Source organism: Bos grunniens, chromosome X (assembly GCF_055505025.1).
Source record: "Bos grunniens cultivar Pamir isolate PY7600 chromosome X, Bosgru_T2T1.0, whole genome shotgun sequence".
NCBI lineage: Eukaryota > Metazoa > Chordata > Mammalia > Artiodactyla > Bovidae > Bos > Bos grunniens.
Genome location: NC_141194.1, coordinates 72099791 through 72388148, shown reverse-complemented (window position 1 = coordinate 72388148; position 288358 = coordinate 72099791). Strand labels below are relative to the sequence as shown.

The 288358-nt window shown below is 38.1% G+C and overlaps 1 protein-coding gene and 2 pseudogenes across 9 annotated transcripts; 2 read left to right on the top strand and 1 right to left on the bottom strand.

Annotated features, from left to right (window-relative positions):
* Positions 1 to 63320: 63320 nt before the first annotated feature.
* Positions 63321 to 238848, bottom strand: LOC147340705 (sodium/hydrogen exchanger 2-like). Of its 9 annotated transcripts, none has more exons than XM_086389887.1 (13): positions 238682 to 238848; positions 159855 to 160285; positions 156263 to 156726; positions 155490 to 155740; positions 135903 to 136120; positions 131044 to 131240; positions 114632 to 114721; positions 108663 to 108733; positions 105628 to 105792; positions 97471 to 97582; positions 80474 to 80608; positions 66744 to 66810; positions 63321 to 63759 (listed from the first exon to the last, which is right to left on the bottom strand). In XM_086389887.1, the coding sequence occupies exons 2-13, from the start codon at positions 160108 to 160110 to the stop codon at positions 63668 to 63670; spliced, it is 2118 nt and encodes a 705-aa protein (XP_086246013.1). In that variant the 5' UTR covers positions 160111 to 160285; positions 238682 to 238848; the 3' UTR covers positions 63321 to 63667. The 9 variants fall into 9 exon arrangements, 8 of the variants coding, with proteins under 8 accessions (XP_086246013.1, XP_086246012.1, XP_086246016.1 ...); XM_086389886.1 differs by lacking the exon at positions 238682 to 238848 and adding an exon at positions 177767 to 177895; XM_086389890.1 differs by lacking the exon at positions 105628 to 105792.
* LOC147340707 (zinc finger and BTB domain-containing protein 14 pseudogene) lies at positions 200643 to 202116 on the top strand (annotated as a pseudogene).
* Positions 219139 to 220612, top strand: LOC147340706 (zinc finger and BTB domain-containing protein 14 pseudogene; annotated as a pseudogene).
* Positions 238849 to 288358: the final 49510 nt, after the last annotated feature.

The window sequence follows — 288358 nt, the reverse complement described above, 5'->3', positions numbered from 1 at the left end:
TATGTAACTATTACTAATTGCAACTATTAATGGTTCTGTTTTTACTCATGAGTACTAACTAGTTCTAATAATGACTTGTAACTACTATCTAGCCTTTGAGAACAGTTTTAACTACTCACTGTGGTTTCTACATGTTACTGCTAACCATTTATAATCACTAGTATGTGTACTAAATAGTCATGACTCCTATGTAGTTTATGCATACAACTAGTTATACACTTATAAAATGTCACATAGTTATTTGACCAAGAATGTCATGTAATCACAGAACTGCTTCCACATTTTTCACAGAATTGATGATTCATGCTTTGTGAGCAATATGTCTTTACTGTTTTTACTACTCAATAATTTGCAAAAAAAAAAAAAATTATTACAGTATAGCTGATTTACAATGCTGTGTAAATTTCAGGTGTACTGAAAAGTGAATCAGTTATACATATACCCATTGTTTTCTGCATTCTTCTCCAATATAGGCCATTACAGAATATTGAGTTCCCTGTGCTATACAGTAGCTCCTTATTAATTATCTGTTTAATATTATCTATTAATATGTAGTAACGTGTATATGTCATTTGCAATCTGAAAATTTTCCCTTCCCTCCAACCACTGGTAACCATAATTTTGTTTTCTACATCTGTAACTCTATTTCTGTGTATCAGTAAGTTCTTTTGAACTTATTCTTTTGAACCTTTATTTTTAGACTTCACATGTAAGCAATATCATGTGATATTTGTCTAACTCTGTCTGATTTATGGGGTCAGACCCCACAAGATACTGACCCAGACTTCCCCATAATTGTCCAGGAGTATCCGGCGGAGGCATGGGTCAATGGAGGCCTGCTTCAGGGCTGGGGGCATTGAATGTAGCAGTGCCTGCATGGGACCTTTTGAAGGAGTTCAACATTATCTTCTTTACCTCCACCATAGTTTGGTCTCAGGTCAAACAACAGAGAGGGAACACATCCTCAACCATCAACAGAAAATAATTGTAAAGATTTACTAAGCATGGCGGTGTTCATCAAAATAAGGCCCAGTTTCCCCCTCAGTCAGTTTCTCCCATCAGGAAGTTTCCATTAGCTTCTTATCATTTTCAAACAGAAGGAAGACAGAATAAAAATTAAAAAAAAAAAAAACAAAAAAACAGTCACAGAAAAATAACCAATCTGATCACATGGACCAAAGCCTTGTCTAATTGAATGAAACTGTGAGCCATGTAGTGTAGGCTCACCCAAGACAGATGGGTCATAGTGGAGAGTTCTGACAAAACTTGGTCCACTGGAGAATGGAATGGCACACCACTTCAGTATTCTTGCCTTGAGAACCCCATGAACAATATGAAAAAGCAAAAATATAGGACACTGAAAGATGAACTCACCAGGTTGGTAGGTGCCCAATATGCTACTGGAGATGAGTGGAGAAATAACTCCAGAAAGAATGAAGAGACAGAGCTAAAACAAAAGCAACACCCAGTTGTGGATGGGACTGGTGATGGAAGTCAAGTCCAATGCTGTAAAGAGCAATATAGCATAGGAACCTAGAATGTTAGGTCCATGAATCAAGGCAAATTGGAAGTGGTCAGACAGGAGATAGCAAGAGTGAACATCGATATTTTAGGAATCAGTGAATGAAAATGGACTGGAATGGGTGAAATTTAACTCAGATGTCCATTATATTTAATACTGTGGGCAAGAATCCCTTAGAAGAAATGCAGTAGCCATTATAGTCAACAAAAGAGTCCAAAATGCAGTACTTGGATGCAATCTCAAAAATGACAGAATGATCTCTGTTCATTTCCAAGGCGAACAATTCAATATCACAGTAATCCAAGTCTGCCCTAATCAGTAATGTTGAAGAAGCTGAAGTTCAATGGTTCAGTGAAGACCTACAAGATTTTCTGGAACTAACACATAAAAAAGATGTCCTCTTCATCATAGGGAAATGGAATGCAAAAGTAGGAAGTCAAGGAACACCTGGAGTAACAGGCAAATTTGGCCTTGGAGTACAGAATGAAGCAGGGCAAAGGCTAATAAAGTTTCCCAAGAGAACACACTTGTCATAGCAAACACTCTTTTCCAGCAACACAAGAGAAGACTATACATATGGACATCACCACATGGTCAATAGTGAAATCAGATTGATTATATTCTTTGCAGCCAAAGATAGGCAAGCTCTCTACAGTCAGCAAAACAAGACTGGGAGCTGACTGTGGCTCAGAACATGAATTCCTTATTGCCAAATTCAAATTTAAATTGAAGAAAGTAGGGAAACCACTAGACTATTCAGGTATGACCTAAATCAAAGCCCTTACTATTATACAGTGGAAGTGACAAATGGATTCAAAGGATTAGATCTGAGAGAAGGACTGCCTGAAGAAATATGGGCTGAGCTTAATGACATTGTACAGGAGGCAATGATCAAGACCATCACCAAGGGAAAAAAAAAAAATTCAAAAAGGCAAAATGGTTGTCTGAGGAAGGCTCACAAATAGGTGAGAAAAGAAGAAAAAGGAAAGGAGAAAAGGAAAGTTATACCCATTTGAATGCAGGGTCCCAAAGAATAGCAAGGAAATATAAGAAAGCCTTCCTCAGTGATCAATACAAAGAAATAGAGGAAAACAATAGAATGGAAAAGACTGGAGACCTATTCAAGAAAATAGGAGATACCAAAGTAGATTTTCATACAAAGATGGGCACAATAAAGGACAGAAATGGTATGGACCTAACAGAAGCAGAAGATACTAAGAAGAGATGTCAAGAATATACAGAAGAACTATACAAAAAAAGATCTTCACAACCCAGATAATCACGACGGTGTGATCATTCACATAGAACCAGACATCCTGGAATGCAAAGTCAAGTGGGCCTGAAGCATCACTATGAACAAAGCTAGTGGACTTCCAGTTGAGTTATTTAAAATCCTAAAAGTTGATTCTGTGAAAGTGCTGCATTCCATATGCTAGCAAATATGGAAAACTCAGCAGTGGCCACAAGATTGGAAAAGGTCAGTTTTCATTCCAATCCCAAAGAAAGGCAATATCAAAGAATGCTCAAACTACTGCACAATTGCAGTAATCTCACATGCTAGCAAAGTAATGCTCAAAATTCTCCAAGCCAGGCTACAACAGTACATGAACCATGAACTTCCAGATGTTCAAGATGGATTTAAAAAATAGCAGAGGAACCAGAGATCAAATTGCCTACATCTGTTGTACCATCAAAAAACAAAGAGTTTTGAGAAAAACATCAATTTCTGTTTTATTGACTATGACAAAGCCACCTGATATGCCTCCTGATAATCTGTATGCAGGTCAAGAAGCAACAGTTAGAACTGGATACCAAAGAACAGACTAGTTCCAAATGAGGAAAGGAGTATTTCAAGGCTGTATTTTGTCACCCTACTTATTTAACTTATATGCGGAGTACATCATGAGAAATGCTGGACTGGTTGAGCCACAAGCTGGAATCAAGATTGCTGGGAGAAATCTCAATAACCTCAGATATGAAGATGACACGACCTTTATGGCAGAAAGCAAAGAAGAACTAAACAGCCTCTTGATGAAAGTGAAAGAGGAGAGTGAAAAAGTTGGCTTAAAGCTCAACATTCAGAAAACGAAGATCATGGCATCCAGTCCCATCACTTCATGAGAAATAGATGGGGAAACAGTGGAAACAGTGTCAGACTTTATTTTCCTGGGCTCCAAAATCACTACAGATGGTGACTTCAGCCATGAAATTAAAAGAGTCTTACTCCTTAGAAGGAAAGTTATGACCAACCTGGATAGCATATTCAAAAGCAGAGACATTTCTTTGCCAACAAAGTTTCATCTAGTCAAGGCTATGGTTTTTCCTGTGGTCATGTATGAATGTGAGAGTTGGACTGTGAAGAAGGCTGATCGCCGAAGAATAGGTGCTTTTGAGCTGTGGTGTTGGAGAAGACTCTTGAGAGTCCCTTGGACTACAAGGAGATCCAACCAGTCCATTCTGAAGGAGATCAGCCCTGGGATTTCTTTGGAAGGAATGATGCTAAAGCTGAAACTTCAGTACTTCGGCCACCTCATGTGAAGAGTTGACTCATTGGAAAAGACTCTGATGCTGGGAGGGATTGGGGGGAGGAGGAGAAGGGGACGACAGAGGATGAGATGGCTGGATGGCATCGCTGACTCGATGGACGTGAATCTGAGTGAACTCCAGGAGTTGGTGATGGATAGGGAGGCCTGGCGTGCTGCGATTCATGGGGTCGCAAAGAGTCAGACACAACTGAGCGACTGGTCTGATCTGAATATTCCATTGTGTATACATACCACAGATTCTTATCCATTTGTCTGCCAATGGACATCTAGGTTGCTTCCATGTCCTGGATATTGTAAACAGTGCTGCGATGAACATTGGGGTGCACCTGTCTCTTTCAATTCTGGTTTCCTTGGTGTGTATGCACAGCATTGGGACTGTTGGGTCATAGGGCAATTCTATTTCCAGACTTTTACGGAATCTCCACACTGGTCTCCATAGTGGCTGCACTAGATTGCATTCCCATTCCCAACAGTGTAAGATGGTTCCCCTTTCTCCACAACCTCTCCAGCATTTATTGTTTGTAGACTTTTGGATAGCAGCCATTCTGACTGGCATGAGATGGTACCTCCTTGTGGTTTTGATTTGCATTTCTCTGATAAGTGATGTTGAGCATCTTTTCATGTGATTTTTAGACATCTGTATGTCTTCTTTGGAGAAATGTCTGTTTAGTTCTTTGGCGCATTTTTTGATTGGGTCGCTTATTTTTTTGGAATTGAGCTGCAGGAGTTGCTTGTATATTTTTTGAGATTAATTGTCAGTTGCTTCATTTGCTATTATTTTCTACCATTCTGAAGGTTGTCTTTTCACCTTGCATATAGTTTCCTTCGTTGTGCAAAAGCTTTTATGTTTAATTAGCTCCCATTTATTTATTTTTCCTTTTATTTCCATTACTCTGGGAGGTGGGTCATAGAGGATCCTGCTGTGATTTATGTCAGAAAGTGTTTTGCTCATGTTTTCCTCTAGGAGATTTAGAGTTTCTGGTCCTATGTTTAGATCTTTAATCCATTTTGAGTTTGTTTTTGTGTGTGGTGTTAGAAAGTGTTCTAGTTTCATTCTTTTACAAGTGGTTGACCAGTTTTCCCAGCAACACCTGTTAAAGAGATTGTCTTTTTTTCCATTGTATATTCTTGCCTCCTTTGTCAAAGATAAGGTGTCCATAGGTGCGTGGATTTATCTCTGTGCTTTCTATTTTTTTCCATTGATCTATATTTCTGTCTTTGTTCCAGTATGATAATGTTTTGATGACTGTAGCTTTGTAGTATAACCTGAAGTCAGGCAGGTTGATTCCTCCAGTTCCATTCTTCTTTCTCAAGATTGCTTTGGCTATTCAAGGTTTTGTGTATTTCCATTCAAATTGTGAAATTACTTGTTCTAGTTCTCTGAAAATTACCATTGGTAGTTTAATAGGGATTGCATTGAATCTATAGATTGCTTTGAGTAGTATACTCATTTCTACTGTATTGATTCTTCCAATCCATGAACATGGTATATTTCTCCATCTATTTGTGTCCTATTTGATTTATTTCATCAGTGTTTTATAGTTTTTTATATATAGGTCTTTTGTTTCCTTAGGTAGATATATTCCTTAGTATTTTATTCTTTTCGTTGCAATGGTGAATGGAATTGTTTCCTTAATTTCTCTGTTTTCTCATTGTTAGTGTATAGGAATGCAGGGGATTTCTCTGTGTTAATTTTATATCCTGCAAATTTACTATATACATTGATTAGCTCTAGTAATTTTCTGGTGGCATCTTTCGGGTTTTCTATGTAGAGGATCATGTCATCTACAAACAGTGAGTGTTTTACTTCTTCTTTTCCAGTTTGGATTCCTTTTATTTCTTTTTATTCTCTGATTGCTGTGGCCAAAACTTCCAAAACTATGTTTAATAGTAGTGGTGAGAGTGGGCACGCTTGTCTTTTTCCTGACTTTAGGGGAAATTCTTTCAATTTTTTCACCATTGAGGGTAATGTTTGCTGTGGGTTTGTCATATATAGCTTTTATTGTGTTGATGTATGTTCTTTCTATTCCTGCTTTCTGGAGAGTTTTTACCATAAATGGGTGTTGAATTTTGTCAAAGGCTTTATCAGCATCTATTGAGATAATCATATGGTTTTTAATCTTTCAATTTGTTGATGTGGTGTATTACATAGATTGATTTGCAAATATTGAAGAATCTTAGCATCCCTGGGATAAAGCCAATTTGGTCATGATGTATGATCTTTTTAATATGTTGTTGGATTCTGTTTGCTAGAATTTTGTTAAGGATTTTTGTATCTATATTCATCAGTGATATTGACCTGTAGTTTTCTTTTACTGTGTCACCTTTTTATGGTTATTGTATTAGGGTGATGTTGGCCTCATAGAATGAGTTTGGAGGTTGACCTTACTCTGCAATTTTCTGGAAGAGTTTCAGTAGGATAGATGTTAGCTCTTCTCTAAATTTTTGGTAGAATTCAGCTGTGAAGCCATCTGGACCTGGGCTTTTGTTTGCAGGAAGATTTATGATTACTGTTTCGACCTTTTTGCTTGTGATGTGTCTGCTAAGGTTTTCTCTTTCTTCCTGGTTCAGTTTTGGAATGTTATACTTTTCTAAGAATTTGTCCACTTCTTCCAAGTTGTCCATTTTATTGGCATATAGCTGCTGATAGTAGTCTCTTATGATCCTTTGTATTTCTCTGTTGTCTGTTGTGATCTCTCCATTTTCATTTCTAATTTTGTTGATTTTTTTTCTTCTGCCTTTGTTTCTTGATGAGTCTGGCTATGGTTTGTCAATTTTATTTATCTTCTCAAAGAACCAGCTTTTAGTTTTGTTGATTTTTGCTGTGGTTTCTTTTGTTTCTTTTTCATTTATTTCTGTCCTAATTTTAAAGATTTCTTCCCTTCTACTAACCCTGGGGTTCTTCATTTCTTACTTTTCCAGTTGCTTTAGGTGCAGAATTAGATTATTTATTTGACTTTTTTCTTGTTTCTTGAGATAATCCTGTATCGCTATGAACCTTGCCCTTAGCACTGCTTTTACAGTGTCCTATATGTTTTGGGTGTTGTGTTTTAATTTTCATTCACCTGTATGCATATTTTTATGGCTTTTTTGATTTCTTCTGTGATTTGTTTGTTATTCAGTAGCCTGTTGTTCAGCTTCCATATGTTGGAGTTTTTAATAGTTTTTCTCCTGTAATTGAGATCTAATCTTACTGCACTGTGGTCAGAAAAGATGCTTGGAATGATTTCAATATTTTTTGAATTTACCAAGTCTAGATGTATGTCCCAGCATGTGATCTATACTGGAGAATGTTCCCTGTGTACTTGAGAAAAAGGTCAAATTCATTGCTTTGGGATGAAATGTCCTATAAATTCCAATTAGGTCTAACTGGTCCATTGTATTATTTAATGTTTCTGTTTCCTTGTTAATTTTCTGTTTAGTTGATCTATCTATAGGGGACAGTGGGGTATTACAGTCTCCCACTCAGATCAGATCAGATCAGTTGCTCAATCGTGTCCGACTCTTTGCGACCCCATGAATCGCAGCACGCCAGGCCTCCCTGTCCATCACCAACTCCCGGGGTTCATTCAGACTCATCTCCATCGAGTCAGTGATGCCATCCAGCCATCTCATCCTCTGTCGTCCCCTTCTCTTCTTGCCCTCAATCCCTCCCAGCATCAGAGTCTTTTCCAATGAGTCAACTCTTTCCATGAGGTGGCCAAAGTACTGGAGTTTCAGCTTTAGCAACATTCCTTCCAAAGAAATCCCAGGGCTGATCTCCTTCAGAATGGACTGGTTGGTTCTCCTTGCAGTCCAAGGGACACTCAAGAGTCTTCTCCAACACCACAGTTCAAAAGCATCAATTCTTCAGGGCTCAGCCTTCTTCACAGTCCAACTCTCGCATCCATATATGACCACAGGAAAAACCATAGCATTGACTAGATGAACCTTTGTTGGCAAAGTAATGTCTCTGCTTTTGAATATGCTATCCAGGTTTGTCATAACCTTCCTTCCAAGGAGTAAGCATCTTTTAATTTCATGGCTGAAGTCACCATCTGCAGTGATTTTGGAGCCCAGAAAAATAGTCTGACACTGTTTCCACTGTTTCCCCATCTATTTTCCATGAAGTCATGGGACCAGATGCCATGATCTTCGTTTTCTGAATGTTGAACTTTAAGCCAACTTTTCACTTTCCACTTTCACCTTGATCAAGAGGCTTTTTAGTTCCTCTTCACTTTCTGCCATAAGGGTGGTGTCATCTGCATATCTGAGGTTATTGATATTTCTCCCGGCAATCTTGATTCCAGCTTGTGTTTCTTCCAGTCCAGCATGTCTCATGATGTTCTCTGCATATAAGTTAAATAAGCAGGGTGACAATATACAGCCTTGATGAACTCCTTTTCCTATTTGGAACCAGTCTGTTGTTCCATGTCCAGTTCTACCAGTTGCTTCCTGACCTGCATACAAATTTCTCAAGGGGCAGGTCAGGTGGTCTGGTATTCCCATGTCTTTCAGGATTTTCCACAGTTTATTGTGCTCCACACAGTCAAAGGCTTTGGCATAGTCAGTAAAGCAGAAATAGATGTTTTTCTGGAACCCTCTTTCTTTCTCCATGATCCAACGGATGTTGGCAATTTTATCTCTGGTTCCTCTGCCTCTTCTAAAACCAGCTTGAAAATCAGGAAGTTCATGGTTCACATATTGCTGAAGCCTGGCTTGGAGAATTTTAAGCATTACTTTACTAGCGTGTGAGATGAGTGCAATTGTGTGGTAGTTTGAGCATTCTTTGGCATTGCCTTTCTTTGGGATTAGAATGAAAACTGACCTTTTCCAGTCCTGTGGCCACTGCTGAGTATTCCATATTTGCTGGCATACTGAGTGCAGCACTTTCACAGCATCATCTTTCAGGATTTGGAATAGCTCCACTGGAATTCTATCACCTCCACTAGCTTTGTTCGTAGTGATGCTTTCTAAGGCCCACTTGACTTCACATTCCAGCATGTCTGGTTCTAGGTCAGTGATCACACCATCGTGATTATCCGGGTCGTGAAGATCTTTTTTGTACAGTTCTTGTGTGTATTCTTGCCATCTCTTAATATCTTCTGCTTCTGTTAAGTCCATATCATTTCTGTCCTTTACCGAGCCCATCTTTCCATGAAATGTTCCTTTGGTATCTCTGATTTTCTTTAAGAGGTCTCTAGTCTTTCCCATTCTGTTGTTTTCCTCTACTTCTTTGCATTCTTCGCTGTAGGAGGCTTTCTTATGTCTTCTTGCTGTTCTTTGGAACTCTGCATTCAGATGTTTATATCTTTCCTTTTCTCCTTTGCTTTTCGCTTCTCTTCTTTTCACAGCTATTTGTAAGGCCTCCTCAGACAGCCATTTTGCTTTTTTGCATTTCTTTTCCATGGGGATGGTCTTGATCCCTGTCTCCTGTACAATGTCACGCACCTTATTCCATAGTTCATCAGGCACTCTGTCCATCAGATCTAGTCCCTTAAATCTATTTCTCACTTCCACTGTATAATCATAAGGGATTTGATTTAGGTCATACCTGAATGGTCTAGTGGTTTTCCCTACTTTCTTCAATTTAAGTCTGAATTTGGCAATAAGGGGTTCATTGTCTGAGCCACAGTGAGCTCTTGGTCTTGTTTTTGCTGACTGTATAGAGCTTCTCCATCTTTGGCTGCAAAGAATATAATCAATCTGATTTCGGTATTGACCATCTTGTGATGTTTGTTAATTACCCCTTTCATACTAGTTAGCTTTTACCTTACGTATCGCTGTGCTCCTATGTTGCTTGCATATATGTTTATAATTATTATATTTTCTTCTTGGATTGATCCTTTGATTCTTCTGTAGTGTCCTTCTTCGTTTCTTTTCACAGGCTTTATTTTAAAGTCTATTTTATCTGATACGAGTATTGCTACTCCTGCTTTCCTTTGATCTCTACTCACATGGAATATCTTTTTCCAGCCCTTCACTTTAAGTCTGTATGTTTCCCTTGTATTGAGGTGGGTTACTTGTAGACAACATGTATATGGTTCCTGTTTTTGTATCCATTCAGCCAGACTTTGTATTTTGGTTGGGACATTCAACCCATTTACATTTAAGGTACTTATTGATAAGTATGATCCCTTTGTCATTTACTTTGTTGTTTTGGGTTCAAATGTGTATACCCTTTCTGTGTTTCATATCTAGAGAAGATCCTTTTGCATTTGTTGGAGAGCTGGTTTGGTGGTGCTGAATTCTTTCAGCTTTGGCTTGTCTGTAAAGCTTTTGATTTCTCCTTCATATTTGCATGAGATCCTTGCTGGGTACGGTAATCTGGTTTGTAGGTTTTTCTCTTCATTACTTTAAGTATGTGCTGCCATTCCCTTCTGATCTGAAGAGTTTCTATTGAAAGATCAGCTGTTATCCTTATGGGAATCCCCTAGTCTGTTATTTGTTGTTTTTCCCTTGCTGCTTTTAATATTTGTTCTTTGTATGTGATCTTTATTAATTTGATTAATATGTTTCTCTGGGTGTTTCACCTTGAGTGTATCCTGTTTAGGACTCTCTGTGTTTCTTGGACTTGGGTGATTATTTCCTTTCCCATTTTAGCGAAGTTTTCAACTATTATCTCCTCGGGTATTTTCTCATTGCCTTTATTTTTGTCTTCTTCTTCTGGCACTCCTGTGATTCAAATGTTCAGGCATTTAACATTGTTCCAACGGTCCCTGAGGTTGTCCTCATTTCTTTTAAATATTTTTTAATTTTTTTCTCTCTGCTTCATTTATTTCTACCATTCTATCTTCTACCTCACTTATCCTATCTTCTGCCTCAGTTATCCTACTGTTGGTTCCCTCCAGAGTGCTTTTGATCTCACTTATTGCATTATTCATTATTGATTGACGTTTTTAAATTTCTTCTAGGTCTTCGTTAAACATTTCTTGAATCTTCACAACCCTTGTCTCCAGGTTATTTATCTGTAACTCCATTTTGTTTTCAAGATTTTGGATCATTTTACTATCATTATTCTGATTTCTTTTTCAGGTAGACTCCTTATCTCCTCCACTTTTGTTTGGTTTGGTGGTCGTTAATCATGTTCATTTAACTGCTGAGTATTTGTTTGCCTTTTCAACTTGTTTAGATTGCTGTATTTGGAGTGGCTTTTCCATTTTCTGGTAGTTTGTGGTTCGTCTTTATTGCAGAGGTTCCTCACTGTGGGTGGGGTTGGGCAGGTGGCTTGTCAACGTTTTCTGGTTAGGGAAGCTTGTGTCAGTGTTCTGGTCGGTGGAGCTGGATTTCTTCTCTCTGGAGTGCAGTGAAGTGTCCAGTCGTGAGTAGTGAGATGTCTATGGTTTCGTGTGTAAGACAGTCTGTATATTCAAGCTCGGGGCTATGTTCCTGCATTGCTGGAGAATTTGTGTGGTATGTCTTGCTCTGAAACTTGTTGGTTCTTGAGTGGTACATGGTTTCAGTGTAGGTGTGGAAGCTTTGGGATGAGCTCTTATCGATTAATGTTGCCTGGAGTCAGGAGTTCTATGCTGTTCTCAGGTTTTGGACTTAAGCTTCCTGCCTCTGGTTTTCAGTCTTATTCTTACAGTAGCCTCAAGACTTCTCTCCATCTATACAGCACTGATGATAAAACATCTAGGTTAATGATTAAAAGCTTCTCCACAGTTAGGGACACCCAGAGAGGTTCACAGAGTTACATGGAGAAGAGAAGAGGGAGGAGGGAGATAGAGGTGACCAGTAGGAGAAGAGGGGCAATCAAAAGGGAGAGTGCAAGCTAGCCAGTAATCAATTCCCTCTGTGCTCTCCACAGTCTTGAACCCTCAAGGATGTGCACAGAGTTACACACAGAAGAGTAGAGGGAGGAAGGAGACAGAGGTGGCCAGGTGGAGAAAAGGGGGAATCGAAAGGAGAGAGACAGATCCACCCAGTAATCAGTTCATTAAGTGTTCTCCACAGCCCAGAACACACAAAGAGATTCACAGAGTTGGGTAGAGAAGAGAAGGGGGAAGGAGGAGATAGAGGTGACCTGGTGGAGAAAAAAAGGAGAGTCAAAAGAGGACAGAGCAATCAAGCCAGTAATCACACTCTCAAGTAAAATTGGGTACTGAAGATTGGATGTTTAAAGGTACAAAATTGATAATAAAAACCAAAAAGCAAACATTAAAAATCTAGAGTAGAAGATAGACTCTCAAAAATACAATATTAAAAACCAAAGCCACAAAATTGTTTATATATATATATATGAAATGAAAGGAATCCAAATTTGAAAAGAAGAAGGAAAACTCTCACTGTTTCCAGATGACATGATCCATTACATAGAAAACCCTAAAGACTCCACCAGAAAATTACTAGAGCTAAACAATGAATATAGTAAAGTTGCAGGATATAAAATCAACACACAGAAATCCCTTGCATTCCTGTAGATTAATAACGAGAAAATAGAAAGAGAAATTAAGGAAACATTTCCATTAACCATTGCTAGGAATGGAATAAAATACTTAGCGATATATCTACCTAAAGAAACAAAATACCTATATATAGAAAACTGTGTATGAGACAGCAAAAGAGACACTGATGTATATATCAGTCTTATGGACTCTGTGGGAGAGGGAGAGGGTGGGGAGATTTGGGAGAATAGCAGTGAAACGTGTATAATATCATGTATGAAATGAGTCGCCAGTCCAGGTTTGATGCACGATACTGGATGCTTGGGGCTGGTGCACTGGGACGACCCAGAGGGAGGGTATGGGGAGGGAGGAGGGTTCAGGATGGGGAACACAGGTATACCTGTGGCGGATTCATTTCGATATTTGGCAAAACTAATACAATATTGTAAAGTTTAAAAGTAAAATAAAAAAATAAATAAAAATAAATAAATAAATAATAAAATAAAACAACAACAACAACAACAAAAAACACTGGTGAAAGAAATCAAAGAGGACACTAATAGATGGAGAAATACACCATATTCATGGATCAGAAGAATCAATAGAGTAAAACTGAGTAACTACCCAAAGCAATCTGTAGATTCAATGCAATCCCGATCAAGCTACCAACAGTATTTTTCACAGAGCTAGAACAAATAATTTCACAATTTGTATAGAAATACAAAAAACCTTGAAAAGCCAAAGTAATCTTGAGAAAGAAGAATGGAACTGGAGGAATCAACCTGCCTGACTTCAGGCTCTACTACAAAGCCACAGTCATCAAGACAGTATGATACTGGCACAAAGACAGAAATATAGATCAATGGAACAAAATAGAAAGCCCAGAGATAAATCCTCACACCTATGGACACCTTATCTTTGACAAAGGAGGCAAGAATATACAATGGAGAGAAGACAATCTCTTTAACAATTGGTGCTGGAAAAACTGGTCAACCACTTGTAAAAAATAAACTAGAACACTTTCTAACACCATACACAAAAATAAACTCAAAATGGATTAAAGATGTAAATGTAAGACCAGAAACTATAAAACTCTTAGAGGAGAACATATGCAAAATGCACTCCGACATAAATCACAGCAAGATCCTCTATGACCCACTTCCCAGAATACTGGAAATAAAAGCAAAAATAAACAATTGGGATCTAATTAAAATTGAAAGCTTCTGCACAACAAAGGAAACTATAAGCAAGGTGAAAAGACAGCCTTCAGAATGGGAAAAAAAATAGCAAATGAAGTAAATGGCAAAGAATTAATCTCAAAAATATAAATCAACTCCTACAGCTCAATTCCAGAGAAATAAATGACCCAATCAAAAAATGGGCCAAAGACCTAAACAGACATTTCTCCTAAAAAGATATGCAGATGGCAAAAAAACACATGAAAAGATGTTCAACATCACTCATTATTAGAGAAATGCAAATCAAAACCACAATGAGGTATCATTTCATGCCAGTCGGAATGGCTGCTATCCAAAAGTCTATAAGCTATAAATGTTGGAGAGGGTGTGGAGAAAAGGGAACACTCTTACATTGTTTGTGGGAATGCAAACTAGTACAGCCACTCTGGACAACAGTGTGGAGATAGGAAAAAGAACTGCTTTATGACCCAGCAATCCCACTGTTGGGCATACACACCGAGGAAATCAGAATTGAAACAGAAATGTGTACTCAAATGTTCATTGCAACACTGTTTATAATAGCCAGGACATGGAAGCAACCTAGATGTCCATCAGCAGACGAATGGATAAGAAAGCTGTGGTACATATACACAATGGAGTATTACTCGGCCATTAAAAATAATACATATGAACCAGTTCTAATGAGGTGGATGAAACTGGAGCCTATTATACAGAGTGAAGTAAGCCAGAAAGGAAAACACCAATACAGTATCAGTTCAGTTCAGTTCAGTCACTTATTCCTGTCCGACTCTTTGCAACCCCATTATTCACAGCACGCCAGGCCTTCCTGTCCATCACCAAGTCCCAGAGTTCACTCAGATTCATGTCCACTGAGTCAGTGATGCCATCCAGCCATCTCATCCTCTGTCGTCCCCTTCTCCTCCTGTCCCCAATCCCTCCCAGCATCAGAGTCTTTTCCAGTGAGTCAACTGTTCACACGTGGTGGCCAAAGTACTGGAGTTTCAGCTTCAGGATTATTCGCTCCAAAGAAATCCCAGATCTGATCTCCTTCAGAAGTGACTGATTTGATCTCTTTGCAGACCAAGGGACTCTCAAGAATCTTCTTCAACGCCACAGTTCAAACACATCAATTCTTCAGGGCTCAGCTTTCTTCACAGTTAAATTCCCACATCCATACATGACCACTGGAAAAACCATAGTCTTGACTAGACGGACGTTTGTTTTCCAAGTAATGTCTCTGCTTTTCAGTATGCTATCTAGGTTGGTCATAACTTTTATTCCAAGGAGTAAGGGTCTTTTAATTTCATGGCTATAGTCACCATCTTCAGTGATTTGGAACCTCAAAAAAATAAAGTCTGACACTGTTTCCACTGTTTCCCCATCTATTTGCCATGAAGTGACGGGACCAGATGCCATTATCTTCATTTTCTGAATGTCGAGATTTAAGCCAACTTTTTCACCGTCCTTTTTCAGTTTCATCAAGAGCATTTTTAGTTCCTGTCCACTTTCTGCCATAAGGGTGGTGTCATCTGCATATCTGAGGTTATTGATATTTCTCCTGGCAATCTTGATTCCAGCTTGTGCTTCTTCGAGCCCAGGGTTTCTCATGATGTACTCCGCATATAAGTTCAATAAGCAGGGTGACAATATACAGCCTTAACATACTCCTTTTCCTATTTGGAACCAGTCTGTTGTTCCATGTCCAGTTCTAACTGTTGCTTCCTGACCTGACTCTACACATGGACATCAACAGATGGTCAACACTGAAATCAGATTGATTATATTCTTTGCAGCCAAAGATGGAGAAGCTCTATACAGTCAATAAAAACAAGATCAGAAGCTCACTGTGGCTTAGATCATGAACTCCTTATTGCCAAATTCAGACTTAAATTGAAGAAAGTAGGGAAAACCACTAGACCATTCAGGTATGACCTAAATCAAACCCCTTATGATTATACAGTGGAAGTGAGAAATACATTTAAGGGACTAGTTCTGATAGATAGAGTGCTATGGACGAAGGTTCGTGACATTGTACAGGAGACAGGGATCAAGATCATCCCCATGGAAAATAAATGCAGAAAAAGCAAAATGACTTTCTGGGGAGGCCTTACAAGTGGCTGTGAAAAGAAGAAAAGTGAAAAGCAAAGGAGAAAAGGAAAGATATAAGCATCTGAATGCAGAGTTCCAAAGAATAACAAGAAGAGATAAGAAAGCCTTCCTCAGTGATCAATGCAAAGAAATAGAGGAAAACAACATAATGGGAAAGACTAGAGATCTCTTCAAGAAAATTAGAGATACCAAGGGAACGTTTCATGGGAAGATGGGCTCGATAAAGGACAGAAATGTTATGGACCTAACAGATGCAGAAGATATTAAGAGGAGGTGGCAAGAATACACAGAAGAACTATACAAAAATGATCTTCACAATGAAGATAATCACGATGGTGTGATCACTCACCTAGAGCCAGACATCCTGGAGTGTGAAGTCAAGTGGACCTTAGGGAGCATCACCACAAACAAAGCTAGTGGAGGGGATGGAATTCCAGTTGAGCTATTTTAAATCCTGAAAGATGATGCTGTGAAAGTGCTGCATTCAATATGGCAGCAAATTTGGGAAACTAAGCAGTGGCCCAGGACTGGAAAAGGTCAGTTTTCATTCCAATCCCAAAGAAAGGCAATGCCAAAGAATGCTCAAAGTACCTCACAATCACACTCATCTCACACGCTAATAAAGAAATGCTCAAAATTCTCCAAGCCAGGCTTCAGCAATTCGTGAATCCTGAACTTCCAGATGTTCTAGATGGTTTTAGAAAAGGCAGAGGAACCAGAGATCAAATTGCCAACATCCACTGAATCATTGAAAAAGCAAGAGAGTTCCAGAAAAACATCTATTTCTGCTTTATTCACTATGCCAAAGCCTTTGACTGTGTGGATCACAATAAACTGTGTATAATTCTGAAAGAGATGGGAATACCAGACCACCTGACCTGCCTCTTGAGAAACCTATATCAGGTCAGGAAGCAACATTAAGAACTGGACATGGAACAACAGACCAATACAGTATACTAATGCATATATATGGAATTTGGAAAGATGGTAACGATAACCATATATGTGAGACACCAAAGGAGACACAGATGTATAGAACATTCTTTTGGACTCTGGGAGAGGGCTAGGGTGGGATGATTTGGGAGAATGGCATTGAAACATGTATAATATCATATATGAAACGAATCACCAGTCCAGGTTTGATGCATGATACAGGATGCTCGGGGCTGGTGTCTGGGATGACCCAGAGGGATGGTATGAGGAGGGAGGTGGGAGGGGTGTTCAGAATGGGGAACACATGTACACCTGTGGCGGATTCATGTTGATGTATGGCAAAACCAATATAATATTGTAAAGTAATTAGCCTCCAATTAAAATAAATAAATTTTTATTTAAAAAAAGTAAAGTCTATAGTAATCCTGATTGAAGTAAGAAATCCATGTTAAATCTGATCTATTGTTGACTGAATAGGGGCCAGTTCTGTTCAGTTCAGTTGCTCAGTCATGTCCAACTCTTTGCGACCCCATGAACTACAGCAAGCCAGGCTTCTCTGTCAATTCCCTGAGCTTACTCAAACTCATGTCCATCGAGTTGGTGATGGCATCCAACCATCTCATCCCCTGTCTTCACCTCCTCCTCCCACCTTCAATCTTTCCCAACATCACGGTCTTTTCCAATGAGTCAATTCTTCACATAATGTGACCAAAGTATTGGAGTGTCAGCCATCAGTCATCCCAATAAATATTCAGGACTAATATCATGAGGATTTTGTGGTTGGATCTCCTTGCAGTCCAAGGGACTTTCAAGAGCTTTCTCCAACACCACAGTTCAAAAGCTTCATTTCTGGGGTGCTCAGCTTTCTTTGTAGTCCAACAATCACATCCATACATGACTATTGCAAGAAACAGGGCCTCAACTAGACAGACCTTTGTCAGCAAAGTAATGACTCTCCTTCTCAATATGCTGTCTAGGTTGGTCATGGTTTTTCTTCCAAGGAGTAAGCGTCTTAATTTCATGGCTGCAGTCACCATCTGCAGTGATTTTGGAGCCCCCAAAATAATGACTCTCAGTTTCCATTGTTTCACCATTTATTTGCCATGAAGTGATAGGATCAGATGCCATGATCTTACTTTTCTAAATGTTGAGTTTTAAGCCAACTTTTTCACTCTCCTCTTTCACCTTCATCAAGAAGCTCTTCAGTTCCTCTTCACTTTCTGCCACAAGGGTGGTGTCATCTGCGTATCTGAGGCTATTGATAATTCTCCCAGAAATTGTGATTCCAGCTTGTCCTTCATCCAGCCCAGCATTTTTCATCATGTACTCTGCATATAAGTTAAATAAGCAGGGTGACAATATACAGCCTTGCCGTCCTACTTTCCCAATTTGGAAATGATCTGTTGTTCCATGTCCAGTTCTAACTGTTGCTTCTTGACCTGCATGCAGATTTCTCAAGAGGCAGGTCAGGTCGTCTGGTATTCCCATCTCTTGAAGAATTTCCCACAGTTTGTGGTGATCCATAGAGTCAAAGATTTTGGCATAGTCAATAAAGCAGAAGTAGATGTATTTCTGGAACTCTCTTGCTTTTTCTATGATCTAATGGATATTGGCCATTTGATCTCTGGTTCTTCTGCCTTTTCTAAATCCACCTGGAACATCTGGATGTTTATGGTTCGTGTACTGTTGAAGCCGGACTTGGATAATTTTTAGCATTACTTTGCTAGAGTGTGAGACAACTGCAGATGACTGCAATTGTGTTGTAGTTAAAACATTCCTTGAAATTGCCTTTCTTAGGGAATGGAATGGAAACCAACCTTTTCCAATCCTGTGGCCACTGCTGAGTTTTCCAAATTTGCTGGCATGTTGACTTCTGCACTTTCACAGCATCATCTTTCAGGATTTGAAATAGCTCAACTTGAATTCCGTTTCCTCCATTCACTTTGTTTGTCGTGCTGCTTTCTAAGGCCCACTTGACTTTGCATTCAGAGTGTCTGGCTCTAGGTGAGTGATCACACCATCATGGTTATCTGGGTCTTGAATATCTTTTTTGTGTCGTTCTTGGATTTTTGCCACCTCTTCTGCTTCTGTTAGGTCCATACCATTCCTGTCTTTAGTGGGCCTATCTTTTTATGAAATGTTTCTTTGGTATCATTAATTTTCTTGAAGAGATCTCTAGTCTTTCCCATTCTATTGTTTTCCTCTTTTTCTTTGCATTGATCACTGAGGATGTCTTTCTTATCTTTCTGTTCTATTCTTTGAAACTCTTCATTCAAATGGGTATATCCTTCCTTTTCTCCTTTGCCTTTAACTTCTCTTCTTTTCTCAGCTATTTATAAGGTCTCCTCAGACAACTGTTTTGCCTGTTTGCATTTCTTTTTCTTAGGGAAGGTGTTGATCCCTGCCTCCTGTACAATGTGACGAACCTCCATCCATAGTTCTTCAGGCTTTCTGTCTATCAGATGTAATCCCTTGAATCTTTTGTCACTTCCACTGTATAATCGTAAGGGATGTGATTTCGGTCATACTTGAATCATCTAGTGGTTTTCTCTACTTTCTTCAATTTAAGGATGAATTTGGCAATAAGCAGCTCATGATCTGAGCCATAGCCAGCTCCCAATCTTGTTTATGCTGACTGTATAGAGCTTCTCCATCTTTCCTTGCAAAGAATATAGTCAGTCTGATTTTGGCATTGACCATCTGGTGATGTCCATGTGTAAACTCTCTCTTGTGTTTTTGGAAGAGGATGCTTGGTATGACCAGTGTGTTCTCTTGGCAAAACTATGTTAGACTTTGCCCTGATTTATTTTGTACTCCAGGGCCAAATTTGCCTGTTACACTAGCTATCTCTTGACTTCCTAGTTTTCCATTCCAGTCCTCTATCTTGAATAGGACATCTTCTTTGGGTGTTAGTTCTTGAAGGTCTTGTAGGTCTTCACAGAACCATTAAACTTCAGCTTCTTCAGCACTAGTGATTGGTACATAGATTTGGATTACTGTGATATTGAATGGTTTGACTTGGAAATAAACACAGATCACTCTTTTGTTTTTGAGATTTCAGCCAGGCACTGCATTTCAGACTCTTTTATTGACTATGAGTGCTACACCATTTCTTCTAAGGGATTCTTGCACACAGTAGTAGGTCATCTTAATTCAGTTCATCCATTCCAGTCCATTTTAGTTCACTGAATCCTAAAATGTGGATGTTCACTCTTGACATTTTCTGTTTGACCACTTCTAATTTACCTTGATTCATGGACCTAACATATCATGTTCCTCTGAAATGTTATTCTTTACTCATTGGACTTTACTTCCATCACAAGTCACATTATTTATAATTACATGTAAAAAAAATGAGATTACAGTATTTCTTCACACTATATGCAAAAATAAAGCCAAAATGACTTAAAGACCTGAACATAAGTCCTCAAACAGTAAACCACCTAAACCAGAAAATTAGAAGAAAAATTTTTCACATCATTCACACCAATAAGTATTTGGTTCTTTCCTTAAGGTGAAAGAAGTAAAAAAAAAAAAATAAAATAATTTGAATCTAGTGATAGCTTATGGTGGTCTCCAAATAAGATGATTTAGCTTCAGCACCAGGGACCAGGGACCAGGACTTATCACTCCAGAGCTTATGTGTTGCACAGTTTTATTAAAGTATAAAAAGGGACAGATAAAGCTTCTGACATAGGCATCAGAAGGGGGACAGAGAGTGCTCCTCTTGCTAGTGTTAGCAAGGGAGTTCTATACTTTTTCAGTTGGGTATTACAGTAAATTAAAAGAACATATCAAGGTTGTAAAGGTCCAGACCCACTTCCACAATATACGTTTTAAGATAATGGAATTAGAACTAACAGTAGAAAGATCTTACCAGATCCACTCTCATAATGTATTAAGATGACAGGATTAGTCAGAAGGCTCTCAAGAAGGAGAAACATGTCCTCAAGCAAGATACATTGTTTTTATATAATCATTTGTACAGAGTTTAAGGAAAAACATATCCTTGTGCACGATGAGTTATTTTGCTGTGCAATTATCAGCTCTGGGCTTAAAAAAAAAAAAAAAATTGTCCTTTTCTGTTCCTTTAGAACTCCAGATTCCTGTCTCCTCCTTAAAGGCTCCAGACCCCTCCCTGTTCCTCGGGGACCCCAAACTTCTTATCAACCTACTTAGAAATTGACTCTCTCACTCCTCCCTTTTCTTTTAGGGGAATTATGTTTCCAAGGTAAAGGGGCATCATTTTCATTCCATAACTACTTCCTGCTGTTGAAGGGCATCATCCCTAAATTGTTGAGACAACATATTCTCCTAACGCTTATATTGAGGGTCTCTGATCCAGGCGCCCCAAGTAATTTTTGGAGGAGGCCATGGCACTTGTAGGAGCCTGGACAACTATTTGTAACCTAAAAGCTTTCAGATGGTTACAGATATATAGTCATTAAATCAAATTAAAATGTAATAAAATTAAAAGTTAAATTGTGCTCATAATTACCTCAGTCCTTCTTTGTATTATTAGATGTCATCAGATCAAGTAGAGGCATCATATATGATTATTTTTGGTGAAGGTCTTTGAAGAGTTGAAGAAAAGTCCTTTCCTTGAAGTGGAGAAACCCACCGTGGGATGCCTTTTGCTGATGAGGAGGTTGAAAAGCTGAAAGCTGGGTCACATAGTTATTTCTAAGGCTTTAGGATCTGACAATATCTGTGCATAAAAACGGCCTGCCATAGAGACAGTCCCTTCTTCTTAGGGGTAGTTTGAGCCCTCACTGAAGCCTAGGCATGTTCCCTATAATCAAGAATCCAAATGTGGCAGTAGACTGCAATGCCCAAGAATCCTCTCAATTGTCTTAAAGTCATAGGTGGAGGATGATTTAGTATAGGTTTAACTCTAGAGAGCATACTTCAAATCAATGACTGAAAAATATTTGGCTTGTTTAGGAATTTCAGACAAGAGAGTATAAGGATTAGGCACTTATTATTGGTATATCTTGAATTAGTCTCTATCATTTGATTTTTTTTTCTCACCCACAATAGGAGTGTTTTATGGACTGGTATAGGGAATTAATAGCTTTCATTTCTTTAAATTTTCAATGATGAGCTTTTAAGTCTTGCTTAAACTCAGGCTTTAAAGGATACTGCTTTTGACAAGGAAATAAGTGAGGATCTTTCAGCTTGATGATATGAATAGCATGTTATGCTCCACTCAGTTTTTCTACCAGCCCACACTTTAGGATTTACATTTTGTTCAATTAAAAAGTGCTGTTTCCATATTCATGAAAACATACGCTTAGACCTTGCTCAGTATATCCCTCCCCAGAAGGGATGAGGAAGACTCAGACATGATTAGAAACTCGTGAGAAAACAGTACAGAGTCTCAGTTGCAGCTTAAAGGATGACTGAAATAATAGCATGTGATTCATCCAGACAGCCACATTATGGTAGTGGATTGGGAGGAAAGTGGACCAGGAGCTTAAGTGAACACAGAGAAAGTTGCCCAAGTGTCCAATACAAAATCGACTGATTGGCCCCCAACACATAGTTATTAGCACTCAGGGTTCCTCAGATGTAATTAGGATGGGAGCTTGTGTGGGGACTCCTGGGCATCTTCAGTCCAGATTGTCTTGAGAATCAGACCCCTGGGGCCTATGCCTCAGAGGGCAGTCTCTTCTCTGGTGTGGTCCTTTGCAGACCAGACATGGAGCCAGGGGCAGCTTAGATGCCTGAGGGCAATCCCATTTGAGATGTCCCTCCTTTCCACAATAATAACAAGTCCCTCCCTTTTCACCCGGGTCCCTCTGAACATTTTTGCTCAGGCTGTTTCATAGTGGCCTGGTTCTTCTCTTTTCACCTTTCCTCCATATTCTCTGCGATAATATATCATCTGAGCCAGTTGCAACAGTTTTTCTAAAGGCTGATTTGGGCCAAATTTCTGTTTTTGTAAAGTACAGCAGGTATCTTGAGCCAGCTGAGTGAGAATCTATCTTTCAAGATCATTCCTCCCTCTGAATATTCACTATCAACATCAGTAAACTTGCCAAGAGCCTCCTGTAGTCTATACTAGGAATTTATCAGGAGTTTCCTTCTCTCCTAGTTCTGTCAGCCAGATTAGCATAGTTTAAAGTCTTAGTGGGTGCCCGCTTGAGTCCTTCAAGAATATATCTGGCAAAGTGGTTCTGATCCCACCTTCCTTTAGCCATGTTATAGTCTCTGTCTTGCACTGTTATGGGAACTGCTTGGCTCACAGTAGGGAGGAGGGCTATATCATGTACCCTCTTTCCCCTTGCTTCACGTTCAAGCCATTCATCTCCAAAAACAACTTCCCTCAAAACTCAAGCTCTCGAGTCAGGAGTCAACATCTATCCCAAGACATACATCTCTCTAAGTAAGGTCATAAAGTAAAGTTAGTCCCATACAGGTTTCTATGTACTTTTTGGATCTTCTAAATAGTCTCGACCACAATTGGGACTGTTTGAATTTTTACCAAGACTGAGGCAACCCATCCTGGAAGGGTGCCATAATTCTCAGCCTGTTCAGTTGGGAGCCCCCAAAACAGAGGCAAAGTAAGAGGACAGGAGGGAGCTGAAGGTTTCACACCCAAATCTGTATCCTTAGGACATACGTCTGGCATGTATTGCAGAAAGAAAAAGAGTAACATATGTGTCACTTCTACCCATTTCTCTTGTTTTCTACAGAACCAGTCTAGTTGTAAAAGAGTATCATAATTAAGAGACTCTTGAACTGGCCAGTGTTCCCCATCTTCCAAAGGATACTGTGGCCATTCAGTATCACAGAAGAAGATCTGGCATGTCTTATTAAATTCTGGAGATCAAACTTATTCCAGTTATTTTTTTAAAATATATTTTAAAGAGTGGTTTTGGAACTGCTAGCTCCCATCTGAAAGAGAGAAAAAAGCAGCATCCACCATCTTTCCACTGGAGAAATCTCTCTCTGCTCTAGATGAGGGTGTAGACAGACTTTCCACCAAAGCTTTCCTTCCTTGGTCAGACTTAGTCTGTCCTTTACCAACACAGGTACATTATACATTCCTCCAGGTTCTACCACTGAGGTGGAGTGTAGATGCACCAGTGGTAGATCTGATGGCATCCCAAATTGATGTCCAGTTCCTCACCATTAAGACCTTTGTCTGATTTTCACTCCTGATCTGATGCCACCCAAGATGGAGCAGAGTAGCTTTCCTGAAATGTTTGCCAAGCTATGACTACTAGGGGAAGCATCCGTCTTATGTGTGTCTGTGCACATTTCTAACCACAATAGAAGCATTGAGTTATAAACGGGCAAACAAAAAATCCAAGATGTCTCTTCTGAGTGTCACCACACCAGTATATGTGATAGCAAAAGATGTTGTGGAGGGTTGGTCAGCAAGGAAAAAGTGATTTTGTCCTTGAGCCATTAGGGCCAATCCTTCCAGTTCATTTTCATAGATTCCACAGAAATAATATCTAGGGAGCTGAGACAGAAGCCATTGGAGACCTTTCTTTGGTCTACTAACAGCTAGCACTACCAAAGGAAGAAGCCCATTCTACTTCCAATCTGACCAGATACTGCATTTCCTGATCTGGGTGCTCAAAAATCTCATGGTCACCAACAGTGCTTCCATCCATATAGTTTGGAAGCACAGCTATGACAAGGACTCACTTTCAGGTTGCTGGCACCTGAGGAAGGCAGCCAACAAACTGACCTTTAGCCTGAGAGACATTCCTGGAACTAGAACTCTGCCTCGCTCCCAAAAGTGCTCTTGTAACTTTCAGCTCCTAGAAAGGCTAGGTGTATCATGACTATTCCAAGCTAGGGGTCTAAGGAAAAGTACACAGTAACATCATGGATCAAAAGTCCCTTGAAAGTCTATGATCCAAGAGATTAGGTTAGTAGTTCTAATTCCCCATGCAATTACAAAATGATCAAAGAGACCAGTAAAAGGTGACCAAGAAAAGAAAGTTCAGTCCACATGCTTTGCCATTTCTTTGCCATTTCTGGCCACTGCCCTCACAGGGATGTTGGATGTCTCCCAGCATTGGTAGGTCAGTATAAACCCCTGACAAGGTTCCCCTTTTTAGTGCTTCCTTCAGTCATTACAAGGCACCTTAAAACTGCAGAGCAGGGCTTAACACTCACTTTTGCAATTATTTCTGTACATCTCTTTTCTTCTACGTTCACACAGACAGGCATTCTGTAGAGTTAGCAGAGTATAAGGAGAAATAGGTATATTGAGAAAGCAGAGAGGCTAGAGCTCTGAGTGTTCTTACCTTGTCCTGAAGATCCCAGACAAGCCTCCAAGATGATAGCTTATGGTGAACATGTTGAATTTTGATCTCCGAAAAAGAAGATTTACCATCAAGACCAGGGACTAGGCTTGATCACTAAAGAGCTTTCGTGTAGCAGACTTTTATTAAAGCTTAAAAAGTGACAGAGAAATCTTCTAACATAGGCATAAGAAGGGGGATGGAGAATGCCCCTCTCACTAGTTTTAGCAAGGGAGCTATATACTTTTTCAATTGGTTATTACAGTAAATCAAAAGAATCTATCAAGGTTGCAAAAGTCTTACCAGACCCAGTTCCACAATTTACATTTTAAGATAATGGGATTAGAACTAACAATAGAAAGATCTTACCAGACCCACTCTCATAATATATTAAGATGACAGGATTAGTCAGAAGTTTCTCAAGAAGGAGAAACATGCCCTCAAGCAGGATACATTGTTTTTATATAATCATTGACACAGAGTTTAAGGGGTTTCCCTGGTAGCTCATAAAGTAAATTGTTTGCCTGCAATATGGGAGACCTGGGTTCAATCCCTGGATCTGGAAGATCCTCTAGAGAAAGAAATGGCAACCCATTCCAGTAATCCTGCCTGGAAAATACCAAGGATGGAGGAGCCTAGTAGACTACAGGCCATGGGATCATAAAGAGTTGGACAACACTGAGCAACTTCACCCTTTCAACTTGACAGAGTTTAAGGAAAAACATATCCTTGAGCAAGATGAGTTGTTCTGTTGAGAAATCTTCAGCTCTGGACCTAAAGAAAAAAAAAAAAAAAAGTCTGTCCTTTTTTCCTCCTTGAGAACTCCAGACCCTATGTCCTTCTTGAGAGCCTCATACTTTTCTTTCCTCCTCAGGGACCCCAGACTTCTTATCAACATACCTGGCAATTGATTCTCTCATTGAGTGAGTGAGTAAAGTCACTCAGTCATGTCTGACTCTTTGTGTCCCCACGGACTGTGGCCTACCAGGTTCCTCCATCCATGGGATTTTCCAGGCAAGAATACTGGAGTGGGTTGCCATTTCCTTCTCCAGGAGATCTTCCCAACCTAGGTATTGAACCAGATCTCCCACATTGTAGGCAGACGCTTTACCATCTGAGCCACGAGGGAAGTCTGATTCTCTCACGAGTTAAGTGTGAAACAATTTGCACAGCAAAGAAAAACCATTAAAAGACAACATACTGAATGGAATAAAATAATTGCAAATTATATAACTGATAGGTTAATATCAAAAATGTATAACTAGCTCCTACAACACAGTATCAAAAAACTCAACTAAAAACTGTACAGAAGACTTGAATAGATTTTTTTTTTCCCAAAGAAGACATACAGTTGGCTAACAGTCACATGAAAACTTGTTCAACGTTGCTAATCATTAGGTAAATGAAAACCAAAAGCACACTATCACCACAAACCTGTCAAAGTCTACAAGTATGAAATATTGATGAGTATGTGGAGAAAAATGAGCTCTTGTACAAAGTTATTGGGAATGTACACTACTATAATTACTACAGAAAATGATACGAAGGATTTAAAAAAAACCACAAAAGATAAAAAAGCAAAAATAGAATACCATATAATTCAGCCATTATACTGCTGAGTATATATTCAAAGAAAATCTAAACATTAATTTGAAAAAAATTTATGCATCTCAATGCTTATAACAGCAATATTTACAATAGCCAGAACATGGAAGCAACCCAAATATCCATCAACAAATGATTGGATAAAGAAATTGTGGTATATATATACAATGGAATATTATTCACCTATAAAAAGAATAAAATACTGCCATTTGCAACAATGCTAAATAAAATAAATTAAACAAGAACACAAATGTTGTATGTTATTACTCACATTTGTAATCTAAAAATAAAATGAATGTATAAAATAGAACAGAAAAAGTTTCATACATATAGAGAACAAACTAGTGGATAGCAGGATGGACAGTGAATGGGGGAAGGGCAACCTCAGAGTATGGGATTAAGAGACACAAATTACTGTGTATGAAATAGATAAGCCACAAATATATGTTGTGTAGCAGAGGGAAACAGACTTTAACTTGTAATAACTTTTTATGGAGCATAATCTGTAAAAATGCTGAATCACACCTGATTCTAATATAATATTGTAAATCACTTATATTTCAATAACCAAAACACACTTTTATATATGAATACAGAAGAAATCTTAAAATAAATTAAAACATATTTTGGATTAAAAAATTGAAAATAATTTTTTAAATAATTGTAATATGCTGACATAGCATTGCTTAGAGGAAATTTTATAGACTTGAATACATATATTAGAAAATAAGAGGGGTCTAAAATCAATATTCTAAGCTTCTGTCACAAAAAAAAAAAAAAAAAAAAAACAAGAAATAAAAGTACTTAAATCCAAAGTAATCATAAAAAAAAGGAAATAGGAGATATTATATAAGGATACAAATTAGGGATCTAAAACTCAGCAAGGCATATTTAATTAGCAATATTGCATTGTATATTTGAAAGTTGCTAAGAGAGAAGATTTTACATGTTTGCAACACACACACACACAAAACTATCAATGTAAAAATGTTGGATGTATTAACTAATATTTAATCAACCATTTTCACAGTATATATATATATATATGTGTACCAAATCATATTTTATTTCTTAAACTTACACAACCTTATATGTCAATTATATCTCAATAAAGCTGGACAAAATGTAAAATGAAAATTAAAGCAGAAACACTGAAACTGAAAACAGGAAATCAACAGAGAAAATAGAACATGGCAAAATCTGGAAATTTTAAGAAATAAATTATTTTAATACATTTCTACCTAGACTATAATACACAAATCAAATTACTAATATAAGAGATAAAAGAGGGGACATTATTACAAATCTTATGTATATTGAAATAATAAAAAAATATTTTGAACAACTCTATGCCCACATATTTGATAGCCTAGATAAACTGAACAAATTCCTTAAACGACTTGACCTGCCAAAATTCATACAAGAGGGAGGCGGTCCTAAGATGGCAGAGGAATAGGACGGGGAGACCACTTTCTCCCCCACAAATTCATCAAAAGAACATTTAAACGCTGAACAAATTCCACAAAACAACTTCTGAATGCCAGCAGAGGACATCAGGCACCCAGAAAAGCAGTCCATTGTCTTTGAAAAGAGATGTTTTATCAATGGTGCTGTATATAAGGAGAAGTCTTGAGACTACTGCAAAAATAAGACTGAAAACCAGAAGCAGGAGGCTTAACTCCAAATCCTGAGAACACCAGAGAACTCCTGACTCCAGGGAACATTAATCAATAGGAGCTCATCAAATGTCTCCATACCTACACTGAAACCAAGCACCACCCAAGGGCCAACAAGTTCCAGAGCAAGACATATGACCCAAATTCTCCAGCAACATATGAACACAGCCCTGAGCTTCAATATACAGGCGGCCCAAAATTACTCCCAAACCATTTACATCTCATAACTCATTACCAGACACTTCATTGCACTCCAGAGAGAAGAAATTCATCTCCACCAACCAGAACACTGACACAAGCTTCCCTAACCAAGAAACCTGGACAAGCCACCAATACAACCCCACCCAAAGCAAGGAAACTCCACAATAAAGAGAACTCTACAAACTGCCAGAATACAGAAAGGCCACCCCAAATGCAGTAAAATAGATAAGATGAAGAGGTAGAAGAATACCCAGCAAGTAAAGGAACAGAATAAATGTCCACCAAACCAAACAAAAGAGAAAGAGATAGGGAATCTACCTGATAAAGAATTCCGAATAATGATAGTGAAAATGATCCAAAATCTTGAAATAAAAATGGAATCACAGATAAATAGCCTGGAGACAAGGATTGAGAAGATGCACGAAAGGTTTAACAAGGACCTAGAAGAAACAAAAAAGAGCATGCTGCAATTCATCGGGTCACAGAGCGACTCATCTGATCTGATCTGATATAATGAATAATGCAATAAATGAGATCAAAAACACTTTGGAGGCAACAAATAGTAGAATAACAGAAGCAGAAGATAGGATTAGTGAAGTAGAAGATAGAAAGGTAGAAATAAATGAATCAGAGAGGAAAAAATAAAAATGAATTAAAAGAAATGAGGACAATCTCAGAGACCTCCAGGACAATATTAAATGCTCCAATATTCGAATCATAGGAGTCTAAGAAGCAGAAGACAAAAAGAAAGACCATGAGAAAATACCTGAGGACATAATAGTTGAAAACTCCCCTAAAATGGGGAAGGAAATAATCACCCAACTCCAAGAAACCCAGAGAGTCCTAAACAGGATAAACCCAAGGTGAAACACCCCAAAGACATATATTAATCAAATTAATAAAGATCAAACACAAAGAACAAATATTAAAAGCAGCAAGGGAAAAACAACAAATAACATACAAGGGGATTCCCATAAGGATAACAGCTGATCTTTCAATAGAAACTCTTCAGGCCAGAAGGGAATGGCAAGACATAATTAAAGTGATGAAAGAAAATAACCTACAGTCCAGATTATTGTACCCAGCAAGGATCTCATTCAAATATGAAGGAGAAATCAAAAGCTTTACAGATAAGCAAAAGCTGAGAGAATTCAGCAACATCAAGCCAGCTTTCCAACAAATCCTAAAGGATATTCTCTCGACAGGAAACACAAAAAGGGTGTTTAAACTCGAACCAAAAACAACAAAGTAAAAGGCAATGAGATCATACTTATCAATAGTTACCTTAAAAGTAAATGGGTTGAATGGCTCAACCAAAAGACAAAGACTGGCTGAATGGATATAAATATAAGACCCCTATATATGTTGTTTACAAGAGACCCACCTCAAAACAAGGAACACACAGAGACTGTAAGTGAAGGGCTGGAAAAAGATATTTCACACAAATGGAGACCAAAAGAAAGCACGAGTACCAATATTCATATCAGAAAAAATAGACGTTGAAATAAAGGCCGTGAAAAGAGACAAAGAAGGACACTACATAATGATCAAAGGATCAATCTAAGAAAAAGACATAACAGTTATATATGCACCCAACACAGGAGCACTACAATATGTAAGGCAAATGCTAACACAGTATGAAAGGGAAATTAACAGTAACACAATAATAGTGGGAGACTTCAATATTCCACTCACACCTATGGATAGATCAACTAAACAGAAAATTAAAAAGGACACACAAACTTTAAATGATAAAATGGATCAGTTAGACCTAATTGATATCTATAGGACATTTCACCACCCCAAAATGAATTTCCCCTTTTTCTCAAGTACACACAGAACCTTCTCCAGGATAGATCACATTCTGTGTCATAAGTGTAGCCTTGGCAAATTAAAAAAAAAAAAAAAATGAAACAATTCAAGCATCTTTTCTGATCACAATGCAGTAAGATTAGATGTAAATTACAGAAAAAAAAAACTATTAAAAATTCCAACATATGGAGGCTGAACAACACATTTCTGAATAACCAACAAATCACAGAATAAATCAGAAAAGAAATCAAAATATGCATAGAACGAATGAAAAGGAAAACACAGCTCAAAACATGTGGGACACTGTAAAACCAGTATTAAGTGGAAGGTTCATAGCAATGCAGGCTTACCACAACAAACAAGAAAAAATTGAAATAAATAATTTAACTATACACCAAAAAAAAAAAAAAAAAAAAAAAACTAGAAAAGGAAGAAATTAAGAACCCCAGTGTTAGTAGAAGGAAAGAGATCATAAAAATTAGGGCAGAAATAAATGCAAAAGAATGAAAAGATACCATAGCAAAAATCAACAAAGCTGAAAGCTGGTTCTTTGAGAAGATAAATAAAATTGACAAACCATTAGCCAGACTCATCAAGAAAAAAAGAGAGAAGAATCAAATCAATAAAATTAGAAATGAAAATGGAGAAATCACAACAGACAACACAGAAATTCAAAGGATCATAAGAGATTACTATCAGCAACTATATGCCAATAAAATGGACAACTTGGAAGAAATGGACAAATCCCTATAAAAGTACAACTTTTCAAAACTGAACCAGGAAGAAATAGAAAATCTTAACAGACCCATCACAAGCACAGAAATTGAAACTGTAATTAGAAAACTTCCAGCCAAAAAAAAAAAAAAGCCCAGGACCAGACGGTTTCACAATTTCACCAAAATTTTAGAGAAGACCTAACATCTATCCTACACAAACACTTCCAGAAAATTGCAGACGAAGGTAAACTTGCAAACATATTCTATGAGGTCACAATCACCCTAATACCAGAACCAGAAAAATATGCCACAAAAAAAGAAAATTACATGGCAATATCACTAATGAAATAGATGCAAATTCCTTAACAAAATCCTAGCAAACAGAATCCAGCAACATATAAAGAAGATCATACATCGTGACCAAGTGGGATTTATCCCAGGGATGCAAGGATTCTTTAATATCTGCAAATCAACGGCACATTAACAAATTGAAATATATAAACCATATGATTATATCAATAGATTCAACTAAAGCCTTTTACAAAATTCGAGATCCACTTATGATAAAAACCCTCCAGAAAGCAGGAATAGAGGGAACATATCTCAATGTAATAAAAGCTATATATGACAAACCCATAATAAACATTATCCTCAATGGTGAAAAATTGAAAGCATTTCCCCTAGTGTGAGGAACAAGACAAGGGTGCCTGCTCTCACCACTACTATTCAACACAGTTTTGGAAGTTTTAGCCACAGCAATCAGAGCAGAAAAAGAAATAAAAGGAATCCAGATTGGAAAAGAAGAAGTAAAACTCTCACTGTTTGTAGATGATATAATCCTCTACAGAGAAAACACTAAAGACTCCATCAGAAAATTACTAAAGCTAATCAATCAATAGAGTAAAGAGGCAGGATATAAAATTAACACTCAGAAATCCATGGCATTCCTATACACTAACAATGAGAAAACAGAAAGAGAAATTAAGGGAACAATTCTTTTCACTATTGCACCAAAAATAATAAAATACTTAGGAATAAATCTACTTAATAAAACAAAATACCTATATATAGAAAACTATAAAACTACTTCTTTCTGATGAAAGAAATAAAAGATGAGACAAAGATATTAAAAATATATATATACCTTGTTCATGGATTGTAAGAAACAATATAGTGAAAATAAGTATACTACTCAAAGCAATCTATAGATTCAATGCAATCTCTATCAAGCTATCAATGGTATTTTTCACAGAACTAGAACAAATAATTTCACAATTTGTATGGAAATACAAAAAAACCTCGAATAGCCAAAGCTATCTTGAGAAAGAAGAATGGAACTGGAGGAATCAACCTGCCTGACTTCAGGCTCTACTACAAAGCTGCAGTCATCAAGACAGTATGGTACTGGCACAAGGTCAGAAAAATACATCAATGGAAGAAAATAGAAAGCCCAGAGATAAATTCATGCACCTATGGACACCTTATCTTTGACAAAGGCAGCAAAAATATACAATGGAGAAAAGATGATCTCTTTAACAAGTGGTTCTGGGAACACTGGTCAAACACCTGTAAAAAAAAAAAAAATGAAATGATTACTTTCTAACACCATACACAAAAATAAATTCAAAATGGATTAAAGATCTAAATGTAAGACCCAAAACTATTAAACTCCTAGAGGAAAACATAGGCAAAACAATCTCTGACATAAATCACAGCAGGATCCTCTATGACCGACCTCCCAGAATACTGGAAATAAAAGCAAAAATAAACAAATGGGATCTAATTAAAATTAAAAGCTTCTGCACAACAAAGGAAACTATAAGCAAGGTGAAAAGACAGCCTTCAGAATGGGAGAAAATAAGAGCAAATGAAGCAACGGACAAACAACTAATCTCAAAAATATACAAGAAACTCCTGCAGCTCAATTCCAGAAAAATAAATGACCCAATCAAAAAATGGGCCAAAGAACTAAATAGACATTTCTCGAAAGAAGACATACAGATGGCTAACAAACACATGAAAAGATGCTCAGCATTACTCATTATCAGAGAAATGCAAATTAAAACCACAGTGAGGTACCATTTCAAGCCAGTCAGAATGGTTGCTATCCAAAAGTCTACAAGCAATAAATGCTGAAGAGGGTGTGGAGAAAAGGAACTCTCTTACACTGTTGGTGGGAATGCAAACTAGTACAGCCACTATGGAGAACAGTGTGGAGAACCCTTAAAAAACTGGAAATAGAACAACCATACGACCCAACAATCCCACTTCTGGGTATACACACCGAGGAAACCAGAATTGAAAGAGACACGTGTACCCCAATGTTCATCGCAGCACTGTTTATAATAGCCAGGACATGGAAGCAACCTAGATGTCCATCAGCAGGTGAATGGATAAGAAAGCAATGGTACATATACACAATGGAATATTACTCAGCCATTAAAAAGAATACATTTGAATCAGTTCTAATAAGCTGGATGAAACTGGAGCCTATTATACAGAGTGAAGTAAGCCAGAAAGAAAAACACCAATACAGTATACTAACGCATATATATGGAATTTAGAAAGATGGTAACGATAACCCTGTATCAGTTCAGTTCAGTCACTCAGTAGTGTCAGACTCTTTGTGACCCCATGAACTGCAGCATGCCAGGCCTCCCTGTCCATCATCAACTCCCAGAGTTCACCGAAACTCATGTCCATCGAGTCCATGATGCTATCCAGCCATCTCATCCTTTGTCATCCCCTTCTCCTTCTGCCCCCAATCCCTCCCAGCATCAGAGTCTTTTCCAATGAGTCAACTCTTCACATGAGTTGGCCAAAGTATTGGAGTTTCAGCCTCAGCATCAGTCCTTCCAAAGAACACCAGGACTGATCTCCTTTAGAATGGACTGGTTGGATCTCCTTGCAGTCCAAGGGACTCTCAAGAGTCTTCTCCAACACCATAGTTCAAAAGCATCAATTCTTCGGCGTTCAGCTTTCTTCACAGTCCAATTCTCACATCCATACATGACCACTGGAAAAACCATAGCCTTGACTAGATGGATCTTTGTCGGCAAAGCAATGTCTCTGCTTTTGAATATGCTATCTAGGTTGGTCATAACTGTCCTTCTAAGGAGTAAGCATCTTTTAATTTCATGGCTGCAATCACCATCTGCAGTAAGAGACAGCAAAAGGGACACAGATGTATAGAACAGTCTTTTGGACTCTGTGGGAGAGGGCGAGGGTGGGATGATATGGGAGAATAGCATTGAAACATGTATAATATCATATGTGAAATGAATTGCCAGTCCAGATTCGATGCATGAAACCAGATACTCGGAGCTGGTGCACTGGGATAACTCAGAGGGACTGTATGGGGAGGGAGGTTGATGGGTTGGTCAGAAGGGGAACACATGTACACCTGTGGTGGATTCATGTTGATGTATGGCAAAACCAATACAATATTGTAAAGCAATTAGCCGCCAAGTATAATAAATAAATTTATATTAAAAAATAAAAGAAAAAGAAATACAAGAGAGGAAAAAATATCCACAAAATAAATCTCAAACAATTAAGGAAATAGCAGTAGGAACATACGTATCAATAATTACTTAAAATGTAAATGGATTAAACGCTACAACAAAAGATACAGACTGGATGAATGGATACAAACACAAGACCCATATATATGCCATCCTGAAAAAAACCCACTTCAGACCTCAAGACACATATAGACTGAAAGCGAGACGATGGAAAAATATACTCTGTGCAAAAGAAAGCTGGAGTGCTGCTAAGTCGCTTCATTAGTGTCCAACTCTGTGAGACCCCAGAGACACCAGCTCACCAGGCTCCCCCGTCCCTGGGATTCTCCAGGCAAGAACACTGGAGTGGGTTACCATTTCAAAAATAGACCTTAAAATAAAGCACACTAGAAGAGATAAGGAAGGACAGTACATAATGATCAATGGATCAATCCAAGAGGAAGACATAGCAATTGTAATTATCTATTCACAGCAATTGTAATTATCTATTCACTCAACACAGGAGCACCTTAATACATAAGACAAACACTAACATATATAAAAGGAGAAATTAAAAGTAACATGATAGTAGTAGGAGACTTTAGCACCCCACTCAAACCAATGAACAGATCATCAAAACAGAAAATTAATAAGGAAACATAAGTCTTAAATGATACATTAGATGAGATAGATCACTTTGATATATCTTAAGGACATTCCATCCAACTGCAGAAGAACACAACTTTTTCTCAAGCACACAGGGAACATTCTCTAGGATAGACCACATCTTGGGTCACAAATCAAACCTCAGTAAATTTAAGGAAATTGAAATTGTATCAAGCATCTTCTCTAACCACAGTGCTATGAGTCTAGATATCAGTTACAAGAAAAAAAGTGTAAGAAACACAAATACATGGAAACTAAACAACACGTTTCTAAACAACAGGTTATGGCAGAAATCAAAATGGAAATTAAAAAAAAAATCTAGAAACAAATGACTATGAAAACACGATAACTCAAAACCTATGGGACACAGCAAAAGCAGTTCTACAAGGGAAGTTAAAAGCAATAAAATTCTACCTCACAAAACAAGAAAAACATCGAATAGACAACCTAACTTTACACCTAAAACAACTGGAAAAAGTAGAACAAGAAAAAAATTTAGTAGAAGAAAAGAAATCATAAAGATCCAAACAGAAACAAATGAAAAATAAATGAAATAAACAATAGTAAAGATTAGTAAAACAAAAAGCTGGTTCTTTGAGAAGATAAATAAAATTGACAAACCTTTAGCCAGACTCATCGAGAGAAAAAGATAGAGAAGAATCAAATCAACAAATTAGAAATGAAAAAGGAGAGGGTACAACAGATAATGCAGAAATGCAAAGCATTATAAGAGAATATTATGAACAACTATATGGCAATAAAATAGATAACCTGGAAGAAATGGATAGATTCTTAGAAAAGTTCAAACTTCCAAGGCTGAGTCAGGAAGAAATAGAAATTATTAAAAACCCAATTACAAGCACTGAAATTGAAGTTGTGATAAAAAAATATCCAAAAGAAATAAAGGCCCAGGACCAGATGGCTTCACAAGAGAATTCTATCAAACATTTAGAGAAGAGCTAATGCCTATCCTTCTAAAACTCTTTTCAAGAAATTGCAGAGGAAGGAAAACATCCAAACTCATTCTGCAAGGCCACAATTACCTTGATACTAGAACCAGACAATTACCCTGATACCAGAACCAAAGACAACACAAATAAGAAAACTGTCAGCCAATATCACACATGAACATAGATGCAAAAATCCTCAACATAATTTTAGCATTCAGAATTCAGCAACACATCAAGAAGCTCATACACCAAGATCAAGTTGGGTTTATTCCAGGGATGAAAGGATTCTTCAATATGCAGAAACCAATCAATGTGATACACCATATTAACAAATTGAAAGATAAAAACCATATAATAATTTCATTAGAGGAAGAAAAAGGCTTTGACAAAATGAAGCACCCATTTATGATTAAAACTCTTTATAAAATGAGCATAGAAAAAACTTACCTCAACATACTAATGTCCATATATGGTAAGCCTACAGCAAACAGTATTCTCAATGGTGAAAAACTGAAAGTATTCCCCCTAAGATCAGGAATAAGACAAGGGTGTCCATTTTCACCACTATTATTCAACATAGTTCTGGAAGTCCTAGCTACAGCAATAAGAGAAGGAAAAGAAATAAAAAGTATCCAGATCAGAAAAGAAGAAGCAAAGCTCCCACAGTTAGCAGATGGCATGATACTGTACATAGAAAACCCTAAAGATAGTATGAGAAAATTACTAGAGCTAATCAATGCTTTTAGAAAAGTTGCAGGATACAAAATCAATACACAGAAATCACTTGCATTTCTATATACTAACAATGAAAAATCAGAAAAAGAAATTAAGGAATCAATCCCATTCACCATTGCAACAGAAATAATTAAATATCTAGAAATAAACTTACCTAAAGAGACAAAATAACTGTACACAGAAAATGATAAGAAACTTAATGAAAGAAATCAAAGATGACATAAACAGATGGAGAGATCTTCCATGTTCCTGGGAGGAAGAATCAATATTGTGAAAATGACTACCAAATGCAGTCTACAGATTTAATGCAATCCCTATCAAATTACCAATGGCATTTGTCACAGAACTAGAACAAAAAAATTCACAATTCATATGGAAACACAAAAGATCTCTATTAGCCAAAGCAGTCTTTAGAGAAGAACAGAGCTGGAGGAATTAACCTTCCTGTCTTCAGATTATATTACAAAGCTACAGTCATCAAGACAATATGGTACTGGCATAAAAACAGAAATATAGACCAATGGAACAAAATGGAAAGCCCAGAGATAAACCCATAAACCTATTGGCACATTATTTTTGGCAAAGGATGCAAGAATATGCAATGGGACAAAGACAGCCTCTTCAATAAATGGTGCTGGGATAACTGGACAGCTATATGTAAAAATTTGAGATTATAATTCCTCCTAACACCATCCACAAAGATAAACTCAAAATGGATTAAAGACCTAAATGTAAGACTAGAAACTATAAAACTCTTAGAGGAAAACATAGGCAGAAAACTCGATGACATAAATCAAAGCAAAATCCCCTATGACCCACCTCCTAGAGTAATGGAAATAAAAACAAAAGTAAATAAGTGAGACCTAATTAAATTTAAAAGCTTTTGCACAGCAAAGGAAACTATGGGCATGGTGAAAAGACAATGCTGAGAATGGGGAAAAAAATAATAGCAAATTAAATAACTGTCAAAGGATTTATTTCCAAAATATACAAGCAGCTCATACAAGTCAATACCAGAAGAACAAATAATCCAAACAGTGGGAAATAGAACTAAGCAGACATTTCTCTAAAGAAGACATGTAGATGGCTTACAAACACATGAAAAGATGTTCAACACCATTCATTATTAGAGAAATGCGAATCAAAAGTACAAGATATCACCTCACATCTGTCAGAATGTCCCTCATCAAAAAGTCTAGAAACAATAAATGCTGGAGAGGTTGTGGAGAAAAGGGAACCCTCTTGCACTGTTGGTGGGAATATAAATTGATACAACCACTATGAAAAATGGTTTGGAGAGTACTTAAAAAACTAGGAATAAAACCACTATATGACCCAGCAATCCCACTCCTAGACATACACCCTGAGGAAACCAAAATTGAAAGAGACACATGTATCCCATTGTTCATTGCAGCACTATTTAAAATAGCTAGTACATGGAAGCAACCTAGATGCCCACTGACAGATGAATGGATAAAGAAGTGTGGTACATATACAAAATGGAATATTACTCAGCCATGAAAAGGAACACATTTGAGTCAGTTCTAATGTGGTGGATGAACATAGAACCTATTATACAGAGTGAAGTGAGTCAGAAAGAGAAAGATAAACACTGTATTCTAATTCATATATATGAATCTAAAAATATTAGTACTGAAAAATTTGTTTACAGGGCAGCAATGGAGAAATAGACATAGAGAATAGACATATGTACATGAAGAGAGGGAAGGAGAGGGTGAGATGTATGGAAAGAGTAACATGAAAACTTATATTGCCATACATAAAATAGTCAACAGGAATTTGCTGTATAGCTCAGGAAACTCAAACATGGGCTCTGTATCAAACTGGAGTGGTTGGATGGGGAGGGAGACGGGAGAGAGGTTCAAAACGGATGGGATATATGTATATCTATGGCTGATTCATGTTGAGGTTTGACAGAAAATAGCAAAATTATGTAAAGCATTTATTGTTCAATAATAAATAGATAAATTATATATATATGTATATGTATATGTATACATCAATCAATGGGATGGGATACATCATAATAATAAATTAAAAGATAAAAAACATATTATCATGTCAATAGATGCAGAGAAAGTTTTTGATAAGATTCAACACTGATTTATGATAAAAACTCTCCAGAAAGGACACCTAGAAGGAACACACTTCAGCATAATAAAGGTCACAGATGACAAACCCACAGTAAATATTATTCTCAATGGTATAAAATTAAAAGCATTTCCTCTAATATCATTAGCAAGACAAGGGTGCCCACACTCACCATCATTATTTAATATAATTTTGGAGGTCCTAGCCACAAAAATCAGATAAGAAATTAAAATGAAAGTATTCTAATAGGAAAAGAAGTAAAACTGTCACTGCTTGCAGATGGTATGATATATATAGAACATCCTAAAGATGCCAACAGAAAGCTGCTAGATCTAATCAATGAATATAGTAAAGTTTCAGGATACAAAATACACAGAAATTTCTTGCATTTCTACACAGTAACAATTAAAAGTCAAAAAGAGAAATTAATGAATCAATCACACTCACCATTTCAACAAAAAGTGTAAAACACCTAGGAATCAACCTACCTAAGGAGACAAAAGACCTGTATGCAGAAAGCTATAAGCTACAGATGAAAGAAATAAAAGATGACACCAACAGATGGAGAGATATACCATGGGCTTGGATTGGTAGAATTAATAATATAAATATTAAATATTGCCCAAAGAAATCTCCAGATTCAATGGAATCCTTATCAAATTACCAATGGCATTTTTCACAGAACTAGAAGAAAACTTTTCTAAAATATATTTTTCAGCAACTATATGCCAATAAAATGGACAACTTGGAAGAAATGGACGAATTCTTAGAAAAGCTTCCAAAACTGAACCAGGAAGAAATAGAAAATTTTAACAGACCCATCACAACCACGGAATAAAAAATCTTCCAACAAACAAAAGCCCAGGACCAGACGCCTTCACAGGTGAACCCTATCAAAGATTTAGTGAAGAGGTAACACCTATCCGGAGAAGGCAATGGCACCGCACTCCAGTACTCTTGTCTGGAAAATCCCATGGGCGGAGGAGCCTGGTGGGCTGCAGTCCATGGGGTTGCAAAGAGTCGTGCATGACTGAGCGATTTCACTTTCAAATTTCACTTTCATGCACTGGAGAAGGAAATGGCAACCCACTCCAGCGGTCTTGCCTGGAGAGTTCTAGGGACGGGGGAGCCTGGTGGGCTGCCATCTATGGGATCGCACAGAGTCTGACATGACTGACGTGATTTAGCAGCAGCAGCAGCACCTATCCTACTCAAACTCTTTCAGATAATTGCAGAGGAAGCAAACTCCCTAATTCATTCTATGAGGCCACCATCACCCTAATACCAAAACCAAACAAAGATGCCACAGAAAAGGAAAACTAAAGGCCAATATCACTGATGAACATAGATGCAAAAATCCTCAACAAAATTCTAGCAAATAGGATGCAACACTATATGAAAAAGATCATACACTATGACCAAGTGGGCCTTATCCCAGGGATGCAAGGATTCTTCAATATTTGCAAAGCAATCAATGTGATACACCACACTAACAAATTGAAAGATAAAAACCATATGATTATCTCAGTAGATGTAGAGAAAGCCTTAGCAAGGCATGGCATGGCACTCTTATTATGTTATTGTCTGGTTCTCCCTTCAGATCTTTTAGCATTTGCATAGTATAGTTAATGACACATGTTGAGTGCATATATATTTAAAAGAAATGAAAATAGGACATAAAGGAGAGGTGCACTCTCATGTTTCAGTTCAGTTCAGTCGCTAAGTCGCGTCCAACTTCTTGTGACCACATGAATCCTAGCACCCCAGGCTTCACTGTCCATCACCAACCCCCAGAGTTCACTCAAACTCATGTCCATCGAGTCGGTGATGCCATCCAGCCATCTCATCCTCTGTCGTCCTCTACTCCTCTTTCCCTCAATCCCTCCCAGCATCAGGGTCTTTTCCAATGAGTCAACTCTTCACATGAGGTGGCCAAAGTACTGGAGTTTCAGCCTCAGCATCAGTCCTTCCAATGAACACCCAGGATTGATCTCCTTTAGGATGGACTGTTTGGATCTCCTTGCTGTCCAAGGGACTCTCAAGAGTCTTCTCCAACACCACAGTTCAAAAGCATCAATTCTTTGGTGCTCAGCTTTCTTCACAGTCCAAATCTCACATCCATACATGACCACTGGAAAAACCATAGCCTTGACTAGACAGACTTTTGTTGGCAAAGTAATGAATGTCTCTGCTTTGCAATACGCTATCTAGGTTGGTCATAACTTTCCTTCCAAGGAGTAAGCATCTTTTAATTGCATGGCTGCAGTCACCATCTGCAGTAATTCTGGAGCCCCCCCAAAATAAAGTCTGACACAGTTTCCACTGTTTCCCCATCTATTTCCCATAACGTGGTGGGAACAGATGCCATTATCTCCGTTTTCTGAATGTTGAGCTTTAAGCCAACTTTTTCACTCTCCTCTTTCACTTTCATCAAGAGGCTTTTTAGTTCCTCTTCACTTTCTGCCATAAGGGTGGTATCATCTGCATATGTGAGTTTATTGATATTTCTCCTGGCAATCTTGATTCCAGCTTGTGATTCTTCCAGCCCAGCGTTTCTCATCATGTACTCTGCATATAAGTTTAATAAGCAGGGTGAAATATACAGCCTTGACGTACTCTTTTCCTATTTGGAACAAGTCTGTTATTCCATGTTCAGTTCTAGCTGTTGCTTCCTACCTGCATATAGGTTTCTCAAGAGGCAGGTCGGGTGGTCTGGTATTCCCATCTCTTGAAGAATTTTCCACAGTTTATTGTGATCCACAGTCAAAGGCTTTGGCATAGTCAATAAAGCAGAAATAGTTGTTTTTCTGGAACTCTCTTGCTTCTTTGATGATCCAGTGGATGTTGGCAATTTTATCTCTGGTTCCTCTGCCTTTTCTAAAACCAGCTGGAACGTCTGGGAGTTCATGATTCATGCACTGCTGAAGCCTGACTTGGAGAATTTTGAGCATTACTTTACTAGCATGTGGGAAGAGTGTGACTGTGTGGTAGTTTGAGCATTCTTTGGCATTGCCTTTCTTTGGGATTGAAATGAAAACTGATCTTTTCCAGTCCTGTGTCCACTGCTGAGTTTTCCAAATTTGTTGGCATATTGAGTGTAGCACTTTCAAAACATCATCTTTCAGGATTTGAAATAGCTCAACTGGAATTCCATCATCTCCACTAGATTTGTTCATTATGATGCTTTCTAAGGCTCACTTGACTTCACATTCCAGGATATCTGGCTCTAGGTGAGTGATCAGACCATTGTGATTATCTGGGTCATGAAGATCTTTTTTTGTACAGTTCTGTATTTTCTTGCTGTCTCTTTTTAATATCTTCTACTTGTTTTAGGTCCATACAATTTCTGTCCTTTATCGAGCCCATCTTTGCATGAAATGTTCCCTTGGTATCTCTAATTTTCTTGAAGAGATCTCTAGTCTTTCCCATTCTGTTGCTTTTCTCTATTTCTTTGCATTGATCGCTGAGAAAGGCTTTGTTATCCCTCCTTGCTATTCTTTGGAATTCTGCATTCAGATGCTTATATCTTTCCTTTTCTCTTTTGCTTTTCACTTCTCTTCTTTTCACAGCTATTTGTAAGGCCTCCTCAGACAGCCATTTTGCGTTTTTGCATTTCTATTCCATGGGGATGGTGTTGATTTATGTCTCCTGTTCAATGTCACGAACCTCTGTCCGTAGTTCATCAGGCACTCTATCAGCTATATTCCCTTTAATCTATTTCTCACTTCCACTGTATAATCATAAGGGATTTGATTTAGGTCATACCTGAATGCTCTAGTGGTTTTCCCTACTTCCTCAACGTAAGTCTGAGTTTGGCAATAAGGAGTTCATGATCTGAGCCACAGTCAGTTCCCAGTCTTGTTTTTGCTGACTGTATAGAGCTTCTCCATCTTTGGCCGCAAAGAATATAATCAATCTGATTTCAGTGTTGACCATCTGGTGATGTCCATGTGTAGAATCTTCTCTTGTGTTGTTGGAAGAGGGTGTTTGCTATGACCATTGCATTCTCCTCGCAAAATTCTATTAGCCTTTGCCCTGCTTCATTCTATATTCCAAGGCCAAATTTGTCTGTTACTCCAGATGTTTCCTGACTTTCTACTTTTGCATTCTAGTCCCCTATAATGAAAAGGACATCTTTTTTTGGGTGTTAATTCTAAAAGGTCTTGTAGGTCTTCATAGAATCATTCAACTTCAGCTTCTTCAGTGTTACTGATTGGGCATAGCTTTGGATCACCATGATATTTAATGGTTTGCCTTGGAAATGAACAGAGATCATTCTGTCATTTTTGAGATTGCATCCAAATATTGCATTTTGGACTTTTTTATTGACCATGATGGCTATTCCATTTCTTCTAATGGATTCTTGCCCATAGTAGTAGATATAATGGTCATCTGAGTTAAATTCACCCATTCCAGTCCATTTAAGTTTGCTGATTCCTAGAATGTCGACATTCACTCTTGCCATCTCCTGTTTGACCACTTCCAATTTGCCTTGTTTCATGGACCAGACATTCTAGATTCCTATGCAAAATTGCTCTTTACAGCACTGGACCTTGCCTCTATCACCAATCATATCCACAACTAGGTATTGTTTTTGCTTTGGTGCCATCCCTTCATTCTTTCTGGAGTTATTTCTCCACTGATCTCCTGTAGCATATTGGGCACTTACTGACCTGGGGAGTTCCTCTTTCAGTATCCTATCATTTTGCCTTTTCATACCGTTCATGCAGTTCTCAAGGCAAGAATATTGAAGTGGTTTGCCATTCCTTTCTCCAATGGACCACATACTGTCAGACCTCTCCACCATGACCCATCTGTCTTGGGTGGCCCCACAGGGCATGGCTTAGTTTCACTGAGTTAGACAAGCCTGTTGTCCATGTGATCAGATTGGCTACTTTTCTGTGATTATGGTTTCAGCGTGTCTGCCCTCTGATGCCTTCTCACAGCACCTACCATCTACCATCTCATTTGGGTTTCTCTTACTTTGGACGTGGGGTATCTCTTCACTGCTGCTCCAGCAAAGCGCTGCTGCTGCTCCTTATCTTGGACAAGGTTGCCCCTCCTGACCTTGAACATGGAGTAACTCCTCTTGGTTTGCTTGTGCCTGCACAGCCGCCACTTACTTACATGAGTAAACTCTCATGTTTACTGTGACATTATTCACAATAGCCAAGATATGGAAACAACTTTAGTGTCCATAAACAGATGAATGGAAAAGATAATGGAATATTTCTGACTCTTTGCAACCCCCATGGTTTGATCTTCCCAACTCAGAGGTCAAACCCAGGTCTCCCGCATTGCAGGCAGATTTTTTACCATCTAAGCCACAAGGGAAGCTCAAGAATACTGGAGTGGGTAGCCCCTTCTCTAGCAATCTTACTGATCCAGGAATCGAACCTGGGTCTCCTGCATTGGAGATGGGTTCTTTACCAAGTTAGCTATCAAGGAAGCCCATATAAAAGACCATAAAAAAGAAGGAAACCCTGTCATTTTCAATAACATAGATGTACCCAGAGGGCATTTTGCTACATGAAGTAAATCAGTCAGGAAAAGACAAATAGTGTATGATTTCACTTATATGTGAAATATACAACATCCAGTTCAGAAACAGATTAAATAATGGTTACCAGGAGCTAGAGTATGGGGGAAATGAGATTTTGGTCAAAGAGTACATACTTCAAACTTGTTGTTCAGTTGCTAAGCTGTGTCTGACTTTTTGCGACCCCATGGACTGCAGCAAACCAGGGTTACCTGTCCTTCACCAACCCCTGGAGTCTGCTCAACTCATGTCTATTGAATTGGTGATTCCAGTTCCAATTAGAAGATGAATAATTTCTGGTTGTTTAATGCATTGTGATTATCATTACCAATGTTGTATTATATACTTGAAAGTTTCTAAGAGAGGAAATCTTAAATTCTCCCACCACAAAAAAAATTAAAAAAAAATGATAATTATATGACAAGATGAAGGTGTTAACTAACACAACTGTGACAATGATATTGCAATATATATGTACAATATGTTATCATACTGTACACCTTAATTTCACACAATATTATTTGTCAATATATATTAATAAAACTGGAAATATGAAATAATTCCATTCACACACAAAATCTTCCAATGTATACAAGAGTATAGATCTTTTCACAAAACTCTTGCTATTAGCATTTATTTAATCTGATACCATAACCAGAAAATAATAACACAACAATATACAAACCAATATCCCTCATTATTTCAGACAGAGCAATTCTCAATAAAATGACAAACTGAATAGAGTAATATGTAAAAAATTGCACAGCATATCCATGGGTGATTTCAGGAATACAAAGATGGTTTAACATCTAAAAATACACTAGTGTAATACATCTATAGAATGAAAGACATGGTCCAAATGATCATCTAATAGATACGGAAGAAGAACTGGACAAAATCTGACACACGTTTATGTCCAAGTTGTTGATAATCTAGAAATATAAAGGAACTTCCTCAACCTGATGAACTGAATCTATGAAAAAAAAAAAAAAAACAGAAAGCACGAATCAAAAAAAGGAAAAGTTTGTAAGTTCTAGATGTATATTTAAAAGAAATGAAATTAGAGCATCAAAGAAATCTGCATTCTCAGATTACGATCACACTGTGTGGCTACAGACTGTGTTCCTCTAACTTCTGAATCAACAGATAGATTTATACTCTCACACCTTACCTTCCATATCTTTTTAAAAAATTTTACTTGGACGCTAATTGCTTTACAATATTGTGTTGGTTTCTGCTATACAACAACGTGAATGAGCCCTAAGTATGCATATGTCCCCTCTCTCTTGAACCTTCTTCCCACTGCCAACCTCATCCTTCCCCACTAGGTTGTCATAAAGCACAGGGTTGAGCTCCTTCTGTTATGCAACTTACCACTAGCTAGCTATTTGACTATCATATTGTATATATTTCAATACTACACTCTCAATCTGTCCCACCCTCTCCTTCCCCCACTGTGACCATAAATCTGATCTCTATTTTTTCATCTCTATTGCTACATTGCAAATACGTTCATCAGTAACATTTTTCTAGATTACTTATATATGAGTTGATATATGATATTTGTTTTCTCTTTCTGACTTACTCCACTCTGAATAACAGGCTCTAGGTTCATCCACCTCTGTTCAAATCACTCAAATTCATTCATTTCTTGGTTGAGTAATATTCCATTGTATATACATACCACAGCTTCTTTCTCCTTTCATCTGTTGATGGGCATCTAGGTTGCTTCTATGTCCTAGCTATTGTAAATACCTTGGTGATGAATATTGGGGAACATGCGTCTTTTTGAATTATAGTTTCCTCAGGTTGTACACGCAATAGTGGAACTGCTGTGTCATATGATAGCTTTATTCCTAGTCTGAAAAAAAAAATACTCCATACTGTTCTCCATAATGACTATCAATTTACATTCCTACCAGCAGTGCAAGAGAGTTCCTTTTTCTCCACACCCTCTCCAACATTTATTGTTTAATGATGGCCATTTTGAATAGTGAGATGTGATACTTCATTGAAGTTTTGATTTGCATTTCTCTAATAATTTGGAAATGGTATGGACCTAACAGAAGAAGAAGATATCAAGAAGAGGTGGCAAGAATACACAGAAGAACTGTACAAAAAAGATCTTCACATCCCAGATAATCAAGATGGTGTGATCACTGACCTAGAGACAGATATCCTGGAATGTGAAGTCAAGTGGGCCTTACAAAGCATCACTACGAACAAAGCTAGTGGAGGTGATGGAATTCCAGTTGAGCTATTTCAAATCCTGAAAGATGATGCTGTGAAAGTGCTGCACTCAATATGCCAAAAAATTTGGGAAACTCAGCAGTGGCCACAGGACTGGAAAAGGTCAGTTTTCATTCCAATCCCAAAGAAAGGCAATGCCAAAGAACGTTCAAACTACTGGACAATTGCACTCATCTCACATGCTAGTAAAGTAATGCTCAAAATTCTTCAAGCTAGACTTCAGCAATATGTGAACCGTGAACTTTCTGATGTTCCAGCTGGTTTTAGAAAAGGCAGAGGAACCAGAGATCAAATTGCCAACATCTGCTGGATCATGGAAAAAGCAAGAGAGTTCCAGAAAAATATCTATTTCTGTTTTTTGACTATGCCAAAGCTTTTGACTGTGTGGATCACAATAAACTGTGGGAAATTCTGAAAGAAATGGGAATACCAGACCACCTGACCTGCCTCTTGAGAAATTTGTTTGCAGGTCAGGAAGCAACAGTTAGAACTGGACATGGAACAACAGACTCGTTCCAAATAGGAAAAAGAGTACGTCAAGGCTGTATATTGTCACCCTGCTTATTAAACTTATATGCAGAGTACATCATGAGAAACGCTGGGCTGGAAGAAGCACAAGCTGGGAATCAAGATTGCAGGAGAAATATCAATAACCTCATATATGTAGATGATACCACCCTTATGGCAGAAAGTGAAGAGGGACTAAAAAGCCTCTTGATGAAAGTGAAAGAGGAGAGTGAAAAAGTTGGCTTAAAGCTCAACATTCAGAAAATAAAGATCATGGCATCTGGTCCCATCACTTCATGGGAAATAGATGGGGAAACAGTGGAAACAGTGTCAGACTTTGTTTTTTTGGGCTCCACAATCACTGCAGATGGTGACTACAGCCATGAAATTAAAAGATGCTTACTCCTTGGAAGGAAAGTTATGTCCAATCTAGATATCATATTCAAAAGCTGAGACGTAACTTTGCCAACAAAAGTCTTTCTAGTCAAGGCTATGGTTTTTCCTGTGGTCATGTATGGATATAAGAGTTGGACTGTGAAGAAAGGTGAACGCCGGAGAATTGATGCTTTTGAACTGTGGTGTTGGAGAAGACTCTTGAGAGTCCCTTGGACTACAAGGAGATCCAACCAGCCCATTCTAAAGGAGATCAGTCCTGGGTGTTCTTTTGAAGGACTGTTGCTAAAGCTCAAACTCTAAAACTTTGGCCATCTCATGTGGAGAGTTGACTCATTGGAAAAGTCTCTGATGCTGGGAGGGATTGGGGGCAGGGGCAGAAGGGGATGACAGAGGATGAGATGGCTGGATGGCATCACCAACTCGATGGACATGAGTTTGGGTGAACTCCGAGAGCTGGTGATGGACAGGGAGGCCTGGTGTGCTGCAATTCATGTGGTCGCAAAGAGTCGGACAAGACTGAGTGACTGAACTGAACTAAACTGAAAGTAATTATTGGCATATTTTTTTCCTATTGGCATTTTCTTAATTGTTTTGAGTTTGTTTTTGTAGGTCTTTTACTTCTCTTGTTTTTCCTGCCTATATAGGTCCCTTTAACATTTGTTGTAAAGTTTGTTTGATGATATTAAATTCTTTTAACTTCTGCTTTCCTGTTAAGCTTTTGATTTCTCCATAAATTTTGAATAAAATCCTTTCTGGATAGAGTAATCTTGGTTTTAGGTTTTTTTTTTTTTTTTTTCTTCTTTCAGTACTTTAAATGTGTCCTACCATTCCTTTCTGGCCTGCAGAGTTTCTGCTGAAAGATCAGCTGTTGATCATATAGGGTTTCCCTTGTATGTTACTTGTTCCTTTTCCCTTACTGATTTTAACATTTTTCCTTTGTGTTTAATCTCTGTTAGCTTGACTAGTATGTGTCCTGACATGTTTCTCCTTGAGTTTTCCCTATATGGGACTCTCTGTGTTCTTTGACCTGCTTGATTATTTCCTTGTCCATGTTGGGGGAGTTTTTGACTATAATCTTTTTTAAAGATTATCTGACTTTTTCTTTTTCTCTTTTTCTTCTGGGACCTCTATAATTCAAAGGTTAGTACACTTAATATTGTCCCAGAGGTCTCTGAAGCTGTCTTCAGTTGATTCATTACTTTTTCCTCTAGTTGGCTTTTCAGCAGTAATTTCCAACATCTGTCTTTCAGCTCATTTGTCCATTTTTTGCCTGAATTATTCTATTAGTTCTTTCTAGACTATTTCAATTTCAATAATTGTGTTATTCATCACTGTTTGTTTATTCTTTTTCTAGGTCCTTGTTAATTGATTCTTCCATTTTCTCCATTCTATTTTTGAGATTTTCAACATCTTTACAGTCATTACATTTTTTTTTTTCAGGTGGTTTTCCTATTTCCTCTTCATTTCTTTGGTCTTGTAAGTTCAGTTTCTACCTTGTTCCTTCATTTGCAGTATATTTTTTTGTCTTCTTTTTTCCCCCCCTAAATTGTTTCATTTGAGGCCTTCTTTTCCCAGACTTTAGGGTCCTATCTTCTTCCTTTTTGTTTCTGTCCTCAGTGGGTAAGGTTGGTGCAGTGGTTTGTGTTTGTTTCATGTTGGGGGTGAATTGTGACTGCATTCTAGTATGAAGAGGTAACTTTATGTTTTTCTTTCTGATGGGCAAGACTATGTGTTGCTGTTGTTGTTCAGTCACTCAGTCTTGTCCAAATCTTTGTGACCCCATGTACTGCAGCACATTAGGCTTTCCTATCCTTCACCATCTCCCAGAGTTTGCTCAAACTCATATCCATTGAATCAGGGATACCATCCAACAATCACATCCTTTGTTGTCCCCTTAATTTCCTGTCTTCAATCTTTCCCAGCATTAAGATCTTTGCCAATGAGTTGGCTCTTTATATCAGGTGCCAAAGTATTGGATCTTCAGCATCAGTCCTTCCAATGATTATTCAGGCTTGACTTCCTTGAGGATTGACTGGTGTGATCTCTTTGCTGTCCAAGAGACTCTCAAGAGTCTCCTCCAGCACCACAATTCAAAGACATCAGTGCATCAGTGCTCCAATTTTTTGTTTTTTATTGTTAGCTCTCACATTCATACATGACTACTGGAAAAACTATAGCTTTGACTATACTGACCTTTGCAGGCAAAGTAATGTCCCTGCTTTTTAATATGCTATCTAGATTTGTCATTGTTCTTCATTCAAGGAATAAGTGTCATTTAATTTCATGGCTTCAGTCACCACCCACAGTGATTTTGGAGCCCAAGAAAATAAAGTCTGTCTCTGTTGGATGCTATATGATCTTTGTTTTTTGAATTATTTATTTTAAACCAGCTTTTTCACTCTCCTCTTTCACCTTCATCAAGAGGCTCTTTAATTCCTCACTTTCTGCCATAAGGGTGGTATCATCTGTATATCTGAGGTTATTAATATTTCTCCCAGTAATCTTGATTCCAGCTTGTGCTTCATCAGCCCATCATTTCACATTATATACTCTGCATGTAAGTTAAATAAGCAGGCTGTCAATATACAGCCTTGATGTACTCTTTTCCCAATATTAAATCAATCCATTGTTCCATGTCCATTTCTAACTGTTGCTTTTTGACCTGCATACAGGTTTTACATGAAACAGGGGAGGTGGTCTGACATTTCCATCTCTTTAAGAATTTTCCACAGTTTGTGGTGACACAGTCAAAGGCTTTCACATAGGCAATGAAGCAGAAATAGATGTTTTTAATGTAGTCAATAAAGCAAAAGTTGATTTTTTTTAAATTTCTAGCTGTTTCTATTACCTAACAGATGTTGGCAACTGGATCTCTTATTCTGCTGCCTTTTCTAAATCCAAGTTGTACATCTGGAAGATCACAGTTCACATACTGTTGAGTCCTAGCTTGAAGGATTTTTAGTGTTAATTTGTTGGCATGTGCAATGAGCGCAATTGTGTGGTAGCATGAGCATTCCTTGGCATTGCTCTTCTTTCAGGTTGGAATGAAAACTGACCTTTTCTAGTCCTAGGCCACTGCTGAGTTTTCCATATTTGCTGACCTATTGAGTGCAGCACTTTCACAGCATTATCTTTTAGGATTTGAAATAGCTCAACTGGAATTCCATCACCTCCACTACCTTTGTTCATAGTGATGCTTCCTAAGGCCCACTTGGCTTCACACTCCATGATGTTTGGATCTAAGTGAGTGATCATGCCATCATGATTATCCAGGCCACTGAGTTCTTTTTTATATAGCTCTTCTGTGTACTCTTGCCAGAAGGTGTGTGAGATGGTATCTTGGAGTGTGTCATTATCCTGTATGCTGATGAGTGGCTTTGTGTTTTTGTCTCGCTTGTAGTTTGGGTGAGGTGTTTTTCAGTGGGTGTTGTCAGCAGCTTGGTGATACCAACTGATCCCAGGCTTTGTATACAGGTGTAGGCCTTCGTGGGGTTTTTCCACTAACTAATGCTCCCTGAGATTAGGCGTTTTTTGGCAGTCTAGAATCCTGATCTCATCACTCCCAGGTGAATGGCTCAGGCCTGACCCCTGGTCAGGAGATCAAGACTCCACCAGTCATTTGTTATGGGACTACAGGGGATTAAAACAAACATACCAAGCCAAAAAATAACAACACTACAAGAAACAAAAGACAAACCCTGACAAATTGTAAATACAAGATCAGATAGATAATTACAGAAACAATGGGACATATACACAAACTTACGCACACACAAATATAACCAAAATATTCCAAACAAAAGAAAGTACAAGAGATTGACTTGTTGAGGAAAGCAAACCAAAAATGATATTGACCAATTAAAAACAGAGGTAAGTAAAATTTAAACCAGAAATCTGAGCCAAAGCAGAGTGCCAACTGGGAAATAAAACAAAGAAAACAAACAAACAAAAAAAAATAGCAAACATGGTGAAAAAATAAAGGACAAAAGAAAATAATAAGAAGAAAAGAAGAGAAAGCAAAAAGAAAAAAAAAAACAGAAGAGAAGAAAAAAGGGAAAAATAGAAAAGTTAAATAGAAGTTTGTAAAAAAAAAGATTTACATATATTGAAGAATAACTACATCAGGAAAAGAACAATAAGAAAAACAGTAAAAGAGACAAAATCTTCCAGCAAACAAAAGCCCAGGTCCAGATGTCTTCACAGCTGAATTCTACCAAAAATTTAGAGAAGAGCTAACACCTATCCTTCTCAAAATCTTCCAGAAAATTGAAGAGGAGGGTAAATTTCCAAACTCATTCTATGAGGCCATGATCACCCTGATAACAAAACCTGACAAAGATGCCACACACAAAAAGAAAACTACAGGCCAATATCACTGATGAACAGAGATACAAATATCCTTAACAAAATTCTAGCATTCAGAATCCAACAACACATTAAAAAGATTATACACCATGACCAAGTGGGCTTTATCCCAGGGATGCAATGATTCTTCAATATCTGCAAATCAATCAATGTAAAACACCACATTAACAAATTGAAAAATAAAAGCCATATGATTATCTCAATAGATGCAGAGAAAGCCTTTGACAAAATTCAACATCCATTTATGACAAAAACTCTCCAGAAAGCAGGAATAGAGGGAACATACCTCAACATAATAAAAGCTATATATGACAAACCCACAGCAAACATTATCCTCAATGGTGAAAAATTGAAAGCATTTCCCCTAAAGTCAGGAACAATACAAGGGTGCCCACTTTCACCACAACTATTCAACATAGTTTTGGAAGTTTTGGCCAGAGCAATCAGAGAAGAAAAAGAAATAAAAGGGATCCAAATTGGAAAAGAAGAAGTAAAACTCTCACTGTTTGCAGATGACATGATCCTCTACATTGAAAACCCTAAAGACTTCACCAGAAAATTACTAGAGGTAATCAATGAATATAGTAAAGTTTCAGGATATAAAATCAACACACAGAAATCCCTTGCATTCCTATACACTAATAATGAGAAAACAGAAAGAGAAATTAAGGAAACAATTCCATTCACCATTGCAATGGAAAGAATAAAATACTTAGGAATATATCTACCCAAAGAAACTAAAGACCTATATATAGAAAACTATAAAACACTGGTGAAAGAAATCAAAGAGGACACTAATAGATGGAAAAATATACCATGTTCATGGATTGGAAGAATCAATATAGTGAAAATGAGTACACTACCCAAAGCAATTTATAGATTCAATGCAATCCCTATCAAGCTACCAACGGTATTCTTCACAGAGCTAGAACAAATAATTGCACAATTTGTATGGAAATACAAAAAACCTGAATTAGCCAAAGCTATCTTTAGAAAGAAGAATAGAACTGGAGGAATCAACCTACCTGACTTCAGGCTCTACTACAAAGCCACAGTCTTCAAGACAGTATGGTGCTGGTACAGAGACAGAAATATAGATCAATGGAACAAAATAGAAAGCCCAGAGATAAATCCATGCACATATGGACACCTTATCTTTGACAAAGGAGGCAAGAATATACAATGGATTAAAGACAATCTCTTTAACAAGTGGTGCTGGAAAAACTGGTCAACCACTTGTAAAAGAATGAAACTAGAACACTTTCTAACACCATACACAAAAATAAACCCAAAATGGATTAAAGATCTAAACGTAAGACCAAAAACTATAAAACTCCTAGAGGAGAACATAGGCAAAACACTCTCCGACATACATCACAGCAGGATCCTCTATGACCCACCTCCCAGAATATTGGAAATAAAAGCAAAAATAAACAAATGGGACCTAATTAAACTTAAAAGCTTCCGCACAACAAAGGAAACTATAAGCAAGGTGAAAAGACAGCCTTCAGAATGGGAGAAAATAATAGCAAATGAAGCAACTGACAAACAACTAATCTCAAAAATATACAAGCAACTCCTACACCTCAATTACAGAAAAATAAATGACCCAATCAAAAAATGGGCCAAAGAACTAAATAAACATTTCATCAAAGAAGATATGCAGATGGCTAACAAACACATGAAAAGATGCTCAACATCACTCATTATCTGTGAAATGCAAATCAAAACCACAATGAGGTACCATCTCACCCTGGTCAGAATGTACACAATGGAATATTACTCAGCTATTAAAAATAATGCAGTTGAATCAGTTCTGTGGAGGTGGATGAAACTGGTGCCTATTATACAGAGTGAAGTAAGTCAGAAAGAGAAACACCAATACAGTATATTAATGCATATATATGGAATTTAGAAAGATGGTAAGGACGACCCTGCAAGTCAGCAAAAAAGACACAGATATAAAGGATAGACTTTTGGACTCTGTGGGAGAAGGTGAGGGTGGGATGATTTGAGAGAACAGCATTGAAACATGTATATTACCACATGTGAAATAGATGACCAGTCCAAGTTTGATGTGTGAAACAGGGCACTTAAAGCCAGTGCACTGGGACAACCCAGAGGGATGGGATGGGGAAGGAAGTGGGAGGGGTTTTGATATGGGGGAACCATGTACAACTGTGATTCATGTCAGTGTATGGCAAAAACACCACAATATTTTAAAATAATTAGCCTCCAATTAAAATAAATATTTTGAAAAAAAAAAAAAAAAAAACTAAAACACAAACTGGAAAACAAAACTGAAGTAGAATGCCAACTGGTGAATAAAGCAAAGAAAATGAAACAAACTAACAAATGGTGTAATAAAGAAAGAAATGGAAGAAAATAAGAGGTCAATAAGCAAAGTTAAATATTAGTATATAAAAATGGTTTATATGTATATTTTTATATATGTGTGCATATATATATATATATATATATATAGTATAACTACAGCAAGAAAATAATAAGAAAAGCAAACAAAAAATCCAAAAATATTAAACAAATCCTACAAGAGTGCAAAATCCAATGTAGATATAGAAGTACATAAAGGAAATAAATAGTATAATTTAAAAAAGAAATTTTCAAAAGTTTAAATAGAGTTAATACTAAAAATAAAATCAACAACTACAACAAAAGAAAAAAAGAAACAGAAATCCAAAGCCAACTTCAGAAGAAATCAAAATATAAGAAGAATAATAAATGTTTTTCTGGGATCTCAGCTATCAGCATTATTTCCCTCCCTGTGAGTCACAGTCCACCACTGCCTTACTAGAATGCCCTCCACTACTAAGCTGTTCTCTGGACTTGCTATGGGGACAGCTCAGAATCTAAGCTGGCCCTACTCCTGGGTGTTCTTGCCTCCAATGTTCACAGCTGCCAGAGCTAGTGTGTTTTCTTTTGTGGGAGCTCTCATTGTCCTTTTATATGTTTCTTAGACACGGAGTCCACGTAGTTGATCATGTGGATTTAATCTGCAGCTTGTACAGCTAGTGGGAATCCTTTTTATCATCTCTTTTAGCCACACTGCCCCTGCAGTTCAATTGTGGTTTTATCATCACCACTGCATGTGGGTAATCTATAGGAATTTGCTCCTGAGGCTGGCCCTGGAGGACTTGTGTCTGTCCCAGTGAGGGCCATTTTGGGTGGTTGTGCAACTATTTGGATCACAGGGGCCCTGGAGAAGGAAATAAGGTGCTATTAGTGTTTTTCCCAGCTTCTAACTCTATGCCCCAGTGAGGATGAAGCATGCAGGTAGTGTAGCTGCTTGGATTGTGAGGACCCTGACATAGCCAAGTGTGCAGGGATGCCAGCAGCCTCAGGCACAGGAATTATGCTACTATTCAAGTATTTTTCTAGCCTCTGGCAGCTGACATTCAAAGGGCCTCCCTTGCTAGTCCTTCACTGTCGCTTGGTGCAGCAAGCCCTCAAAGGTCTCCCTGTGGCTGGGGTCCTTCTCTATTTAAAGGGCCACCCTCTCTGGAGTCTTTCTCTATTGATCAGTTTCGTGCATTGACAGTTGGGGAGAGAGAGAGGCTACAGTGATGGCTCCATCCCCTGCACATGACTCAACCGTATTGCCTTGACTCTGTGACTGCCTGGTTTTCCTCAAAGGCATTCCCCACTGCGAACTCCTCCCTCACACCCCCTCAGCCAGTCTCCCTGCAGTCAACAGCAAACGTCATCTTGGGGTTGTTCTCCATTTCTCATGCTCCAGCTCCCAGCCTCAGCACATTCCATGGGACTTGTGTCCCAGTCCTGGGTATGTAGACTGTGACAAGTATTGTCTGTGTGGTTCTCCTTCTATTCATACTGTCACAGATCAGCTGTTGCACTCTCCTACAGGCTTAAATGCGTCCCCTCTGTCCAAACAATTGCCTCAATGTGGGGATGTGACACCTGCTTCAGTTCCCCTACTCCACAGGTAAAGTTCCAGTCTTGTTCACTCTCTTCTTTTTCCCTTCCTTGCATCATCCTACCAAGTTTTGTGTGAGTCTCTATTCCCTTCCAATGGTCAGGGACTCTTGCCCACTCTCAGCTTGTGTTCTGTGATATCTTCTGCATCTGAAGGTGTGTTTCTGATGCACTCAGGGAGAAAGATGTGCTCCACATCCACCTACTCCTCAACCATCTTGTCTCTCCTCACAGCTAACAGTTTTATGATACACCATGATATATTTTGAAATAAAAATCTGAACATAAATTTGATTGATACAATAATACATTCAGAACCTCAAAATTTAGCAAAATAATACCAAGGAAAGATTATAAGCCTTAATTAATGACCCAGTTAGCTCAGTTGGTAAAGAATTCACCTGCAATTCAGGAGACCTTGGTTTGATTCCTGGATCAGGAAGATATGCTAGAGAAGGAATAGACTATCCACTCTAGTATTCTTGGGCTTCCCTCGTGGCTCAGTTGGTAAAGAATCCACCTGCACTGCAGGAGACCTGGGTTCAATCCCTGGGTTGGGGAAATCCCTTGTAGCAGGGAAAGTCTACTCACTCCAGTATTCTGGCCTAGAGAATTCCATGGACTGTAGAGTCCATGGGGACACAAAGAGTCGGACATGACTGAGTGACTTTCACTTCATGGTAGTGAGTGAGTGAGTGAAAGTTGCTCAGTCATGTCCAACTCTTTTCAATCCCATGGACTGAAGCCCACAAGGCTTTCCTCTGTCCATGGTATTCTCCAGGCAAGAATACTGAAGTGGGTTGCCATTCCCTTCTCCCACTTCATGGTAACTCATATTCAATAAAATTCTGGGAAAAAAAATGAAATAATTTAAGCAATTCCTTAGAGTTCATTTTACTGAGATTTAATTCAATTTAAACACTGCAAAAGTTCTTTTAAGTTCTAAAGTATAGCATAAATGTTATCTTATATAAAAATGTGTTCTTTGTTTTAGACTTTGTGATATATTTTTATTTATTATCTATTGTTCTCTTCAAATTCTTGGACGATAAAGAGGCAGAAATTATGTCTCAATAAGCAAATGTGATTTAGCCAATGTCAGAAAGCAAGGCTCTTGTTACAACTGTTAAATAAGGGCTCATACTAACCTGAGGAAAAAAGTATCAAAGGACTGTGAACTATGTCTAGTGTCTAGTTTGTGAACTTGGTGCCTACTGTTTTGTCTGAAATATGCCCTAGTGCTACACGTGGGAGCACACATGTGTATGTGTTGCCATTGAAGTACAATTTTGCCTGTGCAGTACTATTTTGTTAATAAAGTGCACTATCACTTCTGGGATAAAAAAAAAAAGAAGAAAGAATAAGGCTTTAACTATGATACATTTCTCTTGACTTCTAGTTCATTGTTATTTGTATTGTTTGTCTTCCTCTCTAATAGAATATGAGGAAATAAAACTCTGATGATTCCCACAAAGAACATTTATTATACAATAATTTATATCTAAGCCAATATTACCCACTCATGTGGAAATTATATATGATAAATACCACGAAAAATTATTTGAGTTGGCAGCTGATAATTTGGGTATTGCAAACAGAATTATTAAGTAATACACCACAGGAAACACACACACACACCATCCAATCCAAGTTTGTTTCTCATCTTCATTAGACTGAAGTTGGACCAGTTTCTCTTCCCCACCTTTGAATTTTTGTTTAAATCACCCCACCAAAAATATCAAATGACCTACTATCTGCCACATTATAATCCTTTCCATTACAATAAGTCATTATTCCTGACACAATTTTTCTTCCAAATATACACCAGTAATTTCTCAGATTCTTGGAGCTTTGTCCATATCATTTTTATATCATTTATATTTTACATTAGATTGGAATTATTTGCATACATCAATTTCTCCTAATAGACATCATGCTACAGAACAGTTTATTAATCACTCAGAAAAACCCAAGCAGTTAGTACTGTATATATGTATACATATACATGCATATATATGTGCATATATGTGTTATGTGTTCCATAAGTATTTGTTTTTTTAATCTCAGACTTAGTCTCTCTACTCAGATCACCTAAAAATGTACCTTTGAAGTATTTTACGATCAAAAGAATATTTTTCTTCTTGGTCTTAGAAGTCTTTTGAGGACTGGAGACATTAACATTTTCTATATGTTCCCATACCATACAGAAGCCATACATGGGAACACTCCTGACAGCTAGAATGTGGGACAAGATGCACTCCATGACAAGGGCAAGTTTTTGATTTTGTAATTATTTTCTGTGATTGCCTTGTAAATGGCATGTAAGCATTCACGATAGCAGGTGATATTTTCACTTGGCTGTTATCAACCTCTGTCTATTCAATCAGTCAGATATTTTCCTGAACACATCCTTTAAGAAATAAAAACATTTCAAAGTGCAACTATTAGAATCTCGATGAAAAAATGGATGTCTTAAATTCTAAAAGATAGAGTAAGTACTTAGATAGATGTGGGAGAGGGAGAGGATGGGGAGATTTGGGAGAATGGCATTGAAACATGTATAATAACATGTTTGAAATGAGTCGCCAGTCCAGGTTCAATGCACGATACAGGATGCTTGGGGCTGGTGCACTGGGATGATCCAGAGGGAGGGTATGGGGAGGGAGGAGGGAGGAGGGTTCAGAATGGGGAACACAGGTATACCTGTGGCGGATTCATTTCGATATTTGGCAAAACTAATACAATATTGTAAAGTTGGGCCAAAGAACTAAATAGACATTTCTCCAAAGAAGACATACAGATGGCTAACAAACACATGAAAAGATGCTCAACATCACTCATTAACAGAGAAATGCAAATCAAAACCACTATGAGGTACCATTTCACACCAGTCAGGATGGCAGCAATCCGTAAGTCTACAAGCAATAAATGCTGGAGAGGGTGTGGAGAAAAGGGAACTCTCTTACACTGTTGGTGGGAATGCAAACTAGTACAGCCACTATGGAGAACAGTGTGGAGATTCCTTAAAAAGCTGGAAATAGAACTGCCTTATGATCCAGCAATCCCACTGCTGGGCATACACACTGAGGAAACCAGAAGGGAAACAGACACATGTACCCCAATGTTCATCGCAGCACTGTTTATAATAGCCAGGACATGGAAGCAACCTAGATGCCCATCAGCAGATGAATGGATAAGAAAGCAGTGGTATATATACACAATGGAGTATTACTCAGCCATTAAAAAGAATACATTTGAATCAGTTCTAATGAGATGGATGAAACTGGAGCCTATTATACAGAGTGAAGTAAGCCAGAAAGAAAAACACCAATACAGTATACTAATGCATATGTATGGAATTTAGAAAGATGGTAACAATAACCCTGTAAGAGACAGCAAAAGAGACATTGATGTATAGATCAGTCTTATGGACTCTGTGGGAGAGGGAGGGGGTGGGGAGATTTGGGAGAATGGCATTGAAACATGTATAATATCATGTATGAAATGAGTCGCCAGTCCAGGTTCGACGCACGATACTGGATGCTTGGGGATGGTGCACTGGGACGACCCAGAGGGAGGGTATGGGGAGGGAGGAGGGAGGAGGGTTCAGGATCGGGAACACAGGTATACCTGTGGCGGATTCATTTCGATATTTGGCAAAACTAATACAATATTGTAAAGCTTAAAAAATAAATAAAATTAAAATAAAATTTTAAAAAAAGAAAGAAATATTCTATAGATACAGAAGAGTTTTTCAGTGATTAGTATTCTATAATCAAAAATATTTGACATAAAGTTAATCCTGCCCATTTTATCCAAACTCTCAAACTTTACACGGCCTCTTTACTTTTGAATAATATCTGTGAGAAATAGTTATTTCTGTGAGAACTTGATAAAACTTTATGTCTTGATCATACCATTCAAGTTTTGTCATAATAAAGGTAACTTTCTCTTCTAAACAAGAGGTTCAGATATCAACTAAAGAAGAAAAGAATCACACAATGTTAAGTATCAGTAAAATAATCTATGTTCTAGAATTACAATGGCATTATAGAGAATCAACTAGCACTAATATATGGGCTTCCTTGGTAGCTCAGATGGTAACGAATCCACCTGTAATGCAGGAGACCCGGGTTCGATCCCTGGGTTGGGAAGATCCCCTGAAGAAGGGAATGGCAATCCACTTCAGTATTCTTGCCTGGAGAATCCCATGAACAGTGGAGCTTGTTGGGCTGCAGTCCATGGGGTTACAATGAGTTAGACATGACTGAGAGACTAAGCACGCAAGAAACACTAATATATACTCCATGTTTCAGAGTGTTCACATAAACATGCACGATGTGATATCTTACAGAGAAATTGACTTTAATAGATATCATTGTATGATTTAAGTTTTTTCAAGTAAAAACTACTCATAGAGCATTTTATTAGAATAATGAGTTAATAACATGACCTCTTTTCCATTGAACACAATGCAGCATTTTACTTAAATAAGTGAAATCTATTTAAATTTCTAAGACATAATCCATTAAAAGAAATCATTCCCATCGTATTTATTGGCATAAATGCAGTATGTTTAAAATGTTATATTATGCTTTAGTTGCTAACTCGTGTCCAATTCTTTGCAACCCCAAAGAGGCTCCCGCCAGGCTCCTCTGTCCGTGGGATTTTCCAGAATCTAGGGTAGATTTTCCAGAATACTAGAGTAGCTTGCCATTTCCTTCTCCAGAGGATCTCCCTGATTCAGGGATCAAACCCTGGTCTCTTGCATTGCAGGCAGATTCTTTACCAACTGAGCTACCAGGGAAGTCCTAATATGGGGACTTCTTATGTATTAGAAGAATGTAAATATAAAGCATTGTGGGAAGAAAGGCAGAGATACAGACGAGTGGATAAAGGAAGCAAGGATGCTTTGGCATATTATTTTATACAGGAATTTCATGTCATACTTAAAATTTATAAGAAGGTATTCTGTTTCCTTAATATTGAAGACAATTAATATGAATATTTCACTCAAGATAATTTTCAGTTTTCATAATTAACAAATTTATATTTTCTCTACCATCCTTTAAAGATAAACATAGAACCATAGCTTTAGAAATGCTGAGTTTTGGATTCACTTCTTATTGGTGCTTCTATAGATACAGAATAATCTGCCTAGTGGTAGCAAAATGGAGCTGAGCAAACTATAAAGTGTTCCATGAAAAATAGAGGAAAGAGGTGGGTCTCTTGTAGACAACATATGTAGGGGTCTTGTTTTTGTATCCATTCAGCCAGTCTTTGTCTTTTGGTTGGGGCATTCAACCAATTTACGTTTAAGGTAATTACTGATAAGTATGATCCCATTGCCATTTACTTTATTGTTTTGGGTTCGAATTTGTACGTTTTTATGTTTCCTGTCTAGAGAATATCCTTTAGTATTTGTTGGAGAGCTGGTTTGGTGGTGCTGAATTCTCTCAGCTTTTGCTTGTCTGAAAAGTTTTTGATTTCTCCTTCATATTTGAATGAGGTCCTTGCTGGGTACAATAATCTGGGCTGTAGGTTATTTTCTTTCATCATTTTAAGTATGTCTTGCCATTCCCTCCTGGCTTGAAGAGTTTCTATTGAAAGATCGCTGTTATCCTTATGGGAATTCCCTTGTGTGTTATTTGTTGTTTTTCCCTTGCTGCTTTTAATATTTGTTCTTTGTGTTTGATCTTTGTTAATTTGATTAATATATGTCTTGGGGTGTTTTGCCTTGGGTTTATCCTGTTTGGGACTCTCTGTGTTTCTTGGACTTGGGTGATTATTTCCTTCCCCATTTTAGGGAAGTTTTCAACTATTATCTCCTCAAGTATTTTCTCATGGTCTTTCTTTTTGTCTTCTTCTTCTTCTGGTGTTTATAATAGCCAGGACACGGAAGCAACCTAGATGCCCATCAGCAGATGAATGGATAAGAAAGCAGTGGTACATATACACAATGGAGTATTACTCAGCCATTAAAAAGAATACATTTGAATCAGTTCTAATGAGGTGGATGAAACCGGAGCCTATTGTACAGAGTGAAGTAAGCCAGAAAGGAAAACACCAATACCGTATACTAACGCATATATATGGAATTTAGAAAGATGGTAACAATAACCCTGTGTACGAGACAGCAAAAGAGACACTGATGTATAGAACAGTCTTATGGACTCTGTGGGAGAGGGAGAGGGTGGGAAGATTTGGGAGAATGGCATTGAAACATGTATAATATCATGTATGAAATGAGTAGCCAGTCCAGGTTCGATGCATGATACTGGATGCTTGGGGCTGGTGCACTGGGACGACCCAGAGGGATGGTATGGGGAGGGAGGAAGGAGGAGGGTTCAGGATGGGTAACACATGTATACCTGTGGTGGATTCATTTTGATACTTGGCAAAACTAATACAATATTGTAAAGTTTAAAAATAAACTAAAATTAAAAAAAAAAAAAACAAACAGAAAGAAAAATAGAGTAAAGAAACAAAGTAAAGAAGATAAACTTTCCTGTCAATTTGGTTTTTGTTTTTGATGATTATGATGCTGATGTTGAATTTATATTTAAATAAAGATGTTAAAATGAATATTACAATACAATACAGAAGAAGAAAATGACAGGATGAGGGAGAAATTTTGCTTTAAAGTATTCCAAAATCATATTTACCATTTCTAGAATTTCATTCAAGAACAGTTAACTTGGCTATCTCCAGTTATATAGGGATTCTCTTGACAATAGCTCTTTTTTTTTTTTTTTTTTCCACTGCTTTGACTTTTTTTTTTTTTTTAATTCTAAAATTTCTGTGTAAAACTCAAATTTTCTTCAAAGTTTCCTTTGCTGTAATGGTCATGTCTGACTCTTTGCAATCTCCTGGACTGTAGCCCACCAGGCTCTTCTGTCCTTGGAATTCTCCAGGCAAGAATACTGGAGTGGGTAGCCATTCCCTTCTCCAGAGGATCTTCCTGACCCAGGGATTAAACCCAGATCTCCTGCAATGCTGGCAGGTTCTTTGCCATCTGAGCCACCAGAGAAGCTGTCATGTATTAATGAAAATGATTTGTCTATATCTTGCTGTAATATTCTTCTCAAAAATGTGATGATCTTTCTCTGACAGTGTGCTAAAGTCTTTCAGCATTTTCTCTTGGACTTTATTTTATACACTTTTTGTCATTTTGATGATCTTTTCTGAGTTACCACTATTTGATCTTATACGTTTCAACTGTGAAGATTAAAAAGTGAATTTACAAGTCCAAAAGTGTCTCAGTGAATGGTGAGTACAATAAAATGCTTATCTTGGCTACTAGTCAAGATGTCCCTATTTTTGATATATTTCTATATTGTATAAAATTCATATTCATAATTTAATTTTTAAATAACATGACATATGCAAAATTAAACTTACTGATTATTATATTTAGCTCATTTACAAATCAGTTTTATAGATTATTATAACTTCATTACTATTTTTCATCCAATGCATAGCAAACTACTCATATATATATACTCATACTACTGGGTAAATACTTATTGAATTAATAATTAGTCAAACCAATTATTATAACTTCATTACTATTTTCCATCCAATGCATAGCGAACTACTCATATATATATATTCATACTACTGGGTAAATACTTATTGAATTAATAATTAGTCAAACCAATAATTAGGAGTTCCATGAGAAATCAACAAATCACCAGCTTCAGAATCTCTGATCTTGGTCTGGTTCATCTTCATATAATCATTCCACACTGCTAGCTTTCCAGGAAGTTATATAACCTTCTGACTTAGAACGACTGTATTTCACACCAGAAGGCACTGCATAATCACCTGCTGAAAAGTGGAGAAAAATGAACAGCAACAAAGTTTATCAGAATTACTTACACTAAGACTGTAACTAAAGGAAAATAAAATAGGAAAAACTTTGGTTACATTTAGTTATACAAAAATCTAGTATCCTCTCATTTCCCCCATGTATTGACAAATTGGATCAGGGAGACAAAGAATAGGGAATAAGCTTAGGAAAATATTTTAATTCTGAATTCAATGAAAAGCCCATATCAATCTTGTATATCAATAAAAGAATATCACCACCATTCAGAGGTGCACCTATAAAACCTGTGCCTATTCCTATTCTCCTCCTCTATGAAGATACTAATAGAGATAATGAGGATATGCTGGAGTTTGAATTTTATTTTTTAACTTTACAATATTGTATTGGTTTTGCCATATATCAAAATGAATCCGCCACAGGTATACATGTGTTCCCCATCCCGAACCCTCCTTCCTCCTCCCTCCCCATACCATCCCTCTGGGTCGTCCCAGTGCACCAGCCTCAAGCATCCAGTATCATGAAGTTTGAATTTTAAAATAATGATCACATTTAACATACATGAAATTTCAAATAGTTTTCAAAGAAGCTATTTAAATAGCCAGTCAATAGCAATCCAGGAGCAGAAAAATGGTTATCCAGGCTTTTTAATGTCAGTGCTATTTGTAAAACCTGAAATACATTCTTCTTTAGGAATTGCTAATTGCTGATATTCCTGGCAACTCTGGCAATGAAGACTGCATATTAGAAAACCTTCATCCACCATACATTCTATGGACATTCACTGATTCTTTCTTTGACAACATAATGTGATGTAGATAATAAGCTATTGTGAAAGGAAGTCCTAGTTGCCTGAAGGAAATTATAAACTCTCCCCTTTTAAAGGATATAAAGTAAATGAAGAATACTCCTTTCATCTGCCACCCATTACATCTCCATTTACTTCTCCAGGGACTATAAATTATTTACAACCCAGAATTTCAAGTGGAAATCTTGTCATTCTGTACATAAAATTTCAAAAGTTGTCTTTCAAATGTTGATGAAGGAAATAACTCCTGAAAAGCATTAGAGCATTTTACTCCATATTTTAGGACTAATGGAGATCCTTTCCAATTTTAAGGTAATCATCAGGAAAGAATTCCCTTTAAACAAGAAAGCAAGAATAAGAAATGAAAAATATATATATATATATAAAACAAGAAAGTGAAGCGTTCTGTTTCTTCTCATATAGCAGGTGAGAAGAACAAGATTATAGTTAACCAATTGATTTTTGCTCTCTCATTTAATTTATTGGTTGAAGAATAAAATAATAGTGAATATTGGGAACCATTTATTTTCAAATTCATCTATGTCTCTGAGATTTCTAATATGAATGGAAGAGCTGTTTAATTGGCCAGATGGCAAGAAATATATTTTAAGGTAGAATCAACCAAAAAAGGCCAAAACAACCATATGACTGACTGAAAAAAAGTATCCATTGACTTATGTGTGTTGTCATATTTTCCCAATTTGGGGGAAAAAAATCAGTCTAGGTATAAACACAATCAAGGGGGGGGGGGTGGCAGAAAAAAAAGGTCTTCTAGAATGGTACATAAACCATCAACATTTCAGCAAACACAAATGCATTTTGTGTCAGATTTCTATCAAAGAAAAGAAATGCCACCCTCTCTGAACTTTTGAATAACTGACTAATGTCACAAGGGAGAGAGAAGCTCAAACATATTCCCAAATCCTGCATAATAATTCCAGATTCACTATTTCAGATGAAAAAATTATTAACTGTATAGTCATTGAACAGTAAACACATCCAAAGCAGACTATTGACTACAAATATAACTTTTAAATTAGGCAAAATAACATTTCTTGTCAGCACATTTGCTGTTAGGATCCAAATACAGGTAAAATAATTTCCATGTTCATAAAACATATAAGTGTCATCTGCCCCTTTACACAAAGGCATCGTAATGAGGCATGCTCAATAACATTGGTTTTACACTTATTTATTCACAATGCTTACCCAATTCCTTGTGTAACCAATGGCTTACAACAATATTTATTTTTATAAGATTGAAAACTTACCAGTTAAATGCAGGCACATGTTATCATTTATTCTGGGGTTACTGAAAGGTAGGACAACTGACCATGGTTCAGGATGTAGTTTTCAACAGGGAATGAGAGTGAAACTAACAGGTCCACATGCAACAAAGGCTATGATCTTGCACTCAATTAAATTAACTGAGCTGACTCAATAAATGAACTTAAATTAATTGAACATGTGCACGTTTGTCAATCAGATTAGAATGGGTTGACATGAATAGGAAAATAAATAGAATAAACTTAGCATAAAAGTTCAAATGATGAGTTTCGATAGCTATGAGATTCTCCAGGCAAGAATCCAGGAGTGGGTACCCATTCCCCTCTCCAGGGGATCTTCCTGACCCAAAGGTCGAACCCACAAAAAATCCCAAATAAAAAAAGCATTAATGGCAGGATCACTGTTGGTTTATCAACTAAGGCTATAGGAGGTTAAATAATTTAATTGTTTTAGTCAAATTATTTTAGGAGAAGTATAGTGTGGTTAATGGTTTCATTATACACACATTATTAAGTTATGTCAAACATTTTTAGAATTTCTAAAAGCAAACAAACACACTATTTCCAACTGACTTAGAATAGTGATGTGTGCATATATAATAAATTCATACAAGTGGCCAGAGACAATATTGAAAATTGACTTGTAATTTTTATATTAAATACTTTAAATTATGAGGAAAAACTAGACAAGTGAGGCTTTCATCAATTAATTTGATAGAGTATTTCTGAGTGTTACATTGTTAAGAAAATGATCAATTATTGGAACTACTGGAAACTGGAAACATGCACCTGTACATGAGTCACATTGTATGTGATGGAAAATATGGTCAATGTCACCATGATGAAAACATTAGGAGGGACAATATCTATAGTTATATTATTGCAAACTTACTAGTGAATGAATGGCATTGTTTATCCATTCTTTCAGAACCATCATGTGATGAAGAATAGGTATCTTTCTAAAATCAAAAAAGAAAATGAATTATTGTACTCATAAAAACTGCTTGCACAATTATTAATGCAGTTTGTATTTATTAAAACAATAACCCTGTATACGAGGCAGCAAAAGAGACACTGATGTATAGAAGAGTTTTTTGGACTCTGTGGGAGAGGGAGAGGGTGGGAAGATTTGGGAGAATGGCATTGAAACATGTATAAAATCATATATGAAACGAGTCGCCAGGCCAGGTTCGATGCATGATACTGGATGCTTGGGCCTGGTGCACTGGGACGACCCAGAGGGATGGTACGGGGAGGGAGGAGGGAGGAGGGTTCAGGATGGGGAACACTTGTATACCTGTGTCAGATTCATGTTGATATATGGCAAAACCAGTACAATATTGTAAAGTTAAAAAATAAAATTAAATTAAAAAAATAATAAAGAATAAATAAAGCCCCAAAAAACTGTATTATTCACTGTTATTTTTCATCCCTTATTTATGAATTGATAAGAAAATGTAAAACAATAATATTATTTCCCAAAATAAATATATTAACGTTACAAAGATATTCAAGAACGAATCTGCCAAAACATATTTCTTATTCCTTAAAAGCATCCCTGAATTACATGGAAGTCAATTAATAAGTATGATCTGAGACACGCTCAGAATCTGGAATGAAAATCAAGCCAACAGTTAAATAGTTGAAGTGGAATAAAATTAATCTTAAAGCCAAGTAAAACAAGAGATAGCTAGCAATGCACACCTGACAACTTTTGCTGAGAGTTTGTTCAATTTCACCCTTCAGAATCATTTTCTTAACACAGATTTGTTCTTACAAACAAAGTGGTGGTTGGCATCATCTATAGTTCTAAAAGACCAGATGTATGGACCATTAAATTATTGCATTAAATAAGCCACCTTAAATATAGAAATACATACATAATACATACAACATAAAAATTCCCAATTTCTCACTCTTCTCAGCCCCTAACAATCACAATTCTATTTTCTGTTTCTATGAATTTGACTAGTCTAGATATGTCCTAAAAGTAGAGTCAAGCATTGTTTATCTTCTGTGACTGACTTGTTTCATTTAGCATAATATCTTCAAGTTTCATTCATATTGTAAAATGTGTCCTAACTTCCTTTATTTTAAACCTAAATGGTATTCCATTGTATGTATGTGCTATGTTTTGTTCATCCACTAATGGATACTTGTGTTGCTTCCATCTTTTGGCTTGTGAATAATGCTGCCACGAACATGAGTATGCAAACATCTCTTCAAGACCTCACTTTCAATTCTTTTTATATATACTCAGATTTGGAATTGTTGGGTCATATATTAATTCCATGTTTTAATTTTTTGAGGAACCATCATATTGTTTTCCATAGCGTATGCATCATTTTACACTCCCATCAACAATGCACAAGGATTTGAATTTATCCACATCCTTTCCAACATTTGTTTTTCTTTTTTTATATTATTTAAATTTATTTATTTTAATTGGAGGCTAATTACTTTACAATATTTTATTGGTTTTGCCATACATCAACATGAATCTGCCACAGGTGTACACGTTCTTCCCATCCTGAACTCCCCTCCCACCTCCCTCCCTGTACTATCCCTCTGGTCATCCCAGTGCACCAGCCCCAAGCATCCTGGTATCATGTGGCTTTGATTTGCATTTCCTTAATGATTACTAGTATTGAGCTTCTTTTTATATGATTGCTAGCCATTTGAAATATACATATATTCTATAAAGAAATAAGAGTTCTGTGTTTATTCTGGATAATATTCCCTTCCAATATATATAATTTGTAAATATTTTCTCCCATCTCATAGGTTGATTTTCACTGTTTATTGTTTATTTTAATGCATTGTTTTTTCAATTCGATTTATCTGCTTTTATTTTTCTGCCTTTGCTTTGGAGTCATGTCAAAGAAATAATTGCCAAATCCAATGTTATGAAGATTTTCCCCTACATTTTTCCTAAGAATTTTACAGTTTTAGCAATTAAATTTAGGTCTTTAATTTGTTTCGACATAATTTTTGTATATGGTATAGGGTAAGGACCCAATTTCATTATTTTGCCTCTGGATATACAGTTTTTATATCACCATTTGTTGAAGAGACTGTCCTTTCTCCATTGAATGATTTTAGCACCCTCATTAAAAATCGTTTGTCCATATGTATAAAAGTTTATTTCTAGGCTCTTCATTATATTCATAATTACTTTTCTTATGACTGCACAGTTTCCTGGCTAAAGAACAACACTCTCCACATTTGTCTTCCCACATGCTTAACCCAAAATGTATCAGTTCTGTTATAGACTGAATGTATGTGCTCCCCCCAAAATCCATATGTTGAAACTCTAATCCCTAATGAGATAGTATTTGGAGATGGGGACTTTTAGAGGTAATTAAGACATAAGTGTGGAGTCTTCATAAAAGGATTAATGCATTTATAAAGTAAAGCATGTGATAGCTTCCTCTCTGCTTTCTAACATGTGAGGATATGGCAATAAGATGGCTGTCTGTAACCAGGAAAAGAGCTTCTACCAAGAACTTGACCATGCTGACACTCAGATCTTGGATTTCCAGCTTCCAGAACTGTGATAAATACATTTTTATTATTTAAGCCACCCAGTCTATGGTATTCTGTTATATCGGCACAAACTGAGTAAGACAACTTGTGGACAGGTCACCTGACACCTTGAGATGATTCTAAATTGTATTGTGACTATCCTTTAATTCTAATGTTTTTCTTAAAATTTGGATACATCATAGAAGTTATTTCTCATATAATTCAGAAAGCACATTCACATCACATTTTACTACTTTTTTTTTTCCTGTAAGTCAAACATATGCACAGTTTTATATTAATTCAGATTCATAAAGTAGATATCAAGCCACTAAATTTACTTACCTAAGATCATGTAGTAATCAACGTAAGACTAGACCTATAATTTCCTTTTATAGTTTTGTGTTCTCACTACTATGTTGCCTTCTAGTCGCATGGTAGTGATTCAATACGTATTTATTGTTTGACTGCTTAAACTTGAATTATTACTCAAAAACTACTCCATAAAACCAATAATCTTGGACAAATAATTGTTTATGAGAGTCTCCTTAACTCTCAGTTGTTATTCAGGAACCATTAATCTCTTCTTTATATTGCAGGTTAATGTAAACATAAGTATGACACATGTAAACAGGAATTTTTGAAATGCTGTAGAAGAACTTCAATATAGTGGTAAGGAATAAATTGCACCACAACTAAATGCAGAAAAATAAACTAAAATTTTCCTAACAGATATTTTTAATTCAAAAAGAAAGAAGCAAAAAATGAAGAAAGGGAGGGTGGGAGACAAAATAAGAAAAGGAGGAAGGGAAGAAATAATAAAAAAAGGAAAAAGAGAGATAATATTAGAGAGAGAGGCCAAACCACATGAAGCACTTTTCACAGTAGATAATATAAGACTGCAATAGATAGTTTTGATTTTCTGCAAACACTTTTTTTTTAAATAATAATATATGATCTACCAAGAGCCAAGCTTGCATGCCTTATGCTTACCTTGACTATTTGATTGAAAAAGGCAATAATTTAGAACTTCAAAGCATGAAATAATTAATATTCTCTTTTTTGTTACTAAAAGAGCTTCATGGTAAATCATTTCTATTAGTCTTCTCTCTGTAACCTATAAAACTAGGCATGGATACACAAACTAGTAGTTAGACTAAGACAGTTAAATATTGCTGCATCTTTAAAACTTGACAGAGGTTGAAAGCAGGGCTTACTACATATGCTGCACCATCGACATGGCATTTTTTTTTTTCCTAACAAAAATGGTCTATATTAAATCTGAATAAGACAAGTAGAGATATAGATATAGAGGGTACAGGGAGGGGGAAGAAGAATGAAGGTAATACAAATGGAATGATAGAAACTTCTAGTATGTTTCATTACAATAACTGGGTGAGAAAATTAAAGTAGCAAATTATAGAACACAGTTGTCATGATAGAGCAAAGAAGTAGATAAGTGTAAAAACTATGCACTTAGTAATAAGACTTTCAAGAGTGTGGTTCCCAAGAATATAAGGGGTGAAACATAGTGCTGACCTGACTTTAAAATAAATAAGTAGCTTAAGATAATGAGAAATGTAGGGATCTAAAATCATACTACACCCAGAGAGATGTCAAATAATAAAATCCAAATAATTTAATAAAAATTAATAAATATAAAGATGTTAATTAGTTTTAGGTGGTTAAAGAAAATACTTGAATACAAAATATCAATATCATTAAACTAGTTTTTCAAGTAACCAGGAGAAAGAAAGATAATTGTAAAAGAATTAATGTATTATGCTTACTAGCCAAAGTAGGTAGACCTGTTCCCCAATTCTGATCATTAGTTCAAAAAGCTACAGTATCTTCCTCTTTCTTCTTCCACATCCAGCTGGTGCTGGCTTTTCTCTCCAGCAGTTTCATAAAGGCAAGCTACAAACAATAGTTGAGGAATAATTTCTGACCAAATGAAATGTTGACTCAGAAATTGTTCCCAGAATAATAGGAACAGAGCACATTAATGAGAGCCAAAATTCTGTCACTATGCCAGAAATAAATATTTCATGAATGAACATATATGTGTATCATTCAGTTCAATTCAGCTCAGTTCAGTCGCTCAGTCATGTCCGACTACTTGTGATCCCATGAATCTCAGCACGCCAGGCCTCCCTGTCCATCAACAACTCGAGGAGTTCACTCAGACTCACATGCATCGAGTCAGTGATGCCATCCAGCCATCTCATCCTCTGTCGTCCCCTTCTCCTCCTGCCCCCAATCCTTCCCAGCATCAGAGTCTTTTCCAATGAGTCAACTCTTCACATGAGGTGGCCAAAGTACTGGAGCTTCAGCTTTACTATCATTCCTTCCAAAGAAATCCCAGGGATGATCTCCTTCAGAATGGACTGGTTGGATCTCCTTGCAGTCCAAGGAACTCTCAAGAGACTTCTCCAACACCACAGTTCAAAACCATCAAATCTTTGGCGCTCAGCTTTCTTCACAGTCCAACTCTCACATCCATACATGACCACAGGAAAAACCATAGCCTTGACTAGACAGACCTTTGTTGGCAAAGTAATGCCTCTGCTTTTGAATATGCTATCTAGGTTGGTCATAACTTTTCTTCCAAGGAGTAAGCGTCTTTTAATTGCATAGCTGCAGTCACCATCTGCAGTGATTTTGGAGCCCAGAAAAATAAAGTCTGACACTGTTTCCACTGTTTCCCCATCTATTTCCCATGAAGTGATGGGACTGGATGCCATGATCTTCGTTTTCTGAATGTTGAGCTTTAAGCCAACTTTTTCACTCTCCTCTTTCACCTTCTTCAAGAGGCTTTTGAGTTCCTCTTCACTTTCTGCCATAAGGGTGGTGTCATCTGCATATCTGAGGTTATTGATATTTCTCCCAGCAATCTTGATACCAGCTTGTGCTTCTTCCAGCCCAGCATTTCTCATGATGTACTCTGCATATAAGTTAAATAAGCAGGGTGACAATATACATCCTTGACATCCTCCTTTTCCTATTTGGAACCAATCTGTTTTTTCATGTCCAGTTCTAACTGTTGCTTCCTGACCTGCAAACAAATTTCTCAAGAGGCAGGTCAGGTGGTCTGGTATTCCCATCTCTTTCAGAATTTTCCACAGTTTATTGTGATCCACACAGTCAAAGCCTTTGGCATAATCAATAAGGCAGAAATAGTTGTTTTTCTGGAACTCTTTTGCTTTTTCCATGATGCAGTGATGTTGGCAATTTGGTCTCTGGTTCTTTTGCCTTTTCTAAAACCGGCTTGAACATCTGGAAGTTCACGGTTCATGTATTGCTGAAGCCTGGCGTGGAGAATTTTGAGCATTACTTTACTAGCGTGTGAGATGAGTGTAATTGTGTGGTAGTTTGAGCATTCTTTGGCATTGCCTTTCTTTGAGATTGGAATAAAAACTGACCTTTTCCAGTCCTGTGGCCACTGCTGAGTTTTCCAAGTTTGCTGGCAAATTGAGTGCATCACTTTCACAGCATCATCTTTTAGGATCTGAAATAGCTTAACTGGAATTCCATCACTTCCACTAGCTTTGTTTGTAGTGATGCTCTCTAAGGCCCACTTGACTTCACATTCCAGGATGTCTTGCTCTAGGTCAGTGATCACACCATCCTGATTATCTGGGTCATGAAGATCTGTTTTGTACAGTTCTTCTGTGTATTTAGTGAAGGGCGGCTGCGACCGGCACATTTAATGCGGGCAGCTACCCCACGTCCGAGGTCAGGGGCAGAAGCCAGGAGGACCCCATGTCCGAGAGGAGGCATCCAAGAGGAGTTACCCCATGTCCGAGGTCAGGGGCAGCGGCCGAGATTGCCAGGCTGCAACGGCGCAGGAACAGCCGAGAGGAGCTACCCCACGCCCGAGGTCAGGGGTGGCATCCAAGAAGAGCTAACACGCGTCTGAGGCTTGGGTGGAGGCTTGGAGGAACTACCCCACGCCCAAGGCCAGGGGCAGTGGCCAGGACAGGCAACACCACCTCCAAAGAGCAGTGGCTGCATGGGCGCAGGAGGGACTAGAGGAGCTATTCCATGTTCAAGGTCAGGAGGGGCGGCCATGAGGAGACACCCCTCCTCCAAGGTAAGGAGCAGCAGCTGTGCTTTGCTGGAGCAGCCATGAAGAGATACCCCACGTCCAAGGTAAGAGAAACCCAAGTAAGATGGTAGGTGTTGCAAGAGAGCATTAGAGGGCAAACACACTGAAATCATAATCACAGAAAACTAGTCAATCTAATCACACTAGGACTACAGCCTTGTCTAACTCAATGAAACTAAGCAATGCCCGTGGGGCCACCCAAGACGGGCGGGTCATGGTGGAGAGGTCTGAAAGAATGTGACAGAATGTGTATCATTAGTGATGACTAATTAATCAGCTCAGTTCAGTGGCTCAGTCATGTCCGACTCTTTGTGACCCCACAGACTGCATCACACCAGGCCTCCCTGTACATCACCAACTCATGGAGTTTACTCAAACTCAGGTCCATTGGTGTCAGTGATGCCATCCGACCATCTCATCCTCTGCTGTCCCCTTCTCCTCCTACCTTCAACTTTCCCAGCATCAGGGTCTTTGCAAATGAGTCAGTTCTTCACATCCAATGGCCAAATTATTGGAGTTTCAGCTTCAGCATCAGTCCTTCCAAAGAATATTCAGAACATATTTCCTTTAGGATAGACTGGTTGGATCTCCTTGCAGACCAAGAGATTCTCAAGAGTCTTCTCGAACACAACACTTCAAAAGCATTAATTCGTCGGTGATCAGCTCTCTTTATAGTCGAACTCTCACATCCATACATGACTACTTGAAAAACCATAGCTTTGACTAGACAGACCTTTGTTGGCACAGTAATGTCTCTACTTTTTTTTAATAAATTAATTTCTTTTATTTATTTTTATTATAAATGTATTTATTTTAATGGAGGCTAATTACTTTACAATATTGTAGTGGCTTTTGCCATGCATTCACATGAATCAGCCATGGGTGTACATGTGTACCCATCCTGAAACCCCCTCCTGCCTCCCTCTCCATCCCATCCCTCAGGGTCATCCCAGTGCACCAGCCCTGAGTGCCCTGTCTCATGCATCGAGCCTGGACTGGTGATCTATTTAACATATGGTAATATACATGTTTCAATGCTATTCTCTCAAGTCATCCCACCTTCACCTTCTCTCACTGAGTCCTAAAGTCTATTATTTACATCTGTGTCTCTTTTGCTGTCTTACATATAGGGTCATAATTACCATTATTCTAAATTATATATATATATAATGCTGTCTATATATATATATATATATATATATATATATATATAATGCTGTCTATATATATATATATATATATATATATATATATATATATATATGTATGCTGTCTAGGATGGTCATAGCTTTTCTCTCAAGGAGCAAGCATCAATTAATGTCTTGGCTGCAATCACCATTTGCAGTGAATTTGGAGCCGAAACGTATAAAATATGCCACTGTTTCCATTGCATCCCCATCTATTTGCCAGGAAATGATGGGACCAAATGCCATGATCTTAGTTTTCTGAATGTTGAGTTTTAATTCAACTTTTTCACTCTCTTCTTTCACTATCATCAAAAAGCTCTTTAGTTCTCCTTTGCTTTCTGCCATACAGGTGGTGCCATCTGCATATCTGAGGTTATTGATATTTCTCCAGGAAATCTTGATTCCAGCTTGTGCTTCATTCAGCCCAGTGTTTTTCATGATGTACTATGCATATAAGTTAAATAAGCAGGGTAACAATATACAGTTTAGACATACTCCTTTTGAGATTTGGAACCAGTCTGTCATTCCATGTCTAGTTCTAATTGTTGCTTCTTGACCTACATACAGATTTCTCAGGAGGCAGGTAAGGTGATCTGGTATGCCAATCTCTTGAAGAATCTTTCCACAGTTTGTTGAGGTCCACACAGTCAAAGACTTTGGCATAGTCAATAAAGCAGAAGTAGATTTTTTTTTTTTTTCTGGAACTCTCTCGCTAGTTTGATGATCCAACAGATATTGAAAATTTGATATCTGGTTCCTCTGCCTTTTATAAATCCAGCTTGAACATCTGGAAGTTCACAGTTCATGTACTGTTGAACCCTGGCTTGGAGAATTCTGAGCATTACTTTGTTAGCATGTGAAATGAGTGTAACTGTGCAGTAGTTTGAGCATTCTTTGGCATTGCCTTTCTTTGGGATTGGAATGAAAATTGACCTTTTCCAGTCCTATGGCAAGGGTTGAGTTTTCCAAATTTGCTGGCATATTGAGTGCAGCATTTTCAGAGAAACGTCTTTCAGAATTTGAAATAGCTCAACTGGAATTCCATCACCTCCACTAGCTTTATTCATAATGATGCTTCATAAGGCCAACTTGACTTCACATTCCAGGATGTCTGGCTCTAGGTGAGTGATCACACCATCGTGATTATCTGGGTCATGAAGATCTTTTTTGTATAGTTCTTCTGTGTATTCTTGCCACCTCTTCTTAGTATCTTCTGCTTCTTTTAGGTGCATACCATTTCTGTTCTTTATCCAGCCCATCTTTGCATGAAATGTTCCCTTGGTGTCTCTAATTTTCTTGAAGAGATCTCGAGTCTTTCCCATTCTGTTGTTTTCCTCTATTTCTTTGCATTGATCACTGAGGAAGGCTTGCTTATCTCTCCTTGGTATTCTTTGGAACCCTGCATTTAGTTGCTTACATCCTTCCTTTTCTCCTTTGCTTTTCACTTCTCTTCTTTTTGCAGCTATTTGTAAGGCCTCCCCAGACAGCCATTTTGCTTCTTTGCATTTCTTTTCCATGAGGATGGTCTTGATCCCTGTCTCCTGTACAATGTCATGAACCTCTGCCCATAGTTCATCAGGCACTCTATCTAACAGATCTAGTCCCTTAAATCTATTTCTCACTTCCACTGTATAATCATAAGGGATTTGATTTAGGTCATACCTGAATGGTCTAGTGGTTTTCCCTACTTTCTTCAATTTAAGTATGAATTTGGCAATAAGGATTTCGTTATCTGAGCCACAGTCAGCTCCCAGTCTTGTTTTTGCTGACTGTATAGAGTTTCTCCATCTTTGGCTGCAAAGAATGTAATCAATCTGATTTCGGTGTTGACCATCTGGTGATGTCCATATGTAGAGTCTTCTTTTGTGTTGTTTGAAGCAGGTGTTTGCTATGACCAATGTGTTCTCTTGGCAAAAATCTATTAGCCTTTGCCCTGCTTCATTCCATATTCCAAGGCCAAATTTACCTGTTACCCCAGGTGTTTCTTGACTTCCCATTTTGCATTCCAGGCTTCTATAATGAAAAGGACAACTTTTTTTGGGTGTTAGTTCTAAAAGTTCTTGTAGGTCTTCATAGAACCGTTCAAGTTCAGCTTCTTTAGCATTACTGGTTGGGGCATAGACTTGGATTACTGTGATATTAAATGGTTTGCCTTGGAAATAAACAGAAATCATCCTGTCGTTTTTTAGATTGCATCCACGTACTGCATTTCGGACTCATTTGTTGATCATGATGGCTACTCCATTTCTTCTAAGGGATTCCTGCACACAGTAGTAGATATAATGCTTATCTGATTTAAATTCACCCATTCCAGTCCATTTAGTTTGCTTATTCCTAGAATGTCGATGTTCACCCTTGCCATCTCCTGTTTGACCACTTCCAATTTGCCTTGATTCATGGACCTAGCATTCCAGGTTCCTATGCAATATTGCTCTTTACAGCATCAGATCTTGCTTCTATCACCAGTCACATCCACAACCGTGTATTGTTTTTGCTTTGGCTCCATCCCTTCATTCTTTCTGGAGTTATTTCTCGACTGATCTCCAGTAGCATATTGGGAACCTACAGACCTGGGGAGTTCCTCTTTCAGTATCCTATCTTTTTGCCTTTTCATACTGTTCATGGGGTTCTCAAGGCAAAAGTACTGAAGTGGTTTGCCATTCCCTTCTCCAGTAGACCACATTCTGTGAGAAGAATACAGAGAAGAACTATACAAAAAAGATCTTCATGACCAAGATAATCACGATGGTGTGATCACTGACCTAGAGCCAGACAACCCGGAATGTCAAGTCAAGTAGGCCTTAGAAAACATCACTATGAACAAAGCTACTGGAGGTGATGGAATTCTAGTTGAGGTATTTCAAATCCTGAAAGATGATGCTGTGAAAGTGCTGCACTCAATACACCAGCAAATTAGAATACTCAGCAGTGGCCACAGGACTGGAAAAAGGTCAGTTTTCATTCCAATCACAAAGAAAGGCAATTCCAAAGAATGCTCAAACTACCACACAATTGTACTCATTTCACATGCCAGTAAAGTAATGCTCAAAATTCTCCAAGCCAGGCCTCAGCAATACGAGAACCGTGAACTTACAGATGTTCAAGCTGGTTTCAGAAAAGGCAGAGGAACTGGAGATCAAATTGCCAGCATCCCCTGGATCATGGAAAAAGCAAGAGAGTTCCAGAAAAACATCTATTTCTGCTTTATTGACTATGCCAAAGCCTTTGACTGTGTGGATCACAACGAACTGTGGAAAATTCTGAAAGAGATGGGAATACCAGACCACCTGACCTGCCTCTTCAGAAACCTATATGCAGGTCAGGAAGCAACAGTTAAAACTGGACATGGAACAACAGACTGGTTCCAAATAGGAAAAGGAGCATGTCAAGGCTTGATATTGTCAACCTGATTATTTGACTTATATGCAGAGTACATGATGAGAAACGCTGGGCTGGAAGAAGCACAAGCTGGAATCAAGATTGCCAGGAGAAATATCAGTAACCTCAGATATGCAAATGACACCACCCTTATGGCAGAAAGTGAAGATGAACTACAAAGCCTCTTGATGAAAGTGAGAGAGGAACGTGAAAAAGTTGGCTTAAAGCTCAACATTCAGAAAACGAAGATCATGGCATCTGGTCCCACACTTCATGGGAAATAGATGGGAATCAGTGGAAACAGTGTCAGACTTTATTTTTTGTGCTCCAAAATCACTGCAGATGATGACTGCAGCCATGAAATTAGAGACACTTACTCCATGGAAGTAAAGTTATGACCAACCTAGATAGAATATTGAAAAGCAGAGACATTACTTTGCCAACAAAGGTCCGTCTAGTCAGTTCTATGGTTTTTCCAGTGGTCATGTATGGATGTGAGATTTGAACTGTGAAGAAAGCTGAGTGCCGAAGAGTTGATGCCTTTGAACTGTGGTGTTGGAGAAGTATCTTGAGAGTCCCTTGGACTGCAAGGAGATCCAACCAGTCCATTCTAAAGGAGATCAGCCCTGGGTGTTCATTGGAAAGACTGATGCTAAAGCAGAAACTCCAGTACTTTGGCTGCCTCATTCGAAGTGTTGACTCATTGGAAAAGGCTCTGATGCTGGGAGGGATTGGGGGCAGACGGAAAAGGGGACGACAGAGGATGAGATGGGTGGATGGCATCACCGACTCATTGGACGTGAGTTTGAGTGAACTCTGGGAGTTGATGATGGACAGGGAGGCCTGTCGTGCTGCAGTTCATGGGGTCTCAAAAAGTCGGACACAACAGCGTGACTGAACTGAAATGAACTGAATGACTTGTTATTTTGGAACTAAATTTTAATAGAGCTTGGTGTTCATTATTGATATCCACTCATGTTTCAGAATCTCTGAGTGGACAGACCATGAACTATGATAGTTCTTTCTATGACAGGCTACGTTAGTTTGTAGATGCTCCATCTGGGCATTACCATTCTTATTGCTCTAATACCATCTCTTCCAATAAAGAAGAAACTGGAAAAATATTTTCTTGCACCATAAGCTTCAGCTCTATGACAAAGGAAACAGCTGACCTTTGACCCAATGGTAACAAGTCCATACCATGATATATTCAGGGATATCAGATAGTTTTATAAATCAACTCCAACTTCAGCATGCTCAGTAGCTCACATTACTCACTCTTGTTATGGAGAGTAACCTAGTAAATCAGTTCATTCATTCACACATTCATGTTTTTATCATAGAATTTTTGAGCACCTACACTGAACGTATTTGAAATTTGATTCTTTGGATTAGTTATCTACTTTTCCTTATTTATCAGTTACTTCATTTTTAAATGGGGCATGATGATAGTAAGCATAGTGTTAGTCACTTAGTCATGTCCAACTCTTTGTGACCCCATGAACTGTAGCCCACCAGACTTCTCTGTCCATAGAATTCTCCAGGCAAAAATATTTGGGTGAGTTGCCATTCCCTTATCCAGGAGATCTTCCTGAACCATGGATCAAATCCAGGCCTTCTGCACCTCAAGTAGATCCTTGACTGTGTGAGCTACCAGGGGAGCCCATAATGATAATTGCATCAAAGGGAGTGTGAGAATTACATGAGATAAAGTAAAATGTTTAAAATGGCTACTGAATATATACTAAAAAATTTACATCATGTTACATATATCAATACCATTATTACTCATTACTACACAGTAGGCTATTGCCAGGTACTGGAGACAGAGTGGTAAACAAGGCAATCATCACCCAATATTTTAAGGAATTTAGAATCTAGCTCAAAAAGACTAAATATATTGAAGCCAACCACAAACTGCCTTCTTCCCCAATTCTCACTTTCTACTAGTGGAATTCTACTTAGAAAATCCAAACCTTGGACTTAACCTTCATGTTTTGCCACTAACATTGCATAAGGGAATTCAGGGCTCCCTTTCTACCTATATTCTTCCCTTATATCCATCCTAAATCAATATGGCAGCTAGCAGGTGGTGTTTCTAAATGAAGAGATAGAAAATATAGCCCTAAACCAAGAGTATTAATGAATAGTTTATTTGATATACAGATCCCAAGGTCCTGCTATATAGTTGTATATAATTCTATTATTTAAGCTGAGGTCTTCCACTACTGTATCAATAACAATTTGTGACAAGGGTAAATTAGACTTTCCACTTCCCCTGGTAAGGCTTACCTACTAAGAAGCTGATTAAAAAAAAAAAAAAAAAGTTCATGTAATCCTGTTTCTAGTACAGGGAAGAAAAGATTCCAAATAAGAACTAATTACAACAGAAGAACTAGAATAAAGAGAAAACAACGTTAAATATACCTCTTTTTGAGACTGATCAGAGTCACTTTGAGAAAGATTTTGTTGCAGGCTCTTGTGTCTGTGAACGAGGATTTCCTTTACTTGTTCTGTTGTTCCTCTTTCTCCTGGAAGGGTATACCTATTATATGTTGGAGCCTGGTCAAAGTACACAACACAGAGGTTTCATAATTAAAGTGCCAAGAATATGAACATTAATGAATAAACTCAATCTATATGTTAATAAAATGAACATAATTGTTATTGTGTAAAATGTATTAGAATTTGTCAAAGAAGTTCAAGAATACATGAAACTTTTTATCATTTTTTATAATCCTGCATTAAGCTAAGGATTTGAGGAATATTTATCATCTAAACATATTCAAAATTTCTGCAGCTAAAAAGATTGTAAAAATGTAACAGAACAAAATATTACATTTAATCTCATTTAAACTATATTTCAACTGTTCATCAACTTCTTGATGAAGGTGAAAGAGGAGAGTGACAAAGCTGGCTTAAAACTCAACATTCAAAAAACTAATATCACAGCATCCCTTCACATAACTTCATGGCAAATAGATGGAGAAACAATAGAAACAGTGAAAGATTTTATTTTCTTGGGCTCCAAAATCACTGCAGATGACAACTGCAGCCATGAAATTAAAAAAATACTTGCTCCTTGGAAGAAAAGCTGTGACAAACCTAGACAGTATATTAGAAAGCATAGACCTCACATTGTCAACAAAGGTTCATATGGTCAAAGCTATGGTTTTTTCCAGTAGTCAGGCATGGATGTGAAAGTTGGACCATAAAGATGCATGAGGACCGATGAATTGATACTTTCAAGCTGTGGTTCTGGAGAAGACTCTTGAGAGTTCCTTGGACAGGCAAGAAGATCAAAACCCAAAGGAAATCAGTCCTGAATATTCATTGGAAAGACTGATGCTAAAGTTGGAACTCCAATACTTTGGCCACTTGATATGAAGAGCCAACTCATTGGAAAAGACCCTGATTCTGGGAAAGACTGAGGTCAGTAGGAGAAGGGTTTGATAGAGGATGAGATGGTTGGATGGCATCACTGACTCAGTGGATATGACTTTGAGCCAACTCTGGAAAATAGAGAAGAACAGGGAAGCCTGTTGTGCTGCAGTCAATGGCATCACAGAGTTGGACACAACTGAGTAACTGAACAACAGCAACAACAAACAATGTTTACTTTATAATCACATTTTAGAGATTTTGATGATACTTTTGAAACTGAGTATGTGTCCCAATTTTGGTGACTGAATTAGATCACCTTTAGAAAATATTTTTTTTTTTACTTTTTCACAAAGGAAAAAAAAAAAATGAATACAAACTACCTCTAATTAAAAACCCATTACCTTTAGATGGAAGAAAAAAGCAATGTAGGAGGAAATAGTGATGAAAGCTAGACTTATCTGAATGTATCCTGCACTATACATTGAACAGTTGCACTAAAAATATTTTATGTAATTTTTTAAAAGAAGAAAAATTGAAAACAAAACTGAGTTCCAGTCAAGATAGAGTAACAGAGATCATATTTATCCTGTCTCCTGAAGCAAACCAATAGAAAAAACTATAGCAGAAACAGAAGCAGAAGAGATTAAGAGATGGCAAGAATACACAAAACTATACAAACAAGGGCTTGATGACCCAGATAACCACTATGGTGTGGTCATTTACCTATCACCAGACATCCTGGAGTGTGAAGTCAAGTGAGCCTGAGGAAGCATTACTATAAACAAAGCTAGTGGAGGTGATGGAATTTCAGCTAAACTACTTCAAATCCTAAAAGATGATGTTGTGAAAATGCACTCAATATGCCAAAAAATTTAGAAAACTCAGCAGTGGCCACAGGACCAGAAAAGGTCAATTTTCATGCCAATTCCAAAGAAGGGTAAGGTCAAAGAATGTTTAGGCTACCATACAACTGCACTCGTTTCACATGGTGGTAAGTTTATGCTCAAAATCCTTCAAACTAGGCTTCAGAAGTATGTGAACCAAGAATCAAGATGTACAAGTTGGCTTTAGAAAAGGCAGAGGAACCAGAGATCAAATTGCCAACATCCATTGGATCGTAGAGAAAGCAAGGGAATTCCAGAAGAGTATCTACTTCTGTTTCATGGAATATGCTAATATGCTAAAGACTTTCTGTGAATCACAAAAAAAAAAAAAAAAAAAAAACTGTGGAAAAATTTTAAAGAGATGGGAATACCAGACCACCTTACCTATTTCCTGAGAAACTTGTGTGAATTTCAAGAAGCAACAATGAGAACCAGACATGGAAAAGCAGACTGGCTCCAATGAAATATGACAATGCTGTATATTGTCACCCTGATTATTTAACTTCTGTGCAGAGTACAGTAGGACAGGGTTTTCATGGTGGTTCAGTGGGTAACGAATCCACCTGAGATGTAGGACACCCTGGTTTGATCTCTGGGTCAGGAAGATCCCCTGGAGAAGAAAATGGCAACCCACTCCAGTACTCTTGCCTGGAGAATCTCATGGAGAGAGTACCCTAGCAGGCTATAGTCCATGGAGTCACAAAGAGTTAGACACTACTGAGGGACTAACACTTTCACTTTCATGCAGATTATATCATGTGAAATGCTGGACTGAATGAATCACAAGTTGGAATCAAGATTGCAGGGAGAAATATCAATAACCTCAGATACACAGATGAAACCACCCTTATGGCAGAAAATAAAAAGGAACTGAAAAGTCTCTTGGTGAGGGTGAAAGAGGAGAGTGAAAAACCTGGCTCAAAACTCAACATTCCAAAAAACTAAGATCACACCATCTGGTCCCATTACTTCATGAAAAATAGAAGGTGAAAAAGTGACAGATTTTCTTGAGCTCCAAAATCACTGCAAATGGTGAGTGCAGCCATGAAATTAAAAGAAGAAAAACTATGACAAACCTAGACAGCATATTAAAAAGCAGAGATATCACTTTCTTGACAAAGGTTACTATATTTAAAGCTATGGTTTTTCCAGCCGCCATGTACAGATGTGAGATTTAGAGTGACTAAATAATAATGAAGGGTGACTGCTGAAGAATAGATGCTTTTGAATTATGGTGCTGGAGAAAACTCTTGCAAGTTCCTTGAACTGCAAAATCATACCAGTTGATCCTAAAGGAAATCAACCCTGAATATTCATTAGAAGGACTGATGCTGAAGTTGAAGCTCCAAAACTTTGACTACCTGACTGGAAGAGCTGACTCAATGGAAAAGACCCTGATGCTGAGAAACACTGAAGATAAAAGGAGAAGAGGGTGGCAGAGCATGAGATGGCCCAATAGCATCATTGATTCAGTGGAGATGAGTTTGAGCAAACTCTTAAAGATAGTGAAGGACTGAGAAGCCTGGTGTACTGCAGGTCAGGTGCTTCCAAAGAGTTGGACACGACTTAGAGATTGAAAAACAACAAATTGGAAAAAAATAAAAAGATGAGTAAAACACTAAATAAAGCTATGGAAGAGAGTGAAGCCAGTAAAATGGGCAACTAAGGCGATAAGGCTTGAAATTGCCTCAGCTAATTGCCTTGAGAGAGCCCCCATGCCCTGATGCAGGGAGAGGAGCCTGAAATAAGATGGGTCATTTCACAATGATAAAGCATTCCATCCTGGAGTGATGCCAGCAAAGATGGCAGAAAAGGACATCCCTAGTACAGAAACACCAATTTTTAGATATCCACAGAGGAGAATGCCTTTGTGAGAATTCCAAATTCCAGGGGAAAGGTTACAACACTCTAGTAGAACACAAAAAAATTAGGGAAAAAAATGCATCCAAAGAGGGTAAGGAAAAAGTTTTACTTTTTTAGGAGTTCTACTTTTTTTCACATTCAGTTCAGTTCAGTCCAGTCGCTCAGTCGTGTCCGACTCTTTGCGACCCCATGAATCGCAGCACGCCAGGCCTCCCTTTCCATCATCAACTTCCGGAGTTCACCGAGACTCAAGTCCATCGAGTCAGTGATGCCATCCAGCCATCTCACCCTCTGTTGTCTCCTTCTCCTCTTGCCCCAGCATCAGAGTCTTTTCCAATGAGTCAACGCTTTGCATGAAGTGGCCACAGCACTGGAGCTTCAGCTTCAGCATCAATCCTTCCAGTGAACACCCAGGACTGATCTCCTTTAGAATGGACTGGTTGGATCTCCTTGCAGTCCAAGGGACTCTCAAGAGTCTTCTCCAACACCACAGTTCAAAACCATCAGATCTTCGGCGCTCAGCCTTCTTCATAGTCCAAATCTCACATCCATACATGACCACTGGAAAAACCATAGCCTTGACTAGACGGACCTTTGTTGGCAAAGTAATGTCTCTGCTTTTCAATATGCTATCTAGGTTGGTCATAACTTTTCTTCTAAGGAGTAAGCATCTTTTAATTTCATGGCTGCAGTTACCATCTGCAGTGATTTCGGAGCCCAGAAAAATAATGTCTGACACTGTTTCCACTGTTTCCCCATCTATTTCCCATGAAGTGATGGAACTGGATGCCATGATCTTTGTTTTCTGAATGTTGAGCTTTTAAGCCAACTTTTTCACTCTCCTCTTTCACTTTCATCAAGAGGCATTTTAGTTCCTCTTCACTTTCTTCCATAGAGTGGTGTCATCTGCATATCTGAGGTTATTGATATTTCTCCCGGCAATCTTGATTCCAGCTTGTGTTTCTTCCAGTCCAGCGTTTCTCATGATGTACTTTGCATATAAGTTGAATAAGCAGGGTGACAATATATGACATTGATGCACTCCTTTTCCTATTTGGAACCAGTCTGTTGTTCCATGTCGAGTTCTAACTGTTGCTTCCTGACCTGCATACAAATTTTTCAAGAGGCAGATCAGGTGGTCTGGTATTCCCATCTCTTTCAGAATTTTCCACAATTTATTGTGATCCACACAGTCAAAGGCTTTGGCATAGTCAATAAAACAGAAATAGATGTTTTCCTGGAACTCTCTTGCTTTTTCCATGATCCAGCAGATGTTGACAATTTGATCTCTGGTTCCTCTGCCTTTTCTAAAACCAGCTTGAACATCAGGAAGTTCATGGTTCACATATTGCTGAATTCTGGCTTGAAGAATTTTGAGCTTTTCTTTACTAGCGTGTGAGATGAGTGCAATTGTGTGGTAGTTTGAGCATTCTTTGGCATTGGAATGAAAACTGATCTTTTCCAGTCCTGTGGCCACTGCTGAGTTTTCCAAATTTGCTGGCATATTGACTGCAGCACTTTCACCACATCATCTTTCACGATTTGGAATAGCTCCACTGGAATTCCATCACCTCCACTAACTTTATTCGTAGTGATGCTTTCTAAGGCCCACTTGACTTCACATTCCAAGATGTCTGGCTCTAGGTCAGTGATCACACCATCGTGATTATCTGGGTCATGAAGATCTTTTTTGTACAGTTATTCTGTGTTTTTTCACATTGCTCTTCCCCAAAATCAGCATAGCACATTTCTAAGTATATATAATGTTTGTAATTTTTCCAGTGAGGAAAAGAGAAACTGAAGTGGACTTTGAACTTTGTTAATTTTGAGGGAAATGCCTCAGAGGCCCATTTCTGTTCATGCAGAACACTGGAGGATTTAGCACAGGTAGACTACGGAGAAGGCAATGGCACCCCACTCCAGTACTCTTGCCTGGAAAATTCATGGACGAAGAAGCCTGGTAGGCTGCGGTCCATGGGGTCGCTAAGAGTAGGATACAACTGAGCGACTTTACTTTCACTTTTAATTTTCATGCATTGGAGAAGGAAATGGCAACCCACTCCAGTGTTCTTGCCTGGAGAATCCTAGGGACGGAGAAGTCTGGTGGGCTGCTGTCTATGGGGTCGCACAGAGTCGGACACGACTGAAGCGACTTAGCAGCTGCAGCAGACTACTTGGAGACACCTAGAAAAAAAGTAAAACAGGGCAGGGGAATCTCAGCAGGAAAAAAATGCACATATCTGAAAAGTCATTCTGCAGTCTCTGACAGCTATATGGCAAGATGACAGCTGCTAACAGCCACCTCATCTAACCACAGAACAGTGCCACCCAGATCTGCCCAAAAGAGGTTTCCAGTAGCTTAGCCCAACAATCGAGTACCACCTGAAGCCTTATACAACATTGTCCCTATAGGCCGACCCATTAAACTGCAGTCAATCCAGTCTGCTGCACATAAATTTGGAACTAAGCCAACCACCCCTGCCTGACCATGGAACACTAAGTGTGGCATCAGCAAAGCCCAGAGCCTGCCAGTTGACCCAGTGCAACTCTAGAGCCCAACTAGCCCCTTTTGGGTACAGAGCCCAGTCAGTAGGCTCTGCCTATCCACAATGCTTACCCATTCATGGAGCTCTGCCAGTGGCCACACCTGATCAGGCAACTCATCTAGCTAACTCACCTAACCTTGAAGTCCTGCCTTCAGCCCCTGACTGATGGTAGAATCCTATCAACAACTCTGACATATCGTGAAGTGCTGTTAGGAGTCAACATCTGAGCATAGATTCTAGCAACAGGCCCATCAGATCCACAGAAACTGACAGCAATTCTCAGCTACTAGCAGACCCCGAAAGAAGACATTGCCTGTTTATGGACATAGTCAGTTAACATTCCCAGAATCCAAGTCTCTACTGATTAATGACTGTGTTGTTCTCTTGAAGTCAGCCTGTAAACTAGACGAGGGGATCATATCTTCAAATGTACAAAAGGCAACTCAAGGATCACAAAGAATCAGGGAAACATGATATTACCAAAGGAAACTAATAAGGCTCCAACAAATAATCCTACAGAAATGGATGTCAATGAACTACCTGACAAAGTTCAGTGAACTAAAAGAACACAGGAAAAACAACACATGAACAGTTCTAAATGAAAATTTCTGTAAAGAAAAGAAACCATGGCAAGGTGAGAGAGTCATTTCCTAGGCAGGTTAATAAGAAGTCTAGGAGTCCCCAAGGAGAGAGGGGTCTGGACTTCTCAACAAGGAAGAAAGGACAAACTTTTTTTTTCTCTCTCTACTTTCCTTAGGATTATATAACAATAATGTATCCTGCTTGAGAACAGTCTTTGGGGAAAAAACCTTCTGGCTAATCCTGTTATCTTAAAATGTAAATTATGGGAGTAGGTCTACTGAGGTCTTTACAACGTCCAGACATTCTTTGGATTCACTGTAATAACTAATTAGACAGTATATAATTCCATTGCTAACACTAGCAAAGGGGTACTCTTTCTGCCCTCTTCTGATGCCTATGTCAGAAGCTTTCTCTATCTCCTTTATACTTTAATAAAACTTTATTCCACAAAAGCTCTGAGTGATCAAGCCTCGTCTCTGGCCCTGGATTGAATTCCTCTCCTCTGGGGGCCAAGAATCCCAGCATCTTTGCATGGTTCAACAACAACCTTTCATCTTGTGGGCTCATCCGGGATTCTTCAGGACAAGGTAAGGATGCTTGGAACTCTAATTCTTTGTTCTGCTTGCGAACACGTTTTCTGCTGTACTTTAATAACTCTGTGGTGTGCTTGCATGAATGAATGAAATGCCCTGCACGAAGCAAGTGAGGAACCCTGCTCTGTAGTTCCGCGGTGACCTCATACAGCTTATGGAAGAAACCTGTCAGGGGTTTATACCGGCCTGTCAATGTCAAGAGACACATTAAGTCTCCTTTGGGGACCGACCAGAAATGGGCAAAGCATGTGGACCAAACTCTCCTTTCTCAGTCAAACTTTTCAGTTTCTTTTACCATTTCATAACTCCTTGGGAAATAGAAGTACTAACCTTATCTGTCAGATTAGTAGACTTGCAAGGGACTTGTGATTTATGCTGTTACTGTGTACTATGACTTAGGTCCCAAATTTGGATTGGTAATCAGGAAGCGCTTAGCCTCACTAGGCATAGAAAGTTTGGAAGACAGATTGAGCTCTAGCTCCAAGAGCATCTCTGAGGTTAAAGGTTACTCAGATTGGAACTACAATGATTTTTTCCCCCCTTTGGTAACACTGGCTCTTAGTGGACCAGAGGAGACTCTTATACTGGTGTGGTGATGCTTGGAAGGAACATCTCGGTTTTATGTTCATATTGATCTTATTGTGGTCAGGCATATACTTAGGGTTGTGCACTCAGGTGATGAAAATGTTTCCCCCAGCAGTCTTGTCTTGGGAGGCATTCCGGAAAGTTACTCTGATTGCACCCAGGGTGGCATCAGAGGCAAGCAAGGTTTTAATGGTGAGGAGCTGGACGTCAGTCAGGGATGCCATCAGGTCTACCCCTGGTGCATCCCCACCCCCTCTCAGTGGTAGTACCAGGAGGGACATGTATGTCGCCTGCGTCGGTAAGGGACAGACTAAGTCCGACCAGGAAAGAAAAGCTTTGGTGTAAAGTCTGTCTACACCCCCATCTAGAGCAGGGAGTGACACCTTCAGTAGAAAGAGGGCGCTGGTCACTTTTTTTCTCTCTTACAGATGGGAGCTAACAACTCCAGCCTCACTCCTTTGAACTGTATCCTGAAAAACTGGGATAGATTTGATCTCCAGAGCTTAAAGAAGACACGCTTGGTCTTCCTATGTGATACTACACTGCCGCGGGTGGCCGGTTGGTGGGTCTCTTAAGTATAACTGTTTTACAATTAGACTGGTTCTGTAGAAAACAAGGGAAATGGGTAGAAGTAGCATATGTGTTGTCCTTTTTCTCTCTGCGAAGTGTGCCAGACTTATGTCCTAAGGATATAGATTTGGGTGTGACTCCTTCAGCTCCCTCCTGTCCTCCTACTTTGCTAGATGAGATGAAGGACAGGAGACAGATAAAGAAAAGCAGGTTTCTCCAATCTATCCCTGGGGTCATATGCGCAGAGCAGCCAGAGAGACTGAGGAACAGCCACACAAGCTGTTGCCTCTTCATGAAGCACCCACAAGGAGAAATAATCAGTCTATGAGAATTAATAAGCCTTTTTCTTATCAAGAAATACAAAGAATCAAGGAGGATCTGAGAGACTATTTAGAGGACCAAGAAAAATATATTAGAGCTTATATTTAGAGCTCTAAATATTAGAGCTGGGTCCTCACCTCTAAAGGTGTTACTTTGCTTTATGACCTTACTTGGAAAGATGTGATCTATATCTTGGGACAAACACTGACTCCAAACTCAAAGACTCAAGTTTTGGGAAAAGTAGTTGCTTATGGAGATAAATGGCTTGGTAATGAATCAGTAGGGAAGAGGGAGGATAAGATAGCCACCCTCCCCACTGGGAATCAGGCAGTCCCAACTACAGAACCAAACTGGGACTACAGCACAGCTAAAGGAAGATGGGATCAGAGTCATTGTGCAGATGTATTCTTGAAGGACTCAGGCAAGTGTGTGCTAAGTCTTTAAACTATGGCAAATTGGCAGACATAGAACAGGAGGGGAAGGAAGTTCCTGATAAATTCCTAGATAGACTGAGAGAAGCCCTTCGCTGATTCACTGAGATTGATCCTGAAAGTGAAGAGGGAAAAGTGATCTTAAAGGTTAGATTTCTCACTCAGTTGGCTCCAGATATCCACCATAAGCTATTAAAATGGGCGTATGGACCAAATCAGTCTTTAGATAATCTGTTACAACTGGCTCAGACAGTCTATTATGGTAGGGAATATGAGGAAAAGAAAGAAAGGCAGAAAAAGACAAAGGAACAGGCGGAAGCCCTTGCAAAGGCTATGAAAACCGTTCTTAAACAGCCTGAGAAAAATGCCCAGAGGGACTCAGGTGAAAAGGGATGGGCTTGCTATTACTGTGGAAAGGAGGGTCACCTCAAGTGAGATTGTCCTCAGGCATCCAAGCTTCCCCGGCTCCATGTCTGGTCTCCAAGGGACCACACTGGAGGAGACTGACCCCAGAGGCATAGGTTTCAGGGGTCGGACTCTCAAGACAATCAGGACTGAAGGTGCCTGGGCTTCCTAACACAAGCTCCCATCCCAATTACACCTGAGGAACCCTGCATATTAATAACTGTAGGGGGCCAATCTGTCGATTTCCTTTTAGACACTGGGGCAGCTTACTCCATCCTTACTGAAGCCCCTGGCCCACTTTCTTTCGGATCTGCTTATGTAATGGGACTGTCTGGACAAGCCAAGAGTTATTATTTCCGTTCTTCTGTAAGTTGTGACTTACTCTGTGCTATTTTAACACGAGTGTTTGATCGTGTCAGAGTCTTGTCACCCCTTTTGGGGAGAGATATACTGAGTAAGGTCCATGCCTCTGTTTTCATGAATATGGAGCCTTCCCTTTCTCTCTCTTTAATTGAACAAAATGTAAATCCTAGAGTGTGGGCTGATAGAAAAACTGTGGGTTGAGCACAAAATGCTATTCCTGTAGTTGCCACACTCAAAGACACACACTTATTTCCACATAAGAAGCAGTATCCACTGAAACCTGAGGTTAAGGAAGGGTTAAAACCCAACATCGAAAATTTAAAGGAGCAGGGACTATTAATTCCCTATAACAGTCCATATAACACTTCTATTTTGGATATAAAAAATAATCAAATGTTAAATGGAGACTGGTCCAAGATTTACAAATAATAAATGAGGCTGTAGCTCCTTTACACCCTATGGTGCCTAATCCTTACACTCTATTGTCTGAAGTTCCTGAATGAGCCAAATATTTCTCAATAATTGATTTAAAAGATGCCTTCTATTCAGTGCCTTTGGTGGATGAAAGTCAGTTTCTATTTGCCTTTGAGGACCCTACACAGCCAGCTTCTCAGTAAACCTGGACACTTTTGCCCCAGGGATTTCGTGACAGTCCTCACTTATTTGGATAAAGTTTGTCATGGGATCTACAAAATTTCATAGCTCCAAAGCAGTGGTGTTACAATATGTAGATGATATTTTGCTCTGTGCTGAGACAGAGGAAGCTTGTTCATGAGCCTCAGAAGACTTCTTAAATTTTCTGGCAGGCTGCAGTTACAAGGCATCAAGAGAAAAGGCTCAGCTTTGTCAACAATCTGTTAGATATCTGGGCCTAATCATATCAGAAGGGAGTAGGGCCCCAGGCGCCAGAGAATTAAACCTATACTAAATCATCCCCTACCTATGACTTTAAGACAACTGAGAGGATTTTGGGGAATCATAGGTTACTGTTGCATTTGGATTCCAGGTTATGCGGAACTTGCCCGGCCTTTATATAAACTTATAGTTGAAACTTAGCAGGCCCAAACCGACAAACTGGTTTGGCCTCCAGATACTCAAAAGGATTTTAAGGTTCTTCAGACTGCTCCGCTGCAAGCTTCCGCTCTGAGCTGTCCACAGGGTCAGAATTTAATTTGTCACTGAAAGAAAAGGTGTGGCCTTGGGAGTTTTGACACAGCCCCGAGAGCCTCACCAGCAACCTATTGCTTATCTAAGCAGAGAATTGGATGCAATTTCACTTGGGTGGCCCCATTGTCTAAGAGTAATTGGGGAAGCAGTTTTATTAGCACCTGAAGCTTTAAAAATAATTAATGGATGAAACCTTACTGTACTGACTTCTCATGATGTGAGTGGAATCTTAAATTCTAAGGTTAATATTTGGATGACAGACAGTAGGCTTCTTAAATATCAGTCATTGTTGTTAGAAGGACGAGTAACTAAGCTTAAACTTTGTGGGAATTTAAATCCTGCCACTTTCCTTTCTGAGAAGGAAAATGAAACACCTGATCACGATTGTTCCCAATTCCTAACTTTAAACCATGCAGCTCGGGAAGATCTAATGGATACCCCATTAGACAATCCTGACATGAAAATATTTACAGATGACAGTTCTTTTGTTTGGGATGGAAAGCGTAAAGCAGGTTACGTCGTGGTGACTGCTGAACAGGTTTAAGAAGCAAAATCTCTCCCCAGGGAACCAGTGCTCAGTTAGCAGAGCTTGTGTCTCTGACCCAAGCTCTAGAGTTAAGCAAAGGGCAGTGGGTAAATATCTACACTGATTCTAAGTATGCTTATTTGACTTTACATGTTCATGCTGCAATATGGAAAGAAAGACAGTTTAAAACAACAACAGGAGAACCTATTAAACATTTCAGAGAGATCGAGAGACTTTTAACTGTTATATATTGTCCTAAAGAAATAGCTGTTATGCATTGCAAAGGACACAACTGAGATGGGAGTAAAGTAGCCAAAGGTAATAAGCTGGTTGACTGTCAAGCCAGAAAAGCAGCACTTTTCAAAACCCCTTCACTACAGACACCTTTGATCTGGACAGGTCCTGTGGAACAGGAAAAACCACAATATACTGAGGGAGAATCAGAAAGATATGAGAAAAGAGGAGCAACGATGACTGATAAAGGATGGTTACAGTCCAAGGATGGACGATTAATAATTCCTGAAAATGCTCAATGGAAAATTCTTAAGGGTTTACACCAGAGTTTTCATTTGGGTGCAGTGAGTACTTACCAGATGGCTTCTCATTTGTTTGAAGGTAAAAATATAATAATACTTTAAAGAACATTATCAAAAAGTGTGAGGTTTGTCAGAAAAATAACCCAAGGACTGAAAAGCTAGCAAAATCTGGATTACAACAAAGTGGAAAATATCCTGAAGAGGACTGTGAAATTGATTTTACTCATATGCCAAAACCTAATGGATATTCTTGCTTACAAGTTTGGGTGGATACTTTTACTGGATGGATTGAGGCTTTTTCCCTGTAGTAGTGAACAGGCTAAGGAGGTTATAAAGATTTTAATCCATGAAGTTATCCCCAGGTTTGAGCTGCCACAGAGCCTTCAGAATGACAAAAGCTCTGCCTTTAAAGCTGCTCTAACTCAGGGGGTGTCTAAAGCTCTAGGAATAAAATATCACTTACCGTGTTCCTGGAGACCCCAATCCTCAAAAAAGATTGAAAAAGCTAATGACATTATCAAAAGACATCTGCACAAATTAATTCAATAGATGCAAGACATTTGGATTAAAGTCCTACCCATAGCTTTAATGAGGGCTCGAACTGTCCCCCTTTGAATGTATTTATGGAAGGCCATTCTTATGCATAAACATGGTTATATACCCTGAAGCCTTGGAATTAACTAGTTATGTAACTCAGCTCTCAGCTTTACAACAGGCATTAACAGAACTCTGGGAGATGACTCCTGACCCAGCCTCTGAGTCACGCAAGCCTCTATTTGAGCAAGGAACCGAGTTCCTCATAAAATCATTGGGGTCTGGGGGCCTGTCGTTTGAGCCCCTCTGGGAAGGCCCTTAGCAGGTTATTCTTTCTTCTCCCACAGCTGTCAAAGTGCCAGGAATTGATTCTTGGGTACATCACACGCGAGTTAAGAGGTGGCACCCTGACCAGAACTAAGTAACTTCATTTTATGTCTTTACTTTCTGTGCTCTGACTTTGTACTTTTCAGATGGGCCTGATAATCTATGTGAGCCTACTTCTGCTGACTCCAAAAATCCTGAGTCTGCCATTTGATCCTTAAGACAAGGCCTTCTTGTCCTGGGCTCACTCCTACACTGCATTCCACAATCGGTCTAACTGCTGGGTCTGTGGAGCACTCCCCTCTTCATCAGTGGAAGGCTTCCTGTGGTGGACATCTCCACTTCAAGGAAAAGACTTTCTCCAAGTCTGCAAATATCTTCGACAACAATCACATGTGATGCCTTTTCTTAAACTGATGACATCTAACAACCTTAAGATGGACTGATGTAACTATGGACATAATGTGACTTTTCATTTTGATTTTAACTTGGTTTAATGACTATTTTGCCTTACATCTGTAACTGTATAATGGAGTTTTCTAACCGTCTAAAAACTTTTAAGTTACAAATGGTTGTCCAAGCTCCTATGAGTGCCACACCCTCCTCCAACTATTACTTGGGGCCCCTGGATCAGAGACCCTCAATATGAGGGTTAGGAGAATATGTTGCCTCACCAATTTAGGGACAATGCCCCTTATCAGCTCAGAAGCAGTTATGGAATGAGAATGATCCCCCTTTCCCTTGGCAACATAATTCTCCTAAAAGAGAAGGGAGTATGAGAGAGTTATTTCTTAGGTAGGTTGATAAGAAGTCTAGGGGTCCCCAAGGAGAGAGGGGTCTGGACTTCTCAACGAAGAAGAAAGGACAAACTTTTTTTTTTCCCCCCTCTACATTCCTTAGGACTGTATAACAATAATGTATCCTGCTTGAGGACAGTCTCTGGAAAAAAACCTTCTGGCTAATCCTGTTATCTTAAAATGTAAATTATGGGAGTAGAGAGTATATAATTCCATTGCTAACACTAGCAAGGGGTACTCTTTCTGCCCCCTTCTGATGCCTATGTCAGCTTTCTCTATCTCATTTATACTTTAATAAAACTTTCTTCCACAAAAGCTCTGAGCGATCAAGCCTCGTTTCTGGCCCTGGATTGAATTCCTCTCCTCCGGAAACCAAGAATACCAGCGTCTCTGCGTGGTTCAATAATAGCCTTTCGGGGGGGGGGGGGGGGGGGTTGGATACAGAAATCCAAGAGCTGAATAATTACTGAAGAGAAAATTTCAATACCAAGCTTCATATATCAATTTCATTCAAGCAAAAAAAAAAAAAAAAATCGTGAACTTGAACCCAATTCATTTCAAATTACATAATCAGAGGAACAAGAGGAAAAATAATGAAGAAAGCCTATGAGACTTTCAGAAACCATCAAGTAAATCAATATATGCACAATAGGAGTACCAGAAGTAAATAAGAAAAGGGATAAAAGCTTAATAAAATAAGCTATTGTAAGATAAAATAATGGCTGAAATATATAAATATTGAGAGATAATGGACATTCATATTCAGATGAACCCCCAAATATGTTAAACCTGAAAAGGTCTATATAAGAAACATTATTATTAAATTGTCAAAAACAAAGAGAGAATTTTTAAAATAACATGAGAAAAATGACACATCACAAATTTAGGAAAGCCACTAATAGTATATATACATTTTTCTCTGCAAAAATCTTGCAGGCCAGGAGAAAGTGGAATAATAAATCAAAGTATTGAAAGGAAAATAACCACAAAATACATATACTGTAAATGACAAAACTGTTCTTCAAAAAGAGGAGAGATAAATATCTTTCTAAAATAAACAAAAATTGGAGTTTGTCACCATCAGACCTGGTCTATAAGAAGTGCTAATGGGAGTCCTTCAAATGGAAATGAATGGTTCTTCAAACTGAAATGAGTACTTCAAAATGAAATGAACATCTGTAGTCAAATATTGACTCCTAGTAGTGCTCCACGGTATGTCAGAATTGACGACAGGATTCTGCTGTCAGTCAGGGAGTGAAGGTAGGACTTCAGCACTGAGTGAGTTAGCTGGATGAGTTGCCTGATCAGACGTGGGCACTGGAAGAAATTTTCATATTTCAGCAAAATGAAAGGATATAAAGGTATAAATATACCATTGCAACAAAAATAATATAATACCTAGGAATAAACCTATCTAAGGAGACAAAAGAGTTGCATATAGAAAACTATAAGATATTAATCAAAGAAATCAAAGACAACAAAACAGATGGAGGGATATTTCATGGTCCTGGGTTGGAAGGATCCATACTGTGAAAATGACTATACTACCAAATAAAATCTACAGATTCAATGCAATCCCTATCAAATTACCAATGGCATTTTTCACAGAACTAGAACAAAACAATTTCACAATTTGAATGGAAACACAAAAGACCTCGAATATCTTGAGAAAGAGGAATGGAGCTGGAGGAATCAACTTAGTTGATTTCAGACTATACTACAAAGAAACAGTCATCAAGACAGTATGGTACTGGCACAAAAACATAAGTATAGATCAATGGATCAAGATAGAAAACCCAGAGATAAATCCACACACCTATGGGAACTTTATCTTTGACAAAGGAGGCAATAATATACAAAGATAATGTGCCCGTAGGTGTATGGGTTTGTCTCTGTGTTTTCCATCTTGTTCCATTGGTCTATAATTCTGTTTTTGTGCCAGTGTCTTGATGCCTGTAGCACTGTAGTGTTGTATGAAATCAGGTAAGTAATGGCAAACCACTCCAGTATTCTTTCCTGGAGAATTCCATGGATAGAGGAGCCTGGTGGACTACAGTTTGTGTGATTGCAAAGAGTCAGACACAAATGATCAACTAACACTTCTTTGCTTTCAATAAGTGGTGCTGGGAGAACCAGATAACTATGTGTAAACGACTGAAATTAGAACATTTTCTTACACCATACACAAGGATAAACTCAAAATGGATTAAATAACTAAATGTAAGACCAGAAACTATAAAACCCTTAGAAGAAAATATAGGCAGAACACTGTATGACATAAAGCATAGCAAGATCTTTTATGACCCACCTCCTAGAGAAATGGAAATAAAAACAAAAATAAACAAGTGGGACCTAATTAAATTTAAAAACTTTTGCACAGCAAAAGAAACTATACACAAGGTGAAATGACAACCCTCAGAATGGGGGAAAATAATAGCAAATGAAACAACTGATGAAAGATTAATTTACAAAATACACACACAGCTCATACAACTGAATATGAGAAAAACAAACAACCCAATCAAGAAGTGGGCAAAAGACCTAAACAGATTTCTCCAAAAAAGACACACAGATGGCTAATAAACACATGAAGAGATGCTCAATATCACTCATTATTAGAGAAATGCAAATCAAAATTACAATGAGGTAACAGTTCACAATGGTCTGAATGGCCATCCTCAAAAAAATCCACAAACAACAAGTGCTGGAGTCAGTGTGGAGAAAAGGGAACCTTCTTGCACTGCTGATGGGACTGTAAGTTGATACAGCCACTATGGAAGAAGTATGGAGTTTCCTTAAAAAAACTGGCAATTAAATAGAAAATGTTATAGGACTTTCCTATGAGTAACAAGTTTGAGTGACTGAAACACTGATTTGTCATTTTATTTACCCTGCTAACATTTCTGTGACATATATGGGGGGAAAGTTCATTTGAAATTATAAAACAAAGTGTATATAGATTTATTCCATTTCTGTGATGAATAAAGTAGTATATACTGAATAACAATCTTACCATTCTCCTGACCCTATAAAGGTTTGTAGCCAGTAGATCTTGAATATTGTCCATAATGTCTTGATCCTGAGGTGCTGGGGATGGGACTGACTTGGCTGTTCCATGACGGCGGCTGAAAAAAGATACCTGGATTCATTATAGGCAATCACCATATAAATACATTTTCATAAATGCATTCATAAAAGCTAAAATACCAATACATGCATTACAAAGATGGTCTGAAAGACTAATTGAGGCTGGGATGGAGAGGGAGACTCACTGAAAAGAAGAAATCTGAACTTTAAGGGTAGCAAATTCAGACATTCAGGGACTTTCTACTTCTAAGTCAGTTTATCTCAATATCAGGCTAAAAATATTTCAAAGGACAGTTCTGTTTGTGAGTACTAAAATTTTTATAATCCATACCCATGTTCACTCTATACACAACCAAACAAGTATGTATAAATTGCTGACAGTGATTCTTCAAAATGACTTTAATAAAGTGCTTATTCACTCATTATTCAAGGAAAACTGCAGATCAATTTAATTATGATAACTGAGGCTAACCATTAGAATTATGCCGTTTCACAGTAGCATTTCAAATGGCTTTGAGGCTTTTTTTTAATTTCCATTTTAAGTAGTTCAGTAGCATTAAATATATTCACAGCTCTTACAACAATCACCACCATTTATCATTTGAACTTTTTCATCTTTCCCAGCTGACAGTCTGTACCCATTAAACAATAACTCCTGATTCCCACCTTTCTCTAGCTCTTGGAACCACCATTCTACTTTCTGTCTATGAATTTGCCTATTTTAGGTACCCATGATGGTGTAGAGGGATGTGCGCTCATCTTCTGTGAGAACTCCAGAATCACTGCTGAATAATTATGGACAGGAGATTGTTGGACCACACCAAAAAAAGATACCCCATGTCCAAGAGCAAAGGAGAAGCCCCAACAAGACTGTAGAAGGGACAAAATTGCATTTAGAATAGAACCCCATATTTGCCCGAAACACTTGGAGGGCACAAACAAAACCTTGTGCACATCAGGAACTGTAGACCCCATAGAGACTGAGCCAGACCTGCCTTTGAGTGTGTCAGTGTCTCCTGCAGGGACATGGATCAGCAGTGGCCTGTCACAAGGGTGGAATCTCTGGCTGCAGCAGGCCTGGGAGGCATAGCATATGGAATAAGTCCTCTGGAGAAGGTCGCCATTAGCCTCACCATAGAACCATTGAGCAGATGGCCCACAAACTGGAAAACAATTATATCAAAGAAGCTCTCTCACTGTTATAAAAGTACTAGGACACACAACAGATTTCCCAACCTGGGGATCTGACAAAGGGATGAGAAGTCACAGGGAATTTGTCTTTGAAGGCCAGTGGGATTTGATACAGAACTTCTACAGCACTGGGGAAACAGACTCTTGGAGGACACAAACAAAACCTTGTTCACACCAGGGCCCAGGAGAAAGAAACAGTGACCTCAGAGATTGAGTGTGGCTTGCCTATGAGTGTGCAGGAGTCTCCAGTGGTGGCATGGGTCAACAGAGGCCTGCCATGGGGTCAGGGGCACTGAATATAACAATGATGGCATAAGTTCTTTGAAGGATATCGCTATTACCCCTACCACAGTTTTGCCTCAGGCCAAACAATAGGAGGGAACACAGCCCTGTCCATCAACAGAAAATTGAATTAAAGATTTACTGAGCATGGTCTCGCCCATCAGAACAAGACCCAGATTTCCCCACATCAGTCCATCCCATCTGGAAGCTTCTACAAGCCTCTTATCCTTATCCATTCAGAGGACAGATAGAATGAAAATCACAATCACAAAAAAATAACCAAACTGATCACATGGATCACAGCCTTGTCTAACTCAATGAAATATGAGCCATATCGTGTAGAGCCACCCAAGACAGACAGGTCATGGTGGAGAATTCTTACAAAATGTGGTCCACTGGAGAAGGGAATGGCAAAGCACTTCGATATTCTTACCTTGGGAACCCCATGAACAGTATGAAAAGCCAAAAATATATGACACTAAAAGATGAACTCCCCAAGTGGGTAGGTGGCCAATTTACTACTGGAAAGCTATGGTTTGTCAAGTAGTCATGTATGGATGTGAGAGCTGGACTATAAAAAAAAAGCTGAGTACTGAAAAATTGATGCTTTTGGACTGTGGTGTTGGAGAAGACTCTTGAGAGTCCCTTGGACTACAAGGAGATCAAACCAGTCAATCCTAAAGGAAATCAATCCTGAATATTCATTGGAAGCACTGATGCTGAGGCTGAAACTTCAATACTTTGGCTATCTGATGTGAAGAACTGACTCACTGGAAAAGATCCTGATACTGGGAAAGGTTGAAGGGGGAGTGAAGGGGACAACAGAGGATGAAATGGGTGGATGGTATGACCGACTCGATGGACATGATTTTGAGCAAGCTCTGGGAGTTGGTAATGGACAAGGAAGCCTGACATGCTGCAGTCCATGGGGTTGCAAAGAGTGAGACACGACTGAGTGAATGAACTGAACTGAAGAGTGGAGAAATAACTCCAGGAAGAATGAAAACATGGGACCAAAGCAAAAACCATCCCAGTTGTGAAGGTGACTGGTGATGGAAGTAAAGTTCTATGATGTAAAGAACAATATCGCATAGGAACCTGCAATGTTAGGTCATGAATAAAGATAAATTGGAAGTGGTCAAACAGGAGATGGCAAGACTGAACACTGATATTTTAGGAATCAGTGAATTACAGTGGACCAGAATGGGCAAATTTAATTCAGATGACCATTATATATACTACTGTGGGCAAGAATCCCTTAGAGGAAATGGAGTAGCCTTCATAGTCAACAAAAGATTCTGAGATGCAGTACTTGGTTGCAATCTCAAGAATGACAGAATGATCCCTGTTCATTTCCAGGCAAACCATTCAATATCACCATAATCCAAGACTATGCCCCAAACACTAATGTTAAAAAAGCTAACAGCCCTATGATGACCTACAAGACCTTCTAGAACCAACACCAAAAAAGGTGTCCTTTTCATCATAGTGGACTGGAATGCAAAAGTAGGACGTCAAGAGATACCTGGAGTAACAGGAAAGTTTGGCCTGGAATACAAAATGAAACAGGTCAAAGGCTAAAAGGATTTTGCCAAGAGAACACACTGGTCATAGAAAATACTCTCTTCCAACAACACAAGAGAAAACTTGGACATCACCAAATGGTTAATGCTGAAATCCTATTGATTATATTCTAACCTCAGATATGCAGATGACACCAACCTTATAGCAGAAATGAAGAAATATTAAGAACAGATGGCAAGAATACACAGAACTACACAAAAAAGTTCTTAATGACACAGATAACCACGATGGTGAAATCACTCACCTAGAGCCAGACATCCTGGAGCGCAAAGTCAAGTGGGCCTCAGGAAGTGTCACTACGAACAAAGCTAGTGGAGATGATGGAATTCCAGTTGAGCTATTTCAAATCCTAAAAGATGATGCTTTTAAACTGCTGCACTCAATATGCCAGCACATTTGGAAAATTCAGCAGTGGCCATAGGACTGGAAAAGGTCAGTTTTCACTTCAATCCCAAAGAAAGGCAATGTCAAAGTTTGTTCAAGCTACCACACAATTGTGCTCATCTCACACTCTAGCAAAATAATACTTAAAATTCTCCAAGCTAGTCTTCAACAGTACATGAACCAAAAACTTCCAGATGTTCAAGCTGGATTTAAGAAAGGCAGAGGAACCAGAGATCAAGTTGTCAACATCCAATGGATCATAGAAAAAGCAAGATAATTCCATAAAAACATCTATTTCTGCTTTATTGACTATGCCAAATCCTTTCATTGTACTGATAAAAACAAACTGTGGAAAATTCTTAAATAGATGGGAATAGCAGACCACCTTACCTGCCTCATGAGAAATCTATATGGAGGTCAAGGATCAACTTTTATAACCGGACATGGGACAACAGACTGGTTCCAAATTGGGAAAGGAGTACATCAAGGCTCTATTGTCACCTTGCTTATTTAACTTACATGAAGAATATATCGTGTGAAATGCCAGGCTTGGATGAAGCACAAGCTGGAATCAAGATCACTGGGAGGAATATAAATAGCCTCAGATATGCAAATGACACCATTCTTAAGCCAGAAAGTGAAGAGGAACTTAAGAGACTCTTGAAGAAGGTGAAAGAGGAGAGTGAAAATGCTGGCATAAAACTTAACATTCAAAAAACTAAACTTATGGCATCCAGTCCCATCACTTCCTGGCAAATAGATGGGGAAACAATGGAAACAGTGACAGACTTTATTTTCTTGGGCTCCATAATTACTGCAGATTGTGACTGCAGTCATGAAACTAAAAAAGATTGCTGCTTGGAAGAAAATCTATGACAAACTTAGAGTATTAAAGAGCAGAGATGTTACCTTGCTGACAAAGGTTTGTCTAGTCAAAGCTGTTTTTTTTCCAGTAGTCATGTATGGATGTGAGAGTTGGAACATATAGAGAGCTGAGCACTGAAGAATTGATGCTTTTGAACTGTGGTGTTGGAGAAGACTCTTGAGAGTCCCTTGGTCTGCAAGGATATCCAACTAGAAAATCCTAAAGGAAATCAGTCCTGAATATTCATTGGAAGGACTGAATGCTGAAGCTAAAGCTCCAATACTTTGGCCACCTGATGGGAAGAACTGACTTATTGGAAAAGACTCTGGTGCTGGGAAAGACTGAAGGCAGAAGGGGAAGGGATGGACAGAGGATGAGATGGTTGGATGGCTTCACTGACTCGATGCATATGAGTTTGAGTAAGCTCTGGGGATTGGTGATGGACAGGGAAGCCTGGCGTGCTGCAGTCCATGGGGTCACAGTGTCAGACACGACTGAGTGACTGAATTCAACTGAACTGAGCTGAAAATGGAGAAGCTCTTCATGTCAGCAAACCAAGACTGGGAGCTGACTGTGGCTCAGATCGTTAACTATTGCCAAATTCAGACTGAAATTGTAGGAAGTAAGGAAAACCACTAGATCATTCAGGTAGGACCTAAATCAAATCCCTTATGATTATACAGTGGAAGTGACAAATAGATTCAAGAGATTAGATCTGATAGACAGAGTACCTGAAGAATTATGGACAGAGGTTAATGACATTGTACAGGAGACAGTGATCAAAACCTTCCCCAAGACAAAGAAATGCAAAAAGACAAAATGGGTGTCTGAGGAGGCAGGCCCTACAAATAGCTGAGAAAAGAAGAGAAGCTAAAGGCAAAGGAGAAAAGAAAATATATACCCATCTGAATGCAGAGTTCCAAAGAATAGCAAGGAGAGATAAGAAAGCCTTCCTTAAGTGATCAATGTAAAGCAATAGAGGAAAACAATAGAATGGGTAAAACAGAGTTCTTTTTAAGAAAATTAGAGATACCAAGGTAATATTTCATGCAAAGATGGGCTCGATAAAGGACAGAAATGGTATGGACCTAACAGAAGCAGAAGATATTAAGAAGAGATGGTGAGAATATACAGAAGAACTATACAAAAAAGATCTGAATGACACAGAAAACCATGATGGTGTGATCACTCACCTAGAGTCAGACATCCTGGAGTGCAAAGTCAAATGGCCCTTAGGACGTATTACTATGAACAAAACTAGTGAAGGTGATGAAATTATAGTTGAGCTAGTTCAAATACTAAAAGATGTGTGTGTGTGTGTGTGTGTGTGTATAATATATTTACCACAATTTGTGTATTCATTCATCAACGGCCACTTAGGTCACTTCCACATTCTGCCTATTGTAAGTAATGCTGTTATGAACAAAGGTGTACAAATATCTGTTCAAGTCTCTGCTTTCACTTCTTTTGGGTAAATACCCAGAAGTGGAATTGCTAGATCATATGGTAATTCTATGTTTAAATTTCTTGAAAGAATCACTGTATCATCTTCCACAGAGGCTGCAACCATTTATATCCCCAACAGGGTGCCAATCCCAGGACAATCTGGCCAACACATGTTGTTTTCTGTCCAATACTTGATATTTTCTGTTTTTTTTTTTTTTAACAGCCATTCTAATGGGTATGAAGTGGCTTGAAATTTTAAAGTATGCTACCATCTAACAGTAACTGAGTTGACTTCTCCTATATAAACAAACATAATATTTTTATAACAATTATGCAATTGAAGCTTTAGTCTCCATTCAAATTCTGAAATATATTTATTAAAGACTTATAAATTACTAGTTTGCATACTTCTTATCCTAATATTAATGCCAGATTTATATTTCTATTTCAAAGGGAAATGTCAGTATTTCTGAGGTCATTTCAGACAATGATGTGAGTCTATTTGTGAGATTTACATAAAGTAGAATTCACACTTAGAGTCCTAAATTAATCAGAATTGCTATGTATACTATTCAAATACATCAAATTTATGTTTAGCTCTTAATTGTATTTTGGTTATTTGTACCTGGCTTAAAAGAAAAATGTTAATATTCCTAAATACGTCCAAAGCCTGATCTATTCAAGAGTTTATGGCATAAAAATTATTATCCATCTACCTTTCCCTCCCTGTAGCCAGCCACCTCTACTTGATATAGAAGATTCAGCTGAGACAATATCAGTAATACTTTATAGCAGAAAATACTTCAGTAGGTCATCTGGTGCTGTTCACTTCAAAAAGTCAAGTCATAAAGTCAACAATAAAAAAAATTGTTATATTCTAATTAATAATCTCTTAAAACAAAAATTATTTTGTACTATATTTTGATATCCTATTCCAGTGTTTATTTGCTAACTTATTGTTGAGAAAAACATTGCTTAACTTTGGTCAACTGCTTGGAACCAAGAGGACTCCCATTCTTACACTGTGGAGTTTGGGATCTTTTTTTTTTCCTTAAGTTCTGTTTTGCTTTTGATTTTGTCTATTTCCTTTCCTCAATGGATTTAAGGTTTTTTTTCCCTAAAATTAATGTATGCATAACCAAAAATATACAACAATATAAAGAATAACACAAAAATTAAACAATTTCATTACTTAGGGAAAACTACAATTAACTCTTGGTGTACACATTTTTAGACTATTTATGCACACATACAGATACAGGTATATAAATTATATTTTCTATAAAAGTAATCATGCTACACTTTTATTTCTCAGTATTCTAATTCTAATCAATATTATGTCCTGGATATAGTTCCATGTCAGTACATACCATGTATATCTAAGGGCTATAATAGTGTTCTAGCCAATTACTATTAAACAATGGCTAAATATTGAGGCCTCAACTTCTGAATGTAAAATAGAGAAGTGAGCTATCCACTGATGAAATACATTCCTGTCAAATCTGCACTTGCTGATTATGAATGATGGGCCTTAGGGTAAGGTAGTTAATCCTTTTGTCTTAGACTAAATATACAACTACAGTTGCCTCATACCTGTTAAAACAAATTATTCTTGAAGGATCTTAAAGATCTATAAAAAATTAATAAAAGAACCTCCTCCATCCTCAAAATTTCATGATGCAGGAAAACATCAATTCCTATTCAAACACCAAATACAGTTAATAATTATTCATAGTAACATAGTTTTCTTTCCTTATTTCTTTTCCTATGTTTTATTTTCCCTTTTCAAGATCTATCTATTCTCTCCTAACAATTGCCTAAAGACCTACAGCAAATAAATCTCCAAATTATATTTTTCTCTATTTATTCTCTTCAGCAAAGTAAAAAAGAAAAATTAAATACCTTTTAACACTCAGTTCAGTCCTTAATCAACAAAAGCTAATGGTAAATTTTACCCAACATGAGTCTTTAAATGAAATAAAAATGCAAACATGTATTTCTTAAAGATAGACAACATTTCTAAACTCTTAGAAGCTGAAGTTTCATAGACAATTTATTCCATTAAGCTTTATTCACCACTGTTTGCTAAACAATGCAGCCTATGCTACTCAAACATCCTCAGTTTCATCTAAGTTCTTCTTCATATTTCCCAGGAAGTGATGCAAGGAAAGAAGATTGTACTTTAAAAGGATAGAACTTTAAATAATTCTGTAATTTTTGTGTGATATTTCACTAAACTAATGAAAACACAGACACCACATGCATAAATACAGGCATGCACTGCACACATGCATAAACACATGCATGCACTGCACACATGAACACACTTACAGCAAAGATGTACTAGATGGTGTGTGTACTAACTGGCCTGCTTCTGCTAGCTCAATGGCATGTTTTCTTTCAAGCTTTTCATAAAGAAGCACAATGCTTGATCTGGCCTGATCATATTCTCTGAGCAAAATCTTCTGCAGATACTTGCTGTTCAAATACTCCAATCTGTCCAAGAAGTAAATAAAATAAAAATTCCAGGAAATTAGTGCCTTTTTTTTTTCAGGAATTTTTATACTATAGTTAGAAGGTCCCAGAACTGGTCGACCCCCTGCCTATTTCATATGTAACTTGTTTAAATGGAAAAACCATTCTATGATGTAAAGAGAAGACCAAAAAAAAAAAAAAAAACATAAGAAATTCTAATTTCAAATGTCTTTATTAGTAAATTGCAGCTTTAGATTTATCCCACTAACATCAATCAAGCCAAGGGAAATATAGACTTATGAAGAAAAAATATTTACACCAAAGACAGAAGTATTGGCAACATAGGGTCTATATTTCAGAGAAGGCGGCTGAAATACAGTTTATTTCAATGAATGGGAAAAGGAATTGAACACCAGAGTTAAATATTTGCTTAAGGAACCTGAATTTAAACTCACAAAATGAAAAATAAACCATGTTAAACTACAGTTTCACAACACCTGAGTGAAAATACCAGCTAAATATAGATTTATAGGCAATAAGTTCATACTAAAAAAAAAATTCACTGCAATCTTGAATACTTTTCTGAGGTCTACTTTTTTAATTTTATTTTTTTATTTTTTAGTATTATTATTATTATTTTCTACTTCTTTTTTTAATGTTTACATACGTTAAAGTCACTTTCTGATGCTCCAGGAATTTAAAGCCACCTTGACTCTAGGCTCAAGCCATCAACACGAAATTTGCTCAGGAAGACAGTAGATGGCAATATCAGAAAAACAAAACTTTAGAATGTTAAATAGCAATTTTTGCCAATGAAAAAATTGGACCCAGAAATTTATGGTGCATGGTAGAGGTTCTACTTTAGAGGAGGAGGATATTTATGTACAACAGGTGAAAGCAAAGGGAGAAGGAAAGGAGATGACCCCAATTATAAAGTCTTCGAAGTGTGTGTGTAGCTCTTCTGCCAACAAAAGTCACTGTATAAAACCACACGGAACATAATTAAACAGAGAGCCAGGTAATTAGCTCTAACTGTTTATTGTAAAAAAAAAAAAAATGTTCTAGGCTGTTTGAATTATTAGAAAGGGCAAGACAGTAAGTGTAGGGGCTTCCCTGGCGGCTCATATGGTAAAGAATCTACCTCCAGTGCGGGAGATCCAGATTTGATCCCTGGGTCAGGAAGATCCCCTGGAAAAGGGAACAGCAATCCACTTCAGTATTCTTGCCTGGAGAATTCCCATGGACAGAGGAGCCTGGTGGGCTACAGTCCATGGGGTCGCAAGGAGACAGACATGACTGAGGGACTAACACACACAAACAAGTCCCAGTCATGGTTTATCATGGTTTACATCCTTTCTCTATGATCAAAAACATTCATCCAAATCAAACATGGAAAAAATGATTTTTGTTAGATCCGTTGCATTTATAAGAAGGGTAAATTAATATTTCCTTATCAGTTTAAAATGACTTTCTTTGAGGATGAACACTAGCAAAATTTCTCTTGGTTCTCTGATCTTAACTTCACTATAGAAACCATCTCTCCTGTAATGTGGCATAAAAGGATATCGACAAAGTATTGACCCTACTGCTTGTGTCAAGTGTTGGCTGCTAAAACTGTATTTCGTTTTTTAACACAGCTCCTGCAAGGAATCTAAGCTGAATCAGCAAATTTTAATATGTGTTGCTACCAGGGTATTACGAATAGGTCTTAATTTAGAATAGTTTAAACATTTGGATTTAAAATCTCAGACTAGATTTAATATCAGCATTAAAAGTATCCCTTTTATAATTCACTCAGTCATTCACTTCTTTATTTTAAAATATTTATCTGGTACCTATTATGTAGTGTTTCCCAGGTGGCACTAGAAGTAAAGAACCTTCCTGCCAATGCAGGAAACATAAGAGATATGGGTTTGACCCCATGGGTCAGGAAGATACCCTGGCGGAGGGCACAGCAGCCCACTCCAGTATTCTTTCCTGAAGAATCCCATGGACAGAGGAGCCTGGCGGGCTACAGTCCATAGGGTAGCAAAGAGTTGGACAGGACTGAAGCGACTTAACATGCACACATGCACACCTATTATGTAGAAGGAACTTTTTTAAGTGCTGCAGTTACAGAACTTAACAATGCAAACAAGGTCTCTGTCCTGTTGCCACTTATATTTTAGTTTGAGAGAAACATATAAGAATGATATATTTTATATGAATTATATTTTTAAGATTAAAATAAAATATCATTTAATAAAGGAAAAAACATTAAAATATCAGATAATTATGATATAATAGAGAATGAATATTAAGGGAATAACTCTTTGAGGAAATGAAATTTTAGCCAAGGCTTAAATGACAGGAAGTTACTAGGCATGCAAAGATCAAGTAGAAGAGAATTTCAGGCAACAGGAACATTACACAAAGGCTTTAAGGTAACAATATACTGAACTTACTGTGTTAGTAAAGACATGACTACAGTATGATATATGGCAGAGAGAATAGAATGAGATGTGGAAGGAAGCTAACAGTAGTTATAATTGTAAACTGAGGTAAAAAAATTGGATAAGTTTCAAGTGACAAGATATTAGAGACTTTATTTAGGATAGTAACATGATTTGATGTAAAATCACTTTCTCTGGAACTGTGTATAATACCCCCCCACCCCAGGAAGGTCTAAGAATTTTATGGCACACTATTTAGTTTTAGGGTCTGAACTTAGGGTTGGTCATATCCTTCATGATAAGAAAAAGAAAGATCTTTGTTTCTTTAGCTGTCATCATTTTTTAAACATGTGAATGAGTAAATCTCAACTATTCCCAACAGAAACATACAGAAAGATATACAGGTTCATTTGCATTTTTCTTTGCATGTATACAAGCATACTTTTGGCAAATCCTCACTTGTCTTTCCAGTAATATTGTCCCCAGTGTCCTGATATATCTTCTACGCCAGCCAGCAAATGATCAAAGAACTGAAATAAAACAAAATATATGTCTAAATATATAGTATACATGAGGAACTTGGTTAGTTAATGCTAAATAAAAAGATCTCTCAACACCATCTTCAAAATTGTTGATTTCATCCGAGTTGCTTGATTTTTTAATCCTAAACTCTTTTCAGGGTAAGCATAAAAAGGAGCATCTATATTTATAAATAAGAATGCTTGCAATAATTCTAGCATAAGCATTAGAGACATTCCATTTAAAATTGAAAATGCACATATTAATCAGTATTATATGATAAATTCATTAAATTACCAAAGTCTAGGTCTAGTAAAGTGAAAGAAATAAAAGATGTAAAAGGCATATTTCTTGCTTCTGAAGGATATAGAACAAAACTGGAGAGGAAAGATAAAAGCACATGCATGATAATTCAGTTTAAACTTGGTATGTGTATATGTATAAATGCAGCAAGAAAAGGAATATTTAGGAAAGAAATAGAAAAAGATGAATTTAGAGAAGACTTATATGAAAATGCGCAGTGTGAGCTTGCCCTAGAAGAAATGGGGTTACATATGGAAAAAGTAAATCATTCTTTGTAATGGGAATATCATGAGTAACATATATGGGAGAAAATAAGGAACTTTATAAGAGATTTATGAAAAAAGAAGGTTGGATAGATGTAGATCAAGGGTGGGGAAAGAAAGCAGTTAACAAAGGACTTTAAGTGCTAAGATTAAAAGTTTAGTTTGACATAACTTCACAAAAAATAAACTGAATATATTTATGAAGAAATAATAAACCCAACTTGAGTGATATTCTATTGATACAAAATATCTTCATGAACTTTTCAAAAATGCCAGTGTCATGAAAAGTAACAAAAAGTTGAAAAACAGTGTTAGATTAAAGGTAACTGAAAGGATATGACAACTAAATGCAATGCGTGATCCTAGATGAGGAGAAAAATACTATAAAATATTGGGACATTTGGAAAAATTGTGAATATGGAATTAAATTAGGTAATGCTATTGCTAAACTTTCTGAATTTGATAAACAGTTGTGATTTTGTACTAGAATGTCCTTTTATTTAAAAATGTTAATACATGCTAAAACATTTAGAAGTGAATAATCAGGACTTCTGCAACCTAATTTCAAATCATTCAGCAAATGACAGTAATAATAGGTACCAATATAAATAGAGAGTGGTAAAACAAATGTGGCAAATGCAACAGAGAGTCAAGGTAAAGGGTAAATACATATTCATTGAACAGTGTTTGAAATCTGTACACTTGACATCTTTAAAATAAAAAGTTGAAAAAGGAAATAAAATTTGACTTGGTCCTATAAATTGGCTATATTATGTTTTATCAATATAACATATATTACACAGTCATTAAAACTCATCCATATGGTAAGAATAACACAGGAAAAATATGATTTTCCCTAAAAAAACCTAAAACGTCTTTCGATTATAATAAAATTATCAACAAATGCTTATTTTACAACTTGGGCAATTACCTATTAAAATTTGAAAGAAGAATGCAATCAGTTGAGCTATTCATGCCTATCGGTACACTTTCTTAGGCACATGCATGCATGCTAAGTCGCTTCAGTCGTGTCCAACTCTTTGCAACACTATGGACCATAGTTCATCAGGCTCCTCTGTCAATTGGAATCTCCAGCCAAGAATACTGTAGTGGCCTGTCATTCCCTTCTTCAGAGGATCTTCCCACCCCAGGGATTGAATCTATGTCTCTTTTGACTCCTGCATTGGCAGGTGGTTTATTTACAACTAGGGCCACTGGGAAGTCCTCTTAGGCACATAATTATTGATAAAACAAGTATTTTACATATACAAAGTTATTATATGTGCAGAAAATGTATCCCAGAAAATTACAGTCTGTGCCATACTGAAGTTAAAGGTAAGGTAGACAAACTAGCCCTTCCCTTTGACTAAAGTTCCCAAAATTTTTCCATATTAATAAAAATAAGAATATTTTGATAGCATTCTTAACATTCTCTATATTTCAATATTCCTATTGCTACATTCTATAAAATCCCACCAAAGATAAGCAAAAAAACCAAATTCTATTTCTATAAGAAGACAAAACCAAGTGATAGAGTTCACATCTTTAAATTTCTCTGATCGTCTCCTTACTTCTAATGTAGAAATTAAGCATTTATGTCTAAATTCTGGGTAATTTTGAAACTGTATGTCAAAGAGTATATTTTTCAATCTGAATATGGAAATTTTTAACTTTCTCAATCTTTGGTGGTATATAAAAAACTCCACCAAAGGCCAAAATACCCCAAGAAAAATTTCCCAACTACATAAGGATTACACAGGTCAGTTTGTAAACAATTGCTTTATAATATCAAACAAAAAATCAACTCAGCTCCTGGATAATTTAGTCTAATATTAAGAATTAATATGTCAAACAAACTCAAAACACTTAAAATTATAATTTACAGTAAAAAAATATTCATAATTCATAGGTTATTCAACCTGGATAGGCATTCACAGATCATGTAAACAGCCATTCAAATTTACTGATTAGGAAACCAAGTGTACAAAATGTTAAAATACTTTGCTAAGATAATGTGGGAAGCTGGACAGTAACAGAGTGAAAGGTTGCTGCAGCAATCTTTGTGTTACATCAGGTTTCGTGACCTCCAGAGGAGAGGATTTCTATCAGGGGTCAGATGAGGCTTGAGTACTTGGAGCCATTTGTGCAGCAAAGTTTTATTAAAGCATAACCGAGATGGGGAAAGCTTCTGACATAGAGACCAGAAAGGAACAGAACAGTTCAGTTTCTCAGTCATGTCCAACTCTTTTGGACCCCATGAATTCAGCATGCCAGGCCTCCCTGTCCATCACCAACCCCCAGAGTTCACTGAAACTCATATCCATCGAGTCGATGATGCCATCCAGCCATCTCTTCCTCTGTCGTCCCCTTCTCCTCCTGCCCCCAATCCCTCCCAGCATCAGAGTCTTTTCCAGTGAGTCAACTCTTTGCATGAGGTGGCCAAAGTATTGGAGTTTCAGCTTCAGCATAAGTCCTTCCAAAGAACACCCAGGACTGATACCTTTAGAATGGGCTGGTTGGATCTCCTTGCAGTCCAAGGGACTCTCAAGAGACTTCTCCAACACCACAGTTCAAAAGCATCAATTCTTCGGTGCTCAACTTTCTTCACAGTACAGCTCTCACATCCATACATAACTACTGGAAAAACCATGGCCTTGACTAGATGGACCTTTGTTGGTAAAGTAATGTCTCGGTTTTGAATATGCTATTTAGGTTGGTCATAAATTTTCTTCAAAGGAGTAAACGTCTTTTAATTTCATGGCTGCAGTCACCATCTGCAGTGATTTTGGAGCCCAAAAAAATAAGGTCAGACACTGTTTCCACTGTTTCCCCATCTATTTTCCATGAAGTGATGAGACCAGATGCCATGATCTTTGTTTTCTGAATGTTGAGCTTTAAGCCAACTTTTTCACGCTCCTCTTTCACTTTCATCAAGAGGCTTTTTAGTTCCTCTTCACTTTCTGCCATAAGGGTGGTGTCATTTGCATATCTGAGGTTATTGAGATTTCTCCCAGCAATCTCGATTCCAGCTTGTGCTTCTTCCAGCCCAGCGTTTCTCATGATGTACTCTGCATATAAGTTAAATAAGCAGGGTGACAATATACAGCCTTGACAGTCTGTTGTTCCATGTCCAGTTCTAACTGTTTCTTCCTGACCTGCATACAGGTTTCTCAAGAGGCAGGTCAGGTGGTCTGGTATTCCCATCTCTTTCAGAATTTTCCACAGTTTATTGTGATCCACACAGTCAAAGGCTTTGGCATAGTCAATAAAGCAGAAATAGATGTTTTTCTGGAACTCTCTTGCTTTTTCCATGATCCAGAAGATGTTGGCAATTTGATCTCTGGTTCCTCTGCTTTTTCTAAAACCAGCTTGAACATCTGGAAGTTCAGGGTTCACATATTGCTGAAGTCTGGCTTGGAGAATTTTGAGCATTACTTTACTAGTGTGTGAGATGAGTGCAATTGTGTGGTAGTTTGAGCATTATTTGGCATTGCCTTTCTTTGAGATTGGAATGAAAACTGACCTTTTCCAGTCCTGTGGCCACAACTGAGTTTTCCAAATTTGCTGGCATATTGAGTGCAGCACTTTCACAGCATCATCTTTCAGGATTTGAAATACCTCAACTGGAATTCCATCACTTCCACTGGCTTTGTTCATAGTGATGCTTTCTAAGGCCCACCTGACTTCACCTTCCACGATGTGTGGCTCTAGGTGAGTATGAGTGATCACACCATCATGATTATCTGAGTCATGACGATCTTTTTTGTACAGTACTTCTGTGTATTCTTGCCACCTCTTCTTAATATCTTCTCCTTATGTTAGGTACATAGCATTTCTGTCCTTTATCGATCCTATCTTTGCATGAAATGTTCCCTTGGTATCTCTAATTTTCTTGAAGAGATCTCTAGTCTTTCCTGTTCTGTTGTTTTCCTCTATTTGCATTAATCGCTGAGGAAGGCTTTCTTATCTCTCCTTGCTATTCTTTGGAACTCTGCATTCAGTTGCTTATATCTTTCCTTTTCTCCTTTGCTTTTAGCTTCTCTTCTTTCACAGCTATTTGTAAGGCCTCCCCAGACAGCCATTTTGCTTTTTTTGCATTTCTTTTCCATGGGGATGTTCTTGATCCCTGTCTCCTGTACAATGTCATGAACCTCTGTCCATAGTTTATAGGCACTCTATCAGATCTAGTCCCTTAAATCTATTTCTCAATTCCACTGTATAATCATAAGGGATTTGATTTAGGTCATAGAAAGCTATTAATCAGATAGCAGAGACGCCTCAAGGCTGAGGGAGTTTCACCAGGCCCCTCCCCCACAATATGCATTTTTGAGATAGGAGGTACTATGTCATCCCCTGACCATAAAACAATTGACATGAATACTGGTTTTTTGAGTCATTATCATCCTAAGGTTTCAGAAAAGAAAAGGTCTTAGGCAGAACCATTTTGAAGAAAGGCAGATTCCAAAGCAAATGCAGTTTCATTAACATAGCATAAGAAAAGCATTTCCATAAGAAAAATACATTGGTTATTGCTAAAGGCAGAATCAGGTGTCTTCAACACAGAATTAAAAGAAGCCTCTTTTAATTTTGTGTAGAGAAGGAAGAAATGTCTGCCACTGGGCTTCTTTGGTGGCTCAGCTGGTGGCTCCCTGCAATGCGGGAGACTTTGGTTTGATATCTGGGTTGGGAAGATCTCCTAAAGAAGGGAATAGGCTAACTACTCCAGTATTCTGGCCTGGAGAATTCCATAAACTGTATAGTCTATGGGGTCACAAAGAGTTGGACATGACTGAGTGACTTTCACTTTCACTTGCAGTTTATTTCCTCCTGCTACTTGGGGATCTATAGCTTTCCTACCTGTTACTCTCTCAAGAGCAAATGCTAACATTTAGACCTTCATTGTTCTTATCACTTACCAAAAGAACTGATTGATTGATTTTCAAATTGCAGATTGTTACAATATAACAAATGAGTGCATGCACGTGTGCTCAGTCACTTCAGTCGTGTCCGACTCCTTGTAACCCTATGAACTGCAGCCCACCAAGCTTCTCAGTCCATAGAATTCTCCAGGCAAGAATACTTGAGTGGGTTGTCATGCCCTCCTCCAGGGGAATTTCCGAACCCAGGGGCTGAACACACATCTTCTGCATCTCCTGCATTGCAGGCAGATTCTTTACCCACTGAGCCACCTAGGAAGCCCAATATAACAAATACCTATTCAGAAAATCACATCTCCTTTTATTAGAGAAATTCAAGTATAGAAAGATCTATCATGTAAAGACCTGATATACAAGGGTTAGTTCCAGTCAACAAGATGATATACATGATATATAGACATCTTACCCGAATGAGAATTTGTTCACTCACAGTTGGAGAGGTCTCTCCTCTTTTCGTTACATCTAATAAGTCAACAAGAGGACGAATAGTCATTCCCTACAAAATGAAAAACAAAGAGCTGAATTTCTTTCATATGAAATTAGTGCTTGAAGCCAGAAAGAAAAACACCAATACAGTATACTAATGCATATATATAGAATTTAGAAAGATGGTAACAATAACCCTGTATGTGAGACAGCAAAAGAAACACAGATGTATAGAACAGTCTTTTGGACTCTGTGGGAGAGGGAGAGGGTGGGATGATTTGGGAGAATGGCAAGGAAACATGTATAGTATCATATAAGTAACGAATCGCCAGCCCAGGTTTGATATAGGATCCTTGGGGCTGGTGCACTGGGATGACCTGGAGGGATGATACGGGGAGGGAGGTGGGAGGGGGGTTCAGGATGGGGAACATGTGTACACCCGTGGCAGATTCATGTTGATGTATGGCAGAACCAATACAATATTGTAAAGTAATTAGCCTCCAGTTAAAATAAATAAATTTAAATTAAAAAAAAAATGAAATTAGTGCTTGAATATTTCCCTGGTGTGTCTTTGTGTGTGTCTATGTATGGGTGCATATGCACAGGTGTCTTAATCTGGCCACGATAAAAATTTAGAACATTTTCTTAAAATTCAGAACTATCATTGGTCTAACATGAGAGGGAAGTGCTGTGATTTTCCTTTATAAGGATCAATCATGACATATATTGTTGACAAAAATGTGGGTCATTAAAAAAAAAAAAAAAAAAAAAACCTGAAAAAAATCTACCACTGTATTTCAAAATCAGAAAGTGCTTAAATCACAGAGCCAAAATGCTGCAAGAGATTTTCATTTCAATTACCTCTGGTGTATAATTTTGTCTTTGTTATTCATCATCCCTGGATAAAAGAATGGCAACCCACTCCAGTATTCTTGCCTGGGGAATCTCCATGGACAGAGGAGCCCAGTGGGCTACAGTCCATGGAGTCACAAAGAGTTGGACATAACTGAGTGAATAAACACACAATGATAATAAGCTTATAAAAGAGACAGAGAAAGAGAAACCAGAGAAGTAAGAGGAAAATCAGAAAGTCAGTTGTCACAAAATACAAAAAGAATATTTCAAGAACGTGGGAGTTTGACTTGTGGAATCCCTGGGAAAGCTCAAGTGAAATGAGAATGGCAAATGGCCATTAGTAACCTTAATAAAAGAGATGGGAGCAACAAAGTTTTATGTGGTCAAGAGAGAACATTACTTTAGTGTAGTTGTAGTGTGTTTTAAGTAGGAGTTGCTTGAGCCTGTTTAAAGTTGATGGGAAGAATCTAGCTGAGAAGAGTGTAAATATACATGAGAGAACATAAATGATTGAAAACACAAGACAAAAAAGGAATAGATTACAAAGGAGAGCTTGAGATAGGAGACCCCCAGTTCTGTTATAAGAAAAAGAAAGAAGAGGTTAGGAACAGATACAGTTATGTTGGGAAGTTAAAGGCTCTTCTGTGGATGACTACTGTAAGCCAAGTTGCTCTTTGCAGAGTTCTCTTTCTTTAGTTTTGTTTTGTCTTTTTAAACCAAAGTATGGTTGAATGTAAAGTAAGAGAAGAAGATGAGATTTGCCCTGGCATCTACATTTGGAAACAAGGACTTTAAGAAAGAGTTATGAACTAAAGTAAGAAATATGAAGTGGAATATAGAAAAACCTGGCTGCAAATAAACAACAAAATCTCCTGCTTTCAAATGAACTTCCACACTACTTAGTCACTTTCAAAATATTTTGTAAAAGCATTCCCATGAGGGTTCTATTTTTACCTTATTTCAAAATGTGGAAAGAAGCAGGTAATAATTTTCATTAATGTTAAGGTTGAAACTTAAAAGAATCTCAAGGGTGTCCTAGTTCTTCATCAACTCTTCAGCACTTCTGAATGACAAAAATGCCTTACTGTGGGCCTGATTGCTTTAACACACCAAATAAGCATGCCATCCCAAAAGCTTCCTTTCCAATTTGGAGCTATGCAATTTTTTGTAAATGCATGTGAATTGGCCAAAGTCAGGTGATCATCTTATTCACAAGGTTTTCATAAATAATTGTACATGATTCCTGCTTTTTATGTGATGTTTCAGTTATGCGATTCCACTAAATTCATTCTGACATTTAAAACATCACCATACAATGCTTTCATGGGATATAACTGCATCCTTTAACAGAGTTTATCACAGGCAAAAACTTTCCACCATGAGCAGATCTGTCTAATGACCTGTCTTTGAAAGGCTGACTCCATGTTTGCATTTTTAAACCCTTTTACATGACTCTCCATCTTCATTTAACTTAATTCATTCTATTCAGTCTACCATGGATAGATCAAAATTAATGCTTTAAAATAAAGGTGTCAAACCAACCTGACTCAGTGGCATCTCTTATAACCCATTCTATATATTTTGTACTATTATTCTTTGGCCTTTTAAAGATGTAGAATAGTTGAGAGACAAAATTTTATTCTTTATGTTTGAATCTCTGTAGTAAATCATATATATGGTTAAGTGAAGCTTGAGTAAATCAATAAAAATCATGGTTTAAAAAAATAGTCTTGATTTCAAACCTCTACTACAAATGTTCATAATTTATATTCATACTCCAAATTAACTTTTATTTACTATTTATTCATTTATTTCCTTGCTTCAGAAATTTATTGCACATTTCATTGGAGCCACACTAATAGACTGAGTATATAGTGGTGAATAATTTATATTTATTTCCTGCATTCATGGAATTCAGTTTAGCAAGGAGACAGACATCACCCAAGTGGAGAAAAGAATGACTAAAGATCCCCAGAGGATCTTCCCAACCCAGGAATCAAACTCACATCCCCTTCATTGGCAGATGGATTCTTTACCACTGAGCCTCTTGGAGAAGGAAATGGCAACCCACTACAGTATTCTTGCCTGGGAAATCCCATGGACAGAGGAGCCTGACAAGCTACAGTCCATGGAGTGGCAAAAGAGTTGGACACAAATTAGCAAGCCCCCCTCCCAAAAAAAAAAAAAAAGAAAAAAGAAAAACAACAGGTAGATGATATATATAGTGATACATTCTATGAAAGTGTTCAAAACAATAAGCCCAGAATGGAGATGTTTATAATAAGCCCCACACCATCAAACCAAGGCTTAATTTAATTACAGTGTCTGCTCTCCCAGAAGTAAAAACAAACATACTTGCATAGAGTGGTCTGGGAATTCTTCTGTGAGGAGGCTCTACATAGCTGAGGATTAAAGGATAAAAGGAAGATGGACATGCAAGGAACTTAGGAGATAGTGTTTTGGGGAGAGTGAATGACATGTTGGAAGAAAAAAAAGTTTGTCAAGGTTGATGCAGTTCAAGAGGCTTAAATCACAGTGAACAAGATGGAGAATGGCCACAAAACATGGGGTTTCAAAGGTAGACATAAGAGGGGAGGAGCCAAGATGGCGGAGGAGTAGGACGGGGAGAACGCTTTCTCCCCCACAAATTCATCAAAAGAGCATTTAAACGTCGAGTAAATTCCACAAAACAACTTCTGAATGCCGGCAGAGGACATCAGGCACCTAGAAAAGCAACCCAACTCTTCGAAAGGAGGTAGGAAAAAATATAAAAGACAAAAAAAAAAGAGACAAAAGAGGGAGGGACGGAGTTCCGTCCCGGGAAGGGAGTCTTAAAAACAGAGAAGTTTCCAAACACCAGGAAACCTTCTCACTGCTGAATCTGTGCCGAGCTTTGGAAGCACAGAGAGCAACATAACAGGGAGAAAAAATAAATAAATAATTAAAACTCACAGATTGCGAGCCCTACGGTAACTCCCCTAGTGGAGAAGCAGCGCAGACGCCTGCACACGCCATTAGCAAGCGGGGGCTGGGCAGGGAGGCGCGGCGCGGGCTGCATCGCTTAGAGTAAGAATCTGGCCTGAATACCCTGAGCACTATCTGAGCGAAATAATTTGGGCTAGCAAGCCAGACTGTGGGATATCTACCACGCGAAAAGCCAGCCCCAACCTAAGACACCGCCAGGCCCGCACACAGAACAAAGGACTGAACAGAGATAGCCGGCTGCAGATCTTCCCCCTCCGGTAACAGGCAGCCAGAGCCGGAAGGGGGCAATCGCAGCCCCAGAGAGACATTATCTATAAAACTGTAAGCAGGCCTCTTTGCTAACTAAAACTTCTTGGGGGTCTGGACAGTCAACATCTGCCTGAGAAGGTGCGCCGGTTTTACACCCAGATAACTGAGTGGCGGGGAGGCGATAAGTCGCAGCATTGGCATTTGCCAAACACCTCATCACCTGAGCTGCGCAGACCTGGGAAGAGCACAAAATGCAAGCCCAACTGAGTCTGCGCCTCTGAGGACTACCCGAGTGCCTGAACCTGAGCGGCTTGGACCTGGGAGGTACATGCAGCCCAGGGCCGGCCTCGGATTGTTCTCGGTGGAACAACCTAGAGCCCGAGCAGTGTGGGCAGGGAGGCTACACGCGCCGTGAGTGGGGGCAGACCCAGTGTGGCTGAGGCACTGCGAGCGCACGCCAGTGTTATTTGTTTGCAGCATCCCTCCCTCCCTCCCCACAGTGCGACTGAACAAGTGAGCCTAAAAAAAAAAAAAAAAAGTTTCCCCCACCATCCACTTTGTGTCAGGGCGGAAGCCAGACACTGAAGAGACCAGCAAACAGAAGAAGTTATAACAGAGGGAAACACCTTGGAAGCTACGGGCAATAGATTAAAACCCCGTGGTTACTACGGACTACATAGGAAGGGGCCTATAGATCTTGAGAAATATAAGTCGGACCAAGGAACTAACCAAAAATGAACTGAACCCACCATATAACAAAACCAGAGAAAGTCCTAGATATATTTTTACTATTTTTACGATCATTCATTCTTTCTTTTTTTTTTAATTAAAAAAAAATTTTTAAGTCCTCTCTTGTTCCTTTAATTTTCACTTTTATAACCTATTACTTTGCAAAAAAAAAAAAAAAAGACCCTATTTTTTTCTTCTTCAGCAAATTTCATATATATATATTTTATAAATTTTTGACCTTGTTTGTTTTTTTTTTTTTCTTCTTCTTCTTTTCTTTAACATTGTATTTTTGAAATTCCAAACTCTACTCTAGTTTTTTAATTTTAGCTTTTTGGTATATGTTAGCAATTTTGTACCTACAGTTTTTTTTTTATAATTTCTGTGACTTTTTTTTTTTTCTGTTTCATTCTCTTCTTCTTTTATATAACATTGTATATCTGAAATTACAAACTCTACTCTAGATTTTTAATTTATGCTTTTTGGCATTTGATATCAAATTTGTACCTGTATTTTCTTTATAATTTTTGCGACATTGTCTTTGTTTGTTTGTCTTCTCTCTTTATGTTTTTTCTTCCTTTTTTTTAACATTGTATTTTTGAAATTACAAACTCTACTCTGGATTTTAATTTTTGCTTTTTGGTATTAGTTATCAATTTTGTACCTGTATTTTCTTTATAATTTTTGTGACATTGTTTGTTTTTCTTTGTTCATTTTTTCTCTTTCTTTTCCTTCTTCTTTTCTTTAACATCGTATTTTTGAAATTCCAAACTCTACTCTAGATTTTTAATTTTTGCTTTTATGTATTTGTTACCAATTTTGTACCTTTAAGAACCCAATGTTCAGGACCCATTTTTCACTACGGAGTGAGATTACTGGCTTGACTGCTCTCTCTCCCTTTGGACTCTCCTTTTTCTCCACCAGGTCGCCTGTGTCTCCTCCCTAACCCCTCTCTACTCTACCCAACTCTGTGAGTTTATGTGTGTTCCAGATGGTGGAGAACACCTAGGGAACTGATTAGTGGCTGGATCTGTCTCCCTCCTTTTCATTCCCCCCTTTTATCCCTCTGGCCACCTCTGTCTCCTTCCTCCTTCTTCTCTTCTCTGTATAACTCCGTGAACATCTCTGAGTGGTCCAGTTGTGGAGTGCATATAAGGAAGTAACTACTGGCTACCCCACTCTCTCCACTATTGATTCCACCTCATCTCATTTGGGTCACCTCTAACTCCCTCCTCCCTCTTCTCTTCTCCATGTAACGCTGTGAACCTCTCTGAGTGACCCTCACAGTAGAGAAACTTTTCATCTTTAACGTAGAAGTTTTATCAACGGTGCTGTATAGAAGGAGAAGTTTTGAAACTACTGTAAAAATAAGACCGATAACTGGAAGCAGGAGGCTTAAGTCCAAACCCTGACTCCAGGGAACTCCTGACTCCAAGGAACATTAATTGACAGGAGCTCATCAAACGCCTCCAAACCGACACTGAAACCAAGCACCACACAAGGGCTAACAAGTTCCAGGGCAAGACATACCAAGCAAATTCTCCAGCAACAAAGGAGCACAGCCCTGAGCTTAAAGATTCAGGCTGCCCAAAGTCACCCCAAAACTATAGACATCTCATAACTCATTACTGGACACCCACCAGAACACCGACACAAGCTTCCCTAACCAGGAAACCTTGACAAGCCACCTGTACAAACCCACACACAGCGAGGAAAAGCCACAATAAAGAGAACTCCACAAACTGCCAGAATATAGAAAGGACACCCCAAACTCAGCAATTTAAACAAGATGAAGAGACAGAGGAATACCCAGCAGATAAAGGAACAGGATAAAAGCCCACCAAACCAAACAAAAGAGGAAGAGATAGGGAATCTACCTGATAAAGAATTCCGAATAATGATAGTGAAATTGATCCAAAATCTTGAAATCAAAATGGAATCACAGATAAATAGCTTGGAGACTAAGATTGAGAAGATGCAAGAAAGGTTTAACAAGGACCTAGAAGAAATAAAAGACAGTCAATATAAAATGAATAATGCAATAAATGAAATTAAAAACACTCTGGAGGCAACAAATAGTAGAATAACACAGGCAGAAGATAGGATTAGTGAATTAGAAGATAGAATGGTAGAAATAAATGAATCAGAGAGGATAAAAGAAAAACGAATTAAAAGAAATGAGGACAATCTCAGAGACCTCCAGGACAATATTAAACGCTACAACATTCGAATCATAGGGGTCCCAGAAGAAGAAGACAAAAAGAAAGACCATGAGAAAATACTTGAGGAGATAATAGTTGAAAACTTCCCTAAAATGGGGAAGGAAATAATCACCCAAGTCCAAGAAACCCAGAGAGTCCCAAACAGGATAAAACCAAGGCGAAACACCCCAAGACACATATTAATCAAATTAACAAAGATCAAACACAAAGAACAAATATTAAAAGCAGCAAGGGAAAAACAACAAATAACACACAAGGGAATTCCCATAAGGATAACAGCTGATCTTTCAATAGAAACTCTTCAAGCCAGGAGGGAATGGCAAGACATACTTAAAATGATGAAAGAAAACAACCTACAGCCCAGATTATTGTACCCAGCAAGGATTTCATTCAAGTATGAAGGAGAAATCAAAAGCTTTTCAGACAAGCAAAAGCTGAGAGAATTCTGCACCACCAAACCAGCTCTCCAACAAATACTAAAGGATATTCTCTAGACAGGAAACACAAAAACAGTGTATAAGTTCGAACCCAAAACAATAAAGTAAACGGCAACGGGATCATACTTATCAGTAATTACCTTAAACGTAAATGGGTTGAATGCCCCAACCAAAAGACAAAGACTGGCTGAATGGATACAAAAACAAGACCCCTACATATGTTGTCTACAAGAGACCCACCTCAAAACAGGGGACACATACAGACTGAAAGTGAAGGGCTGGAAAAAGATTTTCCATGCAAATAGGGACCAAAAGAAAGCAGGAGTAGCAATACTCATATCAGATAAAATAGACTTTAAAACAAAGGCTGTGAAGAGAGACAAAGAAGGTCACCACATAATGACCAAAGGATCAATCCAATAAGAAGATATAACAATTATAAATATATATGCACCCAACACGGGAGCACCGCAGTATGTAAGACAAATGCTAACAAGTATGAAAGGAGAAATTAACAATAACACAATAATAGTGGGAGACTTTAATACCCCACTCACACCTATGGATAGATCAACTAAACAGAAAATTAACAAGGAAACACAAACTTTAAATGATACAATAGATCAGTTAGACCTAATTGATATCTATAGGACATTTCATCCCAAAACAATGAATTTCACCTTTTTCTCAAGCGCACATGGAACCTTCTCCAGGACAGATCACATCCTGGGCCATAAAGCTAGCCTTGGTAAATTCAAAAAAATAGAAATCATTCCAAGCATCTTTTCTGACCACAATGCAGTAAGATTAGATCTCAATTACAGGATAAAAACGATTAAAAATTCCAACATATGGAGGCTGAACAACACGCTGCTGAATAACCAACACATCACAGAAGAAATCAAAAAAGAAATCAAAGTTTGCATAGAAATGAATGAAAATGAAAACACAACAACCCAAAACCTGTGGGACACGGTAAAAGCAGTCCTAAGGGGAAAGTTCATAGCAATACAGGCACACCTCAAGAAACAAGAAAAAAGTCAAATAAATAACCTAACTCTACACCTAAAGCAACTAGAAAAGGAAGAAATGAAGAACCCCAGGGTTAGCAGAAGGAAAGAAATCTTAAAAATTAGAGCAGAAATAAATGCAAAAGAAACAAAAGAGACCATAGCAAAAATCAAAAAAACCAAAAGCTGGTTATTTGAAAGGATAAATAAAACTGACAAACCATTAGCCTGACTCATCAAGAAACAAAGGGAGAAAAATCAAATCAATAAAATTAGAAATGAAAATGGAGAGATCACAACAGACAACACAGAAATACAAAGGATCATAAGAGACTACTATCAACAATTATATGGCAATAAAATGGACAACGTGGAAGAAATGGACAAATTCTTAGAAAAGTACAACTTTCCAAAACTGGACCAGGAAGAAATAGAAAATCTTAACAGACCCATCACAAGCACAGAAATTGAAACTGTAATCAAAAATCTTCCAGCAAACAAAAGCCCAGGTCCAGATGGCTTCACAGCTGAATTCTACCAAAAATTTAGAGAAGAGCTAACACCTATCCTGCTCAAACTCTTCCAGAAAATTGCAGAGGAAGGTAAACTTCCAAACTCATTCTATGAGGCCACCATCACCCTAATACCAAAACCTGACAAAGATGCCACAAAAAAAGAAAACTACAGGCCAATATCACTGATGAACATAGATGCAAAAATCCTTAACAAAATTCTAGCAACCAGAATCCAACAACACATTAAAAAGATCATACACCATGACCAAGTGGGCTTTATCCCAGGGATGCAAGGATTCTTCAATATCCGCAAATCAATCAATGTAATACACCACATTAACAAATTGAAAAATAAAAACCATATGATTATCTCAATAGATGCAGAGAAAGCCTTTGACAAAATTCAACACCCATTTATGATAAAAACTCTCCAGAAAGCAGGAATAGAAGGAACGTACCTCAACATAATAAAAGCTATATATGACAAACCCACAGCAAACATTATCCTCAATGGTGAAAAATTGAAAGCATTTCCTCTAAAGTCAGGAACAAGACAAGGGTGTCCACTTTCACCATTACTATTCAACATAGTTTTTGAAGTTTTGGCCACAGCAATCAGAGCAGAAAAAGAAATAAAAGGAATCCAAATTGGAAAAGAAGAAGTAAAACTCTCACTATTTGCAGATGACATGATCCTCTACATAGAAAACCCTAAAGACTCCACCAGAAAATTACTAGAACTAATCAATGACTACAGTAAAGTTGCAGGATATAAAATCAACACACAGAAATCCCTTGCATTCCTATACACTAATAATGAGAAAACAGAAAGAGAAATTAAGGAAACAATCCCATTCACCATTGCAACAGAAAGAATAAAATACTTAGGAATATATCTACCTAAAGAAACTAAAGACCTATATATAGAAAACTATAAAACACTGGTGAAAGAAATCAAAGAGGACACTAATAGATGGAGAAATATACCATGTTCATGGATTGGAAGAATCAATATAGTGAAAATGAGTATACTACCCAAAGCAATTTATAGATTCAATGCAATCCCAATCAAGCTACCAACAGTATTCTTCACAGAGCTAGAACAAATAATTTCACAATTTGTATCGAAATGCAAAAAGCCTCGAATAGCCAAAGCGATCTTGAGAAAGAAGAATGGAACTGGAGGAATCAACCTACCTGACTTCAGGCTCTACTACAAAGCCACAGTTATCAAGACAGTATGGTACTGGCACAAAGACAGAAATATAGATCAATGGAATAAAATAGAAAGCCCAGAGACAAATCCACACACATATGGACACCTTATCTTTGACAAAGGAGGCAAGAATATACAATGGATTAAAGACAATCTCTTTAACAAGTGGTGCTGGGAAAACTGGTCAACCACTTCTAAAAGAATGAAACTAGAACACTTTCTAACACCATACACAAAAATAAACTCAAAATGGATTAAAGATCTAAACATAAGACCAGAAACTATAAAACTCCTAGAGGAGAACATAGGCAAAACACTCTCTGACATACATCACAGCAGGATCCTCTATGACCCACCTCCCAGAATATTGGAAATAAAAGCAAAAATAAACAAATGGGACCTAATTAACCTTAAAAGCTTCTGCACATCAAAGGAAACTATCAGCAAGGTGAAAAGGCAGCCTTCAGAATGGGAGAAAATAATAGCAAATGAAGCAACTGACAAACAACTAATCTCAAAAATATGCAAGCAACTCCTACAGCTCAACTCCAGAAAAATAAATGACCCAATCAAAAAATGGGCCAAAGAACTAAATAAACATTTCTCCAAAGAAGACATACAGATGGCTAACAAACACATGAAAAGATGCTCAACATCACTCATTATCAGAGAAATGCAAATCAAGACCACTATGAGGTACCATTTCACACCAGTCAGAATGGCTGCGATCCAAAAGTCTACAAATAATAAATGTTGGAGAGGGTGTGGAGGAAAGGGAACCCCTCTTACACTGTTGGTGGGAATGCAAACTAGTACAGCCACTATGGAGAACAGTGTGGAGATTCCTTAAAAAACTGGAAATAGAACTGCCTTATGATCCAGCAATCCCACTGCTGGGCATACACACTGAGGAAACCAGAAAGGAAAGAGACACGTGTACCCCGATGTTCATCGCAGCACTGTTTATAATAGCCAGGACATGGAAGCAACCTAGATGCCCATCAGCAGATGAATGGATAAGAAAGCTGTGGTACATATACACAATGGAGTATTACTCAGCCATTAAAAAGAATACATTTGAATCAGTTCTAATGAGGTGGATGAAACTGGAGCCTATTATACAGAGTGAAGTAAGCCAGAAGGAAAAACACCAATACAGTATACTAACGCATATATATGGAATTTAGAAAGATGATAACAATAACCCTGTGTACGAGACAGCAAAAGTGACGCTGATGTATGGAACAGTCTTATGGACTCTGTGGGAGAGGGAGAGGGTGGGAAGATTTGGGAGAATGGCATTGAAACATGTAAAATATCATGTATGAAACGAGATGCCAGTCCAGGTTCAATGCACGATACTGGATGCTTGGGGCTGGTGCACTGGGACGACCCAGAGGGATGGTGTGGGGAGGGAGGAGGGAGGGGGGTTCGGGATGGGGAGCACATGTATACCTGTGATGGATTCATTTTGATATTTGCAAAACTAATACAATTATGTAAAGTTTAAATATAAAATAAAATTAAAAAAAAAAAAAAAACAAAGGTAGACATAAGCCATATTTGTAATGGAAAGCTCATAGTCATGCTAAGTGTTTTGGAATTTATTAAAAGTTTAAAAAGAACCAATAAAAGAATTTTGGAAGGTATGTAATACAATTTGTGTTTTAAAAATATTGCTCTTGATTCTGTGGTAATAATAGATTGAAATAGGAAAGGAAAATGGAAAATTTTAAGGCAGTTCAGGAAATGTGATGGCAACTTGGACTAAGATGATGGCAATGGTAATAGAGAATAGCACAGAGATTCCACAAAAAGACAGATATGAAAATACTCATGAAAATACCATTTTTAAAATTAAAAAAGAAAAGCTTTAAAACTGAAAGGACAATTAATAAATAAATTGGTATATAATCATAAAATGTAGTATTGTAGACCACTGAAAATTAATGAGCTACAGCTACTCACAACTATATAAATAAATATTAGTAACAAAATGTTAATAGACCAAAAAATTCCAGAAGGCTATATGCAAAACATGGTTGGATGAGATGGAGAGAGGATGAGATGGTTGGATGGCATCACCAACATGATGGATATGAGTTTGAGTAGGCTACGGGAGCTGATGATGGACAGGGAAGCCTGGTATGCCACAGTCCGTGGGGTTGCAAATAGTCGGACATGACTGAGCTAAACTGAACTGAACATGCAAAACATATATATACACACCCACAATAGATACTTTTTATAAAGTTAAAAAATAATTTAAACTGATCAATATATTATTTATGTGTGTGTCTATGTGTATAATATGTGATTTCAAAAAGCATTTTTTAAAAAACAAGAGAATAATAAATGATTTATTCAGGATATCAGTCACCTGTAAAGACAGAGAGAGAGATATGAAAGAAAATAGGATAGTGCATTGCATAGATTATTATTAACTTTCTCAGGTTTAGTGCTGGGCTCACAGCTGTTAGAAGTATCGAGTGAATGAATGAATAAATGAATGTCAAGAGTTGGACACAACTGAGTGACTAACACTTTCACTTTCTTTCAACAGGCTTCCCAGGTGGCTCAGACCATAAAGAACCTGCCTATAATGCAGGAGACCCTGGTTCAATCCCTGGGTTTGGAAGTTCCCCTGGAGAAGGAAATGGCAACCCACTCCAGTATTCTTGCCTGAAGAATTCCATGGACATAGGCGTCTGGCAGGCTACAGTCCATGGGGTCACAAAGAGTCAGGTATGACTGAGCAACTAACACTTTCTCTTTCTTTCATTGGGTCAATGATTCAAATTGGTGTTGGCGTCGTGAATCAAAATATATTATTAATACAACTTTGTATATCTAGAAATATTTTTAAAATCAAGTACATATATTGAAGATATATTTTGGAATTAAAAACCACAGGGCTTGATGTGAGGGATAAGTAAAAGGAAATTATAAAATATGTAGTCTACATTTCTGTAGAATGTCTTTGTAAATGGGTAGATGTCAGTGTCATTTACTAAGATAGAAGAAAAACAGATAAGGATCAGATTTATCCTTTGTAGATATATTGGCTATGTGGATAAAAAATAAATACTACCTGCCATTCCCATAAACACTGAATGTTTCCTGCCATCAGCCATTGCAGCCATCCTCAAAGTTATGCCCTTAGGGGAATTCAGAATGAAAAAAAAAAAAAAAACAGGACACTGCCCCTGGAAAATTAAGATGCGTATCTAAGGAATAATTTCAAGGCATTCAGACTTTTTCATCTTCCCATATATAGAAAAGCACTGAAATCATTAACTTGAGATGTTTGTTTTTTGTAATTAGCAATGTTTTTATATTGGACAACATGCTTTTCTTTTTTTTTTTTTTTTTCAGCCAAAGCTCCTATATATCCTGGCTCCTCTCTTACCACTTTTCAACACTTTCTCAGAGGTATCTGAGAGGCTTTTTCCCAGGCTTTGGTTCTCAGTAAGCTTCCTACATAAAACATAACTCACAATTTTTAGGCTTTTTTTTTTTTTTTTTTTTTTACAGTTCACAGCTGTGATGTTCTTGTGAGACATCCAAGTGGAAGTATGACATAATAGTTGAATGCAATTATCTAGACCTCAGAGTAGATAGCTGATCTGGAGACAAACATTTAGAAGTCATCAGAATTTATATTGTACTTGAAGCCATGAAAATGAATATAAACATCTAATGAAAAAGTATAGTGAGAATTGAATGTCCAGGACCTAATACTGGAGAACTCTCCTATTTAGAGACCCAACAGAAAAGGATCATCCAGCAAATTCCCAGAAAGACAGAAACACTAAGAGGGTATGATGTTAAGAAAAGCAAAAAAGAAAACATTTCAAGAAAGAAGTTTTAAACTGTATGAAACTCTGCTGACAAGTTTTATAATGTTAGGACAAAAGACGTCATAACTTGGAATTTTGATGGTCTCCTGCATGGCAGGAAGATTCTTTACTATCTGAACTACCAGGGAAGCCCTTTGGAAGCCAGCAGAGACCTTTTGGCAAAAATAATTTTGGTGGAACAGTGAGGGCAGAATCCAAATTGTAGGTAAGTGGAACTGATAAACTGACACAATGTGTGAAGATAACTTAAGTGTGCTCAGTCATAGTGATAATAACAATATCATCTTATAAATACAAAGACTTTTAAATTTATATTATTATTTAATCTTTATAACAAAACAGCTCTGAAAGATAAGTCCTGTATCCTCTTTCTACAAAAAAAAAAAAAAAAAGAATACTGAGTAATCATTTAAATGTCTGAGATTAGAAAGCTCATCTGGAATGAAGTTGTGATTAGCAACCAGGTCTTCGGATTTCAACTTTAGTACTCCTTTCCCCTCAAAAAGAATGGGGTAAAATTGGCCAAATCAGAATATTTCCATTATATCACAGACAGAAAACTACAAAGACATGTTCTATTGATAGTGTGCCAGGCACTCATTTACCTGAAGCATATCATGGCAATTTTATCAATATCTAAGAAAAAAAAAAAAATATATATATATATATATATATATATATAGTACTTTTGCCCTTTTCTCCCCAATGGGTCTTCATTCTCAAACAAAATTTAAATTTCTGCAAGTATTTTCACCACTAGATGGTACTAGAATAACATGAGAAGTTCTCCATTGTACAATTTGTCTACAACTGCAATCATCCAACAATATCCCTTCAAAACATCTGCTGCTACTGCTGCTAAGTCACTTCAGTCGTGTCCGACTCTGTGCAACCCCATAGACGGCAGCCCATCAGGCTCCACCGTCCCTGAGATTCTCCAGGCAAGAACACTGGAGCGGGTTGCCATTTCCTTCTCCAATGCATGAAAGTGAAAAGTGAAAGTGAAGTCGCTCAGTCGTGTCCGGCTCTTAGCGACCCCATGGACTGCAGACTACCAGGCTCCTCTGTCCATGGGATTTAAGTCCCCAGTTAGGGTCTTAAATAGATTATAGTACTAATCAATGGGAAAATGTAAATGTCAAATGATGAAGTCTCTAGGAGTAAGATGCATTTGAATACTTGGAGGAAATGTAAAATCAAAGGAGAATATTAGAGAGCTTCCCTGGTGACTCAGACAGTCAAGAGTCTGCCTACAGTGCAGGAGATCCGGGTTCAAATCCTGGATCGGGAAGATCTCCTGCAGAAGGGAATGGCAACCCACTCCAATATTCTTGCCTGGAGAATTCCATGGACAGAGGAGCCCAGTTAGCCCCAGGCCATGGGGTTGCAAACAGCCAAACATGACAGAGTGACTAACATTTCATTTCATTTCATGATGATTATTGATAAAGTATCAGAGATATTAAGTAATAATTCCAAAACATATAGGAATTGTCAGTTTATTCTTTAAAATGACTTTGTATTCTGAAGTAGCATTGTGCTACCTGACACATATCAAAGTGAAAATCAGTTAATCAAAAAAAGCACAATTTGATTAGGGACAGGTTTAATAAAATTCATTAAGTTTTCAATGAAATTTATAAATGCTCAATCTTAGTCATTTACAAACAAAATAAAACATTCAAAGCCTACGGAATTATCTCACCCATTCTAGAGATATAATTTTAAAGGGAAGCCTGCCAAATTCATATCTTCTGACTTGTCTTCTCCCACTACACACACACACACACACACATCCACCATCATTATTCTAGTTAAAACATTTTAGCCAAAATTTGAAATACTATCTCATTAAGTTGCTTAATAGGTTTTTAGATATTTTTTTCCAATATTCTTTTGGCCAGCTGTATAAAATCAAACTGTAGTAAATTGGGAATTAAAGAGAATAATGATATGGACAGGATAAAGAGAAAATTCAAGAGAAAAGCTTCTTTAGAATTAAATTCTTAAAGCATTTCATTTATTTCCTCCTCTGCACCTTACCTTTTTAAGTAGCTAAAATGCAAGTTTTACTTGTTGTAAAACTATTGGTGTCAGCTACTTAAATAAAAGGTACCTTCATCCATTCCCCTATTGCTTTAAAAAGAAATATCTCAGCTTCAGCAAATGTTCTGTTTAAGTTATGGTAAAGACTATTTCACATGCTATAATTGTCTCTCCTAAATATAACGCAGTTCAAGACCTAGAAAGAGAATGCTGGACCATTCATATCCATGTAAGTGGAAGATTTCAAATTGTACTATTTTGTTTTGTTTACCTGAACAATAACAGTAAAGAGGATAACAACTGTGGTTGCTGCAATGAAGAGCTTCTTTCTGGAAAACTCCGGGAGCAGAAAAACAAGGGAGAAACAGATTGCTCCCCTCAGACCTCCATAGGCTATAATAAATTGGTCCTTTCTGGTGACTGTATTCACATGACATTTGTTCACGAAGAAAGTCAGCACAAGAACTCCTAAATTTTTCAATAAGAAGAATATTTGAGTAATTAATCAACAGAAGGAAATGCTACAAATATAATAGTGTTAAACTAGATTGAAATTCTAAGGATTTGTAATGAATAATTTAAAAGCCTAAATGAGCTAAACTATTAAAAGGTTTATTTCCTCAGAGAGATTTCTTTAAACAGCTACATTTTATATTGTTTATGTTTTGGTTTTTCCTTTGATTCTTTTCATTTTTTTAGAATGAAAGCAGTGCATTTCTCTTCTTTAGGCCTATGTGGACTAATCCGGGGCATTCTGCAAATGTAGTCTCTACAAACAGAATATAACATTTCTCTTCAGTCTTATAAATGCTAGTGAGTAGACCCAACTAGTGAACTAAATGTTAAGTAATGTGACCTGTGTTGGTTTTAATCTTTAGTGAGCCAGGATTCCATATTCCTCAAGGCTTCAAAAACAAGATTTGTTTTTCCCCTGTCACCCAGAATCTAGAGTTCTGAGATTCAAGTCTCAGCCAAAGATTTTTACTTCTCACATTTGTTGGTAGTCTCAAAAAGTAGCCTTAAGCACAAGAGAAGTATTTTCTCATGTACCAGTACTATTTGAAGGGCGCCAGTTAAACTTTTGTCCCACAGATTTTACTCCCAGTGATTATGTTTTGAGTATCTTATTGTGAATGAGTTTAGCAGATAATTTACCTCAAGACCAAAAAGGCAAAATTCCTTGCCAAGTGGGCTGAAAGTAGGGATTCTTACACAAAATTTGAGCTGAAATAAGTTGGCCAGCAGAAAATTTAGCCAAAATTGATTTGTTTGGAAAAAATATCATATCCTCTTCATTGTAGTATGGTATCAGCAATTTGGAGAGCCATGGGAGTAGTCTTGCAGCCTCTGTATATGACTAAGAATCTTGGTTCATTTTTCTGTTTTTAAAAACATTTTAATTCAATCGATATATTTTAAACAGTTCCAGAAAATGAAAGCATAGTCAAATTATTAGAGGAGTCATAATTAAAATAAATGAGAACTAAGTCCAGTGAAAGTATAAGATCTTTTAATTATCTTTTAAAAACTGTCTCTTTAGCTCTTTTAATTTTCTTTCATATTACTATAAAAGTAAAGGTAGCTTTTAGAGAAAAATACAAATATGCAAATGCAGCATATAGCACCTATATTCCCACCCATCCAGAGAAAATAATTCCTAACACTTTGGATAAAACCTTTCAAAGCCACACATGACTGTTTACATTATTATTATTTCTAATAATAACTACTTTATTGACACTTGAACATTTAATATGTTCCAATGATGCCTAAATATATGTAATAAAATTTCTAATCACTCTTATTTTGTATAGTTACCAGAATTCAAGGCTAGTGACATTATATTTGAGGCCAAGTTATCATTTTGATTAAATAGAAATTCATCCAGCATATTTTGAGTCAAATTGCATTTTGGACAACTGAGGTGAATTGCTTCAGTCATATTGACATTGTCAGAATGCTAACTTTATAATTTTATTATTCATTCTATGTGGATTCCCAAACCAAAGGAATGAAAATATTCCACTGAAACCTTCCAATTTAACAGACTTACAAAAAATATACATCATTTAATATAGCTAAAATCCAAAGGGGGGAAAAATATGGCCCCCTATGGCCTGTATTTAGCTCATCTTTCCTCTGTCTATTTAGGCACAAAATTAACCTAAATCATGATGGCTTAAAGGAAGTACAGATACTTCATTGATTTATGATAAAGATCTTTTCCTTTTCTCTTCTCATACCAGATGTAGCAATTTTCTACACATTATAATTTAGAAATAAAATGGTATTGGACAGAAGATTTGTTTCATCTCATGAATTTTCACACAAAGTTTCAAAAGGAAGGGGATATATGTATACCTATTGCTGATTCATGTTCAGGTTTGACAGAAAACAGCAAAATTCTGTAAAGCAATTATCCTTCAATAAGAAATTAATAAATTAAAAAAGATACATTTACAAACCTATAGAAATCCTGGTGTTCATCTTTAATGTTTGCTTTTACTAGGCCTTAAAATTTTACTACTCTTTTTTTTTTCAATTGAAATATAGTTGATTTATAGTGTTGTGTTATTTTTTTTGCACAGCAAAGTGGTTCACTTATACATATATATATTCTTTTTCATGTCCTTTTCCATTATGGTTTATTATAGGATATTGAATATAATTATCTGTACTATAAAGTAGGATGCTGTTGTTTATTTTATATATAGTAGTTTGTATCTGCTAATTCCAAACTCATGATTTATTCCTCTTCCCTCCCTTTTCTCCTTTGGTAACTATAGATCTCTTTCTATGTCTGTGAGTCTGTTTCATAAATAAGTTCATTTGTATCACATTTTAAATTCTACTTTTAAGTGATATCATATGACATAAATTTAGTATGATATAAACATACTAAACTTGGTATGATAACCTCTAAGTCTATCCATGTTACTGCAAATAGTATTCATTCTCTTCTATGGCTGAGCAGTATTCCATTGTATACATGTACCAAATCTTCTTTATCCATCCATCTGTCAATAGACATTTATGTTGCTTCTATGTCTTGGCTATTATAAATAGTGCTGCAATGAACATTGGGGTGCATGTACCTTTTTGAATTATGGTTTTCTCCAGATATATGCCCAGGAGTGGGATTGCTGGATCATATGATAGCTTTGTTTTTAGATTTCTGAGGAAACTCCATATCATTCTCCATAGTAGTTGTACCAATTTACATTCCCACCAAAAGTGACTGAGATTTCCCTTTTCTCAATCCCCTCTCCAGTATTTGTTATCTGTAGATTTTTAATGATGGTTATTTTCACCAATGTGAAATGCTATCTCATTGTAGTTTTGATTTGTATTTCTCTAATAATTAACATCCACTGACTCAATGGACATGAATTTGAGCAAACTCAGGAAGATAGTGGAGAACAGAGGAGCCTGGTGTGCTGCAGTCCATGGGGTGGCAAAGAGTTGGACATGACTCAGTGACTTAGCAATAATTAGCAATTTTGAGCATCTTTTCATGTGCCTATTGTCCATCTGTATGTCTTCTTTGGAGAAATGTCTGTTTAGGTCTTCTGCCCATTTTTTGATTGAGTTGTTTTTTGTCATTGAGTTATACATTTGTATATTTTGTATTTGTATATTTTGGAATTTGTATTTGTATATTTTAGAATTTGTATTTGTATTTGTATATTTTGCTTTTGTATATTTTGGAATTTGTATTTGTATATTTTAGAATTTGTATTTGTATTTGTATATTTTGGAATTTGTATTTGTATTTGTATATTTTGGAAATTAATCCCTTGTCAGTCACACCATTTGCAAATATTTTATCCCATTCCATAGACTGTCTTTTTGTTTTGCTTATGGTTTCTTTTGCTGTGCAAAAGCTTCTAAATTTGATTCAGTCCCATTCATTTATTTCTGCTTTTATTTCTATTGCTTTGGGAGACTGTAGGTCTTAACATTTTATAGGAAAACATTTTCGGTTATTCTTGGCATTTTTGTTTCCATCAGCTATTTTTTATAGCACATGAGCACAAAGTAGACTTTTTGTTCAATTTTATTTAAAAAGACATTTAGATTAAAAATAATATTTTATAATTCTAGTGAGATTTTCCAGTGGGCTCAGAATAAATTAGAAATTGCCTTCTGTGAACTTGCATAACATTTAGCTTATAGTTTCACTGTTAATGCCAACCTAAATACATTTCAATAGACAATAAAGCATACTCTGGCCAGTCTTATTATTCATTCTTAAAATTACAAGCAAATTCCCTAATGTCCCCCTTAGTGTTGCTAGGGTAAGGTTCATAGTCTCCAAAGAAAGGTCTACAATGATTTTGTTCATGTGTTGAGGATGTGGAAAATAGAGATAGAAATGTCAAAAAATATGATAAACCATAAACTGCATTCCTATATACACTACAACGTGTAAGATTAAAGAGACAGCTCAGTTTAAGTAACAATTAAGCTGTGGAGTAAATATTTTTTTTTAATGTAAACACTGGGTTAGAAGAGGGTTTGCAGGCCTGCGTGGGTACTCAGTCATTTCCAATTCCTTGTGACCCCATGGACTGCAGCCAGCCAGCCAGGTTCCTCCATCTATGGAATTTTCCAGACAAGAACACTGAAGGGGGTTGCCATTTCCTGCTCCAGGGATCTTCCCTATCTATGGATCAAATTCAGGTCTTTTGCATCTCCTGCATTGGAGGCAGATCCTTTACCACTGGTGTCACCTGGAAAGCCCAATAATAGTAGTATTAAAGTGTACCAGGCTGTATGCTAAACTCTTTGATTACATTGTATCATATAATTCTCACAATAGTTGGCAAAAGTTTATAGTGTCAACGATTCTCATTTTACAGTTAAGGACTGTTACTGCTAGCATGATTATATGATTTTTTTTCAAAGTCAAAAGGCTATGTAGTGAAGCTAGAATTTGAACTCAGTCTGATTTTAGAGCCAGTTTCTTAACCTTGCTATTATGGAGCCCCTGCATAAGTGAAGAATAGAAAACAGTCTACTTATGAGAAGTAAAGCAAATAAACATATTGGAATTTTAAATTTCTTGTTTCTAATGCAATCTCAAAACAAGCTGACACATTTTACATAAAAAAGCAATGTTCACCATACCTAATGCTCTCCAAATAAGACAGAAAATGACAGTGAAACAAATATAAGGCCAATTCCATTCGTGGTTATTTCCAATGGTAGAAACACCAAGGAAGATGAAGATAAGAGTGTCACTAACACTGCTCCACATCTTCATGAAGTACTTGATAGTGGTATGGGATTTCTGAGAAATGTTAGCTTCCACATAGCGTTTCATGCTCATAGCACAGGCAATAATTCTAAAGAAGAGGGGAAAAAATGTGTAAGAGTAAATATTTGCATTTAACTTTAAGAGAAAGTGATCACACAAATGATGTTGAGGACTAAACTAGGGTCTCTGTTACTCTAGATGCCTTACTCCATTCCAGAACATAAAAAAAAAAAAAAAAAAAAACAATGCCATTTCCTCAGAATTTATACAATAACATTTCTAAGACAATCAAACGCTTAATTTTCAAAATAAATGACAGCTTCTGTGTCCTTTTGTGTGCTGAGAATAATGTATCTGCTTTATCATCTTTAACATTGTCTAATAAGTCAGTCATTCAGCGTTTAGTCACTCAGTTTTGTCCGACTCTTTGCAACGCCATGGACCCTAGCCTGCTAGTCTCCTCTGTCCATGGGATTCTCCAGGCAAGAATACTGGATGGGTATCCACTCCCTTATGCAGGGGATCTTCCTGTCCCAGGGCTCAGACCCAGGTCTCCATCATTGCAGGCAAATTCTTTGTAGTCTGAGCCACCAGGGAAGCCCACTGCCTAATCAGTCTTCTTTAAATAGGGTTGCACTGACAGGTTCTAATAATTAGTTGGCAGCAAATATGCTAAGAGGCAAGGGCTAATATGAGAAATAACACATACTTGTAGCCTCTAAAGCACTACTGTTATAAATAAAGCGATTTTTGATAGTCAGGGAGTGTTTTACTGTTTTATTCGATTCACTATGCTTTCAAGATTATGTTGTTATATTCCTGTTGAATAATCTTTTCCAAGCCTTACTCTAGAGTATTTCGTTGCACCTTTCAATCCACCAAAATGATTTATTGCCTTCCCACTGTTATTAATTTAAGGGTCAGATATTTAGATATTTTCTTAACAACTGGGGAGCGGGGAAGGGAGAAAAACATTGTATATGAGATGAGCAATAACCTATTGCCACCCCATGATAAATTATTTTTAAATTACTCTCTGCTGAAGACGTGGGGAGGAGTGATAGATATGCACACAATTGCATGAATTTTAGAGAAGAAACATGTTCTACTACCTCTAATACAGCCTTTCAAAATGCAAAACTCCCAGAAAATGGCTCACATTAAAAGCCTTAAGGGTAAGAATGCCAAACTAGGAATCTGAGACACAGTCAGAGAAGAATATGGGTCAGCTTTGTAAATCTACGTTTTTGCTCAGGACTAGTCCAGACTATACAAACAATAATAAATCTTGTGATACTCAAGGTATAAAAACCATGAGCTGCTAATCCTTAGTTTAAACCAATCTACACTGAAAATGGTCAAAGGATTACCATACGAATAACACAAAGTAGTAGGTAAAGCAGTGTTGAGCAAGGATCTAGATGTATAGATATACATTATTTTTCTATTTTATATGTATATATATGTATATATATACACATACACACACACACACACACACACATATATATATATATATATATATATATATAACTGAATCACTTTGCGGTACACTTAAAACTAACATAATATTGTAAATGTACTATAATCCAATAAAGTTTTTAAACATTTCAGTTTTGGTTAAACCTGCACTCACAAAGGAGAGTTTAAAAGACTGATTCACCTTCAGCTCCCTTAATATCAGTAATAACTGATTGACATTTCTACTTATAGTTACCACAAGCCCTCTTGGATTGCTTCAGCCAGATTAAACCCAGGGAATTCAGTTAGAGGCACACTGATTTAAGATAGTTAATGATTTAAAATGCCAGTAAGTGTAGCTAACATATGTATGTGCTTATTTTGTGGCAACTATGTCTTACAGGTATTTTATCTATTTTATCTCAGTTAATTTTCACAATCATATTTATGAGATAGACATTGTTACTATTGCTATGTCACAGGTGAATGAGGCCAGGAGAAATTAAATAACTTTCTTAAGATCACTTGGCTTGAAAGTAGCAGCTCCGGGATTGAATCTAATCAGTCTCTAGAGCCCACGTCCTTGACCACCTTGATATATATTTTAAATATACACAATATATTTCATTTGTGTGAATGATGATCAATGTTTTTTTAAGTGTGACATATTTAATCAACATGATGTTTTACTTTTCCATTTGTTTCGGAAGTTGGTTACCTTTCTTATTGACTTGCTTTTTATTTTTCTATCATTAATTGGGTATTGAAATACTCTGACATTCAGCATCAGCCCAATATAAACCCCTCTTTTTTTTTTTTTAAGAAACAATATTAACTGTTTCACTTTGAAAGAAATAGAATAAGAAGCTTCTCTGACTTTTCATTTCTTTTCTCCTCACAACAGCTTACATAAAAACCAATACAATATTGTAAAGTTAAAAAATAAAATTAAAAAAAAGACTTTTTCAGTTCATAATTTCAATTTTTGAAGAGATAATTTCAAATTATTTATTATACTTAAAATCAAGTATTATTACCAACATATGTTGGTTTTCTCTTTCAAGTTGCATTTTTCTTTCTAGTAAATTTAGTTCTAAAGAGATGTCTTTCCTGCCATTGTTACCTAGTGTTCCTTCCTTTGGATTTTTTTCCAGAAACTGGAAGAGTTCCATGATGAAGTTCAGTGTTCTAGGCCAACAGTTTTTAATGTTTTTAATTGCTCTATTTTCATTTTACTCTCAACTACTTTAGGTAAATAGGCTTGGTCAACTAGTAAATTACGAGCCTTTTAAAATGTAATAGACAACTATCTGCTCTCAATCTTTTGTAGAATTTTCCTTTCAGTTATAGTTCTTTGGGCAAATTTTGAAGGCAAAAACTGAGTTCCTGTATAAGTGTAGGTGTCTCATGAATGACCAGTTTTATTTGGCTATTGAAATTTTATTTTTTTAATATATTTTAAAACAATTCCTGGATAATGTTTGAAATATCTAAAATAATTGGGAATCAAAAGCTTTAAGTGAACTGTCAAGTGCTAATTAAACTCAATAGAATGTATTCCCTTAATACTTTCACTATGTTTAATAATTTTTTCTAAAAATAGCATTTGGTTACTTGATAAATATCATAAATTTCTTGTTTTCCAACCTGTTACATGCAGGTTTTATTCTCATATCCTATTCTGTTAAAAAAAAAGAAAAGAAAGAAAGAAAAGAAAGCAGCTCAATAGCCACAAAGGTCCATTCTTGTGGGTCAATTTGTGATTCTTTGAGAGAAATGGAATAATGAAAATCTCAGAGTAAGATTTACATAGAGGATGAGCTGAAATCCCTGAAATACTACATGCTGCCTGGTGTCTTTTGGCACAAGAAAGTTCTTCATTTGCATCTTTGATTATCTTAGGTTTGGTAACTAATTAAAATATTACCCAGAATATATTATTGCCAACTTACACGCACTATGACCACATCTAAAGCAATTCACAGTTGATAAACTGCTTAATATTTACTGAGAGGTATGGTGCATTGTGTGATTTTCACCCCAAACAAGTCCCTACTCTGAATCACTTTATGATCTTAAGAAAAAAAAAATGTCACTCTGACAGTACATATATTAAGTTAGAAATACAATTTGCATATAAATTAATTATTTTTAAAGATAAATTGTATTTTTCTTTCTTGTCTGTTTTCTACCATGTTATTGTTCAGTCACTCAGTCATGTCTGACTCTTTGTGACCCCATGGGCTGCAGCACAACAGCCTTCCCTGTCTTTCATCATCTCCTGGAGCTTGCTCAAACTCATGTCCATTGAGTTAGTGATGCCATTCAACCATCTCAACCTCTGTCGTCCCCTCTCCTCCTTCCTTTAATCTTTCCCAACATCAGGGTCTTTTCCAATGAGTCAGTTATTTGCATGAGGTGGCTAAACTCATGGAGCTTCAGCTTCAGCATCAGTACCTCCAATGTATATTCAGGGTTTATTTTCTTTAGGATTGATTGGTTTGATCCCCTTGCAGTCCAAGGGACTCTCAAGAGTCTTCTCCAACACCACAGTTCAAAAGCATCAGTTCTTTGGTGCTCAGCCTTCCTTATGGTCCAACTCTCACATTCATACTTGACTACTGGAAAAGTCATGGCTTTGACTATATGGACCTTTGTCAGCAAAGTAACGGCTCTGCTTTCTAATGTGTTAAACAAGATGGCAGAGTAGAAGGATGTGTGCTAATCTTCTCCATTGAAGACTCCAAAATTGCAGCTCACTGCTGAACAACTTTTACAAAATGTTGGGTCCCACCAAAAAAAAAAAAAAAAGATAACCCATGTCCAAGGGCAAAGGAGAAGTGCCAAGAAGATGGTAGGAGGGGTGACATAGCATTTAGAATCAAACTCCATATCCACCAGAGATGCTCAGAGGGCTCAAACAAAACCTTGTGAACACCAGGATGCAAGGACCCCACAAGAGACTCATCCAGACATGCCCTTGAGAGGGTAACAGGCAGGAAGGCCAGGGGTCTCCAAAAGGAGAAAATAGCCTGCAAGTGTCATATTTTTATCTCTCTTAAGCAGCAGGAGGAAACAAACTAGCGATATTTTTTCCTTCTCCATACAAATTTAAAAAGAGGTTTCTCTTAAAATACTCTGTTGCCATGACACCTGGTTTCACCTGAAGTTAACTATTCTCAAACCTAGAGATAATCAATGCATTTCTCTTATAGAAATGTTTACCTTAAACTATGCTAATATACTATGCATTTACCCCAAACTCTATCTTCAAGTCGGTTCTGCCTCTTGGCTCAGAACCTACTTGACAAACCAGTATGTTATATTCAGATATTGTTCCCCTAATCTATGTAAATTAAACTATTTGTATGGTGATCTGCTCTTCTTCAAGATTCAAGTTAATCATTTTATGGCCCAGATGAACCATTTGGTGCAAAGATAATCCCAAAATGCATCTTATGGGTAAGGGGTTTGGTGCCATTCTGAGTTTTAAGACATTCCTTTCTTTCATTAACAGACTGCTAATGACTGTATAACATCCAGCTGAAGACTAGCAGAGGGGTACTCTTTCTGCCCCCTTCTGATGCCTATGTCAGAAGCTTTCTCTATCTCCTTTATACTTTAATAAAACTTTATTCCATAAAAGCTCTGAGTGATCAAGCCTCGTCTCTGGCCCTGGATTGAATTCTTCTCCTCTGGGGGCCAAGAATCCTGGCATCTCTGCATGGTTCAACAACAACCTTTCACTCTTGAGTGTTTAAGTGTCTCTTGCAGAGGCATGGGTCAGCAGTGGCCTGGCACAGCGACAGGGGCACTGGCTGCAGCAGATCTAGAAGGCATGGTGTGTGAGCCCCACCATAGAGCCCCTGAGCAGACAACTCACAAACTGGAGAACAATTATACCACTTAAGTTTTGTTGTGAAATTTCTAGGGCCCACAGTAGATTTCCCAACCTGGGGATCTGGCAAAGGGACTGAGAAGCCCCGGGGAATTTGACTTTGAAGGCCAGTGGGATTTGATTACAGAATGTCCAGAGAACTGGGGAAACAGACTCTTAGAGGGCACAAACAAAACATTGTGCACACCAGGACCCAGGAGAAAGGAGCAGTGACCCCACAAGAGACTGAGATTGGCTTGCCTATGAGTGTCCAGGAGTCTCCAGCTGTGGCATGGGTTGACAGCGGACTGCCGTGGGGTCAGGGGCACTGAATACAACAGTCCTGGCATAATACCTCTTGAAGGAGGTCACCATTACTGCCATTGCGCCTACCATAGTTTGGCCTCAGGCAAAACTACAGGAAGGGAACACAGCCCCACCCATCAACAGAAAATTGGATTAAAGATTTACTAATCATGGCCAGGCCCATCAGACCCAGACACAGATTCACCCACAGCCAGTCCCTGCCATCAGGAAGCTTCCACAAGCATCTTATCTTTATCCATCAAAAGACAGACAGAATGGAAACAACAATTAAAAAAAAACTAACTAAACTGATTGCTTTGATTATAGCCTTGTCTGATTTAATGAAACTATGAGCCATGCCATGTAGGGCCACCTAAGATAGATGGGTCATATGGAGAGTTCTGACAAAACATGGGCCACTGGAGAAGGGAATGGTAAACCACTTCAGTATTCTTGCCTTGAGGACCCCATGAACAGGATGAAAAGGCAAAAAGATATGTCACTGAAAGATGAACTCCTTAGGTCAGTAAGTGCCCAATATGCTACTGGAGAAGAGTGGAGAAATAACCCCAGAAAGAATGAAGGGATGGAGGCAAAGCGAAAACCACACCCAGTTGTGGATGTGACTGGTGATAGAAATAAAGTTCAATTCTATAAAGAACAATATTGCATAGGAACCTGGGATCTTAAGTCCATGAAGCATGGTAAATTGGAAGTGGTCAAACAGGAGATGGCAAAAGTGAACATCAACATTTTAGGATTCAGTGAATTAAAATGAACCAGAATGGGTGAATTTATCTAATGACACTATATCTATTACTGTGGGCAGGAATCCCTTAGAAGAAATGAGTAGCCCACATAGTCAACAAAAGAGTCTGAAATGCAGTACTTGGGTCTAATCTCAAAAATGACAGAATTATATTTGTTCATTTCAAAGGCAAACCATTCAGTATCACAGCAATCCAAGTCTATGCCCCAACCACTAATGCCAAAAAAGGTGAAGTTGAATGGTTTTATGAAAAGCTATGAGACTTTCTAGAACTAACAACAACAAAAGATGTCCTTTTCTTCATACAGGACTGGAAGGTAACAGTAGGAAGTCAAGAGGTACCTGGAGTAGCAGGCAAGTTTGGCCTTGGAGTACGAAATGAAGCAGGGCAAAGGCTAACAGAGTTTTGCCAAGAGAATGAACTGGTCATAGCAAACACTCTCTTCCAACAACACAAGAGAACACTCTACATATGGACATCAGCAGAAAGTCAAAACAATCAGATTGTTTATATTATTTGCAGCCAAAAATGGAGAATCTCTACACTGTCAGCCAAAACAAGACAGGGAGCTGACTACAGCTCAGATCATGAACTCCTTATTGCAAAATTCAGACTTAAATTGAAGAAAGTATGGGAAATGATTAGGCCATTCAGGTATGAACTAAATCAAATTCCTTCTGATTATACAGTGGAAGTGACAAACAGATTCAAGTGATTAGATCTGATAGACAGAGTGCCTGGAGAACTATGGACAGAGGTTCGTGACATTGTGCAGGATGTGGTGATCAAGACCATACCCCAAAAAAATAAATGCAAAAAGGCAAAATAGTTGTCTGAGGAGGCCTTACAAAGAGCTGAGTAAAGAAGAGAAGTGAAAGGCAAAGGAGAAAAGGAAAGATATACCCATATGAATGCAGATTTCCAAAGAATAACAAAGAGAAACAAGAAAGCCTTTTTAAGTGAACAACACAAATAAATAGAGGAAAACAATAGAGATCTCTTCAAGAAAATTGGAGATACCAAGGGAACATTTCATGCAAAAGTGGGCACAATAAAGAACAGAAACAGTAAGGACATAACAGAAGCAGAAGATATTAAGAAGAGTGGACAAGAATACACAGAAAAATTCTTCAAAATTATCTCATTGACTCAGAAAACACAATGGTGTGATCACTCACCTAGCGTCAGACATCTTGGAGTATGAAGTCAAGTGGGCCTTAGGAAGCATCACTATGAGCAAAATTAGTGAAAATGATGGAATTTAAGCTGGGCTATTTCAAATCCTAAAAGATGATGCTGTGAAAGTGCTTCACTCAATATGCCAGAAAATTTGGAAAACTCAGCAGTGGCCACAGGACTGGGAATGGTCAATTGAAATCCCAACCCCAAAGAAAACCAATGCCAAAGAATATTCAAACTACCACACGATTGCTCTCATTTCACATGCTAGCAAGGCCATGCTCAAAATGCTTCAAGCTAAGCTTCAATAGTATGTGGAACGAGAACTTACAGATATACAATCCGGATATAGAAAAGACAGAGGAACCAGAGATCAAATTGCCAACATTCGTTGGATCGTAGAAAAAGCAAGAGAATTCCAGAAAAACATCCATCTACTTCTGCTTCGTTGAGTACACTTACGCCTTTGACTGTGTGGCTCACAACTGTGGGAAATTCTTAAAGAGATGGGAATACCAGACCACGTTACCTGCCTCCTTCAAAACCTGTATGCAGGTCAAGAAGCAACAGTGAGAATCAGACATCAAATGTCAGACTGGTTTCAAATTGTGAAAAGAGTACATCAAGGCTGTATATTATCACCCTGCTTGTTTAACTTATATGCAGAGTACATCATGAGAAATGCCGAGCTGGATGAAGCACAAGTTGGAATCAAGATTTACAGGAAAAATATCAATAACCTCAGATACGCAGATGACAACATCCTAATGGCAGAAAATGAAGAGGAATTAAAGAGCCTCTTGAAGAATATTAAAGAGAAGAGTGAAAAAGTTGGCTTAAAATTCAACATTCAAAAAAATAAAGATCATGGCATCCAGTCCCATCACTTCACAACAAATAGACGAGGAAACAATGGAAACAGTGGCAGGCTTTATTTTCTTGGGCTCCAAAATCACTGTGGACAGTGATTAAAGCCATGAAATTAAAAGACACTTATTACTTGGAAAAAACTATGCACACCTAGACAGTATATTAAAAAACAGAGACATTACTTTGCCTACAAACGTCCATATAGTCAAGTGTTAGTTGCTCAGTCATGTCCGACTCTTTGCAATCCCACAGACTGTAGTTTCCCAGTGCACAAAAAAAGTTATGTTTACTTTGTACTGCAACCTATTACATATGCAACAGTATTATTTCTGAAAATCAATTGTACATACTTTAATTTTAAAAGCTGGTATTGCTAAAAATGCTAGCCATCAACTGAGCCTTCAGTGAGTTGTAATATTTCTGTTAGTGGAGAGCTCAAAATATTATAAGAATTACCAAAATGTGACACAGAGACATGAAGTGAGCAAATGCTATTAGATCAATGGTGCTGATAGACTTGCCCAATGCAGGATTGTCACAAGCCTTCAATTTGTAAAATATGCAATAACTGCAAAGTGCAATACAGTGAAGCACAAAAAAGATATGCCTTCACTAGACTCAAACAATTTCAGGTATGTTTTATTTCTTACACTCTGCATACCTTATGATTTCCCTTTACATAACAAACTCTATATGGGGCAATAGTAAATTGCTATAAAATTGTTATAACTATTCACCTCTCTATGTAATGACTAGGACTAGAATCTACAGTCTTAAACTTGTGTCAGAAAAGAACCGTGTCAAATCTTTACCGGTAATAATCAGATATGGTTCCTGTAGTTCTCCATGCAAAACAAACGAAGCCTGCCTACATAAACTACATTTCTGTTCTTGTAGTTTGGTACTCCTCAAAGGCTAATTTGGCAATGATTTGCATCTACTTTATAAAGTTTCCTATCCCTATTTCTTTGATTTATTTTCCCTTCACTATCAGCTGTCACCCAACAGACTTTTGTTCACCCCTTTTTACTCTTTATTTCTATTTTCACTATAAAACTCCAAAGTTTTCTTTCAGCAAAATATTTTAAAAAGAGAGAGGAATAGTATTTTTTGAAGTACAGCCACTTAGTAATAAAGTTCTAACAATAGTTTTAAAAAAATACTATGACAAGGATTTTAAAGAAAGAACAGTTTGGTTTTTTTTTTTTTTTAGATCACTTATTAGACTATTAACTTCAATCACTTATCTGCTTTCACCCTTACTATATACAGTATTGAAGTATCAGCAAGCTCTAATAATTAAAAGGGAATTTTATCTTTGTACACAAATTGTGTATGTAGAACCCAGCACTGTAACTTGGGTTACTAGGCACTTAATTTAACTGTCAAATTGTAAGAAGCTCTTTGCAAAAAAAAAAAAAAAAAAAACAGATTTTTGCAGGGAGTAGCTCTTTGCAAGAGTTCCTTTGTTTCATCACTTTAGTAGCTATATTTTAACTCAGCTTTTATACCAGGTGCCTCCCTACTTCATTAATCTCTGTCCCAAGCATATCTCCCAAATCTTTTGATCACATAATGCCTTAACTTATTTGTTGATTCTTTTCTTAGACTGAAAAATAAAATGAAGAATTAACTGATTAGTAGACCTTTTCCCCAGTTACTGTATGAATGAGATAGCATCTAAAGAAAGATCACACAGAGTCAGCAAGTCTGCACACAGTGAAAGGTGATGAAGGTTCTGATCCCATCCTGAAATGATTAACTGTGATTAGCTTCCCCTTTAAAAACTTTCATGACTAGAGCAGAATCTTTGGAATGGGTTCTGGGACACAAGTCTGCCTTCTCCCCAGGTTGCCAGCCTCCTAAATAGAGTGAACTTTCCTTTCCAACCAACACTTGTGTCCCCAGTACTGGCTTTAAAGATGTAAGCAGCTGAACCTGAGTTTGGTAACAAAAGATTTAATGAGTAGCTGGTTTAAAATTGTCTTCACTATTTAAGTAGTTAATATGAATCAGAAACTATGCTCAGTGTTATGTGGCAGCTTGGATGGGAGGGGAGTTTTGGGGAGAATGCATACATGTGGATGCATGGCTAGACCCCTTCACTGTTCACCTAAAACTATTGCATTCTTAATTGGCTATACCACAATACAAAGTTTAAAAAAAGAAACTGCAATATCGAGTGGCATTAAAGATTAAAAGAAATTATTATGGAAAGCAAAACAAGGAAGCAGGCAGGGAATGCTACAGGCTCTAGGTCTTCAGTGCTGAGAGAGTCATGAAGCCAGCCTCCTCTTCTACCTTTTCTACCCTCCAGCACTGAGAATATAGGAGCTCATAAATACTTGTCTGCTTTTTTTTTTTTTTTTTAATTAAAGTGTATCTCAGGGACAATGAAAAAAGTTTGACTGGAATTCATTTTAACCTGAGAGAGCCCTCACTCGATGTGACTGTTTACACTCCAGTCCCAATGCAGTAGTCAGTAATGAAGTTAAATGAGATCATAGTATGCCTTTATGAAAAGTATTTGATATATTAATTGATTCAACTATATCTAAAAGCATCTCTATGTATCAAGAACCAATCAAAACCAATAATTCTTTGTTTCCATAAGCTTCTATAATAAAACGTTGGGGAAATATCTTCTTGATGGTTTCATAATAATGCTAACATTTATAAAATATCTAGAAATTAAATTCAAATATGTTTTTTTTTAATAGCTGAGTTAATATTCCATTGTGTATATGTGTCACAACTTTCTTATCCATTTATCTGCTGATGAACATCTAGGTTGCTTCCATGTCCTAGCTATTGTAAACAGTGCTGTGATGAATATTGGGATACATGTGTCTCTTTCAATTCTGGTTTCCTCAGTGTGTATGCCCAGCAGTGGGATTGCTGGGTCATATGGCAGTTCTATTCCAAATTTTTTAAGGTATCTCCACACTGTTCTCCATAGTGGCTATACAAGTTTGCATTCCCACCAACAGTGTAAGAAGGTTCCCTTTTCTCCACACCCTCTCCAGTATTTATTGTTTGTAGACTTTTGGATAGCAGCCATTCTGACCGGCGTGAAATGATACCTCATTGTGGTTTTGATTTGCATTTCTCTGATAATGAGTGATGTTGAGCATCATTTCATGTTTGTTAGCCATCTGTATGTCTTCTTCAGAGAAATGTCTGTTTAGTTCTTTGGCCTATTTTGTTATTGGGTTGTTTATTTTTCTGGTATTGAGCTGCATGAGCTGCTTGTATATTTTTAAGATTAATTCCTTGTCAGCTGCTTCATTTGCTATTATTTTCTCCCATTCTGAAAGCTGTCTTTTCACCTTGTTTACAGTTTCCTTCACTGTGCAAAAGCTTTTAAGTTTAATTATGTCGATTTCTTTATTTTTGCTTTTATTTCCATTATTCTTGGAGGTGAGTCATAGAGGATCTTGCTGTGTTTTATGTTACAGTGTTATGAGAGTGTTTTGCCTATGTTTTCCTCTGGAAGTTTTGTAGTTTCTGGTCTTACATTTAGATCTTTAATCCATTTTGAGGCTACAGTCCATGAGGTCACAGAGTCAGACACCACTGAGCAACAAACACTTTCACTTTTTAAGGCATTGGGGTCTGCAATCAGACAGATGTGTGAGTGAATCCCTGCTCTTAGAGTTGCCAGGGGGCATAACCTTAGGCAAATTAGTTAATCCTTCTAAATTTGAGTTTTCTGGTCTGTAAAATGGGCAAAATAAATGCCTAACTGATGCAATTGCCATGAGAATTAAACAAGAAAAGGTATGTAAAGCAATAAGCATAATGTCTGACATACTGGAAATGCTCAATGAATATTAGCTAATATTTGTGGGGGAGAAACATCTAAATGAGTAACCATGACACAAAACAGATGTGACTAGAGTTAAGACAAAGTTGCAAATAAATTTCTGTGAGTGATAACGTCTTCATGAAGAAGTGATTCAGGTCTTTAAGGAATTAGTATAATTTGAGCAACTTGAGATTTTTTGGAGGGGGATACGTTGAGTAGGAACATTTATTTGATTGTACAAAACATTTTTTGATTATGTTTCTTTAGAAGAACTCATTAGTTTATGAGTACTTATTTTCTGAAAAAATCTTTTCCATAAAAAGTGTCACTCAAAAAGAATTTGCAATTTTGTAACTTTCATTTCTCTTGACTTAGGTGGTTGGTACTTTAGTTTTTTAGAGATTTATTGCTTAAATGTCACAGAGAATAAAAAAGTTTGATTTTTCAAAACAATTCTTTTTAATTGCTTTGGCTTTCTGGATTGCTATGCAGGATTATAACTCTTTAAAAGCAAATCTATTAGACTAATCACATGAATTTTTAAGGTTAAAGAATCACTATTAAAATTTAATTAAAGGGAAAATATTTAATTGACATCTTATATTTCTCAATTCACTTTAGATTTGTTTGATTTAAAGAGAAAAAGTGATATAGCTGGAGGAGATATAGTTCCTTGCTGACTTTGTCAGGAGAATCCCATGGACAGAGGAATCTAGCAGGTTACAGTCCATAGGATCACAAAGAAAAGGGAAAGTGAAAGTCACTCAGTCCTGTCCGACTCTTTGCGACGCCATGGACTATACAGTCTATGGAATTCTCCAGGCCAGAATACTGGAGTGGGGCCTTTCCTTTCATCAGGGGATCTTTCAGACCCAGGGATCGAGCCAGGTCTCCTGCTTTGCAGGCGGGTTCTTTACCAGCTGAGCCACAAGGGAAGTCCAAGAAAACTGGACTGGGTAGCCTATCACTTTTCCAGGGGATCTTGCAACCCAGGAATTGAACCGGGTCTCCTGCATTGTAGGTGGATTCTTTACCAACTGAGCTATCAGGGAAGCCCAGGGTCGTGAAGAGTCAGAAACAACTAAAACAACTTAGCACAGCATAGTACACAAGAGTTCGTGAACCACACTTTGAATATTTTAGGCCTATATTGGTTTCTTAGCAGGTAAAGACTCTTCCTACCAAAGCAGGAGACATAAGAGATGTACTTTCAACCCCTGGCTTGGGAAGGTCCCCAAAGATCTCCCTGGGTCGGATGACTACTGCCATTCAAGGGAAGAAAGGAATGGCTACTTCCTCCAGTACATGGACAGAAGTGCCTATGGGGCTATAGTCTATGGGTGGTCACAAAAGTCAAACATGAATGGGTGACTAACACTCTCTTCACTTCATATCACTGTGAAGTATTTCACAACATGAAAACACATTTTCTTAGGCTATTTTAGTCCCTTTGTGCAGAAGTCACAGCAATGCATAAACTCTTGAAGTCATGCATGGGTAAAAATCTAACATATAAATAAGATGTAAAAATAAAAATCATAGATTATTTCCAAGTCTTTTTTCTCTTAATATAATTAGCCTTGTTGATGAACTCAATAAAATTTCTCAGTCTTTAAGACTAAACTCTGAATTTTAAAGGTTTGAATATTGATTGCCTTATGAGTAAAAGAGTTTCTTAGTAGGTAAATTCTAGAATAAAATGTCATGTCTGTCATCGACTCATTACAGATCTTTAGGGAATTAATTTTACCTTCCTCCTTAAGTATGAGATACTTAAAGCCATTTTCTCACTTCCTTGATCCATTTCTCTATAGGTCAGGTTGTTTATGAGTCATAAAAACATGATTAATACAAGTACTTTCTTTTACAGAAGTGGTTTCAGGTTGTCTCATCCAAAATTTCCCTAGTCATTTATGCATTCATGTGTGCATTCATTCAAAAAGAAACAATTGAGTCCCTACTGTGTGCAAGTCTCTCTACAGATCTTGCTTCTTATATCATTCTCAGCACAAAGGCACTGGTTCTTTCCTGAGAACACTGTTGGGATTGAAATTTCAAAACTGAGTAAGCTAGGTAGGCCAGAGAAGTTTTGCTAAAGACAGCTAACAGAACCTATTCTATTTCAGTCTTGGAAATTTTGAATTAAAACAGTGGAACTGGTAAGCAGAAACATTTTCATGATTCCCAATTCAATTGTTTGCTCTAATATCAGTGGTTAAATGTGCAAGTATCCTGTCTGTTACTCCAAATGACAAAGGTGTATAGGCTTGATACATTTCAAAAGAAATAGAAAGAAATTTACATTTTAAAGAAACTCTATGATTCTATTAACATTTGATATTTTAAGGAATATTCTCAGATTAATAGTATCAACCACAAAAATATAACATGGACTGTAGCTATAATATTTTATTTTATTTATGTACATACTTTGAGCTAGGACTTCACTTTAAATTTAGGTTTAGTATTTAAAGTGTCCAACTAGGCTAGAAAGTAATTAGAAGGTACTTATCTGGAATCTATAGATAATGAAGATCACAGTAGAAAACTAAATCCATCTGCATGTCAGTTGGTTAGGAAAAAAAAAAAAACTCTTTCCAAAAGTGAAAGAGAACTATGCTCCACAGCATAGAGTTTTAGCATTTGAGCAAACAAAAAGGAATTTCTATTAGATTTGAACAGTTTTGAAAGTGAAGGAAAGTTATAATACAATATATAAACTTCATTTATATATATATATATATATATATATATATATATATATATATATATATATAGGGCATTCTTTGCTGATTGATGACACTTTCTTTGATAGAGCATTATTATATTGTGAAAACAATAAGTTATGGAATTACAAACTGGTACAGCTCAAACCCATTATAGAACTGGAGCCTTAAGCTAGAACATTCCTAAATTCTAACACCTTAGCTTTATAGTTCATATCAAATGCATGAAATAACTTTAATGTATTTCTGATCTCACAAAAATAGTATTTGTCATTGTGTGAAAACTTATTTCTAAATCTTCATGTTCTATAGTATCTCTTTTTACAAAATTTAGAGGATTTTTTTTCATGACAGGGTGAATAAAACAGTATATAAAAAGAACACCCTTTGAGTATTTTAGCTATAATTATTCATTTTTATTAGAATGTAAAATAATTTTGTACAAGCTCCTGAATAGAAATCACAAACAAGCTAATTGCACAAATAATTTTCTGTAGAGAACATAATCCTGCATTTAAACATGCTTTATCATCTAGGCCACCAGGGAAGCTCTACAATATAAGGGTGAAAGATGAGAAATTAATTGGTCTGCTATTTTCTACACTATAACCTTGTTATAATACTATCTATTATTTGTGATCCCATGGACTATAAAATCCATAGAATTATCCAGGCCAGAGCACTGGAGTGGGTAGCCATTCCCTTCTCCAGGGAATCTTCCTAACCGAGGGATTGAAACTAGGTCTCCCGCATTGCAGGTGGATTCTTTACCGTCTGAACCACCAGGAAAGCAATACTATCTACAGGGCCAACAAATGGTTGTTAATGGTTTATAAAAATTATTTGTCTCCTATGCCAAACAGTGATGTCAATCTGACATATAAAACAATGCCAATATATTTTGGAGATTAATTTAAAAATAACAATGCCTACTTTTTCTGAGATTCTCAAAAACAATATTAGGCAGTCATAGCTGTCTGACCCAACCAAAGTTAATTAAAAACATTGTTCTCTTGCTGTATGCAAAAGAGACACTGATGTATAGAACAGTCTTTTGGACTCTGTGGGAGAGGGAGAGGGTGGGATGATTTGGGAGAATGGCATTGAAACCTATATAATATCATATATGAAACGAGTTGCCAGTACAGGTTTGATGCACCATACTGGATGCTTGGGGCTGGTGCACTGGGACGACCCAGATGGATGGTACAGGGAGGGAGGTGGGAGGAGGGTTCAGCATGGGGAACACGTGTATACCTGTGGTGGATTCATGTTGATATATGGCAAAACCAATACAATATTGTAAAGTTAAAAAATAAAATAAAAAAATAAAAATAAAAACATTGTTCTCCACCTATGCTGATAGGCAACAATAGCAAACACTCTTTTGAATGAAATACAGAACAATTTGAAGCTCAGAGAAGCAAACTCACATTTGTTAAGTTTTTAAAAAATGTAACAAAATACAATGGTGATAAAAAACATATTATCAAGTGTCTAATAGAAATCTAGACTTGAATATTCTTCTCAAAGAATCATTAAATTATATTTAATTTTCTATAAATTTATATATAAAGATATAATAATTTAATATTTTATAAATAAATTGGAACTTTTATAAATAAATAAATAAATTTGGTAATTTATAAAATAAATTTATATAGCAATTGGTACTTCTGATGAGCAGATTTTCTTTTATGAAAAAATGTCTAAAGTAGGAGGCAACATAATATAACAAAACCTATTTTAAGATATCAGTAAATGAGTACTTATTGACTTCAGAAACAATGAATTGTTGAAAAGGAACAAAAATGAGTCCTATAATGGATGCAATATACCCCTGTTAAAAGCACCCATCATTAAGACTGATGCCTTATGCTTTTAGGCTAAGAATAGTCTTCAACCTCATAATTCTAATATATATTTTTTTATTTATTTTAATTAGAGGCTAATTACATTACAATGTTGTACACAGATGTATAGAATTCTAATATATTTTAATTACTTTTCTCACAGTAAAATTGTGTCCTCATTTTGATTTCAACAACAAGAAAAATTGATGATATTGACCATTCTAAGAATCAGTAATCCTTCAGGCAGAACTTGATTTATACATAGTTCATTTATGAAAAAAATGACTAATAATTGACTGAGTGTAAGTGTTTTGTGCTACATTTTCATATTGGATAATGCAACAAATTGAAAGGAAGGGAAAATCTTCCCAAAGTGACATTGTGACTATGATTATACTTTTGTTTCATGCTTAACACAGTGATTCAATCAATAAATAACTACATAATATCTAAAATTTGCTGTTTATATATTTAAATAGTCATTCAGTTAATATACTGTTTCATTTTATTACAATTATTCTGTAATGTAGATATTATCATCTACTTTTAACAGGTAGAGTAACTGAAACTCAGAAGGTTTTGGAGGAGGTTTTCAAAAAAAATAAATTAATTTTTCAAATGTATTTAATATTTAAAATCTATGATTTGACAGTTAGTTGAATTATCATTCTGTTCATTTTATTACAAGTTTAAATACCATCATTATTTGGTCATTTATGTGACCTAAATTTTGGAGTTCCATTTCTTAATCCAGTGTTTTCAGCCTAATTAAGTTTCCAATTAATACAATATCTTAGGAAAAGATTTTCCCAAATACTTTAAATCATACTTGTGCCCTTCTTTTCCAACTACATTCAAAACAATTTCACTTTAAGTAAGACAAAGTTTTGCATATAACACAAAGTTTATAAAGATATATATATATATATTTAAAGGATATTTGCACAAATATCTTTTTTTTTTTTCTTTTTAAAAAAAGTCTTTATTTTTAATTGGGGAATAATTGCCTTACAATGTTGTGTTGGTTTCTGCCACACGTCAACATGCATCAGCCATAGGCATTCATATGTCCCCTCCCTCCTAAATCTGCCTCCCACCTCCAACCTCTCTAGGTTTTCAAATACCTTTTAAGATAACAAAAATGCATATAAAGTGTTAGCCTAAGATGGTCTGAATTAATCATTTAATTATTTTGCTAAACTACCTCCGTAAAAATAAAGGAAGGTCTTTTTTCCAATATCCTTAGCACTCAAAAGAAACAAGATTGTCAGATATAACCCTGAAAGATTCTCATATTCTTAATCCAAAATAACATATATTAGAGTTATAAGAAAGTTAAGAATCAGGAGAGTTTCAGAGGAAACAAGTAATTCTGACAACATTGTTTTCCCTGTTTCTTTCAGGACTCACCACATTGTCAAGTTCTTTAAAAGTGCAGGGTGCTCAAAAGAAGGAAGCCACTTAAATGATACTATATTAAAACTTTGGAAAATGTCCTAGATTAAAAGAATTTAAATTGCCCCATCCAATTCCTTTTTTGGCTTTTTTCTACATGTCTTTCATTAATAGTAATACAAACAATAAAAATCAAAGACAATTTAAAACACAAACTACATCTCTCAACAAATTAAAATGCAATCACCCAGACAGATGCTAGATAGAATCCTTGCTTTCAACCTAGAACATTTTTATTTAAAACAAACTAACTGTAATCACTATTTTATGACATTTCTCATGTACAGTAAGTCCTTTGAGAACTAAGAGTAACCTAAAGTCAAATGGCATTGGTTCTAAAGAACTTAATTTTGGCAAAAACCATCACAATATTGTAAAGTAATTAGCCTCCAATTAAAATAAATAATTTTTTTTTAAATCAATCTTTTCTTTTTTCTTTTTCTCTTTGAGCTTTCAGAAAACATGTGTAATTTGAAAAAGATAATGCATTCCATTTCTTTTAAAAACACAGAATGGAGTGATCTATCTAAACCCTAGCACAAAAGCATTTAGGTGTTAATACTTACCATATGGGCATTTAGCCTTATAAGCTAGATATGAGGTACTATCATCATTGGTTAAATGCCAGTGATAGAGAAGAGAAAAATGTAGCATATGCCATATGGTTTACAAAACAAGTCATAAAGTTATTTGTTATGGCAGAAAATCCATCTATATAAGAGCTAATGCCAAGTTTATTTATACAGTGTGCTATCTAATTACTTACCACTGGAATGTTACTGGGTTTAGATACACTAATCCATTAGGCGAATGATTCTCCCCTGCAAAGAGAGGAGGGCTCTAGGTAGCCTCATGCCAAAGTCTCAGCATTTTTGTTATGCAATGAAAGTCATACTGACCCGCAATCGGAACACAGGCAAGGTAGTTGAGATTTAGCCATTTAATCTCTACAGGGAGTCCATGAGCTTGACAACAATAACACTTGCAGTCCTATGACTAAGTGACTATTAGAGGTAACAGGAAATCCTTGAAGAACATAAAGGAGAGTCACCTTCCATATTTAGGAAATGCAGTTTCCTAGATTTCTAGTGGAAAATAAGAAACAATTCCTAAAAGAAATTCAATAGATCAAAGACTTGTCCAGATACTTACGCCACAATACCTGAGAGATGGAACATTTCAGCTGTCAGGTAGGAGAGATAACTGTATAAGAAGACAAAGAGAGGTTCGATGACCCGGATGGTCTTGGTAAAGCGTGTGGTAAAGGCAGCAATCATGCCAAACAAGAGCCCAATGAAAATGCCTCCTATTCCAACCAAAAAAAACTTTCCTATCCCAGCCAAAATGTCCAATGATTTGATAGATGGCATTTCAGAGAAAGATTTGAACAGCTTATAGAGCACCTGTATTTAAAAAAAAAAAAAAAAGGATTAGAGTGAATTTACCAATCAGGAACGTCTCAATTCATGCCCTTCTAATTTGAAGTTTCTCAACTTTGAAGTTCTTCAACTCCCCATTTCCTTCCCAATATGAGTTCCTAGAAAGCTTCCTTATATCAAAAGATATTTCTACAGATGAGTATTAAATTATGCATGATTCTGTTTGAAAATTGATGGGCTGTGAATATATCCTTTATGGCTAAAATATTCTTGTAACATGACTAGGAAGACTTTGACCTATAGAAGGCATACCCTAATTTTCTCTTAATAAACTGATAAAGGTTAGTATAGTATCAAAGAAGTATTTCTATTTTTGAAAACATATTAATCATGAGTAAATCATATTATCTAAATTCATAACCTTATTCCTAGGACTAAATTGTTCAATCATGGTCTAAACCAGAATTAAATTATTATTTAAATTTCAAGGGTGAGCATAAGGGAACCTAATTAATTACCATGAAAACTCGTGTGTGGGATACTTACAACAGTAACAGCATCATTAAGGAGGGATTCTCCAAACACCAAAATGTGAAGCTTTTCATTCACATGAATTTCTTCAAATACAGAGAGTACAGCCACAGGATCTACTGCAGCAATCAAACTACCAAACCAAAGGTTATGGAGCAATGACACGTCTTTAAGGTTGAAGAGCTTCACCTGACATATGCCATAGAGGGAAAGGCCTATTCCAAATGCATTCCACATTGTTCCAACTACAGCATACAGCAGAATGGTTCCTATGTTTTCAAAAAATGGCCGACTGGGCATAAAATATCCTGCATCAAGGACTATTGGTGGAAGTAAATACAAGAAAAATATATCACTGTTCATGACTGGTGGAGATTTGTCATTTAAACTGTAAATTAGTCCTCCCATGATGAGACCTACAAATATCAAAAGGCAGCTTTCAGGTACAACTGTGGGTATCTTATTACAGAGATGAAATCCTAGAAAAGAGAAAAAAGATAGACTAGTAAACATCTTTATTATCAATCATCTCTATATGTCAGCCTTCTTGTCAAGTCTTATGATTTCAGGAAAATAACTTCTCAGTCATTTTACACTTTAATAATGACTTAATAAAGATGCAGAGGCATGAGTGAAGACACTTTCCTTTACAATGGAAAATATTTACTAATAGAATTAAAATATTCACAATTAACAGCAAGTTTATTCATATGCCCACTGAATCATTTTCAAATATGAGTATGTATTTTAAAATAGAAACAACACACTTATCAGCTTGCAGTGTTCTTCTGCTCTTCTCATGATCATAGTCAAAGACATCAGAAACTCAAAAATATAGAAATGATAACCATAATTCAAATGTCTGCTTTGAATAATAAGAGTTGAAAAGGGCTTTAGTAATCATAACTGATTCTTCATTCATAAGGAATTATAATTATTTATAAGGAAACTGAGGCCAAAGAAATGAAGCTACTTTTCATGGCTGAACAGTAAGTATGTGGTGGAGCTGGGATGACAACCCAGACAGGTATCTTGACTTTTAGCTCAATGTTCATATAATTACCCCAAACTGTCACTTAGTCTGATTGACATATATGGGCTTACATAAATGCATACTACTGAATTATCAAAATACAATCCCAATTATAAAGTTTGTTTTTCATAGAATGATATTACTCTTTCTTCCCATGAGGGAAATACAGCCATCTCTAGCAACCTACATGGCAGCAGTTCTCTGTTTTATCCTGTATTCTTTTTCCTCTGCCCACATTACATTCCACATCATCATGCTCTAGCTTACATGAAGCTTACAGAAAAATACTCTAATTATCATCGATCTTCTCTATTATAGAAAGGACCTTAATGACCATCTGAGCTAATCCATTCCTTCCTGTCTAATCCTGTCCTCACCAATACACTGCTGATATCCTTTTCTAATACATTTGTTAGTTAATTTGACTACAATTTTCTCAAGGATTGAGCATAGTTTTTACAATAATCCCTAGCACATTGATAGCACATAGAAATAGCTCAACAGATACTTATCAGATAAATAATAAACACATTTTAGAAAAGAAAGCCAGTTGGTTCATATGCTAGAGTTTATTTCGAAATATTTTCAAAAGTGCTTTCACCTATATGCTTCTATTTGATTCTCTCATCAAACCAACAGCAAAGTGTTAGTCACTCAGTTGTGTCCAACTCTTTTAGACCTCATGGTCTGTAGCCCACCAGGTTCCTCTGTCCATGGAATTCTCCAGGCAAAACTACTGGAGTGGATTGTCATTCCCTTCTCCAGGGGATCTTCCTGACCCAGGGATCTAACCCAGATCTCCTGCATTGCAGGCAGACTCTTTATCATCTGAGCCACCAGGGAAGCCCATCATACCAGCATAACAATGTAAATACTGTTATTCTCATATTAAAAATGAAAAATATGAGACAAAGAAGTACTTTACTTATCTAACACATACTTATTGATTGCCTATGTGCCAGGCACTGGCTCCTAAATTGAGTAAATTTTAAATAGCTCATAGTAATTTTATCTTTCCACTAAACCATGATGTGTCCTTCTTTATCCTCTACAGAATCACTTATTTTCTCTAGGCATTGAAATAATTTGAAAACTTCTCATGGGAAGGATGGGGCCTTATTCATCACTTTAGCCCCTGGCCACAATATAATTCTTCACACATAAAATGTGTTTAAAAATATATGTGTTGAATGATTGCTTACAAGGAAGGCTTTTTTAATTAATTAATTTATTTATTTGGTTAGCTTTTTAAATTTACATTCTCTTACAAGGTCACAGAAAAAATTATCTGTCAGTGATGGTTCAATAAATTCCTACTTTAACAAATGGGAATGGAAGACTACTGGGAAGTCCCTTTGCCCTATCATGCTGAAATTAACATTTAATTAGAAGATTTAATATAATCAACATATCTAATAATACAAAAATAATTTAAAAGAACCTGCACCCTAATAACCTTAATTATTAACCCTAATAATTTAAAAGAATTCACAAATGTTCTTTATTATCACCCAAGACAGTATGTACTTCTAATCAAGGAGGTATGTAAATGAGCATTCTAGTTCCGTTTTGTTGAACTTCACAAAGCATCTTCTCTTCCTGGGCCTCAAATTTCCTATCTACAAAATAAAGTTGGATGAGAATGATTTCTAAGGGTTTTTCCAGCTCTGACAACCTATCATGCTATGAATCTGTGGATTCTTTGTGTCATCATTAAATAATATATTTCATAAATGGTAAAGCTTTAGTATATAAAGTCACTTAAATAAAACTTTGAAATGCTGAACATGATTTATTTTAGAAGAAATTCATTTTAAAATAACAGAATTCTATAGACTTTGAAGTTTTCCTGACATTGCTTTTGTTCTGAACCTAGAAAAATGATAACGTTATCATAAATACTTTAACACCATCAAGGCAAAGGTCTGATAAATTATTAAAGAACGTAAAAGGAAAAACGGAATAAATCCCCTTAGGAGAATCATAAAGCTAGAAATTCAGGGTGTTCATAAAGTTGAAATAGTTAAAATATAACAGTTCTTTTCTTGCTGGATCTGGTCTTAGTTTGTGTTTTCTCTCAAATTCTGAGTAATGGTATAAAGGCTTATCTTTTAAAAAATAGAAAATGGACTTGTCCCACTTTGTTACTACCTGGCAACTATAGCAAGCATTCTGTGAGGAAAAAATGCTGTCTAAAGACTCAGATCAATTAGAATCATTCTATTTAGATTTCTCTGCTCTCCCTTTTAAAATTATGCCTTGTCTGCTCAACCCTTGAACAACTGGGACACTTTGCAGTCTAAGTCCCTTTGCTGGGCCTATTCCTGCCTCCTCCCACTGGGAGACCACCAACATTTGAACATGATCACTGCAAGAAGGTTTGAGCTATGAAGATAAAGATCATTTTGGCAGAGAACAGGAGGCAGATATTCCGGTTTGCCTTTCTCTGTTCTATTAGGAAAAGGGTGCCTTTCTTAACATCTGGAAAAGCCCTGAGATCCCCCCACCCACTCCATGCCCCACTGTCCCTATTAGGCAACACCCTGGGAAAGCCTTGGGAAATTCCTCACTTACCTATCTTTGCCAGAGAGGCTAACATAATCCAGAGTGTGATCTCAAAAGGAGTCTGCACATGCTGGTAATCCAGGGAGAAGAGGAGTGTGTGAGCAGATGCCACCGAGGCATTATCCTGAATTCTTTTGGATCCCCAGCTGCCATTTTCTGCCTTCAGGTTCCAGTAGTGCAGCATGCTATTCCCAGAGGTTCCCAGGAGCTGGGAGCAGAGCTGACCCAGCAGCAGAGGCAACAGGAGGCCCAGCCTGTGAGCCATCACCAGCTCTGCCAGCTGTGCTTGCTTAAGTATTTAATCTCCTTTCCAGCTGCAGCTGCTGACAAATGCGGTTTGCTGTCCTTGACCCTTAGTCTTTCTGGCTAGTATTTAATGATCAATGAAAATTTCAGCAGCTCCGTGGAGTCCCAGAAGAGAAATGCTGGGTTGTGATGCCCTGGAATGAAATTAGAACCTGAGCTAGCAAAGGGAGGAAACAGGAACAAATTCATTGATTGACATAGAAAAGGATCTTACCCCCAGTCCTAAATTCCAGGGGAAGAAAACTACTGGAACTGTATTCTGGCCACTTAGGAATCTATTTTCTTACTATAAGATAACTCCAATTCATAAAGGATATGGAAAACTATTCAAGAAGAATCCCCAAATCTCCAAAGACTATCAATGACTGTACATATGAGAATCTTAACTAGGATGTCAAATTCCAGCTGCCTCTTGGGTAAAACGGTAAACATTAGACCTCCTTGTTTCCACAGAGAGAGGTGAAGGGGTTGAAAAAATTAAATCATCTACTCCTAAAAATTCCAGGAGAAAAACCTTTTCTTTAGTGTGAATAAGGGCCCTAGTACTTAAGAGCAGGATAGTTAAGTTCAGTTCAGTCGCTCAGTCGTGTCTGACTCTGCAACCCCATAAATCGCAGCATGCCACGCCTCCCTGTCCATCAAAAACTCCCGGAGTTTACCCAAACTCATGTCCATCCAGTCGATGATGCCATCCAGCCATCTCATCCTCTGTCGTCCCCTTCTCCACCTGCCCCCAATCCCTCCCAGCATCAGAGTCTTTTCCAATGAGTCAACTCTTCGCATGAGGTGGCCAAAGTACTGGAGTTTCAGCTTTAGCATCAGTCCTTCCAAAGAACACCCAGGACTGATCTCCTTTAGAATGGACTGGTTGGATGTCCTTGCAGTCCAATGGACTTTCAAGAGTCTTCTCCATCACCACAGTTCTTCAGTGCTCAGCCTTCTTCACAGTCCAACTCTCACATCCATAAATGACCACTGGAAAAACCATAGCCTTGGCTAGACGGACCTTTGTTGGCAAAGTAATGCCTCTGTTTTGAATATGCTATCTAGGTTGGTCATAACTTTCCTTCCAAGGAGTAAGCATCTTTTAATTTCATGGCTGCAATCACCATCTGCACTGATTTTGGAGCCCCCCAAAATAAAGTCTGACACTTTTTCCACTGTTTCCCCATCTATTTCCCATGAAGTGATGGGACCAGAGGCCATGATCTTCGTTTTCTGAGTATTGAGCTTTAAGCCAACTTTTTCAGTCTCCTCTTTCACTTTCATCAAGAGGCTTTTTAGTTTCTCTTCACTTTCTGCCATAAGGGTGGTGTCATCTGCATATCTGAGGTTATTGAGATTTCTCCCGGCAATCTTGATTCCAGCTTGTGCTTCTTCCAGCCCAGCGTTTCTCATGATGTACCCTGCATATCAGTTAATTAAGCAGGACGACAACATCCTGCCTTGACGTACTCCTTTTCCTATTTGGAACCAGTCTGTTGTTCCATGTCCAGTTCTAACTGTTGCTTCCTGACCTGCATATAGGTTTCTCAAGAGGCAGGTCAGGTGGTCTGGTATTCCCATCTCTTTCAGAATGTTCCACAGTTTATTGTGATCCACACAGTCAAAGGCTTTGGCATAGTCAATAAAGCAGAAATAGTTGTTTTTCTGGAATAAAGATATGCAATTAAAAAAATTCATGGAGGATGTTGATGAGTCTATTTTAAAGTGATGTACATTTTGAGCATTATGGCAAATATAGATATTTATGATACCAAATAAAAGTATTTTTCTTTTTTTGTGTGTGTGCACAGAATACAGCAAAATTATACAGTAAATGTGGGAAAATGATTTCATAGTAAATTCTTGTTTTAATAATAGTCACACTTGCCTTTCTGATAGAAAGCAAAAGCTACATATAAATAGGCATGCATAGGAAAGAGGAAGCAAGGAAGGGAAGAAAGAAAGAAGAAATGAAGGCTGAGATAAGTAAGTAAATATTTCACAAAACAGGATGTGGGACTGTTACCATAGTTAACTATTCACAGAGAACACAGGTAATTAAAATATGGGAGCCCGAGGGTATTAGTTAAATCAATGACCCATTTTTCCTTTGTTGCCTAACACCATCTAACCTAACAACTAATGATAAATCAGTGACCCATTTTTCAACAAAAAAGGAATATTTTGAAGACACAGTCTCACCAATACATATGCTTTTAATATGTCAATGAGCAGTCGTCTTAAAAATAAATCTTTTTTTTTAAGTGGGGCATAAACTAAAAATCTTTAAAACTTAAAATTTAATTTCCTTGTAAAGGTTTCCATCTGCAATTTTATTTATCATCATTCTATACACAGTATTTAGCTATTTACTTTATTTTCAGATCAAAGATTGCAAATTTGACACTAACCATTACAGGTGTCTCAGTGGTTAAGGATCCACCTGTCAATACAAGAGACCCAGGAAACATGGGTTTGATCCCTGGGTGAGGAAGATCTCCTGGAGTAAGAAACTGCTACCTGCTGCAGAATTCTTTCCTGGAGAATTCCAGGGACAAAGGAGTCTGGCACACTATATATAGTCCATGAGATCACACAGAGTCAGATATGACTGAGCACAAACTCACACACTATTCTTAGTAATTATTTTCCAGGTTTCCACTAGATCAAGTTCTGGAGTAATCTTATGGACATGAGTTTGAGCAAGCCCCAGGAAATGGTGAAGGACAGGGAAGCCTGGTGTGCTGGAGTCCATGGGGTCGTAAAAAGTTGGACACGACTGAGCAACTGAACAACAACAACTTAATATTGGTGTCCCTCATTATCAAGTCTAGCCTTTTCATTATCAAGTCTAGCCTTCTCATTATCAAGTCTATGCTATGCTATGCTAAGTCACTTCAGTCATGTCCGACTCTGTGTGACCCCATAGACGGGAGCCCACCAGGCTCCGTCGTCCCTGGGAGTCTCCAGGCAAGAATACTGGAGTGGGTTGCCATTTCCTTCTCCAGTGCATGAAAAGAGAAAAGTGAAAGTGAAGTCGCTCAGTCCTGTCGGACTCTTAGCAACCCCATGGACTGCAGCCTACCAGGCTCCTCTGTCCATGGGATTTTCCAGGCAAGAGTACTGGAGTGAGGTGCCATTGCCTTCTCCTTCATTATCAAGTCTAGCCTTTTATAAAAGAGATACATAATGTGATTTTAGAATCAATGGAAGATTATTCCCAGAAAAGCACCTCTCCATTCTTTTCTCTTTTTATTGAAGTATAATTTATATTTAATAAAATGCACAGTTCTTAAATGTTCAGCTTCATGTTTTGGCAATTTGCATACACCTTTATAACTACCACTCAAGGAAGATATTGAACCTTTGTCTCATGCTACATCTTAGCTTATCCTCACCTTAACACACAGACAAGTCCCATTCTTCTCTCAATATACATTCAGTTCAGTTCAGTCACTCAATCGTGTCCGACTCTTTGCGACCCCATGAATCACAGCACGCCAGGCCTCCCTGTCCATCAACAACTACCGGAGTTCACCCAGACTCATGACCATCAAGTCAGTGATGCCATCCAGCCATCTCATCCTCTGTCGTCCCCTTCTCCTCCTGCCCCCAATCCCTCCCAGCATCAGAGTCTTTTCCAATGAGTCAACTCTTCGCATGAGGTGGCCAAAGTACTGGAGTTTCAGCTTTAACATCATTCCTTCCAAAGAAATCCCAGGGCTGATCTCCTTCAGAATGGACTGATTGGATCTCCTTGCAGTCCAAGGGACTCTCAAGAGTCTTCTCCAACACCACAGTTCAAAAGCATCAATTCTTCGGTGCTCAGCCTTCACAGTCCAACTCTCACATCCATAAATGACCAATGGAAAAACCATAGCCTTGACTAGACGAACCTTTGTTTACAAAGTAATGTCTCTGCCTCTGAATGTGCTATCTAGTTTGGTCATAACTTTCCTTCTAAGGAGTAAGCGTCTTTTAATTTCACGGCTGCAGTTAATATCTGCAGTGATTTTGGAGCCCCCAAAAATCAAGTCTGACACTGCTTCCACTGTTTCCCCATCTATTTCCCATGAAGTGATGGGACCAGATGCCATGATCTTCGTTTTCTGAATGTTGAGCTTTAAGCCAACTCTTTCACTCTCCACTTTCACTTTCATCAAGAGGCTTTTGGGTTCCTCTTCACTTGCTGCCATAAGGGTGGTGTCATCTGCATATCTGAGGTTATTGATATTTCTCCCAGCAATCTTGATTCCAGCTTGTGCTTCTTCCAGTCCAGCATTTCTCATGATGTACTCTTCATATAAGTTAAATAAGCAGGGTAACAATATCCAGCCTTGACGTACTCCTTTTCCTTTTGGAACCAGTCTGTTGTTCCATGTCCAGTTCTAACTGTTGCTTGCTGACCTGCCTATAGGTTTCTCAAGAGGCAGGTCAGGTGGTCTGGTATTCCCATCTCTTTCAGAATGTTCCACAGTTTATTGTGATCCACACAGTCAAAGGCTTTGGCATAGTCAATAAAGCAGAAATAGGTGTTTTTATTACTTTTTGTCTATTCTTGAACTGTATATGAATTAAATCATACAGTATGTACTATCTTGTGTCTGGCTTCTTTCAATCAGCATGGTAATTAGTCATGTTGTTATACACATCAGTAGTTTAGTACTTTTTAATGCCAAGTGATGTTTCACTGTAAAATATATCACAATTTATCTATTCTTATGTTGATGGACATTTGGGTTGTTACTAGTTTTGGTTATTGTGGAAAAGGCTGCTATGAATATTGTTGAACAAGTTTTGGTTGATGCATTTTTTTTTTAATTTTGGGGGGATAATTGTCTATGCATGTAATTGATAGATATTTCCTTCCTTTTAAAAACTAAAAGACAAATATTTAATTCTGTAGTCCATTGTTACTAAGACTTATATAGTATAAATCTATAAAGAAGGTAATTGTTAACTTAAATTCGTGGCATAGGATAAATCATTGAACTCAGAGGATTTGGTAAATATAAAAGATCAACAAACTATGAATTAGGAGACTGGAGTCTAGTCTCACCATTAGATCCTAATTGACCTTAGTTAGCTTACTTAACCTTTGTGAAGTTCTATTTACTCCTTTTCAAAAATAATGTTTAGTGTTCAAAATCATTTGTGTCTTGTATGTACTTTTTATACTATGTGGGTATAGAACTTCATGCTGTAGACATGAGGAATAACACTAATTCCTTGCAATCAAGAAACTTATGATTTAAAGGGGAAAATAAGCACATAAACAACTAAGATCATTAGAATAAAATAAGTGAGTTTCATTCAACAATACATATACAACCAATAGCTGTCTATTTAGTGTCCATTATGTATTTGATGCTAGGTACTAGGCATATGATGCTAAATACTTTCAATATAAGTTTGGCCTTTGTGCTACAGACTAATGAGAGATACAAATTAAAAATGCAATCCTAATGCAATACAATTAGATACTGGGGGAGTACAAAACACATGAGAGCACAGAATCAAGGTTCTTAATCCAGACTAAAAGAAGAAAGAATACTGAGACAATGTCCTGGGGAAAAAATCTTAACTGAGACTCAAAGGAGGAAAAGTTGGAGATAGCTAAAAAAAAAAAAAAAAATCCTAAGATTCACTGGCAAAGCAAAATAGAGACATAAGCAACCAGAGAAATATCATAGCAAATTCCAGGAAAGAAAAAAAAAAAAAAAAAGGTGAATGCATCTTAAATAAGAGGTACTGTGGAATGAAAATATCTCCTGTCACATTAATAAAGAAGAAATGTCACAGCCATCAGCAATTTCCAGCCTCCAAATGTGAATGAGGTTTCCCAAACTGCTATCCAGGTGATGCTGCCACCCCCTGACAGTGATTGCTGAGGAGCTGAGTGAATGAAAGAGGTGAACAAGGAAACAGGACTGGCCCCAGGTAGCTGAAGTGCATATGAAAGGAATGAATTTGATGAGCCCAGAGGCTTACATTTTCCCATACATAGCATGCTAAATTCCTTGATACCTGATCTTTGATGCTCAGACTACCTACTCCTTTTGTTGGAAACTTGTATATAGTCTGACTTACCCCATGCCTCCTTGGAGCAGTTTCCTCAGAGCTACTGAGATGCTGTCTTCAGGCTCAGAGTCCTAAACATTGCCACCGAATAAAATAACTTTCTACTTTCAGGTTGTGACTATAATTTTTTGGTTGACAGTATGAATAAAAACTGGAGAAGGGCATGACAACCCATTCAAGTATTCTTGCCTGGAAAATTCCATGGACAGAAGAGCCTGATGTGCCATAGGTTCTCTTAGAGTTGGACATGACTGATGCAACTTAGCACAGCACATAAATAAAGACATTGAGACCTAAAGAGAAATGGCAACAACATGAAATAGACATGACAATGAAAACATAAAGTTGACAGATTAGAAAGATTAACAATAATAAGAAGCTACTACTACCCCTAGGCTGAAGAGACAAAGAGAGAAGATGGAAACTTACCACTGTGGCCAGAATGATCTGACAGAAGCTAAAACATTAGCAGTCATGTTCACTTGTTGCAGAAACCAGTATTCAAGAAACCAACCACCACACTCGGAGAGTTGGAGAACTCAGGTTTTTTACACCAGGGGGCCCAGAGGAGTTAACACTCCAAGCTCTGAGCCCCAAACACAGGGGTTACAGAGTTTTTATATATGGACAGGCATGATTAAGCAGGTTTGCAGGGGCTGGACGATTGCAAAGAGCAGGACAACGGTGAGTGAGATAAGCTCCAGTTCCTAGTATTGTGAGTCCCCACTTTCTGAGACTATGTGACCTACGTGATCCAGACTTTGCAAGGAGCAAGCTGACTTACAGAGGCAGAAGGAGCAGGAGGTTATGTAAAATTTTAACTTTTCCTCTTCACACTAAAAGCTAGAGTCATGAACAGCTGCTATCAGAGACCTCCCCAAGGAAAATAAAGAGAGAGGAATACTCTGTACCTTCTTTTCTCTCTCTTCAAACACCCATCAGAACCTACAATTAATATGAGTCCACCAGGAAGCCTGCACACACAGGAGTCTCAGAAACACAAACAAGAGGAGTCTTCCCGCTGAAAAAAATGTCGAGGAATGAACCTGAGAGAATACAGGTCCAATTCTGACATACAGTTCTAACTCACTTCAGTTGCTCAGTCATGTTCTGCTCTTTGCTACCCCCATGGACTGCAGCAAGCCAGGCTTCCCTGTCTGCCACCAATACCCAGAGCTTGCTCAAACTCACGTCCATCGAATCAGTGATGCCATCCAACCATCTCATCCTCTGTGGTCCCCTTCTCCTCCTGCCCTCAATCTTTCCCAGCATCAGGGCCTTTTTCCATGAGTCAGTTCATCATATCAAGTGGACAAAGTATTGGAGTTTCAGCTTCAGCATCAGTCCTTCCAATGAATTTTCAGGACTGATTTCCTTTATGATCAACTGGTTTGATCTCCTTGCAGTCTAATGGACTCTCAAGAGTCGTCTCCAACACCGCAGTTCAAAAACATCAATTCTTTGGCACTCAGCTTTCTTTATAGTCCAACTCTCACATCCATACAAGACCACTAGAAAAACCATAGCTTTGACTAGATGGACTTTTGTTGGCAAATAATGTCTCTGCTTTTTAATATGCTATCTAGGTTGGTCATAGCTTTTCTTCCAAGGAGCAAGCATCTTTTAATTTCATGGCTGCAGTCACCGTCTGCAGTGATTTGGAGCCCAAGAAAATAAAGTCAGTCACTGTTTCCACTGTTTCCCCATGTATTTGTTATGAAGTGATGGGACTGGATGCTATAATCTTAATTTCTGAGGTTGAGTTTTAAGCCAGCTTTTTCACTCTCCTCTTTCACTTTCATCAAGAGTTTCCTCTTCACTTTTTGCCATAGGGTGGTTTCAACTGCATATCTGAGGTTATTGATATTTGTCCTGGCAATCTTGATTCCAGCTTGTGCTTCATCCAGCCCGGCATTTCGCATGATGTTCTCTGCATATAAGTTAAATAAGCACAGTGACAATATACAGCCTTGATGTATTCCTTTCCCAATTTGGAACCAGTTCTAACTACCATCAACTAATACTATCCCAGATGCATGAGAGAAAAGAAAAAAAAGGAGAAACAAGAAGAGAAAACATACAAAAAAGAGAGAACACACAAGTAAGTAGTAAAAGCTTTCAATGTCTTCACTTCTTTGAATAGGAGATGCCTGAGTATACCCATGTGCTAAGTCGCTTCAGTTGTGTCCAATTCTTTGCGACCCTATAGACCATAACCAACCAGGCTCCTCTGTCCATGGGATTCTCCAGGCAAGAATACTGGAGAGGGTTGCCATTTCCTCCTCCAGGGGATCTTCCTGATCCAGGGATCAAACCCATGTCTTTTAAGTCTCCTGCATTGGGTGGTGGGTTCTTTACCACTAGTAACACCTGGGAAGCCTGAGTACCCACACAAAGACTGAAATATTTATTTTTGCACACAGTTAGTTAAGAATATGACACATCCCACCAAAATATGTGGCTCGGCACAGCAGTGATTTGCAAACAAGGGAGTGGATATGGACATAATTAGGTATTTCAGAGGTTATGTGTAGTTTTGGACAGAAAAGAAGCCAGTTATGACTGACTGTTGGAAATTGTTCCTTTGATTTGTTTTTCATTGTTTTTGTTATTATAATCATTCAAAATGGCATGCTTAAAAGGACCCTGCCCCTCTGCCTGAGTATAAACTAAACTGCCATTGTTCAGCTCATAGAGAGATAATCTGATCCTACTCACCTGTGAATAGAACAGATTAACACACTCATTCCAAAGACTGGTCATTCCTTTGGAGATGTTTTGCAAGACTGAAGACCCTTTCACTTTACTTCCCCACTGCCTCTCCCTCTCTATTCTGCCTTTTGACAGAATGTTTCTTTCACTGTTTGTTTCTTTCACTCTGACTCTACAAAAGAACGTGGCATCCAGACCACAACAAATGGTTATTTTGAGGTTACAGTAATAGTTTGGCTTAGCCAGCCAGGAGCCTTGCTGCTTGTGGCTCGCCAGCCCTAATCAAGGAATACTGGGGTACAAACCTAGCAGCTGCCAGGACCATTTGTCTTGAGGTTCTTTCCTTCAAAATTAACTGAAGCATCACTGGCTGACCCAGGGCTCACCAGTTGAGACAAGGAACTGACACATTTCTACGAGTTGACAGCCTCAATTTCATTTGTAAGGTAAATCTACCCAATTCGATAGCCAGTCCAGACTATTCACTTGTTTTATGAGACATTTGGTGTTATGAGCTGACAGGTTCAATTTTGGAGGGTCACTCCATTGTGCAGATCGGGAACACCCACCCCACCCCCAATTTGGGCTTTTCTTTTAAGAGAAATTTGATTAGGGTACCCTGTTGAGGAGGGGAAGTGTTGCTGAACCCTCCCATGAACCAGTTCATTGGGGAACTAGTTCTTGTGGGGCAAACCCACCTTTGTTGGAATTAGCTCATTTGTAGGGTAAATTCATTTACCTGATTTGGGAACTGATTCAGTTGGAACTGGTTTATTGGGAAGCTATTTCTTGTGGGGGTGGATAGTCTAGTTGGAATTAGTTCATTTGTTTTGTAGGGTAAATTTATTTACCTGATTTGAGAATTTATTTGTCTCTCCATTTATGCTGGAATTTGTGCTGCCTGTGTTAGAATTTCCCTATGTCTTTTCTTTTGTGTTTTGGTGTTATCAAACTTGTAATGGGGAATATTTCATCTATCCCAGAGGAAAGAACTTTGGGGCACATACTAGAGATGTTAACAATCATAAGAGCAGGGGGGCGGTCCTAAGATGGTGGAGAAATAGGATAGGGATATGAATTTATCTCCCACAAATCCATCAAAAGATCATTTGAATGCTGAGCAACTTCCACAAAACAACTTCTGAACACTGGTGGAGGACACCAGGCACCCAGAAATGCAGCCCATTCTCTTCAAAAGGAGATAGGACAAAATATAAAAGACAAAAAGAGACACAAAATAATTAGGGATGGAGACCCATCCTGGGGAGGGAGTCATGAAGGAGGAGAAGTTTCCAAACACCAGGAAACCCTCTCACCAGGGAGGTCTGTGGGAAGTTTTGGAATCTCAGAAGGCAACATAACCAGGAAAACACACACACACACACACACACACACACACACACACACAGTACATGTCTAACTGCAACTCCCAGTGGACAAGTAGCCCAGACGCTTGCAGCCACTGCCAGAGAGGGGGGCCAAACAGGGAGGGAGGTGCAGGTTGCATGCTTAGGGTAAAGACCCGACCTGAATGCCCTGAGGACAATCTGAGGGAACTAACATGAGATAGCAACCCAAACTGGGATAGCCGGGGCGGGGGGGGGGGGGGGGGGGGGGAGGCGGGGGCGGCGAGAGAGAGAAAGAATTTTCCCACAAAAAGCTCTAACCTAAGGCACAGCCTGACCTTCTCACAGAACAAAGGGTTGAGCGAATACCAAAAGAGAGCTAGCTGGCTCCTGACTGGCCACTGCCCCTGCCAGAGGCAGAGAGAGAGGCATGCATGCAACAGCCACAGCCAAAAGACAAGGGCAATCTCGGCCCCAGAGAGGGCATCTTCCACCAAACTGTGAGCAAGTTCCCGGTTGCTAACCAAGTCTTCCTAGGATCCTGGATGGTTGACATCTGCCAGGAGGATCACAGTCTGAGATCATCTACCCAAAGGAGACACACCTGAGATGGTGCTCTCACGGTACACCTGGGAAACCGATCAACTGGACTGGGGAGGTAATTAAGAGGCAGAGCACACCTGGGACAGTGCACTCGACAAGCCCTTAATTGCCTGAGCTGCTTGGACCTGGAAGGGCACAAAACGCAAGCCCAACCGAGTCTGTGCTTTTGTGGAATAACCAAGAACCTGAACTGGAGCAGCTTAGACCTGGGAAGTGCACTAAATGCAGGTCGTGCTTTGGACAGTTGGACAGTACCCCTCCTGAGCAACCTGGAGCCTGAGCAGTGTAGACTGGGAAAGCACAATAGCCATAAGCTGGGGCAAACCCAGTGTGCTCAGTACACTGTGAGCACTCCCCACACTCACCAGTGATATTTGTTTACAATATTCCTCCCTCCCCACAACACAACTGAACAAGTGAGCCTAAATAAGTGACCACCTTCGTCCCCTTCTGTCAGGATGGAAATTAGGCATTGAAGAAACTCGCAAACACAGGAAGCCAAAATAAACAAAGAAGAAGGAACAGCTCTGGAATTGAAAGGTGCAACAGATTAAAACCCTGCAGTTTACATTGACTAAGCATTCGAAGAGGCCTATAGACCTTGAGAAGAAGTATAAGCTGGAACAAGGAATTTCCTGAAATTGAACTGACCCCACACTGCCCACAACAGCTCCAGAAAAATACCTAAATATATTTTCACTATTATCATTTTTATTCTTTTTAATTTTAAGTTATTTATTACTCCTTTAATTTTCATTTTTATAATCTACTTTACCTTGTAATAAAGAGACCCTATTTTTAATGCAAATATCATATATATATATATATTTTAATATTTTTGTGATTGATGTTGTTTGTTTGTTTGTTTTTGCTGTAGGGGAACACAGAGTTAGGATTCAGACCCTGTGAAGTTAAATGTTAAGTGGATGGAAAATTTCCAAGTGATATCTTCTTTTTCCTCACTGGGCCTCTGTGTGGCCCCCAATATATTGTCTTTACCAACTGAGCTATCACGGAAGCTCAGTTGGTAAAGAAACAAAAGAAAAGTTTTTGGATTTTTTTTTTGTTTGTTTGTATTTTTAATATTGCATTTTTGAGAGTTTAAGCTCTAGATTTTAAATCTTTGTTTTTTGGTATTTGTTATCAATTTTGTACCTTTAAGAATCTAATCTTCAGTATCCATTTTTATTTATGGATGTGATTTCTGGCTTGATTGCTCTCTCCCCTTTCGGCTCTCCCTTTTCTCTCCCAGGTCACCTCTGTCTCTTCCCTTACCCTCCCTTTTCTACTTAACTCTATGAATCTCTCTCTGTGTTCCAGGCTCTGGAGAACACTTAGGCAATTGATTACTGGCTAGATTAGTCTCTCCTTTATTGACTCCCCCTCTTCTCTTCCTGGCCACTTCTATTTCCTTCCTCCCTCGGCTCTTCTCTAAGTAACTCCATGAACCTGTGTGTTCGAGACTGTGGTGAGCACATAGGGAATTGATTACTGGCTATGCTGCTCTCTCTGCTTTTCAATCCTCCTCTTCTCCTCCTGGTCACCTCTATTTCCCTTCTCCCTGTTCTCTTCTCCATGGAAATCTGTGAACCTCTCTGGGTGTCCCTCGCTGTGGAGAAGCTTTTCACCATTAACCTCGATTTTTTATCAACTGCGCTGTATGGATGGAGAAGTCTTGAGGCTAATGTAAGAATAAGACTGAAAGCCAGAGACAGGAGGGTTAATCCAAAACTTAGGAACACCAGAAAACTCCTGAATCCTGAGAACATTAACTGACAAGAGCTCATTTGAAAGCCTGCAAACACTGAAACCAAGCTCCACCCAAGAACCAACAAGTTCCAAAGCAAGACATACCACTCTAATTCTCCAACAACGCAGGAACACAGCCCTGAGGATTAAAATAAAGGCGTCCTAAAGTCACACCAATGCCATGGAAAACTAATACTCACACTGGACACTTCATTGAACTCCAGAGAGAAGAGATCCAGCTTCATACACCACAACACAGACGTAAGCTTCCCTAACCAGGAAACCTTGAAAGCCACTAGTCCAACCTCACCCACAGGCAGCAACTTCTACAATAAAGAGGAACCACAAACTTCCAGCCTACAGAAAGGCCACCCCAAACACATCAATATAAGCAAAATGAAAAGGCAGAGAAATAGTCAGCAGGTTAAAGGAGCATGAAAAGAAGAGAAGTGAAAAGCAAAGGAGAAAAAGAAAGATATAAACATCTGAATGCAGAGTTCCAAAGAATAGCAAGGAGAGATAAGAAAGCCTTCCTCAATGATCAGTGCAAAGAAATAGAGGAAAACAATAGAATGGGAAAGACTAAAGATCCCTTCAAGAAAATTAGAGATACCAAGGGAACATTTCATGCAAAGATGCACTCAATAAAGGACAGAAATTGTATGGATCTAACAGAAGCAAAAGATATTAAGACGTGGTGAGAATACACAGAAAAACTGCACAAAAAAGATCTTCACGATCCAGATTATCATGATAGTGAGATCACTCACCTAGAGAGAGACAGCCTGGAATGTGAGGTCAAGTGGGCCTTAGGAAGCATCACTACAAGCAAAGCTAGTGGAGGTGATGGAATTCCAGTTGAGCTATTTCAAATCCTGAAAGATGACGCTGTGAAAGTGCTGTACTCAATATGCCAACAAATTTGGAAAACTCAGCTGTGGCCACAGGACTGGAAAACGTCAGTTTTCATTCCAATCCCAAAGAAAGGCAATGCCAAAGAATGCTCAAACCACTGCACAATTTCACTCATCTCACATGCTAATAAAATAATACTCAAAATTCTCCAAGCCAGGCTTCAGCAATACATGAACCATGAACTTCCAGATGTTCAAGCTGGTTTTAGAAAAGGCAGATGAACCAGAGATCAAATTTCCAACATCTGCTGAATCATTGAAAAAGCAAAAGAGTTCCAAAAAAACATCTATTTCTGCTTTATTGACTATGCCAAAGCCTTTGACTCTATGGAGTCAATAAATTGTGTAAAATTCTTTAAGAGATGGGAATACCAGACTACCTAACCTGCCTCTTGAGAAATCTGTATGCAGGTCAGGAAGCAATAGTTAGAACTTGGAAATGGAACAATAAACCAGTTCCAAATAGGAAAAGGAGTATGTCAAGGCTGTATCTTGTCACCCTGCTCATTTAACTTATATGCAGAGTATATCATGAGAAATGCTGGACTGGATGAAGCACAAGCTTTAATCAAGATTGCTGGAAGAAATATCAATAATCTCAGATATGCAGATAACACCACCTTTATGGCAGAAAGTGAAAAAGAACTAAAGAGCCTCTTGATGAAAGTGAAAGAGGAGAGTGAAAAAGTTGGTTTAATTCAATATTCAGAAAATGAAGATCATGGCATCCAGTCCCATTACTTCATGGCAAATAGATGGGGAAACATCAGAAATAGTGCCTGACTTTACTTGGGGGGGGGGGGGGTGAGCTCCAAAATCACTGCGGACGGTGACTGCAGCTGTGAAATCAAAAGACACTTACCCCTTGGAATGAAAGTTATGACCAACCTAGATAGCATATTCAAAAGCAGAGACATTACTTTGCCAACAAAGGTCTGTCTAGTCAAGCCTATGTTTTTTCCAGTAGTCATGTACGGGTATGTGAGTTAGACTATAAGGAAAGCTGAGTGCCAAAGAATTGATGATTTTGAACTATGGTGTTGGAGAAGACTCGTGAGAGTCCCTTGGACTGCAAGGAGATCCAACCAGTCCATCATAAAGGAGATCAGTACTGAGTGTACATTGGAAGGACTGACGTTGAAGCTGAAACTCCAATACTTTGGCCACCTGGTGCGAAGTGTTGACTCATTTGAAAAGACCCTGATGCTGGAAAAGATTGAAGGCAACAGAGAAGGGGATGACAGAAGATGAAATGGTTGGATGGCATCACTGGCTCAATGATTGGTAAACTCTAGGAGTTGGAGTTGGACAAGAAGGCCTGGCATGCTGTAGGGCATGGGGTCAAAGAGTTGGACACAAATGAGCAGCTGAACTGAACTGAACTGAAAGGAACATGATAAATGCCCTCCAAACCAAACAAAAGAGGAGATAGGGAGTCTACCTGGAAAACAATTCAGAATAATGATAGTAAAGATGATCAAAAATCTTGAAAACAAAATGGAGTGACAGATAGACTAGAGAAAAGGATTGAGAAGATGCAAGAAATGTTTCACAAGGACCTAGAAGAAATAAAAAAAGAGTCAATCAATAATGAATAATGTAATAACTGAGATCAAAAGCATTCTGCAGGTAACCAAGGGTAGAATAACTGAGGCGAAAGATAGGATACATTAGGAGGAAGATGAATTGTGGAAATAAATGAAGCAGAGAGGAAAAAAGGAAAAATAATTAAAATAAATTAGGACAACCTCAGAGACCTCTGGGACACTGTTAAACACACCAACATTGGAATCTTAGGAGAGTCCCAGAAGAAGAAGAAAAAAGAAAGGGCATGGAAAAATACTTGAGGAGATAATAGTTGGAAAATTCCCTAAAATGGGCAAGGAAATACCCACCCAAGTTCAAGAAATGCAGAGTCCCAAACAGGATAAACCCAAGGCAAAACACCCCAAGACACATAATAATCAAATTCACTAAGATCAAACACAAAGAGCAAATATTAAAAGCAGAAAGAGAAAAGCAACTAATAACACACAAGAGGATTCCAATAAGGATAACAGCTGATCTTTTAATAGAAGCTCTTCAGGCTAAAAGGGAATGGCAGGCCATATGTAAAGTGATGAAATTAAAACAACAACAACAACAACAAAAAAAAAAACCCTACAACCCAGATTACTATACCCAGCAAGGATCTCATTCAAATATGAAAGAGAAATGAAAACCCTTACATACAAGCAAAAGCTGAGAGAATTCAGCACCACCAAACCAGCTTTTCAACAAATGCTAAAGGATCTTCTCTAGACAAGAAACACAGAAAAAGGTTTATAAATTCAAACCCAAAACAACAAAGTAAATGGCAAGAAGATCATACTTGTCAATAATTACCTTAAATGTAAATTGTTTGAATGCCCCAACCAAAAGACAAAGCCTGGCTGAATAGATAAAAAAAACAAAACCTCTATATATGCTCTCTACAAGATACCCACCTCAAACCAAGGGACACATACAGACTGAAAGTGAAAAGCTGGAAAAGGTATTTCACGAAAATGGAGACCAAAAGAAACTAGGAGTAGCAATACTCATATCAGAGAAAATAGACTTTGAAATAAAGGCCATGAAAAGAGACAAAGAAGGGCACTACATAATGATCAAAGGATAAATCCAAGAAGAAGATATAATAATTATAAATATATATGCACCCAACATAGGAGCACCACAATATGTAAGGCAAATGCTAACAAGTATGAAAGGAGAAATTAACAGTAAAACAACAATAGTGAGAGACTTTAATGCCCCACTCACACCTATGGATAGGTCAACCAAACAGAAAATTAGCAAGGAAACACAAACTTTAAGAGATACAGTGGGCCAGTCAGACATAATTGATATCTGTAGGACATTTCACCCCAAAACAATGAATTTCACCTTCTCCTAAAGTGCACAGAGAACATTCTCCAGGATAGATCATATCCTGGGCCATAAATCTAAAGTTGGTAAATTCAAAAAAATTAAAATAATTTCAAGCATCTTTTCTGATCACAATATGGTAAGATTAGATGTCAATTACATAAAAGAAACTATTAAAAATACAAATATATGGAAACTAAACAACATGCTTCTGAATAATCAACAAATCATGGAAGAAATCAAAAAAGAAATGAAAATATGCATAGAAACAAATAAAAATGACAGCACAACAAGCCAAAACCTATGTGATTCAGCAAAAGCAGTGTTAAGGGGAAGGTTCATAGCAATACAAGCTTACATCTAGAAACAAGAGAGAAATTAAATAAATAACCTAACTTTACACCTAAAGCAAATAGAAAAAAAAAAAAAAGAAAAGAAGAGCCCCAGGATTAGTAGAAGGAAAGAAATCATAAAAATTACAGCAGAAATAAATGAAAAAGAAACAAAGGAGACTATAGCAAAAATCAACAATACTAAAATCTGATTCTTTGAGAAGATAAATAAAAGAGACAAACATTAGCCAGACTCATGAAGAACAAAAGGGAGAAGAATCAAATCAACACAATTAGAAATGAAAATGGAGAAATCACAGCAGACAACACAGAAATACAAAGGTTCATAACAGACTACCATCAGAAACTATATGACAATAAAATAGATGACTGGGAAGAAATGGATGAATTATTAGAAAAGTATAACCTTCCAAAACTGAACCAGGAAGAAATAGAAAATTTTAACAGACCCATCACAAGCACAGAAATATATACTGTAATAAAAAACATCCAACAAACAAAAGCCAGGACCAGATGTCTTCACAGGTGAATTCTACCAAAAATTTAGAGAAGAGCTAACACCTATCATACACAAATTCTTTCAGAAAATTGCAGTGAAAGGTAAACTGCCAAACTCCTTCTATGAGGCCACCATCACCCTAATATCAAAACCAAAGATTCCACAAAAAAAGAAAACTACAGGCCCATATCACTGATGAACATAAATGCAAAAATCCTCAAAAAATTCTAGCAAACAGAATCCGAAAACGTATTAAAAAAATCATACATCATGACCAAGTGGGCTTTATCCCAGGGTTGCAAGGATTTTTCAGTATTCACAAATCAATCAATATGATAAACTACATTAACAAATTGAAAGATAAAAAACATGTGATTATCTCAATAGATGCAGAGAAAGCCTTGACAAAATTCAACACCCATTTATGATAAAAACCCTCCAGAAAGCAGGCATAGAAGGAACATACCTAAACATAATAAAAGCCATACGTGATAAATGCACAGCAAATATTATCTTCAATGGTGAAAAATTGAAAGCATTTTCCCTAAAGTCCGGAACAAAACAAAGGTGCCCACTCTCACCACTAGTATTCAACATAGTTTTGAAATTTTTAGCCACAGCAATCAGAGAAGAAAAAGAAGTGAAAGCAATCCAGATGGGAAAAAAGAAGTAAAACTCACTGTTTACAGATGTCATAATCCTCTACATAGAACACCCTAAAGACACCACCAGAAAATTATTAGAGCTAATTAATGAATATAGTAAAGTTGTAGGTTATAAAATTAATACACAGAAATCCCTTGCATTCCTATACACTAATAATGAGAAAAAAGAGTAATTAAGGAGCAATTTCATTTGCCATTGCAATGAAAAGAATAAAATACTTAGGAACAAATCTACCTAAAGAAACAAAAGACCTATATATATAAAACTATAAAACACTGATGAAAGAAATCAAAGATGACACAATAGATGGAGAAATATACCATGTTTATTGATTGGAAGAATCAATATAGTGAAAATGAGTATGCTACTGAAGCAATCTATAGATTCAATGCAATCCCTATCAAGCTACCAATGGTATTTTCCACAGAACTTGAACAAATAATTTCACAATTTGTATGGAAATACAAATGCCTCCTCTTCAAGAAGATTTATAAAAAGTACTTTCAGATATATGCAAGTTTCTGACTTTTAAAACATAATATTGAACTGAGAAAAAAATTGAAGAATCCTAATGAGAAAACTGATGACTTCATAAAGCTGTTAACAAAAAGGATTAGTTACAGAGAACTGAGTAAACTGGTAAATATTTTATGGTTTCTATCTAAAAGGAATACTGGTTTAAATCTATATTTTCCAGCTGTAAGAAAGACCTTCTCCTTCAATTAAATATGACTTTCAATGGTTTTGTAGATTGTATATTTTGGAACATTTATATATTTTTTTCTCTACCTGGTTGATCCTGCCAGCAACATATGCTTCTCTCAAAGATTAAGCCATGCATAAGTATGTATGGCAGTACAACGAAACTGCAGATAGATCATTAAGTCAACTTTGGCTCCTTTGGTCATTCATTTACTGCAACTGGATTACAACTAGTTATACTAGTCATTGTTTAAATTTGTTCTTTGTTTTCAAATTGTGCTCTGTATCCCCTTGCTGAACTATGCATTACTTATATCCTGTTTAATTTATAAGATTGTTGTCTCTTGAAGTAACTAATGTGTAATTAGGCCTCCAACAAACTTCTAAGATAAACACTTTAAGGAAATCACATTTGTAACATAAAATAATTGCAGTAGTGTGATTCTAGATATGAGAAAAAGAAACAGGGAAAATGTCTCCTGCACTGTAGTTAGAGTCCAGAGAATTTTTAATTATTGATGGGGCCTGGTCTAAACCTTAACACCTGGAGTGGCCTATCAAGAATGTTTGCTTGAATGAGGATGAGCCTCTCAGTGCTGTGGGACAAAACTTGGTCATATTTGAGAAATGCCTCCCAAATATTGGTCAAATGCATGACCAAGAGGGGAAGACCTGAGGAATGGAATCAGCAATTGCAGCCCTTCAATATGAGCCAGTGAACCCTGAGGAAGGGGAATGCCTGCTACCTGGAAGTCATTGGACTGCAGCCACCCTGAGCAAACTCTGAGAATGCAGCATTACAGGCCTCAGATGGCTGAGGTACACACCAAGGAAATAATTTTAATGAGCCCTGACTCTTGCATCTTCCCATACATAGAAAAGTGCTAAATTTCTTAACTTGAGATACTGACTCATGGATTTGAAGTTCAATATTTCTAAGTCTACAGGTGTAAAATAGACACTTACCAAAAGAGGAACAAAATGAAGACAAATGTCAACATTTGAAAAACTGGCAGTGATGGTGGAAACTCCCAGAAAGATCCATCTGACTAAGCAGAACTGTCTTCACCCTTTGATCTACAAGATCGTGGAATGGACTTTGACAGTGGGGAATTGTTGCAGGGAATAAGCCAGTTCTGACCCTGCTGCAGAGAAGAAGCCAATTCTGACTCCATGTTGGAAACTGTTTTTCTGACTTTTTTTTGTTGTTGTTGTTGCTTTTGCTATTATAATCATACATAATGGTGTGCTTCAAAGGAACTCTGCCCCTCTGTCTGACTGAATTAAAGTGCCTTTGTTCAGCTCATAGAGAGATAATCTGAGGCTACCCACTTGTGAAAAGAAGAGATTAACACACTCATTTGAAAGACTGGCCATTCCTTTGGAGATGTTTTGCAAGACTGAAGACACTTTCTCTTTACTTCCTCATTGCCTCTCCCTCTCTATTCTGCCTTTTGACTTTAGTTCCTCATTGCTTCTTTCACTCTGACTCTACAAAGGAACGTGGCATCCAGACCCCAACAAGATGGTTATTTTGAGGCACTAGCCTGCCATCTTCTCAGTCAGCTGATTTTCCAAATAAAGTAGTATTCCTTGCCTCAACACCTCATCTCGCAGATTCATTGGCCTGTCATGCAATGAGCAGAGCAAGCTTGAACTCAGTTTGAAGTGGTTCCCCAGCTTTGACACATGTTCTTACACACACACACATCCACACACCTACACACTCAGAATCACTACACTTTTTTATTGATACCATCCATCTTATCAAAGTGATCAGTATCAGAAAACCCCTGCCTGTACTTTTCAGAATCCTTTTGTTACACCAAGAGATAGTCCTGCATGGATAAATTACTCTCTCCTAAGAAAATAGGATGGAACAATTCACTACTTCCAGAAATAGAAAAGGAGAGGAAATTGATAAGCAGTCAGCTATAAGGGCATATCCCAGACATGGGAATGGACAGGCACTGGAATATTCCTAAAGCAATAGGCTTTCTCAAGAATTCACAAAGAGGAATAACCATGGAGAGTATATGTGAATTTGGGCACTTGACACATCATGAGAGCATTCAGTGCTCAATTACTAATACAATGGATCAGTCTGGTAAGATATATTTTCTTCTTCTCTCCTCCCCTTTAAACACCAATCATCTTGCATGAGCTAGAGGCAGCCAAGTAAGCCGGTGTCAACTACAAATTGGCACTTACCAAGAGCATTGCCCTGGTGGCTCAGATGGTAAAGCATCTGCCTACAGTGTGGGAGATCTGGGTTCTATCCCTGGGTCAAGAAGATACTCTGGAGAAGGAAATGGCAGCCCACTCCAGTACTGTTGCCTGGAAAACCCCATGGATGGAGGAGCCTGGTAAGCTACAGTCCATGGGGTCGCAAAGAGTCGGACACGACTGAGCAACTTTACTTTAAGAGCATTGTCAATGACTGAACAACAAAGGAATTTGCCATCTGCCTCTATGGAGATTGAACCCCATGCTGCTATAGCTATTGACCTTCAACTATCCTTGAGGGAGTTCAGGGTGGAGTGAGGCACTCTGTGCTCCAGGGAATCTGGTGGGACAGGTCTTTAGATAGTTGGATATTTTTAGGAACAGATTTTATGATCTCAATCCTTGTATTTCCTCGTATCTAGAGAAGCAATAAATCCCTTTATGGTGACATCAGATCCTCATGACTAACAAAAACCATTTTGTAAAATGAGTGCTCGTAGTATTGTACTTCCCCTTCACCAAAACCTTACATATTGACTTTCCCCCAAGGCTGCTTTGGAGTGAAGGAGGAAACAGACAGAGCTGGACTCCATCTTAGGCCTGTTCATGCTGATCATGCTCGGCCACCTCTCCAATGGACTCTGAACTCTGCTTAGTGCCTATGGAAACTACAATAGAAGGAGAAGACCCCTCTGGACAGGGGAATCTTGAAGATCACATCCAGGATACTCATCGTCTAAGAGAAAACATACTCTAATCACCCCTATCTCCAGACAGGTCATAAATTCTTTCTGTATCTATTGGGATGTAACCACAGGCTTATTTATTATTAACTGTTTGAACACCTAACACATGAATGATGGGGGTATTGTGATTGTATTTACCCTTTGGGTAATTACAAAGGTAATTACCCTTTGGGTAATTGGGGTGGTGGGTTCGGACATGTACGCATGAGGTATAAAATATTTTCACAAATGCTGGTCAGGGTCCTTGGCTAAGAGGAGACTCTGCTTTGGGCGCACTGGTGTAATAAACTGCACTCCATTATCTGCATTGTCCTTCTGAGTGAGTTTGTTTCCCGGAATGCGCGGCTATAACATTTGTCGCATGGGCCGGAAAACACCTCACTTTGAGGAGACAGGTTTCATTTGAGGCCACCCCAAGGCTTTGGGCTTGAATCTCCTAGAGGGGAGAAGGTACCTTGCCCCGCTGGAAGAATTCAGCCTTTCAACTCCCGGTTTCTTCACTTTTGCAGGTAGTGAACTGCAGCAAGGGAACTGAGCGCTCAGGTGAGGAGGAACCCACCCGGTAGGGTGGAAGAGGGGGCCTGATTACCCCCCTGGGAGGGGCTAGAAGGGGCACGGAGCTGCAGGAGCCTGGAATAGGCAGGCAGCAGTGATTGCTTGATACACAGGTCGACGAGTGTGCTAGGGTTTAGGAAGGAAATTTGTGGTCATTTAGAAGGTGTGTCCACACCGTCTCAGGGAAAATTATTACCAGCTATCACCAGAGGATTTTTAGGATAGGAAACTGATCCTTGTATGCTCATATTCTGCCCTCCCCCAGGAGGTGTCCGATCTGCTATGAAATTCTTGACCCCCTCGGCTTTGTTAGGCTAGAAGGAGGGGGATACATAAGTGAGTATGAATTGGCTTTTCCGGAGATGGCCTGGGATATGAGATATTTAACCCATCTGTGTTTTCATCTGCATCTGATCAAGCCCACCAAAGCAGAATGGACTTTAAGGGACAAACAGTCTTGGACCACCTGGTGTTCTGGTTCAGCTGTGCTGACAGGCAGGTGAAGGCCCAGTGATCCCCCTTCTCCTTCTGGGATCTGTCAGGTAAGGCTCTTCTCAACCTAATTAGGAAGGAGGCAGAATGGCAATTTAAGTGTTATTGAGTGGAAATATCAGAAGTACATAGGGTACTGAGAACTTTGTAGACAGAACAAAAAGGAAAAGTAGAAGAAGGTCTGAGAAGGTAAGCAAAATGGAAGGAAGTTAATCTAAGGCAACTGTATTGGAGTGCATGATTAAAATTTTTAAGAAGGGATTAGGAGGAGACTACGGGGTGAAGATGAAGCCTAACCAGCTCCACGTACTCTGTGAGGTTGAATGGCCCCCTATGGGAGTAGGATGGCCACCAGAGAACACCATGAACTTAAAAATAGTGGAAGCAGTCTATTCAGTAGTCACAGGAGAGCCAAGACACCTGGATCAATATCCATATATTGACTCATGGCTAGGGTTAGCTCAAGACCCTCCTACTTGGACAAGGTTCTGTATCCAGAAGGGAAAGGGAAAAATATTAATGGCCCAAAAATTGACTGATGATAAAAAAAAGAAGTTTTACAGGATTTGGACGGAGACCACCTGACCCCTCCCCCATACTGGATAATGACGCACCTGACTCCCAATGCTCCTCCAGGACTGGAGGCCGCCTTAATGTCCAATCTAGGGCCAGGTGAAGTCCTGCAGCAGCCGCTGCTCCTCCTCCAGCTCTCTCTGAGGTCGTAGAGCCGCCACCTCGGCAGGCTCCAATCCCGATGACAGAAGCCTCTGGCCAACACTTCCAGGATCCAGCTCCAGCCAAACCGCCCAAGCTATACCCACCTCTCCCGGTGAGTACTGACAAGAAGGAGAGGGAGATGTTGGAAGTAAGCAGAGACTGCACTCTGCCAGAGAGCCAGAGGGAATAAAAGAGAACAGACAGGAGATTTACAATGCTAGCTGCTGCTCTGGAAAAGTCTATCTCGGGCCCTCCGAAAAACTTCATCTGCCCCAGGGACAGAACAGTCCTTCAACCGGTCCCAATAGAGGCCCCGGGCCCCATTACAGCCAAACAGGTGTGCCTGGTGCCAAGCTTTTGGCCACTGGAAGAATGAATGCCCTAAGGCATGGAAGGAAGAGGAAACTCCCGCAGTTGTGGGGTTTGCTGACTTGGAAATTAAATAGGGCTGCCAGGGCTCAGAGATATCAGGTCCTGAGAGCCCATGGTAACCTTAAAAGTGGGGGATCAAAACATTGACTTCATGGTGGATACAGGAGCAGAACTGTTGGTAGTAACAAAACCTGTGGCACCACTGTCCAAAAAGCCTACCGCTGTAACTGGGGCATCGGAAGAAGAGATGATTAAATCGTTTTGCCAGCCCAGAAAATGTCAGATGGCAGTGCACTAAGTGATTCATGAATTCCTTTACATTCCTGAGTGCCCAGTACCCCTGTTGAGAAGAGGCTTGCTCTCCAAACTAGGAGTACAAGTGACTTTCTCCCCTGAGGAGAGGCCCAATTTCCAGATGGACACTATGATTTATTTGCTCTCTCTCTCAATACCATTCCAAGATGAGTAGAGGTTGCATGAGCCTCCGAAGGAAGAACCGGGTGGGCTGGAAGAGCCTGAGAGAGAGCTAACTCAATTATTCCATGAGGTCTGGGTGGAAGACAAACCCCCTCCCCCCAGGCTGGCTAAACAGCAAGCCCCAGTGATAATAGAACTCAAACAAGGCACCATCCCGGTTAGAAAGCACCAGTACCCACTACCGATAGAGGCCTGGGCCGGCATACTGCCCCACATCAATAGATTGAAACAAGAGGACATTCTAGTAGAGTGACGGTCAGCTTGGAATACGCCAATACTGCCAGTCAAAAAGGAAGGAGGACAGGACTACAGGCCTGTACAGGGTCTCTGGCTAGTCAACCAGGCTACTTGACTTTACACTCCACTTTTCCAAACCCCTATACCTTAATTAGCCTCCTCCAGCCAAGGACTAAAGTTTATACTCACCTAGACCTCAAGGATGCCTTCTTCTGCGTGTGGCTCGCCCCAGTGTCACAGCCCGTCTTTGCCTTTGAATGGGAAGATCTAGTCGGGGGCACCAAACAACAGCTCATCTGGACTCCCCCACAAGTGTTTAAGAACTCCCCAGCAATCTTTGGGGAAGCCTTGGCTTCTGACCTGAACTCATTCTATCTGGAAGAGTATGGATATTGGCTCCTACAATATGGGGATGACCTGCTGCTGGCTGCCAAGACCAAGGAAAAATGCTGGAAAGGGACAAAAGCACTGCTCCAGCTGCTGATGGAAGCAGGTTACCGGGTGTCAAAGAAGAAGACACAGATCTGCAAGGAGGAGGTAAGGTATCTGGGGTTTGTTTTAAAGAAGGACGCAAGGTTCCAGACCCTAGTTGGGTCCTATATACTGATGGCACTAGCCTTATAAAACAAGGACAATGGCTGTCAGGTTAGCCAAAGTGGAAGGGACCATTTAGATTGAAAAGGGATGGTGGGAATTGCCAAGTGGCAAATTTATTGTTACTGGAGGAGCTGGCACACAATCTGGTAAGCCAAACACACCAAGTAACCCACCTAGGCCATGCTGCCTGCTCACAGGTTAATGCTGCCTCTCGGGTATTCAGACAAAAACTTCTGGGTATTTAGCTGAAAGACATGCTGCCCTTTGAACATCTGGGAGTGGACTTCACTGAAATAAAACCTCACCAACACTACCATTACCTGCTGGTTATGGTATGTACATTCTCGGGATGGGTAGAAGCTTTTACTACCTGGACTGAAAGAGCATCAGAAGTAGCCCGGTGCCTGCTTAGGGAAATAGTTCCCAGATTTGGACTGCCTACCAGCATTGGTTCAGACAATGACCCAGTTTTGTAGCTGATTTAGTACAAGTAAGCAAAACTTTAAACATCAAATGGAAATTGCTCACTGCATATAGGCCCAGAGTTCTGAGATGGTGGAATGAACCAACCGGACATTAAAGAGACCCTCCAAGTGGATCATAGAGACTGACTGTTCCTGGGTGGACTTGCTTCCGATGGCTCTGCTCAGACTCAGGATGACCCCACAGTCCCAAGGCTATTCTCCATATGAAATTGTGTATGGGAGGCCCCCTCTCATAATAAAACATGTGTCAACAAATTTGCCTCAGGTAAGGGGGGATAGGATTTCACAGCAGATGGAACTGGGTAAGGTAATAAATCGGGTAACTAAGTTTGTACAAGAAAGGGTGTCATCCCCCCTTGGGGAACAGATTCATGAGTTTACGCTTGGTTACCAAGTATGGGTCAAAGATTGGAAACATGATTTGCTAGCCCCTTGATGAAAGGGCCCTTATGTTATTCTAACTACCCCTACTGCAGTTAAAGTTGCAGGTATTGTCCCTTGGATCCATCATACGAGGGTGAAGAGAACATACCACACAGACCCATAAAATGCTGAATGGACTGCACAGAGGGACCCTGCTGACCCTCAAGAGACTAAGACCGCCTTTAAGAAGAAGGAAAAGAAGATCCTGGAAGAGCCTCTTCAGGATGAAGCCGCACAATCAACTCCTGCTGCTTGGCCTCATCAACATGATCCCACCCCACCCCCCATATTTTCTTTTTTTATTTTATTTTATTTTTTGTTTTACTTTACAATATTGTATTGGCTTTGCCATACATCAACACGAATCCATCACATGATTTTGAATTTAACTTCCTTTTCAACTCAGGACAACGTTTTCATCTCATGGGCACATTCCTACGCAGGCTTCCACAACACTTCCAACTGCTGGATATGTAGAGCTATGCATGTCAGTGATGGATGGACTTTCTTGGTGGGTGTCACCACTCTGCCAGGGAGATTTTAAAACACTCTGCTCTTTTCTGGGATGACAAAAAGAGACTTTCCTCTCTCTTTTCCATCATAACCTCTCCTTGCTTTCTTGGTGTAAGACCTACCATCAATAGATTCGAGTCATGGGGTTATATTTGATATAAATGCCAGTGTAACAAAAGCCTAACCTACAACAAGCCCTAGTAAATCTACCTTATTTACATGCTAGGTGGACAAGATCCGTGTTACAATGGTATGAGTATATTGCTGCCTTATTCGTACCCTCTATAGGGACAACAGGTATCATGATTAAAGTAGAGGCCTTAACTAATTTCACAAAACAGGCCCTCCTAGATAGAACAAAAGCCATCCAAGCCTTAAATGAAGAGCAAATCCAAATGAGAAAAGTGGTAATTCATAATAACATGGCTTTGGACATACTCACAGCTGCTCAAGGAGGGACCAGTGCTATAATTAAGGTTGAATGTTGTGTATACATTCCTGACTTATCTGGAAATGTATCAACTGATTTAGATGACATGAAAAACCAGGTAAAAGCAATTTCAAATGAAAACATTCCTTTATGGATTTCAGTCCTATCTTGGGTGAAGGGTGATTGGTGGAAAACCATATTTACCACTGTTATAGTTGCCTTGATAGTTCTGCTTTGTGGACCCTGAATTTTACAATGTGTTATGAACTTTGTAACCCAAAGGTTGATGCCATTCTCCTAAATTGGCGGTTGGAGAGCCAGGGTGCAATATATCCCTATGAATGATGCTCATAATATGAGTTAAGAGCATCAAGGGGGGGAACGAAAGAGGAAACAGACAGAGCTGGACTCCATCTTAGGCTTGTTCATGCTGATCATGCTTGGCCACCTCTCCAATGGACTCTGAACTCTGCTTAGTGCCTATGGAAACTACAATAGAAGGAGAAGACCCCTCTGGACAGGGGAATCTTGAAGATCATATCCAGGTTACTCATCACCTAAGAGAAAACATACTCTAATCACCCCTGCCTCTAGACAGGTCATAAATTCTTTCTGTATCTATTGGGATGTAACCACAGGCTTATAGATTATTAACTGTTTGAACACCTAACACATGAATGATGGGGTTATTGTGATTGAACACCTAACACATGATTGATGGGGGTATTGTGATTGTATTTACCCTTCCTTTGTTTTATGTAAGTATCAAGGAAATTGGGGTGGTGGGTTCAGACATATACACATAGGGTATAAAAGATTTTCATAAATGCTGGTCGGGGTCTTTAGCTAAAAGGAGACTCTGCCTTGGGCCCACCTGTGTAATAAAATGCACTTCACTATCTGCATTGTCCTTCTGAGTGAGTTTGTTTCCCAGAACGCATGGCTATAACAGTAGCAGTCTCAGAGCTATCTGAGATGCTGCCTCCAGGGCTGCAGTCCTCATTTTGCTCCAGATAAAATTGGGGCAAGTTGTATATCTTTTTTTTTAGTCAACACAGGGACTAAAGGCATAAAAAGCATGTTAAAGAAATAGGAAAGAATCCATCCACACATAACCTCCTCTCTCTGATTACTTCTCACTGCAGGCTTCCAACCATGAGTCAGATCCAACTATAAGCAGAGTGAGAGATTAAAAATGCAGTAATAGACTAGATTTCTGTTTGTAATACTTAAAATTAGACTGTTGATCCCTGAAAGTGACCAGAAAAACAATGAGATATGCCCAAGATATAAACCATAAGCACAATATGAATGTTCTACAGAGCTCAGGTAAAGCTTAGGTTAGGGTTAGGCTTAGGGTTTCATTATTTGTTAGTAATAATGAGCATAAAATAGAAGAAAAATAGAGCAAAAAAGAAACCTCAGTAAATCTAACAAGGATTGTCAACAACGATTAAAAAAAAAATGGGAAAAAAACTCTAGAAACCGGCAAAAAGAAAAACACCAAATAAGATACAGAAATAGGTCTAAATATAATCATCATAATAGGTAATGTCAGTGAGGTAAATTCATTATTAAATGGCAGATGCTCTCAGACTGGGGTTGCTAAATCCAGCTATATTTTAACAAGAGATAAAACTCAAATGAAAGTTGCAAAAATTACATAGAAAAAATATACATGCAAACAGATTTAAAAATGAAAAGATACGTGCATGTGAAAAATCCCAGCCCAACTCAGTGGAGAGCTCTGGATGGATCAAAACTTCCACTATTGATGGCATCCCACACTGAGTAGAAGTTGCCAGGGCCTCGTGCTTCTGCCACCTCAGCTCAGTTATTCACTAGGGGCTGCCTGATCCCAACACTGAGCCCCAGCAGCTCACCAGCTACTTATGGCTGAGCTGCTAAATTCCTCCTGTACAATATCTGAGTGTGCATGTGGGGGCTGCAGCAGACCACGGAGAGGTACCCAGAGTAAAGCCACTGTCATCAGAACAAGATGTTTGTGTCATAATGAAGTCAAAGTCAGTGGAACAGAATAAAGAACAACAAACAACATCAGTACTGGACTAGACCATCGATACTGTCTCTTTTGTTGTCTTGCATATAGGGTCATCATTAACATCTTGCTAAATTATATATATATATATACACATATATATGCATTAATATACTCTATTGGTGTATCTCTTTCTGACTTACTTCACTCTGTATAATAGGCTCCAGTTTCATCCACCTCAATAGAACTGATTCAAATGTGCTCTTTTTAACAGCTGAGTAATATTCCATTGAGTATATGTACCACAGCTTTCTTATCCCTCTGTCTGCGAATGGACATATAGGTTGCTTCCATGTCCTAGCTATTGTAAACAGTGCTGCAATGAACATTGGGGTACACGTGTCTCTTTCAATTCTGGTTTCCTCAGTGTGAACTCCCAGCAGTAGGAATGCTGGGTCATATGGCACATCTATTTCAAGTTTTTTAAAGAGTCTCAACACTCTTCTCCATAGTGATTGTACTAGTGTGTGTAGATATTTTGATAGCAACCACACTGACCAGGGTGATATGGTACTTCACTGTGGTTTTGATTTGCATTTCTCTGATAATGAGTGATGTTGAGCATCTTTTCATGTGTTTGTTAGCCAACAGTACATATTGTTTGGAGAAATGTCTGCTTAGTTCTTTGCCCCATTTTTTGATTGCATCGTTTACTTTTTTTTTATATTGAGCTACATAAGCTCCTTGTATATTTTTGAGATTAACTCTTTGTTAATTGTTTCATTTGCTATTATTTTCTCCCATTCCGAAGGCTGTCTTTTCACCTTTCTTGTAGCTTCCTTCATTGTGCAAAAGCTTTTAAGTTTAATTATGTCCCATTTGTTTATGTTTTTTTTTAAAGAAAAAATTATATTTATTTGCAATATAAATAAAGTCCCGTTGGGGAATATATATGTGTGTGTGTGTGTGTGTGTGTGTATGTAGGGTCACAAATTTTCCTTCATAAGATCATAAAGCAAAACTGGCCACCCTTGTTGGCATACTCTCATGTACACAAATCTGATGCATTTTTCTGGGTTTTTCTTTTCAAAGGTAAAAAAGAGAGAAAGAGAACCATGTACACAACATGGAAGCTTCTTGTCAATTTCTCAACTGTGGCCTGCTGCCTTGAAGAATCCCTGAAAACCAGCCCTGTGAGGTAAGATGCACTGGGGCAGGGTTTCCATGGCCTTGCTCACACGCCGAGTGCTGGCTCGCTCAGGGACCCCGGCCCTCCCTAGGACCCATGCAGCTCCACCACCCGGAAAAATGGAGCTTGGAGAAGGAACGGAACCGGAAGATACCAGAACCCGTGGCTCTGCTCTGTAGACAGTGGGCTTGGGTGGCGGGATGGACAGGCCTCACACCCCTTTCCCTGTCCGCCCTTGCTGCCCCATCCCCCCACCCCCTGGGACTGAAATGGATGAGTTTCTTAATCCAAGGCATGGGCAAGGTGCGCACAGGGCCGGCTTCCACTGGTTGAGGGGCTGGGAGTGGCAGCTGGAACCCAAGCAACAGCCAGGGTGGGGGAGGAGACCTGGGAGGCAGGGCTGCGGCCTCCATCTAAACTTCCCCAGCCACTGGGCCTGCTCCCTCAGCCACAGAGAGAGAGAGAGAGAGAGAGAGAGAGAGAGACAGAAGTAGTGGATAAAAAGGGCCTGGGGCCCTCCTTGGGGCTGAGCCCAGAGGGTTAATGCTGCTGCTTGGCAGTCCCCTGTGGCCTCCTCTTCTGCCTGGAGTGGTCTGCAGGGACTACCAGAGGACAAGCGCGTGGGCAGAGAAGGCAAAGGTCACCCATCCAGCCCACCACTCACAGCGGGCATCACAGGCAAATGCAGCGCCAGGTGGGCTTGGCCGAGGCGGGAGATACGGGCAGGCCTGGGAGACCCCTGATGGGAGCAGCGAACCACCCCTTTAAGGGCCGCTGCAGAAACGGAGGCTTCACACATGTGCAAAACGCATTTGATCAAGATCAACGTGGGGTTTGTCTTTTTCATTAAAACAGAAACAAAAACTCAAGAATTGCTTTTTGAAATAGGAAGAAAAACAAACTGATAACACCTCTCTCTCTCTCTCACTGGATCAAGAAAGGGATGAAATACTGGTTTATACAGTCCACTGTTGCATGTAGCCTGAAAAATAACACTTTCCATTACAGAAAAGAGCAATCAAGCAGAGCTTCAACACGCTCTCTGCTCCAGGGAGCTTGGGTTTACCTGCCAAAAGTAAAAAGTAAACTCAGCTTCCTTCATTGTGCAAAAGCTTTTAAGTTTAATTATGTCCCATTTGTTTATGTTTTTATTTCCAGTATTATCAGAGGAGGGTCATAGAGGATCTTGCTGTGATTTATGGCAGATAATGTTTTGCCTATATTTTCCTCTAGGAGTTTATAGTTTCTGGTCTTACATTTAGATCTTTAATTCATTTTGAGTTTATCTTTGTGTGTGGTGTTAGAAAGTGTTCTAGTTTCATTCTTTTACAAGTGGTTGACCAGTTTTCCCAGCACCACTTGATAAAGAGACTTTCTTTTCTCTATCGTATATCCTCGCCTCTTTTGACAAAGATAAGGTGTCCATAGGTGTGTGGATTTAACTCTGGGCTTTCTATTTTGTTCCATTGATCTATATTTCTGTCTTTGTGCAAGTACAATACTATCTTAATGACTGTAGCTTTGTTGTATACTCTGAAGTTAGGCAGGTGGATTCTTCCAGTTTCATTCTTCTTAATGATTGCTTTGGCTATTTGAGGTTTTTTGTATTTCCATACAAATTGTGAAATTATTTGTTGTAGTTCTGTGAAAAATACCATTAGTAGCTTTGTAGGGATTGCATTGAACCTGTAGATTGCTTTGAGTAGTATACTTATTTTCACTATATTGATTCTTCAGATCCGTGAACATAGTATATTTCTCCATCTATTTGTGTCAACTTTGATTTATTTCATCAGTATTTTACAGTTTTCTATATATAGATCTTTTGTTTCTTTAGATGGATTTATTTCTAAGTATTTTATTCTATTCATCGCAATGGTGATTGGGATTGTTTCTTTAATTTCTCTTTCTGTTTTCTCATTGTTATTGTATAGAAATTCAAGGGATTTCTCTGTATTAATTTTGTATCCTACAACTTTACTACATTCATTGATCAGCTCTAGTAATTTTCTGGTGGCGTCTTTAGCATTTTCTATGTAGAGGATCATGTTATTTGTAAATAGTGAGAGTTTTACTTTTTTTCCAATCTGGATTACATTTATTTCTTTTCCTTCTCTGATTGCTTTGTCTAAAACCTTCAAAATTATTTTGAATAATAATGGTGAGAGTGGGAACCATTGTCTTATTTCTGACTTTAAGGAAAATTATTTCAATTTTTCACCATTAAGAATGATGTTTGCTGTGGGTTTGTCATATATGGCTTTTATTATGTTGAGGTATGTTCCTTATATGACTACTTCCCTGAGAGTTTTGGTCATAAATTGGTGTTGAATTTTGTCAAAGGCTTTCTTGGCATCTATTGAAATAATCATATGGTTTTTATCTTTAAATTTGTTAATGTGGTGTATCACATTGATTTGTGAATACTTAATAATTCTTGTATCCATAGAATAAAGCCCATTGATCAGGATATATGATCTTTTTAATATGTTGTTGGATTCTGTTTGTTAGAAATTTGTTGAGGATTTTTATATCTATGCTCATCAGTGATGTGGGCCTGTGGTTTTCTTTCTTTGTGGCATCTTTGTCTCGTTTTTGTATTAGGGTGATGGTGGCCTCATAGAATAGATTTGGCAGTTTTCCTTCCTCTGTAATTTTCTGGAAGAGTTTGAGTAGGATAGGTGTTAACTCTTCTCTAAATTTTTGGTAGAATTCATCTGTGAAGACATCTGGTCCTGGGCTTTTGTTTGTTGGAAGAGTTTTGTTTACAGTTTCTATTTCCATGCTTGTGAGAGTCTGTTAAGTTTTTCTATTTATCCCTGGCTCAGTTATGGAAGGTTATATTTTTCTAAGAATTCATCCATTTCTTCCAAGTTGACCATTTCATTGGCATATACTTGCTGATAGTAGTCTCTTATAATCCTTTGTATTTCTTTGTTGTCTGTTGTGATTTCCCCATTTTCATTTCTAATTTTGTTGATTTGATTCTTCTCCCTTTTGTTCTTGATGAGTATAGCTAATGGTTTGTCTAATTTATTTATCTTCTTGAGGAAACAGCTTTCAGCATTGTTGATTTTTGCTGTAGTCTTCTATGTTTCCTTTTCATTTATTTCTGCCATAATTTTTTTATTTCTTTCCTTCTACTAACCCTGGGGCTCTTCATTTCTTCTTTTGCTAGTTGCTTTAGGTGTAATGTTAGATTATTTATTTGCTTTTCCTCTTGTTTCTTGACATAAGCTTATATGGCTATGAACCTGCCCCTTAGCACTGCTTTTATTGAATCCCATAGGTTTTGGGTTGCTGTGTTTTCATTATCGTTTGTTTCTATGCATATCACATTTTTATTTCCTTTTTGATTTTTTCCATGATTTTCTGGTTATTCAGAAGCGTGTTGTTTAGCCTCCATATGTTTGTATTTTTAATAGCTTTATTCTTGTATTTGACATCTTATCTTACAACATTGTGATCAGAAAAGATGCTTGAAATAATTTCATTTTTTGTTTAATTTGCCAAGGTAGATTTATGGTGCAGGATGTGATCTATCCTTGAAAATGTTCTATGTGCACTTGAGAAAATGGTGAAATCCATCGTTTGAGGGTGAAATGTCCTATAGATATAAATTAGGGCCAACTGGTCCATTGAATCATTTGAAGTATGTGTTTCCTTGCTACTTTTCTGTTTGGTTGATCTATCTATAGGTGTGAGTGGGGTATTAAAGACTCCCACTATTATTATGTTACTGTTAATTTCCCTTTTCATACTTGTTGGCATCTGTCTTATGTATTGAGGTGCTTCTACATTGGGTGCATATGTATTTATAATTGTTATATCTTCTTGGATTGATCCTTTGATCATTAAGTGGTATTCTTCTTTGTCTTTTTTGCTCAATAAAGGACAGAAATTGTATGGACCTAACAGAAGCAGAAGACATTAAGAAGAGATGGCAAGAATACACAAAAGTACTGTACAAAAAAGATCTTCATGACCCAGATAATCACAATGGTGTGTTCACTGACCTACAGCCAGACATCCTGGAATGTGAAGTCAAGTGGGCCTTACAAAGCATCACTATGAACAAAGCTAGTGGAGGTGATAGAATTCCAGTTGAGCTATTCCAAATCCTGAAAGATGATGTTGTGAAAGTGCTGCACTCAATATGCCAGGAAATTTGGAAAACTCAGCAGTGCCCACAGGACTGGAAAAGGTCAGTTTTCATTCCAATCCCAAAGAAAGGTAATTCCAAAGAATGCTAAAACTACCGCACAATTGCACTCATCTCACACGCTAGTAAAGTAATGCTCAAAATTCTCCAAGTCAGGCTTCAGCAATGTGTGAACCATGAACTTCCTGATGTTCAAGCTGGTTTTAGAAAAGGCAGATTAACCAGAGATCAAATTGCCAACATCTGCTGGATCATGTAAAAAACAAGAGAGTTCCAGAAAAACATCTATTTCTGCTTTATTGACTATGCCAAAGCCTTTGACTATGTGGATCACAATAAACTGTGGAGAATTCTGAAAGAGAAGGGAATACCAGACCACCTGATCTGCCTCTTGAGAAATTTGTATGCAGGTCAGGAAGCAACAGTTAGAACTGGACATGGAACAACAGGCTGGTTCCAAATAGCAAAAGGAGTACGTCAAGGCTGTATATTGTCACCGTGCCTATTTAACTTATATGCAGAGTGCATCATGAGAAACGCGGGACTGGAAGAAACACAAGCTGGAATCAAGATTGCTGGGAGAAATATCAATAACCTCAGATATGCAGATGACACCACCCTTATGGCAGAAAGTGAAGAGGAACTCAAAAGCCTCTTGATGAAAGTGAAAGTGGAGAGTGAAAAAGTTGGCTTAAAGCTCAACATTCAGAAAACGAGGATCATGGCATCCGACCCCATCACTTCATGGGAAATAGATGGGGAAACAGTAGAAACAGTGTCAGACTTTATTTTTCTGGGTTCCAAAACCACTGCAGATGGTGACTGCAGCCATGAAATTAAAAGACGCATTACTCCTTGGAAGGAAAGTTATGACCAACGTAGATAGCATATTGAAAAGCAGAGACATTACTTTGCCAACAAAGTTTCATCTAGTCAAGGCTATGGTTTTTCCTGTGGTCATGTATGGATGTGAGAGTTAGACTGTGAAGAAGGCTGAGTGCCGAAGAATTGATGCTTTGGAACTGTGGTGTTGGAGAAGACTCTTGAGAGTCCCTTGGACTGCAAGGAGATCCAATCAGTCCATTCTGAAGGAGATCAGCCCTGGGATTTCTTTGGAAGGAATGATGCTAAAGCTGAAACTCCAGTACTTTGGCCACCTCATGCGAAGAGTTGGCTCATTGGAAAAGACTCTGATTCTGGGAGGGATAGAGGGCAAGAGGAGAAGGGGACGACAGAGGATGAGATGGCTGGATGGCATCACTGACTCGATGGACGTGAGTCTGAGTGAACTCCAGGAGTTGGTGATGGACAGGGAGGCCTGGCGTGCTGCGATTCATGGGGTCGCAAAGAGTCGGACACGACTGAGCGACTGATCTGATCTGATCTGATGGCCTTTATTTCAAAGTCTTTTTTCTCTGATATGAGTATTGCTACTCCTGCTTTCTTTTGGTCTCCATTTGCATGAAATATCATTTTCCAACCTTTCACTTTCAGTCTGTTTGTGTCCCTTGGTTTGAGGTGGGTATCTTGTTGACAGCATATATAGGAGTTTTGTTTTTGTATCAATTCAGGCAGTCTTTGTCTTTTGGTTGGGACATTCAACCCATTTACATTTAAGGTAATTATTAGTAAGTATGATCCTGTTGCCATTTATTTTGTTGTTTTTCTTTTGAGTTTACAAACCTTCTCTGTTTCCTGTCTAGAGAAGATCCTTTAGCATTTGTTGAAGAGCTTGTTCAGTGGTGCTAAATTCTTTCAGCTTTTGCTTGTCTGTAAAGCTTTTGATTTATCCTTCATATTGGAATGAGATCCTTCCTGGATATAGTAATCTGGGCCGTAGGTTGTGTTTTTTTTGTTTTTTTAAACTTTAATTGGAGCCTGATTACTTTACAATATTGTGGTTGTTTTTGCCATACATTCACATGAATCAGCCATGGGTGTACATGTGTTCCCCATCCTGACCTTCCTTCCTACCTCCCTCCCCACCCCATCCTTCAGGGTCATCCCAGTGCAACAGCCTTGAGCACCCTGCCTCATGCATCAAACCTAGACTGGCAATCTATTTCACATATGATAATATACATGTTTCAATGCTATGCTTTCAAAGCATTCCACCCTTGCCTTCTCCCACAGAGTCCAACAGTCTGTTCTGTACATCTGTGTCTCTTTTGCTGTCTTGCATATAGGGTCACTGTTACCATCTTTCTAAATTTGATATGTATATGCGTTAATATAATCTATTGGTGTATCTTTTTCTGACTTACTTCACTCTGTATAATAGGCTCCAGCTTCATCCACCTCAATAGAACTGATTCAAATGTGCTTTTTTAACAGCTGAGTAATATTCGTTTTTAATATGTATTTTCTCTTTCATCACTTTAGGTATGGCCTGCCATTCCCTTATGGCCTGAAGAGTTTCTATTGAAAGATCAGCTGTCATCCTTATGGGAATCCCCTTGTGTATTATTTGTTGCTTTTCCCTTGCTGCTTTTAATAGTTGCTCTTTGTATTTTATCTTAGTGGATTTGATTAATATGTGTCTTGGCGTATTTTGGCTTAGGTTTATCCTGTTTGGGACTCTCTGAGTTTCTTGGACTTGGGTGACTATTCCCTTCCCCATTTTAGTGAGGTTTTCAACTATTATCTCCTCAAGTATTTTCCCATGCCCTTTCTTTGTTCTTCTTCTGGGACTCCTATGATTCAAATATTGGTGTGTTTAACATTGTCCCAGAAGTCTCTGAAGTTTTCCTAATTTCTTTTAATTCTTTTTTTTTTTTTCCCCTCTCTGCTTCATTTATTTCTACCATCCTATCTTCCACCTCACATATCCTATCTTCTGCCTCAGTTATTCTGCTCTTGGTTACCTGCAGAGTGCTTTTGATCTCAGTTATTGCATTATTCATTATTGATTGACATTTTTATTTATTCTAGGTCCTTGTGAAACATTTCTTGCATCTTCTCAATCCTTGTCTCTAGTCTATTTATCTGTCACTCCATTTTGTTTTAAAGATTTTTGATCACTTTTACTATCATTATTCTGAATTATTTTTCAGGTAGACTCCCTATCTCCTCTTTGGTTTGGTGGGCATTTATCATGCCTCTTTGCCTGCTGAATATTTCTCTGATTTTTCTTTTTGTTTAGATTGCTGTGCTTGGGGTGGCCTTTCTGTAGGCTGGAAGTTTGTGTTTCCTCTTTATTGTGGTGGTTCCTCCCTGTGAGTGGGGTTGGACTAGTGGCTTGTCAAGGTTTCCTAGCTAGGGAAGCTTGCATCTGTTTTCTGGTGGGTGAAGCTGGATCTCTTCTCCCAGGAGTGCAGTGTAGTGACCAGTAGTGAGTGTTGGTTTGCTATGGGTTTGATGTGACTTCAGGAAGCCTGTATTTTAATGCTCAGGTCTCTGTTTTTGTGTTGCTGGCGAATTAGCATGGTATTTCTTGCTCTGGAACTTGTTGGCTCTTGGGTGGAGCTTGGTTTCTGTGTAGGTATGGAGGCTTTTAGAGGAGCTGTTGTTGATTAATGTTTGTGGGAGTCAGGAGTTCTCTGATGTTTTCAAGTTTTGGATTTAAACCTCCTTCCTCTGGCTTTCAGTTTTATTCTAACATTAGGCTCAATACTTCTCCATCCATACAGCACAGATGATAAAACGTCTAGGTTATTGTTGAAACAATTCTCCACAGCGAGGGACACTCAGAGAGTTTCACATAGTTACATGGAGAAGAGAATAGGGAAGAGGGAGATAGAGGTGACCAGGAGGAGAAGAGGGGAAGTCAAAAGGGGAGAGACCAGTCTAGCCAGTAATCATTTCCCTAGGTGCTCTCCACAATCTGGAACACCCATAGAGATTCACAGAGTTAAGTAGAGGAAAGTAGGATGAGGGAGAAGATAGAGGTAACCTGGGGGAGAAAAGGGAGAGTCAAAAGTGAAGAGAGCAACCAAGCAGTTAATCACACCCCTAAGTGAAAATTGGTACTGAAGATTAGATTCTTAAAGGTAAAAAATTGATAATACCAAAAAGCAAAAATTAAAAATCTCAAGTAGAAATAGACTCTCAAAGACACTATATTAAAAATAGAAAACAGAATCAATCACAAAAATTATAAAAAAAATATGAAATCAACTGTAAAAAAAGGTCTCTTTTGTGAGATTATAGTAGGTTTAAAAATGAAAATTAAGAGACTAATAAAGAGCTTAATTTTTTAAAAAAATATATTAAAAAGTGATTACAGTAAAAATATATCTCGGAATTTCTCTGGAGATGTTTTGGGCAGTGTGGCCTCAGTACAGTTTCAGATAGTTCCTTTTTCCAGCTTGTACTTGTTTTCGGAGGGGGTCTATAGTCCCCCTCTGATGTTTAGTCAATGTTAACTACAGGGTTTTAATCTGTTGCACCTGTCACTTCCAGAGCCGTTCCCTCTTCTTTGTTTATTTTAACTTCCTCTGTTTGCAAGTCTCTTCAGAGTCTAATTTCCTCCCTGACACAAGGGGCCACAGGTGGTCATTTATTTAGGTTCACTTGTTCAGTTGTGTTGTGGGGAGGGAGGGACACTTCAAAAAATATTGCTGGTGTGTGTGGGGTGTGTTCTCAGTGTATGGACCACACTGGGTTTGCCCCAGTTCGTGGCATGTGCTTTCTGGCTCTATACTGCTCAAGCTCCAGGGTACTCTGCATGGCCACTGTCCAATGCATTTAGTGCATTTCCCAGGTCTAGGCTGCTTAGGTTCAGGTTTTTTGGTACTCCACAAGGGTACAGACTAAGTTGGGCATTTGTTTTGTGCCCTTCCCAGGTCCAAGCAGCTCAGTAGGTCAGGTGCTTGGTGGCCACACTGTCCCAGGTGGGCCATGCATCTTAATCACCTCCCCTGTCCCAGCTTCTAGGTTTCCCCCATGTGCCATGAGAGCACTGTCTCAGGTATGCCATGTGTCTCCTCTGAGGAGCTGATCTCAGGCTGTGACCCTGATGGCAGATGCTAACCATCCAGGATCCCAGGAAGACGTGGTTAGCAACTGGGAGCCTGCTCAGAATGTGGTGAAGGATGCCGGTCTCTGGGGCCGAGATTGCCCCTCGCCTTTTGGCTCTGGCTGTCCTACACCTGAGTCTCTGCTTTCAGCCGGGGGAAAGGGCCCTATTAGCAGCCAGCTAGCTCTCCTTTGGTATTCACTCAATCCTTTCTTCTTTGAGCAGCCTGGCTGCTTGTTAGCACCTTTCAAGGGAAAGTTCTCTTTCCCCCAACCTCCCACCTCTGGCAATGCCACAGTTTGGGTTGCTATCTCACTTTAGCTCCCTCAGATTGTCTTCAGGGCATTCAGACCTGGTCCTTACCCTAAGCACCAATGATGCAGTCCATGCCTCCCTGTCCAGCCCCTGCTCACTGGTGGCAGAGGCGAGCATCTGGGCTTCTTCTCCTCTGGGAGTTGCGGTTAGTCACATATTCTGTAGTGCTTTTCCCTCCCAGTTATGTTGCCCTCTAAGATTCCGAAACTACCCCCAGACCTGCCTGTGAGAGGGTTTCCTACTGTTTGGAAACTTCTTCATGACTCCCTCCCCAGGATGGGTCTCCATCCCTAATTCTTTTGTCTCTCTTTTTTTAATGTTTTGTATTTTGTCCTACCTCATTTTTTTTTTTTTTTTTGGCTTTTAATTTTCTTTTATTTTTAAACTTTACATAATTGTATTAGTTTTGCCAAATATCAAAATGATTCCGCCACAGGTATACATGTGTTCCCCATCCTGAACCCTCCTCCCTCCTCCCTCCCCATACCATCCCTCTGGGTCGTCCCAGTGCACTAGCCCCAAGCATCCAGTATCATGCACCGAACCTGGACTGGCATCTCGTTTCATACATGATATTTTACCTGTTTCAATGCCATTCTCCCAAATCTTCCCACCCTCTCCCTCTCCCACAGAGTCCATAAGACTGTTCTATACATCAGTGTCTCTTTTGCTGTCTCGTACACAGGGTTATTGTTACCATCTTTCTAAATTCCATATATATGCGTTAGTATACTGTATTGGTGTTTTTCCTTCTGGCTTACTTCACTCTGTATAATAGGCTCCAGTTTCATCCACCTCATTAGAACTGATTCAAATGTATTCTTTTTAATGGCTGAGTAATACTCCATTGTGTATGTGTACCACAGCTTTCTTATCCATTCATCTGCTGCAGGGCGGAAACCAGACACTGAAGTGTCCTACCTCATTTTGAAGAGAATAGGCTGCCTTTCTGGGTGTCTGGTGTCCTCTGCCAGCATTCAAAAGTTGTTTTGTGAAAGTTGCTCAGCATTCAAATTCTTTTGATGAATTTGCGGGGAAGAAAGTGGTCTCCTCGTACTATTCCTCCATCGTCTTGGGCGTTCATGGAATTTTCAATCAGTATGTTTGAAACCATCCATTAAATATGATGAAGATCATAAAACTCTGTCTCTGAAGACACTACATGAGCAAAACCTGGAAGGAGAATTTTTCAATATTGCAATTGTGGCTGATGATGTAAAGTTCAGAGCACACAGATATACCATTGCCCCCTGTGGTACCTATTTTAGAAAGCTTTTCGATAAGCTTGAGGTTGATATCTCTTCAGTAATAGGAACAGATTTTTTTCCATTCTGATATATTTGAAGAGGTCTTGAATTATATGTAAATGGTTAAAGGTTTCTGTTGGGGAAAAAAATGTTAACTTAATGATGTCATCGGGTCAGATTCTTGGTATCTGATTTTTTGATAAACTGTTCTCAGAAGTTGGATGTGTCCAGTCCAGGCAAAAATAATGATCAATCCAAAAGCAAGTACTACCTCAAGATCAATTACCCCATTGGAGATGCTGCTGACACTCAGGATGAAGACATGGAGGAACTCGGAAAGCGGACAACAGTCCCTCCAGTGACACACTAGAGGCATTTCTTCCCCTTCCCCTGCAAGTCAGAAGGACAGTAAGTCACCCAAGATGATGTTCAGAGTCCAGGAAACAGTCTTGAAAGAGCTGGGGATCGAGGAGTAGGGCAAGTTAACAGCTACCGCCAGGAATTCAAATCCATGGAGACCCCCAAGTCCAAGGATCTGGGATCCCAGACCCCTCAATGCCTTAACATTTAACGATGAGATGGGAAAAGTGAAGGATGAACAGACTCCAGGCTGGACCACAGCTGCCAGCAACATGAAGTTTGAGTACCTATTGGATGACCATCACCAGGAACAGATCACCTGCCAGGCCTGTGGGAAGACGCTTTCAGATGAGGGCTGGCTGAGGAAGCACAAAAAGTTGTACATGGCTGACCGGCCCTTTGTCTACAAGATGTTCACCAAAGGCTTCACCACCCAGGCACACATGAAGAAGAACCTGAAGACCCATGGAGGCTACAAGCCCTACAGCTGCAAGGTGTGCAGCAAGTTATTCATCCATGCTCCAGACTTAAAGAAGCATGTGAGGGTTCACAGCAAGGAGAGGTGCCTCCTCTGTTACATATACAACAAAGCCTTCAAGAACAAGTCCCACCTCAAGGACCACGAGCAAAGGCAAAATGGCAAGAAGCCCTTCATGTGTGGCTCCTGCACCAAGGCTTTTACCAAGGTGTTTGATCTGAAGCAGCAGGAGAACAATGTGCCCAATGAGTGGAACAAGGTAATCCCCAGTGCCATGCAGTGTGCCATGGCCATAGAGGGCAAGCAGCAGCTGGAGGCCATCACCTTCAGCTAGAATCAGGGGACTGGAGTGTTTGTGGCAGGAATGCTCAGCCTGCATCCTCATCCATAAATGCCAGCCACTGCATTGTGGTGGAATCTTCCAGAGCATTGTACTTGCTGGACTTAAGGCAGTGCTTGGTTGAGTGTTTTGAAAACTTCGCAAGGAAATACAGTTCACTGTCCAGTCTGGTGTCTAGTATTCATGTTGCCAGTAAGCACCTGCTCCCTCTTTTTATGATTTCTGGTTTTAATTTGAGAACTCCTGTGTCCAGTTCAAGAAGTGAGAGACTTCTTTCCCTTTTTTAAATTCATCTCTCCATCTTCTGCACCAAGGAGTGCATTGTATAGAATGATAATTGAGTGAATGGATTTCCTGATCATCACCATTCTATGTGACATAGGGCCACAAAGGCATTTTTTAGAACTTTAGCAAAAGTACTTCATGTAGATGCAGAAAATATGGGTGAGTCATTGACCAAGACCACTGTGTGCACAGATACAAAAACAAGTTCTGAAAATGCAAAGAATGAAATAAAAATTTAAAAAATTAAAAGGAATATAGCAATATTAATATCTGACAAAAGATATTCAAGGAAAAAAACTCTTTGATATAAAGTTGGAGATGACATTGATCTTAAAGGACCTGACATATTCGGTAAGATGGGAGTTTAAGGAGGCTGGGATGATACATGGAATTCTGGCCTAAATCAATCTGACAGTGGAGCCAGAGATTCTATGGACCCATGTCATTGTTATTTCTGCAGTCCACGGGTAATAATTGGGTTGGAGTATTCAACATCTGGCAGAAATCTTATATTGGATCCCCTTCCAAAGTAAAAGCAATCCAGTGATTGGCAGTCATCATTGAACTTTGGATGTAGTGGTATATTACACTTGGAAATAGTGTTCTTACCCATTTATCAAGACTTTTAAAAGGCTCAGTTTTGAGTAAGGCTATGAGCAGTAAGAAAGGTTATTTTAATTGCTTCCCATTAATCCCCATTTGTGAGGAACACCCTAGAATTATGGCATTGGTCAAACACACAACCAACACTGGACAGATGAAATTAACAGCAGTTTGAGAGTCATATATACTCACAGCCCAAGGAAGGAGGACACCATATGTCACATAATACTACCTGTGTGTTGCAACCTGAAATAGAGTTAACAAGAAAGGGCTGCAGAAGGCAGGCTTTATAATGTCAAGAGAGTAGGATGCTGCCTAGTTTTTGTCAGAACATGAAATTGGCTTGTTTGGATAATTATGGCTAGCAGACAGTCCAGGTTCGATGCATGAGACAGGGTGCTTGGTGCTGGTGCACTGGGATGACCCAGAGGATGGGATGTGGAGGGAAGTGGGAGGGGGGTTCAGGATGGGGAACATATATACACCCGTGGCAGATTCATGTCAATGTATGGCAAAACCACTACAATATTGTAAAGTAATTAGCCTCCAATTAAAATAAATAATTTATATTAAATAAATAAATATGGCTGGCAGAGAACTGAAGCCCACTATCCAGGGATAAGCAGGAACTGTGCCTGGCACCCTTGATAGGGATGGTGGTCTGACCAGGAGACATTATCCACAAAGGGAAACTTTGCTTTAAGCCACTTGGGGCATTACTGGTTTCAGGTATCAAGGGAGCATATAATATTGGGCCTTAATTTTAGACCTATAACAGATGGTCTGGAAAAGATGAAGGTGAATGCTGCCTGGTTTTAGGTCATATGACCAGGCAGATTTGATGCTGTTAAAGATATAGTGGATGGGGATGTTGTGTGGATTTTATGACCCCAATTAGAGAGTTATAACACAGACTCAAAGGGTAGTGGAACAAGGCCATGCCTTCTGCAGCAGATAACTACTTGATGTTTGAAAAGAAGACCTATATATGCTACTAGACCCTAGTAGGGGATTCCCCAGTGGTTCAACTGGTAAAGAATCTGCCTGTGATGTGGGAGACCTGAGTTCAATCCTTGGGTCAGTAAGATCCACTGGAGAAAGGAATGGCTACCCACTCCAGTATTTTTGCCTTGAGAGTCCCATTGGCGGGGGAGCCTGGAGGGCTACAGTCCCTGGTGTTGCAAAGAGTTGTACATGACTGAGCAACTAACACTAGACCCTAAGTAGAGACTAAACACATGACTAAGAGACATCAGTGACTACTACTAGAGCTGACCATCATGAACTGGTTATTATCAGATCCACTAAGTCAATAGCAATCCATAATACAATAGACTGGTCCTAAAGTCTCAAGTAAGTTGCACAAACAGAAGGCCTAGATCTCATGTCACTTACCTCTGTTGCTTTGATGCCTCTCCCTCTCCTAGTGTACCATATGATCAACTGTAAAAAGAGAGAGGTCCTTGTTCATATATAGTAGGTTCAATATGCTGTTGTAAATGTTTCTACCAGCCATATATATAGATGTCCCTAAAAGACAGAAATAAGTGAAAATTTTCCCACTTGGAAAAGTTTTACATAGTACACCTGGTTATCAATTTGCTGTATATAATAAATTATTTAGAAAAAATGACCACAATTCCTTAACCTGTTCTTTCTAATTTTTCAACTCCTCCCATTAAGAGGTAGAGTCTATTTCTCCACCCCTTTAATCCTTGGGCTGGCCTTATGATTTGTTTGGCCTATTGGATGTAGTACTAAGTACCAGTTCATGGCCTAGTACTCAAGAGGTTTTCTATGTTTTTCCTCTCTCTCAGAACACTGAGATGATCATATGAATAAGTCCAGGATAGTTTGCTGGATGATGAGATGCATGTAGCCTTGCCCCAGTTTATCCTAAGCAATAGGCAACAAATTACCATACATGTGAGAAAAGTCTCCCTAGACCAACCTGTCTCTCAGCTGATGCACTAGTTGGCCACAGATGCATGAATAAGACCAACTGAGATCAACCAAGCATAGTCTAGAAAAACAGAATCATTTAGCTGATCAAAATCTCATGAGTAAAAATATGTATTTACTGTTTTAAACAGCTGAATTTTGGAGTGATTTATTATATAGCAATAGCTAACTGATAAAATGTAGGAGAAATGGCTGAAAGTATGTGTATCCATGGACTTTTGGGCAATGATAAATGGCTTGGCTGGCTGATAAGAGTCCTGGAAATAAAAATATTAAAATACTGGAGACAAAGAAATTTAGGGTAGAGGCATGTAAATGACACATAAGAATGGGTAAAACATGACAAAGTTTGTAACACACATTAATGTTCAGGAAGCTCTCAACATTTAAGTGAATAGGGCAATTAACTCTATAGATTCAGTCAACCTCTTTCCTAGGCTATCCCAGTGCTTTTTTTTAATGAAACTATGAATAAAGTGGCTACAATGACAGCACTGAGAGCTAGACAAAGGGTTTCTCTAACCAAGGCTGATATAACTACTTTACTGCTAAATGCCCAATCTACCAGCAGCAGAGACTGTTATTGAGGTCTCAATATATATGATCCTTCAAACAAAAACATCCAGCTATTGTGGCTGGTTAATGACATAATTCCTCTTTCATCTGAGATCCACTAGTTCTACTATATATCACATCATCTGAGATCAGTCAAATGAAATAGCCTAGTAGATGTTGAATGAACGTTCCATTTGTGATTATCCCCTACAGGGTTGAGGCAAAATCTTTCTGTTATAAAGCATGTTCATTGCACATATGGCTGATCAGTTCAGTTGCTCAGTCATGTCCGACTCTTTGCAACTCCATGGACTGCATCACGACAGGCTTGCCTGTCCATCACCAACTCCCAGAGCTTACTCAAACTCATGTCCATAGAGTCAATGATGCCATCCAACCATCTCATCCTGTTTTCCCTTTTTTCTCCCACCTTCAATCTTTCCCAGCATCAGGGTCATTTCAAATGAGTCAGTTCTTTGCATCAGGTGGCTAAAGTATTGGAGTTTCAGCTTCAACATCAGTCCTTCCAATGAATATTCAGGACTGATTTTCTTTGGATGGACTGGTTGGATCTCCTTGCAGTCCAAGTGACTCCCAAGAGTCTTCTACAACACCACAGTTCAAAAGCATCAATTCTTCGGCACTCAGCTTTCTTTATAGTCCAACTCTCACATCCATACATGACTACTGGAAAAATCATAGCCTTGACTAGATGGACCTTTGTTGCCAAAGTAATGTCTCTGCTTTTTAATATGCTGTCTAGGTTGGTCATAACTTTTCTTCAAAGAAGCAAGCATCTTTTAAATTCATGGTTGCAGTCACCATCTGTAGTGATATTGGTGCCCCCAAAAATAAAGTCTGACACTGTTTCCATTGTTTACCCATCTATTTGCCATGAAGTGATCTGACTGGATGCCATGATCTTAGTTTTCTGAATGTTGAGTTTTAAGCCAACTATCCTCTTTCACTTTCCTCAAGAGACTTTGTTCTTCACTTTTTGCCATAAGTGTGGTGTCATTTGCATATCTGAGGTTATTGATATTTCTCCCAGAAATTTTGATTCCAGATTGTGCTTCATCCAGCTCAGCATTTCTCATGATGTACACTGCATGTAAGTTAAATAAGCAGAGTGACAATATACAGCCTTGATGCACTGCTTTCTTGATTTCAAACCAGTCTGTTATTCCATGTCCAGTTCTAATCATTGCTTCTTGACCTGCATACAGTTTTCTCAGGAGGGAGGTAAGGTGGTATGCTATTCCCATCACTTTAAAAATTTTCCACGTTTGTTGTGATCCACACAATCAAAGGCTTTAGCATAGTCAATACAGCAGAAATAGATGTTTTTCTGGGGCTCTCTTGCTTTTTCAATGACCCAACAGATGTTGGCAATTTGATCTCTGGTTCCTCTGCCTTTTCTAAAACCAGCTTGAACACCTGGAAGTTCACAGTTCACATACTGTTCAAGCCTGGCTTGGAGAATTTTGAACATTACTTTACTAGCCTGTGAGATGAGTGCAATTGTGTGGTAATTTGATCATTCTTTGGCATTGCCTTTCTTTGGGATTGGAGTGAAAACTGACCATTTCCAGTCCTGTGGCCACTGCTGAGCTTTCCAAATTGTTGGCATATTGAGTGCAGCACTTTCACAGCATCACCTTTCAGGATTTTAAAGAGCTCAACTGCAGTTCCATCACTTCCAATAGCTTTGTTCGTAGTGGTGCTTTCCAAGGGCCACTTGCCTTCCCATTCTGGGATGTCTGGCTCTAGGTTAGTGACAATACCATCGTGATTATATGGATCATGAAGACCTTTTTTTTTTTTTTTTTGATAATTCTTTTGTGTATTCTTGTCACCTCTTTTTAATATCGTCTCTTTCTCTTATATCCATACCATTTCTGTCCTTTATTGTACTCATCTTTGCTTGAAATGTTCCCTTCATATCTCTAATTTTCTTCAAAGGGTCTCTAGTCTTTTCCATTCTATTCTTTTCCTCTATTTCTTTGCATTGATCACTGAGGAAGGCTTTCTTATCTCTTCTTGCTATTCTTTGGAACTCTGCATTAAAATGGGTATATCTTTCCTTCTCTCCTTTGCCCTTTGTGTCTTTTCTTTTCTCAGCTCTTTGTAGGGCCTCCTCAGACAGTCATTTTGCCTTTTTTGCATTTCTTTTTCTTGGAGATGGTCTTGATCACTGCCCCCAGTACAATGTCATGAACCTCCATTCATAGTTCTTCAGGCACTCTGTCTATCAGTTCTAATCACTTGAATACATTTGTCACTTCCACTGTATAATCATAAGGGATTTGATTTAGGTCATACATGAATGGCCTAGTGGTTTTCCCTACTTTCTTCAAATATAGCTAATATATGGTTCTTATCCTCAATACTTAGAATAAATTGGTCCAGTGAATATTGGGATTGGCTCCTGTCTCCAACACTTGTGGGCTATGACTTTCTATTCCTAAATTCTTAGGCTCTTCCAGGTTCAAAGCCCTGGTTTTTGTTAGGGGACAATGCTTCTAAAAAAGGGGAGTGTATAGGGTGCCATTGAACATGGAACAACTCTTACCTAGCCAGTTATGAATTCTCATAAAAGTAAACTAGCAAACAAAGAAAGAAGTTGATTTTATGGTATGAATTGACCCTATTACTGAAAGGTTGTTGCTGACACACGAAAAGATGCAGGGATTCTTGGCCTCTGGAGGAGAAGAATTCAATCTGGGGCCAGAGATGAGGCTTAATTGCTCAGAGCTTCGTGTAATAAATTTTTATTAAAGTATACAGGAGACAGAGAAAGCTTCTGACATAGGTATCAGAAAGAGGCAGAAAGAGCACCCCCTTGCTAGTGTTAGCAATGGAGTTACATACTCTCTAATTAGTTATTACAGTGAATCAAAAGAATGTCTGGAGGTTGTAAAAACCTCACTAGACCTACTCCTATAATTTACATTTTAAGATAACAGGATTAGCCAGGTTTTTCTCAGAGACTGTCCCCAACCAGGATACATTATTGTTATATAATCCTAAGGAATGTAGAGGGAAAAAAAAGTTTGTCCTTTCTTCCTCTTGAGAATTCCAGACCCCTCTCTCCTTGGGAACCCCTAGACTTCTTATCAACCTGCCTAGGAAATGACTCTCTAATTACTATGAAAGCTTAAATTTACTCCTATATAATTGAAATAAGGAGACATTTCTAGAACTCATGGAATTTTACTAGCATGTCTTTTTGGGTTTCCACACCTCATAATGATGATTGATAGATTATTATAATTACTGTACCCAGGCAAGGGCAAGTCAACTAAGGACTCAGACCTCTTAAGGTTGAAAGTTTAGATAATCCCACCAGACAAACAATCTATACCAACTAAAATACTGGTTGTTAGTGAGGGAAAAGTAAACTGCAGGTGGAGGTGTGAGGCTTGGGTGGCGGGATGGACAGGCCTCACACCCCTTTCCCTGTCCGCCCTTGCTGCCCCATCCCCCCACCCCCTGGGACTGAAATGGATGAGTTTCTTAATCCAAGGCATGGGCAAGGTGCGCACAGGGCCGGCTTCCACTGGTTGAGGGGCTGGGAGTGGCAGCTGGAACCCAAGCAACAGCCAGGGTGGGGGAGGAGACCTGGGAGGCAGGGCTGCGGCCTCCATCTAAACTTCCCCAGCCACTGGGCCTGCTCCCTCAGCCACAGAGAGAGAGAGAGAGAGAGAGAGAGAGAGACAGAAGTAGTGGATAAAAAGGGCCTGGGGCCCTCCTTGGGGCTGAGCCCAGAGGGTTAATGCTGCTGCTTGGCAGTCCCCTGTGGCCTCCTCTTCTGCCTGGAGTGGTCTGCAGGGACTACCAGAGGACAAGCGCGTGGGCAGAGAAGGCAAAGGTCACCCATCCAGCCCACCACTCACAGCGGGCATCACAGGCAAATGCAGCGCCAGGTGGGCTTGGCCGAGGCGGGAGATACGGGCAGGCCTGGGAGACCCCTGATGGGAGCAGCGAACCACCCCTTTAAGGGCCGCTGCAGAAACGGAGGCTTCACACATGTGCAAAACGCATTTGATCAAGATCAACGTGGGGTTTGTCTTTTTCATTAAAACAGAAACAAAAACTCAAGAATTGCTTTTTGAAATAGGAAGAAAAACAAACTGATAACACCTCTCTCTCTCTCTCACTGGATCAAGAAAGGGATGAAATACTGGTTTATACAGTCCACTGTTGCATGTAGCCTGAAAAATAACACTTTCCATTACAGAAAAGAGCAATCAAGCAGAGCTTCAACACGCTCTCTGCTCCAGGGAGCTTGGGTTTACCTGCCAAAAGTAAAAAGTAAACTCAGCTTCCTTCATTGTGCAAAAGCTTTTAAGTTTAATTATGTCCCATTTGTTTATGTTTTTATTTCCAGTATTATCAGAGGAGGGTCATAGAGGATCTTGCTGTGATTTATGGCAGATAATGTTTTGCCTATATTTTCCTCTAGGAGTTTATAGTTTCTGGTCTTACATTTAGATCTTTAATTCATTTTGAGTTTATCTTTGTGTGTGGTGTTAGAAAGTGTTCTAGTTTCATTCTTTTACAAGTGGTTGACCAGTTTTCCCAGCACCACTTGATAAAGAGACTTTCTTTTCTCTATCGTATATCCTCGCCTCTTTTGACAAAGATAAGGTGTCCATAGGTGTGTGGATTTAACTCTGGGCTTTCTATTTTGTTCCATTGATCTATATTTCTGTCTTTGTGCAAGTACAATACTATCTTAATGACTGTAGCTTTGTTGTATACTCTGAAGTTAGGCAGGTGGATTCTTCCAGTTTCATTCTTCTTAATGATTGCTTTGGCTATTTGAGGTTTTTTGTATTTCCATACAAATTGTGAAATTATTTGTTGTAGTTCTGTGAAAAATACCATTAGTAGCTTTGTAGGGATTGCATTGAACCTGTAGATTGCTTTGAGTAGTATACTTATTTTCACTATATTGATTCTTCAGATCCGTGAACATAGTATATTTCTCCATCTATTTGTGTCAACTTTGATTTATTTCATCAGTATTTTACAGTTTTCTATATATAGATCTTTTGTTTCTTTAGATGGATTTATTTCTAAGTATTTTATTCTATTCATCGCAATGGTGATTGGGATTGTTTCTTTAATTTCTCTTTCTGTTTTCTCATTGTTATTGTATAGAAATTCAAGGGATTTCTCTGTATTAATTTTGTATCCTACAACTTTACTACATTCATTGATCAGCTCTAGTAATTTTCTGGTGGCGTCTTTAGCATTTTCTATGTAGAGGATCATGTTATTTGTAAATAGTGAGAGTTTTACTTTTTTTCCAATCTGGATTACATTTATTTCTTTTCCTTCTCTGATTGCTTTGTCTAAAACCTTCAAAATTATTTTGAATAATAATGGTGAGAGTGGGAACCATTGTCTTATTTCTGACTTTAAGGAAAATTATTTCAATTTTTCACCATTAAGAATGATGTTTGCTGTGGGTTTGTCATATATGGCTTTTATTATGTTGAGGTATGTTCCTTATATGACTACTTCCCTGAGAGTTTTGGTCATAAATTGGTGTTGAATTTTGTCAAAGGCTTTCTTGGCATCTATTGAAATAATCATATGGTTTTTATCTTTAAATTTGTTAATGTGGTGTATCACATTGATTTGTGAATACTTAATAATTCTTGTATCCATAGAATAAAGCCCATTGATCAGGATATATGATCTTTTTAATATGTTGTTGGATTCTGTTTGTTAGAAATTTGTTGAGGATTTTTATATCTATGCTCATCAGTGATGTGGGCCTGTGGTTTTCTTTCTTTGTGGCATCTTTGTCTCGTTTTTGTATTAGGGTGATGGTGGCCTCATAGAATAGATTTGGCAGTTTTCCTTCCTCTGTAATTTTCTGGAAGAGTTTGAGTAGGATAGGTGTTAACTCTTCTCTAAATTTTTGGTAGAATTCATCTGTGAAGACATCTGGTCCTGGGCTTTTGTTTGTTGGAAGAGTTTTGTTTACAGTTTCTATTTCCATGCTTGTGAGAGTCTGTTAAGTTTTTCTATTTATCCCTGGCTCAGTTATGGAAGGTTATATTTTTCTAAGAATTCATCCATTTCTTCCAAGTTGACCATTTCATTGGCATATACTTGCTGATAGTAGTCTCTTATAATCCTTTGTATTTCTTTGTTGTCTGTTGTGATTTCCCCATTTTCATTTCTAATTTTGTTGATTTGATTCTTCTCCCTTTTGTTCTTGATGAGTATAGCTAATGGTTTGTCTAATTTATTTATCTTCTTGAGGAAACAGCTTTCAGCATTGTTGATTTTTGCTGTAGTCTTCTATGTTTCCTTTTCATTTATTTCTGCCATAATTTTTTTATTTCTTTCCTTCTACTAACCCTGGGGCTCTTCATTTCTTCTTTTGCTAGTTGCTTTAGGTGTAATGTTAGATTATTTATTTGCTTTTCCTCTTGTTTCTTGACATAAGCTTATATGGCTATGAACCTGCCCCTTAGCACTGCTTTTATTGAATCCCATAGGTTTTGGGTTGCTGTGTTTTCATTATCGTTTGTTTCTATGCATATCACATTTTTATTTCCTTTTTGATTTTTTCCATGATTTTCTGGTTATTCAGAAGCGTGTTGTTTAGCCTCCATATGTTTGTATTTTTAATAGCTTTATTCTTGTATTTGACATCTTATCTTACAACATTGTGATCAGAAAAGATGCTTGAAATAATTTCATTTTTTGTTTAATTTGCCAAGGTAGATTTATGGTGCAGGATGTGATCTATCCTTGAAAATGTTCTATGTGCACTTGAGAAAATGGTGAAATCCATCGTTTGAGGGTGAAATGTCCTATAGATATAAATTAGGGCCAACTGGTCCATTGAATCATTTGAAGTATGTGTTTCCTTGCTACTTTTCTGTTTGGTTGATCTATCTATAGGTGTGAGTGGGGTATTAAAGACTCCCACTATTATTATGTTACTGTTAATTTCCCTTTTCATACTTGTTGGCATCTGTCTTATGTATTGAGGTGCTTCTACATTGGGTGCATATGTATTTATAATTGTTATATCTTCTTGGATTGATCCTTTGATCATTAAGTGGTATTCTTCTTTGTCTTTTTTGCTCAATAAAGGACAGAAATTGTATGGACCTAACAGAAGCAGAAGACATTAAGAAGAGATGGCAAGAATACACAAAAGTACTGTACAAAAAAGATCTTCATGACCCAGATAATCACAATGGTGTGTTCACTGACCTACAGCCAGACATCCTGGAATGTGAAGTCAAGTGGGCCTTACAAAGCATCACTATGAACAAAGCTAGTGGAGGTGATAGAATTCCAGTTGAGCTATTCCAAATCCTGAAAGATGATGTTGTGAAAGTGCTGCACTCAATATGCCAGGAAATTTGGAAAACTCAGCAGTGCCCACAGGACTGGAAAAGGTCAGTTTTCATTCCAATCCCAAAGAAAGGTAATTCCAAAGAATGCTAAAACTACCGCACAATTGCACTCATCTCACACGCTAGTAAAGTAATGCTCAAAATTCTCCAAGTCAGGCTTCAGCAATGTGTGAACCATGAACTTCCTGATGTTCAAGCTGGTTTTAGAAAAGGCAGATTAACCAGAGATCAAATTGCCAACATCTGCTGGATCATGTAAAAAACAAGAGAGTTCCAGAAAAACATCTATTTCTGCTTTATTGACTATGCCAAAGCCTTTGACTATGTGGATCACAATAAACTGTGGAGAATTCTGAAAGAGAAGGGAATACCAGACCACCTGATCTGCCTCTTGAGAAATTTGTATGCAGGTCAGGAAGCAACAGTTAGAACTGGACATGGAACAACAGGCTGGTTCCAAATAGCAAAAGGAGTACGTCAAGGCTGTATATTGTCACCGTGCCTATTTAACTTATATGCAGAGTGCATCATGAGAAACGCGGGACTGGAAGAAACACAAGCTGGAATCAAGATTGCTGGGAGAAATATCAATAACCTCAGATATGCAGATGACACCACCCTTATGGCAGAAAGTGAAGAGGAACTCAAAAGCCTCTTGATGAAAGTGAAAGTGGAGAGTGAAAAAGTTGGCTTAAAGCTCAACATTCAGAAAACGAGGATCATGGCATCCGACCCCATCACTTCATGGGAAATAGATGGGGAAACAGTAGAAACAGTGTCAGACTTTATTTTTCTGGGTTCCAAAACCACTGCAGATGGTGACTGCAGCCATGAAATTAAAAGACGCATTACTCCTTGGAAGGAAAGTTATGACCAACGTAGATAGCATATTGAAAAGCAGAGACATTACTTTGCCAACAAAGTTTCATCTAGTCAAGGCTATGGTTTTTCCTGTGGTCATGTATGGATGTGAGAGTTAGACTGTGAAGAAGGCTGAGTGCCGAAGAATTGATGCTTTGGAACTGTGGTGTTGGAGAAGACTCTTGAGAGTCCCTTGGACTGCAAGGAGATCCAATCAGTCCATTCTGAAGGAGATCAGCCCTGGGATTTCTTTGGAAGGAATGATGCTAAAGCTGAAACTCCAGTACTTTGGCCACCTCATGCGAAGAGTTGGCTCATTGGAAAAGACTCTGATTCTGGGAGGGATAGAGGGCAAGAGGAGAAGGGGACGACAGAGGATGAGATGGCTGGATGGCATCACTGACTCGATGGACGTGAGTCTGAGTGAACTCCAGGAGTTGGTGATGGACAGGGAGGCCTGGCGTGCTGCGATTCATGGGGTCGCAAAGAGTCGGACACGACTGAGCGACTGATCTGATCTGATCTGATGGCCTTTATTTCAAAGTCTTTTTTCTCTGATATGAGTATTGCTACTCCTGCTTTCTTTTGGTCTCCATTTGCATGAAATATCATTTTCCAACCTTTCACTTTCAGTCTGTTTGTGTCCCTTGGTTTGAGGTGGGTATCTTGTTGACAGCATATATAGGAGTTTTGTTTTTGTATCAATTCAGGCAGTCTTTGTCTTTTGGTTGGGACATTCAACCCATTTACATTTAAGGTAATTATTAGTAAGTATGATCCTGTTGCCATTTATTTTGTTGTTTTTCTTTTGAGTTTACAAACCTTCTCTGTTTCCTGTCTAGAGAAGATCCTTTAGCATTTGTTGAAGAGCTTGTTCAGTGGTGCTAAATTCTTTCAGCTTTTGCTTGTCTGTAAAGCTTTTGATTTATCCTTCATATTGGAATGAGATCCTTCCTGGATATAGTAATCTGGGCCGTAGGTTGTGTTTTTTTTGTTTTTTTAAACTTTAATTGGAGCCTGATTACTTTACAATATTGTGGTTGTTTTTGCCATACATTCACATGAATCAGCCATGGGTGTACATGTGTTCCCCATCCTGACCTTCCTTCCTACCTCCCTCCCCACCCCATCCTTCAGGGTCATCCCAGTGCAACAGCCTTGAGCACCCTGCCTCATGCATCAAACCTAGACTGGCAATCTATTTCACATATGATAATATACATGTTTCAATGCTATGCTTTCAAAGCATTCCACCCTTGCCTTCTCCCACAGAGTCCAACAGTCTGTTCTGTACATCTGTGTCTCTTTTGCTGTCTTGCATATAGGGTCACTGTTACCATCTTTCTAAATTTGATATGTATATGCGTTAATATAATCTATTGGTGTATCTTTTTCTGACTTACTTCACTCTGTATAATAGGCTCCAGCTTCATCCACCTCAATAGAACTGATTCAAATGTGCTTTTTTAACAGCTGAGTAATATTCGTTTTTAATATGTATTTTCTCTTTCATCACTTTAGGTATGGCCTGCCATTCCCTTATGGCCTGAAGAGTTTCTATTGAAAGATCAGCTGTCATCCTTATGGGAATCCCCTTGTGTATTATTTGTTGCTTTTCCCTTGCTGCTTTTAATAGTTGCTCTTTGTATTTTATCTTAGTGGATTTGATTAATATGTGTCTTGGCGTATTTTGGCTTAGGTTTATCCTGTTTGGGACTCTCTGAGTTTCTTGGACTTGGGTGACTATTCCCTTCCCCATTTTAGTGAGGTTTTCAACTATTATCTCCTCAAGTATTTTCCCATGCCCTTTCTTTGTTCTTCTTCTGGGACTCCTATGATTCAAATATTGGTGTGTTTAACATTGTCCCAGAAGTCTCTGAAGTTTTCCTAATTTCTTTTAATTCTTTTTTTTTTTTTCCCCTCTCTGCTTCATTTATTTCTACCATCCTATCTTCCACCTCACATATCCTATCTTCTGCCTCAGTTATTCTGCTCTTGGTTACCTGCAGAGTGCTTTTGATCTCAGTTATTGCATTATTCATTATTGATTGACATTTTTATTTATTCTAGGTCCTTGTGAAACATTTCTTGCATCTTCTCAATCCTTGTCTCTAGTCTATTTATCTGTCACTCCATTTTGTTTTAAAGATTTTTGATCACTTTTACTATCATTATTCTGAATTATTTTTCAGGTAGACTCCCTATCTCCTCTTTGGTTTGGTGGGCATTTATCATGCCTCTTTGCCTGCTGAATATTTCTCTGATTTTTCTTTTTGTTTAGATTGCTGTGCTTGGGGTGGCCTTTCTGTAGGCTGGAAGTTTGTGTTTCCTCTTTATTGTGGTGGTTCCTCCCTGTGAGTGGGGTTGGACTAGTGGCTTGTCAAGGTTTCCTAGCTAGGGAAGCTTGCATCTGTTTTCTGGTGGGTGAAGCTGGATCTCTTCTCCCAGGAGTGCAGTGTAGTGACCAGTAGTGAGTGTTGGTTTGCTATGGGTTTGATGTGACTTCAGGAAGCCTGTATTTTAATGCTCAGGTCTCTGTTTTTGTGTTGCTGGCGAATTAGCATGGTATTTCTTGCTCTGGAACTTGTTGGCTCTTGGGTGGAGCTTGGTTTCTGTGTAGGTATGGAGGCTTTTAGAGGAGCTGTTGTTGATTAATGTTTGTGGGAGTCAGGAGTTCTCTGATGTTTTCAAGTTTTGGATTTAAACCTCCTTCCTCTGGCTTTCAGTTTTATTCTAACATTAGGCTCAATACTTCTCCATCCATACAGCACAGATGATAAAACGTCTAGGTTATTGTTGAAACAATTCTCCACAGCGAGGGACACTCAGAGAGTTTCACATAGTTACATGGAGAAGAGAATAGGGAAGAGGGAGATAGAGGTGACCAGGAGGAGAAGAGGGGAAGTCAAAAGGGGAGAGACCAGTCTAGCCAGTAATCATTTCCCTAGGTGCTCTCCACAATCTGGAACACCCATAGAGATTCACAGAGTTAAGTAGAGGAAAGTAGGATGAGGGAGAAGATAGAGGTAACCTGGGGGAGAAAAGGGAGAGTCAAAAGTGAAGAGAGCAACCAAGCAGTTAATCACACCCCTAAGTGAAAATTGGTACTGAAGATTAGATTCTTAAAGGTAAAAAATTGATAATACCAAAAAGCAAAAATTAAAAATCTCAAGTAGAAATAGACTCTCAAAGACACTATATTAAAAATAGAAAACAGAATCAATCACAAAAATTATAAAAAAAATATGAAATCAACTGTAAAAAAAGGTCTCTTTTGTGAGATTATAGTAGGTTTAAAAATGAAAATTAAGAGACTAATAAAGAGCTTAATTTTTTAAAAAAATATATTAAAAAGTGATTACAGTAAAAATATATCTCGGAATTTCTCTGGAGATGTTTTGGGCAGTGTGGCCTCAGTACAGTTTCAGATAGTTCCTTTTTCCAGCTTGTACTTGTTTTCGGAGGGGGTCTATAGTCCCCCTCTGATGTTTAGTCAATGTTAACTACAGGGTTTTAATCTGTTGCACCTGTCACTTCCAGAGCCGTTCCCTCTTCTTTGTTTATTTTAACTTCCTCTGTTTGCAAGTCTCTTCAGAGTCTAATTTCCTCCCTGACACAAGGGGCCACAGGTGGTCATTTATTTAGGTTCACTTGTTCAGTTGTGTTGTGGGGAGGGAGGGACACTTCAAAAAATATTGCTGGTGTGTGTGGGGTGTGTTCTCAGTGTATGGACCACACTGGGTTTGCCCCAGTTCGTGGCATGTGCTTTCTGGCTCTATACTGCTCAAGCTCCAGGGTACTCTGCATGGCCACTGTCCAATGCATTTAGTGCATTTCCCAGGTCTAGGCTGCTTAGGTTCAGGTTTTTTGGTACTCCACAAGGGTACAGACTAAGTTGGGCATTTGTTTTGTGCCCTTCCCAGGTCCAAGCAGCTCAGTAGGTCAGGTGCTTGGTGGCCACACTGTCCCAGGTGGGCCATGCATCTTAATCACCTCCCCTGTCCCAGCTTCTAGGTTTCCCCCATGTGCCATGAGAGCACTGTCTCAGGTATGCCATGTGTCTCCTCTGAGGAGCTGATCTCAGGCTGTGACCCTGATGGCAGATGCTAACCATCCAGGATCCCAGGAAGACGTGGTTAGCAACTGGGAGCCTGCTCAGAATGTGGTGAAGGATGCCGGTCTCTGGGGCCGAGATTGCCCCTCGCCTTTTGGCTCTGGCTGTCCTACACCTGAGTCTCTGCTTTCAGCCGGGGGAAAGGGCCCTATTAGCAGCCAGCTAGCTCTCCTTTGGTATTCACTCAATCCTTTCTTCTTTGAGCAGCCTGGCTGCTTGTTAGCACCTTTCAAGGGAAAGTTCTCTTTCCCCCAACCTCCCACCTCTGGCAATGCCACAGTTTGGGTTGCTATCTCACTTTAGCTCCCTCAGATTGTCTTCAGGGCATTCAGACCTGGTCCTTACCCTAAGCACCAATGATGCAGTCCATGCCTCCCTGTCCAGCCCCTGCTCACTGGTGGCAGAGGCGAGCATCTGGGCTTCTTCTCCTCTGGGAGTTGCGGTTAGTCACATATTCTGTAGTGCTTTTCCCTCCCAGTTATGTTGCCCTCTAAGATTCCGAAACTACCCCCAGACCTGCCTGTGAGAGGGTTTCCTACTGTTTGGAAACTTCTTCATGACTCCCTCCCCAGGATGGGTCTCCATCCCTAATTCTTTTGTCTCTCTTTTTTTAATGTTTTGTATTTTGTCCTACCTCATTTTTTTTTTTTTTTTTGGCTTTTAATTTTCTTTTATTTTTAAACTTTACATAATTGTATTAGTTTTGCCAAATATCAAAATGATTCCGCCACAGGTATACATGTGTTCCCCATCCTGAACCCTCCTCCCTCCTCCCTCCCCATACCATCCCTCTGGGTCGTCCCAGTGCACTAGCCCCAAGCATCCAGTATCATGCACCGAACCTGGACTGGCATCTCGTTTCATACATGATATTTTACCTGTTTCAATGCCATTCTCCCAAATCTTCCCACCCTCTCCCTCTCCCACAGAGTCCATAAGACTGTTCTATACATCAGTGTCTCTTTTGCTGTCTCGTACACAGGGTTATTGTTACCATCTTTCTAAATTCCATATATATGCGTTAGTATACTGTATTGGTGTTTTTCCTTCTGGCTTACTTCACTCTGTATAATAGGCTCCAGTTTCATCCACCTCATTAGAACTGATTCAAATGTATTCTTTTTAATGGCTGAGTAATACTCCATTGTGTATGTGTACCACAGCTTTCTTATCCATTCATCTGCTGCAGGGCGGAAACCAGACACTGAAGTGTCCTACCTCATTTTGAAGAGAATAGGCTGCCTTTCTGGGTGTCTGGTGTCCTCTGCCAGCATTCAAAAGTTGTTTTGTGAAAGTTGCTCAGCATTCAAATTCTTTTGATGAATTTGCGGGGAAGAAAGTGGTCTCCTCGTACTATTCCTCCATCGTCTTGGGCGTTCATGGAATTTTCAATCAGTATGTTTGAAACCATCCATTAAATATGATGAAGATCATAAAACTCTGTCTCTGAAGACACTACATGAGCAAAACCTGGAAGGAGAATTTTTCAATATTGCAATTGTGGCTGATGATGTAAAGTTCAGAGCACACAGATATACCATTGCCCCCTGTGGTACCTATTTTAGAAAGCTTTTCGATAAGCTTGAGGTTGATATCTCTTCAGTAATAGGAACAGATTTTTTTCCATTCTGATATATTTGAAGAGGTCTTGAATTATATGTAAATGGTTAAAGGTTTCTGTTGGGGAAAAAAATGTTAACTTAATGATGTCATCGGGTCAGATTCTTGGTATCTGATTTTTTGATAAACTGTTCTCAGAAGTTGGATGTGTCCAGTCCAGGCAAAAATAATGATCAATCCAAAAGCAAGTACTACCTCAAGATCAATTACCCCATTGGAGATGCTGCTGACACTCAGGATGAAGACATGGAGGAACTCGGAAAGCGGACAACAGTCCCTCCAGTGACACACTAGAGGCATTTCTTCCCCTTCCCCTGCAAGTCAGAAGGACAGTAAGTCACCCAAGATGATGTTCAGAGTCCAGGAAACAGTCTTGAAAGAGCTGGGGATCGAGGAGTAGGGCAAGTTAACAGCTACCGCCAGGAATTCAAATCCATGGAGACCCCCAAGTCCAAGGATCTGGGATCCCAGACCCCTCAATGCCTTAACATTTAACGATGAGATGGGAAAAGTGAAGGATGAACAGACTCCAGGCTGGACCACAGCTGCCAGCAACATGAAGTTTGAGTACCTATTGGATGACCATCACCAGGAACAGATCACCTGCCAGGCCTGTGGGAAGACGCTTTCAGATGAGGGCTGGCTGAGGAAGCACAAAAAGTTGTACATGGCTGACCGGCCCTTTGTCTACAAGATGTTCACCAAAGGCTTCACCACCCAGGCACACATGAAGAAGAACCTGAAGACCCATGGAGGCTACAAGCCCTACAGCTGCAAGGTGTGCAGCAAGTTATTCATCCATGCTCCAGACTTAAAGAAGCATGTGAGGGTTCACAGCAAGGAGAGGTGCCTCCTCTGTTACATATACAACAAAGCCTTCAAGAACAAGTCCCACCTCAAGGACCACGAGCAAAGGCAAAATGGCAAGAAGCCCTTCATGTGTGGCTCCTGCACCAAGGCTTTTACCAAGGTGTTTGATCTGAAGCAGCAGGAGAACAATGTGCCCAATGAGTGGAACAAGGTAATCCCCAGTGCCATGCAGTGTGCCATGGCCATAGAGGGCAAGCAGCAGCTGGAGGCCATCACCTTCAGCTAGAATCAGGGGACTGGAGTGTTTGTGGCAGGAATGCTCAGCCTGCATCCTCATCCATAAATGCCAGCCACTGCATTGTGGTGGAATCTTCCAGAGCATTGTACTTGCTGGACTTAAGGCAGTGCTTGGTTGAGTGTTTTGAAAACTTCGCAAGGAAATACAGTTCACTGTCCAGTCTGGTGTCTAGTATTCATGTTGCCAGTAAGCACCTGCTCCCTCTTTTTATGATTTCTGGTTTTAATTTGAGAACTCCTGTGTCCAGTTCAAGAAGTGAGAGACTTCTTTCCCTTTTTTAAATTCATCTCTCCATCTTCTGCACCAAGGAGTGCATTGTATAGAATGATAATTGAGTGAATGGATTTCCTGATCATCACCATTCTATGTGACATAGGGCCACAAAGGCATTTTTTAGAACTTTAGCAAAAGTACTTCATGTAGATGCAGAAAATATGGGTGAGTCATTGACCAAGACCACTGTGTGCACAGATACAAAAACAAGTTCTGAAAATGCAAAGAATGAAATAAAAATTTAAAAAATTAAAAGGAATATAGCAATATTAATATCTGACAAAAGATATTCAAGGAAAAAAACTCTTTGATATAAAGTTGGAGATGACATTGATCTTAAAGGACCTGACATATTCGGTAAGATGGGAGTTTAAGGAGGCTGGGATGATACATGGAATTCTGGCCTAAATCAATCTGACAGTGGAGCCAGAGATTCTATGGACCCATGTCATTGTTATTTCTGCAGTCCACGGGTAATAATTGGGTTGGAGTATTCAACATCTGGCAGAAATCTTATATTGGATCCCCTTCCAAAGTAAAAGCAATCCAGTGATTGGCAGTCATCATTGAACTTTGGATGTAGTGGTATATTACACTTGGAAATAGTGTTCTTACCCATTTATCAAGACTTTTAAAAGGCTCAGTTTTGAGTAAGGCTATGAGCAGTAAGAAAGGTTATTTTAATTGCTTCCCATTAATCCCCATTTGTGAGGAACACCCTAGAATTATGGCATTGGTCAAACACACAACCAACACTGGACAGATGAAATTAACAGCAGTTTGAGAGTCATATATACTCACAGCCCAAGGAAGGAGGACACCATATGTCACATAATACTACCTGTGTGTTGCAACCTGAAATAGAGTTAACAAGAAAGGGCTGCAGAAGGCAGGCTTTATAATGTCAAGAGAGTAGGATGCTGCCTAGTTTTTGTCAGAACATGAAATTGGCTTGTTTGGATAATTATGGCTAGCAGACAGTCCAGGTTCGATGCATGAGACAGGGTGCTTGGTGCTGGTGCACTGGGATGACCCAGAGGATGGGATGTGGAGGGAAGTGGGAGGGGGGTTCAGGATGGGGAACATATATACACCCGTGGCAGATTCATGTCAATGTATGGCAAAACCACTACAATATTGTAAAGTAATTAGCCTCCAATTAAAATAAATAATTTATATTAAATAAATAAATATGGCTGGCAGAGAACTGAAGCCCACTATCCAGGGATAAGCAGGAACTGTGCCTGGCACCCTTGATAGGGATGGTGGTCTGACCAGGAGACATTATCCACAAAGGGAAACTTTGCTTTAAGCCACTTGGGGCATTACTGGTTTCAGGTATCAAGGGAGCATATAATATTGGGCCTTAATTTTAGACCTATAACAGATGGTCTGGAAAAGATGAAGGTGAATGCTGCCTGGTTTTAGGTCATATGACCAGGCAGATTTGATGCTGTTAAAGATATAGTGGATGGGGATGTTGTGTGGATTTTATGACCCCAATTAGAGAGTTATAACACAGACTCAAAGGGTAGTGGAACAAGGCCATGCCTTCTGCAGCAGATAACTACTTGATGTTTGAAAAGAAGACCTATATATGCTACTAGACCCTAGTAGGGGATTCCCCAGTGGTTCAACTGGTAAAGAATCTGCCTGTGATGTGGGAGACCTGAGTTCAATCCTTGGGTCAGTAAGATCCACTGGAGAAAGGAATGGCTACCCACTCCAGTATTTTTGCCTTGAGAGTCCCATTGGCGGGGGAGCCTGGAGGGCTACAGTCCCTGGTGTTGCAAAGAGTTGTACATGACTGAGCAACTAACACTAGACCCTAAGTAGAGACTAAACACATGACTAAGAGACATCAGTGACTACTACTAGAGCTGACCATCATGAACTGGTTATTATCAGATCCACTAAGTCAATAGCAATCCATAATACAATAGACTGGTCCTAAAGTCTCAAGTAAGTTGCACAAACAGAAGGCCTAGATCTCATGTCACTTACCTCTGTTGCTTTGATGCCTCTCCCTCTCCTAGTGTACCATATGATCAACTGTAAAAAGAGAGAGGTCCTTGTTCATATATAGTAGGTTCAATATGCTGTTGTAAATGTTTCTACCAGCCATATATATAGATGTCCCTAAAAGACAGAAATAAGTGAAAATTTTCCCACTTGGAAAAGTTTTACATAGTACACCTGGTTATCAATTTGCTGTATATAATAAATTATTTAGAAAAAATGACCACAATTCCTTAACCTGTTCTTTCTAATTTTTCAACTCCTCCCATTAAGAGGTAGAGTCTATTTCTCCACCCCTTTAATCCTTGGGCTGGCCTTATGATTTGTTTGGCCTATTGGATGTAGTACTAAGTACCAGTTCATGGCCTAGTACTCAAGAGGTTTTCTATGTTTTTCCTCTCTCTCAGAACACTGAGATGATCATATGAATAAGTCCAGGATAGTTTGCTGGATGATGAGATGCATGTAGCCTTGCCCCAGTTTATCCTAAGCAATAGGCAACAAATTACCATACATGTGAGAAAAGTCTCCCTAGACCAACCTGTCTCTCAGCTGATGCACTAGTTGGCCACAGATGCATGAATAAGACCAACTGAGATCAACCAAGCATAGTCTAGAAAAACAGAATCATTTAGCTGATCAAAATCTCATGAGTAAAAATATGTATTTACTGTTTTAAACAGCTGAATTTTGGAGTGATTTATTATATAGCAATAGCTAACTGATAAAATGTAGGAGAAATGGCTGAAAGTATGTGTATCCATGGACTTTTGGGCAATGATAAATGGCTTGGCTGGCTGATAAGAGTCCTGGAAATAAAAATATTAAAATACTGGAGACAAAGAAATTTAGGGTAGAGGCATGTAAATGACACATAAGAATGGGTAAAACATGACAAAGTTTGTAACACACATTAATGTTCAGGAAGCTCTCAACATTTAAGTGAATAGGGCAATTAACTCTATAGATTCAGTCAACCTCTTTCCTAGGCTATCCCAGTGCTTTTTTTTAATGAAACTATGAATAAAGTGGCTACAATGACAGCACTGAGAGCTAGACAAAGGGTTTCTCTAACCAAGGCTGATATAACTACTTTACTGCTAAATGCCCAATCTACCAGCAGCAGAGACTGTTATTGAGGTCTCAATATATATGATCCTTCAAACAAAAACATCCAGCTATTGTGGCTGGTTAATGACATAATTCCTCTTTCATCTGAGATCCACTAGTTCTACTATATATCACATCATCTGAGATCAGTCAAATGAAATAGCCTAGTAGATGTTGAATGAACGTTCCATTTGTGATTATCCCCTACAGGGTTGAGGCAAAATCTTTCTGTTATAAAGCATGTTCATTGCACATATGGCTGATCAGTTCAGTTGCTCAGTCATGTCCGACTCTTTGCAACTCCATGGACTGCATCACGACAGGCTTGCCTGTCCATCACCAACTCCCAGAGCTTACTCAAACTCATGTCCATAGAGTCAATGATGCCATCCAACCATCTCATCCTGTTTTCCCTTTTTTCTCCCACCTTCAATCTTTCCCAGCATCAGGGTCATTTCAAATGAGTCAGTTCTTTGCATCAGGTGGCTAAAGTATTGGAGTTTCAGCTTCAACATCAGTCCTTCCAATGAATATTCAGGACTGATTTTCTTTGGATGGACTGGTTGGATCTCCTTGCAGTCCAAGTGACTCCCAAGAGTCTTCTACAACACCACAGTTCAAAAGCATCAATTCTTCGGCACTCAGCTTTCTTTATAGTCCAACTCTCACATCCATACATGACTACTGGAAAAATCATAGCCTTGACTAGATGGACCTTTGTTGCCAAAGTAATGTCTCTGCTTTTTAATATGCTGTCTAGGTTGGTCATAACTTTTCTTCAAAGAAGCAAGCATCTTTTAAATTCATGGTTGCAGTCACCATCTGTAGTGATATTGGTGCCCCCAAAAATAAAGTCTGACACTGTTTCCATTGTTTACCCATCTATTTGCCATGAAGTGATCTGACTGGATGCCATGATCTTAGTTTTCTGAATGTTGAGTTTTAAGCCAACTATCCTCTTTCACTTTCCTCAAGAGACTTTGTTCTTCACTTTTTGCCATAAGTGTGGTGTCATTTGCATATCTGAGGTTATTGATATTTCTCCCAGAAATTTTGATTCCAGATTGTGCTTCATCCAGCTCAGCATTTCTCATGATGTACACTGCATGTAAGTTAAATAAGCAGAGTGACAATATACAGCCTTGATGCACTGCTTTCTTGATTTCAAACCAGTCTGTTATTCCATGTCCAGTTCTAATCATTGCTTCTTGACCTGCATACAGTTTTCTCAGGAGGGAGGTAAGGTGGTATGCTATTCCCATCACTTTAAAAATTTTCCACGTTTGTTGTGATCCACACAATCAAAGGCTTTAGCATAGTCAATACAGCAGAAATAGATGTTTTTCTGGGGCTCTCTTGCTTTTTCAATGACCCAACAGATGTTGGCAATTTGATCTCTGGTTCCTCTGCCTTTTCTAAAACCAGCTTGAACACCTGGAAGTTCACAGTTCACATACTGTTCAAGCCTGGCTTGGAGAATTTTGAACATTACTTTACTAGCCTGTGAGATGAGTGCAATTGTGTGGTAATTTGATCATTCTTTGGCATTGCCTTTCTTTGGGATTGGAGTGAAAACTGACCATTTCCAGTCCTGTGGCCACTGCTGAGCTTTCCAAATTGTTGGCATATTGAGTGCAGCACTTTCACAGCATCACCTTTCAGGATTTTAAAGAGCTCAACTGCAGTTCCATCACTTCCAATAGCTTTGTTCGTAGTGGTGCTTTCCAAGGGCCACTTGCCTTCCCATTCTGGGATGTCTGGCTCTAGGTTAGTGACAATACCATCGTGATTATATGGATCATGAAGACCTTTTTTTTTTTTTTTTTGATAATTCTTTTGTGTATTCTTGTCACCTCTTTTTAATATCGTCTCTTTCTCTTATATCCATACCATTTCTGTCCTTTATTGTACTCATCTTTGCTTGAAATGTTCCCTTCATATCTCTAATTTTCTTCAAAGGGTCTCTAGTCTTTTCCATTCTATTCTTTTCCTCTATTTCTTTGCATTGATCACTGAGGAAGGCTTTCTTATCTCTTCTTGCTATTCTTTGGAACTCTGCATTAAAATGGGTATATCTTTCCTTCTCTCCTTTGCCCTTTGTGTCTTTTCTTTTCTCAGCTCTTTGTAGGGCCTCCTCAGACAGTCATTTTGCCTTTTTTGCATTTCTTTTTCTTGGAGATGGTCTTGATCACTGCCCCCAGTACAATGTCATGAACCTCCATTCATAGTTCTTCAGGCACTCTGTCTATCAGTTCTAATCACTTGAATACATTTGTCACTTCCACTGTATAATCATAAGGGATTTGATTTAGGTCATACATGAATGGCCTAGTGGTTTTCCCTACTTTCTTCAAATATAGCTAATATATGGTTCTTATCCTCAATACTTAGAATAAATTGGTCCAGTGAATATTGGGATTGGCTCCTGTCTCCAACACTTGTGGGCTATGACTTTCTATTCCTAAATTCTTAGGCTCTTCCAGGTTCAAAGCCCTGGTTTTTGTTAGGGGACAATGCTTCTAAAAAAGGGGAGTGTATAGGGTGCCATTGAACATGGAACAACTCTTACCTAGCCAGTTATGAATTCTCATAAAAGTAAACTAGCAAACAAAGAAAGAAGTTGATTTTATGGTATGAATTGACCCTATTACTGAAAGGTTGTTGCTGACACACGAAAAGATGCAGGGATTCTTGGCCTCTGGAGGAGAAGAATTCAATCTGGGGCCAGAGATGAGGCTTAATTGCTCAGAGCTTCGTGTAATAAATTTTTATTAAAGTATACAGGAGACAGAGAAAGCTTCTGACATAGGTATCAGAAAGAGGCAGAAAGAGCACCCCCTTGCTAGTGTTAGCAATGGAGTTACATACTCTCTAATTAGTTATTACAGTGAATCAAAAGAATGTCTGGAGGTTGTAAAAACCTCACTAGACCTACTCCTATAATTTACATTTTAAGATAACAGGATTAGCCAGGTTTTTCTCAGAGACTGTCCCCAACCAGGATACATTATTGTTATATAATCCTAAGGAATGTAGAGGGAAAAAAAAGTTTGTCCTTTCTTCCTCTTGAGAATTCCAGACCCCTCTCTCCTTGGGAACCCCTAGACTTCTTATCAACCTGCCTAGGAAATGACTCTCTAATTACTATGAAAGCTTAAATTTACTCCTATATAATTGAAATAAGGAGACATTTCTAGAACTCATGGAATTTTACTAGCATGTCTTTTTGGGTTTCCACACCTCATAATGATGATTGATAGATTATTATAATTACTGTACCCAGGCAAGGGCAAGTCAACTAAGGACTCAGACCTCTTAAGGTTGAAAGTTTAGATAATCCCACCAGACAAACAATCTATACCAACTAAAATACTGGTTGTTAGTGAGGGAAAAGTAAACTGCAGGTGGAGGTGTGAGACAGTAAATATCAATACAGACTTGGGACCAGTTGAAATGGTAGGAATAGTAGTAGCATGTCCCATTAATCTTCCCCATGTATTGTCATTTTTAGAGAAAGAAGTTGATCTCAGCTTAATGGAAAAATACTTAATGGAGAAAATGAGAAACAGTGAATGCAAAGGGTGGACTCTATAGGACACATCTTGAATACTACTTTACAGCATCTCACCCTCAGGTTTGATTTCAGCCATATAATGAAAAAAAGTTGTCTTCAAGCTTTAATCCCAATTCATGCTGACAGTACCTCCTCTCAGTAAAATCATCCTCAACTAAATTAGGGCCAGGAGTCAATGGAAAGACAACACCTGTTAAATCGGTGGTCATTTTGAGGTGCACCCTATATATCTCCTCAAAATGGTCTATCTAGAGTGATATCAACTATCTACAGCAGTAGCTAACTTAATCACACATAATTGGATTTTTCTCCTTCCCTGTTTTTCTCTCTCTAGTTCCTTATTCCCATTGTCTGAGATCAATTCCCAAATAAACTGTCTGAACTAAAAAGATTTTGAATCAGCCTCAGCTTTGAAGATAATCCAGGAGAAGACATATGTATTTCACTCTTGCTGTATTTTTCCCTTCCTTTGTGTTTCTCATCTCAGGGGAGGGTTGAAACTGCCCTCGCTGTTAAATGCTGAATTTGTTTTCAGAAAATATAATATTCTTACTTTTTGTTTTCCAGGAGCCTAAGTAACCTGAGGTCAATACACTTGGAAACAAAGAATAAAATGTATAAATTTGAGGAGAGAGAAGCATAAGCAATGAAAGAGAATAATTCCCCAAGACCAGAAAAGGATTATGGCTTGGAGTTCCACAAACAGCAGAGGACCTATGCCCTAAATTGGATGCCTTAGAAAGATGCCATGATCTTCTGAGAGTGTGGTTGTGATATAGCAATCCAGGGAAGCTGGACCATAGACAGGACAGCTTCCAAACTTGACAAATATCATGCCAAACCTTGACACAAGTGCAATGGGTCTTTAAGGTATCATGTAGATTCAGATAATGAACAAGTCAATAACATTGATGTTGCAGCAAAGACAAGATTTCTAGAAACCATATATAACCTCCAGATTTCTGTGAGATTCTAAAGAGGGGAATACACACACACACACACACACGCACACACACAGGTGTATTCATGCAGCATACAGTGACTGAGATTGAAATACCAGTTGATTACTATGGGGCCTCAAAATTAACTTTAATTTGATTTTTTAAAGTAAGTAATATGATATTTATGGCATGTCCAAGACTGTATTTTCAACTTCACACCACTATATACCTCTCCTAGATCAATGCAGGGCTTAGGTTTTTTTTAATATATGCTGGTTCTGCAAGCATGTGAACCTGCTTCTGTACACACACACATACACACTGTCCCAATCTTCCATCTGGACCAAAAAGAAGCCTGTGTTGTGCTGTGCTTAGTTGCTCAATTGTGTCCAACTCTTTGCAACACCATGGACTATAGCCCGCCAGGCTCCTCTATCCATGGAGATTCTCCAGGCAAGAATACTGGAGTGGGTTGCCATCCCCTCCCCCCCAGGGGTCTTCCCAACCCAAGGATAGAACCCAGGTCTCCTTCATTGCTGGTGGATTCTTTACCTTCTGAGCCACCAGGGTCTAAATGCACTCACATGTTCCCCTTAAAAGTATCAAGACTAAAATGGAAACATTTATAGACAGAGAGCTATATCATTAAAAATATATTCATTTCTTAAAACATATACAATGTTTATAAACTCCATTGTCCTACTCAACTTGTTCAGAATTGTATATATTACTCTTATTTTCTTACTTTAATCCTGATTTTCTAACATTACAACCATTTCACACATGCTAGAAACCTGGGAGTTATTCCTGACATTTCTCCCTTACATTGTATATCTACATATTACCAAATCCAAATAATTTCATTTCCTATCATTTTCTCATATGTTTCTCTTCTCTGCTTTCACTATATCAGTTTGTGGCCTCAGCATCTCTCCCTGGTAATCACCTCCTAACAGTTCTTCCTATACCTGTTCTCATCATCATCCAAAACATTCAATATAGTGCCTGCTAAAGTTATCTTCCTAAAATATCAACTAGAAAATGTCAATCCCTGTATAAAATACATTGACTCTCAACTATGAAGAGAATAAAATTCAAACATGAAAAATTCTGATCATTACTTCAATCATATGTACCTATCCACTCTCTTTTTCACTTTCTTCCTCTAATTTCATGCTTTAATAGCACCAAAATATTTGTGATTGCTTTCATAAAATATGCTATTCCTCACCTCTGTGCTATGACCATAGTTCTAGTTGTTTCCAGAAAGCCATGCCTACATTTCTGCTCTAGATAATTTTTATTCATCCTTCAAGTTGCAATTCAGATGTCATTTTCTCCAGGATATTAAATTGTACTAAGAACCCCGCCTCAATGTCCCATATCACACCACGCCTCTATCACTGTATTTTATTTGATATATTGAAATTATTTTTAGTCTTTACTGTCTTTCACACTATTAAGTGAGCCTCTTCAGGGGAATACCTTATTAATTTAAAGATCCTTTGTTCTTAGCATTGTGGCTTGAAAATAGCAATTTTTATCAATGTTTATTGAACTAAAGAGTTAAATGACTCCTTTCTCCAGACTTACACTCTACCATCACCTTCAGTATACACTATATTCTACTCTTCATTAACTACGATCTCTTTTCTAGACTTGGAATATAAAGTATCACAAGCTTCTGGAGCAAAAATTCACAAGGAGAAAACTTTCCTGGGGCAAGTACCAGGGTATGAAAACTTAAATTTCAATTGACAAATTTCTTGAGGATCAGTGTGGACATGTCTAAACTTTTAAAACTCTGGAAGGGCAGTTACAAAGGGTTCCCATGGTTTAATTCTAGAAGGTCTACCAGGTTCTCACAGTGAATATAGAAGAAGAGAGAAATTTATTTTGTGCTTCTTACAGTGGGGAAGGGAACAATAATCATTTTGAAATACATCAGAGCGTTCTGTTCTTTTAAACAAAACCTGCCCTCAGGATAAACTATTCTACCAAAGCCTAAGCTATTAGGAGCCCAACTGACCTGGGGGTGGGGGTGGGGGGGCTTAAGTCCTATCTAGCCTTACACACATACTCACACACTCACAAACACACACAAAGCCTTCAACTTCTGTCCATGCTAGTTATCCTGTCCCACCTAAGAAGCTGAAGAAACTGATAAGTATTTGTGAGATGCATAGCCCAGAGACACATGCTCCCTGAAAGACCTAATCATAGAGTTAAAGACTGCTTCCCCCGCCCTATACCCTACCACTCTACCACCAAAAACCCATTTGCCACAATGTTGTAACCCTAGTATATCATACCTGGCTTTCCAAAAATTTAAAGACATACTAAAAGGCCACAAACACAGTTTGAAAAGAGAGAACAAGCATCAGAACCAAGCTCAGATGTGGCAGGGATGTTAGAATTATCAGACTGAGAACTGAAAACTATTACCATTATTTTGATAAGGAAGCTAAAGAAAAACAGTAGACAACATGCAAATACAGATAAACAGTATAAGCAGAAGGATCAAAATTCAAAGAAACATTCAAAACTAAAGAGACAAAAAATAGAAATGAAATATGCTTTTAGTGGGCTAATTAATAATGGGCCCAGTTGAGGAAAAAAAATCTCTGAATTTGGCAGACATTTTTGCAGCAGAAACTTCAAAAATTAAAAAACAAAAGCCCAAAGACTATAAAAAAATGGAATACAGTGTCCAGGAAATGTAAGACAGACAAAAATATATCACATATGTAACAGGAATAAAAGAAGGATAATATAGATAATAACAGGCTTTTAAAACAATAATGAAGAATGAATAAATAAGAATAGTGCATGAGTATTAATGTCACACATTAATTCAAAAATCCATGAAGCCCAGAGAAAACCAAGGAGGATACATGCTAAAAAAAAAACCTACAACCAGGCATAGACTATTCAAACTTCAGAAAATCAAATATAAAGAAAAATCTAGAAAGAAACTAGAGGAATAAAACATCTTACCTATATAGGATCATTTTTTTTAAAGAGTAGAGAAAAATACCTAAAGTGTTGAGAGGAAACACACACATGCACCTAAAATTCTGTATTTTGCAACATTATTCTTGAAAAGTGAAGAAATAATTTCTTGCACAAGTAAAAATTGAGAGAATCTATTGTCTGTACACATGTTTTGCAAGAAATCTTCTTTTTCTTTTTTTTTTTATAATATATATGTATTTATTTTAATTGGAGGCTAATTACTTCAGAGAGAATAAAATGATATGTATTAGAAACTCAGGTTTATATAAAGAAAGAAAGGGAACTGGAGAAGGAATAGAAGAAAACCTTTTTTTTTTTATTCTTAATCGATCTAATGGATAATAGCTTGTGCAAAATAATAATAATAACAATATATTCAGTTTTCTATGCTTATGAATATTTATATACTTATATATGTTTATGTATAAATAAACGAGTAATAACAATGATGCAGAAAATGGGAAGGCAGAATTAGGGATATTTTTTAAGTGATGAAAGTATAACTGATATGTTAAGAAAAGAAATTAAATGGAGTTACACAAAATTTTCAATTAAAACTCACAAAAAGCAGAGAAAGCATGAAAAATAAAAACAAAGAACAAAGGGAACAAACAGAAAACAATATTAAACATGGTAAATATTGATAAAGATATAGGAATAATCATTTTAATGTTAAAGGTCTAACAATAATTAAAAGACAGACTGTGAGAGTGGGCCCCAAAGAAGACCCAGATATATGCATCTAAAAACAGAGCATCAAAATATGCAAGAAAAAAGATGATAAAACTGCAAAGAGAAATAGAAAAATTCACTGTTGTAGTTAAAGACTTCAACTGTCCTCTAACAGAAATGAACTGATCCAGAAAGCTGAAAATCAGTAGGGACATAGTTGAATTGCACAGTACCATCAATCAACTGAATAAAATTATCATCTATAGACTATTACACAGAACAACAGCAGAATAAACATTCATCTCAAACTCACATGGGATAATTGCTAGAGGAACTTTTCTAGGTGATAAACAGTAGAGGAGAAAACAAGAGGAAGGGAAGAAAAAACGCCTGTAAAGACAAATTAAGAAAATGACAGAGGCGGTCCTAAGATGGTGGAGGAATAGTACAGGGAGGCCACTTTATCCCCCACAAATTCATCAAAAGAACATTTAAACGCTGAGTAAAATCCACAAAACAACTTCCGAATGCTGGCAGAGGACATCAGGCACCCAGAAAAGCAGCCCATTGTCTTTGAAAGGAGGTATGAAAAATATAAAATACAAAAAAAGAGACAAAAGAGGAAGGGATGGAGCTCCATCCTGGGAGGGAGTCTTAAAAAGAGAGGTTTCCAAACAGCAGGAAACACTCTCACTGCGGAGTCTGTGCCGAGCCTTGGAAGCACAGAGGGCAACATAATAGGGAGGAAAAATAAGTAAAGAATTAAAACCCACAAATTAGGAGCCCAACGGTAACTCCCCCAGCGGAGAAGCAGTGCAGACGCCTGTGCCTGCCACTAGCAAGTGGGGGCTGGCCAGTGAGGCGCGGGCTGCATTGCTTAGAGTAAGGATTGTGGCTGAATGCCCCCAAGGATAATCAGAGCGAACTAATTTGGGCTAGCAAACCAGACTGTGGGATAACTACCATGCGAAAAGCCCTAAGACACCGCCAGGCCCGTGCACAGAACAAAGGTGGAACAGAACTAGCCGGCTGCAGACCATCCCCCTCTGATGACAGGCAGCCACAGCCTGAAGGGGTCAATCGCAGCCCCAGAGAGACATTATTTACCAAACTACAAGCAGGCTTCTTTGCTTACTAAGACTTCTTGGGGTTCTGGACAGTCATCCACCTGAGAAGGTGCGCCGGTTGTACACCCAGAAAACCAAGTGGCAGGGACGGGAGAGGCAATAAGTCGCAGTGACCTCGCTTGCCAAACACCTCATCACCTGAGCTGCTTGGAGCTGGGACGGGCACCAAACACAGGCCCAACAGAGTCTGAGCCTCTGAGGACTACCCGAGTGCCTGAACCTGAGCGGCTTAGACCTGGGAGGTGCCTGCAGCCCAGGGCTGGCCTGGGATGGTTCCTGGTGGAGCAACCTAGAGCCTGAGCTGTGTGGGCAGGGAGGGTGCACACGCTGTGAGCAGGGGCAGGCCCAGTGTTGCTGAGACACTACGAGCACATGCCAGTGTTATTTGTTTGCAAGGTCCCTCCCTCCCCACAGTGCGACTGAACAAGTGAGCCTAAAAAAGTGTCCACCACCGCCCCCTTGTGTCAGGGTGGAAATCAGACACTGAATAGATCAGCAAACAGAAGCTAAAACAGAGGGAACCGCCTTGGAAGTGACAGGTGCAATAGATTAAAACCCTGTAATTAGTACTGGCTACATAGGAAGGGGCCTATAGATCTTGAGAAATATAAGCTGGACCAAGAAACTATCCGAAAATGAACTGACCCCACACTGCCCACAACAACACCAGAGAAAGTCCTAGATACATTTTTACTATTTTTAAGATCATTCTTTTTCTTCTTCTTCTTTTTTTCTTTTTCTTTTTTCTTTTTTTAAACTTTTTTTTAATTTTAAGTCCTCTATTACTCTTTTAATTTTCATTTTTATAACCTACTATTACTTTTAAAAAAAGACTTTTTAAAAGCAAACTTCATATATATATACATATATATAGTTTTAATAACTTCTGTAACTTTGTTTTTTTTTTTCTTCTTCTTCTCCTTTTCTTTAATATTGTATTTTTGAAAATTCAACCTCTACTCTAGAATAATAATCTTTGCTTTTTGGTATTTGTTATCAATTTTGTACCTTTAAGAACCCAGTCTTCAGTACCTATTTTTACTTGGGAGTGAGATTACTGGCTTGACTTCTCTCTCCCTCCTTGGAATCTCCTTTCTCTCCACTAGGTCACCTCTGTCTCCGCCCTCCACCTCTGTCTCCTTCCTCTCTCTTCTCTTCTCTGTATAACTCCATGAACATCTCTGAGCGGTCCAGACTGTGGAGCACATATAAGGAAGTGATTACTGGCTAGCTTGCTCTCTCCTCTTTTGATTCCACCTCATCTCATTCAGGTCACTTCTAACTCCCTCCTCCCTCTTCTCTTCTCCATGTAACTCTGTAAACTTCTCTGGGTGTCCCTCACTGTGGAGAAACTTTTCATCTTTGATGTTTTATCAACAGTGCTGTATAGAAGGAAAAGTCTTGAGACTACTGTAAAAATAAGACTGAAAACCAGAAGCAGGAGGCTTAAGTCCAAATCCTGAGAACACCAGAGAACTCTTGACTCCAGGGAACATTAATTGACAGGAGCTCATCAAATGCCTCCATACCTACACTGAAACCAAGCACCACCCAAGGGCCAACAAGTTACTCAGTAAGACATACCACACAAATTTTCCAGCAACACAGGAACACAGCCCTGATCTCCAATATACAGGCTGCCCAAGGTCACTCCAAATCCACTGACTTCTCATAACTTGTTACTAGACACTTCATTGCACTCCAGAGAGAAGAAATCCAGCTCCACCCACCAGAACACTGACACAAGCTTCCCTAACCAAGAAAACTTGACAAGCCACCAATACAACCCCATCGACAGTGAGGAAACTCCACAATAAAGAGAACTCCACAAACTGCCAGAATACAGAAAGGCCATCCCAAACTCAGCAGTATAAACAAGATGGAGAAACAGAGGAATACCGAGCAGGTAAAGGAACAGGATAAATGCCCACCAAACAAAAGAGGAAGAGATAGGGAATCTACCTGATAAAGAATTGCAAATAATGATAGTGAATATGATCCAAAATCTTGAAATAAAAATGGAATCACAGATAAATAGCCTGGAGGCAAGGACTGAGAAAATGCAAGAAAGGTTTAACAAGGACCAGGAGAAATAAAAAAGAGTCAATATATAATGAATAATGCAATGAATGAAATCAGGTAGATTCCCTATCTCTTCCTCTTTTGTTTGGTTTGGTGGACATTTATCCTGTTCCTTTATCTGCTGAGTATTCCTCTGTCTCTTCATCTTGTTTAAATTGCTGAGTTTGGGGTGTCCTTTCTGTATTCTGGCAGTTTGTGGAGTTCTCTTTATTGTGGCGTTTCCTCACTGTGTGTGGGTTTGTACAGGTGGCTTGTCAAGGTTTCCTGGTTAGGGAAGCTTGTGTCGGTGTTCTGGTGGGTGGAGCTGTATTTCTTCTCTCTGGAGTGCAATGAAATGTCCAGTAATGAGTTATGAGATGTCTATAGTTTTGGGGTGACTTTGGGCAGCCTGTATCTTGAAGCTCAGGGCTGTGTTCCTTTGTTGCTGGAGAATTTGCTTGGTATGTCTTGCCCTGGAACTTATTGGCCCTTGTGTGGTGCTTGGTTTCAGTGTCGGTATGGAGGCATTTGATGAGCTCCTGTCAATGAATGTTCCTTGGAGTCAGGAGTTCCCTGGAGTCAGGGTTTGGACTTAAGTCTCCTGCTTCCGATTATCGGTCTTATTTTTACAGTAGTTTCAAAACTTCTCCTTCTATACAACACCATTGATAAAACATCTACATTAAAGATGATAAGTTTCTCTACAGTGAGGGTCACTCAGAGAGGTTCACAGGGTTACATGGAGAAGAGAAGAGGGAGGAGGGAGTTAGAGGTGACCCAGATGAGATGAGGTGAATCAATAGTGGAGAGAGTGGGCTAGCCAGTTGTCACTTCCTTATGTGCACTCCACAACTGGACCACTCAGAGATGTTCACGGGGTTATACAGAGAAGAGAAGAAGGAGGAAGGTAACAGAGGTGGCCAGAAAGATAAAAGGGGGGAATGAAAAGGAGGGAGACAGATCCAGCCAGTAATCAGTTCCCTAAGTGTTCTCCACCGTCTGGAACACACAGAAATTCACAGAGTTGGGTAGAGTTGAGAGGGGTTAGGGAGGAGACACAGGCGACCTGGTGGAGAAAAAGGAGGGTCCAAAGGGAGAGAGAGCAGTCAAGCCAGTAATCTCACTCCCTAGTGAAAAATGGGTCCTGAAGATTGGGTCCTTAAAGGTACAAAATTGGTAACAAATACATAAAAGCAAAAATTAAAAATCTAGAGTAGAGTTTGGAATTTCAAAAATACGACGTTAAAGAAAAGAAGAAGGAAAAGAAAGAGAGAAAGAACGAACAAACAAAAACAAACAAGGTCGCGAAAATTATAAAGAAAGTACAGGTACAAAATTGATAACTAATACCAGAAAGCGAAAATTAAAAATCTAGAGTAGAGTTTGGAATTTCAAAAATACGATGTTAAAGAAAAGAAGAAGGAAAAGAAAGAGAGAAAAAACGAACAAACAAAAACAAACAAGGTCGCGAAAATTATAAAGAAAGTACAGGTACAAAATTGATAACTAATACCAGAAAGCAAAAATTAAAAATCTAGAGTAGAGTTTGGAATTTCAAAAATACAATGTTAAAAAAAAAAAAGAAAAGAAGAAAAATAAAGAGAGAAAACAAACAAACAAATACGAACAATGTCACAAAAATTATAAAGAAAATACAGGTACAAAATTGATATCAAATACCAAAAAGCATAAATTAAAAATCTAGAGTAAAGTTTGGAATTTCATATATACGATGTTATATAAAAGAAGAAGAGAAAGAAACAGAGAAGAAGAAAAAAAAAAAAAAAAGTCACAGAAATTATATTAAAAAAAACTATAAGTACAAAATTGATAACATATACCAAAAAGCGAAAATTAAAAATCTAGAGTAGAGTTTGGAATTTCAAAAATACAATGTTAAAGAAAAGAAGAAAAAAACAAAAACAACAACAACAAAAAAACCAAGGTCAAAAAATTATAAAATATGTATATATGAAGTTTGCTGAAGAAGAAAAAAATAGGGTCTTTTTTTTTTTTCCTTTTTTTTTTTTTTTGCAAAGTAATAGGTTATAAAAGTGAAAATTAAAGGAACAATAGAGGACTTAAAATTTTTTTTTTAATTAAAAAAAAAAAGAAAGAATGATCGTAAAAATAATAAAAATATATCTAGGACTTTTTTGTTTTTTTTGTTTTTTTTTTGTGGGTTCAGTTCATTTTTGGCTAGTTCCTTGGTCAGATTTATATTTCTCAAGATCTATAGGCCCCTTCCTATGTAGTCCGTAGTAACCACAGGGTTTTGATCTATTGCCTGTAGCTTCCAAGGCGTTTCCCTCTGTTATATCTTCTTCTGTTTGCTAGTCTCTTCAGTATCTGGTTTCCGCCCTGACTCAAAGGGCACGGTGGAGGACACTTTTTTTTTTTTTTTTTTTAGGCTTACTTGTTCAGTCGCGCTGTGGGGAGGGAGGGAGGGATGCTGCAAACAAATAACACTGGCGTGGGCTCGCAGTGCCTCAGCCACCCTGGGTCTGCCCCCGCTCACGGCGCGTTTAGCCTCCCTGTCCACACTGCTCGGATTCTAGGTTGTTCCGCCGGGAACAATCCGAGGCTGGCCCTGGGCTGCATGCACCTCCCAGGTCCAAGCCGCTCAGGTTCAGGCACTCGGGTAGTCCTCAGAGGCGCAGACTCAGTTGGGCCTGCGTTTTGTGCTCTTCCCAGGTCGGAGCACCAATTTGCTCTTCCCAGGCGAGCGCCAATGCTGCGACTTATCGCCTCCCCGCCACTCGGTTATCTGGATGTAAAACCGGCACACCTTCTCAGGCAGATGTTGACCGTCCAGACCCCCAAGAAGTTTTAGTTAGCAAAGAAGCCTGCTTACAATTTTATAGATAATGTCTCTCTGGGGCTGCGATTGCCCCCTTCCGGCTCTGGCTGCCTGTCACCGGAGGGGGAAGGTCTGCAGCCGGCTATCTCTGTTCAGTCCTTTGTTCCGTGCGCGGGCCTGGCGGTCTTAGGTTAGGGCTGGCTTTTCGCGTGGTAGGTATCCCACAGTCTGGTTTGCTAGCCCAAATTATTTCGCTCAGATAGCGCTCAGGGTATTCAGGCCAGATTCTTACTCTCAGCGATGCAGCCCACGCCGCGCCTCCCTGCCCAGCCCCGGTTTGCTAATGGCGGATGCAGGCGTCTGCGCTGCTTCTCTGCTGAGGGAGTTACCGTAGGGCTCGCAATCTGCGAGTTTTAATTGTTTATTTATTTTTTCTCCCTGTTATGTTGCCCTCTGTGCTTCCAAAGCTCAGCACAGATTCGGCAGTGAGAAGGTTTCCTGATGTTTGGAAACTTCTCTCTTTTTAAGATTCCCTTCCCGGGACAGAACTCCGTCCCTCCCTCTTTTGTCTCTTTTTTTTTGTTTTTAATATTTTTTCCTACCTCCTTTCGAAGAGTTGGGTTGCTTTTCTGGGTGCCTGATGTCCTCTGCCGGCATTCAGAAGTTGTTTTGTGGAATTTACTTGACGTTTAAATGCTCTTTTGATGAATTTGTGGGGGAGAAAGTGTTCTCCCCGTCCTACTCCTCCGCCATCTTGGCTCCTCCCCCCACAATGAATGAAATCAAAAACACTCTGGAGACAACAAATAGTGGAGGCAGAAGATAGGATTAGTGAAATAGAAGATAGAATGGTAGAAATAAATGAATCAGAGAGGAAAAAAGAAAAATGAATTAAAAGAAATGAGGACAATCTTAGAGACCTCCAGGACAATATTAAATGCCACAACATTTGAATCATAGGAGTCCCAGAAGAAGAAGACAAAAAGAAAGATCACGAGAAAACATTTGAGGAGATAAGAGTTAAAAACGTCCCTAAAATGGGGAAGGAAATAATCACCCAAGTCCAAGAAACCCAGAGAATCCCAAACAGGATAAACCCAAAGCAAAACACCCCAAGACACATATTAATCAAATTAACAAAGATCAAACACAAAGAACAAATATTAAAAGCAACAAGGGAAAAACAAAAAATAACACACAAGGGGATTCCCATAAAGATAACAGCTGATCTTTCAATAGAAACTCTTCAGGCCAGGAGGGAATGGCAAGACATACTTAAAGTGATGAAAGAAAGAAAATAACCTACAGCCCAGATTACTGTACCCAGCAAGGATCTCATTCAAATATGAAGGAGAAATCAAAAGCTTTCCAGACCAGCAAAAGCTGAGAGAATTCAGCACCACTAAACCAGCTCTCCAACAAATGCAAAAGGATATTCTCTAGAGAGGAGACACGAAAACGGTATATAAACTCGAACCCAAAACAATAAAGTAAATGGAAACAGGATGACACTTATCAATAATTACCTTAAACGTAAATGGGTTGAATGCCCCAACCAAAAGACAAAGACTGGCTGAATGGATACAAAAACAAGACCACTATATATGTTGTCTACAAGAGACCCACCTCAAAACAGGGGACACATACAGACTGAAAGTGAAGGACTGGAAAAAGATATTCCATGCAAATAGAGATCAAAAGAAAGCAGGAGCAGCAATACTCATATCAGATAAAATAGACTTTAAAACAAAGGCTGTAAAAAGAGACAAAGAAGGACACTACATAATGATCAAAGGATCAATCCAAGAAGAAGATATAACAATTATAAATATATATGCACCCAACATAAGAACACCACAATATGTAAGACAAATGCTAACAAGTATAAAAGGGGAAATTAACAATAACACAATCATAGTGGGAGATTTAATACCCCACTCACAGCTATGGATAGATCAACTAAACAGAAAATTAATGAAGAAACACACACTTTAAATGATAGAATAGACCAGTTAGACCTAACTGATATCTATAGGACAGTTCATCCCAAACCAATGAATTTCACCTTTTTCTCAAGTGCACATGGAACCTTATCCAGGATAGATCACATCCTGGGCCATAAATGTAGCCTTGGTAAATTCAAAAAAATTGAAATCATTCCAAGCAACTTTTCTGACCACAGTGCATTAAGATTAGATCTCAAATACAAGAGAAAAAATATTGAAAATTCCAACATATGGAGGCTGAACAACACACTGCTGAATAACCAACAAATCACAGAAGAAATCAAAAAGGAAATCAAAATATGCATAGAAATGAATGAAAATGAAAACAAAACAATCCAAAACCTATGGGACACTGTAAAAGCAGTGCTAAGGGGAAAGTTCATAGCAATACAGGCACACCTCAAGAAACAAGAAAAAAGTCAAATAAATAACCTAACTCTACACCTAAAGCAACTAGAAAAGGAAGAAATGAAGAACCCCAAGGTTAGTAGAAGGAAAGAAATCTTAAAAATTAGGGCAGAAATAAATGCAAAAGAAACAAAGGAGACCATAGCAAAAATTAACAAAGCCAAAAGCTCGTTCTTTGAAAGGATAAATAAAATAGACAAGCCATTAGCCAGACTCATCAGGAAACAAAGGGATAAAAATCAAATCAATAAAATCAGAAATATAAATGGAGAGATCGCAACAGACAACACAGAAATACAAAGGATCATAAGAGACTACTATCAGCAATTATATGGCAATAAAATGGACAACGTGGAAGAAATGGACAAATTCTTAGAAAAGGACAACTTTCCAAAACTGGACCAGGAAGAAACAGAAAATCTTGACAGACCCATAACAAGCACGGAAATTGAAACTGTAATCAGAAATCTTCCAGCAAACAAAAGCCCAGGTCCAGATGGCTTCACAGCTGAATTCTACCAAAAATTTAGAGAAGAGCTAACACCTATCCTGCTCAAACTCTTCCAGAAAATTGCAGAGGAAGGTAAACATCCAAACTCATTGTATGAGGCCACCATCACCTTAATACCAAAACCTGACAAAGATCCCACGCAAAAAAAGAAAACTACAGGCCAGTATCACTGATGAACATAGATGTAAAAATCCTTAATAAAATTCTAGCAATCAGAATCCAAAAACGCATTAAAAAGATCATACACCATGACCAAGTGGGCTTTATCCCAGGGATGCAAGGATTCTTCAATATCCGCAAATCAATCAATGTAATACACCACTTTAACAAATTGAAAAATAAAAGCCATATGATTATCGCAATAGATGCAGAGAAAGCCTTTGATAAAATTCAACATCTATTTATGATAAAAACTCTCCAGAAATCAGGAATAGAAGGAACGTACCTCAACATAATAAAAGCTATATATGACAAACCCACTGCAAACATTATCCTCAATGGTGAAAAATTGGAAGCATTTCCCCTAAAGTCAGAAACAAGACAAGGCAGCCCACTCTCATCACTACTATTCAATATAGTTTTTGAAGTTTTGGCCACAGCAATCAGAACAGAAAAGGAAATAAAAGGAATATAAATTGGAAAAGAAGAAGTAAAACTCTCAGTGTTTGCAGATGACATGATCCTTTACCTAGAAAACCCTAGAGACTCCACCAGAAAATTACTAGAGCTAATCAATGTCTATAGTAAAGTTGCAGGATATAAAATCAACACACAGAAATCCTTTGCATTCCTTTACACTAATAATGAGAAAATAGAAAGATAATTTAAGGAAACAATTCCATTCACCATTGCAACTAAAATAATAAAATACTTAGGAATATATCTACCTAAAGAAACTAAAGACCTATATATCAATTCAGTTCAGTTCAGTCGCTCAGTCATGTCTGACTTCTTGTGACCCCATGAATCGCAGCATGCAGGCCTCCCTGTCCATCACCAACTCCCGAAGTTCACTCAGACTCACATCCATCGAGTCAGTGATGCCATCCAGCCATCTCATCCTCTGTCGTCCCCTTCTCCTCCTGCCCCCAATCCCTCCCAGCATCAGAGTCTTTTCCAATGAGTCAAGTCTTCACATGAGGTGGCCAAAGTACTGGAGTTTCAGCTTTAACATCATTCCTTCCAAAGAAATCCCAGGGCTGATCTCCTTCAGAATGGACTGGTTGGATCTCTTTGCAGTCCAAGGGACTCTCAAGAGTCTTCTCCAACACCACAGTTCAAAAGCATCAATTCTTCAGTGCTCAGCCTACTTCACAGTCCAACTCTCACACCCATACATGACCACAACCATAGCCTTGACTAGCCGGACCTTTGTTGGCAAAGTAATGTCACTGATTTGAATATGCTATCTAGGTGGTCATAAGTTTCCTTCCAAGGAATAAGTGTCTTTTAATTTCATGGCTGCAGTCACCATCTGTAGTGATTTTGGAGCCCCAAAAAATAAAGTCTGACACTCTTTCCACTGTTTCCCCATCTATTTCCCATAAAGTGATGGGACCAGATGACATGATCTTCGTTTTCTGAATGTTGAGCTTTAAGCCAACTTTTTCACTCTCCACTTTCACTTTCATCAAGAGGCTTTTTGTTTCTCTTCACTTTCTGCCATAAGGGTGGTGTCATCTGCATATCTGAGGTTATTGATATTTCTCCCAGCAATCTTGATTTCAGCTTGTGTTTCTTCTAGTCCCGCACTTCTCATGATGTACTCTGCATATGTCTGGGGAGGCCTTACAAATAGCTGTGAAAAGAACAGAAGCGAAAAGCAAAGACCTATATATATAGAAAAGTATAAAACAATGATGAAAGAAATCAAAGAGGACACTAATAAGTGGAAAATATACCGTGTTCATGGATAGGAAGAATCAATATAGTGAAAATGAGTATACTACCCAAAGCAATTTATAGATTCAATGCAATCCCTATCAGGCTACCAATGGTATTTTTCACAGAGGTAGAACAAAACATTTCACAATTTGTATGGAAATACAAAAAACCTAGAGTATCCAAAGCAATCTTGAGAAAGAAGAATGGAACTGGAAGAATCACCCTGCCTGACTTTGGGCTCTACTACAAAGCCACAGTCATCAAGACAGTATGGTACTGGCACAAAGACAGAAATATAGATCAATGGAACAAAATAAAAAGCCCAAAGACAAATCCACGCACCTGTGGACACCTTATCTTTGACAAAGGAGGCAAGAATATACAACGGAGAAAAGACAATCTCTTTAACAAGTGGTGCTGGGAAAACTGGTCAACCACTTGTAAAAAATAAACTAGAACACTTTCTAACACCATACACAAAAATAAACTCAAAATGGATTAAAGATCTAAACATAAGACCAGAAACTATAAAACTCTTAGAGGAGAACATAGGCAAAACAATTTCTGACATACATCACAGCAGGATCCTCTATGACCCACCTCCCAGAATATTGGAAATAAAAGCAAAAATAAACAAATGGGACCTAATTAAAATTAAAAGCTTCTGCACAACAAAAGAAACTATAATCAAGGTGAAAAGACAGCCTTCAGAATGGGAGAAAATAATAACAAATGAAGCAACTGACAAATAACTAATCTCAAAAATATACAAGAAACTCCTGCAGCTCAATTCCAGAAAAATAAACGACCCAATCAAAAAATGGGCCAAATAACTAAATAGACATTTCTCCATATAAGACATACAGATGGCTAACAAACACATCAAAAAATGCTCAACATCACTCATTATCAGAGAAATGCAAATCAAAACCAGAATGAGGTACCATTTCACGCCAGTCAGAATCACTGCAATCCAAAAGTCTATAAGCAATAAATGTTGGAGAGGATGTGGAGAAAAGGGAACCCTCTTACATTGTTGGTGGGAATGCAAACTAGTACAGCCACTATGGAGAACAGTGTGGAGATTCCTTAAAAAACTGGAAATAGTTCTGCCATACGACCCCAGAACCCCACTGCTGGGCATACACACTGAGGAAATCAGAATTAAAAGAGACACGTGTACCCCAATTGTTCATTGCAGCACTGTTTATAATAGCCAGGACATGGAAGCAACCTAGATGTCCATCAGCAGATGAATGGATAAGAAAGCTGTGGTACATATACACAATGGAGTGTTACTCAGCCATTAAAAAGAATACATTTGAATCAGTTCTAATGAGGTGGATGAAACTGGAGTCTATTATACAGAGTGAAGTAAGCCAGAAAGAAAAACACCAATACAGTATACTAACACATATATATGGAATTTAGAAAGATGGTAATGACAACCCTGTATGCGAAACAGCAAAAGAGACCCAGATGTATGGAACAGTCTTCTGGACTCTGTGGGAGAGGGAAGGGAGGCATGATTTGGGACAATGGCATTAAAACGTGTGTAATATCATATAAGAAACAAATCGCCTGTCCAGGTTCAATGCAGGATACAGGAAGCTTGGGGCTGTTGCACTGGGATGACCCAGAGGGATGGTACACGGAGGGAGGTGGGAGGCGGGGTTCAGGATGGGGAACACATGTACACCCGTGGCAGATGCATGTTGATGTATGGTAAAACCAATACAAAATTGTAAAGTAAAAATAATAATAGTAATAATTTAAAAAAAAAGAGAAGAAAATCCCAGAAAGAAAAGGAAAGTGACAATAGTAATGTACATATCAATATTTACCTTAAATATGAATGGACTAAATGCTCCAATGGAAAAACACAGACTGCTTGAATGGGTACAAAAGCAAGACTCATATATAATCTGTCTACATGAGAACCACTTTAGACCTAGGGATGCATACAGACAAAAGAGAGGGGAAGAAAAAGAGACCATACAAATGGAAATAAAAAAAAAGTTGGAGTAGCAATACTCATATCAAACAAAATAGACATGAAAACAAACACTTTCATGCGAGAATAGGAAGGACACTACATAATGATCGAAGTGTCAATCCAAGAAGATATAACAACAATTATTAATAAAAATACACAACTATTTTTACAAATACAAATTGTTTATATTTCATTTTTATTCATACTTTTACAAATAGAAAATCATTTTTATGCAACAAAAATAATTAATAAAAATTTAAAAAACATAGGAGCACTTCAATATGTAAAGCAAATATCAACAACCATAAACATAGAAATCAATAGTAATGCAATGACAATAGGGGATTTTAACACCCCACTTTCATCAATGGATGCATCATCCGACAGAAAATAAATAAGGAAACACAAGCTTTAAATGACACGTTAGATCATATAGGCAATTAATATAAGACATTCCATTTGAAAGCAACTGAATACATGTTTTTTCAAGTGCACATGGAACATTCTCCCAGACAGATAACATTTGAGTCACAAATCAAGCTTAAATAAATTTAGAAAATTGAAATTATATCAAGCATCTTTTCCAAACACAACACTATGAGATTAGAAATCAATCACAGGAAAAAAAAAAAAAAAGTTGTAAAAAGCACAAACACATGGAGCTTAAACAATATCCTGCTAAAGAACCAATGGATCACTAAAGAAATCAAAGAGGAAGTAAAAAATACCTAGTAACAAATGACAACAAAAACAAGATGATGTAAAATGCACAAGATGTGGCAAAAGCAGTTCTAAGAGGGAAGTTTATAGCAATACAATCCTACTTCAAGAAAGAAGAAAAATCTAAAATACACAACCTAACCTTACAACTAAAAGCACTTAGAGAAAGAACAACAACAGGTGAATTCTGAAAAACATTTAGAGAGAGCTAACACCTATCACCCTGAGCTATTGCAAAAATTTCAAATGAAGGCAAACTTAATGCATTCTGTCATTATTTCCTTGTTACCAGAACCAGACAATGACATCATAAAAAAGAAAAGTACAGGGCAATATCACTGATGAACATAGATGCAAAAATCCTCAACAAAATACTGGCAAACAGAATCCAACAGCACATTAAAACCATCATACACCATGATCAAGTGAGATTTATCCCAAGGATGCAAGGATTCTTCAATATATACAAATCAATCAATGTGGTACACCACATTGACAAATTGAAGAATAAAAATCATATGATCATCTCAATAGATACAGAAATCTTTTGACAAAATTCAGCACAATTTATGACAAAAACTCCAAAAAGTAGGCATAGATGGAACCTACCTTAACATAATAAAGGCCATATACAACAAATGTACAGCAAACATCATTCTCAGTGGTGCAAAACTGAAAATATTTCCTTTAAAATAAGGAACAAAATAAAGATGTGCACTCTCGCTACTATTATTCAGCATGGTTTTGGAAATCCTAGGCATGATCAAGAAGAAAAAGAAATGAAAGGAACTCAAACTGGAAAAGAAGAAGCAAAACTCTCATTGTTCACAGATGACACGGTATACATAGAAAATTGTAGAAGTCACCAGAAAACTACTAAAGGTTATCAATGAATTTGATAAAGTTTTAGGATACAAGATTAGTACACAGAAATCTCTTGCATTCCTACACACTAACAATGAAAAATCAGAGAGAGTAATTAAAGACACAATCCCATTTACCATCGCAACAATAATAATAAAATAGCTCAGAATAAACCTATCTAAGGAGACAAAAGACTTATACTCACTTTCACTTTCAAGGAGACAAAAGACCTGTACTCAGAAAACTATAAGATACTGATGAAAGAAATCAATGATGATACAAACAGATGGAAAGACATACCACGTTCTTTTATTGGAAGAAACAATATTGTGAAAAATGACTATACTACATAGTCATGTGAAAATGACTATACTGTAGTCACTATACTAATATTCATAAGGAGGACTGATGCTAAAGCTGAAACTCCAAAACTTTGGCTACCTGATGCAAAGAACTGCCTCATTGGAAAAGACCCTGATGCTGGGAAAGATTAAAGGCAGGAGAAGGGGACAACAGAGGGCAAGATGGCTGAATGGCATCACCGATGTGATGGACATGAGTTTGAGTAGGCTCTGGGAGTTGGTGATGGACAGGGAAGCCTGGTGTACTGCAGTCATGGGGTCACAAAGAGTCGGACACGACTTAGCAACTGAACTAAGCTGAATCTACAGATACAATGCAACCCCTATCAAATTACCAACATCATTTGTCACAGAATTAGAGCAAAATATTTTACAACTTGTATGAAAACACAAAAGTCCCCAAATAGCCATAGCAATCTTGAAAAAGAAAAATGGAACTGGATGAATCAGACTCCCTGACTTCTGACCATGCTGCAAAGCTAAAGTAATTAAGACAGTATGATACTGGCACAAATACAGAAAAATAGATCAATGGAACAGGATGGAAAGTCCAGAGACATGTCTGCACAACAGTGATCATTTAAACTATGACAAAAGAGGTAATACTATACAATGGAGAGCAAAATGTCTCTTCAATAAGTGGTACTTGGAGAACTGGATAGCTGCTTGTAAAAGAATAAAATTTGAGCACTCTATAACATCATAGACAAAAGTAAACTCAAAATAGACTATAAATATAAATCAAAGGCCAGACTCTATAAAACTCATAGAGGAAAACATAGGCAAAACACTCTTTGACATAAATTTCAGAAATATATTTTTTGACCCACTTCCTAGAGAGATGAAAATAAAAGCAAACCCAAGCAAATGGGACCTATACTTAAAACCTTTTAAACAGCAAAAGAAACCATAAACAATATAAAAAGACAACCCTCAGAATGGGAGAAAATATTTGCAAATGATGTGATCAGTAAGTGATTAATCTCCAAAATCTACAGTTTATTCAGCTCAATATCAATAAAAGAACCAACCCAATCAAAAAATGAGAAGAATATCTAAATAGATATTTCTCCAAAGAAGGCATACAGATGGCCAACAGGAACACGAAAACAGACTCAATCTCTTTTCAATAATACATCTCTAGCTATTAGAGAGACACAAATCAAAACTACAATGAGGTATCACCCCATCCCAGTCACAATTACCAACTTCAGAAAATCTATGAACAATAAATAATGGAGAGGATGTAGAGAAAAGGGAACCCTCCTACACTGTTGGTGGGAATGTAAATTGAGCTGCTTGTAAAAGTCACTGTGGAGAACAGCATGGAGGTTCCTTTGTAAACTAAAATTAGAATTACAATATGACCTAGTAATCCCACTCCTAGAAAAATAGCCAGAGAAAATCATATTTAAAATGATATATGCACCCCAATATTCATTGCAGAAATATTTACAATAGCCAAAACATGGAAGCAACCTAAATGTCAATCAACGGAGGAATGAATAAAGAAAATATGATACATATATATGCAATGGGATATTATTCAACCACAAAAAGAAATGAAATAGTGCCATTTGCAGGATGTGGATAGATGTAGAGACTGTCATATAAAGTGAAGTAAGTGAGGTGAGTGATAAAGGGAAAAACAAATGTGCATTAACACATATATACATGGAATCTAGAAGAATAGTACAGATGAACTTCCAGAAAGAGAAACACAGATGTAGAGAACAAACTTATGGATACCAAGGGGGAAAGGAGGGATGGGATGAATTGGAAGATTGAGACTGACATATATACATATTATAAAATAGATAACTGATGAAAACACTGTATATTAACCTTGTATCCTGTACTCAACTCATAATAAGTACTGTGCTCTTCTTGTGTCTTGTAACTCTACTCAGTGTTCTGTTGTGACCTAAATGGGAAGGAAATCTAAAAAAAGAGGGCAATGTATGTATATATATATAACTGATTCACTTTACTGTACAACAGTACATGATATTATAAAGCAACTATACTCCAATAAAAGTTAATTTAAAAGATAAACATCAAGGCAAGTTCCTCCACCAGCAAAAAAGATTGACTCACTATAAGTTCATATGATGATTAACTTTTTTATTAATAAGTTTTAATTGATATGTACATCGTTTTTAGGCATAATGCAATTGCACACTTAATAGACTACAGTATAGTATGAGCATAATTTTATAGGTGGTGGGAAATCAAAAAAATTCATGTGACTCACTTTATTACAATATTCACTTTATTGTGCTGTTCTGGAACTAAACCTATGATATCTCCAAGGTATGCTTGTAATCCATCACATCAACAGGTAATAGAAGAAATATCAAATAATCACATAACTTGGTAAAATGCAGATGCAGAGAACACACTTGACAAAATCCAATCCCCATTCGTGCTAAAAACTCTCAGAAATCTAGGAATAGAAGGTAACTTTTTTTATTTTTGTAAAGAATATCTACCAAAAAAACACAGACAGTGAACATCTTACTTTAGCATAAGAAACTCAAATCTTTCCCACTAAGATCAAGAGCAAGACAAGGATGTTACTTTCATCACTTTTGCCAACACTGTATTGGAACTTCTATCCAATGCAATATGGAAAGGAGAAGAAATAAAAGATACACAGATTGGGAAGGAAGAAATAAAACTGTTTCAGTTCACAGATGACATAATTGTCTTTGTAAAAAATCTAAAAGAACTGGGGAAAAATCTCCTGGAAGTAAGAAATGATCATGGCAATATTTCAAGATACAAGGTTAATATACAAAAATCAATTTATTTTCATACTCTAGCAATGAATTAGTGGAATTTGAAATTAAAAACACAATGCAGGTATAAATATAACAAAATATGCACAAGATTTATATGAGGAAAACTATAAAAGTCTGTTGAAAGAAATCATACGATAACTAAATAAATCGAGAGATAGTTAATGTTCATGGATAGGGAAGACTCAACATAGTCAAACTGGAAGTTCTTCCCAATCTAATTTGTAGATTCAATGCAATTCCAATCAAAATTTCAGCGAGTTATTTTATATCAAAAATTGATTCCATAGTTTATATAGAGACAAAAGATACAGAGCAGTTAATGTAATATTGAAGAATAAAGTTGGGAGGCTGACATTGCTTAATTTCTAGACTTAATATAAAGTTATGGCAAACAAGGCAGTCTTGTTTTTGGTGAAAGAACAGACAAATAGATCAATGGAACAGAACAGAGAGCCCAGAAACAGATCCCCATAAATATAGTTGACTGGTCTTTTGATGATAAAGGAGCAAAGGCAACACAGTGGGAGAAAGACAACTTTTCCAACAAACAGTGCTGGGATAACTGGACATTCATACGCAAAAAATATCTAGACACAGACCTTAAACTCTTCACAAAAATTAACTCAAGATATATCATAGATTTAAATGTAAAATGAAAAAGTACAGTTAACATGGGATAAAGTCTAGGCAATTTTAGTTATGGTGATGACTTTTTAGATATAATACTAAAGACACAGTCCATGAAAGAAAAATATTTATAGACTGAACTTAAATAAAATTAAGAATATCTGCCCTGTGAAAGACCTTGTCAAGAGAATGAGAAAACACGCTATAGACTGGAAATATTTGTGAAAGACATCTCTCATGAGAGGTTGTTATCCAAAACATAAAAAGAACACTTAAAAATGAGATTGCAGGACTTCTCTGGTGGTCCAGAGGTTGAAAATTCGCCTTCCAATGGAGGGGACATGGGTTCAATCCCTGTTTGGGGAACTAGGATCCCACATGTCACACGGCAACTAAGTCTGCATGCCACAGCTACTGAGCCTGGGCACCTCAGCTAGAGAGCCCACATGCCACAACTAGAGGCAATTCTGTGTGCCACAGCAAAGATCCTGCATGCTGCAACTAAGATCAATGTAGACAGAAACAAAGAAATAAATAATTTTAAAAATGAGATTGAAAGTCTTGATTTGGGGCCAAACATCTCCATTAAAACAAATGACAATTCTAATATCATTTTTCAATCTACTACCTCACTCTCATAAAGACTGATATTTCCTTCTATTCTGTTTCCCTAACCTTACACCATACAAAAAGAAATGAACATAGCACATTGGTTAAGAATCTGTTTTGGAGCCAGGAAGATTGAGATTCAAATGTTTGAACAGCAACTTCCTACCTTAGAGCTTTGATTTCATGTGGTATTATTACCTTACAAGATTAAATAAAATGATATATTATAAATAATAATTGAAGCCATTATGGAATATAGTGTATTACCCTTGTCTACTCATAAGGTCAAAGAGAGAATTTCATTATGAAGAGAACACTATAAATCATGAAATGCAGTTTCAGTTTAATGGTTGATGAAAATTCTAATGGAAACAAAACTGGTGTAAATAGGTCACATATTAATCTTTATACACATTCTCCAGTTTGGTTTATTTCTCTCTTTTTAAAAAGTAATATGTACATTTATCATGAATAATTTACAAAGAAGATAAAAAGATTAGTCACTAGCTTCTAAACATTTTAGTACAAACACACAATTCTCATTTTTTCCACTAGATGACACTAGAGGGTAAAATAGAATGGTGATTTTGTCAATATTTCAATATTTCCTAAATTGAGAAGCATCCAGATTATTTTTTGTTATTGGATCAACTCTCAGAAGCACAAAGAGAGAGAGAATATTCCCTGAAAGGTTGCAATTTTGAGATGTAATCACTGCACGGAATAGGGGTTGAGAAGAAGCACAAATAAAAGACAGATATAACTGAAGCCATCTCAGCAGATTCCAGCATAGAGGGGAAATATTAATCAAGGGTGAGGTGTCTATGCTTTAGTGTATGCTAGTATGGACAGACACTAAGTGCCTCTCTCAGATGCCATGATACTATTTGAGCAACTGGAAATGTGTATGTCACCCCACAGGGAGATGGATGTGATGAGAAAAAATTCTGGATAAAGTGAATTGAACCATAAATTAATTGAGAAAACTTGAAACTAGCTTGAACTTAACTGCCAATAGGTAGAATCTAGGCTCACTGTTGAAGGGACATTTGGTTATATAAAACTAATGATTTTTTGAACACATGAATTAATGGTGTATGAAAGTTACACTTGCTGCATAAAGTGCCCTAATATGATATGATAGAAAAAATAAACAGAAGAGGCTTTATTAAATGTAAATGTATAATCAGACATATTTCCTCCTTCCATAATGATTTTCCTACCCCTTATGTAATTTTTATTTCTAAATAACAGAACCTAAACTTGAATAAGACTTCAGAAATGGTTATTCCATTCCCCTCTTCTTAACTCTACCTAGGTTCTCCTGGAATATCCCCAGTGACTTAGAAATTAATAATTTACAGTAAATCCTATTATGTTTTTGACATTCTAATTTATAGAATATTTTTTAATGATCCAAAATCTACTTCTAAAGTCTGAAAATTAGTCTTAATTCTGGTCTTATTAATGTATTTATTTACTTAATAAATATGTGATGGACACCATGTTAGGCACTGGCGTTGCAACAAGAAACAAGACAAGAATAGTATAATGGATAAGGCAGACATTAAACATGGATCAAGCACCTTGATTTTTCCTAGTTTATATGAAGCCATTGGTTTATATAGATATGTAGGATAAAGCAGATACAACGGATAAGCTTTTTATATGCAGTGTCTTTGATAAGATAGCTAAATAGGAGGAAGTTACTTAGATAAGAGCAAGTTACTTAGATAGGAGAAAGTTAGAGATACCAATGGACCAGAAGTTGAAGAACAATCATGGTGGCAGTGGTTAGCAAGCAATATGGGATGATATATAGAAGACTATAGTGAGAAAATAGGATACTCACATGAATTAGAACATTTTGGGGTGATGACCATTGCTGATGTAGAATAAGCCACTGGAGTGGTAGACAAGAATGCCATGTGACTCAAAGGAGCAGAAGATTCTATAAGGCAATGGAAAATTATTGGGCTAGAAGGAGTGATGCAGAACAAGTGAGTAAAAAACTTGCCTCTTGATCTTGAAGCAGCAGTGTTCTCAAAGGAGAAATCAAACTTTGTTAAGACAAGATGACTGGAACATTCACAGAAGAAGCTAAATTCTCGGGTAAATTAGCCAATTGTGGGGCAAAAATTCTTGATTGTATAGTGATAGGAAACTGGGTGAAGAGAAGCACCTTGATCAAATGCAAAGAAATGCAGCACAGTGTAACTTTGATGGTGCCTTAAAATTCTGGGCAACAAAGTAGAGTCTGCATAACCAGAGGATGAGGGCTTGGGGAGAGGTGAGCAGCTACACAATACAATCAATTAAGGTGTGGAAATAAAATATTAAAGCTTATATTTATATTGTTTGCTCATATTCAGTTTTTTTATACTGTTTTGAAAACTACTTTCATAGATAATTTCTGGTCAGAACTACTACTTTATGTTCTGAATAATAAAACAAAGATTGGAGGCATGAAACGTTAGTCCAAAGTGTTTCCATGAGGAGCATGAGTACTGAGCATAGTGACTTCCAAATCTGAGGTGACTGTATGCTCAACAATGGCAGTTGCAGCATCCATGACTTACAACCATATATGTCTGTATACTTATGCAACGGAGCTGAATTTTAAAAAGACCAAGATATACATCTTCAGCATAAACCAGTATTTCTTTGTCAATATATATTTTATTCACTTTACTGAAGCTGCTGTAGCTAATGGGCAACTGAAATCCATATTCCAGGGCAAAAATAAATTTTTGCTGCTAAATAATGGAAATTCTAGTTGAAAATTTTCTCCTATATAATTTTCAACTAGAATTTCCATTAATCATTATAATTTTTCTGTGTTTGCTGACAAGCTTTTGGGGGATATGCCTGTCTCTTTAGTAATGCCATCTCTGGAGTTAGTTATTGTTGCAACTTGATCTAACATTTCAGTTTCTAACCTAGAATCTATCTCTGATCCATAGTGAAAAACACAGCTTCAAATATTATTTTTCTACCTTTTAGAATGTTGTGAGGAATAAATGAGTTATCTCAGATAAATCATTTAAAAACATTTCCTGTCACATAATAAAAATTCAATAGATATTGTTTTCAGTCACCCAGTCATGTTCGACTCTTTGCGACACCCACAGACTGCAGCATGCCAGTCCCTTACCATCTCCTGAAGTTTGCACAAGTTCATGTCCACTGTGAGAGAGTTGATTTTTAGGTTGGTTGATAGAGTCCAGGGCCTTGAGGAAGAAAAAGGGACAAACTTTTTTTTTTTTACATTCCTTCCTCTTAGTCACATAAGAAGTTATTTTCTTTAAGCCCAGAGCTAATGATTATACAACAAAACAATTCATCTTGCTCAAGGGTATGTTTTTCCTTAAGCTCTGTACTAATGATTATATAATAACAATGTATCTTGCTCGAGGACATTTATCCTTCTTAACAAGAACCTTCTGACTAATCTTGTTATCTTTACATCTATGTTGTGGGAGTGGGTCTGCTACTGCTAAGTCATTTCAGTCGTGTCAGACTCTGTGTGACCCCAGAGACAGAAGCCCACCAGGCTCCCCCGTCCCTGGGATTCTCCAGGCAAGAACACTGGAGTGGGTTGCCATTTCCTTCTCCAACACATGAAAGTGAAAAGTGAAAGTGAATTCGCTCAGTCGTGTCCAGTAAGACCTTTCTATTGCTATTTCCAATCTTGTTAATTTAATATGTATGTTGTGGGAGTGAGTCTGGTAAATGTATATAAGGCCTTGATAAGACTAGTGAGAGGGATAATTTCCATCCCTCTTCTGATGTCTATGTCAGAAGCTTTCTCTGTCCTTTTTCACTGTAATAAAACTGCCACACAAAAGTTCTGAGTGATCAAACCTGGTTCCTGATCCCAAAGCTAAATCTTTTTCTTTGGAGATCATGAAGCCAACATCATTCACCATAAGCTACCAATTGCATTGGTGATACCACCCAGCCATCTCATCCTCTGATGCCCTCTTCTGCCCTCAATCTTACCCAGCATCAGGAACTTTTTCGATGTGTCAATTGATCGCATCAGGTGACCAAAATACTGGAGCTTCAGCTTTAGCATCATTCCTTCCAATGAATATTCAGAGTTGATTTCCTTTGAGGTTAACTGGTTTGATCTTCTTGCTGTCCAAGGAACTCTCAGGAGTCTTCTCCTTGCTGTCCAAGGGACTCTCAGGAGTCTTAAAACCACAGTTCGAAGACATCAATTCTTTGGCACTCTGCCTTCTTTATGGTCCAACTCTCACAATCATACATGACCAATGGGAAGACCATAGCCTTGACTATTGTTAGGGGAATTAAATAAATATGTTTGTTTAGGCTTCAAAAGTAAAAGAGCAGAGCAGACCTCTAACCTTGTCTCTGACCTACCTGGACACTGTCCTGACTACTGCTGTGGGTGTCAGTCACACCTGCTGTGAGTGTCCAAGGAAAAACACAATAGGTATACAAGGAGTGGATCTTGAAATTTGTTCAGTTCCTGGAGGAGGTCTGGTAAACCAGCTTTAGCAACATTCCAAGATTTGCAGAATAAAGCAAACAGCATTGCAAAAAATTAACATAAGACCAGACTGCAGTTTTTGCTTACAGACTGATAATGATATCAGTTTGCAGCTTGGGGATTATAAGCAGGACATGAGAGACAGCAATCCAAAGTCTTAATCACAGAGCAGACATGCTGCCTGGGACCTTTTCCCAATTGAAACTAAGGACGGCTGTCACACAGGACTTCCTAGTGCTGTTTAAGTCTGTATGTGAGCAAATCCAATTTGGTGATGTATATACTATTGCTTGCCTCTGCTGTTTCTATTTATTTTTTTCCTTTTATCAGTATTAGTATATTTATTAGTGTTAGTATATTGAAAGTAGACTAGATAGTTATCTAATAAATATTTATATTGTTTATCTGTATATAACAAGTGGCTTATTTTGTTAACAAATCCTCTGAACCTGAGATGAAAATGAAAACTTTCAGCAAAACCTTTGTTGGCAGAGTGATGTCTCTGCTTTTCAACACACTGTTTGTCATGGCTTTCCTGCCAAGGAGCGATCGTCTTCTGATTTCATGTCTGCAGTCACCATCTGCAGTGATTTTAGAGTCCAAGAAGAGTCACTGCTTCCAACTCTTTCCCTTCTATTTCCGATGAAGTAATGGGCCCGGATGGGCTTCCCTGGTAGCACAGCTGGTAAAGAATCTGCCTGCAATGCATGAGACTCCGGTTCTATTCCTGGGTTGGAAAGATCCCCTGGAGAAGGGATAGACGATCCAGTCCAGCATTCGTGGGCTTCCCTGGTGGCTCAGACAGTAAAGAATCCACCTGCAATGCGGGAGATCTGGGTTCAGTCCCTGGATTGAGAAGATCCCCTGGAGGAGGGCAAGGCAACCCACTTCAGTATTCTTTCCTGGAGAATCCCCATGGACAGAGGAGCCTGGTGGGTTACTGTCCGTGGAGTCATAAAGAGTTGGACACAACTGACTAAGCAAAACACAATGGGGCCAGATTCCATGAACGTAGTTGTTTTTTTTTTTTTTAATATTTAGTTTTAAGTCAGTTTTTTCACTCTCCTCTTTCACCCTCATCAAGAGGTTCTTTAGTTCCTCTTTGCTTTCTGTCATTAGAGGGGTATTATCTTCATATCTGAGGTTGTTGATTTTCTCCTGCCTATCTTAATTCCAGCTTATAACTCATTCACCCAGCATTTCTCATGATGTGCTCAGGGTATGAGTTAAATAAACAGGGTCACAACAGACAGCCCTGTTGTACTTCTTTCTCAATCCTGAGCCAATCAGTTGTCTCATACAAGGTTCTAGCTGTTGCTTCTTGACCTGCATACAGGTTTCTCAGGAGATAGGTAAGATGGTCTGGTATTCCCATTTCTGTAAGAGCTCTCCACAGTTTCTAATGATCCACACAGTCAAAGGCTTTGGTGTAGTTGATGAAACAGAGGTAGATGTTTTTCTGGAATTCCCTTGCTTTCTCTATGATCCAGTGAATGTTGGCAATTTGATCACTGGTTCCTCTGCCTTTTCTAAATCCAACATACAGCAATGCTGAAGCCTAGCATGCAAGATTTTAAGCATGGGAGATGAGTGCAATTGCCCAATGGTTTGAACATTCTTTACTACTGCCCTTCTTGGAAACTGGGATGAGGATTGACCTTTTCCAGTCCTGTGGCCACTATTGGTCCTTCCAGATTCGCTGACATATTGAGTGCAACATTTTGATAGCATCACCTTTTAGGATTTTGAATAGCTCTGCTGGAATTCCATCGCATCCACTAGCTTTATTGACAGTGGTTCTTCCTAAGGTCCAATTGACTTCACACTCCAGAATGTCTTGCTTTGGGTGAGTGACCACACCATCATGGTTATCCAGTTCATTAAGATCTTTTGTGGACAGTTCTTTCATGTGTTCTTTCCATTTCTTTTTGATCTCTTCTACATCTTCTAGGTTTCTACCTTTTTTTTTTTTTTTTTGTGCCCAACTTTGGGGAAAATGTTCCCTTGATATTTCCAAATTTACTGTTGTTTCCTCTATTTTTGTGCATTGTTCCCTGAAGAATGCCTTCTTGTCTCTCCTTGCTATTCTTGGAGGTCTGTGTTTAGCTGTGTGTACCTTTCCCTCTCTCCCTTGCTTTTTGCTTCTCTTCTTTCTTCAGCTATTTGTAAAGCCTCCTCAGATAACCACTTTGCCTTCTTGCTTTTCTTTTCTTCTGGGAGGGTTTTGTTCACTGCCTTCTGTACAATGTTATGAACTTCTGTTCACAGTTCTTCAGGCACACTGTTTACTAGATCTAATCCTTTGAATCTATTCATCACCTCCACTGTATATTCATAAAGGATCTGATTTAAGATTTACCTGGCTGGCCTAGAGGTTTTCCCCACTTTCTTTAATTTAAGCCTGAGTTTTACTATGAGAAGCTAATGATCTGAGCCACTGTAAGCTTCAGGTCTTATTTTTGCTAACTGTATACAGCTTCTTCACCTTCAGCTAAAAAGAATGTAATCAATTTGATTTCTGTATTGACCATTTATTTGGTGGTCAATAGATATTACCACTACTGTTATTGACATTATTATCCTTACTTTAATCTCTGGATTCAGTCACAAGAGCCATCAAAAAGTCGGGGATTTTGTAGGGGAAGGATCGCAGTAAGCTAGGAATAAATGACATGAATACTCTTTATTAACATTTGTACAGATATTATAGTTAGTTTGCAAAGCACTCACAAACACTTTGTGTGTGTGTCTGTATGTGTGTGTTTGGGAGTGCTTTGCATGTGTGTGTATATATGTGTATATATGTATATATATATATATATATATATATATATATATATTTGCACAGTACTTCTGTGAAGTTTAAGTAGCACAGGTACAAATTACATTTTACAAATGGAGAAGTGAGTGACTTCCAAAAGCTGTGATAAGAGGCAAACTATGATGTGAGCCTGAGTCATCTCACTTCAGTTCTGGTGCTCTTTATTTGCTCGTTCCCCTTGATAATAAAATAACTGAAAAAGAAACCTTAAAAAGTGAATTGGTTCAATACAGTCTAAGTTAAAATGAAAAGTAGGAAGCTAAAATCATTATTCAGAACCTTATTGTTACTTTCTTAATGACTTTGTAAAACTCTCTCAGGGGAGGAAGATTTCTCTCTGGCTTACCTACTGGTTTCTATACCTGTTACTCAGAACTGTGTCCTTACTGTCCCTTTTAGCTGAGGAGCTATTCCTGTGGCCAGCTGTTCTTTCTATCTATGATATTCCAACATCCTTTTCTTTTTTTTTGGCAACAGAGTTATCTCCCTGTGAGAAGAAAATTCTTTCTTGCTCTTGGAAGAATACATTCTATCTTCAGTCTTCTACTATGCTCTTTTAACAACAAGTCTTAAACCATTTTTAGATCAAATCCAGCAATCTTGAGTATATTCTTTGTCTTATGTGCTGTAAGTGTATTAAGTATGTGATATTCCTTGGATCATCTGAAATTTTATATCATATGCATGGTATCTAATTAATGTTAAATATGAAGCTGAAAAAAGATACTTTTCTGCTGTGGTTAAGCCTACAAAAGACTGTTAAAGGGACACTCTAAATAGTCATTCTCAGAGTAGAGAATTATATAAGCAATATGTCTATGAGGAGAATTTTTCACTGGTTAAATGATAAAATGCCACAATTCACAACTGAAAGTTTGTACCTCAAGATCTTTTTAAATAATAATACAATAAAATAGCAATTGTCTTCGATGAGTGATTTAGAGCTTCAGCAGATTGAAAGTAACATACTGAAAATATGACCTAACACTTTTTTTTTTCTATTTTGGTGTGATTTCTCTATGATATACCCCAAGTAAATTACATTAATGCCCTGCATATAATATGCTCCATTGATATTATCCCAGTAGTCTCAAGGTGCAAGTACAAAGGAACATTCTTAATTGAAAAACTAATGATTAAACAGCAGCAACCCATATAACTAAAGTTAGAAGTTCCCTTAAAATTGTGACCTCTTCATTACAGTAAACTGAACTATGCAGACTACATCCAAGGAATGAAAAACAGTAAATAAACTAAGTAGATAAGTGTATAAATTGTACCTGCATTTCAGAGTCACACTTTACTAACAGATTCTAATCTTTCATGTGAAATACTGTATGACTGATTCTGCAAAGACCTTTCATATAGTATTTCATAGGGAATAACAAAGGAAGAAACATAAAGGAAACAAACAAACAAAAAGAAACAGTATCCATCTTTATCTTTCAGTATTGGGTGGGTCTCCAAATTTATCGTTTTTCCCAATTTCTTCTGGAAAGAATATAATAACTTTGAGATGCTTAACCTTGTCTTAACCCTGAGAAGGTAAACCTCCCTCCCTCAACATTCACTGTTCATAAATACAAATGAAAAGAAAAAGGTGACCTTCAGCAAATCACTTACCCTTTCTGTTATTGTTCAGTCACTAAGTCATGTCTGACTCTTTTCAGCCCCATAAACAGCAGCACTCCAGACTTCCCTGTCCTTCACTATGTCTCTGAGTTTGCTGAAACTCATGTCGATTGAGTTGATGATACCATCCATCCAATGCAACCTCTGTCACTCCCTTCTCCTCCTGTCCTCAGTCTTTCCGAGCATTAGAGTATTTTCCAATGAGTCACATTTTAGCCCAAATATTGGAGCTTCAGGTTCAGCATCACTCCTTTCAAGAATATTCAGGACTGACTTCCTTTAGGAATGATTAGTTTCATCTCCTTGATGTCCAAGGAATTCTTTCTAACTCTAGGCTTATCTTTACAGTGGAGTTGATCTAGATCTATATGAGAAGTTCTTCACCAAATGTCTGTATCAGAACCTAGATAATATTTTCTAGACCAAACCTCAGAGTCCAGATTTGATGCATATGAGATGAAAGCCAAGAAAATTTATCTCAGAGAAGGTCCTCAGATTGTTTTGATGAAGACTCCAAGTTGAGAAATAAGCCTGTTAAGAAACAAACATATTATTTCTCTGTAGATCTCATGAAAATATTTTCTAGTTATTCTTGAGATCTTTTTGAGTCCAAGGCTCTTCACATTGGTTAGTTCAGTCACTGCACTTCATCAGTCAGCTATCAGTTTTCACATTCTGGTCTATTCATACTTCTAAATCTAAAAAGTAATGAAATTTATCTTGTCCTTCTTTGGACATTAGCACCATTGAAGATGTTTCATATATACTTACATAGCAAAGAGCAACTTTAATGTCCTGCAATGGCAGGAGAGAAGAAGACAAATATATCTACATGCTTATTCAAACAAATATTTGTAGTTTTACTCCTTTTTAATTGATTTGCTTTTCTCTTAAGGAAATATGCTCATTGCATTTCAACATGATTTTCACTTTACGAACACCTTGAAAGTGTTAGTCACTCAGTTGTGTCTGATTCTATGTGATCCTATGGACCATAGCCCACCAGGCTCTTCTATCCATGGGATTCTCTAGGCAAGAATACTGGAGTGGGTTGCCATTCTCTTCTCCAGGGAATCTTCCTGACCCAGGTATTTAACTTGAGTATTCTGCATTGCAGGTGGACTCTTTATTGTCTGAGCCACCAGGGAAACCACAAACACTTTATTGCTTACTATATTTCCTCATCACTGCTGAGACAGAAAATTAAACATGTAGGGAAAGTGCCACATTCAATGCTATTATTTTTCTTTGAAAGGAAGTTCCAAAAAATAGAATAAATTTACAAAATACATGGTGTACCATTCCTAAGTTTTAGTAGACCTGAGAGTGGGATGGGAAATGATCCCTGAATGCCAATGATTCTGTGAAAACTGAACCTTGTGCTGGTTTCAGGCCATAAGCAACAGTTTATATCACCATTTAAGAAGAGTATTTAGAAGCAGCAATAAGACCTCAAGCCACTATATGGGAACCCAGGCCACTTTTGGCATGCATACCACAAGGTAAAATTTTTATACTTGCTGTTGATGATAGTGATGATAGTGATTATGATGATGTTCTTGTCCCAGCATAGTGAAGACTAGTACTTTGACTTATTTTTAAAAAGAAAATTAAACTTAACAGGAAATCAGAATACCTGGGAATCAATGCCAGTTTGGTCATTCACTAAATGCTTGAACATTTTTTCCTTGTCTTTGGGCATTATTTTTAATATATAAAATAAGAGTGCTGGATTAGATTAATAACTTTCAAACTATTAAGAAAAGTCCCCTCAAGAGTTGCCTTAAGGTGAGCAAAAGGTCACAATCTTTAGTCTCCCTTTTTTAATCAGAGCTATTGTTCAAATATATGTTTTACATATTGAACTACTGTGTGTGAGTGTGTTTGTGTGTGTGAGTACAGAGAGTGGAGAGAAGTATTTAGAAGTATTGCTGCTGCTGCTGCTAAGTCGCTTCAGTCATGTCCAACTCTGTGCGACCCCATAGATGGCAGCCCAACAGGCTCCTCCATCCCTGGGATTCTCCAGGCAAGAACACTGCAGTGGGTTGCCATTTCCTTCCCCAATGCATGAAAGTGAAAAGTGAAAGTGAAGTCACTCAGTCGTGTCCAACTCTTAGCCACTCCATGGACTGAAGCCTACCAGGCTCCTCCATCCATGGAATTTTCCAGGCAAGAGTACTGGAGTGGGTTGCCATTGCCTTCTCTGATTTAGAAGTATTAAGTTGGTACAAAAGTAACTGTCATTTTGCATTGTTGAACTTTTCCACTTGATATTGAAATACATTCTTAAGTAAGTGTGGTTATGTTGTACATCATTTTGATATGTATTTTTCTCTGTATGTGTCTTTGCTAATGATTTGTTATTTGTTGCTTATTTTATATTTTACTTTAGACTAGGGAAATGGTGTTAGATAAAAAGCAAATTTGAGTGATTTTCTTATTAAAGTTCAAAATGGGTTGTAAAGCAGCAGAGACAACTCAGAACATCAACTACATATTTGGCTCAGGAACCCATAATTAATGTACAGTGCGGTAGTGATTCAGGAAGTTTTGCAAAGGCGATGACAGCCTTAAACATGAGCAGGTCAGTGTCCAGCCATTGGAAGCTGGCCATGACTAATGGAGAGGATCATCAAAGCTGATCTTACAACTACAGGAAAAGTGAAAAAGTGAAGTCACTCAGTCGTGTCCAACTCTTTGCGACCCCATGGACTGTAGCCTACCAGGCTCCTCCATCCATGGAATTTTCCAGGCAAGAGTACTGGAGTGGGTTGCCATTTCCTTCTCCAGGGGATCTTCTTGACCCAGGGATCGAACCCAGGGTTCCTGTATTGCAGGCAGATGCTTTACCTTATGAGCCACCAGGGAAGTTGCCAAAGGCCTCACCTTGGACCATTCCATGGTTGTTCACCATTTGAAACAAATTGGAAAGATGAAAAAGCTCTATAAGTGGGTACCTCATGAGTTGAGCACCAAACCACCCCCAAAAAAATCATCATTTTGAGGTGTCATCTTCTCTTATTCTATGCAACAACAATGAACCATTTCTTGATCGGATTGTGACATGTGACAAAAAGTGGATTTTATACAACAACCATCGATTACCAGCTCACTGATAGGACTGAGAAGAAGCTCCAAAGAACTACCCAAAGCCAAAGTTGCACACCCCCCCCCCCAAAAAAAAAAAAAAAAAAAAAGGAAAGAGAAGGGATCATTGTCACTGCTTGGTGGTCTGCTGCTGGTCTGTTTCACTAAAGCTTTCTGAATTCCAGCAAAACCATTATATATGAAAAGTATGCTCAGTAAATTGATTGGTGCTGGGGCTCAGTCATGTACAACTCTTTACAATTCCATGGACTGTAGCTCACCATGTTCCTTTATCCATGGAACTTTCCAGGCAAGAATACTGGAGTGGGTTGCCATTTCCTACTCCAGAGGATTTTCTTGACCCAGGGATTGACCCCCCCCATCTCTTGCGTCTCTTACATTAGCAGACATATTCTTTACTACAAGCACCACCAATGAACTGCAAATCGATTGTTGTTGTTCAGTTGCTCAATCATGTCTGACTCTTTGCAACCTCATGGACTGCAGCATGCCAGGCTTCCTTATCCTTCACCATATCTTAGCAGTCGAAGAAACTCTCAAGAGTCTTCTTCAACACCACAGTTCAAAAGGATTAATTCTTCAGTGCAAATAGATTAGATGCACCAAAAACTGTAACATCTGCAGGTGGCATTGGTCAACAGAATGGGCCCAATTCTTCTCTACAACAACACCTCACGACAGGTCACCAACCAATACTTCAAAATGTGAACAAATTGGGCTATGAAGTTTTGCCTCATTCACCATTTTCACCTAACATCTCGCCACGTGACTACCACTTTTTCGAGCATCTTGACAACTTTTTGAAGGGAAAATGCTTCCACAACCAGCAGAAGGCAGAAAATGCTTTCCAAGAATTTGCTGAATCCTGAAATGTGGATTTTTATGCTGCAAGAAGAAACAAACTTATTTCTTATTGGCAAAAATATGTTTATTGTAATGGTTCTTATTTTGATTAATAAAGATGTGCTTGAGCCTAGTTATGATTTAAAATTCATGGTCCAAAACTACAATTGCTTTTCATCAGTTTAATAAAAGTGCTCCACCCACATCTTCCTGAGTCTGAAGTCATAAGACATTGTCTATGGAAGGAGCACTAACTCCTATTCTATAAAATGGCCACGCTGCTCCCACAGGACTGACTTTACACCTAAACAGGTTAAGAACTGCCTAGGTAGTGAAATTTTGAGGAACTAGAATAGAAGGGTCAAATTCTTACTGTTTAGGTATCTGGATGAAGCTTGAATTTTTTTCCAGAGACTAGAACCTGTTGTTCCACACTAGGAATTTAGGCTTATAAAGCAAACTCTTATGGAAGAAGGAACACTGACATATTTGCAGTCAGTTAGAAATTACTCTTGTACAATACATTAAAAATAGTTAACATTGTTGTATGTTATATATGAAAGTTGTTAGAGAAGTCAACCAATCCTGTTTGGAACACAAGAAACATTTTTTTTCTATTTATTTAATTATATATATATATATATATATATGTGTGTGTGTGTGTGTATATATATATATATATATATAAAAAGATGGATGTTTGCTAAACCTATTGTGTTAATCTCTTCATGATATATGTAAGTCAAATCATTATGTTGTACACTTTAAACTTATACAATGTTGTATATCAACTATATCTCAATAAAACTAGAAGAAAAAAAAAAGAAAGAAAAGACTCTTATCTGAGATCAACCTTTTGACTACAGATAAAAATAACTGAGTGCCTAAAATCACCGGAAAGAACAAATCTCAGTTTCTTTATGTATAAAGTGGAGAAAATTGTAAATATAATAAAAATATCAACAACACTAACAATTTATTGAGTATTTAATAGGTAACAAACATATTATTAGACTTGTTTTATTCTATCTCATTTCTTTCTCACAACAATCTTATAAGGTAGGTGAATTAACTATTTCAATGATAAGGCTTCCATTATTTCTAAATTATTATGATTACTAATATTATTGTTGAAAGGGCCTGGAATGGAGAAGCTAGAGAAACAAATTTCACCAACTGTATTTTCATACTGTCACACTTCCTTAACAGCATAGAGTCACCTCTATCTTTCAGATAATATCCGATTCTCTGTCAATATTACATTCATTTGGAGAGGGGAACTACTGTAGCTACAGTATTTGCTGTTGAAACCTAATGTTCCTTCCTGACTCTTCCACAAAAGCTCCCACTGGTCTCACTATGCTTTAGTGTAGTAGGAGATACTATGCATTAAGCTTTAAAAGTTTCTATTTCTCTCATCCAACATTTACAGCATGATTTGTCTTTTAAAAACATTTACTTCAAATTTCTTCCATCAGAAATTAAAATAAAATGCTATAAAGTTTCTCAGGCACTTGGAAACGTTCTGGCCAAGTCTTTCTTATTATGATATGTCCTTGTAGAACAAAAAATGTGTCCCATTCCAGCAGTAAACACTAACAGTGTATGTGGACTCTCATCTCTTATTTTAAATTTAATGGTCTTGTTAAGTAATCAGAAGGGATTTATCACAAGTGTTAATTAGATTGGCAAAAAAGAAATATTTTCCCCACCCCAACCTTAAACATTATGATTGATGTGTTGAAATTGTGCTGATTTCTTATAAAAGGACATTAGCAGAATCATTCACCAATACCAAATTTTTCACCACCTTATAGCCCTCATAAGGGTCCTGTAACCAGTCAGAATGGCCATCATTAAAAAGTCTACAAACAATAAATGCTGGAGAGAATGTAGAGAAAAGTGAAACCTCCTGCACTGCTGGTGGGAATGTAAATTGATAGTCACAATGGAGAACAGTATGGAAATTCCTTTAAAAACTAGGAATAAAACTCTCATATGACCCAGAAACAATCTCACTACTAAGCAAATACACTGATAAAACCATAATTGAAAAAGACACATGCACCCCGCTGTTCATAGCAACACTATTTACAATAGCCAGGACATGGAAGCAACCTAGATGTCCACTGACAGATGAATGGATAAAAATATTGTGACATATATATATATATATATATATATATATATGTATATTATATATAATTAATTTGAGTCAGTTGAACTTAGGTGGATGAACCTAGAGCCTATTACACAGAGTGCAGTAAGTCAGAAAGAGAAAAACAAATATCTTATATTAAAGCATATAATTGGAATCTAGAAAAAAAGATACTGATGAGCCTATTTGCAGGGCTGGAATAGAAATGCAAGCATAGAGATCAGACTTGTGAACACATGGGGGAAGGAGAGAGTGGGACGAATTAAGAAAGTAGTATTGACATATATACACTATTACATATAAACTAGATAGCAAGTCAGAAGCTGCTGTAAAACACAGGGAGCTCAGTTTGGTGCTCTGTGACAAACTAGAGGAGGAGTTGGGGTAGTGGGAGGAAGGCTTAAGAGGGAGGGAATATATTACATATATATGGGTGATTCACACTGTTGAAAGGGAGAAACCAACACAATATTGAAAGCAATTATCCTTCAATTAAAAATAAACTTTAAAACAAATAAATAAAAATAAATGTTGCTGAAACTCCACCTCTGTGCAGCAGTGATGAATATAAATTTGGAGACACAGTTTTGGGTGAGGTAGAAAAGAGTAGCTTTTATTGCTTTGCCAGGCAAAGGGCTCCACACTGGGCTAATGCCCTCAAGAATGTGTGACCCATCCTGGAGCATACAGTGAGATGTGTTATAATGTTCAGGGAGCAAGGCATGATCAGCTTGTGCACAATTCTTGGATTGATTGGCATCAAGGTGAGGTATCAGTTCAGTTCAGTCACTCAGTCGTGTCTGACTCTTTGAGACCCCATGGACTGCAGCACGCCAGGCCTCCCTGTCCATCACCATCCCGAAGCTTGCTCAAACACATGTCCATAGAGTCGGTGATGCCACCTCATCTCATCCTCTGTCAGCCCCTTCTCCTCCTGCCTTCAATCTTTCCCAGCATCAGAGTGTTTTCAAATGAGTTAGTTCTTCGCATCAGATGGCCAAATTATTGGAGTTTCCACTACAACATCAGTACTTCCAATGAATATTCAGGACTGATTTCCTTTAGGATAGACTGGTGGATCCCCTTGCAGTCCAAGGGACTTTCAAGAGTCTTCTCCAAAACCACAGTTCAAAGGCATCAATTCTTTGGCGCTCAGTTTTCTTTATAATCCAACTCTCACATCCATACATGAGTACTGGAAAAAACATAGCCTTGAATAGAAGGACCTTTGTTAGCAAAGTAATGTCTATGCTTTTTAATATGCTGTCTAGGTTGGTCATAACTTTTCTTCCAAGGAGTAAGTGTCTTTTAATTGCATGGCTGCAGTTACCATCTGCAGTGATTTTGGAACCCCCCAAAAATAAAGTCTGTTACTCTTTCCATTGTTTCCCTATCTCTTTGCCATGAAGTGATGGGACCAGATGCCATGATCTTGGTTTTTTGAATGTTGAGCTTTGAGCCAACTTTTTCACTCTCCTCTTTCAGTATCTTCAAGAGGTTCTTTGGCTCTTTAGTTCCTCTTCACTTTCTGCCATAATGGTGGTGTCATCTGCATATCTGAGGTTATTGATATTTCTCCTGGCAATCTTGATTCAGCTTGTGCTTTATCCAGCACAGAGTTTCTCATGATGTATATAAGTTCTGCATATAACTTAAATAAGCAGGATGACAATATACAGCCTTGACATACTCCTTTCCCTATTTGGAACCAGTCTGTTGTTCCATGTCCAGTTCTAACTGTTGCTTCCTGACCTGCATACAGATTTCTCAAGAGGCAGGTCAGGTGGTCTGGTATTCCCATCTCTTTCAGAATTTTCCACAGTGTGTGATGATCCACACAGTCAAAAGATTTGGCATAGTCAACAAAGCAGAAATAGATGTTTTTTCTGGAACTCTCTTGCTTTTTTGACAATCAAACCGATATGATCAGTGCAAAGAAATACAGGAAAATAATAGAATGGAAAAGTCTAGAGTTTTCTTCAAGAAAATTAAAGATACCAAGGGAACACTTCATGCAAAGATGGGCTCAATAAAGGACAGAAAAGGGTATGGACCTAACAGAAGCAGAAGATATTAAGAAGAGGTGGCAAGAATACATAGAAGATCTATACAAAAAAGATCATGATGCAGATAATCATAATGGTATAATCACTCACCTAGAGCCAGACATCCCAGAATGGGAAAGCAAGTGGGCCTTAAGAAGCATCATTAGAAATGAAGCTAGTGGAGGTGATAGAATTCCAGTTGAGCTATTTCAAATCCTAAAAGATTATGCTTTGAAAGTGCTGCACTCAATATGCCAGCAAATTTGGAAAACTCAGCAGTGGTCAGAGTAATGGAAAAGGTCAGTTTTCATTCCAATCACAAAGAAAGGCAATGCCAAAGAATGCTCAAACTACCACACAGTTGCACTCATCTCACATGCTAGTAAAGTAATGCTCAAAATTCTCCATGCCAGGCTTCAGCAATATGTGAACCATGAATTTCCAGATGTTCAAGCTGGATTTAGAAAAGGCAGAGGAACCAGAGATCAAATTGCCAACATCCGTTGGATTATTGAAAAGTTGAAGTTTCAAGTATCATCAATTTCTGTCTTCAACCAGTCTAGGGTCTTGTAATCAGCAGTTTTCATCTGGAGGGGGACTGCTTTTTGGAAAACCAACTTATGAATGTCTGCCAGGCCTTTATCTATATCTTTCAGGTACCTGGGAGTTCAGTGATTCTTCTATGGGGCAGAATATACCTAAATTGTTACCAGTTCCCTAGCCCAACAGCTAAGCTTTGTTTCTATATCTTCACATTTCACAATCATTAACTTTTTAAAATTTACTTATTATGTTTATTTTGTTTTTAATTTAAGAAAGATTTATTGATTGCCTATAGTGTGCCTGGACCTCTATTAGACAATGACATTTGAAAGATAATTGCTTTACAATATCTTGTTGGTTTCTGCCATACATCAACACAAAGCAGCCATATTTATAAATGTGACCCATCCCTCTTGAACTTGCCTCCCACTTCGCACCCCATGTCACCCCTCTAGGTTGTTACAGAGCCCCAGTCTGAGTATCCTGAGTCATACAGCAAATTCTCATTTGGCTATCTACTTTATGTATGGTAGTGTACATGACTCCATATTATTCTCTCAATTGGCCCCACCCTCTCTTTCCCCACTGTGTCCACAATTCTGTTCTTTCTGTCTGTGTCTGCTTTCCTGCTCTGCATGTAGGTTCATCAGCACCATCTTTCTAGATTCCATATAAATACATTAATATATATTTGTTTCTATCTACCTTACTTCATTTCGTATATTAGACTCTCAGTTTTTCCACCTCATTAGAACCGACTCAAATATTTTCCTTCATATGGCTAAGTAATACCCCATTGTACATATGTACCACAGCTTCTTATCCACTCATCTGTTGATGGCATCCATATTACTTGTATATCTTGGAAATTAAACCTTTGTCAGTTGTTTCATTTGCTATTATTTTCTACCATTCTAAGGGTTTTCTTTTTTTTTTTTTTAATTTTATTTTTAAACTTTACATAATTGTATTAGTTTTGCCAAATATCAAAATGAATCCATCACAGGTATACATGTAAGGGTTTTCTTTTTGTGTGTGTGTAATAAAGTTTTATTAAAGTATAAAGGAGATAGAGAAAGCTTCTGACATAGGCATCAGAAGGGGGTAGAAAGAGTACCCGCTTGCTAGTGTTAACAATGAAGTTATATAATCCAAAGAATATCTGGAGGTTGTAAAGACCTCATCAGACCTACTCTCATAATTTACATTTTAAGATAACACTGTCCTCAGGCAAGATACATCCTTGTAAAGACCAGGTCTACTCTCATAATTAACATTTTAAGATAATAGAAGGTTGAATCTAAAGACTGTCCTTAGGCAGGATACATTATTGGTATATAATCTTAAGGAATGTGGAGAAAGAAAAAAAGTTTGTCCTTTCTTTTTCCTTGAGAATTTCAGACCCCTCTCTCCTTGGGGACCCCTAGACTCCCTATCAACCTGTCTAGGAACTGACTCTCTCATTCTCCCCCTTTTTTTTAGGAGAATTATGTTGTCTAGGGAAAAGGGGCGTCGTTCTCATTTTATAACTACTTTTGAGCTGACAAGGGGCGTTGTCCCTAAATTGGTGAGGCAACATATTTTCCTAATCCTCATATTGAGGATATCTGATCCAGGGGCCCCAAATAGTAGCTGGAGGAAGCTACAGCAGTAGCAGGAGTTTGAGCACCATTTGTAACTTAAAAGCTTTCATGCGGCTAGAAACAAATCCAGTTATACAATTACAGATGCAGGGAGCAAACAGCAAGAACAAAACAACCAGAATTATTGTAATTAAGATAGTTGTCCACCATGGGGAACTAGTTAACGTTTCTCAAAGTGAGGCAATTGAGGCTTCAGGAGTACCCATGGCCCTAATCATCTTGTTCATGTGGTTAGTAAAATGAGTAACATTCGTGCTCATATCAGGTATATATGTACAGCATTGGGTATGAACAATGGCACAAGTTCCTCCTTGTGTAGCTGTCAGAATATCTAGAGCCAATCTGTTTTGTAAAACCACCTTTCTAATTTGTGCTTGTTCAGCATTAAGAGCTGAAATAGCCTTTTGAGAATCTTGTAATGTCTGTTGAGTAAAATTAGTCAAAGCATCCACTCGTAACATAACATCTGTAGTTCTCAAAGAGGGAACAAACGCTGTAACCAAATAATCATACCAATGAAATACGGACCTTGCCCACCGAGTTTTAAGGTGGGGTAAATTAGCAGGCTTTTTTGGAAGCTCTGAAAATATAAAGCCATGAGTAAAGGCTAGACCCAGGGTGCCTCTCCCTATCCAACCAGGTGGAAGCCATGCCCATAGGTAAGAGCCACATATCTAATAAGTCTCGTTTGGAGCAAGCCAGCGCGACTGAGATATCCAGTCTCAATTTGTGCCTGGCCAGACAAAGGGAGAACCTGAACTGGGATTGGAAAACACGGGAATGATTATATTGCATGTTTCCTGAGACAAATATCCCAATTGTTTCCAATCATTGTAATTAAGTTGTTGGCTAACTTTTGGGGATGGCTCTGTTTGTTCCCAGCATATAGAGGCAGTAGATATTAAACGTCCTTTTTCAGCAGTTAGCCATGTAACCTCATCTCATATTTGATAAAAGTCAGGTAAAAAACCATTAGATCTAGACCTATTTACCTTATATGTAGCAAAATAGTCATTGAACCGAGACAATGTGTAATCAAAATTAAAAGTTTTTAAAACATTATGTCCATAGTTAGAGTACAAAGTGTTGCACCAGTCCATTTCAGGGTTGGTAGATGTCATCAGATGAAGAAGAGGCATCGCATGTGATTGTTGTCGAAGGTATTCACAGACTTGGAGAAAGTCTTTTCCTTGAAGTGGGGATGTCCACCACAGGAAGCCTTCCACTGATGAAGAGGGGAGCGCTCCGCAGACCCAGCAGTTAGATCAATTGTGGAATGCAGCATAGGAGTGAGCCCAGGACAGGAAGACATTGTCTTGAGGATCCAACGGCAGACTCAGGATATTTGGAGTCAGCAGAAGTAAGCTCACATAGGTTATCATGCCCATCTTGTCCTGAAGGATCCTGGATGAGCTCCCAAGATGAAAGGTCGTTGTTGAATCACGCAAATACACCGGGATTCTTGGCCCCCGGAGGAGAAGAATTCAATCCAGGGCCAGAGACGAGGCTTGATCGCTCAGAGCTTTTGTGTAATAAAGTTTTACTAAAGTATAAAGGAGATAGAGAAAGCTTCTGAAATAGGCATCAGAAGGGGGTAGAAAGAGTACCCCCATTCTAAGGGTTTTCTTTTCACCTTGTTTATAGTTTCCTTTGCTGTGAAAAACCTTTTAAGATGAATTAGGTCCCACTTATTTGTTTTTATTTTCGTTACTCTAGGAAGTGGGCCATAGAGAATTTTGCTGTGATTTATATCATGCAGTGTTCTGTCTATGTTTTCCTCTAGGAGTTTTATAGTTTCTGGTTTTACATTTAGGTCTTTAATTCATTTTGAGTTTATCTTTGTGTATGTTGTTAGGAAGTGTTCTACTTTCATTCTTTTACACTCAGTTGTCCAGTTCTCCCAGCACCACTTTTTGAAGAGTCTACATTTTCCCTACTGTATATTGCTTCCTTTGTCAAAGATAAGGTACCCATAGGTGTGTGGGTTTATCTCTGGGCTTTATATCTAGTTCCATTGGTCTATATTTCAGTTTTTGTGCCAATACCATACAGTCTTGATGATTGTAGCTTTGAAGTATAGTCTAACGTCAGGAAGGTGGGTTCCTCCAGCTCCATTCTTCTTTCACAAGATTGCATTGGCTACTACAGGTCTTTTGTGTTTCCATACAAATTGTGATTTTGTTGTTGTTGTTGTTCTAAATGGGAAATAGATGGGGAAACAGTGGAAACAGTGTCAGACTTTATTTTGGGGGGCTCCAAAATCACTGTAGATGGTGACTGCAGCCATGAAATTAAAAGACTCTTACTCCTTGGAAGGAAAGTTATGACCAACCTAGATAGCATATTCAAAAGCAGAGACATTACTTTGCCAACAAAGGTCTGTCTAGTCAAGGCTATAGTTTTTCCTGTGGTCATGTATGGATGTGAGAGTTGGACTGTGAAGAAAACTGAGTGCCAAAGAATTGATGATTTTGAACTGTGGTGTTGCAGAAGACTCTTGAGAGCCCCTTGGACTGCAAGGAGATCCAACCAGTCCATTCTAAAGGAGATCAACCCTGGGATTTCTTTGGAAGAAATGATGCTAAAGCTGAAACTCCAGTACTTTGGCCACCTCATGCAAAGAGTTGGCTCATTGGAAAAGATTCTGATGCTGGGAAGGATTGGGGGCAGGAGGAGAAGGGGACGACAGAGGATGAGATGGCTGGATGGCATCACTGAACTGATGGACGTGAGTCTGAGTGAACTCCAGGAGTTGGTGCTGGACAGGGAGGCCTGGCGTGCTGCAATTCATGGGGTCGCAAAGAGTCGGACACGACTGAGCGACTGAACTGAACTGAACTGAACTGATGTGAAAAATGCCATTGGCAATTTGATAGGGACTGCACTGAATCTGTAGATAGCATTTGGTAGTACTCATTTTCACAGTATTGTTTCTTCCAACCCAGGAACATGAAAAATCTCTCCAGCTGTTTATGTTGTCTTTGTTTTCTTTCATTAGTGTTTTATAGTTTTTTGTATGCAACTCTTTTGTTTCCTTAGGTACATGTATTCCTAGGTATTTTATTCTTTCTGTTGTAATGGTAAATGGGATTAATTCCTTAATTTCTGTTTCCGATTTTTCTTGTTAGTGTATAGGAATGCAAGTGATTTTTGTGTATTGACTTTGTACCTTACAACTTTACTAGATTTACCAATTAGATCTAGAATTTTTCTAATAATATTTTAAAGATATTCTATGTATAGTATCATGTCATCTACAAACAATGAAAGTTCTGTTTATTTTCCAATATGGAATCCTTGTATTTCTTTTTCTTCTCTGCTTGCAATAGCTAGGAATTCCAAAACTATGATGAATAATAGTGGCAATGGTGGGCACATTTGTCTTATTCCTGATCCTAGTGGGAATGCTTTCAGTTTCTCATTATTGAGAATAATGTTTGCTGTGGGTTTATTATATATGACCTTTATAATTTGCTGTGGATTTATCATATACATCCTTTATAATATTGAGGTAAGTTCTTTTATGCCCATTTTTTGAAGAGTTTCTATCAAAAATGGGTCCTGAATTTTGTTGAAAGCTTTTCCCGCATCTATTGAGAGTATTATAAAATTTATTTATTTAAATTTGTTAATATGATGTATCACATTGCTTGATTTACATATATTGAACAATTCTTGCATCCATGGAATAAACACAGTTTTATTATGGTATATGGACTTTTTAATGTGTTGTTAAATTCTGTTTGGTAGAAGTTTGTTAAGACTTTTTACATCAATGTTCATCAATGATCAGTCAGTCAGTTCAGTAGCTCAGTCATGGCCAACTCTGTGACCCCATGGACTGTAGCACATCACGCTTCCCTGTCCATCACCAAGTCCTGGAGCTCGTTCAAACGCATGTCCGTTGAGTCGATGATGCCATCCAAGCATCTCATCGTCTGTCATCCCCTTCTCCTCCCACCTTCAATCTTTCCCTACATCAGGGTCTTTTCCAATGAGTCAGCTCTTTACATCAGGTGGCCAAATTATTGGAGATTCAGCCTCAGCATCAGTCCTTCCAATGAATATTCAGTACTGATTTCCTCTAGGATTGACTGGTTTGATCACCTTGCAGAGATCAAAGTGATATTGTCCTGTAATTTTCTTTTTTATCATGTCTTTGCCTGGTTTTGTTACTAGGATGATAATGGTCTTGTCCTTCCTCAATGACTAACTCTTGAGTCAACATTTTACTTTAAAAGATATACATATGAGCTTGTATATGATTTCATAACTACTAACTCATTCAAAAAAAAAAAAAAAGTCCTATGATATAGTTTCTGCAAGTATTGCTATCTTCATTTTCCAGGTAAGGACACTGAGATTTGGAGAAGCAAATTGCCTTGCCAGACAGTTAGTGAATGGCTAAGTTGGAACTTTACTAAAACACAAACCTCATTGCAAACCCTCTTCTTTTTCTAACTCTCTTTCCACCTATTTTTTTTGAATGATTTGATAAGATAACAAAATTAAAAGTTGCCTCAATACAACTACAATAAATTAAAAAATGATTTATAAAGTCTTCAGGAGACAAAATGTTCCCCTGTGCTCTCCTTCAGGTAGTGACCTATAAAATGTCAACTACAAATTGGCAGTGTCAACTACAAATTGGCACTTGCCACTGGCATTTGTCATCTATCTCTGTAAAGAATACATCATTTGCTGATTCAACTGTTGATTTTCCACATCCCTTTAAAGGAGTTCAGGGTGGAGTGCAGAAATGAGGCACTCTATGCTCAGGGAAAACTTGCAGAATAGGTCTTCAGATAGTTAAATGTTTTCAGGAGCCAATGTTATGAGCCCAAGTCTTGTATCTCCTCATATCTGGAAAAGTACTAAAATTCTTTATTCTCCTCATGACTGGCAGAAACCCTCTGAAAAAAATATGTGCTTGATTGCATGTACTCCCTCTTTGACATAATCTTGTGTATATACTTTCCTCCCTGCCTCCTTGAAAAAGTTTCTCAAAGCTATCTGAAATGCTGCCTCCTGGGATATAGTCTTAATTTTCCTCCAAATAAAACTTAACTTGCAACTCTCACGTGCATTTTTTTTAATTTGAGTTTTATGGTGACCACTACAGTACCCAAAATGGACTTCTCCCCTTTCCTGAACCCTATAAGGATCTGGAGCCTTGGTATCAGCAGTGGCCCTTTGTGCCTGTCCAACCTCCTCAGAGACTACAGATTAATTTGGGTAAGTCTCTCCTATTACTCAGATATCCCATATTGGTTGATGATCCTGAGTTTTATTTGGTGGTATATAGCAGGTACCTTCTCCTTCCCAATTGAAAGATACTAAGGAATACACACCCAGTTGAAAGTTACTTCAGGGGGTGGCTGATTGAAAGACACCAGGATTTGCTCAGTTGTAGGAGACAGAGTGGTCTGCACTGAATAGTTCAGTAAGAAGTTGATCTGATACTTTTCCTCAATTTGGTTGCCTTAATAGAATTTTAAGGGATAAAAGTGAAGATATTGCATGAAAGCTTTGCTCCAAAAAAAAGGACAAGACATTTCCTGGCCAGTCATGCCTTTCTCAGATGACCAAGTAATTTATAGGAGTGGTGGATGCAGAGTCCTCATACCATCCAATGGTTCCATAGGGAAACCTACTCGTTAATTAAAACATTGCTTATTCAGGGATCATGGATAAGAATCGGCCATTCAGGGATACAAGCACCTGCAGCATGTTAGACCATCAAAGGGAGAAACTGAGACAAGTAATATAGCTGAAACAATTTTAAGGTGATGCTTAGAGGAGTTAAGTTCACAAACAGCATACTTGTTACTGAAAGGAGGTGTGGGGTGTCTGGCTGTTCACCACTCAAAAGCCAGTAAACAGGCCAGTTTAGTGGAAAGGAAAGTTTGCTTTATTTCAGATGCCAGCAGCTGGGGTGAGGGGTGGGGGGATGACATACATCTGTCCAAAGGCCGATTCCCCACCCCTTGACAAGCAAGGAGTGAGAGCTTTTATAGACAGAGTAAGGGTGGGTTGGGGGAAGTTCCATGTAGAAAGAGCAGTCATCTCTAACAGTCATCTTCAATTGGTCATCAGTGGTCTGACTAGCATCATCTTGGTTGCTTTAGGTACAGTTAATCTTCAGTTACAGGATGCACTTGTTCCCATTTCTTTGAGGTCAATTCTCGGAATTGTGGCAGCTCAAGTTCTGAGTACAGTCTGGTCATCCTGTAGTAAACTTCTCCACTTGGTGTTTTGGTATCTATAATACAGCTGACAGGATGTGGTTTGCAATATTATCTATAGCCCTTGAGAAAGAACTAAAGGTCCTTGACTGTGCTTATAGACTACATTATTATTATTATATAGTCTCCTTTGACTGTTTTCCTTTGTGTTCACATTCTTGCTTCTCTTATTAAACTTATTATTTGACTTAAGTTTTCCACAGACAAAAGGCAGGTAGCGGGGCAAGGACCTGGTCCATTTCACACTGACCTACCACACAATTTCAATAGTAAATTTTATCCCTGACAAATTCAACTTTAAAAAGGGAAATAGAGTCTCTAAAACACAAAAAGTAGGGGCATCAGAAAGCAAGCTTCTAACTTAGACCCCAGCCACGGTTGTGTACATAAAAAACATACTTGGAAATACCTACTTAATTGGGGAAATTACACTAAAGAAAATCTCAATCTAAAATGGTCAAGTTGTGGTTCCTTTGACATTCTAAAATTTATATTTTTGTATGCACAGTTATAAAAAGTAAATAATAATAAATTAATTAAAAAGCCATCAATAAGATCAAACAGACTGAATGGAATACTTATTTTGATAGGTATCTAGACACTTCTCTTGAAACTATTAAAACCAAAAAGGCTGTAAACACTCTGTCTCCAAATCTGACTCTCCCTCTGCCCCTTCCACACATTCTTTTTTTTCCAATTTTAATTTTTTAATTGAAAGATAATTGCTTTAAAGAATTCCTCCCACACATTGTATTGTATCTGAATTGCCTAGCCCAGATGTGATCTCTTTTTCTCTTTTACTATTTCAACTCCTGCTGCCCTCTTCCCTGGTAAAGGAGCATTAAAAATCATACTTTATTATAGCTCCCTTTAAGGAGAAATCTATTAAAGGAAGAAGTGAATGGTCCTTAGTGTTTAGGTACACACCTTGGACTCAAGCAGAACTTAAAGCCTTGGCTAAGGAATTTCCCAATACAAGTCAGGATCCATTGGGATTTGCTAAGGAATTTGAATTGACTGTCCAAATCTATGAACCTGGGTTTTTGGATCTATATCAATTAATGAAGCTGTTTGTTTCTGAATGCAAAGCTAAGGAATGAATAAAGAAAGCAGGATGGAGACACCCCTTAATGAATTTTGAACCACAGGCTCACACTGAATACAAGGAATTACCTTGGAAATTCCGTGAACTTATTTCAGAGCTTTTTCCAATAAAAATGTAGACTGGACAGATTCAACAGAACAAGCAAATATTGGATGAATCAATTGTGAACTATTATGAAAGATTTGAAAAAAAATTAAATAATATTCTGGCTTGAAACCTGAATCATTCTCTACCAAAATGATCCTTTGCTTAGCTCTACCTTTTTAGAAGATTTAGAGGCGGATCTGGCTACTCTAGTCAAAAGACAATCTACTTTTCATTAGAGGTATAATAAATGTTCGTGTAGCTGACTGACTTTTCACAATTTTTAAAAAGAAAAAAAGGGGAAATGGCTGAGGATAAGGATAAGGAGACCACTTTCTTCCCTACAAATTCATCAAAACATCATTTGAATGCTGAGAAACTTCCACAAAACAACTTCTGAATGCTGGCAGAAAACACCAGGCACCCAGAAAGGCAGCCCATTGTCTTTGAGAGGAGGTAGGACAAAATAAAAAGATAAAAAGAGAGACAAAAGATGTAGGGATGGAGATCCATACTGGAGAGAGTCCTTAAGGAGGAGAAGTTTCCACACAGTAGGAAATCCTCTCACAGGCTAGTCCGTGAGGGGTTTTGGAATCTCAGAGGGCAACATAACTGGGAGAAAAAAAAAAAGAAAAGAAAACTCACAGAATATGCACCTAACCACAACTGCAAGCAAAGAAGTAGCCCAGACACTAGTGTCTGACACCAGTAAGTGAGGGCTGGACAGGGAGGCACGGGTTGCATAATAGGTGCTTAGGGTAAGGACCTGGCCTGAGTGCCCTGAGGACAATGTGAGGGAGCTAACGTGAGATAGTAACCCAAACGATGAGATCACCAGAGAGAGAGGAAATAAAAAGAGAACTTTCCCTTGAAAGGCTCTAATATGAAGCCTGGCCTGGTCACAGAACAAAGGATTGAGCCAATACCAAAGGAGAGCTATCTGGCAGTGTACAGGCCTCATTCCCACACCAGAGGCAAAGAGGCAGGCATGCAACAGCCAGAGCCAGAAGGCAGGTGGCTGTACCAACTAGGCCCCAGAGACCAGCATCCTCCACCAAACTGTGAGCAGGCTGCTAGTTGCTAACTACATCTTCCTGGGACCCTGGACGGTTGACATCTAACAGGAGGGTCACAACCTGAGATCACCTCCCCAGAGGAGACACATGGCACACCTGAGACAATGCTCTCACAGCACATGGGAGAAACCTAGTGGCCAGGATGGGGAGGTGATTAAGATGCACAGTCCACCTGGGACAGTGATCTCACCAAATACCTGGGCTTCTGAGCTGCTTGGACTTGGGAAAGGCACAAAACGTACACCTAACTGAGTCTGTGCCCTTGCAGAGTATCCAAGAACTTGAGTAGCTTAGACCTGGGGAATGCATGAAAGGCAGGGCCTGCTTCAGATAGTGACCCTGCAGAGCAACATGGAACCTGAGCAGTGGAGACTCAGGAAGCACATGCCACCTTGAGGTGTGGCGAACCCAGTGTTGTCAATACACTGCAAGCACACCCCACACACACCAGCGATATTTCTTTGCAATGTGCCTTCCTCCCCACAACACAACTGAACATGTGAGCCTAAATAAGTGACCACCTTCACCCCCTTGTGTCAGGGTAGAAATTAGACATTGAAGAGACTTGCAAACAGAGGAAGCAAAATAAACAAAGAAAAGGGAAATGCTCTAGAAGTGACAGGTGCAACAGATTAAAACCCTGTAGTTTACACTAACTAAGCATTGGAGGGGGCCTATAGACCTTGAGAACAAGTACAAGCTGGAACAAGGAACTATCTGAAACTCAACTGACCCCACACTGCCCTCAACAACTCCAGAGAAATTACTAGATACATTTTACTATTATTACTTTTCAATATTTTTTAAGTTCTTTATTACTCCTTTAATTTTCATTTTTATAACCTTTCAAAAAAGACCCTATTTTTAAATCAAATTTCATATATATATATATATATATATATAATTTTTCCACTGATTTTGTTTTGTATTTTTAGTGTTTTTTTTTTTTTTTTGAGAGTCTAACCTCTACTCTAGATTTTTATTTATTTATTTATTTATTTTTTTGCTTTTGGTATTTGTTATCAATTTTGTATTTTTAAGAATCTAATCTTCAGTATCCATTTTCAATTAGGAGTGTGATTACTGGCTTGATTGCTCTCTGCCCTTTTGACAGTCCCTTTTATCCCCCATGTCAATTCTATCTCTGCCCTCTCCCTTCTTTTCTCTACTTAATTCTGTGAATCTCTCTCAGCGTTCCAGGTCGTGGAGAACACTTAGGGAACTGATTACTGGCTAGATTGGTCTCTCCCCTTTTGACTCCCTCTCTCATCTTCCTGGTGACCTCTATCTCCTTCCTCCCTCTTTTCTTATATTTCTAACTCTGTGAATCTCTCTGGGTTTTCCAGACTTTAGAGAGCACTTAGGGAATTAATTAAAGGCTAGATTGCTCTCTCCCCCTTTGACAACCTCTCTTCTCCTCCAGGTCACCTCTATCTCCCTACTCTCTATTCTCTTCTCCGTGTAACTTTGTAAGCCTCTCTGGGTGTCCCTCGCTGAGGAGAATTGTTGCACCATTAACCTAGATGTTTCATCATCTGTGCTACATTGATAGAGAAGTCTTAAGGCTACTGAAAGAACAAGACTTAAAGTGGGAGGCAGGAGGTTTAATTCCAGAACTTGAGAACATCAAAGAACTCCTGATTCCAGGGAATATTAATAGAAAAGACTCACCCAAAAGCCTCCATACATACACTGAAACCAAGCTCCACCCAAAGGCCAACAAGTTCTAGAGCAAGACATACAATGTTAATTCTCCAGCAAAGCAGGAACACAGCCCTGAGAATTAAAAGACAGGCAGATGAAAGCCATGCCAAAATCATAGACACCCCAAACTCACTACTGGACACTTCATTGCACTCCAAAAAGAAGAGATTCAGCTCCACCCACCAGAATGCAGAAGCAAGCTTCCCTAACCAGGACCTGGACAAGTCACTAGTCCAACTCCACTCATGAGGAGCAGGTGCCACAATAAAGAGGAAACACAAACTTCCAGCATAGAGAAAGGCCACCCCAAACACAACAATCTAAACAAAATGAAAAGGTAGAGAAATATTCAGCAGGTAAAGGACCATGATAAATACCCACCAAACCAAACAAAAGAGGAGGAGATACGGAGTCTACCTGAAAAAGAATTCAGAATGATGATAGTAAAGATGATATAAAATCTTGAAAACAAAACGGAGTTACAGATAAGTAGACCAAAGACAAGGACTCAGAAGATGCAAGAAATCTTTAACAAGAACATAGAATAAATAAAGAAGAGTCAATCAATAATGAATAATACAATAATTGAGATCAAAAGCACTCTGGAGGGAACGAATAGTAGAATAAATGAGGCAGAAGATAGGATACGTGAGGTGAAAGATAGAATGGTGGAAATAAATGAAGCCGAGAAGAACAAAGAATTAAAAGTTAAGACAACCCAAGAGACCTCTGGGACAATGTTAAACACCCTAACATTCGAATCGTAGGAGTCCCAGAAAAAGAAGACAAAAAGAAAGGGCAAGAGAAAGTACTCGAGGAGTTAATATTGAAACTTCCCTAAAATGGGGAAAGAAATAGTCACCCAAATCCAAGAAACCCACAGAGTCCCAAATAGGATAAACCCAAGGCAAAACACCACAAGATACATTTTAATCAAATTAACAAAGACCAAAAACAAAGAGCAAATATTAAAAGCAGCAAGGGAAAACAACAAATAACACACAAGTGGATTCCCATAAGGATAACAGCTGATCTTTCAATAGAAACTCTTCAGGCCAGATGGGAATGGCAGGACATACTTAAAATGATGAAAGAGAAAAACTATAACCCAGACTTCTATACCCAGCAAGGATCACATTCAAATATGAAGGAGAATTCAAAAGCTTTACAGACAAGCAAAAGCTGAGAATTCAGCACCACCAAACCAGTACTTTAACAAATGCTAAAGGATATTCTTTAGACAGGAAACACAGAAAAGGTTTATAAACATAAACCCAAAACAACAAAGTAAAGGGCAACAGAATCATACTTATCAATAACTACCTTAAATGTAAATGGATTAAATGTCCCAAACAAAATACAAAGACTGGCTGGGTGGATACAAAAATAAGACCCTTATATATGCTATCTACAAAGGCCCCACCTCAAATCAAGGGACACATACAGACTGAAAGTGAAAGGCTAGAAAAAGATATTTCATGAAAATGGAAACCAAAAGAAAGCAGGAGTAGTAATACTCATATCAGAGAAAATAGACTTTGAAATAAAGGCTGTGAAAAGAGACAAAGAAGGACACTACATAATGATCAAAGAATCAATCCAAGAAGAAGATATAATAATTAAAATATGTATATAACCAATATAGGAGCAACTCAGTATATAAGACAAATGCTAACAAGTATGAAAGGGGAAATTAACAGTAACACAATAATAGTGCAGGCTTTAATACCTCACTCATACCTATGGATAGATCAACCAAACAGACAATTAGCAATGAAAAAGAAATTTTAAAGGATACAGAGGACCAGCTACACTTAATTGATACCTATAGGATATTTCACCCCAAAATGATGAATTTCAACTTTTCTCAATTGCACACGGAATGTTCTCCAGGATTGATCACATCCTGAGCCATAAATCTAGCCTTGGTAAATTCAAGAATATTGAAATCATTTCAAGCATCTTTTCTGACCAAATGTGGTAAGATTAGATGTCAACTACAAAAGCAGAGACATTACTTTGCCAACAAGTTCCGTCTAGTCAAGGCTATGGTTTTTCCAGTGGTCATGTATGGATGTGAGAGTTGGACTGTGAAGAAAGCTGAGCACTGAGAATTGATGCTTTTGAACTGTGGTGTTGGAGAAGACTCTTGAGAATCCCTTGGACTGCAAGGGGATCCAACCAGTCCATCCTAAAGGAGATCAGTTCTGGGTGTTCTTTGGAAGGAATGATGCTAAAGCTGAAACTCCAATATTTTGGCTACCTCATGTGAAGAGTTGACTTATTGGAAAAGACTGATGCTGGGAGGGATTGGGGGCAGGAGGAGAAGGGGACGACAGAGGATGAGATGGCTGGATGGCATCACTGACTCAATGGACGTGAATTTGAGAGAACTCCGGAAGTTGGTGATGGACAGGGAGGCCTGGCGTGCTGCGATTCATGGGGTTGCAAAGAGTCGAACACAACTGAGTGACTGAACTGAGCTGAACTGAAGGGGAAGGTTAATAGCAATGCAAGATTACCTCTAGAAATGAGAGAAAAATCAAATAAATAACCTAACTTTGCACCTGAAGCAATTAGAAAAAAGAAGAAATTAAGAACCCCAGGGTGAGTAGAAGGAAAGAAATAATAAATATTAGGGCAGGAATAAATTAAAAAGAAACAAAAGAGGCTACAACAAAAATAAACAAAACTAAAAGCTGGTTATATTAGAAGATAAATAGACAAAAATTAGCCAGACTCATCAAGAAAAAAAGAATAATCAAATCAACAAAATTAGAAATGAAAATGGAGAAATCACAACAGAAAACAAAGAAATACAAAGGATCATAAGAGACTACTATCAGCAACTATGTGACAACAAAATGGACAACTTGGAAGAAATGGATTAATTCTTAGGAAAGTATAACCTTGCAAAACTGAATCAGGAAGAATAAGCAAATCTTAAAAGACCCATCAGAAGCATGGAAATTGAAACTGTAATAAAAAATCACCCAACAAAGAAAAGGCCAGTACCAGATGGCTTCACAGGGGAATTATACCATGAATTTAGAGATGAGCTAACATCTATCCTACTCAAACTCTTCCAGAAAATTGCAGAGGAAGGTAAACTGCCAAATTCTGTCTATGAGCCACCAACACCCTAATACCAAAACCAGACAAAGATGCCACAAAAAAAGAAAACCACAGGCTAATATCACTGATGAACACAGATGCAAAAATCCTCAACAAAATAATAGCAAACATAATTCAACAACATATTAAAAAGATCATACATCATGACCAAGTGGGCTTTATCCCAGGGATGCAAGGATTATTCCATATTCCCAAATAAATCAATGGGATACACTATATTAACTAATTAAAAGATAACAATCATATGATTATCTCAAGAGATGCTGAGAAAGCCTTTGACAAAATTCAACAAGGATTTATAATGAAAACCCTCTAGAAAGCAGCCATAGAAGGAACATACCTCAACATAATAAAAGCCATATATAAAAAACCCACAGCAAACTTTATCCTCAATAGTGAAAAACTGAAAGCATTTCCCCAAATTCAGGAACAACCAAAGGGTGCCCTCTCTCACCAATATATTCAACAGAGTTTTGGTAGTTTTAGCCACAGCAATCAGAGAAGAAAAAATTAATCCAAAATAGAAAAGAAGAAGTAAAACTCTCACTGTTTGCAGATGACATGATCCTCAACATAGAAAACCCTAAAGACACCACCTGAAAATTACTAGAGCTAATCAATGAATATAGTAATGTTGCAGGTTATAAAATTAATACATGGAAATCCCTTGCATCTCATCCCTTCCTATACACTAACAATGGGAAAACAGAGAAATTAAGGAAATAATTCCATTCACCATTGCGATGAAAAGAACAAAATAGGAATAAATCTACCTAAAGAAACAAAACACCTACATACAGAAAACTATAAAACACTGATGAAAGAAATCAAAGGTGACACAAATAGATGGAAAAACATACCATGTTCATGGAGCAGAAGAATCAGTATAGTGAAAATGTGTATACTACCCAAAGAAATCTACAGGTTCAAAGCAATCCCTATCAAGCTATCAATGGTATCTTTCATAGAACTAGAACAAATAATTTCACAATTTGTTTGGAAATACACAAGACTTCAAATAGCCAAATCAATCTTTACGAAGAAGAACGAGACTGGAGAAATCAACCTGCCTGACTTTAGACTATACAACAAAGCTACAGTCATCAAGACATTATAGTACTTGCACAAAGACAGAAATAGAGATCAATGGAACAAATTAGAAAGCCCCGAGATAAATCCACACATTTATGGGCACTTTATCTTTGACAAAAGAGGAAAAAAAAATACAGTAAAAGAAAGACAATCTCTTTAACAAGTGGTGCTGGGAAAACTGGTCAACCACTTGTAAAAGAATGAAACTAGATCACTTTCTAACACCATACACAAAAATAAACTCAAAATGGATTAAAGATCTAAATGTAAGACCAGAAACTTCAGAACTTCTAGGGGAAAGCATAGGCAAAATATTCTCTGACATAAATCACAACAAGATCCTCTATGACCCACCTCCAAGAATAATGGAAATAAAAGCAAAATTATGCAAATAGGACATAATTAAGCTTAAAAGCTTTTTCGTAACGGAGGAAACTATAAGCAAGGTGAAAAGACAGCCTTCAAAATGGGTGATAATAATAGCAAAGGAAGCAACTGTCAAAGAATTAATCTCAAAAATACACAAGCAGCTCATGCAGCTCAATACCAGAAAAATAAATGACCCAATCAAAAAATGGGCCAAAGAACTAAAAAACACTTCTCCAAAGAAGACATACAGATGGCTAACAAACACACGAAAAGATGTTCAACATAACTCATTATCATAGAAGTGCAAATCAAAACCACAATGAGGTACCATCTCACCCTGGTCAGAATGGCTGCTATCAAAAACTCTACAAACAATAAATGCTTGAGAATGTGCAGAGAAAGGGGGACCCTCTTACACTGTTTATGGCAATGCAGACTAGTACAGCCACAATGGAGAACCGTGTGGAGATTCCTTAAAAAACTGGAAATAGAACTGCCATGTGACCCACCAATCCCACTGCTGGGCGTTCACACCTAGGAAACAAGAATTGAAAGAGACACGTGTACCCTAATATTCATCGCAGCACTGTTTACAATAGCTAGGACATGGAAGCAACCTAAATGTCCATCGGCAGATGAATGGATAAGAAAGTTGTGGTACATATACAGAATGGAATATTACTCAGCTACTAAATGAATGTGTTTGAATCAGTTCTAATGAGGTGTATGAAACTGGAGCCTATGATACAGAGTGAAGTAAGTCAGAAAAACACCAATACAGTATATTAATGCATATATATGGAATTTAGAAATATGGTAACAATGACCCTATATGTGAGACATCAAAAGAGACACAGAGATAAAAGCAGACTTTTGAACTCTGTGGGAAAAGGCAAGGGTGGCATGATTTGAAAGAGTAGCATTGAAACATGTATATTACCACATGTGAAAGAGATGACCAGTCCAAGTTTGATACATGGAAAAGGACACTCAAATCCGGTTCACTAAGACAATCCAGAGGGATGGGATAGGGAGGGAGGTGGGATGGGCATTCGGGATGGGGGACACATGTACACCTGTGGCTGATTCATGTCAATGTATGGCAAAAACCACCACAATATTGTAAAGTAATTAGCCTCCAATTGAAATTAACTAATTAAATACAAAAGAAGAAAAGGGGGGCTGTATATGACAATAATGAACTTTCAATTGTGCCAATTAAGTCCACAATGCAAGCTGAAGTCTAACTGTTGTTCAGTGGCTCAGTTGTGTCCTACTCTTTGCAGACCTATGTCAGTTTTTCCTGTCCTTCACCATCTCCCAGAGCCTGGTCAAACTCATGTCCATTGAGTCAATGATGCCATCCAAGCATCTCATCCTCCGTCATCCCCTTCTCCTGCCTTCAATCTTTCCAAGCATCAGGGTCTTTTCTAATGAGTCAGCTCTTCCCATCAGGTGGTCAAAGTATTGTAACTGCAGCTTCAGCATTCGTCCTTCCAATGAATATTCAAGATTGTTTCCCTTTAGAATTGACTGGTTTGATCTTCTGTTGTCCAAATGACTCTCAAAATTCTTCTCCAAAACCACAGTTCAAAAGCATCAATTCTTCAGTGCTCAGTCTTCTTTATGGTCCAACTCTTTCATCCATACATGACTACTGGAAAGAAACCATAGCTTAACAATACAGACCTTTGTTGGCAAAGTGGTATCTCTGCTCACAGTCTAGTTTTGTCATAGCTTTTCTTCCAAGGAGCAAGCATCTTTTAATTTCATGGCTGTGGTCATCATCTGCAGTGATTTTGGAGCCCAAGAAAATAAAGTCTGTCACGGTTTCCGTTGTTTCCCAATCTATTTGCTGTGAAGTGTTGGGAGCAGATGCCATGATCTTCGTGGTTTTTTGTTGTTTGTTTGTTTGTTTTTAATATAGAGTTTTAAGTAAGCTTTTTCACTCTCTTCTTTCACCTTCATCAAAAGGCTTTTTAGTTCCTCTTAGCTTTCTGCCATAAGGGTGGTGTCATCTGCCTATTTGAGGTTATTGATATTTGTCCCACAGATCTTAATTCCTGCTTGTGTTTCCTCCAGCCTGGCATTTCACATGATGTACTCTGCATATAAGTTAAATAAGCAGGGTGACTATATACAGCCTTGACTTACTCCTTTCCCAATTTGGAAAGTGAAAGTGAAAGTTGATTAATAGTGTCCAACTCTTTGTGACCCCTTGAAATTCTCCATGCCAGAATATTGGCATGGGTAGCCGTTCCCTTCTCCTGGGGATCTTCCCAACCCAAGGATCGAACCCAGGTCACCCACATTGGAACCAGTCTGTTGTTCCATGTCCAGTCCTAACAATTACTTCTTGACCTGCACACAGGTTTCTCAGGAGGTAGGTAAGGTGGTCTAGAATTCCCATTCCTTGAAGAAATTTCCACAGTGTGTTGTGATCCACACAGTCAAAGGCTTTAGTGTAGTCAATGAAACAGAAGTAGTTGTTTTTTTTCCGGAATTCTCTTGCTTTTTCTATGATCCAACGTATGTTGACAATTTGAAGGTTAATTGACCCTTGTTTAATTCCTAAACATTAAAGACAGCTAGCTTGAAAAAATAATATGTACATCTCTTCAGAATTCTGACACTGAGAGAATAAATCCTAAATTAACAAAGAATCTGCCTACAATGCAGGAGACCCCAGTGCATTTCCTGGGTCAGGAAGATCTGCTGGAGAAGGGATAGGCTACCAACTCCAGTATTCTTGGGCTTCCCCTGTGGCTCAGCTGGTAAAGGATCTGCCTGCAATGCAGGAGAATGTGTTGAATCCCTGGGTTGTGAAGAGTCCCTGGAAAAGGGAAAAACTACCCATTACATTATTCTGGCCTGGAGAATCCACAGTCTATGGAATCACAAAGAGTCAGACACAACTGAGTGACTTTAACTTTCAAGAGAACCTAATTTTTTCTCACTGTGCCTTCAGACCAGAGTGCTCAAGATCAATTATCTTATCTAGACTATCTCTAATTTCTGAAACTAAGGAAAAAATTAGTGGATGAAGGCTTTTAACAGTTTTTATTATTCCAACTGTCATTTAGAACTAATGGGTTTTATATTGTGATATCTGACTCATTAATAAATTTAGAAAATGAAGCTATAAGATCTTGCATTGTGTCTATGTGTTTATGTATGAATAATTTCTATTTTTACCTTTGAATGATACTATCAGAAATTAATTTGCAAATGAAATCTACTTAATCAGATTAAAGGAAATTAACAACTTATATTAGTTATCAAAAAATATAGAAGGTAACTGGCTAGAATTAATTTCAGGTTCATGTGAACTGGGAAATATTTAAAAATTAATACCTGGCATTAATGTTT

Coding starts and splice junctions, on each gene's coding strand:
- LOC147340705 (XM_086389887.1), bottom strand. CDS start 160,110: ATGGCTCACAGGCTGGGCCTCCTGTTGCCTCTGCTGCTGGGTCAGCTC. Junction 155,741..156,262: donor TTAATGATGCTGTTACTGTT/GTAAGTATCCCA, acceptor TTTTAAATACAG/GTGCTCTATAAGCTGTTCAA. Junction 66,811..80,473: donor CTGATCAGTCTCAAAAAGAG/GTATATTTAACG, acceptor TTTTGATTTTAG/AAAGATACCTATTCTTCATC.